General features: G+C 48.1%; 7 protein-coding genes across 8 annotated transcripts; 4 read left to right on the forward strand and 3 right to left on the reverse strand.

Moving 5' to 3' along the window:
- Positions 1-44,548: 44,548 nt before the first annotated feature.
- Positions 44,549-77,146, reverse strand: ntmt2 (N-terminal Xaa-Pro-Lys N-methyltransferase). Its single transcript, XM_079244920.1, has 4 exons — positions 76,869-77,146; positions 55,496-55,668; positions 48,787-49,039; positions 44,549-46,503 (listed from the first exon to the last, which is right to left on the reverse strand). Exons 1-4 carry the CDS (start codon positions 77,065-77,067, stop codon positions 46,247-46,249), a joined length of 882 nt encoding a protein of 293 aa, XP_079101046.1. The 5' UTR covers positions 77,068-77,146; the 3' UTR covers positions 44,549-46,246.
- A 5,543-nt stretch (positions 77,147-82,689) lies between these two features.
- On the forward strand, positions 82,690-149,261 carry LOC306759815 (kinesin-associated protein 3-like). The gene is made up of 21 exons (XM_079245554.1): positions 82,690-82,792; positions 84,391-84,522; positions 84,606-84,751; positions 84,872-84,930; positions 86,353-86,494; positions 87,987-88,086; positions 96,054-96,178; positions 96,327-96,425; positions 98,918-99,096; positions 103,440-103,602; positions 117,211-117,311; positions 120,436-120,544; positions 120,613-120,725; positions 120,794-120,959; positions 124,103-124,228; positions 125,172-125,270; positions 128,009-128,094; positions 132,199-132,385; positions 132,474-132,564; positions 147,708-147,813; positions 149,188-149,261. Exons 1-20 carry the CDS (start codon positions 82,752-82,754, stop codon positions 147,781-147,783), a joined length of 2,340 nt encoding a protein of 779 aa, XP_079101680.1. The 5' UTR covers positions 82,690-82,751; the 3' UTR covers positions 147,784-147,813; positions 149,188-149,261.
- Positions 149,262-149,324: 63 nt separating this feature from the next.
- On the reverse strand, positions 149,325-188,590 carry LOC306759814 (protein Niban 1-like). Its single transcript, XM_079245553.1, has 14 exons — positions 188,471-188,590; positions 165,597-165,727; positions 165,210-165,338; positions 164,988-165,102; positions 161,080-161,244; positions 159,717-159,832; positions 157,828-157,932; positions 157,596-157,758; positions 157,334-157,521; positions 154,935-155,081; positions 154,299-154,409; positions 153,400-153,507; positions 152,811-152,922; positions 149,325-151,494 (listed from the first exon to the last, which is right to left on the reverse strand). Exons 1-14 carry the CDS (start codon positions 188,523-188,525, stop codon positions 150,251-150,253), a joined length of 2,889 nt encoding a protein of 962 aa, XP_079101679.1. The 5' UTR covers positions 188,526-188,590; the 3' UTR covers positions 149,325-150,250.
- A 1,392-nt stretch (positions 188,591-189,982) lies between these two features.
- On the reverse strand, positions 189,983-203,320 carry trmt1l (tRNA methyltransferase 1-like; the record flags this gene model as incomplete). 2 transcript variants are annotated; one of them, XM_079245325.1, is made up of 16 exons in its annotated part: positions 189,983-190,506; positions 191,832-191,958; positions 192,282-192,347; positions 192,424-192,587; positions 195,005-195,071; positions 195,167-195,357; positions 195,424-195,636; positions 195,716-195,959; positions 197,093-197,172; positions 197,248-197,368; positions 198,218-198,374; positions 198,465-198,529; positions 199,541-199,654; positions 201,985-202,047; positions 202,140-202,238; positions 203,260-203,320. In XM_079245325.1, the coding sequence occupies 16 exons, from the start codon at positions 203,318-203,320 to the stop codon at positions 190,314-190,316; spliced, it is 2,025 nt and encodes a 674-aa protein (XP_079101451.1). In that variant the 3' UTR covers positions 189,983-190,313. The 2 variants fall into 2 exon arrangements, with proteins under 2 accessions (XP_079101451.1, XP_079101450.1); XM_079245324.1 differs by having other exon boundaries at positions 197,248-197,371.
- Positions 203,321-206,318: 2,998 nt separating this feature from the next.
- On the forward strand, positions 206,319-210,530 carry LOC306759656 (interferon-induced protein with tetratricopeptide repeats 1-like). Its single transcript, XM_079245356.1, has 2 exons — positions 206,319-206,379; positions 207,924-210,530. The coding sequence occupies exons 1-2, from the start codon at positions 206,375-206,377 to the stop codon at positions 209,224-209,226; spliced, it is 1,308 nt and encodes a 435-aa protein (XP_079101482.1). The 5' UTR covers positions 206,319-206,374; the 3' UTR covers positions 209,227-210,530.
- Positions 210,531-218,795: 8,265 nt separating this feature from the next.
- On the forward strand, positions 218,796-222,139 carry LOC306759495 (uncharacterized protein; the record flags this gene model as incomplete). The annotated part of the gene is given in 5 exon segments (XM_079245164.1): positions 218,796-218,977; positions 219,268-220,372; positions 220,455-220,634; positions 221,347-221,931; positions 221,933-222,139. Coding segments are annotated over 5 exon segments (2,259 nt in total).
- A 16,595-nt stretch (positions 222,140-238,734) lies between these two features.
- Positions 238,735-240,704, forward strand: LOC306759496 (interferon-induced protein with tetratricopeptide repeats 1-like; the record flags this gene model as incomplete). Its single annotated transcript, XM_079245165.1, has 3 exons — positions 238,735-238,778; positions 238,860-238,892; positions 239,384-240,704. The coding sequence occupies 3 exons, from the start codon at positions 238,735-238,737 to the stop codon at positions 240,702-240,704; spliced, it is 1,398 nt and encodes a 465-aa protein (XP_079101291.1).
- Positions 240,705-247,384: the final 6,680 nt, after the last annotated feature.

Here is a 247,384-nt window from a genome sequence, read left to right on the forward strand (position 1 = left end):
TCCTGTTCCACCATCAGGATGTGGTTCAGAATGGTCCTGCTGGACCAGTTCTCCTGTTCCACCATCAGGATGGGTTTCAGCGTGGTCCTGCTGGACCAGTTCTCCTGTTCCACCATCAGGATGTGGTCCAGCGTGGTCCTGCTGGACCAGTTCTCCTGTTCCACCATCAGGATGTGGTCCAGCGTGGTCCTGCTGGACCAGTTCTCCTGTTCCACCATCAGGATGTGGTCCAGCGTGGTCCTGCTGGACCAGTTCTCCTGTTCCACCATCAGGATGTGGTCCAGCGTGGTCCTGCTGGACCAGTTCTCCTGTTCCACCATCAGGATGTGGTTCAGCGTGGTCCTGCTGGACCAGTTCTCCTGTTCCACCATCAGGATGTGGTTCAGCGTGGTCCTGCTGGACCAGTTCTCCTGTTCCACCATCAGGATGTGGTCCAGCGTGGTCCTGCTGGACCAGTTCTCCTGTTCCACCATCAGGATGTGGTTCAGCGTGGTCCTACTGGACCAGTTCTCCTGTTCCACCATCAGGATGTGGTCCAGCGTGGTCCTGCTGGACCAGTTCTCCTGTTCCACCATCAGGATGTGGTTCAGCGTGATCCTGCTGGACCAGTTCTCCTGTTCCACCATCAGGATGTGGTCCTGCTGGACCAGTTCTCCTGTTCCACCATCAGGATGTGGTCCAGCATGGTGGAAGGTCTTCCCTGAAAGAGACGTTGTCTGGATGGGAGCAGATGTTTCAGCATTGATGGAGCTTCCCAGATGTGGAAGCTGCCCACGCCATCGGCACTAATGCAACCCCATCCCATCAGAGATGCAGGCTGATAACAAGCTGGATGCTCCCTCTCCTCTTTAGTCTGCAGGACACGCCGTCCATGCTGTCCACAAACTATTCCACATCTTCATCCAGGTTTCCACTCAGAACATTTTAAATGAGCTTTGGTCCAGAGAAGACGCCGTGTTTCTGGATCCTCTTCACATATGATGGAGCTTTAACCTGCATGAACTGGTTTCACACTGGTTTCTGGAAGCTTCCTGAGTCCATGCACTGGTTTCCAGTAGAGAATCCTGACTGCTTTTAATGCAGAACATCATCAGCATCCAACTTTTTCTGTGCCTACAGAGATTCCTTCCAGTTCTTTGAAACTTCCTCAGGCTGATCCAGATGGACCATCGAGGTAAAACTTGCATCTTCTAACTTTATTCTGCTTTCTGAGGCCCAAAGCCTCAAAGTCTCCAGCAGCCTCCTGGTTTTGCATCTTGTGTGGTTCTGCGTGTCTCTTGTAGGTTCAGGTTTCGCCTCCTCTCCGCTGACAGACCCCCGTTGTTTCTGACCCCCACAGAATGAGCTTTGTTTTTAATGACCGTGTACGTCTTACTGCATGTGCACGCTTGCGTATGTGCATGTGTGTGCATTGTGTTGCTGTGTTGAAACCACAGCAGAGGGTAATACATCACAGTGGTAGAAGTTTGTTCCTCACCACATCTCCCTGGTGGTGATGGTGGATCTTCTGCTCTTGGCCTCTACATCGTCATGAGAAACCTACAATGTCTGGCAACCTTGCAAACCGCAGCAGTGCCCCTTCATTTCAGCAGAACAAAAGCTTCTAGCTGTCAGAAAGTTCCCGTCTGGAGCCAGAGAGAGAGGCTTTATTGTGTCGCCCCCCTCCAGCTCTCCTCCACAACCCCATCTTCCTGTGGCGCTGGCTTGGTGGTGAGAAGGGGATTTTTATTTTGGTTTCTCTGCTGGAGGTCAAAGTTCCTGGGGATGTGGAATCAGAGGAGATGCTGCCATGTTTTCAACCTTCCCATGAGCCCGACTGGGACAGCTCGAAGCACATTTAGCTTTTCCTGAGAAAAATATCTGATCTGTGTGATCACACAGGCGTCTGCATGCACGCCATCACCATTCCCTGCAGCCCGCTGGCTTCCTTACATCTTACAAACCGGTTTGTACGAATACAGACTGGATCGCGAGGAACTGGCTCCAGTTCAGCTTCTAAATGACTGAAACGATGAGAAAAAGCAGAATGAAAGAGAAAAAGACAAGCGTGGTACACATGCAGGTATGCAAACATCCAGATGCAACTCAGGACTCACACTAACTGCACCAGATGTCATCCATTCATGGTATTCACAACTAGGTTAGAATGTGTTTTGGAGGCTTTTAGCACAGTCACACTGATGAAAAAGCAACAGAAAAACACAAATAGAAAAACTAGTTGTAAACAAAACACATTAAAAATAGAAAATAATGCAACCCGTTTTAAAAGATTATAACAATATTTTATTGTCTATATTGATATTATGTTTGTTTTTGATTATATATATATATATATATATATATATATATATATATATATATATATATATATATATATATATATATATATATATATAATTGTTCAGATTTTAACGCTCTGATTTTAACCAAATTAAATCCAAAATTAATTCTTCTACAAATGACCAGATTCTAATTTGGAAAAATATACTTCTCACCAGATGTATCAGCAAGTGGGGGGAGATCCCGACGTGACCGACCGAAACTGGTGACTGTGGCCCCCGTCACTCTTCAGGCCTATCTGAGGTTTGAAGATGAATCTGTTTGGTTTCAGGCGGCCTGCCCCTCAGTCCAGTCCCGGCAGAAACACATGGGTTCCCACTTCTGACACCAAACCGTCGTGGAATTTATCTGATGAGAAATAAATCTAGAAATCTATCACGTTCTTACAGTTCTGTTACAGCGATCTTTAGGCAGACACAAACAACCTCTGCCTGGCAGCACGAGTCAAAACAACTGCTAGCTTGAAGATAACAACAGTCGAAGCTGAAACAGGCCTTGAACAGAACACTTAGTTTTATGAAAAGTAAAGTATAAGAAACACATAGCAAGCTAACCGCTGAAGGAAAACACGCAATCATTTAGAAAACATGACGTTTCAGAAAAACAAACAAAAAAATTTAGCATTTTTCCTGAAAACACAAAACCAAATATTCTGCATTTTTCCAGACGACATAAAACAAAGAAAAAAACAGTTTATTCAGAAATCATTTTAGAAAACATGAAAGGAGGAAAATGTTTTTTCCAGATGATGCTACAGTTTGTTTCCTGTTTAGATGTTTGTTTGTTCCGCGGATGACACACCTCCTCGTGACACCAGGTGATCATGTGACGGCGTGATGAGCGGAAGCAGATCCGGCCTTCAGACAGCAGAGATGACTCTCCGTGTTGCTGTGCAGCAGAGTGATGAATCATTAGGGGGGTTTTAGGAGGCCGTTTCAGATGTCTGCTCCCCTCGCCGCCCGCCGCTTCAGCAGGCCAGTTGGGGGTTTAATATTTTCCATGCGCTGCGTCCAGGACATTTACAGTTGGCGTCAGGGAACGCTGCTGGTCTGAAGGGAGGCACTTTGAAGTGTTTGCGGTTTTGCCACATCTGCAGGCAAGATGTGCGTACGGGGCTGGGGGGGGGGGGCGAAGGGGGCGGGGGGAGGTGCAGAGTTTCTATCCCTGCTCCTAATGTCATGTGACAATGAACAACATCTCTTAACTCTTTCCCAGGATCGCTGAGGCGGCCCGAGCAGCCAAGTCCTTAAATTCCCATCTCCGTGCACGGCGTGCACGCCTTCTGTTGAGGCTCACGCACAGCGTGATGCGTTTGCGTGTGCAGACAGCAGACGGGAAGTGACTGAGCTGAAGGGGGGGGGTTTCCCAACATGTGTCCTGGGAGGGGTCTCCGCTGCGGTGTTGACGAACGCGTCCACGCAGCTCCACGCCTGATGAAGCACTCGCCGTTCATCTTTACTTCACATTGTTTCACACTTTCTAAATTTAGCAGGAAAGCTGTAAAACCGAGTGGAAGCGTCAACATGGTGGTTTGTTTGGCTCCAACCACGACCAGCAGCAGAGCGAGGGTGGTGCCAACCGTGGGACCAGTTAAAGCCCCCGTCAGACATCGGTCTGCTCCTCTTCTTCAGGCTTCACCAGCAGGATTAGGCCCCGCCACGGCAGCATCGGTTTAATCAGCGGTTTATGGGGCCCACGGTCTCCGCGCCCACAAGTATTTTCACATTTCATGAGTTTGTGGGTTTTGCCAGGCAGGGGGGGGCAAAAGGCAGAGGGGGTTGGTGCTGATCCCAGCCCAGGAATTCTGGCTTCTTCATTTTCCACACTTTCCTTCTCGCCTTATTCCTCGCGTGCCGCCAGACGCCGGCGCTGCCATTTGCAGCCATTATTAAAGTCATATTTCACAGCTTAGTTCATAAAATTGCCCAACTTGCTTCAAATTAGTCGGATTGCTCTGCTGCCGTCGCTTTCCCACCCCCACCCTGCTGCCTCCACCTGCAGACATCACAGAGAAGGATGGGCTGGTGGCGCCATGAGCCGCCATCTGAGGTCAGGACCGCTCGCTTCGGGCGCAGGTGGACGCTTGGCTTCTGTACAAACGTACAAAATTTCCTCACACCATAAATATCGTGATGACTGAGGCTGTAAGTGTGACAGAGTTCCTGTTGTTCCATCTTCCAGACGACTTATCCACACGAGGGAACTTGTCACGGTGGCGGGTTGGCACTGATCCCAGCCCAGGAATTCAAATGCAGGAGTCGGGAAGCCAGAATGCAGGAATCATAAGATTTTAATTCCAGTAAAGCGAGGGCTAAACTAACAAAATGAACCAGCAACTCAAGACAAAAACTGAGGGGTATAAATACACAGAACACAACGAGACACAGGTTAAACTAATCAGAAAATCAAACCAGGTGACACTAATGAACAGGAACCGAGACAGAGAACTAAACAAGGAAAACTACAAACCAAAACAGGAAACCAGAACTAAGGAGAAACACAAAACAACACATCATGTTAGAACTGTCATGACACGGACCCTCACCCCCTACATGACTTCTAGCACGAATGGTCAGATCCACTCTACACTGAAATAAGAAAGAATAAGATGGTTTTAGGGGTGTTTTTAAGTGCCATAGTCAACGTATTACACAGCTACGACAGGCTTTCCTGCTACTATCTACCTGCTCTCCTCACTGCAGCACCTCCACCTCAGCTGCATCCCGAACGTCTTCTTGGCTTTATTCCAGCCATAGAGGATCATTATTTTCCTGCTTTTCTCATCACTTGTTGATCTTTGGCTGCTCCTGATTGGACGTTACCGTCAGTTTGTCCACCCTCTGCCTGGAAACGGTGAGGAAGACGTCACTCGCTGCTGAATCAATCACAGATAGCAAAAACTACCGTTTGTTCCGAAGATGACAGCTAGCATACAGCTGTTAGCTACAAGACTAGTAGAATATTTACTAAAAGTTATTGGTGCTTTAACAGTGAGAAAGCTAGTTGTTTACCTTTCGCTTGAGGCAAAACCACAGACTGTATATAAAAGATGGGCGGAGCCTCCGTGAAGTCACCTGTAGGTTTCTGAAGAGCTGAATTGAAGCTCGGTGGGCGGTTCCTACCGTCGCCATCTTGGCAGGGGCATGCATGTCGTCTCGCCCGGAAAATACAAATATGGGCAAAGAGGTGGAGCTGAGAGGGGAGCTGTGAGCGTCATGGTGGATGATTGACATCGAGCGAACTCCGAGCTTTCTGTAGCTAAGAGCTAACCGAGCTAACCAGCTAACTGAGGTAAGCGGGCTAAAGCTAAGTCACGTTGTTAACCGGCTAAAAACCGCGGTTGTTCTACGTTCTTCTGACTTGAAGCAGGAGATCGGGTACCTGTCAATCAAAAGGACACGCCCCCCAAATATGCAGAACTTCGAGATTAAATTACTTTTAAAGGGGCGACTTAGAAAAAGTTTCACTCCCCCCACAGTTGTCATGAAGGTAAACCTGACCTATTAAACCTAAAATGATTTTTGAACCAGGCTGTAAACATTTTTATTTCTGCTGTAAACATGTTAATTTCTGCTGTAAACATGTTTATTCCTGCTGTGAAGTTGGTCTTTTTAACATGGGAGTCTATGGGGATTTGCTCTGTTTTGGAGCCCCTAGTGGATGAAGGGGGAATTGCAGTTTTGGGCACGTCGCCGTAGACTAAACTTTGAACCGCCAGAGGTTGCCGCTTGAGGCAAAACAAATTAATCAGGTAAACACTAGTTAATCACGTTGTACGTATCAGATACGACATCTACAGGGAGTCAAACATCAAAGTTAGCTTAAAATGAAACAATATATTTACCTGCAATGCAAAAACCTTGTTGTTCCTTGATAAGTTTGTTCCGTACATGAACAGTACGGAACAGCCGGGAGCATCTAAAAGCTGGAGGAGGGTAGATCTCCAGGAACTGGGCACCCTGGAATAGATCCGGTCTTCATGGGAAGTTTTATGACCTAAAACAAAGTGAAAAAAGGCACAGTGACATATCGATACCACACACATCGACAGAACTGTTGGATTACTTCTCATTGAGTCATGTGACCGCTTGTCAGGTAAACACAAACTCAGGTTGGTTTTCGGTTTGACTGACGTCTTCCTCAAACATAAAACATGAGCAGCTTCATGTTTTAGTGTCTTGTTTTCGTCGTTTTCTTCTCTTTTTAAGCTCCAGCCGTTTGCATTTGGAGGAAAACAGGATGTGAACTTTTCAGACCACAGGAGAGTGGTTTATGAAGGAGGGACACATTGTTTGGTGGTGTTCCTGGACTGTATACAGGCAGAACATTGAAACACCTAGGAGGTTAGAGATGTGAAGGGTTGGGGGGCATTTATGGGCGACATTTTTAGTCAAACCTAACGGTAATTTGCTCCTCGTATGAGCCGAGCCTTCCCGCCTAGGAGCACTTTGAGTTAATTTGCGTGTTGCTAAAATAACAAGTGACGCTAATTGTGAAGCTGAAACATGTGTCGCACACAGAGAGGCCTCACTTTGACTCTTTCTCTGTTTATGCCGAGAAGGTTGGGTTGGTTTGATTTGTGGCACAAATTAAAGTCAATAATTCAAGGCTGTTAAAAACAACATGTGGAGGAGAATCATAAAATCACAGTGGGTTTAATTTAGGGAAAGTTTCTTTTAGCTGGCTAGTTGGATTTGACATTTCTTGGAAAAAATCTGCTAAATTTTAACCAGGAAGAGCAGCAGCTCCTCTTTACGACCACTTCACCTTACATTTTACTGTACAGTGTTCTGCTTTACCTTCATCTTTCTGAGTTCATGTTAACATCATGTTCTCAGGGCTTGTCACCATGGCAACCAGGAAAATGATGGCGAAGCTTGTTATCGAGGGGAGTTGTTTGTGGCTGTAGCTTATTGCTTCCAGTTGAACCTTTTCCTAAAATAAATGGAGCATAAATGTTGATGTTTGCTGTTAGCTTTAGCATAGCATAAAATGGAAATGAGTATGAAAAACTAAAGCCTCGTTTATGCTCAGTGCATAAGACCGATTTGTTCGCCTCCTGGGTCGGTCAAGCATTTCATTTGGTCCCTTTTTAAGGAGCTTGAGATACCTAAGGAGCTTAGCAAGCTTAGTTAAGGCTAAGGAGCTAAGGAGCTTATCTATCTTAGCTAAGGCTAAGGAGCTAAGGAGGCTAGGGCTAAGGAGCTAAGGAGCTTAGCTATCTTAGCTAAAGCTAAGGAGCTAAGGAGGCTAAGGCCAAGGAGCTAAGGAGGCTTAGCTATCTGTCACTTGACACATAAAACGGAGAAATGCCACCGGAAACCACAGGGGCAGTGTTGAGTTGTACCGCTGTAACGCAGCCAGCAGGAGGAACAAACCAGAAAAGAGGAACAGCAAGAGAACGTGGAAAAAGTTGAGAACAGAAACAGAAACAGACATAATAGTTTTCCTCTTCTGGTGTTTGTGGATGATTATAAACAACTTTACATCGCTGCATTTCCACCACCAACAGTCAGAGCGTGGAAGTGAACTCAGCACTGCCCCCTGGTGGATGAACAGACTGAACAACCATGACAACGTAGAGGCAGATGGATGACGATGGCGACGTCTAACACCGTTTGAAACGCACGTCTTGCGTATGTAAGGGAGCAGAAATGGAGCTTTGGCCAGTTTTTCTGATGACTTTTCTAATGACAGGAGGAGCAAATGTCTGAAACTTTCCAGTGAAGAAGCTTTGGCTGGATCAGACCATCTGACCATCACCTCATTTTACGCATACTAATGAGGCAGATATGATGTCACATAAACACAAGAAGTTCCTGCATAAACTGACGACTTCTCTGAACTTCAACATTCAAGACGTTATCGTTGATTTTAATTCCCATGTAAGATCTTCTCATAGCAGACTAGCTGAAATGAACTCCCATCGCTGTGGAAGTTGACAGCGCTTCCTTTTATTGCATAGAATCAGCTGTTGTCTTACCGGCATCAATGTCACTTAGACGCCTGTAAACCACATGTTCTGCAACAGTTAAGACACGTGAAACGTGGTGCAGGAGGCTGAGGTGGCGCTACAACAGCAAAGAGGTGTCTTTGTTGCCGCTGTGCTGTCCGTGTGTTGTTGGCTCCTGCGGCTGTTTGGGTTGATGCTGCACCACTTTAGAGTCCCGTTTAGTTGGTTTTTGTCCTGCAGCTTTGAGCTGCCGGATCGACCGGAGTCGTCTCTGTGTTTGGGTTGCCTCAATGCGAAAGGTCAGTTTATACTCGCGTCACATCTATGTCAGGTCGGGCCTGGAACGCTAGAACCTCCACCTCACCGCTGGAATTTGTACTCACATAATGCTAAACAATGAATAAATATTTACGCTTTTTAACCTGAAAACCTGAGATGAGTAACCAGCCTGACTTGCACCAGGTTGAGGTTGGCATGGCAAGGACTGACAGCCAGATCTGGAGCTAATGATGGAACTCAGGCACATCTATTCTCATGTCTGATCCTTCAGAAGGATAAAACAACGGTCTGTCTACGTTAGTCGGTTCAGGTTAGACACAGTTAAGCTGCAGTCGGGATTCGACCCTTAAAACTTGGTGACATCCCAAAACGCCATCGCTGACACATAAAGACCCAGTAACGTATGAGGTCACCTGCACAAGCAGGTTTGTGAACAGTTCTGCTCGTGATGAAGCAGGTTGCCGACATAACTGTGAAATTCCAACCTGACATGTTTCATTCTGTTTTAACGGTACCATTAACCCTTAAAACTCCACCAGATCCCCGACAACCATCGCTTCCATCATCACCATCAGACCAGCAGGACCAGCAGTGTGGAACTGGGATGGTCATGTGACCCTCCAGCTGGTCTACGGAGGTTTTCCAGCGTTTCCAGGAGGTTTACAATCCAGACACAACATGTAGTGTTTATTCAGAGACTCTAGATGGTAAATCCACCATTATTTATCACATCTTCATCACCATCACTAGTGATGAGAAAAGGATTTTAAAGAGTGTTTTTTTTTGTGTGGTAACCGGTCTGTTTATTTTATCAGATTATTCTAAATGCAGGATCCACAGAGTTCTGGAGCCCAGCTGTTTGTAGTCCATCAGAGAAGCAAACCACACTCCTAGCTAGAATTAAGAGAGTCAGACCAGCCAAGCATCGGGTCTTTGGACTGTGGGAAAGAACCCCCCCCCCCCCCCCCCCCCTTCCCCTCCCTCAGGTTCCCCCCTCCCTAGCTCCTGCTGTTTATGTATAATTATTATTTAACTGAAAAGAAAATGTGTATATCATTGAAATATATCTTGGTTTTATTGAGTGTTTGTGGTCTGCTGGGACCAGTGATGGTTTCCAGTCCAACTACTGCAGGAATGAAGGACCTGAAAAGGCCTCCCGCACGCATTGGGTGCAGCAGTCTGTCTCTGAAGGAGCTCTATGGGACCGTTTTATCTCAACATGGAAGAGAGCTTAGCCATCGCGCTCTTCTCTCCCAACAGACAGTGAGGACTGGACTCATCACTGATCAGGCCTAAATGCTCCACTTCCTTCCTAAAGACCAGCTGGTGGGGCATCAGAGCTTCTGGACGACTAATTGCAGTTTGTTTTATGAAATAACTGCCTGCTGCGGTGGGATTATCTGTGAACTGAGCAGGAAATCAAACCGGCTTGTCATGATTTCATTCAGCGTTTGCAGCGTTTGCAGCGTTAGCGCAGCTGTTAGCAAGTGTTTTTATGAACAATAGCTGCTTTATGCTGCCGTTGTTTTCCACGAACGCTGCGGTAAAATCTGATTTATAAAAGGTTGTAAATAATGAAGCATGTTGCTGTTTGGGTTTCACAAAATCTTCCAATTACAAAATCTGGCCAGCAAGCAGCAAAGAACATTCACACACACACAAAGTGAAACTGAATAATAAACTGTTGGCATCAAACCGCAACTTATTATGAGGGCCGAACCCCCACCGGCAGAAACGAGCTCTGCCTCCCAAGATCAAGAGACAGGAAATACCTGCCGCTGAAGGGCCGGCTCTCTCAGGTCCCAGCAGATTTACTGGAGCAGCTAATGGCTCCAGCAGCGAGGCCTGGTTCTCTGCCCTCCTTCTCATGAATATATCACATGTCACTCAGAGCCAGGCCAACACACACACACACACACACACACACACACACACACTGACAGATATACAGTCGGGAAAAAGTAAGTACTTCTTTTCCTTTCTTACATTTTACATCTGAAGGCACTAAAAGAAAGTCATCTGGGTTTTATCAGCTCTTTAATTCAGCTGCATGTAAAAACATGTGAACTGTGTTTTTATTTACTGAAGAGAAACTAAAAGTTAGAATCAATGTGTGAAAACCGTCCATCCTCAAAGCTTCTGCAGGACTTCAGATGGACTCCATCAGTCAGGTGTGTTAACACAATGCCAAGGAGGAAAGACCTCAGTGACTGTCTTATCCCTCTGTTCCATAAAGGTGGAAGCGTGGCCGATACGTAGCAGAAGCAGAAGCATGGTGGAAGATTGGCAGGAGGGTGGGGAGGGAAATTTTGCTGCTATGGTCGATCTTCCATGTTGTCCCACCAGGAACATTTGGTCCATCATGCACAACATGGTGCAGCGGTTGGCGCAACGGTCTTAGGTTAACTTACTACAAATGTTTTCTGGCTCCTTTTTACCACAAGCTCCACAAACATCCAAAGAAATAGTCTGTAGTCCATTACCGTCTTAAAAATCTGAATTCAGCATTATGTCTGCAGGAGAAGCTGCAGCTCTTTGCACATGCTCAGATGTAAACGCTTTAAATAAATCAGACATGCTGATAAAGGAAAATCAGATCTTTCTGTTTACATGAGCATTGAGTTATCGGATTATTCCAGAGATGAGGTAATGATCAGATTGTTGGTGTGCATGTAAACTTCGTTTAGCAGGAATGTGGCATTTCGTAGCAACAAAAACCAACTCAGCTTCCAGGTTTCTGTCAGAAGTCACAAAAATCTCTTCAGTGCAATAAACCGGCTTTCAAATGACCCAAGGAACACAAAAAATGGTTTCACATATTCATTCTAAAAACATTTAAGAAAATAATCAGTTTATTTAGCTGGAAATGGAAACCATTAAAGCCATTAGCATCAGGTCTCTCCATATCATTAGATTAGCAGAGAAAATGGGGAGAAGACAGGAAGAAACGATGGAAGGAGGAAAAGAAAGAAGTCTTCTAAATGAAAACACCAAGTAGCAGAAAGTGAGTTACTTTCCATGTGCATGCACACTTGACTCCCCCACAACTTATCTGACACACACACTTGACTCCCCGAAGACACGCAACACGCTCCAAACCTCGCCTGGCTCTGACTCACGTAGGAAAAAAAGATTTAATCATGAGTAAATTGTCTGGCTGGAAAATGATTCGTCGGGGTATAATGTGCATGTGCGAGCCATTTCGACTCATTACGCCCTGATCTGAAAGGTTATGCAATAGAAACCAGCATGAAAGATGGAGCTTCCAAGGGCATCGTGAGCCTCGGGTCCCGGGAGCGGCTCCACATGTTGTCAGACAACATGCTGCCATGGCAACGCAGGAGGGAGGGTCCATGGGTTGATATTACTGGGTGGCGATGCTCTTAAACTTTGCCCAGTGCAACAAAACGACATGTTTGTTGTACCAACTTCCTCAGAATGAATGCGTCCATTTGCAGTTACAGCATATATGCACATGCAGTCATGTTTCTGTAACTTCAGAGCCTGAAACACGAGCTTTTCACCAACCTTTAACCCTTTTTCCTGCCAATGGATCCCACAGAAAGAATAAAACAAGACAGAGCTGATAAATCCTACGACCATGAAGGCATCCGTGAGAAACATGGACGTGTTTCTTTGTAATGAAAAGTATGACTGCTGCAGGTTGCTGAGAAACAGCTCCATCAGACTAATGGCCAGCACCCACCTCTGAGCTTACTGAGCATGCTCAGAAACGTTTTGTAGAGAGAAAAAAGAGACATGAACCTTTAAAAGTGTAAAGAGGAGAGCCAGATTATTCAGCTCAGAGGTGTCAAACATCTGGCTCAGGGGCAAAAACCGGCCCGCCAATAGAGCTGGGCAGTACAGTTAATTTAAGTACTGATCCGATACCAAGTAAATCCAGAGCGAGTATCGTCGATATCGTCGATACCGTCGATACCGGTGATGCCGGTGATGCCGGACTGGTTGGTCTGCTGGGCTGCTGGATAGATTTAATTAATGTGAAACAAGTTCTTCTCCAGTTTGTACGATGTGAGTCAGTTCAGGTGGTCGGGACACGCGTGCAAAACAACACGCGTGTATATTTAAAGCAGAGAGGTTTAATCTTCAGTGATTTTTTAGATCCATTGGAAAAAATAAATAAATCAAAAAGAAAAAAGGGCACACAAGAACCCATGAGGACCCATGAGGACCCGCAGGGACACAGAAGGACCCACAATGACCAACAAGGACCTGTGAAGACCTGCGGGGACCCATGAGGACCAACGAACCCTCGTGAACCCCCGTGTTGCTTGCTTGGACTGGAAACACGACCCTTTAGGAGTTCTGAATGTTGGTATTGATGAAGATTTTCATGAAAGCGATCTTTTCTGGACAAACTCGTTTGTAAGAACAGGTTGAGGATTTCATACGACGGAGCACACGTATGTTCCCACGCCGGTCCGACTGCATCTGTGGTGATGTTCGGATGCCTTAGAGTCGGTTTCTCCTGGTTCATGTCTCCATTGCTGGTTGTTCCCGACTCTCCAACGCAGCGCTGCAGGTTCTGTGTTGTGTAACCAGAGATCACATCGTGCTCGTTGCATCGTAGAAATGTTGCACCAGTCCAAGACTCAGAGTTTAGTTCCTCAGGAACTGGCTGGCCCTGCAGTGCTCCATCACATACACGCCACGGTTTCAGCGCCAGGTCCAGATGGGGAGAAATTCCTCCATGTTGTAATGAGCAGTGCTTTCCGTCAGACGCTGCTCAGCAGGAAGGTCATGTTGGTGAGGAGAGCTTATGTGCCAGGTTTGGACGTTTGGAGGTTTGTGGGCTTTAAAGCAGTCAAGATGTCATTATCTGTCATGGCTTCTTGGACTCTTGCAGCCAGCAACACCTGATCCGGACTCCCAGCATGCATTGCAGGATGAAATACTGCCTGTTCGGGGATGGGCCTGGAAAAGTCACGAAGTAATCCCTGCCTCCTCCGAGCTGACTGGGACGGACCCTCCATGACACGCTGTGAGAGTTAAAACCTGAAAAAGCAGCCAAAATAAAATCAGCACAAAACTTATCACGTCTCTCTTCTTTTTTTTTTTCCAGTGGGATGATTTACTGTGAGAACTGGAGATGAAGAAACAGCACATTCCTCCAGTCTGGAGGGGATGGAGGGAAAGCTTCTCCGTGTCTGGATGAAAGCATCGCCACTCCAGAGCCTTCACAATCTGGCTCCATCCCCCTCTGCTCTGGATAATGACCCATCCGCTGCCTTCTGGGGGCGTTTACTGTCCTCACAGGGGGTAGGAATCTTCATCACACCTCCACTGAGCTGAAACTGCAGTTTACAGGATTGAAGACATTAGCAGCCTCTAGAGACTCAAGTGGTTATTACAGCCAATGAGACGAGATCCTGCATGACTTCATCCGCCGGTTCAGCACTGTGGATCAGTTTCAGAGACAATCCCTCAGTGGATTAAATAAACAAAACAATAGAGAAGAGTTGGATGAGTGGAGCTTATCTGAGACTCAACCAATCCCTCAACATGGAAGGTTTAGCTTCAGTTAAGAAAGAAACTATCTGGGTATGCAGCAGGAGGAATACGCAGATCTACTTTGATTTTTGTCATTTCGCCAACATGTAACAGAATTAGAAAAAGCTTCCATGCAAAAGTAGAAACACTTAAAATAATGAAATAAAATAATTACTTAAATAAACAAAAAATAATTGAAAATGACCGAGAAGGATCTGCAACAACAGCCTCGTTCATTTTTCACTGGTTTGGCAAAGTGCCTGAAAAGAAGGAAAATGATGGTCCTCTAACTGGAATAAAGCCAAGACATTTCTGATGCAGGATGAGGTGGTGGTGGTATAGTCAGTTTAAGATGTCAACAGATATAACTAGTAGCATATTTAACTAGAAATGAAGAAAATGTTTACTTGTGTTTGTTGTTTTGTTTGGCTTTATGCTGCGATTTCCATTATTACATTAATGGTACATCACATCTGCATGGAAACATCATGTCTGCATAGAAACATCATGTCTGCAAGGAAACATCATGTCTGTATGGAAACATCACGTCTGCATGAAACTTGATGTCTGCATGAACATCACGTCTGCATGGAAACATCACGTCTGCATGAAACTTGATGTCTGCATGAAACATCATGTCTGCATGGAAACATCACATCTGCATGGAAACCTCATGGCTCCATGAAAACATCAGGTCTGCATGGAAACGTCATGGCTCCATGGAAACATCATGTCTGCATGGAAACGTCACGTCTGCATGCAAACATCATGTCTGCATGGAAACATGATGTCTGATGGAAACATCACGTCTGCAATGAAACATTCCGTCTGCATGGAAACATGATGTCTGCATGGAAACATCATGTCTGCGTGGAAATGTCATGTCTACAATGAAACATCATGTCTGCATGGAAACATCATGTCTGCATGGAAATATCACAGCTGCATGGAAACATGATGTCTGCATGGAAACATCAAGTCTGTATGGAAACATCATGTCTGCATGGAAACATCATGTCTGCATTGAAACATCACATCTGCATGGAAACATCACGTCTGCATGGAGACATGATGTCTGCATAGAAACATCATGTCTGCATAGAAACATCATGTCTGCATGGAAACATCACAACTGCATTGAAACATCATGTCTACATGGAAACATCATGTCTGCACGGAAACATCACGTCTGCATGGAAACATCATGTCTGCATAGAAATATTCATGTCTGCATGGAAACATCACATCTGCATGGACAAATCATGTCTGCATGGAAACATAAGGTCTGCAAGGAACCCTCATGGCTCCATGAAAACATCATGTCTGCATAGAAATATACATGTCTGCATGGAAGCATCACGTCTGCATGGAAACATCATGTCTGCATGGAAAAATCACATCTGCATGGAAACATCATGTCTGCATGGAAACATCAGGTCTGCAAGGAACCCTCATGGCTCCATGAAAACATCATGTCTGCATAGAAATATACATTTCTGCATTGGAAGCATCACGTCTGCATGGAAACATCATGTCTGCATGGAAACATCATATCTGCATGGAAACATCATCTCTGCATGGAAACATCATGTCTGCATTGAAACATCACATCTCCATGGAAACATCATGTCTGCATGGAGACATGAGGTCTGCATAGAAACACCATGTCTGCATGGAAACATAATGTCTGCATAGAAACGTCACAACTGCATGGAAACATCACGTCTGCATGGAAACATCATGTCTGCACGGAAACATCCCGTCTGCATGGAAACATCCCGTCTGCATGGAAACATCATGTCTGCATGGAAACATCACATCTGCATGGACACATCTCGTCTGCATGGAAACATCACGTCTGCATGGAAACATCATGTCTGCATAGAAACATCAGGTCTGCAAGGAACCCTCATGGCTCCATGAAAACATCATGCCTGCATAGAAATATTCATGTCTGCATGGAAGCATCACGTCTGCATGGAAACATCACGTCTGTATGGAAACATCATGTCTGTATGGAAACATCACATCTGCATGGAAACATCATGTCTGCATGGAAACATCATGTCTGCATTGAAACATCACATCTGCATGGAAACATCACGTCTGCATGGAGACATGATGTCTGCACAGAAACATCATGTCTGCATAAAAACATCATGTCTGCATGGAAACATCACAACTGCATGGAAACATCATGTCTGCATGGAAACATCATGTCTGCACGGAAACATCACGTCTGCATGGAAACGTCACGTCTGCATGGAAACATGTCTGCCTGGAAACATCACGTCTGCATGGAAACATCTCGCTTGCATGGAAACATCATGTCTGCATAGAAATATCCATGTCTGCATGGAAACATCACATCTGCATGGAAACATCATGTCTGCATGGAAACATCATGTCTGCATAGAAATATTCATGTCTGCATGGAAACATCACATCTGCATGGACAAATCATGTCTGCATGGAAACATCATGTCTGCATGGAAACCTCACGTCTGCATGGAAACATCTCGTCTGCATGGAAATATCACATCTGCATGGAAACATCATGTCTGCATGGAAACATCATGTCTGCACGGAAACATCACGTCTGCATGGAAACATCATGTCTGCATAGAAATATTCATGTCTGCATGGAAACATCACATCTGCATGGACAAATCATGTCTGCATGGAAACATAAGGTCTGCAAGGAACCCTCATGGCTCCATGAAAACATCATGTCTGCATAGAAATATACATGTCTGCATGGAAGCATCACGTCTGCATGGAAACATCATGTCTGCATGGAAAAATCACATCTGCATGGAAACATCATGTCTGCATGGAAACATCAGGTCTGCAAGGAACCCTCATGGCTCCATGAAAACATCATGTCTGCATAGAAATATACATTTCTGCATTGGAAGCATCACGTCTGCATGGAAACATCATGTCTGCATGGAAACATCATATCTGCATGGAAACATCATCTCTGCATGGAAACATCATGTCTGCATTGAAACATCACATCTCCATGGAAACATCATGTCTGCATGGAGACATGAGGTCTGCATAGAAACACCATGTCTGCATGGAAACATAATGTCTGCATAGAAACGTCACAACTGCATGGAAACATCACGTCTGCATGGAAACATCATGTCTGCACGGAAACATCCCGTCTGCATGGAAACATCCCGTCTGCATGGAAACATCATGTCTGCATGGAAACATCACATCTGCATGGACACATCTCGTCTGCATGGAAACATCACGTCTGCATGGAAACATCATGTCTGCATAGAAACATCAGGTCTGCAAGGAACCCTCATGGCTCCATGAAAACATCATGTCTGCATAGAAATATTCATGTCTGCATGGAAGCATCACGTCTGCATGGAAACATCACGTCTGTATGGAAACATCATGTCTGTATGGAAACATCACATCTGCATGGAAACATCATGTCTGCATGGAAACATCATGTCTGCATTGAAACATCACATCTGCATGGAAACATCACGTCTGCATGGAAACATGTCTGCCTGGAAACATCACGTCTGCATGGAAACATCTCGCTTGCATGGAAACATCATGTCTGCATAGAAATATCCATGTCTGCATGGAAACATCACATCTGCATGGAAACATCATGTCTGCATGGAAACATCATGTCTGCATAGAAATATTCATGTCTGCATGGAAACATCACATCTGCATGGACAAATCATGTCTGCATGGAAACATCATGTCTGCATGGAAACCTCACGTCTGCATGGAAACATCTCGTCTGCATGGAAATATCACATCTGCATGGAAACATCATGTCTGCATGGAAACATCACGTCTGCATGGTAACATCATGTCTGCATAGAAATATTCATGTCTGCATAGAAACATCACGGCTGCATAGAAACATCATGTCTGCATGGAAACATCATGTCTGCATAGAAACATCATGTCTGCATGGAAACATCATGTCTGCATGGAAACATCACGTCTGCATGGTAACATCATGTCTGCATAGAAATATTCATGTCTGCATGGAAACATCACATCTGCATGGACACATCATGTCTGCATGGAAACATCACGTCTGCATGGAAACATCACATCTGCATAGAAATATTCATGTCTGCCTGGAAGCATCACGTCTGCATGGACACATCATGTCTGCATGGAAACATCACGTCTGCATGGAAACATCACATCTGCATAGAAATATTCATGTCTGCCTGGAAGCATCACGTCTGCATGGTAACATCACGTCTGCATGGAAACATCACGTCTGCATGGAAACATCATGTCTGCATTGAAACATCACATCTGCACAGAAACATCATGTCGGCATAAAAACATCATGTCGGCATTGAAACATCACAACTGCATGGAAACATCATGTCTGCATGGAAACATCACGTCTGCACGGAAACATCACGTGTGCATGGAAACGTCACGTCTGCATGGAAACATGTCTGCATGGAAACATCACGTCTGCATGGAAACATCTCGTTTGCATGGAAACATCATGTCTGCATAGAAATATCCATGTCTGCATGGAAACATCACATCTGCATGGAAACATCACGTCTGCATGAAACTTGATGTCTGCATGAAACATCATGTCTGCATGGAAACATCACATCTGCATGGAAACCTCATGGCTCCATGAAAACATCAGGTCTGCATGGAAATGTCATGGCTCCATGGAAACATTATGTCTGCATGGAAACGTCACGTCTGCATGCAAACATCATGTCATCATGGAAACATGTCTGCATGGAAACATGATGTCTGCATGGAAACATCATGTCTGCATGGAAACATGATGTCTGCATGGAAACATCACGTCTGCAATGAAACATTCCGTCTGCATGGAAACATCATGTCTGCATGGAAACATCACAACTGCATGGAAACATCATGTCTGCATGGAAACATCATGTCTGCACGGAAACATCACGTCTGCATGGAAACGTCACGTCTGCATGGAAACATGTCTGCATGGAAACATCACGTCTGCATGGAAACATCATGTCTGCGTGGAAATGTCATGTCTACAATGAAACATCATGTCTGCATGGAAACATCATGTCTGCATGGAAATATCACATCTGCATGGAAACATCACGTCTGCATGGAAACATCAAGTCTGTATGGAAACATCATGTCTGCATGGAAACATCATGTCTGCATTGAAACATCACATCTGCATGGAAACATCACGTCTGCATGGAGACATGATGTCTGCATAGAAACATCATGTCTGCATAGAAACATCATGTCTGCATGGAAACATCACAACTGCATTGACACATCATGTCTACATGGAAACATCATGTCTGCACGGAAACATCACGTCTGCATGGAAACATCATGTCTGCACGGAAACATCACGTCTGCATGGAAACATCATGTCTGCATGGACAAATCATGTCTGCATGGAAACAGGAGGTCTGCAAGGAACCCTCATGGCTCCATGAAAACATCATGTCTGCATAGAAAGATACATGTCTGCATTGGAAGCATCACGTCTGCATGGAAACATCATGTCTGCATGGAAACATCACATCTGCATGGAAACATCACGTCTGCATGGAAACATCATGTCTGCACGGAAACATCCCGTCTGCATGGAAACATCATGTCTGCATGGAAACATCACATCTGCATGGACACATCTCGTCTGCATGGAAACATCACGTCTGCATGGAAACATCATGTCTGCATAGAAACATCAGGTCTGCAAGGAACCGTCATGGCTCCATGAAAACATCATGTCTGCATAGAAATATTCATGTCTGCATGGAAGCATCACGTCTGAATGGAAACATCATGTCTGTATGGAAACATCATGTCTGTATGGAAACATCACATCTGCATGGAAACATCATGTCTGCATGGAAACATCATGTCTGCATTGAAACATCACGTCTGCATGGAAACATCATGTCTGCATGGAAACATCATGTCTGCACGGAAACATCCCGTCTGCATGGAAACATCCCGTCTGCATGGAAACATCATGTCTGCATGGAAACATCACATCTGCATGGACACATCTCGTCTGCATGGAAACATCACGTCTGCATGGAAACATCATGTCTGCATAGAAACATCAGGTCTGCAAGGAACCCTCATGGCTCCATGAAAACATCATGTCTGCATAGAAATATTCATGTCTGCATGGAAGCATCACGTCTGCATGGAAACATCACGTCTGTATGGAAACATCATGTCTGTATGGAAACATCACATCTGCATGGAAACATCATGTCTGCATGGAAACATCATGTCTGCATTGAAACATCATGTCTGCATGGAAACATCACGTCTGCATGGAGACATGATCTCTGCACAGAAACATCATGTCTGCATAAAAACATCATGTCTGCATGGAAACATCACAACTGCATGGAAACATCATGTCTGCATGGAAACATCATGTCTGCACGGAAACATCACGTCTGCATGGAAACGTCACGTCTGCATGGAAACATGTCTGCCTGGAAACATCACGTCTGCATGGAAACATTTCGCTTGCATGGAAACATCATGTCTGCATAGAAATATCCATGTCTGCATGGAAACATCACATCTGCATGGAAACATCATGTCTGCATGGAAACATCAATGTCTGCATAGAAATATTCATGTCTGCATGGAAACATCACATCTGCATGGACAAATCATGTCTGCATGGAAACATCATGTCTGCATGGAAACCTCACGTCTGCATGGAAACATCTCGTCTGCATGGAAATATCACATCTGCATGGAAACATCATGTCTGCATGGAAACATCACGTCTGCATGGTAACATCATATCTGCATAGAAATATTCATGTCTGCATGGAAATATCACGTCTGCATAGAAACATCATGTCTGCATGGAAACATCATGTCTGCATAGAAACATCATGTCTGCATGGAAACATCATGTCTGCATGGAAACATCACGTCTGCATGGTAACATCATGTCTGCATAGAAATATTCATGTCTGCATGGAAACATCACATCTGCATGGACACATCATGTCTGCATGGAAACATCACGTCTGCATGGAAACATCACATCTGCATAGAAATATTCATGTCTGCCTGGAAGCATCACGTCTGCATGGACACATCATGTCTGCATGGAAACATCACGTCTGCATGGAAACATCACATCTGCATAGAAATATTCATGTCTGCCTGGAAGCATCACGTCTGCATGGTAACATCACGTCTGCATGGAAACATCACGTCTGCATGGAAACATCATGTCTGCATTGAAACATCAAATCTGCACAGAAACATCATGTCGGCATAAAAACATCATGTCGGCATTGAAACATCACAACTGCATGGAAACATCATGTCTGCATGGAAACATCACGTCTGCACGGAAACATCACGTGTGCATGGAAACGTCACGTCTGCATGGAAACATGTCTGCATGGAAACATCACGTCTGCATGGAAACATCTCGTTTGCATGGAAACATCATGTCTGCATAGAAATATCCATGTCTGCATGGAAACATCACATCTGCATGGAAACATCACGTCTGCATGAAACTTGATGTCTGCATGAAACATCATGTCTGCATGGAAACATCACATCTGCATGGAAACCTCATGGCTCCATGAAAACATCAGGTCTGCATGGAAATGTCATGGCTCCATGGAAACATTATGTCTGCATGGAAACGTCACGTCTGCATGCAAACATCATGTCATCATGGAAACATGTCTGCATGGAAACATGATGTCTGCATGGAAACATCATGTCTGCATGGAAACATGATGTCTGCATGGAAACATCACGTCTGCAATGAAACATTCCGTCTGCATGGAAACATCATGTCTGCATGGAAACATCACAACTGCATGGAAACATCATGTCTGCATGGAAACATCATGTCTGCACGGAAACATCACGTCTGCATGGAAACGTCACGTCTGCATGGAAACATGTCTGCATGGAAACATCACGTCTGCATGGAAACATCATGTCTGCGTGGAAATGTCATGTCTACAATGAAACATCATGTCTGCATGGAAACATCATGTCTGCATGGAAATATCACATCTGCATGGAAACATCACGTCTGCATGGAAACATCAAGTCTGTATGGAAACATCATGTCTGCATGGAAACATCATGTCTGCATTGAAACATCACATCTGCATGGAAACATCACGTCTGCATGGAGACATGATGTCTGCATAGAAACATCATGTCTGCATAGAAACATCATGTCTGCATGGAAACATCACAACTGCATTGACACATCATGTCTACATGGAAACATCATGTCTGCACGGAAACATCACGTCTGCATGGAAACATCATGTCTGCACGGAAACATCACGTCTGCATGGAAACATCATGTCTGCATGGACAAATCATGTCTGCATGGAAACAGGAGGTCTGCAAGGAACCCTCATGGCTCCATGAAAACATCATGTCTGCATAGAAAGATACATGTCTGCATTGGAAGCATCACGTCTGCATGGAAACATCATGTCTGCATGGAAACATCACATCTGCATGGAAACATCACGTCTGCATGGAAACATCATGTCTGCACGGAAACATCCCGTCTGCATGGAAACATCATGTCTGCATGGAAACATCACATCTGCATGGACACATCTCGTCTGCATGGAAACATCACGTCTGCATGGAAACATCATGTCTGCATAGAAACATCAGGTCTGCAAGGAACCGTCATGGCTCCATGAAAACATCATGTCTGCATAGAAATATTCATGTCTGCATGGAAGCATCACGTCTGAATGGAAACATCATGTCTGTATGGAAACATCATGTCTGTATGGAAACATCACATCTGCATGGAAACATCATGTCTGCATGGAAACATCATGTCTGCATTGAAACATCACGTCTGCATGGAAACATCATGTCTGCATGGAAACATCACATCTGCATGGAAACATCATCTCTGCATGGAAACATCATGTCTGCATTGAAACATCACATCTGCATGGAAACATCATGTCTGCATGGAGACATGATGTCTGCATAGAAACACCATGTCTGCATGGAAACATAATGTCTGCATGGAAACGTCACAACTGCATGGAAACATCACGTCTGCATGGAAACATCATGTCTGCACGGAAACATCCCGTCTGCATGGAAACATCATGTCTGCATGGAAACATCATGTCTGCATGGAAACATCACATCTGCATGGACACATCTCGTCTGCATGGAAATATCACGTCTGCATGGAAACATCATTTCTGCATAGAAACATCAGGTCTGCAAGGAACCCTCATGGCTCCATGAAAACATCATGTCTGCATAGAAATATTCATGTCTGCATGGAAGCATCACGTCTGAATGGAAACATCATGTCTGTATGGAAACATCATGTCTGTATGGAAACATCACATCTGCATGGAAACATCATGTCTGCATGGAAACATCATGTCTGCATTGAAACATCACATCTGCATGGAAACATCACGTCTGCATGGAGACATGATGTCTGCACAGAAACATCATGTCTGCATAAAAACATCATGTCTGCATGGAAACATCACAACTGCATGGAAACATCATGTCTGCATGGAAAAATCATGTCTGCACGGAAACATCACGTCTGCATGGAAACGTCACGTCTGCATGGAAACATGTCTGCCTGGAAACATCACGTCTGCATGGAAACATCTCGCTTGCATGGAAACATCATGTCTGCATAGAAATATCCATGTCTGCATGGAAACATCACATCTGCATGGAAACATCATGTCTGCATGGAAACATCATGTCTGCATAGAAATATTCATGTCTGCATGGAAACATCACATCTGCATGGACAAATCATGTCTGCATGGAAACATCATGTCTGCATGGAAACCTCACGTCTGCATGGAAACATCTCGTCTGCATGGAAATATCACATCTGCATGGAAACATCATGTCTGCATGGAAACATCACGTCTGCATGGTAACATCATGTCTGCATAGAAATATTCATGTCTGCATGGAAACATCACGTCTGCATAGAAACATCATGTCTGCATGGAAACATCATGTCTGCATAGAAACATCATGTCTGCATGGAAACATCATGTCTGCATGGAAACATCACGTCTGCATGGTAACATCATGTCTGCATAGAAATATTCATGTCTGCATGGAAACATCACATCTGCATGGACACATCATGTCTGCATGGAAACATCACGTCTGCATGGAAACATCACATCTGCATAGAAATATTCATGTCTGCCTGGAAGCATCACGTCTGCATGGTAACATCACGTCTGCATGGAAACATCACGTCTGCATGGAAACATCATGTCTGCATGGAAGCATCACGTCTGCATGGAAACATCACGTCTGTATGGAAACATCATGTCTGTATGGAAACATCACATCTGCATGGAAACATCATGTCTGCATGGAAACATCATGTCTGCATTGAAACATCACATCTGCATGGAAACATCACGTCTGCATGGAGACATGATGTCTGCACAGAAACATCATGTCTGCATAAAAACATCATGTCTGCATGGAAACATCACAACTGCATGGAAACATCATGTCTGCATGGAAACATCATGTCTGCACGGAAACATCACGTCTGCATGGAAACGTCACGTCTGCATGGAAACATGTCTGCCTGGAAACATCACGTCTGCATGGAAACATCTCGCTTGCATGGAAACATCATGTCTGCATAGAAATATCCATGTCTGCATGGAAACATCACATCTGCATGGAAACATCATGTCTGCATGGAAACATCATGTCTGCATGGAAATATTCATGTCTGCATGGAAACATCACATCTGCATGGACAAATCATGTCTGCATGGAAACATCATGTCTGCATGGAAACCTCACGTCTGCATGGAAACATCTCGTCTGCATGGAAATATCCATGTCTGCATGGAAACATCACATCAGCATGGAAACATCATGTCTGCATGGAAACATCACGTCTGCATGGTAACATCATGTCTGCATAGAAATATTCATGTCTGCATGGAAACATCACATCTGCATGGAAACATCATGTCTGCATGGAAACATCACGTCTGCATGGTAACATCATGTCTGCATAGAAATATTCATGTCTGCATGGAAACATCACATCTGCATGGACACATCATGTCTGCATGGAAACATCACGTCTGCATGGAAACATCACATCTGCATAGAAATATTCATGTCTGCCTGGAAGCATCACGTCTGCATGGTAACATCACGTCTGCATGGAAACATCACGTCTGCATGGAAACATCATGTCTGCATTGAAACATCACATCTGCACAGAAACATCATGTCGGCATAAAAACATCATGTCGGCATTGAAACATCACAACTGCATGGAAACATCATGTCTGCATGGAAACATCACGTCTGCACGGAAACATCACGTCTGCATGGAAACGTCATGTCTGCATGGAAACATGTCTGCATGGAAACATCACGTCTGCATGGAAACATCTCGTTTGCATGGAAACATCATGTCTGCATAGAAATATCCATGTCTGCATGGAAACATCACATCTGCATGGAAACATCACGTCTGCATGGAAACTTGATGTCTGCATGAAACATCATGTCTGCATGGAAACATCACATCTGCATGGAAACCTCATGGCTCCATGAAAACATCAGGTCTGCATGGAAATGTCATGGCTCCATGGAAACATTATGTCTGCATGGAAACGTCACGTCTGCATGCAAACATCATGTCATCATGGAAACATGTCTGCATGGAAACATGATGTCTGCATGGAAACATCATGTCTGCATGGAAACATGATGTCTGCATGGAAACATCACGTCTGCAATGAAACATTCCGTCTGCATGGAAACATCATGTCTGCATGGAAACATCACAACTGCATGGAAACATCATGTCTGCATGGAAACATCATGTCTGCACGGAAACATCACGTCTGCATGGAAACGTCACGTCTGCATGGAAACATGTCTGCATGGAAACACCACGTCTGCATGGAAACATCATGTCTGCGTGGAAATGTCATGTCTACAATGAAACATCATGTCTGCATGGAAACATCATGTCTGCATGGAAATATCACATCTGCATGGAAACATCACGTCTGCATGGAAACATCAAGTCTGTATGGAAACATCATGTCTGCATGGAAACATCATGTCTGCATTGAAACATCACATCTGCATGGAAACATCACGTCTGCATGGAGACATGATGTCTGCATAGAAACATCATGTCTGCATAGAAACATCTCGCTTGCATGGAAACATCATGTCTGCATAGAAATATCCATGTCTGCATGGAAACATCACATCTGCATGGAAACATCATGTCTGCATGGAAACATCATGTCTGCATAGAAATATTCATGTCTGCATGGAAACATCACATCTGCATGGACAAATCATGTCTGCATGGAAACATCATGTCTGCATGGAAACCTCACGTCTGCATGGAAACATCTCGTCTGCATGGAAATATCACATCTGCATGGAAACATCATGTCTGCATGGAAACATCACGTCTGCATGGTAACATCATGTCTGCATAGAAATATTCATGTCTGCATGGAAACATCACGTCTGCATAGAAACATCATGTCTGCATGGAAACATCATGTCTGCATAGAAACATCATGTCTGCATGGAAACATCATGTCTGCATGGAAACATCACGTCTGCATGGTAACATCATGTCTGCATAGAAATATTCATGTCTGCATGGAAACATCACATCTGCATGGACACATCATGTCTGCATGGAAACATCACGTCTGCATGGAAACATCACATCTGCATAGAAATATTCATGTCTGCCTGGAAGCATCACGTCTGCATGGTAACATCACGTCTGCATGGAAACATCATGTCTGCATGGAAGCATCACGTCTGCATGGAAACATCACGTCTGTATGGAAACATCATGTCTGTATGGAAACATCACATCTGCATGGAAACATCATGTCTGCATGGAAACATCATGTCTGCATTGAAACATCACATCTGCATGGAAACATCACGTCTGCATGGAGACATGATGTCTGCACAGAAACATCATGTCTGCATAAAAACATCATGTCTGCATGGAAACATCACAACTGCATGGAAACATCATGTCTGCATGGAAACATCATGTCTGCACGGAAACATCACGTCTGCATGGAAACGTCACGTCTGCATGGAAACATGTCTGCCTGGAAACATCACGTCTGCATGGAAATATTTCGCTTGCATGGAAACATCATGTCTGCATAGAAATATCCATTTCTGCATGGAAACATCACATCTGCATGGAAACATCATGTCTGCATGGAAACATCATGTCTGCATGGAAATATTCATGTCTGCATGGAAACATCACATCTGCATGGACAAATCATGTCTGCATGGAAACATCATGCCTGCATGGAAACCTCACGTCTGCATGGAAACATCTCGTCTGCATGGAAATATCACATCTGCATGGAAACATCATGTCTGCATGGAAACATCACGTCTGCATGGTAACATCATGTCTGCATAGAAATATTCATGTCTGCATGGAAACATCACATCTGCATGGACACATCATGTCTGCATGGAAATATCACGTCTGCATAGAAACATCATGTCTGCATGGAAACATCATGTCTGCATGGAAACATCACGTCTGCATGGTAACATCATGTCTGCATAGAAATATTCATGTCTGCATGGAAACATCACATCTGCATGGACACATCATGTCTGCATGGAAACATCACGTCTGCATGGAAACATCACATCTGCATAGAAATATTCATGTCTGCCTGGAAGCATCACGTCTGCATGGTAACATCACGTCTGCATGGAAACATCACGTCTGCATGGAAACATCATGTCTGCATTGAAACATCACATCTGCACAGAAACATCATGTCGGCATAAAAACATCATGTCGGCATTGAAACATCACAACTGCATGGAAACATCATGTCTGCATGGAAACATCACGTCTGCACGGAAACATCACGTCTGCATGGAAACGTCACGTCTGCATGGAAACATGTCTGCATGGAAACATCACGTCTGCATGGAAACATCTCGTTTGCATGGAAACATCATGTCTGCATAGAAATATCCATGTCTGCATGGAAACATCACATCTGCATGGAAACATCACGTCTGCATGAAACTTGATGTCTGCATGAAACATCATGTCTGCATGGAAACATCACATCTGCATGGAAACCTCATGGCTCCATGAAAACATCAGGTCTGCATGGAAATGTCATGGCTCCATGGAAACATTATGTCTGCATGGAAACGTCACGTCTGCATGCAAACATCATGTCATCATGGAAACATGTCTGCATGGAAACATGATGTCTGCATGGAAACATCATGTCTGCATGGAAACATGATGTCTGCATGGAAACATCACGTCTGCAATGAAACATTCCGTCTGCATGGAAACATCATGTCTGCATGGAAACATCACAACTGCATGGAAACATCATGTCTGCATGGAAACATCATGTCTGCACGGAAACATCACGTCTGCATGGAAACGTCACGTCTGCATGGAAACATGTCTGCATGGAAACATCACGTCTGCATGGAAACATCATGTCTGCGTGGAAATGTCATGTCTACAATGAAACATCATGTCTGCATGGAAACATCATGTCTGCATGGAAATATCACATCTGCATGGAAACATCACGTCTGCATGGAAACATCAAGTCTGTATGGAAACATCATGTCTGCATGGAAACATCATGTCTGCATTGAAACATCACATCTGCATGGAAACATCACGTCTGCATGGAGACATGATGTCTGCATAGAAACATCATGTCTGCATAGAAACATCATGTCTGCATGGAAACATCACAACTGCATTGACACATCATGTCTACATGGAAACATCATGTCTGCACGGAAACATCACGTCTGCATGGAAACATCATGTCTGCACGGAAACATCACGTCTGCATGGAAACATCATGTCTGCATGGACAAATCATGTCTGCATGGAAACAGGAGGTCTGCAAGGAACCCTCATGGCTCCATGAAAACATCATGTCTGCATAGAAAGATACATGTCTGCATTGGAAGCATCACGTCTGCATGGAAACATCATGTCTGCATGGAAACATCACATCTGCATGGAAACATCACGTCTGCATGGAAACATCATGTCTGCACGGAAACATCCCGTCTGCATGGAAACATCATGTCTGCATGGAAACATCACATCTGCATGGACACATCTCGTCTGCATGGAAACATCACGTCTGCATGGAAACATCATGTCTGCATAGAAACATCAGGTCTGCAAGGAACCGTCATGGCTCCATGAAAACATCATGTCTGCATAGAAATATTCATGTCTGCATGGAAGCATCACGTCTGAATGGAAACATCATGTCTGTATGGAAACATCATGTCTGTATGGAAACATCACATCTGCATGGAAACATCATGTCTGCATGGAAACATCATGTCTGCATTGAAACATCACGTCTGCATGGAAACATCATGTCTGCATGGAAACATCACATCTGCATGGAAACATCATCTCTGCATGGAAACATCATGTCTGCATGGAAACATCACAACTGCATGGAAACATCATGTCTGCATGGAAACATCATGTCTGCACGGAAACATCACGTCTGCATGGAAACGTCACGTCTGCATGGAAACATGTCTGCATGGAAACATCACGTCTGCATGGAAACATCTCGTTTGCATGGAAACATCATGTCTGCATAGAAATATCCATGTCTGCATGGAAACATCACATCTGCATGGAAACATCATGTCTGCATGGAAACATCATGTCTGCATAGAAATATTCATGTCTGCATGGAAACATCACATCTGCATAGAAATATTCATGTCTGCATGGAAACATCACATCTGCATGGAGAAATCATGTCTGCATGGAAACATCATGTCTGCATGGAAACCTCACGTCTGCATGGAAACATCTCGTCTGCATGGAAATATCACATCTGAATGGAAACATCATGTCTGCATGGAAACATCGCGTCTGCGTGGTAACATCATGTCTGCATGGACACATCATGTCTGCATGGAAACATCACGTCTGCATGGAAACATCATGTCTGCATGGAAACATGTCTGCATGGAAACATCACGTCTGCATGGTAACATCATGTCTGCATAGAAATATTCATGTCTGCATGGAAACATGACGTCTGCATGGAAACATCATGTCTACATAGAAATATTCATGTCGGCATTGAAACATCACAACTGCATGGAAACATCATGTCGGCATGGAAACATCATGTCTGCACGGAAACATCACGTCTGCATGGAAACGTCACGTCTGCATGGAAACATGTCTGCATGGAAACATCAAGTCTGCATGGAAACATCTCGTTTGCATGGAAACATCATGTCTGCATAGACATATCCATGTCTGCATGGAAACATCACATCTGCATGGAAACATCACGTCTGCATGAAACTTGATGTCTGCATGAAACATCATGTCTGCATGGAAACATCACATCTGCATGGAAACCTCATGGCTCCATGAAAACATCATGTCTGCATGGAAACATCACGTCTGCATGGTAACATCATGTCTGCATAGAAATATTCATGTCTGCATGGAAACATCACATCTGCATGGACACATCATGTCTGCATGGAAACATCACGTCTGCATGGAAACATCATGTCTGCATAGAAATATTCATGTCTGCCTGGAAGCATCACGTCTGCATGGTAACATCACGTCTGCATGGAAACATCACGTCTGCATGGAAACATCATGTCTGCATTGAAACATCACATCTGCACGGAAACATCACGTCTGCATGGAGACATGATGTCTGCACAGAAACATCATGTCGGCATAAAAACATCATGTCGGCATTGAAACATCACAACTGCATGGAAACATCATGTCTGCATGGAAACATCATGTCTGCACGGAAACATCACGTCTGCATGGAAACGTCACGTCTGCATGGAAACATGTCTGCATGGAAACATCACGTCTGCATGGAAACATCTCGTTTGCATGGAAACATCATGTCTGCATAGACATATCCATGTCTGCATGGAAACATCACATCTGCATGGAAACATCACGTCAGCATGAAACTTGATGTCTGCATGAAACATCATGTCTGCATGGAAACATCACATCTGCATGGAAACATCATGTCTGCATGGAAACATCATGTCTGCATGGAAACATGATGTCTGCATGGAAACATCACGTCTGCAATGAAACATTCCGTCTGCATGGAAACATGATGTCTGCATGGAAACATCGTGTCTGCATTGAAACATCACATCTGCACGGAAACATCACGTCTGCATGGAGACATGATGTCTGCACAGAAACATCATGTCGGCATAAAAACATCATGTCGGCATTGAAACATCCCAACTGCATGGAAACATCATGTCTGCATGGAAACATCATGTCTGCACGGACACATCACGTCTGCATGGAAACGTCACGTCTGCATGGAAACATATCTGCATGAAAACATCACGTCTGCATGGAAACATCTCGTTTGCACGGAAACATCACGTCTGCATGGAAACGTCACGTCTGCATGGAAACATGTCTGCATGGAAACATCACATCTGCATGGAAACATCACGTCTGCATGAAACTTGATGTCTGCATGAAACATCATGTCTGCATGGAAACATCACATCTGCATGGAAACCTCATGGCTCCATGAAAACATCAGGTCTGCATGGAAACGTCATGGCTCCATGGAAACATCATGTCTGCATGGAAACGTCACGTCTGCATGGACACATCATGTCTGCATGGAAACATCACGTCTGCATAGAAACATCATGTCTGCATGGAAACATCATGTCTGCATGGAAACATCACGTCTGCATGGTAACATCATGTCTGCATAGAAATATTCATGTCTGCATGGAAACATCACATCTGCATGGACACATCATGTCTGCATGGAAACATCACGTCTGCATGGAAACATCACATCTGCATAGAAATATTCACGTCTGCATGGAAACATCATGTCTGCATTGAAACATCACATCTGCATGGAAACATCACGTCTGCATGGAGACATGATGTCTGCACAGAAACATCATGTCGGCATAAAAACATCATGTCGGCATTGAAACATCACAACTGCATGGAAACATCATGTCTGCATGGAAACATCATGTCTGCACGGAAACATCACGTCTGCATGGAAACGTCACGTCTGCATGGAAACATGTCTGCATGGAAACATCACGTCTGCATGGAAACATCTCGTTTGCATGGAAACATCATGTCTGCATAGAAATATACATGTCTGCATGGAAACATCACATCTGCATGGAAACATCACGTCTGCATGAAACTTGATGTCTGCATGAAACATCATGTCTGCATGGAAACATCACATCTGCATGGAAACCTCATGGCTCCATGAAAACATCAGGTCTGCATGGAAACGTCATGGCTCCATGGAAACATTATGTCTGCATGGAAACGTCACGTCTGCATGCAAACATCATGTCATCATGGAAAAATGTCTGCATGGAAACATCATGTCTGCATGGAAACATCATGTCTGCATGGAAATATCACATCTGCATGGAAACCTCATGGCTCCATGAAAACATCAGGTCTGCATGGAAACGTCATGGCTCCATGGAAACATTATGTCTGCATGGAAACGTCACGTCTGCATGCAAACATCATGTCATCATGGAAACATGTCTGCATGGAAACATCATGTCTGCATGGAAACATCATGTCTGCATGGAAACATGATGTCTGCATGGAAACATCACGTCTGCAATGAAACATTCCGTCTGCATGGAAACATGATGTCTGCATGGAAACATCATGTCTGCATTGAAACATCACATCTGCACGGAAACATCACGTCTGCATGGAGACATGATGTCTGCACAGAAACATCATGTCGGCATAAAAACATAATGTCGGCATTGAAACATCACAACTACATGGAAACGTCATCTCTGCATGGAAACATCATGTCTGCATGGAAACATCACGTCTGCATGGAAACGTCATGTCTGCATGGAAACATGTCTGCATGGAAACATCACGTCTGCATGGAAATATCTCGTTTGCATGGAAACATCATGTCTGCATGGAAACATCATGTCTGCATGGAAACATGATGTCTGCATGGAAACATCACGTCTGCAATGAAACATACCGTTTGCATGGAAACATGATGTCTGCATGGAAACATCATGTCTGCGTGGAAATATCATGTCTACAATGAAACATCATGTCTGCATGGAAACATCATGTCTGCATGGAAATATCACATCAGCATGGAAACATCACGTCTGCATGGAAACATCACGTCTGTATGGAAACATCATGTCTGCATGGAAACATCATGTCTGCATTGAAACATCACATCTGCATGGAAACATCACGTCTGCATGGAGACATGATGTCTGCATAGAAACATCATGTCTGCATAGAAACATCATGTCTGCATGGAAACATCACAACTGCATTGACACATCATGTCTACATGGAAACATCATGTCTGCACGGAAACATCCCGTCTGCATGGAAACATCATGTCCGCATGGAAACATCATGTCTGCATGGAAACATCACATCTGCATGGACACATCTCGTCTGCATGGAAACATCACGTCTGCATGGAAACATCATGTCTGCATAGAAACATCAGGTCTGCAAGGAACCCTCATGGCTCCATGAAAACATCATGTCTGCATAGAAATATTCATGTCTGCATGGAAGCATCACGTCTGATTGGAAACATCATGTCTGTATGGAAACATCATGTCTGTATGGAAACATCACATCTGCATGGAAACATCATGTCTGCATGGAAACATCATGTCTGCATTGAAACATCACGTCTGCATGGACACATCATGTCTGCATGGAAACATCACATCTGCATGGAAACATCATCTGTGCATGGAAACATCATGTCTGCATTGAAACATCACATCTGCATGGAAACATCATGTCTGCATGGAGACATGATGTCTGCATAGAAACACCATGTCTGCATGGAAACATAATGTCTGCATGGAAACGTCACAACTGCATGGAAACATCACGTCTGCATGGAAACATCATGTCTGCACGGAAACATCCCGTCTGCATGGAAACATCATGTCTGCATGGAAACATCATGTCTGCATGGAAACATCACATCTGCATGGACACATCTCGTCTGCATGGAAACATCACGTCTGCATGGAAACATCATGTCTGCATAGAAACATCAGGTCTGCAAGGAACCCTCATGGCTCCATGAAAACATCATGTCTGCATAGAAATATTCATGTCTGCATGGAAGCATCACGTCTGAATGGAAACATCATGTCTGTATGGAAACATCATGTCTGTATGGAAACATCACATCTGCATGGAAACATCATGTCTGCATGGAAACATCATGTCTGCATGGAAACATCATGTCTGCATTGAAACATCACATCTGCATGGAAACATCACGTCTGCATGGAGACATGATGTCTGCACAGAAACATCATGTCTGCATAAAAACATCATGTCTGCATGGAAACATCACAACTGCATGGAAACATCATGTCTGCATGGAAACATCATGTCTGCACGGAAACATCATGTCTGCATAAAAACATCATGTCTGCATGGAAACATCACAACTGCATGGAAACATCATGTCTGCATGGAAACATCATGTCTGCACGGAAACATCACGTCTGCATGGAAACGTCACGTCTGCATGGAAACATGTCTGCATGGAAACATCACGTCTGCATGGAAACATCTCGTTTGCATGGAAACATCATGTCTGCATAGAAAAATCCATGTCTGCATGGAAACATCACATCTGCATGGAAACATCATGTCTGCATGGAAACATCATGTCTGCATAGAAATATTCATGTCTGCATGGAAACATCACATCTGCATGGACAAATCATGTCTGCATGGAAACATCATGTCTGCATGGAAACATCACATCTGCATGGACACATCTCGTCTGCATGGAAACATCACGTCTGCATGGAAACATCATGTCTGCATAGAAACATCAGGTCTGCAAGGAACCCTCATGGCTCCATGAAAACATCATGTCTGCATAGAAATATTCATGTCTGCATGGAAGCATCACGTCTGAATGGAAACATCATGTCTGTATGGAAACATCATGTCTGTATGGAAACATCACATCTGCATGGAAACATCATGTCTGCATGGAAACATCATGTCTGCATGGAAACATCATGTCTGCATTGAAACATCACATCTGCACGGAAACATCACGTCTGCATGGAAACGTCACGTCTGCATGGAAACATGTCTGCATGGAAACATCACGTCTGCATGGAAACATCTCGTTTGCATGGAAACATGATGTCTGCACAGAAACATCATGTCTGCATAAAAACATCATGTCTGCATGGAAACATCACAACTGCATGGAAACATCATGTCTGCATGGAAACATCATGTCTGCACGGAAACATCACGTCTGCATGGAAACGTCACGTCTGCATGGAAACATGTCTGCATGGAAACATCACGTCTGCATGGAAACTTCTCGTTTGCATGGAAACATCATGTCTGCATAGAAAAATCCATGTCTGCATGGAAACATCACATCTGCATGGAAACATCATGTCTGCATGGAAACATCATGTCTGCATAGAAATATTCATGTCTGCATGGAAACATCACATCTGCATGGACAAATCATGTCTGCATGGAAACATCATGTCTGCATGGAAACCTCACGTCTGCATGGAAACATCTCGTCTGCATGGAAATATCACATCTGCATGGAAACATCACGTCTGCATGGAAACATCACGTCTGCATGGTAACATCATGTCTGCATAGAAATATTCATGTCTGCATGGAAACATCACATCTGCATGGACACATCATGTCTGCATGGAAACATCACGTCTGCATGGAAACATCATGTCTGCAAAGAAATATTCATGTCTGCCTGGAAGCATCACGTCTGCATGGTAACATCACGTCTGCATGGAAACATCATGTCTGCATTGAAACATCACATCTGCACGGAAACATCACGTCTGCATGGAGACATGATGTCTGCACAGAAACATCATGTCTGCATAAAAACATCATGTCTGCATGGAAACATCACAACTGCATGGAAACATCATGTCTGCATGGAAACATCATGTCTGCACGGAAACATCACGTCTGCATGGAAACGTCACGTCTGCATGGAAACATGTCTGCATGGAAACATCACGTCTGCATGGAAACATCTCGTTTGCATGGAAACATCATGTCTGCATAGAAATATCCATGTCTGCATGGAAACATCACATCTGCATGGAAACATCATGTCTGCATGGAAACATCATGTCTGCATAGAAATATTCATGTCTGCATGGAAACATCACATCTGCATGGACAAATCATGTCTGCATGGAAACATCATGTCTGCATGGAAACCTCACGTCTGCATGGAAACATCTCGTCTGCATGGAAATATCACATCTGCATGGAAACATCATGTCTGCATGGAAACATCGCGTCTGCATGGTAACATCATGTCTGCATAGAAATATTCATGTCTGCATGGAAACATCACATCTGCATGGACAAATCATGTCTGCATGGAAACAACACGTCTGCATGGAAACATCATGTATGCATGGAAACATCATGTCTGCATGGAAACATCACGTCTGCATGGTAACATCATGTCTGCATAGAAATATTAATGTCTGCATGGAAACATCACGTCTGCATGGAAACATCATGTCTGCATAGAAATATTCATGTCGGCATTGAAACATCACAACTGCATGGAAACATCATGTCTGCATGGAAACATCATGTCTGCACGGAAATATCACGTCTGCATGGAAACGTCACGTCTGCATGGAAACATGTCTGCATGGAAACATCACGTCTGCATGGAAACATCTCGTTTGCATGGAAACATCATGTCTGCATAGACATATCCATGTCTGCATGGAAACATCACATCTGCATGGAAACATCACGTCTGCATGAAACTTGATGTCTGCATGAAACATCATGTCTGCATGGAAACATCACATCTGCATGGAAACCTCATGGCTCCATGAAAACATCATGTCTGCATGGAAACATCACGTCTGCATGGTAACATCATGTCTGCATAGAAATATTCATGTCTGCATGGAAACATCACATCTGCATGGACACATCATGTCTGCATGGAAACATCACGACTGCATGGAAACATCATGTCTGCATAGATATATTCATGTCTGCCTGGAAGCATCACGTCTGCATGGTAACATCACGTCTGCATGGAAACATCACGTCTGCATGGAAACATCATGTCTGCATTGAAACATCACATCTGCACGGAAACATCACGTCTGCATGGAGACATGATGTCTGCACAGAAACATCATGTCGGCATAAAAACATCATGTCGGCATTGAAACATCACAACTGCATGGAAACATCATGTCTGCATGGAAACATCATGTCTGCACGGAAACATCACGTCTGCATGGAAACGTCACGTCTGCATGGAAACATGTCTGCATGGAAACATCACGTCTGCATGGAAACGTCTCGTTTGCATGGAAACATCATGTCTGCATAGACATATCCATGCCTGCATGGAAACATCACATCTGCATGGAAACCTCATGGCTCCATGAAAACATCAGGTCTGCATGCAAACATCATGTCATCATGGAAACATGTCTGCATGGAAACATCATGTCTGCATGGAAACATGATGTCTGCATGGAAACATCACGTCTGCAATGAAACATTCCGTCTGCATGGAGACATGATGTCTGCACAGAAACATCATGTCGGCATAAAAACATCATGTCAGCATTGAAACATCACAACTGCATGGAAACATCATGTCTGCATGGAAACATCATGTCTGCACGGAAACATCACGTCTGCATGGAAACGTCACGTCTGCATGGAAACATGTCTGCATGGAAACATCACGTCTGCATGGAAACATCTCGTTTGCACGGAAACATCACGTCTGCATGGAAACGTCACGTCTGCATGGAAACATGTCTGCATGGAAACATCACATCTGCATGGAAACATCACGTCTGCATGGAGACATGATGTCTGCACAGAAACATCATGTCCGCATAAAAACATCATGTCTGCAAGGAAACATCACAACTGCATGGAAACATCATGTCTGCACGGAAACATCACGTCTGCATGGAAACGTCACGTCTGCATGGAAACATGTCTGCATGGAAACATCACTTCTGCATGGAAACATCTCGTTTGCATGGAAACATCATGTCTGCATAGAAATATCCATGTCTGCATGGAAACATCACATCTGCATGGAAACATCACGTCTGCATGAAACTTGATGTCTGCATGAAACATCATGTCTGCATGGAAACATCACATCTGCATGGAAACCTCATGGCTCCATGAAAACATCATGTCTGCATGGAAACATCACGTCTGCATGGTAACATCATGTCTGCATAGAAATATTCATGTCTGCATGGAAACATCACATCTGCATGGACACATCATGTCTGCATGGAAACATCACGACTGCATGGAAACATCATGTCTGCATAGATATATTCATGTCTGCCTGGAAGCATCACGTCTGCATGGTAACATCACGTCTGCATGGAAACATCACGTCTGCATGGAAACATCATGTCTGCATTGAAACATCACATCTGCACGGAAACATCACGTCTGCATGGAGACATGATGTCTGCACAGAAACATCATGTCGGCATAAAAACATCATGTCGGCATTGAAACATCACAACTGCATGGAAACATCATGTCTGCATGGAAACATCATGTCTGCACGGAAACATCACGTCTGCATGGAAACGTCACGTCTGCATGGAAACATGTCTGCATGGAAACATCACGTCTGCATGGAAACGTCTCGTTTGCATGGAAACATCATGTCTGCATAGACATATCCATGCCTGCATGGAAACATCACATCTGCATGGAAACCTCATGGCTCCATGAAAACATCAGGTCTGCATGCAAACATCATGTCATCATGGAAACATGTCTGCATGGAAACATCATGTCTGCATGGAAACATGATGTCTGCATGGAAACATCACGTCTGCAATGAAACATTCCGTCTGCATGGAGACATGATGTCTGCACAGAAACATCATGTCGGCATAAAAACATCATGTCAGCATTGAAACATCACAACTGCATGGAAACATCATGTCTGCATGGAAACATCATGTCTGCACGGAAACATCACGTCTGCATGGAAACGTCACGTCTGCATGGAAACATGTCTGCATGGAAACATCACGTCTGCATGGAAACATCTCGTTTGCACGGAAACATCACGTCTGCATGGAAACGTCACGTCTGCATGGAAACATGTCTGCATGGAAACATCACATCTGCATGGAAACATCACGTCTGCATGGAGACATGATGTCTGCACAGAAACATCATGTCCGCATAAAAACATCATGTCTGCAAGGAAACATCACAACTGCATGGAAACATCATGTCTGCATGGAAACATCATGTCTGCACGGAAACATCACGTCTGCATGGAAACGTCACGTCTGCATGGAAACATGTCTGCATGGAAACATCACTTCTGCATGGAAACATCTCGTTTGCATGGAAACATCATGTCTGCATAGAAATATCCATGTCTGCATGGAAACATCACATCTGCATGGAAACATCATGTCTGCATGGAAACATCATGTCTGCATAGAAATATTCATGTCTGCATGGAAACATCACATCTGCATGGAAACATCTCGTCTGCATGGAAATATCACATCTGCATGGAAACATCATGTCTGCATGGAAACATCACGTCTGCATGGTAACATCATGTCTGCATAGAAATATTCATGTCTGCATGGAAACATCACATCTGCATGGACACATCATGTCTGCATGGAAACATCACGTCTGCATGGAAACATCATGTCTGCATGGAAACATCATGTCTGCATGGAAACATCACGTCTGCATGGTAACATCATGTCTGCATAGAAATATTCATGTCTGCATGGAAACATCTCGTTTGCACGGAAACATCACGTCTGCATGGTAACATCACGTCTGCATGGAAACATCATGTCTGCATTGAAACATCACATCTGCACGGAAACATCACGTCTGCATGGAGACATGATGTCTGCACAGAAACATCATGTCGGCATAAAAACATCATGTCGGCATTGAAACATCACAACTGCATGGAAACATGTCTGCATGGAAACATCATGTCTGCACGGAAACATCACGTCTGCATGGAAATGTCACGTCTGCATGGAAACATGTCTGCATGGAAACATCACGTCTGCATGGAAACATCTCGTTTGCATGGAAACATCATGTCTGCATAGACATATCCATGTCTGCATGGAAACATCACATCTGCATGGAAACATCACGTCTGCATGAAACTTGATGTCTGCATGAAACATCATGTCTGCATGGAAACATCACATCTGCATGGAAACCTCATGGCTCCATGAAAACATCAGGTCTGCATGGAAACGTCATGGCTCCATGGAAACATTATGTCTGCATGGAAACGTCACGTCTGCATGCAAACATCATGTCATCATGGAAACATGTCTGCATGGAAACATCACGTCTGCAATGAAACATTCCGTCTGCATGGAAACATGATGTCTGCATGGAAACATCATGTCTGCATTGAAACATCACATCTGCACGGAAACATCACGTCTGCATGGAGACATGATGTCTGCACAGAAACATCATGTCGGAATAAAAACATCATGTCGGCATTGAAACATCACAACTGCATGGAAACCTCATGTCTGCATGGAAACATCATGTCTGCACGGAAACATCACGTCTGCATGGAAACGTCACGTCTGCATGGAAACATGTCTGCATGGAAACATCACGTCTGCATGGAAACATCTCGTTTGCACGGAAACATCACGTCTGCATGGAAACGTCACATCTGCATGGAAACATGTCTGCATGGAAACATCACATCTGCATGGAAACATCACGTCTGCATGAAACTTGATGTCTGCATGAAACATCATGTCTGCATGGAAACATCACATCTGCATGGAAACCTCATGGCTCCATGAAAACATCAGGTCTGCATGGAAACGTCATGGCTCCATGGAAACATTATGTCTGCATGGAAACGTCACGTCTGCATGCAAACATCATGTCTGCATGGAAACATGTCTGCATGGAAACATCATGTCTGCATGGAAACATCATGTCTGCATGGAAACATCATGTCTGCATGGAAACATGATGTCTGCATGGAAACATCACGTCTGCAATGAAACATTCCGTCTGCATGGAAACATGATGTCTGCATTGAAACATCACATCTGCATGGAAACATCACGTCTGCATGGAGACATGATGTCTGCATAGAAACATCATGTCTGCATAGAAACATCATGTCTGCATGGAAACATCACAACTGCATTGAAACATCATGTCTACATGGAAACATCATGTCTGCACGGAAACATCACGTCTGCATGGAAACATGTCTGCATGGAAACATCACGTCTGCATGGAAACATCATGTCTGCATAGAAATATTCATGTCTGCATGGAAACATCACATCTGCATGGACAAATCATGTCTGCATGGAAACATCAGGTCTGCAAGGAACCCTCATGGCTCCATGAAAACATCATGTCTGCATAGAAATATACATGTCTGCATTGGAAGCATCACGTCTGCATGGAAACATCATGTCTGCATGGAAACATCACATCTGCATGGAAACATCATCTCTGCATGGAAACATCATGTCTGCATTGAAACATCACATCTGCATGGAAACATCATGTCTGCATGGAGACATGATGTCTGCATAGAAACACCATGTCTGCATGGAAACATAATGTCTGCATGGAAACGTCACAACTGCATGGAAACATCACGTCTGCATGGAAACATCATGTCTGCACGGAAACATCATGTCTGCATGGAAACATCATGTCTGCATGGAAACATCACATCTGCATGGACACATCATGTCTGCATGGAAACATCACGTCTGCATGGAAACATCATGTCTGCATAGAAATATTCATGTCTGCCTGGAAGCATCACGTCTGCATGGTAACATCACGTCTGCATGGAAACATCACGTCTGCATGGAAACATCATGTCTGCATTGAAACATCACATCTGCACGGAAACATCATGTCTGCATGGAGACATGATGTCTGCACAGAAACATCATGTCTGCATAAAAACATCATGTCTGCATGGAAACATCACAACTGCATGGAAACATCACATCTGCATGGACACATCATGTCTGCATGGAAACATCACGTCTGCATGGAAACATCATGTCTGCATAGAAATATTCATGTCTGCCTGGAAGCATCACGTCTGCATGGTAACATCACGTCTGCATGGAAACATCACGTCTGCATGGAAACATCATGTCTGCATGTTGACTGGGATTAAATGATTCAGCTTCTACATGCAGGTTTAGATCTTGCAAATTGGTTTTAAGGGTTAATAAAGTTTCTTTGGAGGGTGATGTGCGTGTCGCGTGTTGTTGTATTATGTACTCATCCTTCTCTTCTGCTTCCAGCTAACATCTATGTATGATGATGTGTGGACAGTTGTGGATTCCAACGAAAGCAGATGAAGTCAAATCGCTGTTTTGAACTGTGCCATTAGAAAACGCTGATCACTGGTAATTTCCAGCGTTTGGATATTTTCTTTGGAGAGTGAATGTTTCAGCTAGGAGCTGAAACGTTTCCAGTCCTGAACTCAGTGTTGGTCACCACCTCTGTCTTTGATACTCTCATAAAAAAGCTGACGTGACTGGACAAATTAGCGTTACTCCATCTAATGTATTCAAACTGCTGCCGAGCGGCTGCGGAGGACATTGAGCACTATTAGAAATGATAGCTTTGACTGTCAGCGACACTAACCACTCCTGAAAAGGTGACAGCACATTTGGCTGCTATTTGCTAGCAGGAAGGAGGGGGGGGGTGAAAAGCACCTACAAGTTTAACTTTGGGCCATTTTGATCTTTAATTCATCCGGGATGTGGAAAATGTGTTTGGTCTATTCTGAGGAGGGGAACATGCAGCGGAGATACTCTCACGCCATCGCGCCTTTCACACTTTGATGGTTCTTGTATTTTCTCAGCGCCATGCAGCCCTCCTCCCTCACAAACTGTCCTTTCATGGAAGAGCTCAGAGAGGAAGGACTCTGCACCACTCCCGTCCAGCGCTTATGCACGCAAACGCTGAATATTTGAGGCGACTCCTGGATGTGTTTTATGCAGACAGCATCTGACAGGCCTGAAGTGAAGCCAGCAGAGATATGAAAACAGGCACTGTCTGTCAAAAGCAGGAAATAATCAGCCCCCACATCCACCGCAGGGGCCCAGCTGAAAGCCATTAAGCCAAAACAATGTGCTGCTTCTGCTGTTAGCTTGAAAAACATAATAATAGCAATAATACTTAGAACGATTACTTTAATGATTTGAGAGAAGCTAAATGATGTCGTGTGGATGATTGCAGCTCGGTGTGGATGCTGAATATGGGTCAACATGCATGTTCAGGCCTTGATTTTAATAACTAGCAGTAATTACCCATCTTTAATCCCATTAGCCTCCATGTGGAGGTTGAAGACCTTTATGAATGAAGCAGCTAGGAAAGAAAAACCATATACACTCACTTCTGATATGTTTTACTTGTTGGAAACAATGCAGCTCAACCTCATCAGCACATCAAAGCAAATTTACAGTAAAACGCACTAAAACTGTATCACTGTTCTTCTGGAAAGCCTCATCTAAGCTAGAAAAGCGCAATATATGAATGAATTTAGGGCTTTACCTGAGTTGAGGTGTAAAAAAGATATCTATAAACCAGCAATATCACAAGCAGAGGTACAAAAAACAAATGTTCACACAAAAAACAATATTTACACCTGATGTGTTCTATTGTGACATTTTCTACAATCCAGCAGGCAGAATTTACAACATCTGGAGACACAAACTTTACTTCCAACAACGTAGCAGCCTGTCATGCTAGCAAACAGGTGTTACCAACATCGCTAACTGCATGCAGAGTGATGGTTGTAGGATGGATGGATAGATGGATGGATGTAAGATAGATGGATGGATGGATGTAGGATAGATGGATGGATGGATGTAGGATAGATGGGTGGATGGATGTAGGATAGATGGACGGATGGATGTAGGATGGATGGATGTAGGATAGATGGATGGATGGATGGATGGATGGATGGATGGATGGATGGATGGATGGAGGGATGGTTGCAGGATGGATGGATGGATGGACGGATAGATGGATGTAGGATGGAGGGATGGTTGCAGGATGGATGGATGGATGGATGGATGGGTGGATTAATGGATGGATGGATGGATGGATGTAGGATGGATGGATGGATGGATGACTGGATGGATGGATGGATGGATGGATGGATGGGTGGATTAATGGATGGATGGATGGATGGATGTAGGATGCATGGATGGATGGATGGATGGATGGATGGCTGGATGGCTGGATGGATGGATGGATGGACAGATGGACGGACAGATGGATGGCTGGATTAATGGATGGATGTATGGATGGATGTAGGATGGATGGATGGATGGATGGATGAATGTAGGATGGATGGATGGATGGCTGTATGGATGGATCGATGGATGGACAGATGGATGGATGGATGGACAGATAGATAGATGTAGGATGGATGGATGGATGGGTGGATTAATGGATGGATGGATGGATGGATGGATGGATGTAGGATGGATGGCTGGATGGCTGGATGGCTGGATGGATGGATGGATGGATGAATGTAGGATGGATGGATGGATGGGTGGATTAATGGATGGATGGATGGATGGATGGATGGATGGATGGATGTAGGATGGATGGCTGGATGGCTGGATGGCTGGATGGATGGATGGATGGATGAATGTAGGATGGATGGATGGATGGATGGATGGCTGTATGGATGGATCGATGGATGGACAGATGGATGGATGGATGGACGGATAGATAGATGTAGGATGGATGGATGGATGTAGGGTGGATGGATGGATGGATGGCTGGATGGACAGATGGATGGCTGGATTAATGGATGGATGATGGATGGGTGGACAGATGGATGGATGGCTGGATGGATGGATGGATGGGTGGACAGATGGATGGATGGCTGGATGGATGGATGGACAGATGGATGGCTGGATTAATGGATGGATGATGGATGGATGGATGTAGGATGGCTGGATGGCTGGATGGATGGATGGGTGGACAGATGGATGGATGGCTGGATGGATGGATGGACAGATGGATGGACAGATGGATGGCTGGATTAATGGATGGATGATGGATGGATGGATGTAGGATGGATGGATGGCTGGATGGATGGATGACATGACAGGACATTCCTTGACGGTGGATTGCTTTCTGTTATCAGTGATCAAATTATAATAAAGCTGAAGCGGCGCATCTTTGCCCACATTCACAGTGTAGAAGAGATATCAGCTGCTAACGGTCATTACAAACACTGACAACATGTAAAAAAGGATATTTTCTTTTTTTTTTTAACAGGCAAATAGAATTAATATCTAAGATTCATACTTTACAGACCATTTCTTTAAGTCCATCCAACCATCTCTATGTCTTCTGTCACTTCTCCAATGTCACATCAAGGTGTCAGCAGGTTAAACCGTTAATATTTCCCTCCATGCATGCAATGCCTGGAAACGTCCTCAGTGGGTATCAGAGTGTTTGAGTCAACCTGCTGCTTCGATATCAGATACACAAACCCAGTCTAGCATGATACTTTTGCTCTGATGTGCTTCACACAAGCGGTTCTCAAAGAGGGGAAAGCCGACTCTAAATCAGATGTTAAAGCAGTAAACCTCACGTTTCCCCCCAGAGCACCCGGACTCGAAACTTTAACGTCATCAAGAAATAAAACCTGGCGGAGATGGTAACTTTCAACTTGTCTGCAGCTGAAGGAGCTAAATGTCCTGCTGGTATGTTAGCAGAGAAGATGTGGACAAACCACCCTGCTGCTGCCGTCTCGTTCACACTGCTGCTGCAGGATTTATCTCTTGATGACACTGTGAAGATTTTCCACTGTGCAGTTGGACTTCACATCGATGCTAACTCAAATCCAGACTTTTTTTCTACTTCATGGCGATCATCCACACGGGCATGATGACTTCGGGGAATCCTTCCTGCTTCTCCACAGCCAGGATCTCCAGGCCAGCCTTGGCGATGATGACCCTCATGATGTCCAGGTGCCGGCTGATGCTGCTGTCGATGGGGTCCAGCTTGCAGCCCTGTCGCGCCATATTGTCCTTTATTATAATGACCCCGTTGGGACGCAGACTCTTCTTGCAGCGAATCAGGAAGTTCATCAGGTCCTTGTCTGTCAGGTGGCCTGCAACGAAGGAAAGACGCCTGAAACATCTGAGCATTTTCACTACGTTTCATGTCTGTGCCGAATGCATTCTAGTGCTGCCCATTGGCTAAAACTGAAACTGTAGCAGCCCTGCTGCAGGTACATGTGGCTGCTAATCCTGACATCCTGACTCTCACTTTTTTTTCTTCTTCTTCTTTTTTTATGTCTTGTCCAGCATTTAAGCAAGCAGAATGGTTTTCTGGATGCTGTGTTCTTCTGGGCAATTTACTTTGTAAATATAATGCTTCCCTTGATATTCTAGATTCTTATTTATTTTTCTATTTATTTTACATAATTGTTTGTATTACATAGTTTCTACTGCTGGACCGGACCGGAGAGGATAGAAGAGGGATAGAAAGAGAATCGAGAAGAAGAGAAAACAGAAAACACCTCGTATAGAGAAAAAGGGAGAGAGAAAGAGAAAAAGAAAGAATGAGAAAGAGAACAACCTACATACATTTGCATGTACATAAGCACACATACACACCCGCTTATATATACACACATTCAATTCAATTCAACTTTATTTATATAGCGTCAAATCACGGCAATGCCATCTCAAGACGCTTTACAGACAGAGGGGAAAACATAATGAAGGCCAATTCATAACAGCCTATATAAGGAAACCAACAGATTGAGTTGAGTCCAACTCAATCTCCCATCCTGAGCAAGCACACTGGCGACAGTGGGAAGGAAAAAACTCCCTTTTAACAGGAAGGAAACCTCCGGCAGAACCCGGCTCAGGACAGGCAGCCATCTGCCTCTGCTGTGTGGGGGGAAGAGGACAGAAAGACAACAGACAACAGGAACTGCTACTCCCGGCCAGGGAGACCTGCTGAGACAGGAGACATACATGTTAATGATGCAACACTGTTATGATGCAACAAAGAGAGAGATAAAGAGAAAAAGAAAGAAGCTCAGTGTATCAGGAAATGTCCCTCACCAGTCTAAACCTATAGCAGCATAACTAAGGGATGCTAACCATCCCTAGCTATAGGACTTATCAAAAAGATAAGTCTTCAGCCTAGTCTTAAAGGTGGGGAGGGTGTCTGCTTCCCTAACACTAACTGGGAGCTTATTCCATAAGAGGGTTGTTTTTGTTTTCCTCTATCAATGATGAATAATAAGCTGTTCTTGCCGTACGTAAGGCTTTTTTGTAGACAATTAAACTTTCTTTCCAGGTTAAGTGAGACTCCTCTAATCCTGATGAATGCCATCTGTTTTCCAAACGCCTTGATGCCTGTTTTAGAGCTCGAAGCTGGGAATTAAACCAGGGAGCCTTCATAATCTTACCTAATTTCTTCTTCTTTAGGGGAGCAACATTATCCAAGGTTGTACGCATTGAAGCTGTTATAGTATCAGCATGTTGATCAATCTGAGCTGGAGTAAGGCTTAAAGGGGGACTCTCAGTCATGCTAACACATGGTAGAGGTGAAAAAATTGATTCAATTGATTGTTTAAATTTTGTAATATTATTGTCTGATAAACATCTGCTATAGTAGAATTCATACACCAATACACCATACACATCCATACACCAATACACACTGGAGTCATGTTCCCCTTGTGGGAGGATAAAGCCATCAACTATCAGGAGAACCCAGAGCTCACAAGCTAAATTGGACACACAGAAAGAAAACCAGCTGTGAAAACCAGGCGACTCAGTGACTGTGTCACATGCAGAACATACAGAGTGGAACGTGTTCAGAGAAGAGTGATCATGCCAATGTGGCCCCGCCCACACATTGTGACCCGCCCACAGAATGTGGCCCCACCTACACAAAGGCAAGAACAGGGCCAGGAGACCCGAAGACCTGGGCAACCGGCAGCCATTCCCAAGCACAGTCCCCAACCACCTTGCTCCAGAGCCAGCCATGATCATGGGGAACAGGCCTCAGAGGGCCTGACTCTTTCTGTTAGCATGGCTGCTAGCCCTGACATGCTAGCCTGACGTGATAACAGCAGGTTAACAGAACGTCTCATTTGGTCTGGATGGACGATCTGTTGACTGAGGCTTCTGTGTTCCTGCAAAAACACTTTTAAACAGCTTTAAATTCTCGTACTGAACTTCATCTTTCAGCTTCATCACAGCTTTTAAAGAGAGTTGTTGGATTTGTTAGAAATGTGTGTGCTTTTTAAACTATCCAGAGGGATTCAGCCAAGCTTTATATGCTTTGTAATAATGTTAACTATCAACGTAAACCACTACCGTTGCCACAGAAACCTAAGGATTCAAGACAGACATGACCCTTAAATACTTACACGCCACCCACTGCATCCAGATGACATCATACTTGTTTTTCGGAGGCGTGAACTCCTGCAGGTTGTAGCAGTAGTAGGTTTCAATGCGGTCGGCATCATCGCCCAGATACTCCTCGTGTGCATGGAGCAGAAAGTGCTCCATCATGTCTGCCAACTCCATTTTCTCGAACACAGGAAGAAGGACGCCTTTGGACACTCGTCCGATCCCACTTCCACAATCCAAAGCACAGTATGTTCCGGCCTTACCAGGACCCTGTTCATTCAAATAAAGACTTAATAAAGAATTACTGAAGTTTTTCTATCTGCCTGACTTCAGTCTGTATGATGAGGTCATTTCAAGTGGTCAGGATTACTGCACACATGAAGAAATATACACATATGTATATCCAAAATAATTTCTAGAAAAGTTATTCTGATCATCATGTGAAATACTGGATGTTTTAGATGTTTGTTGGTTTCGTGGAAGGTTTGGAAGTTGGAATTCGCACAAAAATTATTAAATGTTAAATGAATAAAAAATATAATTTAAAATAAAAATCAAATTTAAAAAAACATTTCTTTGGTTGAAACAGAAAATGGAAATATAATGTATTTGCTAAAAATATAAAATGTATTGTGTAAATGAGGTAAAAACATATATGGTATAAAAACATGGGCGGAGCCTCCGTGATGTCACCCGTAGGTTTCTGAAGAGCTGAATTGAAGCTCGGTGAGCGGTTCCTACCGTCACCATCTTGGCAGGAGCGTGCGTGTCATCTCACCAGGAAAATACAAATATGGGCAAAGAGGTGGAGCTGAGAGGGGGGCTGTGAGCGTCTTTCTGTAGCTAAGAGCTAACCGAGCTAAACCGGAGATAACAGGCGCTAACCAGCTAACGGAGGTAAGCGGGCTAAAGCTAAGTCACGTTGTTAACCGACTAAAAACCGCGGTTGTTCTACGTTCTTCTGACTTGAAGCAGGAGATTGGGTACCTGTCAATCAAAAGGACACGCCCCTAAATATGCCGAACTTTGACATTAAATTACTTTTAAACGGGCGAGTTAGAAAAAAATTCACTCCCCAATAAACTCATGTTTATTTCTGCTGTAAACATGTTTATTTCTGCTGTAAACATGTTTATTTCAGCTGTAAACATGTTTATTTCTGTTGTAAACATGTTTATTTCTGCTGTAAACATGTTTATTTCTGCTGTGAACATGTTTATTTCTGCTGTGAACATGTTTATTTCTGCTATAAACATGTTTATTCCTGCTGTAAACATGTTTATTTCAGCTGTAAACATGTTTATTTCTGTTGTAAACATGTTTATTTCTGCTGTAAACATGTTTATTTCTGCTGTGAACATGTTTATTTCTGCTGTGAACATGTTTATTTCTGCTATAAACATGTTTATTCCTGCTGTAAACATGTTTATTTCAGCTGTAAACATGTTTATTCCTGCTGTAAACATGTTTATTTCAGCTGTAAACATGTTTATTTCTGTTGTAAACATGTTTATTTCTGCTGTAAACATGTTTATTTCTGCTGTAAACATGTTTATTTCTGCTGTGAAGTTGGTCTTTTTAACATGGGAGTCTATGGGGATCTGCTCTGGAGCCCCTAGTGGATGAAGGGGGAACTGCAGGTTTTCAGGTTTGGCCGACTTTAGATCAGATTACGATGAATCTGGAAGCTGAACTAAAGTTTAAGGGCTCTGCTTTGCACGTTGGGTCAAAATTCTTCCTAAAAAATGTTTCCATCTTTATGTTGCCGTGGGTGACGGACAGCTCCTTCCCACCAGATGTCCGGCTTCACAGCTTACAAGCACCGACAGCACAAACAAGTCGACCTTGTTGCTCGGGGCAACAATGCAGTGAACTTTACCACCAGGGAACAAAAAGTCACCTCACTTGAATCATGCAGGCTTTTCCTCCTTTTCATTTGGTATTCTGACCTCACCCCAACCCCTCTGCATCAGGGGCCCCAGTGTGTGATTGTATGAAGGAGGGGGGCCCCGAGCAGCTCTGTTACAGGGTGAATTACTGCCACATTGCTCCGCGTGCATGTACATCTGTTTAAATCTGGATGTGTCCTAAATCTGTTCCTGCCTCGCTTGTTGGTCATGGAGACGCTGCGTCCGAACAGCAGCCATCTTTACGGTTTTTCTTTTCTGGTTGTGAGAAACAAAAACAGCAACATGACATTTCCTGACATGTCTGCAGCTCTATCTTTAGAAGTAAATGAAGACTTGCTCCACGTTTCTGCTCCCGTTCCGAGTGTCTGAATCAGTTCCCAGCGTCCAGACGGTGTCTGTTCCCAACAAGCCCAATGAAACCGTAGAAATGTTGTTTTTCTACCCGACACCGAGTCAATCAGGATTCCATAAACACAGACGTCACGGGTCATCCCCACAATCAGTCTGGCTTCAGGAACCAGAACCGGCTCATGGTCTGGTTTCAGGAACCAGAACCGGCTCATGGTCTGGTTTCAGGAACCAGATCCGGCTCCCGGTCTGGTTTCAGGAACCAGAACCGGCTCCCGGTCTGGTTTCAGGAACCAGAACCGGCTCATGGTCTGGTTTCAGGAACCAGAACCGGCTCATGGTCTGGTTTCAGGAACCAGAACCGGCTCCCGGTCTGGTTTCAGGAACCAGAACCGGCTCATGGTCTGGTTTCAGGAACCAGAACCGGCTCCCGGTCTGGTTTCAGGAACCAGAACCGGCTCATGGTCTGGTTTCAGGAACCAGAACCGGCTCCCGGTCTGGTTTCAGGAACCAGAACCGGCTCATGGTCTGGTTTCAGGAACCAGATCCGGCTCCCGGTCTGGTTTCAGGAACCAGAACCGGCTCCCGGTCTACCTTCAGGAACCAGAACCGGCTCCCGGTCTGGTTTCAGGAACCAGATCCGGCTCCCGGTCTGGTTTCAGGAACCAGAACCGGCTCCCGGTCTACCTTCAGGAACCAGAACCGGCTCCCGGTCTACCTTCAGGAACCAGAACCGGCTCCCGGTCTACCTTCAGGAACCAGAACCGGCTCCCGGTCTGGTTTCAGGAACCAGATCCGGCTCCCGGTCTGCCTTCAGGAACCAGAACCGGCTCATGGTCTGGTTTCAGGAACCAGAACCGGCTCCCGGTCTACCTTCAGGAACCAGAACCGGCTCCCGTTCTACCTTCAGGAGCCAGAACCGGCTCCCGGTCTGGTTTCAGGAACCAGAACCGGCTCCTGGTCTACCTTCAGGAACCAGAACCGGCTCATGGTCTACCTTCAGGAACCAGAACCGGCTCCCGGTCTGGTTTCAGGAACCAGAACCGGCTCCCGGTCTACCTTCAGGAGCCAGAACCGGCTCCCGGTCTGGTCTCAGGAGCCAGAACCGGCTCCCGGTCTGGTTTCAGGAACCAGAACCGGCTCCCGGTCTACCTTCAGGAACCAGAACCGGCTCCCGGTCTGGTTTCAGGACCCAGAACCGGCTCCCGGTCTGGTTTCAGGACCCAGAACCGGCTCCCGGTCTGGTTTCAGGAACCAGAACCGGCTCCCGGTCTGGTTTCAGGACCCAGAACCGGCTCCCGGTCTGCCTTCAGGACCCAGAACCGGCTCCCGGTCTGCCTTCAGGAACCAGAACCGGCTCCCGGTCTGGTTTCAGGAACCAGAACCAGCTCCTGGTCTACCTTCAGGAACCAGAACCAGCTCCCGGTCTGGTTTCAGGAGCCACAACCGGTTCCTGGTCTGGCTTCAGGAAGTGGACCCCTCCTTTATCGGACCCCTATCGAGGGAACCGGATCCCAGTTTGACACCTTCTCACCTTTCTCAGGTGTAAAAGCTTCGTTTGGGTCTCAGAGTGGGTCGGTTTCTAGGTTTCCAGCTTTCATATGCTGAGACTGCAGTGGGACGACCAGGATGCTCTGAGCTCTCTGCTCTTATTTACACATTTTTATCAGTAACTGTCTCGTGTTCCTGTTGGAACAGCAGCCCAAAGCCTGCTGCGATGGTCTCCAGCTCCCCGCGACCCTTTATCAGACGAAGCAGTTCTGGTAATGAATGAATGTTCCTGTTGGTTTATTTGACACTGCAAACCAGGAGGATGCAGGCCGAACATGCTGATGTAACATCGATCCAAAATAAATAAACATGTGAGGAACATTAAATGAAAGAAGCAGAGCAGTTCCAGTTGCACAACAGCTGGATTTCCAACAGCTGCACTAACATCCATCACGGTGTGACTCAAGCAAAGAGCCTAGTAGCTTCAGTAGAACCAGATCATAAACGTCTCCAGCGAGTCGTTTGTCCATCATGTCCACAACGATCCAGTCTGAGAACAGAAAAGCAACGTTACATCCTGCTTTGTGTCCACCGCTAGCTGCAGGCGCTGCACCAGCTGAGCTGTGTTAATCTGGATTGTTGTGTTTACATCAGCACCAGAACAAAAGCGGCCTCTTGCTGTCTGCGGAGCTTTAAAGCCTCCATTGGCACTTTATAATTAGACGCCTGTAAAACTGATCCTGCATACAAGCAGGTTTGTGGGCCAAACATTTCCTCCTGAATTAGCAACCCTGTCATGTGCGGCAGCACACTCATAAACGTTCAGATGTAAACCAGCTGCAGACGATGCGTCCTCTACGGCTTGTCTGACACCATTCTGCTATTCGTCCAATGAGAGATGTTTCCCAACAGAAGCAGGGGTTGTGGAGTGGGGGGGGGCACAACTGCTGCTGCAGTCTGAGTTTACGCGCCTGTGCTGCTGTCAGAAACTGTCCTACATGTTTTTCTTTGGCAGGTGGATGGAGCTAAAAACGGAAAACAAATATAAAACATTTCATAATGTGTTATAAAACACGTAATAACGTGTTATAAAAAATGTAATAACGTGTTATAAAACATGTAATAACGTGTTATAAAACATTTAAGATGTTATAAAACATGTAATGTGTTATCAAACATGTAATAACATGTGTTATAAAACATGTAATAATGTGTTATAAAACATTTAAGATGTTATAAAACATGTAATATGTTACAAAACATGTAATAACATGTGTTATTAAAAAAAATTGTTATAAAATATGTAATAACATGTTATTAAAACATGTAATAACATGTGGTATAAAACATTTAATATGTTGTAAAACATGTAATAACGTGGTATAAAACATGTAGAAACGTGGTATAAAACATTTAATATGTTGTAAAACATGTAATAATGTGTTATAAAACATGCAATGTGTTATAAAACGTAATAACGTGTGGTATAAAACATGTAATAATGTGTTATAAAACATGTAATAACATGTGGTATAAAACATGTAATGTGTTATAAAACATGTAATAACATGTGTTATTAAAATATGTAATAACATGTGGTATAACACATTTAATATGTTGTAAAACATGTAATAACATGTGGTATAAAACATTTAAGATGTTGTAATACATGTAATAACATGTGGTATAAAACATGTAATAATATGTTATAAAACATGTAATAACGTGTTATAAAAAAATTTATGTTATAAAACATGTAATAACATGTGTTATTAAAACATGTAATAACATGTGGTATAAAACATGTAATAACATGTGGTATAAAACATGTAATAATGTGTTATATAACATGTAATGTGTTATAAAACATGTAATAACGTGGTATAAACATGTAATAATATGTTACAAAACATGTAATAACATGTGTTATAAAAAATTTTATGTTATAAAATATGTAATAACATGTGTTATTAAAACATGTAATAACGTTATATTAAAACATTTAATATGTTGTAAAACATGAAATAACATTTGTTATAAAACATGTAATGTGTTATAAAACATGTAATAACATGTGGTATAAAACATGTAATAATGTGTTATAAAACATGTAATAACATGTGTTCTAAAAAAATTATGTTATAAAATATGTAATATGTGTTATTAAAACATGTAATAACATGTGGTATAAAACATTTAATATGTTGTAAAACATGTAATAACATGTGGTATAAAACATGTAATAACGTGGTATAAAACGTAATAATGTGTTATAAAACATGTAATAATGTGTTATAAAACATGTAATAACATGTGGTATAAAACATGTAATGTGTTATAAAACATGTAATAACATGTGTTATTAAAATATGTAATAACATGTGGTATAACACATTTAATATGTTGTAAAACATGTAATAACATGTGGTATAAAACATGTAATGTGTTATAAAACATGTAATAACGTGGTATAAAACATGTATTAAGATGTTACAAAACATGTAATAACATGTGTTATAAAAATTTTTATGTTATAAAATATGTAATGACATGTGTTATTAAACCATGTAATAACATGTGGTATAAAACATTTAATATGTTGTAAAACATGTAATAACATGTGGTATAAAACATGTAATAATGTGTTATAAAACATGTAATAATGTGTTATAAAACATGTAATGTGTTATAAAACATGTAAAAACGTGGTATAAAACATTTAATATGTTGTAAAACATGTAATAACATGTGTTATAAAACATGTAATAATGTGTTATAAAACATGTAATGTGTTATAAAACATGTAATAATGTGTTATAAAACATGTAATAACGTGGTATAAAAACATGTAATGTGTTATAAAACATGTAATAACATGTGTTATAGAACATGTAATAACGTGTTACAAAACATTTAATATGTTGTAAAACATGGAATAATAAGTGTTGTACAGAGCTATCTGACGGTGGAGACTCACCACAAACCTCTGCAGAAACTGACGGGAACCTTCCAGATCAACGTTGGATATCTCGACAAAATCTCCCATCATGCCTTCCTCCGAGGCGGGGACGTCTTCATAGAACTTCTGCGCTCTGTAGTAGAACTGCTTCTCTCCTTTAATGTACTCACAGGTGACGGGGAACAGCTTCACTGTGGGGACACGAGGAAGATGGGCGTCAGGAAAGGTCTGGAAACGGACATGGAAACGGTCATCGCATAACGCTCCCAAATTCACCGGAGAGATCTTCATTCCCGTCGGCTGCAGACCGAACCCTGTTACCTGAAACCAAACCCTGATCTCTCCTTTGGAACGACAAAGCTCATGCACATCTGAGTTCTGGAAGCAGAAACAGTCCGATAAATACAAGAGTGAGCCGACAATCAGGCGACAGATGGCTCGATCCGCGAAGTCCAAAGACCAGAGGACCTTTCCTGATCTGACACTCGACTGGGATCCGACAGATCTCACGGTTCCAACAAAGCTCTTCGTTCTCAGACTGCCGGTTTTTCTGCGGTTTCCGGATGTTAGAACCTTCACTTATCAGACCCGTCGCTGCAAAGCTCCCAGTCCGCCTCCAGGAAGCGGAAGCAGATCCCAGTCCGCCTCCAGGATGTAGAACCAGATCCCAGTCCGCCTCCAGGAAGCGGAAGCAGATCCCAGTCCGCCTCCAGGAAGCGGAACCGGATCCCAGTCCGGCTCCAGGAAGCGGAACCGGATCCCAGTCCGGCTCCAGGAAGCAGAAGCAGATCCCAGTCCGCCTCCAGGATGTAGAACCAGATCCCAGTCCGCCTCCAGGAAGCGGAAGCAGATCCCAGTCCGCCTCCAGGATGTAGAACCAGATCCCAGTCCGCCTCCAGGAAGCGGAAGCAGATCCCAGTCCGCCTCCAGGAAGCGGAACCGGATCCCAGTCCGGCTCCAGGAAGCGGAACCAGATCCCAGTCCGCCTCCAGGAAGCGGAAGCAGATCCCAGTCCGCCTCCAGGAAGCGGACCCGGATCTCACAGATCCTGGGAGACGTCCCATAATGCACTGGGCTCCTCTCTACTCTCTTTACCCTCCATGTAGAAACATCTGATATCGTTGTTCCTCTTCTTTCTCAGCAGGATCTGAGTTCTGCTGGTTCACCCTCTTTCTGGTTCTGATATCGGTTTTTCTAACTGGTTCTGGTTCTAATGGACGGGTTCCTAACTGGTTCTGGTTTTCTCTACTGTCTCAGATGCAGCTCATGATGGAGGACCAATCTCAAAAAAAGGTTTGAGTAGTTGGTTGATTCCACAGTTTGCAGTGTTCTGATAACCGGGTCTCTGTCGTCTCGCCGGGTCTCTGTCGTCTCGCCGGGACTCTGTCGTCTCGCCGGGACTCTGTCGTCTCGCCGGGACTCTGTCGTCTCGCCGGGTCTCTGTCGTCTCGCCGGGACTCTGTCGTCTCGCCGGGACTCTGTCGTCTCGCCGGGTCTCTGTCGTCTCGCCGGGACTCTGTCGTCTCGCCGGGTCTCTGTCGTCTCGCCGGGACTCTGTCGTCTCGCCGGGTCTCTGTCGTCTCGCCGGGACTCTGTCGTCTCGTCGGGACTCTGTCGTCTCGCCGGGTCTCTGTCGTCTCGCCGGGTCTCTGTCGTCTCGCCGGGTCTCTGTCGTCTCGCCGGGTCTCTGTCGTCTCGCCGGGTCTCTGTCGTCTCGCCGGGACTCTGTCGTCTCGTCGGGACTCTGTCGTCTCGCCGGGTCTCTGTCGTCTCGCCGGGACTCTGTCGTCTCGCCGGGACTCTGTCGTCTCGCCGGGTCTCTGTCGTCTCGCCGGGTCTCTGTCGTTTCGCCGGGACTCTGTCGTCTCGCCGGGTCTCTGTCGTTTCGCCGGGACTCTGTCGTCTCGCCGGGTCTCTGTCGTCTCGCCGGGACTCTGTCGTCTCGCCGGGTCTCTGTCGTTTCGCCGGGACTCTGTCGTCACACCTAGTCTCTGTCGTTTCGCCGGGACTCTGTCGTCTCGCCGGGTCTCTGTCGTCTCGCCGGGTCTCTGTCGTTTCGCCGGGACTCTGTCGTCTCGCCGGGTCTCTGTCGTTTCGCCGGGACTCTGTCGTCTCGCCGGGTCTCTGTCGTCTCGCCGGGTCTCTGTCGTCTCGCCGGGACTCTGTCGTCTCGCCGGGTCTCTGTCGTCTCGCCGGGACTCTGTCGTCTCGCCGGGACTCTGTCGTCTCGCCGGGTCTCTGTCGTCTCGCCGGGACTCTGTCGTCTCGCCGGGACTCTGTCGTCACACCTAGTCTCTGTCGTTTCGCCGGGACTCTGTCGTCTCGCCGGGTCTCTGTCGTCTCGCCGGGTCTCTGTCGTCTCGCCGGGACTCTGTCGTCTCGCCGGGTCTCTGTCGTCTCGCCGGGTCTCTGTCGTCTCGCCGGGACTCTGTCGTCTCGCCGGGTCTCTGTCGTCTCGCCGGGACTCTGTCGTCTCGCCGGGACTCTGTCGTCTCGCCGGGACTCTGTCGTCTCGCCGGGTCTCTGTCGTCTCGCCGGGACTCTGTCGTCTCGCCGGGACTCTGTCGTCTCGCCGGGTCTCTGTCGTCTCGCCGGGACTCTGTCGTCTCGCCGGGACTCTGTCGTCTCGCCGGGTCTCTGTCGTCTCGCCGGGACTCTGTCGTCTCGCCGGGACTCTGTCGTCTCGCCGGGTCTCTGTCGTCACACCTAGTCTCTGTCGTCTCGCCGGGTCTCTGTCGTCACACCTAGTCTCTGTCGTCACACCTAGTCTCTGTCGTCTCGCCGGGTCTCTGTCGTCACACCTAGTCTCTGTCGTCACACCTAGTCTCTGTCGTCTCGCCGGGTCTCTGTCGTTTCGCCGGGACTCTGTCGTCACACCTAGTCTCTGTCGTCACACCTAGTCTCTGTCGTCACACCTAGTCTCTGTCGTCTCGCCGGGTCTCTGTCGTCACACCTAGTCTCTGTAGTCACACCTAGTCTCTGTCGTCTCGCCGGGACTCTGTCGTCTCGCCGGGTCTCTGTCGTCACACCTAGTCTCTGTCGTCTCGCCGGGACTCTGTCGTCTCGCCGGGTCTCTGTCGTCTCGCCGGGTCTCTGTCGTCTCGCCGGGACTCTGTCGTTTCGCCGGGTCTCTGTCGTCTCGCCGGGTCTCTGTCGTCTCGCCGGGACTCTGTCGTCTCGCCGGGACTCTGTCGTCACACCTAGTCTCTGTCGTTTCGCCGGGACTCTGTCGTCACACCTAGTCTCTGTCGTTTCGCCGGGACTCTGTCGTCTCGCCGGGACTCTGTCGTCACACCTAGTCTCTGTCGTTTCGCCGGGACTCTGTCGTCTCGCCGGGACTCTGTCGTCACACCTAGTCTCTGTCGTTTCGCCGGGACTCTGTCGTCACACCTAGTCTCTGTCATTTCGCCGGGACTCTGTCGTCACGCCGGGTCTCTGTCGTCTCGCCGGGACTCTGTCGTCACACCTAGTCTCTGTCGTTTCGCCGGGTCTCTGTCGTCTCGCCGGGACTCTGTCGTCTCGCCGGGACTCTGTCGTCACACCTAGTCTCTGTCGTTTCGCCGGGACTCTGTCGTCTCGCCGGGTCTCTGTCGTCTCGCCGGGACTCTGTCGTCTCGCCGGGTCTCTGTCGTCTCGCCGGGTCTCTGTCGTTTCGCCGGGACTCTGTCGTCTCGCCGGGTCTCTGTCGTTTCGCCGGGACTCTGTCGTCTCGCCGGGTCTCTGTCGTCTCGCCGGGACTCTGTCGTCTCGCCGGGTCTCTGTCGTTTCGCCGGGACTCTGTCGTCACACCTAGTCTCTGTCGTTTCGCCGGGACTCTGTCGTCTCGCCGGGTCTCTGTCGTCTCGCCGGGTCTCTGTCGTTTCGCCGGGACTCTGTCGTCTCGCCGGGTCTCTGTCGTTTCGCCGGGACTCTGTCGTCTCGCCGGGTCTCTGTCGTCTCGCCGGGACTCTGTCGTCTCGCCGGGACTCTGTCGTCTCGCCGGGTCTCTGTCGTTTCGCCGGGTCTCTGTCGTCTCGCCGGGTCTCTGTCGTCTCGCCGGGACTCTGTCGTCTCGCCGGGTCTCTGTCGTCTCGCCGGGTCTCTGTCGTCTCGCCGGGACTCTGTCGTCTCGCCGGGTCTCTGTCGTCTCGCCGGGACTCTGTCGTCTCGCCGGGACTCTGTCGTCACACCTAGTCTCTGTCGTCTCGCCGGGACTCTGTCGTCTCGCCGGGTCTCTGTCGTCTCGCCGGGTCTCTGTCGTCTCGCCGGGACTCTGTCGTCTCGCCGGGTCTCTGTCGTCTCGCCGGGTCTCTGTCGTCTCGCCGGGACTCTGTCGTCTCGCCGGGTCTCTGTCGTCTCGCCGGGTCTCTGTCGTCTCGCCGGGTCTCTGTCGTCTCGCCGGGACTCTGTCGTCTCGCCGGGTCTCTGTCGTCTCGCCGGGACTCTGTCGTCTCGCCGGGTCTCTGTCGTCTCGCCGGGACTCTGTCGTCTCGCCGGGACTCTGTCGTCTCGCCGGGTCTCTGTCGTCTCGCCGGGACTCTGTCGTCTCGCCGGGTCTCTGTCGTCTCGCCGGGTCTCTGTCGTCTCGCCGGGACTCTGTCGTCTCACCGGGACTCTGTCGTCTCGCCGGGTCTCTGTCGTCTCGCCGGGACTCTGTCGTCTCGCCGGGACTCTGTCATTTCGCCGGGTCTCTGTCGTCTCGCCGGGACTCTGTCGTCTCGCCGGGTCTCTGTCGTCTCGCCGGGACTCTGTCGTCTCGCCGGGTCTCTGTCGTCTCGCCGGGTCTCTGTCGTCTCGCCGGGTCTCTGTCGTCTCGCCGGGACTCTGTCGTCTCGCCGGGACTCTGTCGTCTCGCCGGGTCTCTGTCGTCTCGCCGGGTCTCTGTCGTCTCGCCGGGACTCTGTCGTCTCGCCGGGTCTCTGTCGTCTCGCCGGGACTCTGTCGTCTCGCCGGGTCTCTGTCGTCTCGCCGGGACTCTGTCGTCTCGCCGGGTCTCTGTCGTCTCGCCGGGTCTCTGTCGTCTCGCCGGGACTCTGTCGTCTCGCCGGGTCTCTGTCGTCTCGCCGGGACTCTGTCGTCTCGCCGGGACTCTGTCGTCTCGCCGGGTCTCTGTCGTCTCGCCGGGACTCTGTCGTCTCGCCGGGTCTCTGTCGTCTCGCCGGGACTCTGTCGTCTCGCCGGGTCTCTGTCGTCTCGCCGGGTCTCTGTCGTCTCGCCGGGACTCTGTCGTCTCGCCGGGTCTCTGTCGTCTCGCCGGGTCTCTGTCGTCTCGCCGGGACTCTGTCGTCTCGCCGGGTCTCTGTCGTCTCGCCGGGTCTCTGTCGTCTCGCCGGGTCTCTGTCGTCTCGCCGGGACTCTGTCGTCTCGCCGGGACTCTGTCGTCTCGCCGGGTCTCTGTCGTCTCGCCGGGTCTCTGTCGTCTCGCCGGGACTCTGTCGTCTCGCCGGGTCTCTGTCGTCTCGCCGGGACTCTGTCGTCACACCTAGTCTCTGTCGTTTCGCCGGGACTCTGTCGTCTCGCCGGGACTCTGTCGTCACACCTAGTCTCTGTCGTTTCGCCGGGACTCTGTCGTCTCGCCGGGTCTCTGTCGTCTCGCCGGGACTCTGTCGTCACACCTAGTCTCTGTCGTTTCGCCGGGACTCTGTCGTCACACCTAGTCTCTGTCATTTCGCCGGGACTCTGTCGTCACGCCGGGTCTCTGTCGTCTCGCCGGGACTCTGTCGTCTCGCCGGGTCTCTGTCGTCTCGCCGGGTCTCTGTCGTCTCGCCGGGTCTCTGTCGTCTCGCCGGGACTCTGTCGTCTCGCCGGGTCTCTGTCGTCTCGCCGGGTCTCTGTCGTCTCGCCGGGTCTCTGTCGTCTCGCCGGGACTCTGTCGTCTCGCCGGGTCTCTGTCGTCTCGCCGGGTCTCTGTCGTCTCGCCGGGACTCTGTCGTCTCGCCGGGTCTCTGTCGTCTCGCCGGGACTCTGTCGTCTCGCCGGGACTCTGTCGTCTCGCCGGGTCTCTGTCGTCTCGCCGGGACTCTGTCGTCTCGCCGGGTCTCTGTCGTCTCGCCGGGACTCTGTCGTCTCGCCGGGACTCTGTCGTCTCGCCGGGTCTCTGTCGTCTCGCCGGGTCTCTGTCGTCTCGCCGGGACTCTGTCGTCTCGCCGGGTCTCTGTCGTCTCGCTGGGTCTCTGTCGTCTCGCCGGGTCTCTGTCGTCTCGCCGGGTCTCTGTCGTCTCGCCGGGACTCTGTCGTCTCGCCGGGACTCTGTCGTCTCGCCGGGACTCTGTCGTCTCGCCGGGTCTCTGTCGTCTCGCCGGGTCTCTGTCGTCTCGCCGGGACTCTGTCGTCTCGCCGGGTCTCTGTCGTCTCGCCGGGACTCTGTCGTCACACCTAGTCTCTGTCGTTTCGCCGGGACTCTGTCGTCTCGCCGGGACTCTGTCGTCACACCTAGTCTCTGTCGTTTCGCCGGGACTCTGTCGTCTCGCCGGGTCTCTGTCGTCTCGCCGGGACTCTGTCGTCACACCTAGTCTCTGTCGTTTCGCCGGGACTCTGTCGTCACACCTAGTCTCTGTCATTTCGCCGGGACTCTGTCGTCTCGCCGGGACTCTGTCGTCTCGCCGGGACTCTGTCGTCACACCTAGTCTCTGTCATTTCGCCGGGACTCTGTCGTCTCGCCGGGACTCTGTCGTCTCGCCGGGTCTCTGTCGTCACACCTAGTCTCTGTCGTTTCGCCGGGTCTCTGTCGTCTCGCCGGGACTCTGTCGTTTCGCCGGGACTCTGTCGTCTCGCCGGGTCTCTGTCGTCTCGCCGGGTCTCTGTCGTTTCGCCGGGACTCTGTCGTCTCGCCGGGTCTCTGTCGTTTCGCCGGGACTCTGTCGTCTCGCCGGGTCTCTGTCGTCTCGCCGGGACTCTGTCGTCTCGCCGGGTCTCTGTCGTCTCGCCGGGTCTCTGTCGTTTCGCCGGGACTCTGTCGTCTCGCCGGGTCTCTGTCGTTTCGCCGGGACTCTGTCGTCTCGCCGGGTCTCTGTCGTCTCGCCGGGTCTCTGTCGTCTCGCCGGGACTCTGTCGTCTCGCCGGGTCTCTGTCGTCTCGCCGGGACTCTGTCGTCTCGCCGGGTCTCTGTCGTCTCGCCGGGACTCTGTCGTCTCGCCGGGTCTCTGTCGTCTCGCCGGGACTCTGTCGTCTCGCCGGGTCTCTGTCGTCTCGCCGGGTCTCTGTCGTCTCGCCGGGACTCTGTCGTCTCGCCGGGTCTCTGTCGTCTCGCCGGGTCTCTGTCGTCTCGCCGGGTCTCTGTCGTCTCGCCGGGACTCTGTCGTCTCGCCGGGACTCTGTCGTCTCGCCGGGACTCTGTCGTCTCGCCGGGTCTCTGTCGTCTCGCCGGGTCTCTGTCGTCTCGCCGGGACTCTGTCGTCTCGCCGGGTCTCTGTCGTCTCGCCGGGACTCTGTCGTCACACCTAGTCTCTGTCGTTTCGCCGGGACTCTGTCGTCTCGCCGGGACTCTGTCGTCACACCTAGTCTCTGTCGTTTCGCCGGGACTCTGTCGTCTCGCCGGGTCTCTGTCGTCTCGCCGGGACTCTGTCGTCACACCTAGTCTCTGTCGTTTCGCCGGGACTCTGTCGTCACACCTAGTCTCTGTCATTTCGCCGGGACTCTGTCGTCACGCCGGGTCTCTGTCGTCTCGCCGGGACTCTGTCGTCACACCTAGTCTCTGTCGTTTCGCCGGGTCTCTGTCGTCTCGCCGGGACTCTGTCGTTTCGCCGGGACTCTGTCGTCACACCTAGTCTCTGTCGTTTCGCCGGGACTCTGTCGTCTCGCCGGGTCTCTGTCGTCTCGCCGGGTCTCTGTCGTTTCGCCGGGACTCTGTCGTCTCGCCGGGTCTCTGTCGTTTCGCCGGGACTCTGTCGTCTCGCCGGGTCTCTGTCGTCTCGCCGGGACTCTGTCGTCTCGCCGGGACTCTGTCGTCTCGCCGGGTCTCTGTCGTTTCGCCGGGTCTCTGTCGTCTCGCCGGGTCTCTGTCGTCTCGCCGGGTCTCTGTCGTCTCGCCGGGACTCTGTCGTCTCGCCGGGTCTCTGTCGTCTCGCCGGGTCTCTGTCGTCTCGCCGGGACTCTGTCGTCTCGCCGGGACTCTGTCGTCTCGCCGGGTCTCTGTCGTCTCGCCGGGACTCTGTCGTCTCGCCGGGACTCTGTCGTCACACCTAGTCTCTGTCGTCTCGCCGGGTCTCTGTCGTCTCGCCGGGTCTCTGTCGTCTCGCCGGGTCTCTGTCGTCTCGCCGGGACTCTGTCGTCTCGCCGGGTCTCTATCGTCTCGCCGGGTCTCTGTCGTCTCGCCGGGTCTCTGTCGTCTCGCCGGGACTCTGTCGTCTCGCCGGGTCTCTGTCGTCTCGCCGGGTCTCTGTCGTCTCGCCGGGACTCTGTCGTCTCGCCGGGACTCTGTCGTCTCGCCGGGTCTCTGTCGTCTCGCCGGGACTCTGTCGTCTCGCCGGGACTCTGTCGTCACACCTAGTCTCTGTCGTCTCGCCGGGTCTCTGTCGTCTCGCCGGGTCTCTGTCGTCTCGCCGGGTCTCTGTCGTCTCGCCGGGACTCTGTCGTCTCGCCGGGTCTCTGTCGTCTCGCCGGGACTCTGTCGTCTCGCCGGGACTCTGTCGTCTCGCCGGGTCTCTGTCGTCTCGCCGGGACTCTGTCGTCTCGCCGGGTCTCTGTCGTCTCGCCGGGTCTCTGTCGTTTCGCCGGGACTCTGTCGTCTCGCCGGGTCTCTGTCGTCTCGCCGGGACTCTGTCGTCTCGCCGGGTCTCTGTCGTCTCGCCGGGACTCTGTCGTCTCGCCGGGTCTCTGTCGTCTCGCCGGGACTCTGTCGTCTCGCCGGGTCTCTGTCGTCTCGCCGGGACTCTGTCGTCTCGCCGGGTCTCTGTCGTCTCGCCGGGACTCTGTCGTCTCGCCGGGTCTCTGTCGTCTCGCCGGGTCTCTGTCGTCTCGCCGGGACTCTGTCGTCTCGCCGGGTCTCTGTCGTCTCGCCGGGTCTCTGTCGTCTCGCCGGGTCTCTGTCGTCTCGCCGGGACTCTGTCGTCTCGCCGGGACTCTGTCGTCTCGCCGGGTCTCTGTCGTCTCGCCGGGACTCTGTCGTCTCGCCGGGTCTCTGTCGTCTCGCCGGGACTCTGTCGTCACACCTAGTCTCTGTCGTTTCGCCGGGACTCTGTCGTCTCGCCGGGACTCTGTCGTCACACCTAGTCTCTGTCGTTTCGCCGGGACTCTGTCGTCTCGCCGGGTCTCTGTCGTCTCGCCGGGACTCTGTCGTCACACCTAGTCTCTGTCGTTTCGCCGGGACTCTGTCGTCACACCTAGTCTCTGTCGTCTCGCCGGGTCTCTGTCATTTCGCCGGGACTCTGTCGTCACACCTAGTCTCTGTCGTCACGCCGGGTCTCTGTCGTCTCGCCGGGACTCTGTCGTCACACCTAGTCTCTGTCGTTTCGCCGGGTCTCTGTCGTCTCGCCGGGACTCTGTCGTTTCGCCGGGACTCTGTCGTCACACCTAGTCTCTGTCGTTTCGCCGGGACTCTGTCGTCTCGCCGGGTCTCTGTCGTCTCGCCGGGTCTCTGTCGTTTCGCCGGGACTCTGTCGTCTCGCCGGGTCTCTGTCGTCTCGCCGGGACTCTGTCGTCTCGCCGGGTCTCTGTCGTCTCGCCGGGTCTCTGTCGTCTCGCCGGGACTCTGTCGTCTCGCCGGGTCTCTGTCGTCTCGCCGGGACTCTGTCGTCTCGCCGGGACTCTGTCGTCTCGCCGGGTCTCTGTCGTCTCGCCGGGTCTCTGTCGTCTCGCCGGGACTCTGTCGTCTCGCCGGGTCTCTGTCGTCTCGCCGGGACTCTGTCGTCTCGCCGGGTCTCTGTCGTCTCGCCGGGACTCTGTCGTCTCGCCGGGTCTCTGTCGTCTCGCCGGGTCTCTGTCGTCTCGCCGGGACTCTGTCGTTTCGCCGGGACTCTGTCGTCACACCTAGTCTCTGTCGTTTCGCCGGGACTCTGTCGTCTCGCCGGGTCTCTGTCGTCTCGCCGGGTCTCTGTCGTCTCGCCGGGTCTCTGTCGTCTCGCCGGGTCTCTGTCGTCTCGCCGGGTCTCTGTCGTCTCGCCGGGTCTCTGTCGTTTCGCCGGGACTCTGTCGTCTCGCCGGGTCTCTGTCGTTTCGCCGGGACTCTGTCGTCTCGCCGGGTCTCTGTCGTCTCGCCGGGACTCTGTCGTCTCGCCGGGACTCTGTCGTCTCGCCGGGTCTCTGTCGTTTCGCCGGGTCTCTGTCGTCTCGCCGGGTCTCTGTCGTCTCGCCGGGACTCTGTCGTCTCGCCGGGTCTCTGTCGTCTCGCCGGGTCTCTGTCGTCTCGCCGGGTCTCTGTCGTCTCGCCGGGACTCTGTCGTCTCGCCGGGTCTCTGTCGTCTCGCCGGGACTCTGTCGTTTCGCCGGGACTCTGTCGTCTCGCCGGGTCTCTGTCGTCTCGCCGGGACTCTGTCGTCACACCTAGTCTCTGTCGTTTCGCCGGGACTCTGTCGTCTCGCCGGGTCTCTGTCGTCTCGCCGGGACTCTGTCGTCACACCTAGTCTCTGTCGTTTCGCCGGGACTCTGTCGTCACACCTAGTCTCTGTCATTTCGCCGGGTCTCTGTCGTCTCGCCGGGACTCTGTCGTCTCGCCGGGACTCTGTCGTCTCGCCGGGACTCTGTCGTCTCGCCGGGACTCTGTCGTCTCGCCGGGTCTCTGTCGTCTCGCCGGGACTCTGTCGTCTCGCCGGGTCTCTGTCGTCTCGCCGGGTCTCCGTCGTCTCGCCGGGACTCTGTCGTCTCGCCGGGTCTCTGTCGTCTCGCCGGGTCTCTGTCGTCTCGCCGGGACTCTGTCGTCTCGCCGGGTCTCTGTCGTCTCGCCGGGTCTCTGTCGTCTCGCCGGGACTCTGTCGTCTCGCCGGGTCTCTGTCGTCTCGCCGGGTCTCTGTCGTCTCGCCGGGACTCTGTCGTCTCGCCGGGTCTCTGTCGTCTCGCCGGGACTCTGTCGTCACGCCGGGACTCTGTCGTCTCGCCGGGACTCTGTCGTCTCGCCGGGTCTCTGTCGTCTCGCCGGGTCTCTGTCGTCTCGCCGGGACTCTGTCGTCCCGCCGGGTCTCTGTCGTCTCGCCGGGACTCTGTCGTCTCGCCGGGTCTCTGTCGTCTCGCCGGGTCTCTGTCGTTTCGCCGGGACTCTGTCGTCTCGCCGGGACTCTGTCGTCTCGCCGGGACTCTGTCGTCTCGCCGGGTCTCTGTCGTCTCGCCGGGACTCTGTCGTCTCGCCGGGACTCTGTCGTCTCGCCGGGTCTCTGTCGTCTCGCCGGGTCTCTGTCGTCTCGCCGGGTCTCTGTCGTCTCGCCGGGACTCTGTCGTCTCGCCGGGACTCTGTCGTCTCGCCGGGACTCTGTCGTCTCGCCGGGACTCTGTCGTCACACCTAGTCTCTGTCGTCTCGCCGGGACTCTGTCGTCTCGCCGGGTCTCTGTCGTCTCGCCGGGACTCTGTCGTCTCGCCGGGACTCTGTCGTCTCGCCGGGACTCTGTCGTCTCGCCGGGACTCTGTCGTCTCGCCGGGACTCTGTCGTCTCGCCGGGACTCTGTCGTCTCGCCGGGACTCTGTCGTCTCGCCGGGACTCTGTCGTCTCGCCGGGTCTCTGTCGTCTCGCCGGGTCTCTGTCGTCTCGCCGGGACTCTGTCGTCTCGCCGGGACTCTGTCGTCTCGCCGGGTCTCTGTCGTCTCGCCGGGTCTCTGTCGTCTCGCCGGGACTCTGTCGTCTCGCCGGGTCTCTGTCGTCTCGCCGGGTCTCTGTCGTCTCGCCGGGACTCTGTCGTCTCGCCGGGACTCTGTCGTCTCGCCGGGACTCTGTCGTCTCGCCGGGTCTCTGTCGTCACGCCGGGACTCTGTCGTCTCGCCGGGTCTCTGTCGTCTCGCCGGGACTCTGTCGTCTCGCCGGGTCTCTGTCGTCTCGCCGGGTCTCTGTCGTCTCGCCGGGACTCTGTCGTCACACCTAGTCTCTGTCGTTTCGCCGGGACTCTGTCGTCTCGCCGGGTCTCTGTCGTCTCGCCGGGTCTCTGTCGTTTCGCCGGGTCTCTGTCGTTTCGCCGGGACTCTGTCGTCTCGCCGGGTCTCTGTCGTCTCGCCGGGACTCTGTCGTCCCGCCGGGTCTCTGTCGTCTCGCCGGGTCTCTGTCGTCTCGCCGGGACTCTGTCGTCTCGCCGGGTCTCTGTCGTCTCGCCGGGACTCTGTCGTCTCGCCGGGTCTCTGTCGTCTCGCCGGGTCTCTGTCGTCTCGCCGGGACTCTGTCGTCTCGCCGGGTCTCTGTCGTCTCGCCGGGTCTCTGTCGTTTCGCCGGGACTCTGTCGTCTCGCCGGGTCTCTGTCGTCTCGCCGGGACTCTGTCGTCCCGCCGGGTCTCTGTCGTCTCGCCGGGACTCTGTCGTCTCGCCGGGTCTCTGTCGTCTCGCCGGGACTCTGTCGTCTCGCCGGGTCTCTGTCGTCTCGCCGGGTCTCTGTCGTCTCGCCGGGACTCTGTCGTCTCGCCGGGACTCTGTCGTCTCGCCGGGTCTCTGTCGTCTCGCCGGGTCTCTGTCGTCTCGCCGGGACTCTGTCGTCTCGCCGGGTCTCTGTCGTCTCGCCGGGACTCTGTCGTCTCGCCGGGTCTCTGTCGTCTCGCCGGGTCTCTGTCGTCTCGCCGGGTCTCTGTCGTCTCGCCGGGACTCTGTCGTCTCGCCGGGTCTCTGTCGTCTCGCCGGGACTCTGTCGTCTCGCCGGGTCTCTGTCGTCTCGCCGGGACTCTGTCGTCTCGCCGGGTCTCTGTCGTCTCGCCGGGACTCTGTCGTCTCGCCGGGTCTCTGTCGTCTCGCCGGGACTCTGTCGTCTCGCCGGGTCTCTGTCGTCTCGCCGGGTCTCTGTCGTCTCGCCGGGTCTCTGTCGTCTCGCCGGGACTCTGTCGTCTCGCCGGGTCTCTGTCGTCTCGCCGGGTCTCTGTCGTCTCGCCGGGTCTCTGTCGTCTCGCCGGGACTCTGTCGTCTCGCCGGGTCTCTGTCGTCTCGCCGGGACTCTGTCGTCTCGCCGGGACTCTGTCGTCTCGCCGGGTCTCTATCGTCTCGCCGGGACTCTGAGACCTGCATGAGGTTGCTGACATTAAGAAACTTAACAAGCAGCTTCAGCAACAATCCAACTAAATCCTGCAGAATCAACGCTACATTACGGAGGGTTTACATGACACGTTCCAGCATGTTCCACTGTGTGTGTGTGTGTGTGTGTGTGTGTGTGTGTGTGTGTGTGTGTGTGAGTGTGTGTGTGTGTGAGTGTGTGTGTGTGTGTGTGTGTGTGTGCCAGCAGGAGGGAATGTCCGTCCACTTGTCAGAGGTCTCCAGAGGCTGGATTCATCACACCACAGTGAAACCTTAGGAAGGGGGATTCATTTCCTGCTGGACGCCCCCCTTGCCCCAGAAACCGGTTCAGGCCCTGAAAACCAGGCGAAGCAGGAGGCGGATGGCGTCCGTGTGGTTATGAAACATCGCCTGCATCCACGTTGGTTTGGGAAACTCAGACTGGAGTCAGTGCTCGTCATGCGATGCCTCCAGAGGGTAAGAATAGCGAGACAAAGGCGGCAGTGTGACGACAGACCCACCAATCAGGTCCCAGCGTGGCCGTCCGGCTCGGTACAGTCCGACCTTTCAGCTTCTGCATCTGATTAACGCTCGCTGGTCTGAAGGTCGGACTCTGCTTCACATGTCTGGAGCTGGAACTCAGAGACAGACACTGGTGTCGGTTACCATCCAAGGTCCAACCTTCACGTTTTTTGCTCCAAACTAGTTCAAACCACTTCAGATCATCATCATCAAACTTGACTTGTTGGAATAAAACTTAAAATGAAAATATTAAAGAGATATTCTGGAATAAACAGTTAATACAGATAAGACAATGTACATGTTTCTAAATGTTTTTCTTTGGCAGGTGGATGGAGATAAAAACGTTAAATAATCACATATAAAACATGTTATCACATGTTTTTAACATGTGATAACATGTTATAAAACATGTAATTACATGTGTCATAAAATATGTAATAACATGTTATAAAACGTACTAACGTGTTATAAAACATGTAATAACATATGTTATAAAACGTACTAATGTGTCATAAAACATGTAATAACATATGTTATAAAACGTACTAACGTGTTATAAAACATGTAATAACATGTTATAAAACGTACTAACGTGTTATAAAACATGTAATAACATGTGTTATAAAACATGTGATAACGTGTTATAAAACGTACTAATGTCTCATAAAACATGTAATAACGTGTGTTATAAAACATGTGATAACATGTTATAAAACATGTAATTACATATGTTATAAAACGTACTGTGTCATAAAACATGTAATAACGTGTGTTATAAAACATGTGATAACATGTCATAAAACATGTAATAACGTGTTATAAAACGTACTAATGTGTCATAAAACATGTAATAACGTGTGTTATAAAACATGTGATAACATGTTATAAAACATGTAATTACATATGTTATAAAACGTACTAATGTGTCATAAAACATGCAATAACGTGTGTTATAAAACATGTGATGACATGTTATAAAACATGTAATTACATATGTTATAAAACGTACTAACGTGTTATTTTCACATCACATAACGTCACATTTTCACATCATAATATAATGCTGCAGGTTCAGAATTTGTCTGCAAATCTCCAATAACACACAACATTTCCAAGAAAAAACATTTTAACTGGAAACAACTGATCATTTTAAATTATCAAGAAATATTGATTTTTCTGATGTGGTAGGTTAGTCCAGGAGCCTCTGGAGCACAGGTGACTGTTATTATTATTTTTTTATGACTATAGATGCATAATGTTGCAGATCCATGTAGTACTCCATAAATAAGACATATCCAATGAAATAATTAATTTTAAAATGGATTTTTGTTTTATTTTGGCTTTTTAACATAAACTTTGACGCATCAATATTCCTCATCTGATCAACTGGACTGGTCTCATCCATCAAACATTAAAAAGCAGAAACAAAACTGAACATCCATAAAGAATAAAGGTATAAACTGGCCTTCATTGTGGAATTTTACGTTTTCTTTCCTGTTATTTTACAGCATTACAGACGTCCCAGCTACGGATTATTCCCTGAAATCCACTTTCTCAGTTTTTGTTCTCAACATTTGACACCAGCTGGAAGCAAAATACATTTCTTTACATTTTAAAATTTGTTTTTTAAGATTAACTCAGTATATCATGCCACACTATATTACTAAAACCATATAGTCCTGACATGGAACAAGGAAAGAACAGTTCAAGCCAGACCATGTTTGGTCGCCCAGCTCTCCCATCCTGAAGCTTTTAGATGTAACTCTTCTCACAGCTGAATCAGACGAATGTCTCGCTTCAGGCCTCTGCAGAGCTGGATGACCTGCAGAGGCAGGAATCCAGCTTTCTGATTCAGATGAGTTGGACCAGCGTTGCATCTGAAAGCTTCAGGATGGTGGATCCCGAGGACCGGACTTGGGAACCCTGATTTAACCCAAATAACCTGAAGCTGAGGCAAAAAATTCACATTTAGTTCATTTCTCCGTGTTCTCCAGCAGCTGTGCAGCGGGTTTATTCAGTTTGACTGCATCCAGTGGAAGCTGTAAATAATCCTCCCCTACTGACATGAGTTAAAGCCTGCGCATGCCATGCCATTAATGGAACTCGTATCGGGTTGGTGGTGAGACGCACGGCGTCTTTGAGCCAGAACGGCGGCGGATCGGCTCCTGTTTCTGGAGCTCCTGGTGTCGCCATGGAGCCATGTGGAAAAGATGTCACGATGACGGTTTTATGTTTGTTAGATCTTCATCTTCCACTCAGAGGAAGACCCTGATGCTGATCTTTAGAAAGCTGTCTTATTGATGAGGAGACATGAAGTCCTCTGAGAAGAAGCGACTGATGCTCGTCTCCTTCACGGCGCCGTTGGTGTGGAAAGCAAACCTTCTGCATCTTGGCCGTGTTTCAGGCGCTCTTCTGGCCACCAGGTGAGCCTTCAGTGAACACCTGGTGGAGTTTTATCCGACCGCTTGTTGATGGATTCCAGGAGAAGGCAGCAGGACGGAGCATGGAACTGCAGGATCTGGACTTTCCTTCTCCTTCTGCAGAACGAGTTAAATGTTTGCTCGTCTTTACCTCCAACGTTTACATGCAGAACTTTCAACCCGACTGAACCCCAGTCAGAGTAAAAGCATGGAAACATGTCAGCCGATCCGATCGGCCTCGATTGGAAGGACTTTCTGACCCGATCAAGAGGCTTTTATCCCCGTAGCGGTGACGGGACAGACATGGCCTCGGGGACCTGGACTGTGACAGAAACCAGGTTTTTGTTAGAAACTCTAAAACAGAAGAGGATTATTGTTGTTCCTGAGTTGTTCAATCAGATGTTTGAATAAATGAAGGAAGTTGGAATCTATCAATCAATCAAACCGCTGGAAACGTTCAGAGGAATCCTGTGTGGTAGCTCTGTAGTGCACGTAGTGCACGTGGTGCTCAGCAGAGACAGAAGTGTGATCAGTCTTTTCTTGCCTTTAGCTCCAGTAAAGAGCAGCGTCCCCCGGTAGCTTTCCATTTTTAAAAGATGGTCTTACTGCTTCTTCCTCGCCTCACCTGCAGACCTCTGACATCATTTCCTGAAACATGGCGACCGCAGTAAAAAGCAAAGTAAACAAATATAATTTTTATAGTAATTAGATGTGTTGACGTCTCGGTATGTTAAGCTAGAACAATACCGACTTATAGACCATAGTTCCTTTTAAACACACTGCAGAACTTCAGCTATTTTCCCGCCACACGCCCCCCACTAGGAGTAGTCACACTGAGCAGTGAAGGTGGGCGTGGCTTTCTTCTAGAGAATGTGCACAACCTGGAGAAGATGACCAATCACTGAGTCCCTCCCTCGGGACATCACGGAAATGTCGAAGTAGCAAAAACTCTCTAAAATGATCGCTTCTGTCGCGATAGAAACCAAACGAAGAGCGTGTTGGAAAAGTCAAACATGCGTTTAGGTGATAAAAAACGGCGCCGCTCACATGTCTGATGAGGATTCTGTAGAAAGCGCAGAAAACGAGACATAGAATCATAGAGCCGCTTTAACATGTTGGAGCTGAGTAGAGGAAGACTCAGGTAATTGTGTGCTCCTGGTGGTTCAGGTAAGACCCCTTCCATGGATCTTGATCCCTGAGCAACCATTTTCAGGCCCCAGCTGTCAATCTTTGTTTCAGACAAAGCAACCCTGAAGTGGAGATCTAAGCATTTACAGAGCCTGGCGGCCATTTTCCAGGCGGACTCAGAGACTCTGATCAATGGATTATATAATCATCTGTAACTCCTCGTACATCCGAGGAAATCAGCCAAGAACGCTCCCTCATGCTCCCTCATGGTCCCTCATGGTCCCTCATGCTCCCTCATGCTCCCTCATGGTCCCTCATAGTCCCTTACTGGTCCCTCATGGTCCCTCATGCTCCCTCATGGTCCCTCATGGTCCCTCATGGTCCCTCATGCTCCCTCATGCTCCCTCATAGTCCCTTACTGGTCCCTCATGGTCCCTCATGGTCCCTCATGCTCCCTCATGCTCCCTCATGCTCCCTCATGGTCCCTCATGGTCCCTCATGCTCCCTCATGGTCCCTCATGCTCCCTCATGCTCCCTCATGGTCCCTCATGGTCCCTCATGCTCCCTCATGCTCCCTCATGGTCCCTCATGGTCCCTCATGCTCCCTCATGCTCCCTCATGGTCCCTCATGGTCCCTCATGCTCCCTCATGCTCCCTCATGGTCCCTCATGGTCCCTCATGCTCCCTCATGGTCCCTCATGCTCCCTCATGCTCCCTCATGGTCCCTCATGGTCCCTCATGCTCCCTCATGCTCCCTCATGGTCCCTCATGGTCCCTCATGCTCCCTCATGGTCCCTCATGGTCCCTCATGCTCCCTCATGGTCCCTCATGCTCCCTCATGGTCCCTCATGGTCCCTCATGGTCCCTCATGGTCCCTCATGCTCCCTCATGGTCCCTCATGCTCCCTCATGGTCCCTCATGGTCCCTCATGGTCCCTCATAGTCCCTCATGGTCCCTCATGGTCCCTCATGCTCCCTCATAGTCCCTCATGGTCCCTCATAGTCCCTCATGGTCCCTCATGGTCCCTCATGCTCCCTCATGGTCCCTCATGCTCCCTCATGGTCCCTCATGGTCCCTCATGGTCCCTCATAGTCCCTCATGGTCCCTCATGGTCCCTCATGGTCCCTCATGGTCCCTCATAGTCCCTCATGGTCCCTCATGGTCCCTCATGGTCCCTCATAGTCTCTCATGGTCCCTCATGGTCCCTCATGGTCCCTCATAGTCCCTCATGGTCCCTCATGGTCCTTCACGGTCCCTCATGGTCCCTCATAGTCCCTCATGGTCCCTCATGGTCCCTCATAGTCCCTCATGGTCCCTCATAGTCCCTCATGGTCCCTCATAGTCCCTTACTGGTCCCTCATGGCCCCTCATGGTCCAACATAGTCCCTTACTGGTCCCTCATAGTCCCTAACTGGTCCCTCATGGTCCCTCATGGTCCCTTACTGGTCCCTCATGGTCCCTAACTGGTCCCTCATGGTCCCTCATGGTCCCTAACTGGTCCCTCATGGTCCCTCATGGTCCCTAACTGGTCCCTCATGGTCCCTCATGGTCCCTCATGGTCCCTTACTGGTCCCTCATGGTCCCTAACTGGTCCTTCATGGTCCCTCATGGTCCCTAACTGGTCCCTCATGGTCCCTCATGGTCCTTCATGGTCCCTCATGGTCCCTAACTGGTCCCTCATGGTCCCTCATGGTCCCTAACTGGTCCCTCATGGTCCCTCATGGTCCCTCATGGTCCCTCATGGTCCCTAACTGGTCCCTCATGGTCCCTCATGGTCCCTCATGGTCCGTAACTGGTCCCTCATGGTCCCTCATGGTCCCTTACTGGTCCCTCATGGTCCCTAACTGGTCCTTCATGGTCCCTCATGGTCCCTAACTGGTCCCTCATGGTCCCTCATGGTCCTTCATGGTCCCTCATGGTCCCTAACTGGTCCCTCATGGTCCCTCATGGTCCCTAACTGGTCCCTCATGGTCCCTAACTGGTCCCTCATGGTCCCTCATGGTCCCTAACTGGTCCCTCATGGTCCCTCATGGTCCCTCATGGTCCCTAACTGGTCCCTCATGGTCCCTAACTGGTCCCTCATGGTCCCTCATGGTCCCTCATGGTCCCTTACTGGTCCCTCATGGTCCCTAACTGGTCCTTCATGGTCCCTCATGGTCCCTAACTGGTCCCTCATGGTCCCTCATGGTCCTTCATGGTCCCTCATGGTCCCTAACTGGTCCCTCATGGTCCCTCATGGTCCCTAACTGGTCCCTCATGGTCCCTCATGGTCCCTCATGGTCCCTAACTGGTCCCTCATGGTCCCTCATGGTCCGTAACTGGTCCCTCATGGTCCCTCATGGTCCCTTACTGGTCCCTCATGGTCCCTAACTGGTCCTTCATGGTCCCTCATGGTCCCTAACTGGTCCCTCATGGTCCCTCATGGTCCTTCATGGTCCCTCATGGTCCCTAACTGGTCCCTCATGGTCCCTCATGGTCCCTAACTGGTCCCTCATGGTCCCTAACTGGTCCCTCATGGTCCCTCATGGTCCCTCATGGTCCGTAACTGGTCCCTCATGGTCCCTCATGGTCCCTTACTGGTCCCTCATGGTCCCTAACTGGTCCTTCATGGTCCCTCATGGTCCCTAACTGGTCCCTCATGGTCCCTCATGGTCCTTCATGGTCCCTCATGGTCCCTAACTGGTCCCTCATGGTCCCTCATGGTCCCTAACTGGTCCCTCATGGTCCCTAACTGGTCCCTCATGGTCCCTCATGGTCCCTAACTGGTCCCTCATGGTCCCTAACTGGTCCCTCATGGTCCCTCATGGTCCCTCATGGTCCCTTACTGGTCCCTCATGGTCCCTAACTGGTCCTTCATGGTCCCTCATGGTCCCTAACTGGTCCCTCATGGTCCCTCATGGTCCTTCATGGTCCCTCATGGTCCCTAACTGGTCCCTCATGGTCCCTCATGGTCCCTAACTGGTCCCTCATGGTCCCTCATGGTCCCTCATGGTCCCTAACTGGTCCCTCATGGTCCCTCATGGTCCGTAACTGGTCCCTCATGGTCCCTCATGGTCCCTTACTGGTCCCTCATGGTCCCTAACTGGTCCTTCATGGTCCCTCATGGTCCCTAACTGGTCCCTCATGGTCCCTCATGGTCCTTCATGGTCCCTCATGGTCCCTAACTGGTCCCTCATGGTCCCTCATGGTCCCTAACTGGTCCCTCATGGTCCCTAACTGGTCCCTCATGGTCCCTCATGGTCCCTAACTGGTCCTTCATGGTCCCTCATGGTCCCTAACTGGTCCTTCATGGTCTCTCATGGTCCCTAACTGGTCCCTCATGGTTCCTGATGGTCCCTCATGGTCCCTCATGATCCTTAACTGGTCCCTCATGGTCCCTCATGGTCCCTAACTGGTCCCTCATGGTCCCTCATGGTCCCTAACTGGTCCTTCATGGTCCCTCATGGTCCCTAACTGGTCCCTCATGGTCCCTCATGGTCCCTAACTGGTCCCTCATGGTCCCTCATGGTCCCTAACTGGTCCTTCATGGTCCCTCATGGTCCCTAACTGGTCCTTCATGGTCCCTCATGGTCCCTAACTGGTCCCTCATGGTCCCTCATGGTCCCTAACTGGTCCTTCATGGTCCCTCATGGTCCCTAACTGGTCCTTCATGGTCCCTCATGGTCCCTAACTGGTCCTTCATGGTCCCTCATGGTCCCTCATGGTCCCTCATGGTCCCTCATGGTCCTTCATGGTCCCTAACAGTCCCTCATGGTCCTTCATGGTCCTTCATGGTCCCTAACTGGTCCTTCATGGTCCCTCATGGTCCCTAACTGGTCCTTCATGGTCCCTCATGGTCCCTAACTGGTCCCTCATAGTCCCTCATAGTCCCTCATGGTCCTTCATGGTCCCTCATGGTCCCTCATGGTCCCTCATGGTCCTTCATGGTCCTTCATGGTCCCTAACTGGTCCTTCATGGTCCCTCATGGTCCTTCATGGTCCCTAACTGGTCCTTCATGGTCCCTCATGGTCCCTCATGGTCCCTCATGGTCCTTCATGGTCCCTAACAGTCCCTTACTCACAGATCGACTAGTTTTCCCTTTACGTGACCTGGACTCAGAAACCTGGTTTAGAGGAGAACTTCCTCTGACTTGTTGTACTGGGTTAAAGTCCCCAGCAGTGGAAGAGAAGCAGGTTGGCTGTAGTAAGGTCTCCTGCATGCTGCTGTAGGTCTCAGAAAGGCCTGAGGCTTCTTACCCACGGGGATCTTCTCCAGCAGGTAGAGGTAGCTGGCGAAGAACTCGCTCCTCAGCGTGTGGTGCAGGTGGAAGGACATGCTGTGTCGGCACATGGTGTCATCCGTCTTTTTCCAGCGATCCCTGAACGCCTGGTGAGCGCCTTCAAACTCAAAGTTTGCTGCTGGTTTGCTGTTTTCATCTTCCAGCGTGATCTCCATGTCGCCCTGTGTGTGCTGCTGTGTGGGGGTGTTGGACCGAGCCGGGGGGGTCCAGCTCTCTGCTGCTGCTGCTGCTATATCTGTCCAACTGAGCGTGAAACAGAGATCAGCACAGATCTTTTACACTCAGGACGTCCCACCAGATTTACAGATCACCTGCTGCAGGCGGCGACTGGGGGGGGGGGGGGGGGGGCGTGAAGGAAGCCTTTGGTCTGAAAGCTCTCAGGACCAACTAGCATGATGAAAACGGCTGCACATGCTTTAAATCCCAGCACAGCTTCTGCCCTTCAGCACCGCCGGCTAGAACTTCAGCCAGGTCCGAAACGTAGTTCTGTCACCATGACAACCAAACCACCTCGGTACCCGAATGCAAATCACCAGAGGGGGGTGTTGTCACGTGGCGTGACATGAAGCCCACCTCTTTTATTCTGACGTTAAGACAGAATCTGGAATCTTAACACACAGGACCAGGACCGCCTTCTGGACCCAGGCTGGACCCCCGTACTGGTCCATCCTCTGATGGATTTGATCCTCCATGTTGTCATGAAGCATCACACTGTTGTTGCACCTCCACAATGAGAATCAGAGCTTCCCAGCTGACCTCCCCCTAGGACCCCGTCATGCTACAGAAACCGGGTTGGTTTCAGGCTTTCAGTGGCTGCTTTCCACCCCCCAGGGATAAAAACTCATCTGTGTGGACGTGGCTCTGAAAGGCCTCGGGACCCTCGGGACCCTCGGGACCCCTGACGTCTGGTGACGGTGGAGGCTTCTCTGTGGTTGGAGACGTGACATGGTGCATCGTGCTGCAGGAAGCAGCCTGACTCTGCATTCAGTCCAAACGTGGACAGAACAGCTGAGTCGACTCTTTTCCTGAAAGTTCATTTTTTTAGTCCCAGAAAACTGGTTTAAATGTGGAAAAAGGCCCAAACAGAGAGAAACCTGTTTGTCTAAACATAACCTACCTGTGGACAGAGTCTGTGAGGGTCCACGTGGTTTTGGATCTCGTGCACGCCATGTTTAGAGCCGAATGTGTTGAAGCTTCTCATGCATGCAGGTAACAGGTATGCAGTGTGCATGACAGCTATTCAGCTTCTGGTTTAATTTTATTTAATTTAATTTAATTTTATTTAAATTTTTTATTTAAATTTGATTTTATTTTGTTTTATTTAAATTAATTGTATTTTAATTTGTTTTATTTTTTTAATCATTTTATTGTATTTTATTTTATTTTATTTGTGTCCCTGAGTCTTTGACAGTGAGTCCAGCATATGAAAGGAACCTAAATAAAATCGGACCTGAATGAGGACCCTCAGGACTGCAGGCCCATCATGGGGGGTTATTCTGTTCCTGCAGGGTTTTCCATGTTTGTTCTGCTGAGTTTTATCTCCTTTCTGCATCACCTGTAGTGTTTTTTACTGACCGTCTCACCTGCAGCCTGTTTCGTACCCCTCACTGGTTTGCAGCTGGACCACTCCATGCTGGTTTCTTGGTGGCGCTGCCAGTCCTCCCAGTGGATTCTCTGCTGTTTGCCCTTTTTCGTGCCTCAGGTCGACTCAGAGACCACCGGCTGTCTTCACCTGGTCCTCCTCAGCCCCACCTCGACAGGGAAATAAGAGTCATGAGAGAGTTTCTAACTTCCTGTTTGGGTTTGGTTGCAGTGAAAGGAACAACATGGCTGCATTATCACAGCTCCACCCTCCATTCTGGCTTCAGCAGTAAAGCTGCAGTTGTTCTGGTGGCTGATTGAGGACATGTGTTCTGTATAGATATATGATATGATTCTAATTATAGGTGGGAATTAACTGCATAAATAAACAATCAGGGATCTTGTTCAGACGGAGGACGGTCTGAGTGATCCAGAGCTGGAAACAGAAACCTGCTCTGACTGTTTCCTACGATGGTTCTCTCTTCTGTCTGTTAAACTGCAGCAGGAGTTTGTTTGTCACATGTTTTCAATAATAATAAGTTTCTCCTTCACAGCAGCAGGAATAAAAATGAAAGACTGAAATGAAGAGAGAGTTTCTGGATGGTTTATTTTCTCCCCCACTCACACAGAGAATTTTTTAAATTTCATTTCATTTCATTTCATTTTATTTTATTTTATTGAGTCCTTGATTCATTTGCTGATTGAATTGTTTTATTTTAGTTTTCTTAAAATTGAATTAAATTATATTTCATATTCATTTTTTATATTTATGTTGTTAATTTATTTATTTATAACTTGTGTTTTATCTATTAAATTTACTTTTCATTTTATCTATAGATTATTTTAGTTTGTAATTCAGTTCCGATATTTTTAGCAGGTTTTGTGTAAATGTCTATTTACTTGTTTTAGTTTTTATTCAGTTGCTTATTTATGCATTTATGTATGTTTTATTAATTTATTTATAAGTCTGTTTATTTCAAATTTTGTATGTCTATAATTTGAGTCACTAGGTACCCGTCCCACGCCCACCTGGTCCTTATACCTGCATGTGTGTTTGGTGAACCGCCGCGTATCCAGATGTAAATCTTTTTGTGTTTACAAACGATAGACATGAGTTCCTGCAGCAGCAGAAATATATTTCTGACCCTTCACATAAATATTTTTCTGCCACCTTCACCAGAAGCTGCAGGCTAAACTTAGCAACGTGACATCAGCTGTCACACGCAGAGGGGGGTGCTGAGACGAGCACATGCTCCTGGAGGGCAGATTTACTGAGTTACCGTATCAAATCCACCGATTGGAAATTATGCAGATTTCTTTTTTTTTTTTTTTTACATTTTTTTCTTAAACACTTGAATTAAAAATGTGAATAAATTCCTTTTCATTGATTTGCTGTTTTCATTTAACCTGCTGTTCAGGAATTCAGGAATGTTTTCCCGGACACACCATCTGTATGCTCACAAATCAGACCCCGCACACCCAGATGGAGGATTCTGCCCGGCAACAGGGTGACGGAGTCTTCTGCAGCCCGGACCCTGGCCGAGCAGGAGGCCTCCAGCGTGTGAACGTCCCTCATCCACATGACTCCACCTCCACTCTGCAAATGTCAGGCGCTGGGCAACATCTTCCAGACCGAAGCTTTGCTTCTTCCTCTGCCATTTGGATAAACTCTGAGCGTAGTTCAGGACGGCCGTGTCGCTGCCACTTTTAACACCTTTAACAGAGATTTTATTCAATTTTGCATTGCAAACAATATTCTGTCTCAGGTGTTCACTAACACACTGATCCAGATCAGAAATCAAGCTTCCACCTGGTCTGCAGAGCCGTTCCCTCCTCAGGAGAACCACAGGGCTCTGTCCGAGCACTTCTTTTTTTTGTCTATTTAAATGGCATCTAAAGGGTTATTCTGATCAATCTTTTATTACACACTAAAAAAAACTAAAAACCCAAAGATCCAATGTAAAAAAAAAAAGGTATAAAATCTGAGTTTTACTATAATTTCATCATTTTTTCTTGTTATTTCACGGTATTTTCTGCTGCTGTAATATTAAAAGTTTAATCTTAGTTTTTATCCTGCTGTTAAACTGTAAACCACTAAATGTATTGGCTTTTAAAGGATCTGGATGTGAGTGGCATTTAAATCTGGTTTATGTAAAAAAGCAACAGAGAGATTTAATCAACTAAAACTAAACTAAAAGAAGAAGAAGAAGAAATAAAGAGATTTCCCCTCTCATATGTTAGCGTTGATATGTTTAAACTGATTCAAATGAATCATTCGGTCATGGAAATGAAACTAAATTCTGTGTTTTATTTACTTCTTAAGTCCTGATTTCTACTAAAAGGGGACAAACTGGTACAACTCAGACTGATGGAAATGAACTGGTTGAACTGCTTTTACGGAGTAAAAATAGTCAAAAGAGCATTTAAAGCATCCCAGATGACTTTTTTGCCTCTTTAGGTGGTGCACGATGCTGCTTACAGTAACCCCAACTCACCTTTGTGACCTGAGTGCCTCCAGCCTGCAGCCAGACCATCCATCACATCTGCAGGACGGCTCCTGGCTAAAAGCAGCACAGACTCTCTGATTCGGTCTCAGCTAACACCACGTCTCTCCCGCTTGTCTTCTTGCTCATCTCTGACAGAAATGTTGAACTCTGGAGCAGAAAATCTGGAGTATAATAACTGTTTTCATGTCGCCAGCTTTCTGCAGCCACGTCAGCCAAAGATCCTGTGGAGTGCTTTGCTGCCAGGTTTGCATGGTTTCTGGTTTAAATGTGACCACCATCAGACTCCAGTGGGACCAGTCTACGGCCCTGAAGGTGACCTGTTTGCCCACAAGAAGACAATCTCACTAATTAAAAAAGTAGATTTTTGTCACATCTGTGCAGGAGAGTCAGCTTTGGTCCACTTCGGCCTGCAGTGCGACTCATAACGGCGACTTCATCTTCTTCTGCACATGGAGGTCCCGTTTACGTCTGCAGACTGTTCAGAATGGCGTCTGATGGTGGTAAAACTTTCATTTTACAGCTGCAGCATTTGCCATACAGCCACCAGAGTTTAAACTCTCAACCCATCACCCTGATCTGCAAATTAAAATGTCCAAATAGGTTGTTCACTCTCGTCTCCAGTACGACACATTGCTGTGTCATCTGTATGTCAGGGGTTAGTGAGATGGTCAAGCCTGTCTCCCTGTTTCCCTACCTCAAGAATGGCTTCTTGATGCCACGTTTCCATGGAGACCATTTCTGATGAGGCCTCAGCCAACAGAAGATGGATCAACTGCAGGTCCAGATGCATCTCTCAGGTCCTGGTTCAGGTCTGTGCTGGATTTCTGATCCTGTGGAAAGTTTTTTAGTCCTGACTCTTGTCAGTGTCCAGTTTCTGCCACCAGTTTCCAGCTAACATGGAATCACCTTGCTGCTGCTGAAATCCTGCTTTCTGTCTGTCAAACTGTCTGATCTTCACTGCTTTCACAGGCAAAACTAAAGAAATGGGAACCAATGATCTTACAAAAAGCCAAAAGATCCAGTTTAAACTGCTTCGTTGCTGAACTGACGCAACTCTGGCTTATCCCTTGGGTTAAGAACCATTTTCTGCCTGAATAGTTCACAGCTCAGGGCTAAGTTTTTCTGAAACTGGTCCAGTACCAGAGCAGGACTAAAAATGTGAAGAAAAAGAAAATGTCAACAATAAAATTTTGTAACACCTTCAGAAAGCAAAATATTGGTTGATCCGTATAACTTTGGGAAATTATAACAACATCTTGCTACCTGGAGCAGAAATCTGAAATGTGTTGTGAGATCCAGAGGTGGAAGAAGTAGAAGTAAAAATAAAGTAGAAGTCCTGCCATGTTTATGGATCTACTGATGCATTTAGAACAGGTGTTTTCACCAACAGGCTCGTCTACCTGCAGTGGAGCTGTGCTGATTAAGTCCACCTGGTTTAATGATGGTTGGAAAGAGCAGCAGGACAGGACTTCTACTTTCTGCTTATACTTTCTACACCTCTGGTTAGATCTGATTTTTATGCACAGCACTGAAAGCACCGAATCTTGACAAACTGCAGTACACGTTAGCGGCCGCTTCGTCCTCCCGGCCTCCAGGGGGCAGCAGTGTCCGCTTGCTGAGCCTCTCAGACGGCTGTTCGCTGCCGCCTCCATGGCAACAAGCTGGAGAACACAACAACATCCGCTCCATCATCACCGTCTGCATCAGCTGTTGTCGATTAAAGCAGGAAAACCTGATGAGGCTCGTTTCTGATGTTTAACATGGAGAACGGGGACCCCCGCTTTCTGAAGAGGTACCGCCTGTTAGCGGCTAGCTGTTAGCTACGTGTTAGCGGCTAGCAGCGTGATGCTAACATGTCAGACCGTTTAATGACGGTGATTCTCATGTCGTCAGCCGTGGCTTAGAATCTACTGATATTTCTGGATCAATAAGATCGGGGAGATTAGCTGGCTGACAGTGGCTACGTTTACCGTGACGACATATGTTTATATTGTGCTTCGATTTGGAAACGCATTTATCTTTTTTTTTTTTTCCCCACGACTAATAATATTATATCCACTTTGCTTTTACTAATAATGTCTTTTATTGACCATAAAGTCTTGCTTTGCCCGAGGAAAGAGCTTTAAAATGCATAAAAATGCGTTAAAAACTGAAGTTTTACTATGGAAACTTGCTCTATTTATTTAAATTTGCTCCAGTTTAATTATTTCAATGTTTCAGTTTCTTGATTTTTGACTGAATCCGATTTTTTTTTTTTTTTTTTTTTTAATATCATCAGCAAAGTAATGATGCTGAAGCTATGTTTTAACACATTGCCAAGGAGGAAAGACATCAGAATCTGTTGCTGCCTTCCATTTTGGGAAGAGATGGGTTATGTTCAAGCGTACAGTAAAATCAGTATTTACAATAAAATGTAAGATTTCAAAAGCAGCAGGGAGAAGGAGCATGGAGACGGGAGAGGAATAAAGAGAAAATGAAAGGTTGACATATGTGTGCCGCACGTGTACATCTAGGATCTTTGCATTCTGTGTTCAGACATGTTTAATCTTCATCCTTTTTTTTTGTACGTTAAGAACTTAGAGTCAGACTCTTCAATTGACATGGTAACAACTCCATAGTTTATAATTATCACTGAAAAGCCAACTGACCAGTAAGTAAGACCAGTTTAATGTCTGGCAGTTCAGTTCCAGACCAGACCGTGCAACGCTCAGAAAAACCGATAAAAACCCCAAATCTCCATTTCTGACTCTCCAGTGTCACTCAGCATGATAAATGTTAAAGGTAATGATGGTTGGTGTTTCCCAGACCTGGTCCTCGAAGGACCCTGCCCTGGAAGCTAGACGTGTTCCTACGTCCAACACACCTGACTCTGATGAAGATTAACAGGTTTGATCAGAACCTGATGAGCAGTTTAATTAAAACGCATCAGGTGTGCTGGAGTTGGTAAGAACCAAACCTTGCAGGACTCTGGTCTCTGAAGACCAGGACTCTGGTCTCTTAGACAAGGACTGAGAAACAAGATTTTCCTTATTTAGTCTGGACTCTGGTCTGGACTCTGGTCTTGACTTGGGTCTCCAATCTGGATTCTGGATTCAAATTGAGATGATGGAGACCACAGATGCTTGGATGTCCACCTTGATGTCCATCTGGATGCAGACCTTGACATGGACCTGAATGCAGTCCTGGAAGTGGACCTAGATTTGGAGGATGGTTGAGTCTGCCCTGCACCAGGACCAGCACCAGGACGAGGACCAGGACCAGCACCAGGACCAGGACCAGGACCAGACAGACCCTGGGGAAAACGTTCAGGGATTCTCATCGTGAGCAGGAACTTTGCTTTGTGTTGGATCAGTAAATATAAAAGTTGCTTCTGTTTGTTTTTCCCTGCAGGAGAGTGAAAGGATGCAGTCTGGACGTCCACCCGATTGAGAAGGCGCTGGTGGTCCAGTACGAGGTGGAGGCTACCATTCTGGGAGAGATGGGAGAGCCCATGATGGGGGAGCGCAAAGAATGTCAGAAGATGTGAGGGAAAAGTCAGAAATGTGAAAACCTGTGTGAACGCAGGCATTCCTCCGTAACTTCCCTCCTCTTATGTTTTTATCTAGTATTCGCCTGAAGAGCCTGAACGCCAACACGGACACGTCTTCTCTCGCTAGGAAGGTGGTGGAGGAGTGTCGTCTCATCCACCCGTCTAAACTCCATGAGGTGGAGCAGCTGCTGTTTTACCTGCAGAACCGCAAGCAGCCCAACGGTACTGAAGAGTTTAAACATGGCGGCTGTCGCCTTCCTACCGACAGCCATCATGAATGTCATTGTCATGAGGGATGTGATGAAAGGAGTCTTTACGGTGCTGGTTCTGGTCTTTTAACAGACAACCAGGAGAAGAAATGCATCTCGCCTCGAGACTTCGCATCTTACACAGGAGTGGAGGTAGGAACTGATCTCCTGCCTGGACTTTGGAGGTTTCTTTCTGCAAACTACATTATAAAAATGCTTCTGAACGTTTAGAAGGCAGAAAAACGTTAAGCCAGCTTTGACTTCCAGCGGCGAGTGGACATGGGAATATCAGTGGAAATGAAAGGAAGGAGACCAGATCGCCAACGTCAGGGATGTTCGACTTGTTGAATGATGTCAGAACGTTTTAATTCTGAACTAAAAGTTAAATCTGTAATGACATCACGTCCGCCCTTCATCCAATCAAAACCCTTCCCAACCCACCGGACTAAAGAAGAATTAAGTAAATGTGAATCGACATGTTTTACAAGTAAAGCTTGGAATAAAGATTTCCTTGTAAACCTGAAGGATTTAGTTGAGAATGTTCCGGTCAGACAACGATTTTTTTTAAAGAATATGTGATTGTTGGTTCTCAAGACCAAATGTTCCAAATTTTTGCTTAACAAAACATCCAAAACTAGCAATTAACTGAGGCGCAGCAACAAGTTTATCCCATTGTTCATGGTCAGCAGGCAGTCTGGAACATAAAATCCAGCATCGGGAAGCCGACACAGGAGAAGCTAGCTGTAGCAGCCGAGCCGCTAGCAGCTAGCCCACTGTAGCAGCCGAGCCGCTAGCAGCTAACTTGCTCTGTTTCATATTCGGCAACGTGCGAGTCACATGATCGGTGACAAAAACTTAGGATGGTCTCACCGCTTTGTTGTTTCAATAAACTGTTTTAAAAAGAAGGCATCACATTCGCAGTGTCAGTGTAGCATCATCACTTTACATTTCTATGTATTCTAACTCCGGTCCTTGAGACCTGCGGGTTTTAGATGTTTCTCTGCTCCATCACGCCTGGGGCTGGGGTTAAATATTCTGTTTAACTGTGCTAAACAGCGATGTAATGAAATATAAGATATACTGAAATATTGTTTTGTGATAATATTGTATTGATTTCATTGTTTTTTAATGAATGAGGCAGATTTGAATTTTTTATTTGTCTTGTACAAAAAGATCAGTGTTATTATTGATTCTGGAGTGCAATGTAGATCCTCTGTTGATGACATTGATATCAAGTATGTTGGAGCTTTAAGTGTTTACTTCACTGCAACGGTTTACTAGACTATAATGGCAAGAAAGAAAATCCCAATATATCGTCTTGCTTATAGTGTCGTGATATATCGTGTTGTTGTTCCTGTATTGTGATATATCATATTGGCGGATTCTTACACACCCCAGCTGTCCAAGCATGTTGATCCCCTGATTCAGTTCAGGTGTGTTGCAGCGGGAAACATCCAAAACCTGCAGCCTGCTTTGGATGCCGCTGAATCAATCGTAGTGTTGTGTAATACTGTTAAGCATGAAGTGAAGTAATCATGACGTTGCTCTGTGTGACTCTGCTGGATCCTCTTCCAGCTGGATGAGGAGGCGAGCATCAGTAACATCGACGAGTATGTGGAGCTGCTGTACGAGGACATCCAGGAGAAGATCAGAGGAGCAACGCTCATCCTCCAGCTGGCTCGCAACCAGGACAACCTGAAGGAACTCGTACGGAACGGTAACTTCCTGGGAAACATCAAGAGGTGGAGGGAAGTTCTTGATCTATCCATCCAAACTTCATAAGCAGAGTTTCCAAATATCCAATGACAGTGAGACCTGTCTGCTTTCCTTGCTGTCATACTGGAACATTTAAATCATAGACTATATAAAAGATGCCCCTCCCTGAGCCGTCACCTTATCGTGGTGGAGGGGTTTGTGTGTTGAAGATCCCTAGCAGCTATGTTGTCTGGGGTTTTATGCCCCTGGTAGGGTCACCTATTGCAAACAGGTGTGTACGGGAGGGACCAGACTAAGTACGGCTCAAAGACCCCGATGATGAATACAACCATGGGCATAAATGTTCCCTTGCCCAGACGCGGGTTACCCCCTGTATAGCCAGGCCTGGGGGTGGGGCACGAGAGTGAGCATCCGGTGGCCGGGCTTTTACCCATGGGGCCCGGTCGGGCTCAGCCCGAAAGGGTTATATGGACCCCACCTCCCGTGGGCTCACCATCTGCGGGAGGAGCCGTAGGGGTCGGGTGCAGTGTGAGCTGGGCGGCAGCAAGAGGCGGGGACCCTGGCGGTCCGATCCCCGGCTGCAGAAGCTGGCTCTAGGGACGTGGAACGTCACCTCTCTGGTGGGGAAGGAGCCTGAGCTTGTGTGCGAGGTTGAGCGGTTCCGACTAGATATAGTTGGACTCACCTCGACGCATGGCTTGGGCTCTGGAACCAGAACCCTCGAGAGGGGCTGGACTTTCTTCCACTCTGGAGTTGCTCATGGTGAGAGGCGCCGAGCAGGTGTGGGCATTCTCATCAGCCCCCAGCTTGGTGCCTGCACGTTGGGGTTTACCCCGGTGGATGAAAGGATAGTTTCCCTCCGCCTCCGGGTGGGGGGACGGGTCCTGACTGTTGTCTGTGCTTATGCACCGAACAGCAGTTCAGAGTACCCACCCTTTCTGGAGTCCTTGGAGGGAGTGCTGGAGGGTGCTCCTTCTGGGGACTCCATTGTTCTGCTGGGACAGTGAGACCTGGAGAGGAGGGATTGGGAGGCATTGGGAATCATCCTTAAAAAGCATTTTGTCAGGTCAGTCTTAAGGTTTCCCTGGAAAACGTGACTGGATGCGGGATGAAAACTGGTCGGACAGCTTGGAGAATAGTCCCAGTGAGTTTATGTACTCAGATCCAGTTCCTCTCCCCTCCATGACAACTGGGCTGTGTTTTCCACAACAGCACCAAACTATCATCCTCTGCTGCCTTCAGATCACACGGCTTCATTCCTTTCTGTCACGCCGCATCAGCTGGCCTGCCGTTGATAGGAGAAAGTGTTGGTGTGAAATGCGAGCCCTGGAGTCAGAGTGGAAACAGGACACCGAGATGCACCCACAGTACAGAATCCCCAGTAGCATTCTACCTGATTGCATTCCCCTAACGCTCCATTCTTCCAGCTGCACTTTGTTTTCCTTCCTTCCTGTCTCCTGAACATGTTGTTCGTGTCTTTGTCTTGTGCTTAGAGGCGGCCTTCTGCGCTCTGGCCAGAGTCCTGAGAGAGGAGTACAGGCAGAGTGTGGACCTGGCAACGACCATCATCTCAGTCTTCTTCTGCTTCTCCAGGTAGACTTTAAATCAGTGTTCTGGTTCTGTCGTAGGAACTCAGGATTTCTTTAGTTATTACAGAATCTGTAGGGTTTTGATTGGGGATCAATAACAGGCTCCATCCACCATCCAACAAAACAACCAGATTTTTCAAGCTCTGATGCTCTGAGAGTCTTTTTTCTTTTATTACTAACATATGTTGTTGTTGTTCATTCCTGAGCCGCAGAGCTTCAAAAATTATTTCTGTGGACATGTAGCCACAGGTCTGTGGACATGTAGCCACACACACGCCTGTGGACATGTAGCCACACACACGCCTGTGGACATGTAGCCACACACACGCCTGTGGACATGTAGCCACACGCCTGTGGACATGTAGCCACACACACGCCTGTGGACATGTAGCCACACACACGCCTGTGGACATGTAGCCACAGGTCTGTGGACATGTAGCCACACACACGCCTGTGGACATGTAGCCACAGGTCTGTGGACATGTAGCCACACGCCTGTGGACATGTAGCCACAGGTCTGTGGACGTGTAGCCACACGCCTGTGGACATGTAGCCACAGGTCTGTGGACGTGTAGCCACACGCCTGTGGACATGTAGCCACACACACGCCTGTGGACATGTAGCCACAGGTCTGTGGACGTGTAGCCACACGCCTGTGGACATGTAGCCACAGGTCTGTGGACGTGTAGCCACACGCCTGTGGACATGTAGCCACAGGTCTGTGGACATGTAGCCACACGCCTGTGGACATGTAGCCACACGCCTGTGGACATGTAGCCACACACACGCCTGTGGACATGTAGCCACACACACGCCTGTGGACATGTAGCCACACACACGCCTGTGGACATGTAGCCACACACACGCCTGTGGACATGTAGCCACACACACGCCTGTGGACATGTAGCCACAGGTCTGTGGACATGTAGCCACACGCCTGTGGACATGTAGCCACACGCCTGTGGACATGCAGCCACACACGCCTGTGGACATGCAGCCACACACGCCTGTGGACATGCAGCCACACACGCCTGTGGACATGCAGCCACACACGCCTGTGGACATGTAGCCACAGGTCTGTGGACATGCAGCCACAGGTCTGTGGACATGTAGCCACACGCCTGTGGACATGTAGCCACAGGTCTGTGGACATGCAGCCACACACGCCTGTGGACATGTAGCCACACGTCTGTGGACATGCAGCCACAGGTCTGTAGACATGTAGCCACAGGTCTGTGGACATGTAGCCACAGGTCTGTGGACATGCAGCCACACACGCCTGTGGACATGCAGCCACACGTCTGTGGACATGTAGCCACAGGTCTGTGGACATGTAGCCACACGCCTGTGGACATGCAGCCACACACGCCTGTGGACATGCAGCCACACACGCCTGTGGACATGTAGCCACACGTCTGTGGACATGTAGCCACACACGTCTGTGGACATGCAGCCACACACGCCTGTGGACATGCAGCCACACGTCTGTGGACATGTAGCCACAGGTCTGTGGACATGTAGCCACACGCCTGTGGACATGCAGCCACACACGCCTGTGGACATGCAGCCACACACGCCTGTGGACATGTAGCCACACGTCTGTGTACATGTAGCCACACACGTCTGTGGACATGCAGCCACACACGTCTGTGGACATGCAGCCACACACGCCTGTGGACATGCAGCCACACACGTCTGTGGACATGTAGCCACACGCCTGTGGACATGCAGCCACACGCCTGTGGACATGTAGCCACAGGTCTGTGGACATGTAGCCACACGCCTGTGGACATGCAGCCACACGCCTGTGGACATGTAGCCACACACACGCCTGTGGACATGTAGCCACACACACGCCTGTGGACATGTAGCCACACACACGCCTGTGGACATGCAGCCACACACGCCTGTGGACATGCAGCCACACACGCCTCTGGACATGTAGCCACACGTCTGTGGACATGTAGCCACACACGTCTGTGGACATGCAGCCACACACGTCTGTGGACATGCAGCCACACACGTCTGTGGACATGCAGCCACACACGTCTGTGGACATGTAGCCACACACGTCTGTGGACATGTAGCCACACACACGCCTGTGGACATGTAGCCACACACACGCCTGTGGACATGTAGCCACACACACGCCTGTGGACATGTAGCCACACACACGCCTGTGGACATGTAGCCACACACGCCTGTGGACATGTAGCCACACACACGCCTGTGGACATGTAGCCACACACACGCCTGTGGACATGTAGCCACACACACGCCACACACACGCCTGTGGACATGTAGCCACACACACGCCTGTGGACATGTAGCCACACACACGCCTGTGGACATGTAGCCACACACACGCCTGTGGACATGTAGCCACACACACGCCTGTGGACATGTAGCCACACGCCTGTGGACATGCAGCCACACACGCCTGTGGACATGCAGCCACACACGCCTGTGGACATGTAGCCACACACGTCTGTGGACATGTAGCCACACACGTCTGTGGACATGTAGCCACACACGCCTGTGGACATGTAGCCACACACGTCTGTGGACATGTAGCCACAGGTCTGTGGACATGTAGCCACAGGTCTGTGGACATGTAGCCACACGCCTGTGGACATGTAGCCACACGTCTGTGGACATGTAGCCACACGTATGTGGACATGTAGCCACACGTATGTGGACATGTAGCCACAGGTCTGTGGACATGTAGCCACACGTCTGTGGACATGTAGCCACACGTATGTGGACATGTAGCCACAGGTCTGTGGACATGTAGCCACACGCCTGTGGACATGTAGCCACACGCCTGTGGACATGTAGCCACACACGCCTGTGGACATGTAGCCACACGCCTGTGGACATGCAGCCACACACGTCTGTGGACATGCAGCCACACACGCCTGTGGACATGCAGCCACACACGCCTGTGGACATGTAGCCACACGCCTGTGGACATGCAGCCACACACGTCTGTGGACATGTAGCCACACGCCTGTGGACATGCAGCCACACACGCCTGTGGACATGTAGCCACACGTCTGTGGACATGTAGCCACAGGTCTGTGGACATGTAGCCACACGCCTGTGGACATGTAGCCACACGCCTGTGGACATGTAGCCACACACGCCTGTGGACATGCAGCCACACACGCCTGTGGACATGTAGCCACAGGTCTGTGGACATGCAGCCACACACGTCTGTGTACATGTAGCCACAGGTCTGTGGACATGTAGCCACACGCCTGTGGACATGCAGCCACACACGCCTGTGGACATGCAGCCACACACGCCTGTGGACATGTAGCCACAGGTCTGTGGACATGCAGCCACACACGCCTGTGGACATGCAGCCACACACGCCTGTGGACATGTAGCCACAGGTCTGTGGACATGTAGCCACACGCCTGTGGACATGCAGCCACACACGCCTGTGGACATGCAGCCACACGCCTGTGGACATGCAGCCACACACGCCTGTGGACATGTAGCCACACGTCTGTGGACATGTAGCCACAGGTCTGTGGACATGCAGCCACACACGCCTGTGGACATGCAGCCACAGGTCTGTGGACATGCAGCCACACACGCCTGTGGACATGCAGCCACACGCCTGTGGACATGCAGCCACACACGCCTGTGGACATGCAGCCACAGGTCTGTGGACATGCAGCCACACACGCCTGTGGACATGCAGCCACAGGTCTGTGGACATGCAGCCACACACGCCTGTGGACATGCAGCCACACGCCTGTGGACATGCAGCCACACACGTCTGTGGACATGTAGCCACACGCCTGTGGACATGTAGCCACAGGTCTGTGGACATGCAGCCACACACGCCTGTGGACATGTAGCCACAGGTCTGTGGACATGCAGCCACACACGCCTGTGGACATGCAGCCACACGCCTGTGGACATGTAGCCACACGTCTGTGGACATGTAGCCACAGGTCTGTGGACATGCAGCCACACACGCCTGTGGACATGCAGCCACAGGTCTGTGGACATGTAGCCACAGGTCTGTGGACATGTAGCCACAGGTCTGTGGACATGCAGCCACACACGCCTGTGGACATGCAGCCACAGGTCTGTGGACATGTAGCCACAGGTCTGTGGACATGTAGCCACAGGTCTGTGGACATGTAGCCACACACGTCTGTGGACATGCAGCCACACACGTCTGTGGACATGCAGCCACACACGCCTGTGGACATGCAGCCACACACACGCCTGTGGACATGCAGCCACACACACGCCTGTGGACATGCAGCCACACACGCGCCTGTGGACATGCAGCCACACACGCGCCTGTGGACATGTAGCCACACACACGCCTGTGGACATGTAGCCACACACACGCCTGTGGACATGTAGCCACACACACGCCTGTGGACATGTAGCCACACACACGCCTGTGGACATGTAGCCACACACACGCCTGTGGACATGTAGCCACACACACGCCTGTGGACATGTAGCCACACACACGCCTGTGGACATGTAGCCACACACACGCCTGTGGACATGTAGCCACACACACGCCTGTGGACATGTAGCCACACACGTCTGTGGACATGCAGCCACACACGTCTGTGGACATGCAGCCACACACGTCTGTGGACATGCAGCCACACACGTCTGTGGACATGCAGCCACACACGCCTGTGGACATGTAGCCACACACACGCCTGTGGACATGTAGCCACACACACGCCTGTGGACATGTAGCCACACACACGCCTGTGGACATGTAGCCACACACACGCCTGTGGACATGTAGCCACACACGCCTGTGGACATGTAGCCACACACACGCCTGTGGACATGTAGCCACACACACGCCTGTGGACATGTAGCCACACACACGCCTGTGGACATGTAGCCACACACACGCCTGTGGACATGTAGCCACACACGCCTGTGGACATGTAGCCACACACGTCTGTGGACATGTAGCCACACACGTCTGTGGACATGTAGCCACACACGCCTTTGGACATGTAGCCACACACGCCTTTGGACATGTAGCCACACACGCCTGTGGACATGCAGCCACACGTCTGTGGACATGCAGCCACACACGTCTGTGGACATGCAGCCACACACGTCTGTGGACATGTAGCCACACACGTCTGTGGACATGTAGCCACACACGTCTGTGGACATGTAGCCACACACGCCTGTGGACATGTAGCCACACACACGCCTGTGGACATGTAGCCACAGGTCTGTGGACATGTAGCCACACACACGCCTGTGGACATGTAGCCACAGGTCTGTGGACATGTAGCCACAGGTCTGTGGACATGTAGCCACACGTCTGTGGACATGTAGCCACACGCCTGTGGACATGTAGCCACACACGCCTGTGGACATGTAGCCACACGCCTGTGGACACACTCTAGTGAACCATCTCAATTCGGTCAGCTCGCTGCAGTTCTATAAAAGTTCCACAAATCCAACCAATCATAGCTCAGTCCCCCTGATTGCTTACTTTGATGGTTTCTATGTCAACACTAGTTGTTTGTTTCAAACTCCACCACACTCCGTTGCAGTTTTTATTTCCACATCTGAAGTACTTTTTATTTCCTACGTAAAAAGTCAAGTAGTTTCACCGAATTTACTGACATTTTGGTGAAACTAATCACCTCGATGTTGACGTTTGTGTGATGTTCATCTAGGCAATCGCTGCTAGCAAGGTTAGCACAGCTAGCTAGGCGATCGCAGCTAGCTAGGTAAACGCAGCTAGCTAGGTTAGCACAGCTAGCTAGGCTATCGCAGCTCGCTAGGTTAGCACAGCTAGCTAGGCGATCGCAGCGAGCTAGACGATTGCAGCTAGCCAGGCCTGCAGCAGCATGAGACACCGAATAAGAAATATATAACTGCTAGTCTAGCTAACCTAGCGAACATCAATAATGTTACAGCGCTTCCTCTGCAATAAATCAATACATCATTTATGTAACAATATGGACATTAAATATAGTTATACTTCACAAGAACGTAATGTAACAAAGTTTGTAGGAGCTTAACGTTTGAGGGCATTTCCAAAATCTGAATTAATTGTCTGTCCTATAAACAAGTGAGTTTTTTTTATAATTACAATAAAAGGAGAAAATGACGAAAAATAAAGAAACTGCTCCACCAAAGAGCGTCCAAAATGACCATTTCTTATCCAACAGTTTGTAAAAAAAACAAAAAAAAACAGGAGAAAACATGTAGAAGCCTGAAGAAACATGTAGAACATTCCCCCTCACAGCTTCACAGCTCTGTTTCCAGATGTGGTCAGGCTGTTTACAGGCTGTTTACAGACTGTTTACAATCCTCACATGAAGAAATAAACAGAACAGTGAGCTGCAACATTAAGCAACACAAATGTGAAGATTGAGAACAGAGCAGATGCTGCATTTCCTCAACATTTCCCCTGAACTGGAACAAGAGTTTTAGCATCATCATCATCACAATCTACGTGTGCAGTTGTCCTATCGCAGGTCCCACAATGTCGGAGGCTCAACGTGTTTTCATTGATTTCAGGGGAACCTGACAAAAATACAAAATTCAGGTTTGAAGACTAAACAACAAAACATTGGCGCCATAACAGTTGGTAAAAACAACTCTTAAATACAGACAAAAACATAGAAAACATGCACAAACAGAGGAAAGATCCATGCAGGTTTATTTGCCAGGAAGATGGCAAGACTGCAGCAGAACTTAAAGTGACTTTCAAGTTTGAAATTTCCTGTATTTTCTTTTATATAACGATATTTATCGCAGACTGAAAATATCGCAGTGTTTACAATGTCTACAGCCGTAACTGGAACAGTGGACCTCTGAGTTGTTTCTAAGATGCTGATTTTATTCATTTATTTATTTAACTTTTTCTATTTTTTTTTCTCTTTTGTTTTTGCCTGGCTTTGTTTTCTACATCATGTCGTGTTTTATGCTTTGTGTTGCCGTTTTGCACAGTATGTGCAAAACATGTATGTGCCAACACATAAAGCTGGATTAGACTGGAAATGTATGACAAGCAGCAGCTCTCAGCCAATCAGAAGAAGACCTGCAAATAAACTACTCAAGGATCCTGTAAGAACGAGATCTTATGGGGTTAATATGTACGTTTTCCAGTGAAAGCACCACTGTGTAGCTTTAAATCGTTCATTTTGAGATAAGAAAAATAACCCGATACTTGCTGAAATGTAGTTTTTATAAGATAACTGGTGAGATGATATTATACTTCCTGATCACATGGGACAGTTCCGTGTGTCGCTAGCATCATAGCATAATTAGCTAACCCATATTTTGGCTAAACTGGAGGGATAGAGGGATGGAGGGATGGGATAACTGCGTCTTCAGACCTCGGTCAGGATGATTTTTGTCCATCATCCCAGACCTGCCTCCAGACCTCTTTGTAAAGAACACGGATGCCATCAGGAAACCATCTCGGCCCACTTTTCCCCTTTGCTGCTGGTGGTTCCCTAAATTTCCCCATTAACAGCATCAACTCCCTCTCCTCCTCCTCCTCGTCCTCCTCTCTGCCAGTAGTCGTCCATGTTTGGGTCGAGCTGAAGTTTCACTCTTCATCGGGGCCTTCGGAAACACTAAAATTAGCCCTCACTAGAATAATACATAAACGTCTGTCAGAGCGGATTTCAGCAGCGAGAGGACGTGCACGTCTGAAAAGCGATCGTCATTCTTGGCCGGCCTCCACCTCCCTGTTATGCTGTTTGGATTGTGAAACGGTTCAAGCCGGGCTGATTATGAGCCGGACTGGGACATACTTTCTGACTGAGTGTGTTTTGACTTTTGACAGTTTACTTTGTAAACTACTTCAGGGGTGACGGATGGGGTCATTGTAACGACAGCTCCCAGCTGGAGTCCCAAATACCGTTTCAGTTCTGAAAATCCACTTGTGGATAAATGGAAGTGTTTTTCTCTGGCTGTAATTTTCTCCTCCAGCTTCTTGCAGTTCCACGGCATGGTCACACAACACAAGATGGGGGCTCTTTGCATGAGCATCATCGAGCATGAACTGAAGAGGTTTGATCTTTGGCAAGAAGAGCTGCAGAAGAAGAAGAAGGCCTATATCCTTTCCAGAGAGAAAACTTGACTCTAGAATGTAGTTTTTTGCCAGATGAAATGATTTTATGCTCATTTAGATGCATTCTCTGCCTCTTGCTTCAGCTCAGACAAATGAAATCCATGTTCAGTAGGTTCCTTGACTGATACCACATGAGGAATTCTCTGAGAATCTGAATCTGAAGAAAGAGCACGAGAAGTCTTTTAGGAAGTACCAGAGCCTTCTGAGCAAGCAGGAGCAGCTTCTCGGAGGTAGGGAGCTCCTAAACCTTTCCTTCCCTCTCGTTTCCCTCAGAGCATCAGCTGATATCTACATAAATTATGGTGTTTTATGGCGTTTCTCACAGCATCTGAATCTACATAAATAACCTGAAGAGCAAAACACAACAAGCAGATGATCATCAGAAGATGTGTAAAATATCTCTACAACCCTGTTTCCTCCCATATCTGCATCTGAATCAAGTTCCCAGCTTTTATTTATCTGAAGAGAGTTTTATTTTCTTTTTACTGAGTTTGGCTGTTTACATGCATGTTCCAGATTTTAATCTGGTTTAATGACTCCTGCTTACATCTCCCCGAGTAGCAAAAGGAATCATAATTGTGTATATCTGTTGTAAAACTTGGGTTAAATTTTAGCACAAAGCCCAAAATAACACGAAGATATCTGGATTGGTTCGTTGGACTGATGCTGGACACTCATCTGGATTTTTGGTTCCAAACACAATGATTGCAGTTTTATCTTTTATTTTGCTGAAGTTCTGGCACATCCAAGTCAATTTGACCGAGAGAAGAACCAAAGCTTTAACTTGGACCAAAGTCCCCTGGTGAAAAGATTAAAAAAAGAGCTGTGATCTGAGCTAGTGGGAGTATATACAGTAGATTATAGAGTAGAGGGCCACAACATGGAGCCTCAGATGTTAATGCTGAACAAAAGGGGGCCTAATAAGCAATTCAGTTCAGTTTAATTCAGCGGGATTTGTGTAGCACCACTTCACAACAGTGTCATTTTGGGCCACTTTACAGACACATCAATTCAAGCAAATTCATAATCAAAAGCCTAGTTAAGAAAAACCAACAGATTGCATAAACTCTTGACTTGGAACTGATCCCCCATCCTGAGCTGCACAAAGCGACAATATGGAGTCCTGGGGAACTCCACATCTAGATGATGTTCAGTATCGAGCCTTGGGGAACTCCACATCTAGATGATGTTCAGTATCGAGCCTTGGGGAACTCCACATCTAGATGATGTTCAGTATCGAGCCTTGGGGAACTCTACATCTAGATGATGTTCAGTATCGAGCCTTGGGGAACTCCACATCTAGATGATGTTCAGTATCGAGCCTTGGGGAACTCTACATCTAGATGATGTTCAGTATCGAGCCTTGGGGAACTCTACATCTAGATGATGTTCAGTATCGAGCCTTGGGGAACTCTACATCTAGATGATGTTCAGTATCGAGCCTTGGGGAACTCTACATCTAGATGATGTTCAGTATCGAGCCTTGGGGAACTCCACATCTAGATGATGTTCAGTATCGAGCCTTGGGGAACTCCACATCTAGATGATGTTCAGTATCGAGCCTTGGGGAACTCTACATCTAGATGATGTTCAGTATCGAGCCTTGGGGAACTCTACATCTAGATGATGTTCAGTATCGAGCCTTGGGGAACTCCACATCTAGATGATGTTCAGTATCGAGCCATTGGGAACTCCACATCTAGATGATGTTCAGTATCGAGCCTTGGGGAACTCCACATCTAGATGATGTTCAGTATCGAGCCATGGGGAACTCCACATCTAGATGATGTTCAGTATCGAGCCTTGGGGAACTCCACATCTAGATGATGTTCAGTATCGAGCCATGGGGAACTCCACATCTAGATGATGTTCAGTATCGAGCCTTGGGGAACTCCACATCTAGATGATGTTCAGTATCGAGCCTTGGGGAACTCCACATCTAGATGATGTTCAGTATCGAGCCATGGGGAACTCCACATCTAGATGATGTTCAGTATCGAGCCTTGGGGAACTCCACATCTAGATGATGTTCAGTATCGAGCCTTGGGGAACTCCACATCTAGATGATGTTCAGTATTGAGCCTTGGGGAACTCCACATCTAGATGATGTTCAGTATCGAGCCTTGGGGAACTCCACATCTAGATGATGTTCAGTATCGAGCCATGGGGAACTCCACATCTAGATGATGTTCAGTATCGAGCCTTGGGGAACTCCACATCTAGATGATGTTCAGTATCGAGCCTTGGGGAACTCCACATCTAGATGATGTTCAGTATCGAGCCTTGGGGAACTCCACATCTAGATGATGTTCAGTATCGAGCCATGGGGAACTCTACATCTAGATGATGTTCAGTATCGAGCCTTGGGGAACTCCACATCTAGATGATGTTCAGTATCGAGCCTTGGGGAACTCCACATCTAGATGATGTTCAGTATCGAGCCTTGGGGAACTCCACATCTAGATGATGTTCAGTATCGAGCCATGGGGAACTCTACATCTAGATGATGTTCAGTATCGAGCCTTGGGGAACTCCACATCTAGATGATGTTCAGTATCGAGCCATGGGGAACTACATACTGTCTTACCATGGAACTATGGTGCCAGACAAAACTTTAGCTTGTGTCTCAGCTAAATTGTAACTCAAATGTTCCAGAATGTTCCTCAGCTAAAACGAAGCGTTATAGAACAGCAGCTGACAGTGGCTCTGCTTTATCCTGCAGTTGCTATGTCTCTGCTGCTGAATCTGGCTGAAGACACTCGCACGGAGCTGAAGATGAGGAATAAAAACATCGTCCACATGCTGGTGAAGATCCTGGACCGGGAGGACGAGGAGCTGCTGCTGGTGGCTGTTTCCTTCCTGAAGAAGCTCTCCATCTTCCTGGAGAACAAGAATGACATGGTGAGACGGGTTCTTTCTACACAAACAAATGTTACAACATTGCAACAACTAGCGTCCCCTGCTGGTCACACACTGTGTTCACACCAGGTGATGGAAACAAGTCAGACAAGCATGTTTAGAGATGAGATGTGTGGAAAAGAACATTTTTAGGGATTTCACAATTACAGATTTCCTTTACAAAATTATTGTTGAAGAAGTAATCCCGTTTTTATATTTATCACAATGATTTTGTGTTGATATGTTTTCCAACATATTAAATATGTCATGAACATGAAAAGTCCTTTTAGGTTTTGAGTTTTTAATGACAGATTTCAAAATGAAGTCAGGAGTTAACCTGTCTGCGTGGCTGCATCTTATCTATGTTATCTTAAACCACATATGCCACATGTTATCTTATTATGTTAACCCCAGAAGGTCAACATAATAAAACATAGTAAATGATATTGGTTCCAAAACTGAGCCTTGTGTAACTCCAAATAACAGATGTTTGTTGCAGAAAATCCATTTTATTCTTGTCGGCTTGCACTTTTAAGGCGCTGTAAATGTCAGTAAATGTGTTTCTACAAAGAAAAGCAAGGCGTACCCACCCCGCTGTCCAGACCTCAGCAGTCTTATGAACAAACAGCGCCTCAGTGTTGTGTTCCCATCCACTGCGATTGCTGCCAGAATGGAAGAATGGCTTGGAAAACTGCTGAGTCATTAGATGTGGGACTGAATGTTGGCTTTACTTTCCCACTGCACCCAGAATCCAGATGTTAGGGGGTATTAGCAGGATGTTGGATGAGTGGAAAAGTGTGTAAAATAAATGTGTAATAAAATGACTAGTACTGAAAATCTGACCTCTAAAACTAATGTTTGCTTTAGCAGAAAAGTTACATTTTAATCTGATTAGTCATGAAAAACAAGAATTATTTATTTGTTCTGTTTAGAAAAAAATCCCCACGGTCATTTTGACAAATAGCTGTTTCCCACTGCAGCACGGTTGAAACCACACTTATCAAATTTCGTTTTCTGAAACGCTCCCGGGGTCGGCTGTAAAGCGGCGCTTGTCCCAGAGCCCTCACCATGTCGACTTTCCTCAATCCTGCCCCACCTGGTTCCAATCTCACTCCATTTATCAAAGCCAGACCCCGTTAGGGGGATAGAAGAAACTGCTTTTCTTCTATCTCCCTGCCCCCCCCCCCCAGCGTATCTTCAGCTCAGATTAAAGAAGCCTTCGGGGGTTTGGGCCCACTCAGCCATGTGTCCAGCAGGAACATGTTGCTTTCAACACTTGACGCGGTGAACTGGAGCCGTTTACACAAGAGGAAAGTTTGCTTTACCGACATGGACGTGTAATTGATGAAGAGCGATGCCATCGTGATCACGAGGTTTTGTTTACTCAGCAACACGCGGTGACTTTCTCCCGATCAGATATGAGTCGAGAGCAGTGATTGGGTTTTACATCCAGCTGCTGTCGCTGATGTCGGCGGTAATTGCCGCAGGCTGCAGCTGATTAAGCGACTGGAGGTCTGGTGTGACTGGAGCTGGTTTCTCACACAGTAGCAGCGGGTGTGTTTTAACTGGGAGCAGGTTGCGTGGTGCTGGTGTCTGGCAGCGGGGAGACCACAGGAGATGGAAATGTGTTCACATGCAGACTGGACCGACTGGTGATGCACTGAGAGCCACATCAGTCCCAAAGACATGAGTCAGCAGATGTTTGTGTCTGAACACCTCCACCTGCCTGCCGGCCAGGTGAAGCATTTACATCCCAACAAGAGTTCACATGGATGTTTTCCAGATTAAATTACATTTTTTATATCTGGTAATGACTTCAGTTTTCCATGTAACGACCTTGACGTGACTCCCATCATTGAACCATCATTCCCATTATTCCCATCACATATAGATATTACCGCTTCTGGGTTTCATTTATTTGTTTGCCATTATTATTATTATTTGTAGTATTAGTAGTAGTATTATATTTTTAAAATTAATAACAATTTTTTATTTGGTTGTATAGTTTTAGTTAAGCCTTTTTTATTTTTATTTTCTGTCACATATTTATTTGTTTTCATGTAATTAAGAAAAATTTAAATATGAAGGGATTTTTTTATTTTACGTTATTGCATTTTTTGGGGGGGTTTATTATTATTATTATTATTATTATTATTATTATTATTATTATTATTATTATTATTATTATATTTTAAAATAATTTTTTATTTGATTGTATATTTTTAGTTAAGCCTTTTTTTTTATTTTCTGTCATTTTATTTTACATTATTGTATTTTTTTTATTTTGTGTTTATTATCATTATTATTATTATTATTATTATTATTATTATTAATGGTGAATGTTATTTTATATTGTTATATGGATATTTTTATATATGTTTTTTTTTTTTTCATTTGGTGTATTTTGTATTGTATTTCTTGACAAAGTTCTAGTTTGAATTTGATTTTATTTTCATATCCTCACAGTACTTTTTTCCAATCTGTCTAGCATTACAGCAGAAATGCTGAATATATTTTACTTTGCAAGTGGAGCCTGATGAATAAGAAGGAAATGAAGCTTGCTGACTGTAAACATACAGTATTAGTTTTTAAGTTTTAATTTAAGGCAAACTGCATATTGATGCTGGAGCTGAAAGAATGGTGAACAGAAGATACAAGAGGAAGAAAACGGCAACAAATGTATGAACCAATCAGCTGCAGAGAAACCGACCAGAAAACAACCTGCAACATCTGCAGGAAGACGAAGCAGAGAATCATCAGGAGCACCAATAAGGGGACATATTGAGAGGAAGATAACTCCACCTGGAAGAAGGAAGAAACCTTCCTGTAACGCCCCATATGCACCATAAATCATGACATCAGTACTGCCGTCCTTCACCGGAGTATAATCACAGCACTTAACTAGAAACAGATTTTAATTGAGTCACTTTGACTCCTCGTCCTGCACAGAGGCTCGATTCTGGCCTTTTATAGACCTGTAACAGCAGGAGCAGCACAGACGGAGTTACGGTGATAACAGGACTCCGGTCCACTGCCGTAGACCAGAGGGTCCTGGACCAGAAGGCTCAGAAAAGACCGGCTGGTTCTCCAGGAGGAGTTCTGGCAGTCTGCACAGGTCCGTCCTGCAAGAAGACGTCAAAAAGACGCATCATCTGTTCCCTCTGCTTCAGTTTCACCTGAAAAGCAGCAAAGATCAGACTTTAGACCAGAACCAGGACCTCAGAGATCCATCTGGACCTTAGATGGCCGAAGCCTCATGAGAACTGGTCTCCATGGAAACGTGGCTTCAAGAAGCCAGAAAAGGTAGAGGTCACATGACCCAAGAACTGGACTGAAGATCGGTGAAACCAGGAACAACGGAGGGACAGATCCTCCCAGAACCCGGACCTCTACGGGTCTGATGGACCATCCAGAACCCAGACCTCTACGGGTCTGATGGACCATGGGAGGTCGCCTCACCAGGGAGACGTCCAGGAGGCCTCCTGACCAGATGCCAGAACCACCTCACCTGGAACCTGGAGCTCCTACAGAGGAAATGTATGAATGTATTCACGGCGGATTTGACTAAATCTATTTGCAGTAAGCACCGTGGCAGACGCCCGACGGGCCACCGTCCCGACGTGGCCCGTCCCGACGTGGCCCGTCCCGACTGGCCGTCCCGGCGTGGCCCGTCCCGACTGGCCGTCCCGACGTGGCCCGTCCCGACGTGGGCCGTCCCGACGTGGCCCGTCCCGACTGGCCGTCCCGACTGGCCGTCCCGACGTGGCCCGTCCCGACTGGCCGTCCCGACTGGCCGTCCCGACGTGGCCCGTCCCGACTGGCCGTCCCGACTGGCCGTCCCGACGTGGCCCGTCCCGACTGGCCGTCCCGACGTGGCCCGTCCCGACTGGCCGTCCCGACGTGGCCCGTCCCGACGTGGCCCGTCCCGACTGGCCCGTCCCGACTGGCCCGTCCCGACGTGGCCCGTCCCGACGTGGCCCGTCCCGACTGGCCCGTCCCGACGTGGCCCGTCCCGACGTGGCCCGTCCCGACGTGGCCCGTCCCGACTGGCCCGTCCCGACTGGCCGTCCCGACGTGGTCCGTCCCGACTGGCCGTCCCGACTGGCCGTCCCGGCGTGGCCCGTCCCGACTGGCCGTCCCGACGTGGCCCGTCCCGACTGGCCGTCCCGACTGGCCCGTCCCGACTGGCCGTCCCGACTGGCCGTCCCGACGTGGTCCGTCCCGACTGGCCGTCCCGACTGGCCGTCCCGACTGGCCGTCCCGACCGGCTGCTAAACCTGCTTTTCTTTCAGCAGAAATGTTCCAGATTGAACCTCTTGCTTCTCTGTGCTGTTTCTGGCCTCCAGGCTGAGGCGGGGGCTGTGGAGAAGCTGGCCCGGCTGGTTCCCTGCGAGCACCAGGAGCTCCTGAGCACCACCCTGCGCCTCCTGCTCAACCTGTCCTTCGACTCCTCGCTGCGCAGCCAGATGGTCCATGCCGGACTCGTTCCCAGACTCTCCTCCCTGCTCGGTAACCGTCTTCACTCCTGACCCTTCTCAGTCCGTCTAGCCGAATTTCCCCAACATGTCTACCTGAGCGCCTGGTCTCGTCTCCTCCGCGGTCAGCAGCATCTCTGACGGGGCCTCCCCGGGGGCTTGGGGGGGACTCGGGTAACAGAGCATAATCAATATAATGTATTTGTTAGAATAACATGCCAGAAGCTCAGAACAAATGTTGTTTTTGTTGGAGCAGGCCGGAGAGGTGGACGGGTCTTGGGAGATTTAGGGAGGGCTGTTTTTTGGGAAGTGGCAGGTGGGGGTTGCTGCTTCAGGAAGCCAGGCACACGCATAATATAACTTAACACTGAAATATCATGCCTGCTCACAGTTGTGACACTGTTGAGTTTGCCTGTGTGTGCATGTGTGTGCTGCGCTTTATGTGAGCAGAGGCGTCATTAATCATCCGCTCTCGCTGCCAGCCCGCCGCTTTTCATCTGAAACGCCACATGAAGCCTCCGCTGTTATCTCCGCAGAGAGAGGCCTCCGCTCTCTCCATCCAGACCCGACCCGAGGTCACGACACCGCTCCATAAGATGAAAGTAGAGCTTGTCGTCATCACCTCCCGTCTGGTGCGATGCTCTGCAGACGGAGAACATGCAGGAGCAGGAGGAGGAGGAGGAGGAGCAGGAGGAGGAGTCCTCTGCTGCTCTGGACATCAGCACACGATACATAAACTGATCAAATAATCCATTTTTAGAATGAACAAAAACATAATTATTCTGCTTTTCATCAATGAGAGAAAATGTTTTCACCCATTAACCCTTTAAGCTCCACAAGATTGTTTCCATCATCATCATCATCATCATCGTCGTCGTCTCAGCAGCAGCAGTGTGGAACAGTGATGGTCATGTGACCCTCCAGCTGGTCTACGGAGGTTTTCCAGCGTTTCTCTCCGTCCAGGAGGTTCACAATCCAGACACAACATGTAGTGTTTATTCAGAGACTCTAGATGGTAAATCCACCATTATTTATCACATCTTCATCACCATCACTACCATGTTGCTAAGAGACCTCTGTTTTCACCTGGACATGATGATGAAGACACTTCCTGTCAGACTTTCCACCAATCAGAGAGCTTAAACTGACGGTAACGTCCAATCAGGAGCAGCCAAAGATCAACAAGTGATGAGAAAAGCAGGAAAATAAAGATCCTCTATGGCTGGAATAAAGCCAGGAAGACGTTTGGGATGCAGCTGAGATGGAGGATCTGCAGTGAGGAGAGCTGGTAGATAGTAGCAGGAAGACGTGTGGAAACATGGAAACTGTGTGTGTGTGTGTGTTTCAGACATGAGAGAATGATGTGCAGATGAGAAAAGGCTTGGTCACTGCTGATCTGTGTGTGTTATTTCTACAAACTCCTGGTCGCTCTTTATGCTGCTTTATCTGTTCATACATTCATTTTACATCATTTTAGCCTCAGAATCTGACAGCTGAGGCTGAAAACATCCCGTTTCCATGGAAATGTCACGTCTGCAGGCTGACTGGGGTAAAAAGGGTTAAATTAGAAGAAAAAACCACTTTCGGGCTGCTTGACTTTCCTGTCTGACAGCTGCTGGTGACAAACGGCTGGAAAACCTGACTGATGTGAAGAATTGAACATTTCTTAAACAGTAAACTCATTCCATCAACACGGTGTGATGATGTGATTTCTGAACGCCGGCAGCCTCCTTAGCTTTTGATTGGTGGCCTTCTGAGCCAATAGGAGCTACATGTGGATCCATACATCCGCCTGCTCCTGACCCGGTTCTGTCGGGTCGATCCAGCCGTAAATGAGTTTGTAGAAGCATGAAGCAACGTGTCATGTCTGTGTGAGGAAGATAAACATCTCTACACCCTCAAAATCTCACATTTGAGGGTGTAGAAAAGCAGTTGTCATGGCGATCAGGCGTCTGAAATAATTCAGCCACCATGTCTGTGTGTCCGTCCGTCCTCCTGTCTGTACATTTAGTCATTTCTCAGTTGGAGTGAAACTCCTCCGTCTCCACAGTCTAATCAGGATGCTGGCATCATGGCTGGCACAAACAGCTCAGCGGCCGGCGTTGCCGCGGCGATACTCTGTAAAAGCATCGCAGCTTGTTATGTGGTGCTGAATGCGACCGAAGACCAAACCCAGCTGGCCTATTTATCCCCAATCTGCAATAACCAGCGCAGCCCAGACACTTCTTCATGTGTGCGGCTGTAATTTTACAGAGGTTAGGTGGTTTTACGTCGGACTGGAGTGTAACTGGAGTGGAGCTCTCCCACTGAACAGTCTAGTTAATTTTAACAGCTCGCCTTCACCCTCCTCCCTCCTCCGCTGCTCCATCACTGCTGGTGTTTTGAACATTTAATGGGATCTCTCTCCTGGCCCATAAAGGATCCTCCATGTCCTTCCCAGCAGAGCCAGGGAGCTGCAGTGTGTGTTTAGGGTGCTGGTCGAGGAGGAGGATGGCTAATGAGAAGCACATGGTCCGGTCGGCGGCTGGCGGAGCAGCAACAGCCTGGCTTTAACTTATTAAACACAGAGGCTTCCTCCTGGCTTCCCAATTAAAGCTGGAAGCCGCCTCTCATCTGCCCCTCCGTCCAGCGCTTCAGCCAGAACATCTGGATCCAATCCTGGATCCAATACGGCCGACTGAACCGACCGGAACCGACTTGGACCACCTGGGACTGACTGGGACCGACCGGAACCGACTTGGACCACCTGGGACTGACTGGGACCGACCGGAACCGACTTGGACCACCTGGGACTGACTGGGACCGACCGGAACCGACTTGGACCACCTGGGACTGACCGGGACCGACTTTGACCACCTGAGACTGACTGGGACCGACTTGGACCACCTGGGACTGACCGGGACCGACTTGGACCACCTGGGACTGACTGGGACCGACTTGGACCACCTGGGACTGACTGGGACCGACCGGAACCGACTTGGACCACCTGGGACTGACTGGGACCGACCGGAACCGACTTGGACCACCTGGGACTGACTGGGACCGACCGGAACCGACTTGGACCACCTGGGACTGACTGGGACCGACCGGAACCGACTTGGACCACCTGGGACCGACTGGGACCGACCGGAACCGACTTGGACCACCTGGGACTGACTGGGACCGACCGGAACCGACTTGGACCGCCTGGGACTGACTGGGACCGACCGGAACCGACTTGGACCACCTGGGACTGACTGGGACCGACTGGGACCGACTTGAACCACCTGGGACCGACTGGGACCGACCGGAACCGACTTGGACCACCTGGGACTGACTGGGACCGACCGGAACCGACTTGGACCACCTGGGACTGACTGGGACCGACTTGGACCACCTGGGACTGACTGGGACCGACCGGAACCGACTTGGACCACCTGGGACTGACTGGGACCGACCGGAACCGACTTGGACCACCTGGGACTGACTGGGACCGACCGGAACCGACTTGGACCACCTGGGACTGACTGGGACCGACCGGAACCGACTTGGACCACCTGGGACCGACTGGGACCGACTTGGACCACCTGGGACTGACTGGGACCGACCGGAACCGACTTGGACCACCTGGGACTGACTGGGACCGACTTGGACCACCTGGGACTGACTGGGACCGACCGGAACCGACTTGGACCATCTGGGACCGACCGGAACCGACTTGGACCACCTGGGACTGACTGGAACCGACTTGGACCATCTGGGACTGACTGGGACCGACCGGAACCGACTTGGACCACCTGGGACCGACCGGAACCGACTTGGACCACCTGGGACTGACTGGGACCGACTTGGACCACCTGGGACTGACTGGGACCGACCGGAACCGACTTGGACCATCTGGGACCGACCGGAACCGACTTGGACCACCTGGGACTGACTGGAACCGACTTGGACCACCTGGGACTGACTGGGACCGACCGGAACCGACTTGGACCACCTGGGACTGACTGGAACCGACTTGGACCACCTGGGACTGACTGGAACCGACTTGGACCACCTGGGACTGACTGGGACCGACCGGAACCGACTTGGACCATCTGGGACCGACCGGAACCGACTTGGACCATCTGGGACCGACCGGAACCGACTTGGACCATCTGGGACTGACTGGAACCGACTTAGACCACCTGGGACTGACTGGGACCGACTGGGACGGACTGGAACCGCCTGGGACGGACTGGAACCACCTGGGACGGACTGGAATGACTGGAATGACTGGGACCGACTGGAACCGCCTGGGACCGACTGGAATGACTGGGACCGACTGGAACCGCCTGGGACCGACTGGAATGACTGGGACCGACTGGAACTGCCTGGGACCGACTGGAACCGCCTGGGACCGACTGGAACCGCCTGGGACCGACTCGAATGACTGGGACCGACTGGAACCGCCTGGGACCGCCTGGAATGACTGGGATCGACTGGAATGACGGGGACCGACTGGGACCGACTGGAATGACTGGGACCGACTGGAACCGCCTGGGACCGACTGGGACCGACTGGAATGACTGGGACCGACTGGAACTGCCTGGGACCGACTGGAATGACTGGGACCGACTGGAACCGCCTGGGACCGACTGGAATGACTGGGACCGACTGGAACCGACTGGGACCGACTGGAACCGCCTGGGACCGACTGGAACCGCCTGGGACCGACTGGAATGACTGGGACCGACTGGAACCGCCTGGGACCGACTCGAATGACTGGGACCAACTGGAACCGCCTGGGAACGACTGGAATGACTGGGACCGACTGGAACCGCCTGGGACCGACTGGAATGACTGGGACCGACTGGAATGACGGGGACCGACTGGAACCACCTGGGACCGACTGGAATGACTGGGACCGACTGGAACCGCCTGGGACCGACTAGAATGACTGGGACCGACTGGAACCGCCTGGGGCCGACTGGAATGACTGGAACCGCCTGGGACCGACTGGAATGACTGGGACCGACTGGAACCGCCTGGGACCGACTGGAATGACTGGGACCGATTGGGACCGACTGGAATGACTGGGACCGACTGGAACCGCCTGGGACCGACTGGAATGACTGGGACCGACTGGAACCGCCTGGAACTGCCTGGGACCGACTGGAATGACTGGGACCGACTGGAACCGCCTGGGACCGACTGGAATGACTGGGACCGACTGGAATGACTGGGACCGACTGGAATGACTGGGACCGATTGGGACCGACTGGAATGACTGGGACCGACTGGAACCGCCTGGGACCGACTGGGACCGACTGGAATGACTGGGACCGATTGGGACCGACTGGAATGACTGGGACCGACTGGAATGACTGGGACCGACTGGAACCGCCTGGGACTGACTGGAATGACTGGGACCGACTGGAACCGCCTGGGACCGACTGGAATGACTGGGACCGACTGGAACCGCCTGGGACCGACTGGAATGACTGGGACCGACTGGAATGACTGGGACCGACTGGAACCGCCTGGGACCGACTGGAATGACTGGGACCGACTGGAATGACTGGGACCGACTGGAACCGCCTGGGACCGACTGGAATGACTGGGACCGACTGGAATGACTGGGACCGACTGGAATGACTGGGACCGACTGAAACCGCCTGGGACCGACTGGAACCGACTGGGACCGACTGGAACCGCCTGGGACCGACTGGAATGACTGGGACCGACTGGAATGACTGGGACCGACTGGAACCGCCTGGGACTGACTGGAATGACTGGGACCGACTGGAACCGCCTGGGACCGACTGGAATGACTGGGACCGACTGGAACCGCCTGGGACCGACTGGAATGACTGGGACCGACTGGAATGACTGGGACCGACTGGAACCGCCTGGGACCGACTGGAATGACTGGGACCGACTGGAACCGCCTGAGACCGACTGGAACCGCCTGAGACCGACTGGAATGACTGGGACCGACTGGAACCGCCTGGGACCGACTGGAATGACTGGGACCGACTGGAACCGCCTGGGACCGACTGGAATGACTGGGACCGACTGGAACCGCCTGGGACCGACTGGAATGACTGGGACCGATTGGGACCGACTGGAATGACTGGAACCGCCTGGAACCGCCTGGGACCGACTGGAATGACTGGGACCGACTGGAACCGCCTGGAACTGCCTGGGACCGACTGGAATGACTGGGACCGACTGGAACCGCCTGGGACCGACTGGAATGACTGGGACCGACTGGAATGACTGGGACCGATTGGGACCGACTGGAATGACTGGGACCGACTGGAACCGCCTGGGACCGCCTGGAATGACTGGGACCGACTGGAACCGCCTGGGACCGACTGGAATGACTGGGACCGACTGGAATAACTGGGACCGACTGGGACCGACTGGAATGACTGGGACCGACTGGAACCGCCTGGGACCGACTGGAATGACTGGGACCGACTGGAACCGCCTGGGACCGACTGGAACCGCCTGGGACCGACTGGAACCGCCTGGGACCGACTGGAATGACTGGGACCGACTGGAACCGCCTGGGACCGACTGGAATGACTGGGACCGACTGGAATGACTGGGACCGACTGGAACCGCCTGGGACCGACTGGAATGACTGGGACCGACTGGAATGACTGGGACCGATTGGAACCGCCTGGGACCGACTGGAACCGCCTGGGACCGACTGGAATGACTGGGACCGATTGGGACCGACTGGAATGACTGGGACCGACTGGAACCGCCTGGGACCGACTCGAATGACTGGGACCAACTGGAACCGCCTGGGAACGACTGGAATGACTGGGACCGACTGGAACCGCCTGGGACCGACTGGAATGACTGGGACCGACTGGAATGACGGGGACCGACTGGAACCACCTGGGACCGACTGGAATGACTGGGACCGACTGGAACCGCCTGGGACCGACTAGAATGACTGGGACCGACTGGAACCGCCTGGGGCCGACTGGAATGACTGGAACCGCCTGGGACCGACTGGAATGACTGGGACCGACTGGAACCGCCTGGGACCGACTGGAATGACTGGGACCGATTGGAACCGCCTGGGACCGACTCGAATGACTGGGACCAACTGGAACCGCCTGGGAACGACTGGAATGACTGGGACCGACTGGAACCGCCTGGGACCGACTGGAATGACTGGGACCGACTGGAATGACGGGGACCGACTGGAACCACCTGGGACCGACTGGAATGACTGGGACCGACTGGAACCGCCTGGGACCGACTAGAATGACTGGGACCGACTGGAACCGCCTGGGGCCGACTGGAATGACTGGAACCGCCTGGGACCGACTGGAATGACTGGGACCGACTGGAACCGCCTGGGACCGACTGGAATGACTGGGACCGATTGGGACCGACTGGAATGACTGGGACCGACTGGAACCGCCTGGGACCGACTGGAATGACTGGGACCGACTGGAACCGCCTGGAACTGCCTGGGACCGACTGGAATGACTGGGACCGACTGGAACCGCCTGGGACCGACTGGAATGACTGGGACCGACTGGAATGACTGGGACCGACTGGAATGACTGGGACCGATTGGGACCGACTGGAATGACTGGGACCGACTGGAACCGCCTGGGACCGACTGGGACCGACTGGAATGACTGGGACCGATTGGGACCGACTGGAATGACTGGGACCGACTGGAATGACTGGGACCGACTGGAACCGCCTGGGACTGACTGGAATGACTGGGACCGACTGGAACCGCCTGGGACCGACTGGAATGACTGGGACCGACTGGAACCGCCTGGGACCGACTGGAATGACTGGGACCGACTGGAATGACTGGGACCGACTGGAACCGCCTGGGACCGACTGGAATGACTGGGACCGACTGGAATGACTGGGACCGACTGGAACCGCCTGGGACCGACTGGAATGACTGGGACCGACTGGAATGACTGGGACCGACTGGAATGACTGGGACCGACTGAAACCGCCTGGGACCGACTGGAACCGACTGGGACCGACTGGGACCGCCTGGGACCGACTGGAATGACTGGGACCGACTGGAACCGCCTGGGACCGACTGGAATGACTGGGACCGACTGGAATGACTGGGACCGACTGGAATGACTGGGACCGACTGGAACCGCCTGGGACCGACTGGAATGACTGGGACCGACTGGAACCGCCTGAGACCGACTGGAATGACTGGGACCGACTGGAATGACTGGGACCGACTGGAACCGCCTGGGACCGACTGGAATGACTGGGACCGACTGGAACCGCCTGGGACCGACTGGAATGACTGGGACCGACTGGAACCGCCTGGGACCGACTGGAATGACTGGGACCGATTGGGACCGACTGGAATGACTGGAACCGCCTGGAACCGCCTGGGACCGACTGGAATGACTGGGACCGACTGGAACCGCCTGGAACTGCCTGGGACCGACTGGAATGACTGGGACCGACTGGAACCGCCTGGGACCGACTGGAATGACTGGGACCGACTGGAATGACTGGGACCGATTGGGACCGACTGGAATGACTGGGACCGACTGGAACCGCCTGGGACCGCCTGGAATGACTGGGACCGACTGGAACCGCCTGGGACCGACTGGAATGACTGGGACCGACTGGAATGACTGGGACCGACTGGGACCGACTGGAATGACTGGGACCGACTGGAACCGCCTGGGACTGACTGGAATGACTGGGACCGACTGGAACCGCCTGGGACCGACTGGAACCGCCTGGGACCGACTGGAACCGCCTGGGACCGACTGGAATGACTGGGACCGACTGGAACCGCCTGGGACCGACTGGAATGACTGGGACCGACTGGAATGACTGGGACCGACTGGAACCGCCTGGGACCGACTGGAATGACTGGGACCGACTGGAATGACTGGGACCGACTGGAACCGCCTGGGACCGACTGGAACCGCCTGGGACCGACTGGAATGACTGGGACCGATTGGAACCGCCTGGGACCGATTGGAATGACTGGGACCGACTGGAACCGCCTGGGACCGACTGGAACCGCCTGGGACCGACTGGAATGACTGGGACCGACTGGAATGACTGGGACCGACTGGAACCGCCTGGGACCGACTGGAATGACTGGGACCGACTGGAACCGCCTGGGACCGACTGGAATGACTGGGACCGACTGGAACCGCCTGGGACCGACTGGAATGACTGGGACCGATTGGGACCGACTGGAATGACTGGGACCGACTGGAACCGCCTGGGACCGACTGGAATGACTGGGACCGACTGGAACCGCCTGGAACTGCCTGGGACCGACTGGAATGACTGGGACCGACTGGAACCGCCTGGGACCGACTGGAATGACTGGGACCGACTGGAATGACTGGGACCGATTGGGACCGACTGGAATGACTGGGACCGACTGGAACCGCCTGGGACCGACTGGAATGACTGGGACCGACTGGAACCGCCTGGGACCGACTGGAATGACTGGGACCGACTGGAATGACTGGGACCGATTGGGACCGACTGGAATGACTGGGACCGACTGGAACCGCCTGGGACTGACTGGAATGACTGGGACCGACTGGAACCGCCTGGGACCGACTGGAACCGCCTGGGACCGACTGGAATGACTGGGACCGACTGGAATGACTGGGACCGATTGGAACCGCCTTGGACCGACTGGAATGACTGGGACCGACTGGAATGACTGGGACCGACTGGAACCGCCTGGGACCGACTGGAATGACTGGGACCGACTGGAATGACTGGGACCGACTGGAACCGCCTGGGACCGACTGGAATGACTGGGACCGATTGGAACCGCCTGGGACCGATTGGAATGCCTGGGACCGACTGGAACCGACTGGAATGACTGGGACCGACTGGAACCGCCTGGGACCGACTGGAACCGCCTGGAACCGCCTGGGACCGACTGGAATGACTGGGACCGACTGGAATGACTGGGACCGACTGAAACCGCCTGGGACCGACTGGAACCGACTGGGACCGACTGGAACCGCCTGGGACCGACTGGAATGACTGGGACCGACTGGAATGACTGGGACCGACTGGAACCGCCTGGGACTGACTGGAATGACTGGGACCGACTGGAACCGCCTGGGACCGACTGGAATGACTGGGACCGACTGGAACCGCCTGGGACCGACTGGAATGACTGGGACCGACTGGAACCGCCTGGGACCGACTGGAACCGACTGGAATGACTGGGACCGACTGGAATGACTGGGACCGACTGGAACCGCCTGGGACCGACTGGAATGACTGGGACCGACTGGAACCGCCTGGGACCGACTGGAATGACTGGGACCGACTGGAACCGCCTGGGACCGACTGGAATGACTGGGACCGATTGGGACCGACTGGAATGACTGGGACCGACTGGAACCGCCTGGGACCGACTGGAATGACTGGGACCGACTGGAACCGCCTGGAACTGCCTGGGACCGACTGGAATGACTGGGACCGACTGGAACCGCCTGGGACCGACTGGAATGACTGGGACCGACTGGAATGACTGGGACCGATTGGGACCGACTGGAATGACTGGGACCGACTGGAACCGCCTGGGACCGACTGGAATGACTGGGACCGACTGGAACCGCCTGGGACCGACTGGAATGACTGGGACCGACTGGAATGACTGGGACCGATTGGGACCGACTGGAATGACTGGGACCGACTGGAACCGCCTGGGACTGACTGGAATGACTGGGACCGACTGGAACCGCCTGGGACCGACTGGAACCGCCTGGGACCGACTGGAATGACTGGGACCGACTGGAATGACTGGGACCGATTGGAACCGCCTTGGACCGACTGGAATGACTGGGACCGACTGGAATGACTGGGACCGACTGGAACCGCCTGGGACCGACTGGAATGACTGGGACCGACTGGAATGACTGGGACCGACTGGAACCGCCTGGAATGACTGGGACCGATTGGAACCGCCTGGGACCGATTGGAATGCCTGGGACCGACTGGAACCGACTGGAATGACTGGGACCGACTGGAACCGCCTGGGACCGACTGGAACCGCCTGGAACCGCCTGGGACCGACTGGAATGACTGGGACCGATTGGAACCGCCTGGGACCGACTGGAACCGCCTGGGACCGACTGGAACCGCCTGGGACCGATTGGAATGACTGGGACCGATTGGAACCGCCTGGGACCGACTGGAACCGCCTGGGACCGACTGGAATGACTGGGACCGATTGGAACCGCCTGGGACCGACTGGAATGACTGGGACCGACTGGAATGACTGGGACCGATTGGAACCGCCTGGGACCGACTGGAATGACTGGGACCGATTGGAACCGCCTGGGACCGACTGGAACCGCCTGGGACCGACTGGAATGACTGGGACCGACTGGAACCGCCTGGGACCGACTGGAATGACTGGGACCGACTGGAACCGCCTGGGACCGACTGGAATGACTGGGACCGATTGGAACCGCCTGGGACCGACTGGAACCGACTGGGACCGACTGGAATGACTGGGACCGATTGGAACCGCCTGGGACCGACTGGAATGACTGGGACCGACTGGAATGACTGGGACCGATTGGAACCGCCTGGGACCGACTGGGACCGACTGGAATGACTGGGACCGACTGGAACCGCCTGGGACCGACTGGAATGACTGGGACCGACTGGAATGACTGGGACCGACTGGAACCGCCTGGGACCGACTGGAATGACTGGGACCGACTGGAACCGCCTGGGACCGACTGGAATGACTGGGACCGACTGGGACCGATTGGAACCGCCTGGGACCGATTGGAACCGCCTGGGACCGACTGGAACCGCCTGGGACCGACTGGAATGACTGGGACCGATTGGAACCGCCTGGGACCGACTGGAATGACTGGGACCGATTGGAACCGCCTGGGACCGACTGGAACCGCCTGGGACCGACTGGAACCGACTGGGACCGACTGGAATGACTGGGACCGACTGGAACCGCCTGGGACCGACTGGAACCGCCTGGGACCGACTGGAATGACTGGGACCGACTGGAACCGCCTGGGACCGACTGGAATGACTGGGACCGACTGGAACCGCCTGGGACCGACTGGAACCGCCTGGAATGACTGGAACCGCCTGGGACCGACTGGAACCGCCTGGGACCGACTGGAATGACTGGAACCGCCTGGGACCGACTGGAACCGCCTGGGACCGACTGGAATGACTGGGACCGACTGGGACCGCCTGGAACCGCCTGGGACCGACTGGAATGACTGGGACCGACTGGAACCGCCTGGGACCGACTGGAATGACTGGGACCGACTGGAATGACTGGGACCGATTGGGACCGACTGGAATGACTGGGACCGATTGGGACCGACTGGAACCGCCTGGGACCGACTGGAACCGCCTGGGACCGACTGGAATGACTGGGACCGACTGGAATGACTGGGACCGATTGGAATGACTGGGACCGCCTCTAACTGGGCCAGGCTGGAGGGCATTAGTCGAGGTCTGTCAGTGGTTCTGGTCCAGTGAAGAGCCTCTCTTAACACTTCCCTTAATGAAAATTCCCCAGGTCAGACTGTGGTCTGAACTCTATAACCCCCCCCCCACCCTTTCACCCCCCCAACCCAGCTGGCTCCTCCTCTCCTGGCGCCCCGGCTCAGGTCAGGGGTCAAACTCATGAAGGTTCTGGACTCACTGACAGTCTGATACTCAATCCATTCAGACTTTATCTTCATCAAGAGGTTCGATAAGCAGCGGGGGGGGTGGGGGGGGGGGGGGGGGGGTTCACATGAATTAGTTTTAATTTAAACAAGTTTAAAGGAGATCTTTACTGGTGCAGCCATAGAGGATCATTATTTTCCTGCTTTTCTCATCACTTGTTGATCTTTGGCTGCTCCTGATTGGACGTTACCGTCAGTTTAAGCTCTCTGATTGGTGGAAAGTCTGACAGGAAGTGTCTTCATCATCATGTCCAGGTGAAGATAGAGGTCTCTTAGCAACATGGTAGTGATGGTGATGAAGATGTGATAAATAATGGTGGATTTACCATCTAGAGTCTCTGAATAAACACTACATGTTGTGTCTGGATTGTAAACCTCCTGGACGGAGAGAAACGCTGGAAAACCTCCGTAGACCAGCTGGAGGGTCACATGACCATCAGTTCCACACTGCTGCTGCTGAGACGCTGCTGATGATGATGATGATGATGAACATTCAGGAAGATTTACATCATTTCAGCCTCAGAATCTGATGAACAAGTTGTCATGGAAACATCATGGCTGCATGCTGACTGAGACAAAAAGCTTCCACATGCAGATTTACATGAAGACACCACACACACACACACACACACACACAAGTTTGTCTTCTGAAGATGTGTGACGTTTCCAGACAGATGATCGGGGCTGACTTTAACCCTAAAGCTGGAAATTGCAGAAAGTTTGAGGTGTTTTCTTTCAGTCGGCGTAGCCGTCGCGGTTTCGGGACAAACTGCAGCCGACTGATTCTGCTCTGAATGCCAACTGTCCTCCGGCAGGAACCGGCCTGAAGAAGGCCTTTCAGCCCATTAATATTTCTACAAACACACAGCCCTTCTAGATGTGGTCGTTGGCATCACAAGCGGTCATTCATGCATGGCCTTCCCTCCTCCTCTGTGTTTGTGTTGCAGCTGACGAGGGCCAGAGACAGCTCAGCATGTGCATTCTGTACCACATCAGCATGGAAGACCGATCCAAGCCCATGTTTGCCGACACAGACTGCATACCGCAGGTAAGGCTGGCCAATGTACGCCGCCAGCAGACCAAAACACACACGTTAGCATCAGCAGAGAGGGAGGGGCCGCCGCCGCCGCCACATCTGGACCCAAACCGGTCCCGTCTCCCATCCTGGTCAGCATCCGTCCAGCGTTTCCCCGTTGCATGCCCGACAAGCTGCTGCAGAAACGGCCCTGCAGGTCGCCATGGAAACCCTCTGAACCGCTGGAGAAGCATCTCAGGATGGATGAATAATAATCTCATGATAAGGAGGTTTTATGTCACACTGAGCTTCATAATGACTTTCCCTCATCACCTCCTACTGCAGAATAATTTAGACTTTTTACACAATGACGTTAAAACAGCTGGATGTTGCGTAATAACTGCAGTTTATAGCGTAGTAATAACCTTTAATCTGATAAGTATGATGTCATTCTGCATACTGACATTAAATCTTAAATCACCCCCCCCCTCGCCGTCCTGCTTGACCCGACCCGGCCGGCCGCTCCTCTCATCACCGCTGATTAGCTGGATGTGTTTGTTTACCGAGACTGGCTGGAAATGGCGGCCAGATGTGGCGACGAGGGTCTGCTGTTTGTTCAGAGGGAGGGGCCAGCGGCGTGACCAGGATGTGACCTCCAGCCTGACCCCGGGGTCCATGCTGACCGCCTCCTCGCCCCGCCGACCGCCTCCTCGCCCCGCAGACCGCCTCCTCGCCCCGCCGACCGCCTCCTCGCCCCGCCGACCGCCTCCTCGCCCCGCAGACCGCCTCCTCGCCCCGCCGACCGCCTCCTCGCCCCGCAGACCGCCTCCTCGCCCCGCCGACCGCCTCCTCGCCCCGCCGACCGCCTCCTCGCCCCGCCGACCGCCTCCTCGCCCCGCAGACCGCCTCCTCGCCCCGCAGACCGCCTCCTCGCCCCGCAGACCGCCTCCTCGCCCCGCCGACCGCCTCCTCGCCCCGCAGACCGCCTCCTCGCCCCGCCGACCGCCTCCTCGCCCCGCAGACCGCCTCCTCGCCCCGCCGACCGCCTCCTCGCCCCGCCGACCGCCTCCTCGCCCCGCAGACCGCCTCCTCGCCCCGCCGACCGCCTCCTCGCCCCGCAGACCGCCTCCTCGCCCCGCCGACCGCCTCCTCGCCCCGCCGACCGCCTCCTCGCCCCGCAGACCGCCTCCTCGCCCCGCCGACCGCCTCCTCGCCCCGCAGACCGCCTCCTCGCCCCGCCGACCGCCTCCTCGCCCCGCCGACCGCCTCCTCGCCCCGCCGACCGCCTCCTCGCCCCGCAGACCGCCTCCTCGCCCCGCAGACCGCCTCCTCGCCCCGCAGACCGCCTCCTCGCCCCGCCGACCGCCTCCTCGCCCCGCAGACCGCCTCCTCGCCCCGCCGACCGCCTCCTCGCCCCGCAGACCGCCTCCTCGCCCCGCCGACCGCCTCCTCGCCCCGCAGACCGCCTCCTCGCCCCGCCGACCGCCTCCTCGCCCCGCCGACCGCCTCCTCGCCCCGCCGACCGCCTCCTCGCCCCGCCGACCGCCTCCTCGCCCCGCAGACCGCCTCCTCGCCCCGCCGACCGCCTCCTCGCCCCGCCGACCGCCTCCTCGCCCCGCAGACCGCCTCCTCGCCCCGCCGACCGCCTCCTCGCCCCGCCGACCGCCTCCTCGCCCCGCCGACCGCCTCCTCGCCCCGCAGACCGCCTCCTCGCCCCGCAGACCGCCTCCTCGCCCCGCCGACCGCCTCCTCGCCCCGCCGACCGCCTCCTCGCCCCGCCGACCGCCTCCTCGCCCCGCAGACCGCCTCCTCGCCCCGCCGACCGCCTCCTCGCCCCGCAGACCGCCTCCTCGCCCCGCCGACCGCCTCCTCGCCCCGCCGACCGCCTCCTCGCCCCGCAGACCGCCTCCTCGCCCCGCCGACCGCCTCCTCGCCCCGCCGACCGCCTCCTCGCCCCGCAGACCGCCTCCTCGCCCCGCCGACCGCCTCCTCGCCCCGCAGACCGCCTCCTCGCCCCGCAGACCGCCTCCTCGCCCCGCCGACCGCCTCCTCGCCCCGCAGACAGCCTCCTCGCCCCGCCGACCGCCTCCTCGCCCCGCAGACCGCCTCCTCGCCCCGCAGACCGCCTCCTCGCCCCGCCGACCGCCTCCTCGCCCCGCAGACCGCCTCCTCGCCCCGCAGACCGCCTCCTCGCCCCGCCGACCGCCTCCTCGCCCCGCCGACCGCCTCCTCGCCCCGCAGACCGCCTCCTCGCCCCGCAGACCGCCTCCTCGCCCCGCCGACCGCCTCCTCGCCCCGCAGACCGCCTCCTCGCCCCGCAGACCGCCTCCTCGCCCCGCAGACCGCCTCCTCGCCCCGCTGAGTGAGTGAGGAGCAGATTTATGATCATGTTTGCGTCTGGGTCCTGGAAGGCGGTTGGCGTTGGGGTTTGTCCCGCCATGCTGACGCAGCTCTGGACCCCCCCCCCCCCCCCCCCCCCCCCCCCCGTTCCTTCTGCTTGCCTGTTGGTTAATAAAATGCTTTGTCAACGTTCCCACCTTTAATCCTCTTGTAACCCCCCACACAACCACACACACAACCACACACACAGACACACACACACACAGACACACACACACCCCGTTCGGTGCTGGACCTGAGCAGGACAGGCAGAGGAGCGCAGGAGGAGTGGCTGCAGAGCTGGCGGTGGGGGGGGGGGGGGAGCTGTGGCCCCCGGGGGGGCCTCCAGCGGCTGGATGTGGTAAATAAGCAGAGGCAGGTGCCAGAGAGTCTAGACGCCACTGATTTGGGGTCCGGGGCCCCTGGTATGTGATACCTGACCCAGACCCGGCCTAGAGTCCCCCCAACCCCCCACCCCCCCCCCACCACTCAGCTCAAAGCTCTTCCTGTTTAATGTTAAATCAGTGGAGGGATGGACAGACGGAGGGGGGAGGAAGAGGAGGAGGAAGATGAGGGAGGAAGAGGAGGGAGGAGGAAGAGGAGGAGGAAGATGAGGGAGGAAGAGGAGGGAGGAGGAAGAGGAGGAATGAAGAGGAAGGAGGAAGAGGAGGGATGGTTGGTGGGCTGGGGGGTTGGGGGGTCGGTGGGTTGGAGGGTTTGGGGGTTAACGATGATGATGATGATGATGATGATGATGAGCTGAACCTGTGATTGACAGCTGATGGAGATGCTGTATGACTGCGGCGAGGAGAAGATGGCCGCTGAGCTCATCTCGCTCTGCATCAACCTGGCGGCGAACCAGAACAACGCTGAGGTCATCTGTCAAGGTAACAGCGAGGCAACGCAGACACCAGCCTGTCCGCCGCCGCCGTCTGAAACTCCTCCTCTTCCTCAGGTAACGGCCTGAGGATGCTGATGAAGAGGGCCTTGAAGCTGAAGGACGTTCTGGTGATGAAGATGATCAGAAATCTTTCTCAACACAACGGACCAACGAAGAGCTTGTTCTTGGTGAGTAAAACCGCGAACCCTCCTTTAGGACCAGGACCGGCTTCATGCGCGCTCGTGTCCGCCGACAGGACCACGTTGGAGATCTGGCGGCTCAGATCAGCGAGGAGGAGGCCGAGGAGTTTGTGATCGAGTGTTTGGGAACGCTGGCCAACCTGACCATCCCGGACCTGGACTGGGCCCTGGTTCTGAAGGAGTACAGCCTGGTGCCCTACCTCAAGGACAAACTCAAACCAGGTGAGGAGTTTTTCTACCGAGACGTTTGAAGCTCGCAATGAAAGATAACGCTCCACATTTTCTCTCTTCTCCCTAAAACCCCAGCTGCTCCCACGCCCCGACTTAACCTCCACCTTCCCCTCCTGAACCAGGTTATCAGGGAGGTGTCGCTGGATGATGTGACGACAGAAAACCTCCTCTATCACCACCTCTGACCTCCTGACCTCTGCTCGAGTACTTTATTTCCTGATACCAAGCGGTCATTTAGGGAAAAAAGCAAAATGAAATCATGACATCAGCAGTTTGCAGTATCTGCTGAGTCACCAGACGTTGTTCAGCTTCATTATGCCATTAAACTGCCATTAAAACGTCACAGATTAATGTTCTTTTTCCATTTTTCTTTCCTCAGATCGCTCCGTCATCTTCAGGCCTGATAAGAAATACCAAATACTAAATGGTTGTTTTATCACATGATGTCCTTTTTGGTTTAAATCAAGGGAAGAACACAAATAAATATGGTCATTTCTGACCTAATGACTGTCCAGTCATCCAGTCCAGAGCATCAAATAAAATACTTTAGATACTACAAACCCGGCAGGAAAACACTGATGAAGACCTAAAGATGTCTGCTACAGAAATATGTCATTAAATCATTTTACTAGTAAAGTATTTGTTAAACATTTCATATAAAAAATCTTGATATTTCTGAGTTTTCTTTGGGGACAGCTGTGGACTATTTTTATTCCATGTTGGTGCATGTAAACGTCATAATTCTGTGCTGATCCAGACACCTATGCAGGATGTAATAACGGTGAGAATGGGGGGTGTGCAGGGCGGCGGGCGATGTTCATTAGATGATGGAAAGCTGTTTTAGTGAGTTTGGTATGAAAAGTAACTGAGTGTCCGGCGGTGGGGCAGGCCGACCGGGTGGAGTTGTCTCATGAAAGGTGGAAATGTGTGATGTAGGAGGTGAGGGAATCAGGAACAACGATGATGAAGTCAGATTTACTGGTTTTACTGGTCATTATGCCTCCAATGATAGTTTGACAGGATGGTATGGATCTGAAGAGGTGAATCATGTGGTGGATGTGGTTGAATGTTATCAGTGTAACGATGGAAACGGAGGCCGTAACGAGGGACAATCTGACCTTGGAGGGGGTTCAGAGGATGAAAAGCGAAGTACCGAACCCTGGGGACACCCGTTGAGGCCACGTCGAGGCCACGTCGAGGCCACGTCGAGGTCACGTCGAGGCCACGTCGAGGCGACGTCGAGGTTACGTCGAGGCCACGTCGAGGTTACGTCGAGGCCACGTCGAGGTTACGTCGAGGCCACGTCGAGGTTACGTCGAGGCCACGTCGAGGCCACGTCGAGGTTACGTCGAGGCCACGTCGAGGCCACGTCGAGGCCACGTCGAGGCCACGTCGAGGTTACGTCGAGGCCACGTCGAGGTTACGTCGAGGCCACGTCGAGGCCACGTCGAGGTTACGTCGAGGCCACGTCGAGGCCACGTCGAGGTTACGTCGAGGCCACGTCGAGGTTACGTCGAGGCCACGTCGAGGCCACGTCGAGGTTACGTCGAGGCCACGTCGAGGTTACGTCGAGGCCACGTCGAGGTTACGTCGAGGCCACGTCGAGGCTACGTCGAGGCCACGTCGAGGCCACGTCGAGGCCACGTCGAGGCCACGTCGAGGTTACGTCGAGGCCACGTCGAGGCCACGTCGAGGCCACGTCGAGGCCACGTCGAGGTTACGTCGAGGCCACGTCGAGGCCACGTCGAGGCCACGTCGAGGCCACGTCGAGGTTACGTCGAGGCCACGTCGAGGCCACGTCGAGGTTACGTCGAGGCCACGTCGAGGCTACGTCGAGGCCACGTCGAGGTTACGTCGAGGCCACGTCGAGGTTACGTCGAGGCCACGTCGAGGCCACGTCGAGGTTACGTCGAGGCCACGTCGAGGCCACGTCGAGGTTACGTCGAGGCCACGTCGAGGCTACGTCGAGGCCACGTCGAGGTTACGTCGAGGCCACGTCGAGGTTACGTCGAGGCCACGTCGAGGTTACGTCGAGGCCACGTCGAGGTTACGTCGAGGCCACGTCGAGGCCACGTCGAGGCCACGTCGAGGTTACGTCGAGGCCACGTCGAGGCCACGTCGAGGTTACGTCGAGGCCACGTCGAGGCCACGTCGAGGTTACGTCGAGGCCACGTCGAGGCCACGTCGAGGCCACGTCGAGGTTACGTCGAGGCCACGTCGAGGTTACGTCGAGGCCACGTCGAGGCCACGTCGAGGTTACGTCGAGGCCACGTCGAGGCCACGTCGAGGTTACGTCGAGGCCACGTCGAGGTTACGTCGAGGCCACGTCGAGGATACGTCGAGGCCACGTCGAGGTTACGTCGAGGCCACGTCGAGGCTACGTCGAGGCCACGTCGAGGCCACGTCGAGGCCACGTCGAGGCCACGTCGAGGCCACGTCGAGGCCACGTCGAGGTTACGTCGAGGTTACGTCGAGGCCACGTCGAGGCCACGTCGAGGCCACGTCGAGGCCACGTCGAGGCCACGTCGAGGTTACGTCGAGGCCACGTCGAGGCCACGTCGAGGCCACGTCGAGGATACGTCGAGGCTACGTCGAGGCCACGTCGAGGCCACGTCGAGGCCACGTCGAGGCCACGTCGAGGCCACGACGAGGCCACGTCGAGGCCACGTCGAGGTCACGTCGAGGTTATGTCGAGGCCACGTTGAGGCCACGTTGAGGTTACGTCGAGGCCACGTCGAGGCCACGTCGAGGCCACGTTCTGGCCAAGCTGAGGCTATATTGAGGGTACGTTGAAGCTACGTTGAAGCTACGTTGAGGCTACATTGAGACCTTAATGAGGCTACGTTGAGGCGGATTGTAGTCATGTAGGATAGAAGGAATGATTAAAGCCTTGACATTGTTATTAAATATATTTATTTTATCTTCGGTATGAGGATGTGTGTACAGTTGTGAATATGTGTGTGAGATTAATTTAGACCGAAAATATCTGTTCGCATTAATGTATTCTGTCATGTGTTTTCTGCATGAATACTTAATATGTCTGCGTGCATGTATGAACGCACAGACGAGATGTTTTGAAGTGTACCTGCGACATATTTGCATCAGGATCAGAGTCGTCTTCTTCCTGCCATCAGCTTCTACTGAGGATGACCTCATCCTGGAGGTGGTGATCATGCTCGGAACAGTGTCCATGGATGACTCGTGTGCAGCCATGCTGGCCAAGTCTGGAATCATTCCTGCTCTGATCGACCTGCTCAACGGTTAGTCCTGTTTTCTGGATGTATCTGCATCATCAGCGCATTCCTGACATTAAACGTACATGTGAAGTGTGTTTCTGGATCTACAGGAAGTTATACAGCCAAGTTTACATGGACACAAATATTCCATATAGAAGCCAGACTGGCACGATGAGGAAGGAGACATTGTAAACGATGAAGACTAGAACTCAGCATCTCCTGCTCAGTGTGTTTTTATTTTTTGCAAAATAAAAATAGAATTTTCTAAATTTAACAAGAACTGCAGATTTTACCAGATAGCCAGGTAGTGTTGTTTCAGGGTTTTCCACTTGCTGCGGAAGATTTTTCCACGGCTTTCCAAAGTCCTTCTTCCTCGTTTCCCTTTCAGAAACTCTGCATTTCACTGTTGTTTGTTATCAAGATTAGTTGTTTATTTTTGTCTTTAATTGTTTGTAAAAAGATTTCCGTCTCTTCCTCTGGTCCATACACACCCTGCCATCTTTACCTGGAGTAGGCTGGTGGTGTGACACACCCATCTTGTCCGGCGATGGGCTGTACAGTACTGTTTTACTGCTATATGCTAATAATATTATTCTGCATAAATGCTGTTTTTAACGTCATGATAATAAAAAGGGTAATCCATTAGATCACTTGTTCCTGAAAAGAGACTGAGTCGTTGGCAACGCTGTAAAGCTTGCTGCATACTCCATGACAAGCGAGGACTTTGTTCTTGTCCTTCAGGTGGCAAGAAGAAAAACCTTTTTTAGTCGTGTCAATGCATCTTCCGTGTAAACATGTTGGCTCACGTGTTCATACGATCACGCTGCTCTCTGTAAAAGCTTGGCTTTGGTGAAGAAAGGAAACCGATTCTAAAGCATCTTCTGAAGGCTTCTTTACGTGAATGAAATGTTGTTGACCAGATGACTTGTTGTCAGACATTTGCTGATGTTTGTTGTTTACATCTCAGCCCAACAGGAAGACGATGAGTTTGTCTGCCAGATTGTTTACGTCTTCTACCAGATGGTTTTAAATGAGGCTACAAGAGATGTCATCATCAAAGACACCCGTATCCTTTTCTTCCTACATCCTTCCATCTGTTTCCATAGAAACAACTTTAATCCCTCCATTCATTAGTGAGGATTTCCAGAATGTGTTGCCCCCTGTAATTGTGCGCATGTGTAGTTAGTGACTAATAGCAACTTCTGGCATTACAGTGACCTCCTTGGTCATCGCCGTGCCGGAAGAGGAACCTCGGTCCCAGGTTTAACTGTCTGGAAGACTGACACAGGTGGGATGCTGCCGTCGGAGCAATGAGAGCTGCTGTGTTTGTTTCTTTGATGGCCATAAAGTTCAGTTTTAGTCTCATCTGATCAGAAGAAACTTTTTCCAGCAGCAGCCACTAGCGATGCGGTTATGAAGCAGCAGCCGCTAGCGATGCGGTTATGAAGCAGCAGCCGCTAGCGATGCGGTTATGAAGCAGCAGCCGCTGGCGATGCGGTTATGAAGCAGCAGCCGCTGGCGATGCGGTTATGAAGCAGCAGCCGCTGGCGATGCGGTTATGAAGCAGCAGCCGCTAGCGATGCGGTTATGAAGCAGCAGCCGCTGGCGATGCGGTTATGAAGCAGCAGCCGCTAGCGATGCGGTTATGAAGCAGCAGCCGCTAGCGATGCGGTTATGAAGCAGCAGCCGCTAGCGATGCGGTCATGAAGCAGCAGCCGCTAGCGATGCGGTCATGAAGCAGCAGCCGCTAGCGATGCGGTTATGAAGCAGCAGCCGCTGGCGATGCGGTTATGAAGCAGCAGCCGCTAGCGATGCGGTTATGAAGCAGCAGCCGCTGGCGATGCGGTTATGAAGCAGCAGCCGCTAGCGATGCGGTTATGAAGCAGCAGCCGCTGGCGATGCGGTTATGAAGCAGCAGCCGCTGGCGATGCGGTCATGAAGCAGCAGCCGCTAGCGATGCGGTCATGAAGCAGCAGCCGCTAGCGATGCGGTCATGAAGCAGCAGCCGCTAGCGATGCGGTCATGAAGCAGCAGCCGCTAGCGATGCGGTTATGAAGCAGCAGCCGCTAGCGATGCGGTAATGAAGCAGCAGCCGCTAGCGATGCGGTCATGAAGCAGCAGCCGCTAGCGATGCGGTCATGAAGCAGCAGCCGCTGGCGATGCGGTCATGAAGCAGCAGCCGCTAGCGATGCGGTCATGAAGCAGCAGCCGCTGGCGATGCGGTCATGAAGCAGCAGCCGCTGGCGATGCGGTCATGAAGCAGCAGCCGCTAGCGATGCGGTAATGAAGCAGCAGCCGCTAGCGATGCGGTCATGAAGCAGCAGCCGCTGGCGATGCGGTCATGAAGCAGCAGCCGCTGGCGATGCGGTCATGAAGCAGCAGCCGCTAGCGATGCGGTCATGAAGCAGCAGCCGCTAGCGATGCGGTTATGAAGCAGCAGCCGCTGGCGATGCGGTCATGAAGCAGCAGCCGCTGGCGATGCGGTCATGAAGCAGCAGCCGCTGGCGATGCGGTCATGAAGCAGCAGCCGCTGGCGATGCGGTCATGAAGCAGCAGCCGCTGGCGATGCGGTCATGAAGCAGCAGCCGCTGGCGATGCGGTTATGAAGCAGCAGCCGCTAGCGATGCGGTTATGAAGCAGCAGCCGCTAGCGATGCGGTTATGAAGCAGCAGCCGCTAGCGATGCGGTTATGAAGCAGCAGCCGCTGGCGATGCGGTTATGAAGCAGCAGCCGCTAGCGATGCGGTCATGAAGCAGCAGCCGCTAGCGATGCGGTTATGAAGCAGCAGCCGCTAGCGATGCGGTCATGAAGCAGCAGCCGCTGGCGATGCGGTCATGAAGCAGCAGCCGCTGGCGATGCGGTCATGAAGCAGCAGCCGCTAGCGATGCGGTTATGAAGCAGCAGCCGCTGGCGATGCGGTTATGAAGCAGCAGCCGCTGGCGATGCGGTCATGAAGCAGCAGCCGCTGGCGATGCGGTCATGAAGCAGCAGCCGCTGGCGATGCGGTCATGAAGCAGCAGCCGCTGGCGATGCGGTCATGAAGCAGCAGCCGCTGGCGATGCGGTCATGAAGCAGCAGCCGCTGGCGATGCGGTCATGAAGCAGCAGCCGCTGGCGATGCGGTCATGAAGCAGCAGCCGCTGGCGATGCGGTCATGAAGCAGCAGCCGCTAGCGATGCGGTTATGAATAAGCAGAAGGTAAAGGTACAAACTTCATACCTGCATTGCTAGCAGCTGTAGCTACATACCTGCACCAAGCTGCAGCTGGTGTTTCTCTCACAGCTCAGCGGTAAACACTGATAATACACAGGTTTAGCATTGGTAGCTAACTAGCTAGCCTCTTGTATCCATACAGTAAAGATCTCCGTCAGTATTCTCAGCTTAAAAAGCTCGTCCCCCACGGGATATAAGAAGCTTAAAGTTAACATGCTCTGCTTCCTCTGTCATCGACTCACTGAGAGATGGCATCTGTTTTGACTGAACCAGTTCCAGAATACCCTGGTGGACCCAGTCTGTGGTGGTCTTCCATTGTCCCTCCGGAACCACTGAGCAGCCATCAGCTCAGAGACCTCCGGTTGCACGTACCTCCTACCGGATGCGAGCGTCAGCCGCCATGCTGAGAAACGTTGTCTTTGGACCATGGCAATGTTTGTGTTTAGTGGTGATTTGCAAACATTGTTGTAATCTCTGTTACTGGGTTTTTAAAGTGACGCTTCCTGGCCAGTCACTGACTGACAAATACCTGAAAGCCAGAGTAGAAAGTCGCAGAAGGAATGAAATGTCTTTCCTTAAGTCCTGATGGCAGAAGTGCCGGCTTACCTCATCGACCTGATGCACGACAACAACGTGGCCATCCGCAAAGTGTGCGACAGCACGCTGGACATCATCTCTGTGAGTATCTGCTCAGATCTCTTAACCAGCGCCTTACTGGGACGATGCCGGAGGCTGAACTGGTTGTAACAGTCAGGAAAGACAAAATAATCCAGTAAAATGAGATTAGTGTGTTCACAACTGAGCTCAAAGCAACATGATGCAGGTTACCACCAAACTGACCCTAAATCAGAATTTTCCACCAACCACGTCAACAGTTTAATTTCTTTAAAGGGTGAAATTCATCACCTGCAAACATAGAAAGTGGAGTTTTTCATTCAGCATCGTCTCTGATGCTCATAGTCTCATGATCCAGCTCATTTCCTGCCAACCAGGGAACAACCGGGCTGCTCTTCACTAAAAGCAACGTGTTTTCTCTCAGGAACAGTTAACGTGTGTTCCAGCTTCATCCCTTCTGACACACTAACATGTGGATTCTGACACGTCTGTCGTCATCTCACACGTCTTCAGAGAGCAGGACTAAACATGCAGCCGTGTAAACTCTGAATCTGGCAGCAGCTTTTCTTCCCTCTCCACTCAACGTTTCTGCCTTGTCAGATTTGACACCAGCGGCGACGGACCGGCTGACTGACAGCTGTGGTCAGCGAGTGATCGCTGCCAGGCCTCAGATTAACGTAATTAGCTGTAGATTTCAGCCAGGCGGCGCAGCGGGCAGAGGAAGCCTTTCATTGAAATTATCAGTGAGACTATTAAGCTGCGAGCCACATGAAGGGCAGCCGGGGGGCTCTGGAGTGTTTCACATGGTGGACAGCCGAGGTGAGACGGAAAGCAGACCGTGGACGCACACGCGGTCATTACTCCCCAGCACGCCGTCCTGAAGCGTGGCCTTTGATCATGGTGGCCTCTGCTCGTGCACAAAAGCAGACGTGGCTTCAAGAGGAACTTTGTAGACGCTCCAAGTGGGACGGAGGCCTGATTCATGGTGATATTCTTAGACCGGCCATGTTTCCACAGGAATATGTCCAAAAGGCTCCCTAAGCTTGTTGCGTGCTTCCTCGCCCCCGCTGCGATGAGCTCATGCTGCCACGAGCTCCGCCGCTAATAAATAACCGATTATTCATGTTCAACTGCGCGAGGAGCCGAGTGGTGATGGCGTTTCATCCTGATGAACGGGGCGGGCGGGTACTGACAGAAACCCGGACCTGTCAGTACCCGCCCGCCTCTGCTTCGTGTCTGAATGATTAATCTGTGGGTCTGAAAGACCGCCTTTATCGACGCCCCCCCCCCCGGCAGAGAAAAGAAAACAGCCCTCGATCACGTTTTTATTAGCTGCACAGGATGAAGACGGCAATCAAAAGTCTGTCACGCTCTCCTCTTCCTCCTCTGCTTCGACGGATCAGTGTGGACACGGCTGGCTGACTGGAAACATGGGATTCAAACTCACGTCTAAAAACAGTCAGGACGAGAATGAATGAACACAATGGAGCCATATTTATTCCCAGTAGAGGATAAACGACATGTCTGCTGATGAGACGGTTCATGAGCCGACTAGACGCTGATGCAACAACACGTCTGTGAAAAGTGGCGCTATCGTCTCCTCTTCTCCAAACGTACAGGGATTCCTTCTGATTATCTCAATCTTTAGGATCTTCTGTCTGACAAACATTTTTCTGAATTTGCTTCACATTTGTTCGATCCCAGTTTGTCTCATCCTGGTGAAGCTCTGTCCATCTTCCATCTGAGAGACTCTGCCTCTCTGAAATGCTCCTTTCATTCCCGGTCCCTTTACCGGTGTGTTCCCATTTAAACCAGTCAGGTTACTGGTGTGTTCCCATTTAAACCAGTCAGGTTACTGGTGTTTCCCCGTTAAACCAGTCATGTTACTGGTGTTTCCCCGTTAAACCAGTCAGGTTACTGGTGTGTTCCCATTTAAACCAGTCAGGTTACTGGTGTGTTCCCATTTAAACCAGTCAGGTTACTGGTGTGTTCCCAGTTAAACCAGTCATGTTACTGGTGTGTTACCAGTTAAACCAGTCATGTTACTGGTGTTTCCCCGTTAAACCAGTCAGGTTACTGGTGTGTTCCCATTTAAACCAGTCAGGTTACTGGTGTGTTCCCATTTAAACCAGTCAGGTTACTGGTGTGTTCCCAGTTAAACCAGTCATGTTACTGGTGTTTCCCCGTTAAACCAGTCATGTTACTGGTGTTTCCCCGTTAAACCAGTCAGGTTACTGGTGTGTTCCCATTTAAACCAGTCAGGTTACTGGTGTGTTCCCATTTAAACCAGTCAGGTTACTGGTGTGTTCCCAGTTAAACCAGTCATGTTACTGGTGTTTCCCCGTTAAACCAGTCATGTTACTGGTGTTTCCCCGTTAAACCAGTCAGGTTACTGGTGTGTTCCCATTTAAACCAGTCAGGTTACTGGTGTGTTCCCAGTTAAACCAGTCATGTTACTGGTGTTTCCCCGTTAAACCAGTCAGGTTACTGGTGTGTTCCCAGTTAAACCAGTCATGTTACTGGTGTGTTCCCAGTTAAACCAGTCAGGTTACTGGTGTGTTCCCAGTTAAACCAGTTAGGTTACTGGTGTGTTCCCATTTAAACCAGTCAGGTTACTGGTGTGTTCCCAGTTAAACCAGTCATGTTACTGGTGTGTTCCCAGTTAAACCAGTCAGGTTACTGGTGTGTTCCCAGTTAAACCAGTTAGGTTACTGGTGTGTTCCCAGTTAAACCAGTCATGTTACTGGTGTGTTCCCAGTTAAACCAGTCATGTTACTGGTGTGTTCCCGGTTAAACCAGTCAGGTTAGTGGTGTGTTCCCAGTTAAACCAGTCAGGTTACTGGTGTGTTCCCATTTAAACCAGTCAGGTTACTGGTGTGTTACCAGTTAAACCAGTCATGTTACTGGTGTGTTACCAGTTAAACCAGTCAGGTTAGTGGTGTGTTCCCAGTTAAACCAGTCAGGTTAGTGGTGTGTTCCCAGTTAAACCAGTCAGGTTAGTGGTGTGTTCCCAGTTAAACCAATCGGGTTACTGGTGTGTTCCCAGTTAAACCAGTCATGTTACTGGTGTGTTCCCAGTTAAACCAGTCATGTTACTGGTGTGTTCCCAGTTAAACCAGTCAGGTTACTGGTGTGTTCCCAGTTAAACCAGTTAGGTTACTGGTGTGTTCCCATTTAAACCAGTCATGTTACTGGTGTGTTCCCGGTTAAACCAGTCAGGTTACTGGTGTGTTCCCAGTTAAACCAGTCATGTTACTGGTGTGTTCCCGGTTAAACCAGTCAGGTTACTGGTGTGTTCCCGGTTAAACCAGTCAGGTTACTGGTGTGTTCCCAGTTAAACCAGTCAGGTTAGTGGTGTGTTCCCAGTTAAACCAATCGGGTTACTGGTGTGTTCCCAGTTAAACCAATCGTGTTACTGGTGTTCCCAGTTAAACCAGTCATGTTACTGGTGTGTTCCCAGTTAACAGGCCGGGTCAGCTGCAGGCCGGGTCAGGTGCAGGCCGGGTCAGCTGCAGGCCGGGTCAGGTGCAGGCCGGGTCAGCTGCAGGCCGGGTCAGGTGCAGGCCGGGTCAGGTGCAGGCCGGGTCAGGTGCAGGCCGGGTCAGCTGCAGGCCGGGTCAGCTGCAGGCCGGGTCAGGTGCAGGCCGGGTCAGGTGCAGGCCGGGTCAGGTGCAGGCCGGGTCAGCTGCAGGCCGGGTCAGGTGCAGGCCGGGTCAGGTGCAGGCCGGGTCAGCTGCAGGCCGGGTCAGGTGCAGGCCGGGTCAGCTGCAGGCCGGGTCAGCTGCAGGCCGGGTCAGCTGCAGGCCGGGTCAGGTGCAGGCCGGGTCAGCTGCAGGCCGGGTCAGGTGCAGGCCGGGTCAGCTGCAGGCCGGGTCAGGTGCAGGCCGGGTCAGGTGCAGGCCGGGTCAGGTGCAGGCCGGGTCAGCTGCAGGCCGGGTCAGGTGCAGGCCGGGTCAGGTGCAGGCCGGGTCAGCTGCAGGCCGGGTCAGGTGCAGGCCGGGTCAGCTGCAGGCCGGGTCAGCTGCAGGCCGGGTCAGCTGCAGGCCGGATGCCAGACTTTAGGCAGACTTTAAACCTGATCTTGATTCCCAGTGAGGTTCAGGACCAAACGTGGACCTGATAGGTGGAATCTGGATCCTGAAGTCCTCTTCTCCTCCCCTGGTCCAGGAGTGTGACGAGGAATGGGGGAAGAAGATCCAGACGGAGAAGTTCCGCTGGTACAACTGCCAGTGGCTGGAGATGGTGGAGAACCGGCAGCTGGATGGAGCGGAACCGTTCCTGTACGACGAGGACGCAGAGTCCTTCCTGGGGAACGGGGACATCCTGGAGAGACCGGACCTGTTCTACACCGCAGGTACTGACAGCGTCACCACATTCCAGAAATGTCTGCAGAACTTCTCGGCTGCTGACCTTTGGTTCTGAACGGGTCCGGTTTGGTCCAGATGGGATCACCTCCGCAGACGGCGCCGTCAGTCCGGACTTCTACGCCAACTACCAGGATGAAGACCTGGGACAGACCGGATACATGAGCAGGTACTGAGCTCCACGGGGACACCGGGAGTCCAGATCCGGTCCTGCAGGTCTTCCATGTATCCCTGTTCCAACACACCTGACTCCAACCAATCAGTCATTGTGCAGAACTTCATAGGCTGTTGGAGCCATTTTACAGAAACCAGGTGTGTTGGAGCAGGGATACATCTAAAACCTGATGGATAGCGGCCCTCGAGGACCGACTCTGGACACCCTGAAAAATCCCATCATTGGACCCACTAAACGTCCCAGTTGGTCCCAGTAGAACCAGTTGGGTCCAGTAGGTCACTGCAGAGTCGGGTTTAGCCTGACCAGATACGGGTCTACACGTCGATGTTCTGGTTGTCTGCTGGAAGTGTGGCGGTACATAACGATCTGTGTCCAGGAAAACTTCCGTCTGGACCAGAACCAGGAAGGAAAACCTCCGTCTGGACCAGAACCAGGGAGGAAAACCTCCATCTGGACCAGAACCAGGAAGGAAAACCTCCATCAGGACCAGAACCAGGAAGGAAAACCTCCATCAGGACCAGAACCAGGAAGGAAAACCTCCATCAGAACCAGAACCAGGAAGGAAAACCTCCATCAGGACCAGAACCAGGAAAGAAAACTTCCGTCTGGACCAGAACCAGGAAGGAAAACCTCCATCAGGAGAACCAGGAAGGAAAACCTCCATCAGGACCAGAACCAGGAAGGAAAACCTCCATCAGGACCAGAACCAGGAAGGAAAACTTCCGTCTGGACCAGAACCAGGAAGGAAAACCTCCGTCTGGACCAGAACCAGGAAGGAAAACCTCCATCAGGACCAGAACCAGGAAGGAAAACCTCCATCAGGACCAGAACCAGGAAGGAAAACCTCCATCAGGACCAGAACCAGGAAGGAAAACCTCCATCAGGACCAGAACCAGGAAGGAAAACCTCCATCAGGACCAGAACCAGGAAGGAAAACCTCCATCAGAACCAGAACCAGGAAGGAAAACCTCCATCGGGACCAGAACCAGGCAGGAAAACCTCCATCAGGACCAGAACCAGGAAGGAAAACTTCCGTCTGGACCAGAACCAGGAAGGAAAACCTCCATCAGGACCAGAACCAGGAAGGAAAACCTCCATCAGGACCAGAACCAGGAAGGAAAACCTCCATCAGGACCAGAACCAGGAAGGAAAACCTCCATCAGGACCAGAACCAGGAAGGAAAACCTCCATCAGGACCAGAACCAGGAAGGAAAACCTCCATCAGGACCAGAACCAGGAAGGAAAACCTCCATCAGGACCAGAACCAGGCAGGAAAACCTCCGTCTGGACCAGAACTAGGCAGGAAAACCTCCGTCTGGACCAGAACTAGGCAGGAAAACCTCCATCAGGACCAGAACCAGGAAGGAAAACCTCCATCAGGACCAGAACCAGGAAGGAAAACCTCCATCAGGACCAGAACCAGGAAGGAAAACCTCCATCAGAACCAGAACCAGGAAGGAAAACCTCCATCAGGACCAGAACCAGGAAGGAAAACCTGCATCAGGACCAGAACCATGAAGGAAAACCTGCATCGGAACCAGAACCAGGAAGGAAAACCTCCATCGGGACCAGAACCAGGAAGGAAAACCTGCATCGGGACCAGAACCAGGAAGGAAAACCTCCATCAGAACCAGAACCAGGAAGGAAAACCTCCATCAGAACCAGAACCAGGAAGGAAAACCTGCATCAGGACCAGAACCAGGAAGGAAAACCTCCATCAGAACCAGAACCAGGAAGGAAAACCTCCATCAGGACCAGAACCAGGAAGGAAAACCTCCATCAGGACCAGAACCAGGAAGGAAAACCTCCATCAGGACCAGAACCAGGAAGGAAAACCTGCATCAGGACCAGAACCAGGAAGGAAAACCTGCATCAGGACCAGAACCAGGAAGGAAAACCTGCATCAGGACCAGAACCAGGAAGGAAAACCTGCATCAGGACCAGAACCAGGAAGGAAAACCTCCATCAGGACCAGAACCAGGTCTGTCATTAGGCAGGTTGTCTTTGTCCAGTAACTCTGGCGGTGTCAGACTGGAAACACTAAACTGGGAGTGTTTCCCTTCAGCTGGTCCGCCCTCTCACGCTGTTGTTCTGAATCCCAGCTGGCTGATGTGTGGTACTGGACCGGGCCGGGCCTGAGTCAACAGGCCTCTGCCAGTCCCAGAAGTCATCTCTCCGCCGGCTGAGCCTCTGCGGACCAGTGGATGAACTGGTATGAACTGGTCCGCTCCCAGCAGCACATTCCAGACATGAAACCGGAGCCTGGGAGTGACAGAATATTCCTGTTGTCACAGAAAGCGACTCGGAGCTTCCTCTGGGTCTGTTTGGCGTCCAGTCCAGCGGCGGTGAAGTGGAAACGTGGTGAAGATGATGAATCGCCGTGGAAACCAAGAGTTGATGCTCTCATCTGTTCTCAAAGCGCTCTGCGTGCGATAAAGTTCTCGTCTTTGAATCCTTTTCCAGCAGGAATGTTTAGTTTGGCTGCAGCTCAGCAGAACTCTCCTTCTTTCAGACATCCTCCAAACTGGGAGCACTGGTCTCTGAGACCACGTGGTTTAGTTTGGCCTCCATGTTCTGACCATAGACCATATATGAAAGATGGATGGAGATTCTGGCAGTTAGAAGTGAAGCCAAAAAACTGCAGTTCCCCCTTCATCCACTAGGGGCTGCAAAACAGCAAATCCCCATAGACTCCCATGTTAAAAAGACCAACTTCACAGCAGAAATAAACATGTTTACAGCAGGAATAAACACGTTCACAGCAGAAATAAACATGTTTACAGCAGAAATAAACATGTTTACAGCAGGAATAAACATGTTTACAGCAGGAATAAACATGTTTACAGCAGGAATAAACATGTTTACAGCAGAAATAAACATGTTTACAGCAGGAATAAACACGTTCACAGCAGGAATAAACACGTTCACAGCAGGAATAAACATGTTTACAGCAGAAATAAACATGTTTACAGCAGGAATAAACATGTTTACAGCAGAAATAAACATGTTTACAGCAGGAATAAACATGTTTACAGCAGGAATAAACACGTTCACAGCAGGAATAAACACGTTCACAGCAGGAATAAACACGTTTACAGCAGAAATAAACATGTTTACAGCAGGAATAAACATGTTTACAGCAGGAATAAACATGTTTACAGCAGGAATAAACACGTTCACAGCAGGAATAAACACGTTCACAGCAGAAATAAACACGTTTACAGCAAAAATAAACATGTTTACAGGAATAAACACGTTCACAGCAGAAATAAACATGTTTACAGCAGAAATAAACATGTTTACAGCAGGAATAAACATGTTTACAGTCTGGTACAAAAATCCATTTTAGGTTTAATAGGTCAGGTTTACCTTCATGACAACTGTGGGTGGAGTTAATTTTTTTCTAACTCGCCCATTTAAAAGTAATTTAATCTCGAAGTTCATTATATTTAGGGGGGTGTCCTTTTGATTGACAGGTACCCGATCTCCTGCTTCAAGTCAGAAGAACGTAGAACAACCGCGGTTTTTAGCCGGTTAACAACGTGACTTAGCTTTAGCCCGCTTACCTCCGTTAGCTGGTTAGCTCCTGTTATCTCCAGGTTAGCTCGGTTAGCTCTTAGCTACAGAAAGCTCGGAGTTCGCTCGATGTCAATCATCCACCATGACGCTCTCAGCTCCACCTCTTTGACCATATTTGTATTTTCCGGGCGAGACGACACGCATGCCCTTGCCAAGATGGTGATGGTAGGAACCGCCCACCGAGCTTCAATTCAGCTCTTCAGAAACCTACGGTGATGTCACGGAGGCTCCGCCCATCTTTTATACACAGTCTATGGTTCTGACAGATAATGATCAGAACTGGCTCTACTTTGAGAAAAGACATGGTCTCAGTCCTGCAGAGTCAGCGTTAGTAATCCTGGTCCGCCTGCTGTTGGAAGGGGAACCATTTTAATCCCAGTCAGCATGCAGACATGACGGTTTCAGGACCGCCTCAGTTGTCGGACAGACACAGATTAACAGTGACCATTTTCCCATTCTCCCCTGGAAAAACTGTCAGGAGCTGCAGGTAGTCTCTTGCCGCTGGAAGTCTCTGAATAGATCCCAAACGTCTTCCTGGCTTTATTCCAGCCATAGAGGATCATTATTTTCCTGCTTTTCTCATCACTTGTTGATCTTTGGCTGCTCCTGATTGGACGTTACCGTCAGTTTAAGCTCTCTGATTGGTGGAAAGTCTGACAGGAAGTGTCTTCATCATCATGTCCAGGTGAAAATAGAGGTCTCTTAGCAACATGGTAGTGATGGTGATGAAGATGTGATAAATAATGGTGGATTTACCATCTAGAGTCTCTGAATAAACACTACATGTTGTGTCTGGACTGTAAACCTCCTGGACGGATAGAACGGAGGGCTGTGACAATATGCTTTTGTCCCAATTTGATTTGATTCCTATTTGTTTGGTGCCGATTCGATTTAAATTGCGATTCTCACAATTTTTTTTTTTTTGTAGATTAAAAACAAAAAAAGCAAATAAAACTTTTTTTCTGCACGTCATTTTTCTTCATTTCAGTTACAACCCAGTAGCCAGACCATCATTCTGCTGCTATAATGCCCAAGAAGAAGAAAAAATCAATAAAAACAATGAAAATGACAAAAAATTTATAATTTTTTTCAACAAAAAAATTATGAAGCAAAAAAATCCCGATTTTTGATTCTTCGATCAGATTTTCCCGCCCCTATTAGAAACTCTGGAAAACCTCCATAGACCAGCTGGAGGGTCACATGTCCATCACAGTTACACACTGCTGGTCCTGCTGGTCCTCATGGTCCTGATAGTCCAGATGGTCCTGCTGGTAGTGATGGTCATGATGGTCCTGCTGGTCATAATGGTCATGATGGTCCTGCTGGTCATAATGGTCATAATGGTCATAATGGTCCTAATGGTCATAATGGTCCTGATGGTCCTGCTGGTTGTGATGGTCCTGATGGTCATGGTGGTCCTGATGGTCATGGTGGTCCTGATGGTTGTGATGGTCCTGCTGGTCCTGATGGTCCTGCTGGTTGTGATGGTCATGGTGGTCCTGATGGTTGTGATGGTCCTGATGGTCCTGCTGGTCATAATGGTCATAATGGTCATAATGGTCCTGATGGTCCTGCTGGTTGTGATGGTCCTGATGGTCATGGTGGTCCTGATGGTCATGGTGGTCCTGATGGTTGTGATGGTCCTGCTGGTCCTGATGGTCCTGCTGGTTGTGATGGTCCTGATGGTCATGGTGGTCCTGATGGTTGTGATGGTCCTGATGGTCCTGCTGGTCATAATGGTCCTGCTGGTCCTGCTGGTCATAATGGTCCTGATGGTCCTGCTGGTTGTGATGGTCCGGCTGGTCTGGCTGGTCCTGCTGGTTGTGATGGTCCGGCTGGTCCTGCTGGTCCTGCTGGTCCTGATGGTCCTGATGGTCCTGCTGGTCCTGATGGTCCTGATGGTCCTGATGGTCCTGATGGTCCTGCTGGTTGTGATGGTCCTGGTGGTCCTGCTGGTTGTGATGGTCCTGGTGGTCCTGCTGGTCCTCCTGATCTTGAAGGAAAAGCAGATGGGGTTTCCATCAGGTGAGATGTTTTTATTTGGTTAACTCGGCGCCCAGACCTGTGGAGGATCCTCGTTTTGTTTCTCTCCGTCCAGGAGGTTTACGATCCAGACACAACATGTAGTGTTTATTCAGAGACTCTAGATGGTAAATCCACCATTATTTATCACATCTTCATCACCATCACTACCATGTTGCTAAGAGACCTCTATTTTCACCTGGACATGATGATGTTTGTGATGCAGCTGAGCTGGTTTTACTGGGAACGATGGGACTAATATTCCAGGTAAATTACAGAGTTTCAGCTGTTTTAATGGCTGTACGTCACCTTTATGTCTAATTTTAGGTTGTTGTTTTTTTATCTTAAACACCTTAAAAACATCCAGGAACAGTTGGTGTTTTTATCTTCTAGATAAAATCCAGACTAATGTAGATATTTGATGTTATTGATCATATAAAATCCATCCGGCAGTTTTCTGGGAGTTTAGATTTATTTATCTGCAGCAGCCGTTTATTTTCTGCTTCTGTCAGCCTGTTTGGAGACACGGCAACAGTCTGAGCATCCTGGCAGGATGAGGGATGGTTTAGGCGGACCAGGACTGATCCTCAGGACAAGTCCAGACCAGAAGGTGGAGTTTAAGCAGACATGGCGGGCGGAAGGAGTGACTCAGAGCTCCTCTGTTCCTCCTGCCTCCTTTAGCTCAACTCCCAAATCCCCCCTGACAGCCGTAGCGTGCGGAGAGGAAAAAGCCATATTTCTGCCCAGAGAGGAGCGCGTGGAGGGGGGGGGGGAGGAAAAACAGAGAGGAGGGGGCGATGAGGCCTGGGGGGCTGGGATACGCTGCAGGCCGTGGAACTGATCGCTGGAAGTGATTTGGCTAAAAACAACACGTCATTATAGGCGCTGGCGGAGCAAAGCAAACAGCTCGTATTTTAGAGGCCGACGGCTCGCGCAGCGGAGCCCCCCCCCCCAGAAAAACGCAGCGTCATCCATCACAGCCCAGTTTATCCATCAACCACTGTCCCAGTGACTCCCAGCATCTGCTCAGATGGAGCATGAAATCAGTCCCGCCCTCCATATCCACGTCTCCATGGCAACTGATACGCCCCTCCTCTTTGCCCCCCCCCCCCCCAATCAGTTTTTTTTTTTTTTGGCTTGTTTTACCCCCCCCCCCCCCCCCCCCCCATCAAGTTTTCATGAGACTTATCCAGAGCTGCGACTGGGTGACCATCAGATGTGTGGTTTCACAGCGCCACCTGCTGGGGGAGGCAGGGGGGTCCTCGAACCTCCTTTTCTGCCTCCCCAACAGCTTTCCAAGCTTTTTCAGACAGAATAAGTTGGGCCTGGACCTGACTGCGTTCAAACATCCTTCTTACGTGCTTCATCTGTAACTCAGATCAACAAACTGAGATGAGAATAAAAGCACATTTTACTGCAGGGATCTCCACTTTCTCTCTGCTTTACTGGGTTTTATTCTTATTATAAATGGTTTATAATGACGCTGCTTGAAGCTTCTGGTTTCATCCAAATAGAAGTCATGCTCAGCCAACACGTTGTTAGGCAACGCCTGCAAGGTTCTGCACCAGAAGGACTATTTTTCTCGGTGGAAGTCATGACGGGATGATTAAATCATTGAAGTGAAATTCTGTGGGAAGTTTATTTCATGGTTTTGGTGAGAAACAGTATAATAAGCAGGAAAAATAAACCCTGAAGGGGTTTATCTGATCAATACCGTGATGGGAATTTATCGACTAAACCAGTCACAGCTGGCAGGTGATGTCAGACCCACCTACCGGTGATGAAACGCCCATAATGGATTGAGGAGTCTGTGTTTTGTTGCTCTAATGCTATTTACCTCTGCAGGTCTCCCATCAAAGCCTGCAGTCATCATTCCCAGCAAACTGCCACAACATGAGGGGTTTCCAGTGCTCCCAGTGGTATCTGTCACTGTTGAACTGGCACAGCCCAGAACATTGATGTGTTTCCACAGTCAGCAGACCTGATGACAGGCCATGGTAACCAGGTGGTTCTGCAAGAACTTTGACTACTTCCTCCTCTGTAAACATCTGCTTTCCGTCCCTTTCCTCCTCCAGCACGTCGGATCAGTTTGTCCTGACGGCTCAGATTCCTGCAGACCGACCCATCAGCGCCTACGGTTTCCGGCCCGACGAACACTTCTTCTACACCACTGCCTCCCAGTAAACCAGAACCACTCCACCCAAAACAGTCGGTTCTGACCCAAACCCCCACATGAAGAACACTGGAGGGTCATCTCCCGTCTTATATCTGCACCTCGACCTGCTACGTCTCTTATCTAACATCAGATCCTTTCTCTAAGTTGTAAAGAACCAAAAATGTTTTGTTTGGAGATTAAATGGCCAAATTGCCCAACGGGAGGGAAAATGATCGAGTTGAGGATAAGATCAAACCTTCCTGAAAATGTTTGGACACAAGCTGAACGGGCCTCGTCAATTCCTGTTTACACAACAAAATGAATGTTTTTGTCTTTAGAAAGATGAATCCTGTGGTCAGACATGGCTGCTCTGTAGAACTCTTTGATCTTGAACTGGGGACATGGACACAGTTCAACTCTTTGATCTGCAACTGGGGACATGGACACAGTTCAACTCTTTGATCTTGAACTGGAGACATGGACACAGTTTAACTCTTTGATCTTGAACTGGGGACATGGACACAGTTCAACTCTTTGATCTGCAACTGGGGACATGGACACAGTTCAACTCTTTGATCTGCAACTGGGGACATGGACACAGTTCAACTCTTTGATCTGCAACTGGGTACATGGACACAGTTCAACTCTTTGATCTTGAACTGGAGACATGGACACAGTTTAACTCTTTGATCTTGAACTGGGGACATGGACACAGTTCAACTCTTTGATCTGCAACTGGGGACATGGACACAGTTCAACTCTTTGATCTGCAACTGGGGACATGGACACAGTTCAACTCTTTGATCTTGAACTGGAGACATGGACACAGTTTAACTCTTTGATCTTGAACTGGGGACATGGACACAGTTTAACTCTTTGATCTTGAACTGGGGACATGGACACAGTTCAACTCTTTGATCTTGAACTGGGGACATGGACACAGTTCAACTCTTTGATCTGCAACTGGGGACATGGACACAGTTCAACTCTTTGATCTGCAACTGGGGACATGGACACAGTTCAACTCTTTGATCTTGAACTGGGGACATGGACACAGTTCAACTCTTTGATCTTGAACTGGGGACATGGACACAGTTTAACTCTTTGATCTTGAACTGGGGACATGGACACAGTTCAACTCTTTGATCTGCAACTGGGGACATGGACACAGTTCAATTCTTTGATCTTGAACTGGGGACATGGACACAGTTTAACTCTTTGATCTTGAACTGGGGACATGGACACAGTTCAACTCTTTGATCTTGAACTGGGGACATGGACACAGTTCAACTCTTTGATCTGCAACTGGGGACATGGACACAGTTCAACTCTTTGATCTGCAACTGGGGACATGGACACAGTTTAACTCTTTGATCTTGAACTGGGGACATGGACACAGTTTAACTCTTTGATCTTGAACTGGGGACATGGACACAGTTCAACTCTTTGATCTTGAACTGGAGACATGGACACAGTTCAACTCTTTGATCTGCAACTGGGGACATGGACACAGTTCAACTCTTTGATCTTGAACTGGGGACATGGACACAGTTCAACTCTTTGATCTGCAACTGGGTACATGGACACAGTTCAACTCTTTGATCTTGAACTGGAGACATGGACACAGTTTAACTCTTTGATCTTGAACTGGGGACATGGACACAGTTCAACTCTTTGATCTGCAACTGGGGACATGGACACAGTTCAACTCTTTGATCTGCAACTGGGGACATGGACACAGTTCAACTCTTTGATCTTGAACTGGGGACATGGACACAGTTTAACTCTTTGATCTTGAACTGGGGACATGGACACAGTTCAACTCTTTGATCTGCAACTGGGGACATGGACACAGTTCAACTCTTTGATCTGCAACTGGGGACATGGACACAGTTTAACTCTTTGATCTTGAACTGGGGACATGGACACAGTTCAACTCTTTGATCTTGAACTGGAGACATGGACACAGTTCAACTCTTTGATCTTGAACTGGGGACATGGACACAGTTCAACTCTTTGATCTGCAACTGGGGACATGGACACAGTTCAACTCTTTGATCTGCAACTGGGGACATGGACACAGTTTAACTCTTTGATCTTGAACTGGGGACATGGACACAGTTCAACTCTTTGATCTTGAACTGGGGACATGGACACAGTTCAACTCTTTGATCTTGAACTGGAGACATGGACACAGTTCAACTCTTTGATCTGCAACTGGGGACATGGACACAGTTCAACTCTTTGATCTTGAACTGGGGACATGGACACAGTTCAACTCTTTGATCTGCAACTGGGGACATGGACACAGTTCAACTCTTTGATCTGCAACTGGGGACATGGACACAGTTCAACTCTTTGATCTTGAACTGGAGACATGGACACAGTTCAACTCTTTGATCTTGAACTGGGGACATGGACACAGTTTAACTCTTTGATCTTGAACTGGGGACATGGACACAGTTTAACTCTTTGATCTGCAACTGGGGACATGGACACAGTTCAACTCTTTGATCTGCAACTGGGGACATGGACACAGTTCAACTCTTTGATCTTGAACTGGGGACATGGACACAGTTTAACTCTTTGATCTTGAACTGGGGACATGGACACAGTTCAACTCTTTTGATCTTGAACTGGGGACATGGACACAGTTCAACTCTTTGATCTGCAACTGGGGACATGGACACAGTTCAACTCTTTGATCTTGAACTGGGGACATGGACACAGTTCAACTCTTTGATCTGCAACTGGGGACATGGACACAGTTCAACTCTTTGATCTGCAACTGGGGACATGGACACAGTTCAACTCTTTGATCTGCAACTGGGGACATGGACACAGTTCAACTCTTTGATCTGCAACTGGAGACATGGACACAGTTCAACTCTTTGATCTGCAACTGGGGACATGGACACAGTTCAACTCTTTGATCTTGAACTGGGGACATGGACACAGTTCAACTCTTTGATCTGCAACTGGGGACATGGACACAGTTCAACTCTTTGATCTTGAACTGGGGACATGGACACAGTTCAACTCTTTGATCTGCAACTGGGGACATGGACACAGTTTAACTCTTTGATCTGCAACTGGGGACATGGACACAGTTCAACTCTTTGATCTGCAACTGGAGACATGGACACAGTTCAACTCTTTGATCTGCAACTGGGGACATGGACACAGTTCAACTCTTTGATCTGCAACTGGGTACATGGACACAGTTCAACTCTTTGATCTTGAACTGGAGACATGGACACAGTTTAACTCTTTGATCTTGAACTGGGGACATGGACACAGTTCAACTCTTTGATCTGCAACTGGGGACATGGACACAGTTCAACTCTTTGATCTGCAACTGGGGACATGGACACAGTTCAACTCTTTGATCTGCAACTGGAGACATGGACACAGTTCAACTCTTTGATCTGCAACTGGGGACATGGACACAGTTCAACTCTTTGATCTTGAACTGGGGACATGGACACAGTTCAACTCTTTGATCTGCAACTGGGGACATGGACACAGTTCAACTCTTTGATCTTGAACTGGGGACATGGACACAGTTCAACTCTTTGATCTGCAACTGGGGACATGGACACAGTTTAACTCTTTGATCTGCAACTGGGGACATGGACACAGTTCAACTCTTTGATCTGCAACTGGAGACATGGACACAGTTCAACTCTTTGATCTGCAACTGGGGACATGGACACAGTTCAACTCTTTGATCTGCAACTGGGTACATGGACACAGTTCAACTCTTTGATCTTGAACTGGAGACATGGACACAGTTTAACTCTTTGATCTTGAACTGGGGACATGGACACAGTTCAACTCTTTGATCTGCAACTGGGGACATGGACACAGTTCAACTCTTTGATCTGCAACTGGGGACATGGACACAGTTCAACTCTTTGATCTTGAACTGGGGACATGGACACAGTTTAACTCTTTGATCTTGAACTGGGGACATGGACACAGTTCAACTCTTTGATCTGCAACTGGGGACATGGACACAGTTCAACTCTTTGATCTGCAACTGGGGACATGGACACAGTTTAACTCTTTGATCTTGAACTGGGGACATGGACACAGTTCAACTCTTTGATCTTGAACTGGAGACATGGACACAGTTTAACTCTTTGATCTTGAACTGGAGACATGGACACAGTTCAACTCTTTGATCTGCAACTGGGGACATGGACACAGTTCAACTCTTTGATCTTGAACTGGGGACATGGACACAGTTCAACTCTTTGATCTGCAACTGGGGACATGGACACAGTTCAACTCTTTGATCTGCAACTGGGGACATGGACACAGTTCAACTCTTTGATCTTGAACTGGAGACATGGACACAGTTCAACTCTTTGATCTTGAACTGGGGACATGGACACAGTTTAACTCTTTGATCTTGAACTGGGGACATGGACACAGTTTAACTCTTTGATCTGCAACTGGGGACATGGACACAGTTCAACTCTTTGATCTGCAACTGGGGACATGGACACAGTTCAACTCTTTGATCTGCAACTGGGGACATGGACACAGTTTAACTCTTTGATCTTGAACTGGGGACATGGACACAGTTCAACTCTTTTGATCTTGAACTGGGGACATGGACACAGTTCAACTCTTTGATCTTGAACTGGGGACATGGACACAGTTCAACTCTTTGATCTGCAACTGGGGACATGGACACAGTTCAACTCTTTGATCTTGAACTGGGGACATGGACACAGTTCAACTCTTTGATCTGCAACTGGGGACATGGACACAGTTCAACTCTTTGATCTGCAACTGGGGACATGGACACAGTTCAACTCTTTGATCTGCAACTGGGGACATGGACACAGTTCAACTCTTTGATCTGCAACTGGAGACATGGACACAGTTCAACTCTTTGATCTGCAACTGGGGACATGGACACAGTTCAACTCTTTGATCTTGAACTGGAGACATGGACACAGTTCAACTCTTTGATCTGCAACTGGGGACATGGACACAGTTCAACTCTTTGATCTGCAACTGGGGACATGGACACAGTTTAACTCTTTGATCTTGAACTGGGGACATGGACACAGTTTAACTCTTTGATCTTGAACTGGGGACATGGACACAGTTCAACTCTTTGATCTTGAACTGGAGACATGGACACAGTTCAACTCTTTGATCTGCAACTGGGGACATGGACACAGTTCAACTCTTTGATCTTGAACTGGGGACATGGACACAGTTCAACTCTTTGATCTGCAACTGGGGACATGGACACAGTTCAACTCTTTGATCTTGAACTGGGGACATGGACACAGTTCAACTCTTTGATCTTGAACTGGGGACATGGACACAGTTCAACTCTTTGATCTGCAACTGGGGACATGGACACAGTTTAACTCTTTGATCTTGAACTGGAGACATGGACACAGTTTAACTCTTTGATCTTGAACTGGGGACATGGACACAGTTCAACTCTTTGATCTGCAACTGGGGACATGGACACAGTTCAACTCTTTGATCTGCAACTGGGGACATGGACACAGTTCAACTCTTTGATCTTGAACTGGGGACATGGACACAGTTTAACTCTTTGATCTTGAACTGGGGACATGGACACAGTTTAACTCTTTGATCTGCAACTGGGGACATGGACACAGTTCAACTCTTTGATCTGCAACTGGGGACATGGACACAGTTTAACTCTTTGATCTTGAACTGGGGACATGGACACAGTTCAACTCTTTGATCTTGAACTGGGGACATGGACACAGTTCAACTCTTTGATCTTGAACTGGGGACATGGACACAGTTCAACTCTTTGATCTGCAACTGGGGACATGGACACAGTTCAACTCTTTGATCTTGAACTGGGGACATGGACACAGTTCAACTCTTTGATCTGCAACTGGGGACATGGACACAGTTCAACTCTTTGATCTTGAACTGGGGACATGGACACAGTTCAACTCTTTGATCTGCAACTGGGGACATGGACACAGTTTAACTCTTTGATCTGCAACTGGGGACATGGACACAGTTCAACTCTTTGATCTGCAACTGGAGACATGGACACAGTTCAACTCTTTGATCTGCAACTGGGGACATGGACACAGTTCAACTCTTTGATCTGCAACTGGGGACATGGACACAGTTCAACTCTTTGATCTGCAACTGGGGACATGGACACAGTTCAACTCTTTGATCTGCAACTGGGGACATGGACACAGTTCAACTCTTTGATCTGCAACTGGGGACATGGACACAGTTCAACTCTTTGATCTTGAACTGGGGACATGGACACAGTTCAACTCTTTGATCTGCAACTGGAGACATGGACACAGTTCAACTCTTTGATCTTGAACTGGGGACATGGACACAGTTCAACTCTTTGATCTGCAACTGGAGACATGGACACAGTTTAACTCTTTGATCTTGAACTGGAGACATGGACACAGTTTAACTCTTTGATCTTGAACTGGGGACATGGACACAGTTCAACTCTTTGATCTGCAACTGGGGACATGGACACAGTTCAACTCTTTGATCTGCAACTGGGGACATGGACACAGTTCAACTCTTTGATCTTGAACTGGGGACATGGACACAGTTTAACTCTTTGATCTTGAACTGGGGACATGGACACAGTTTAACTCTTTGATCTGCAACTGGGGACATGGACACAGTTCAACTCTTTGATCTGCAACTGGGGACATGGACACAGTTTAACTCTTTGATCTTGAACTGGGGACATGGACACAGTTCAACTCTTTGATCTTGAACTGGGGACATGGACACAGTTCAACTCTTTGATCTTGAACTGGGGACATGGACACAGTTCAACTCTTTGATCTGCAACTGGGGACATGGACACAGTTCAACTCTTTGATCTTGAACTGGGGACATGGACACAGTTCAACTCTTTGATCTGCAACTGGGGACATGGACACAGTTCAACTCTTTGATCTTGAACTGGGGACATGGACACAGTTCAACTCTTTGATCTGCAACTGGGGACATGGACACAGTTTAACTCTTTGATCTGCAACTGGGGACATGGACACAGTTCAACTCTTTGATCTGCAACTGGAGACATGGACACAGTTCAACTCTTTGATCTGCAACTGGGGACATGGACACAGTTCAACTCTTTGATCTGCAACTGGGGACATGGACACAGTTCAACTCTTTGATCTGCAACTGGGGACATGGACACAGTTCAACTCTTTGATCTGCAACTGGAGACATGGACACAGTTCAACTCTTTGATCTTGAACTGGGGACATGGACACAGTTCAACTCTTTGATCTGCAACTGGAGACATGGACACAGTTTAACCCCATGATTAGATGCAGATTAAATTTAAAATCTTGCTGTGTTTCAGGTCAACAAGCTACGCGACTGCCTTCGAGGCTTTTGGTGACGGTAACGGAGCTACGATTGGAACAAAAGCTTCGTAACTTGTACCTCCGGATGTGAAACAAGTTGAGGTATAAATCAAATCTAAAAGTATGGATTCACCCTGCAGTTCTAAAGTTTACAAGAATACAATTTGGTCCCACATACAAGTCCTCTGGAGAGCCAATCAGATTTCTAGCTGTGTTTACATGGAGCACGTTTGATTTAACGTCGAGTCCGAATAAAATCGCATCACGTAAACACCTCAACTGATTCAATCAGCAAAAACTTTTAATGAGATGTGGAGAACATTCTTTGTTTGGCTCTTTAACTAAATGTAAAGTTGGTTTTTTTATGTTTGAATATATTTAGTTTTTATATGTAAGAACTGTTGTAAGAGGTGTGCACCAGGTGACCAGTATCGGGTTGAGTTCAACGGGTTTCGGTCGCGGTTGAGGTTTTACTGCAGATTGATGTAAAACGTTAGCATGTCTACGCTCATTCTGATAGCTTCCATGGCGGTTATAACACAAATTCAGCGAGACGGTCCAGAAACACGTAATCCCAAACCGACCGATCAGAAGAGAATAAATCAGCGTAACCATGGTGCCTAGGCGGTTTACGAAACAGTTTCTTTCTGCTGTCAGTGAGTTCAGCGAAAGGTTCTTCGATGTTTGTGTCCATAAGCTGACTCCTGTCTACGAAAATGCTGGTGCCGATTGTGCTCAGCTGTCAACGTGATTGGTCGGGATGCAGAAATCTGATTGGTTCATAAGTAGACGTGTGAAATGCGGGACAAAAGTTTCATACATGTATCTGTGCAGAATGAATCCATCCTGCTCCTCTGATGAGTACGGATCAGTCTGGTTGCAGCAGAACTGATTCAGAATAAGTCCTGGATGCTTTAATCCAGATTTATTGCTTTAATCCAGATTTATTGCTGGTAACGAGCAGCTAGTTTGCAGAACTTTGACTCATTCTTGTGGTTTTTTTTTATTTTTGGAGTCACTGTGGAGCTGAATGTTCAAACTTTAAATGTTGTGAATTTATGTCAGATGAATAATTTTCCCCAGATTTATGGAGATTATTTGTTGTACTCGGAGGCTTCTCTCCCTCTCAGATAGATTTATTCTTATATAAAAGGTCTAAAATGAAGCTGTTGAGTATTTAAAGGTGAAAATTGATTGTAAATATTTCCTCAGATTGGAGTCCAGGCATCGGGGTGAGTCTTTACTGAGAGGAACTTTATAATAATAATAGAGGAAAAATACTGAAAGAATATTCTCCTGCCAGGTGGGAGCAAACGGCGCCGTTGTGTCATGCGAGCAGCGGTTTAGCGCCGTCCGTTGCTGCTGCCGGCATCGTTTCTCTTTATCTGAATGTAATTTAAAAAGCGTTTAACTGCCTTCATCTTGAGGAAAATGTGTTTTAGATCTGCTTTTTTCTGGTCTTTGATGTGCCTGCAGCTCCGCTGGAATCTGAGAAAAATGGAAGACAGTCGGATGGTGTGTAAACTCTGCGGAGCAGGAAATAAATCGTGTTGTGTTTGCTGTTGTTAGTAAATAAACCAGAGAAACTATTTGTTTACATTCTGTTTATTCTCACACATGAAGCAACATTTATCTTTGCAGCTCAGCGTTTGTCCCTCTAACTTCTGGACCAGACTGCGCAGGTAACAGGCACTTGGAGATGATACAGGTATCGACAGACACTGGACCCGTTTCTATGGTAACTGCATCCGGAGGCTGGGCTCCGTCGCTGCGAGATCTTAGGCACGAAGAGGTACGAAATGATCCGTTAGGGACAGATTAACATAAATAATCCTACAAACCAACCAGCCTGACGACCACAACCGCTCGCTCGGTTGGGAATCTCCAGGAACCGCGTGGAAACCTGCAATAAGACCACAAAGGGCCTGAAAAGCTTTTTAACGCATGCGTTAAAGTTTCTGCACGATTGCAGCTACACCATGTGCAACAGTTTACTGGTCAGGAAGGGGTTCCTGCAGGTTGTTCCCGCCGCCGATCCCGTCTGAACGCAGCGCATCGGCGCTCCGAAAGCTCAGATGGATTTTTTATTTCCTCCAATACAAAAACGTTACAGGTTCAGATTTATTTCCACGCCTTTCGTTCGGATCGTTTGATCAGCTTCCGTGTGAATAAAAGTCATGTTGTGGTTTTTACAGCATAAAACCGGTTTTCATCTTCATCGTGTACGAAAGTGACGTCCTTCAAATGGAAACGACTTCTGATTAATTCGCTGTCAGAATAATCTTTGGTATTTCTGCTGACTGGAGTGAAGCTGCCAAAACGGTGGAAAAAAATGTTCATTTGTAATGTTTTCATATCAGTCTGGGGTCCCGGTACGTAGGTGGAGCTGCGACTCCCTGCGGGCGGAAGGAGACGACGTGGAAGATGAGCAGGATGGTTCATAAATAACTTTCTTTTCATGCATATTTGTGTAAAAACGTTCCTGGTTGTTTCTGGAAGAAGCTGAGCCGACGCTCCTCCAGCCACGTCGCTCCACGCTTTACTCCTCGTTAGGAGGCGCTCTGGGGTAGTGCTGCGGCACCTCCTCCACCTCAATCACCTCCACCACCAGGTCCCGGATCTCCTTGATGCAGTCCAGAGGCCGGACGCCCGGACCGGGAGCCAAAGAGGTCGCAGCCTCCGTCGACTCGGCCGAAGTCTCCAGACTCTTGCCGGCTCCGGCTTCGATGTCGTCCACGATGCCGGCGTCGGCGCTCAGAACCTCCATCTGGGTCAGAGTGTCTCCCGGGCTCCCATCCTCAGCGGTTTCATCAGAGCTCATGGACGACTCGGCGACCTCCAACATGTCAGACGTGGTCGAGACTTCGCCTGACGACTCCAGATCTGAAGGAGCCGACTCGCTTCCCACCGACACGTCCAGAGAATTGGGGTCAGACGAGGCAACGGGTCCTGGTTGCTCCCCCAGCTGGAGGTTCTCCTCCTCTCCACTAGAGGGCGCCTCCAGACCGCTTTCTGAGCTCAGTTCCCCTGTGAAGCCTGCAGGAGATCCACTTCCCTCTGCTGGAGGGGTCACAGGTCCAGCTGGAGGACTAGGACTCAGTCCAGCTGTAAGACCAAGACCCGGCTCAGCTGTGGGATCTGGACTAGGCTCAGCTGGAGGACCAGGACCCGGCTCGGCAGTAGGACCAGGACCAGGACCCGGCTCGGTAGTAGAACCCGGACCCGGCTCGGCAGTAGGACCCGGACCCGGCTCGGCAGTAGGACCAGGACCAGGACCAGGACCCAGCTTGGCGGTAGGACCAGGACTCGGTCCGACTGCAATGGGAGGCTCTGGTTCTGGTTCTGGCAGACGGACTTCAGCATCTCCAGCTGGCTCACCGGGCTCCGTCCCCGTCTCAGCTTCCCGTGTCTGGACTGAAACCGGGTCCTCCTGGATTCTGGTCTCTGCAGCAGCTGCTACCAGAGTCTCAGGAGGAGTACTGGGTTCTGCCACAGATGGAGGTTCCGGTTCAGGATCCTGTGGACCATCGTCCTCTTTCTGTCCAACCGTCTCCATCAGAGTCCCGTCTGCCGAGGCTTCGCTCTTCATCCTGGCCTCTTCTTCCCCCTTCTCGGAGCGTGGCGGCAAACCGTTGACCAGTAGCGGAGATGGAGGCCCGGGGGGTCTGAAGGCAGGACTGCGGGGGGTGGAGATGGTGGGGGAGGACAGGCTGGACCGGCTGAGGACGTCTCTGCTGTCGGTGAGCAAGTTGTGTTTGTTCAGAGTCGCCGCCTCCTTCACCACTGAAACGGGAAGGACCAGAGGTCAGACAGCAGCCTTCATCACCATCACCACCACCACCATCATCATCACCATCACCACCACCATCATCACCACCATCACCATCATCACCACCACCATCATCATCACCACCACCACCACCATCACCACCACCACCACCATCATCATCATCACCACCACCACCACCATCATCATCACCACCACCACCATCATCATCACCACCACCACCATCATCACCACCATCATCACCACCACCATCACCACCACCACCACCATCACCATCACCACCATCATCACCACCGTCACCACCACCATCATCACCATCACCATCATCACCACCACCATCATCATCACCATCATCACCACCATCACCACCACCATCACCATCACCACCACCATCACCACCACCATCACCATCACCACCACCATCACCATCATCACCATCACCACCACCACCATCACCATCACCACCACCATCACCACCATCACCATCATCACCACCATCATCACCATCATCACCACCATCATCACCATCATCATCACCATCATCACCATCACCATCACCATCATCACCACCACCATCATCATCATCATCATCACCATCACCACCACCATCATCATCATCATCATCACCACCACCATCACCATCACCACCACCACCATCACCACCATCACCATCATCACCACCACCATCACCACCATCATCACCATCACCACCACCACCATCATCACCACCACCATCATCATCACCATCACCATCACCACCATCACCATCATCACCACCATCATCACCATCACCACCACCACCACCACCATCATCACCATCACCACCACCACCATCATCATCACCATCACCACCATCATCACCACCACCATCATCATCACCACCATCACCATCACCACCATCACCATCATCATCACCACCACCACCACCATCATCACCACCATCACCATCATCACCATCACCACCACCATCATCACCATCACCACCATCATCACCATCACCATCATCACCACCACCATCATCACCACCACCATCACCATCACCACCACCACCATCATCACCACCATCACCATCATCACCATCACCACCACCATCACCATCATCACCACCACCATCACCATCACCACCACCACCATCATCACCACCATCATCACCATCACCACCACCATCATCACCATCACCACCATCATCACCATCACCATCATCACCACCACCATCATCACCACCACCATCACCACCACCACCATCATCATCATCACCATCATCATCATCACCATCATCATCATCATCACCATCACCACCACCATCATCTACCTTTAGAAACCTCTTTGTCCAGGATCTGCAGCAGGACGCCCTCATAAACGTTTTCAACATGGAGGAAGTTGGCGTGGTCGGAGAAGATGGATTGTTCCAGATCCTGAAGCTCCTAGAGGGAGGGGAGGGGAGGGGAGGGAGGGAGGGGGGGGTGATGAAGAGTGTGAATGAGAGCGCGCTCAGAGACCACATCTCGAATGAGTGGAGACAACTTCCTGCTGGTTTCTCACAACAACAGAACACAAAGTCATTTATTTATTTTGCTGATCAAACCGAAGCGAGACGACAGCAGCGTGTCTGGTACGTCCTGGACGGAATGAAAGACAGAATGATGGACTGACGGACAGACTGACTGACGCTTGTTATTTATTAAAATAAGCCATTTTCTAATGTGTAAAACTGTCATGGTGTAAATCTACACACGCTAATAAAGTTTATTAAACTGAAATAAAGATTCAACATGTCCACATGTTTTATATGTTGTATCAGTGACCAGTGTGGACACCAGTACAGACTGGGATGGTGCACGTTGCGGGTTTAACCAGTTTAACCACGCGTGTTCGGGGTTGTGTTGTTGGGATGTGCTCACAGTTTTGCAGGTTGGAGCCAGAGTCCTCTTGATGAAGGGAAGCGTGATGGAAACCAGAGCATCCTGGAAGATCCTCTTCCTCACCGTGCTGCTGTCGTAGTCGTATTGCTGCAGGGAGACAAACCGAAAGGTCAGAGAGTCTGAAGCAGAACCTGCCCCAACCAGAACCAGGAAGGTAGAAATCCTCCCTGATGTAGGTTTTCTCTCCTGGTTCTGGTCCTCATGCAGGTTCTTCTCTCCTGGTTCTGGTCCTCATGCAGGTTCTTCTCTCCTGGTTCTGGTCCTCATGCAGGTTCTTCTCTCCTGGTTCTGGTCCTCATGCAGGTTCTTCTCTCCTGGTTCTGGTCCTCATGCAGGTTCTTCTCTCCTGGTTCTGGTCCTCATGCAGGTTCTTCTCTCCTGGTTCTGGTCCTCATGCAGGTTCTTCTCTCCTGGTTCTGGTCCTGATGGAGGTTCTTCTCTCCTGGTTCTGGTCCCTATGCAGGTTTTTCTCTCCTGGTTCTGGTCCTGATGGAGGTTTTTCTCTCCTGGTTCTGGTCCCGATGGAGGTTTTTCTCTACTGGTTCTGGTCCCTATGCAGATTTTTCTCTACTGGTTCTGGTCCCTATGCAGGTTTTCTCTCCTGGTTCTGGTCCTGATGGAGTTTTTCTCTCCTGGTTCTGGTCCTGGTGGAGGTTTTCTTTCCTGGTTCTGGTCCTGATGCAGTTTTTCTCTCCTGGTTCTGGTCCTGATGCAGGTTTTTTCTGTCCTGGTTCTGGTCCAGATGGAGGTTTTCCGTCCTGGTTCTGCTCCAGATGCAGGTTTTCTCTCCTGGTTCTGGTCCAGTTGGCACCTTTAGCTCGGTCGTTGGATAATTTTGTATAAATAAAGTTAAATTGAATGTGACGCTGCAAACTGACCTTCAGGACTCTGTGTTTGACCTTCATGATGGCGGGGCTGGGGTCGCCGGGGTGGTCCTCCATGGCTTTGTTCAGCAGCTCCTTGAAGGTGAAAGCTGCGTTCTCCATCAGCTGGAAGACGACAGGAAAGTAAAGATTCCTCTTTTCAGCTCAAACTCTAAAATATTCTCAAGACGTCCGACTACAGAGCCGTCTTTACCACAGACCGCGTTCATAACGGGTTGCTATGGCAACCAGAAATTGAAGATGCCGCTGTCTACACAACAGTACAAATATCATTTTCCCGTCAGAATGTAGCATGAAGCCACCTCTCCCTGAAGCACCAACCAGGACGCAATGTTAGCTTAGCCACACGGCAGAAACTGCTGCAAGTTTCTAACACAGGAATAAACGACTGATCTGCTCTGCGGCTTCCTACGGAGGGGAGCTGATGTTCGGATTGGGGAAGTTCCCAGCCTGCATCTCCTTCCCTCGACACATGATGTAACCTCAGATTGTTTATGATTCTTTCATCATTCTTTAACAGACTTTCTGCAGCTTTCTGATGATCTAAAAAGAAGCAATCAGAGTTTCAGCGGCTCGGTCTTCTTCCCCATTCAGACCTGGAAACCCAGTAAGGCGACATGAAGGCGGTACCTGCTGCAGGTCGATCTCCGCGCTGTGAATCACTGCCGTGATGCTGGAGAAACCAAATCTCTCTTGCAGATGCTGCAGTCTCTCCTGCAGCAGGCTGATCTTCTGGTAACAGCTCAGCAGGTTGGGCCTCGCCATGCTGGCCAGCGCCTGGAGACGGACACAGACACAAGCTATTTCATATGGAGCGGTTCGCTGAGAGAAGCGACTCGCTAGGAGGAGAGGCTCTCTGAGGGGAGCGACTCGCTGAGAGGAGCGAGTCACCCAGAGGAGCGACTCTCCGAAAGGAGCGAGTTGCCGAGGGGAGTGTCTCTCCGAGAGGAGCAACATGCCGAGAGTAGCAAGTTGCCGAGAGGAGAGGCTCTCCGAAGAGAGCGACTCGCTGAGAGGAGCGACTCGTCGAAAGGAAAAGCATACCGAGAGGAGCGAGTCACCGAGGGGAGCAAAACTCCGAGGGGAGCGACTCTCCAAGAGGAGTGACATGCTGAGAGTTGCGAGTCGCCAAGGAGAGCGTGTCACTGAGGGGAGCGACTCTCAGACAGGATCAACTCACTGAGAGGAGGGAGTCACCGGGAGGACACTCCGAGAGGAAAGGCTCGCCGGAAGGAGTGACACTCCCAGGGGAGCGACTCTCCGAGATGAGCAACATGCCGAGAGGAGCGACACTCTGAGGGGAGCGATTTGCCGAAAGGAAAGGCTTACCAAGAGGAGTGAATCGCAGAGGGGAGCAGGTCACCGAGGGGAGTGACTCTACAAAGGGAAGCGACGCACCGATGGGAGCGACGCACCAGGAGGAAGCGACTTTTTTATTCTATTCTACTATTCTACAGTCATTTAGTGAGTCTCCAAGAGGAGCGAGTCACTGAGGGGAGCGATTTGCTGAGAGGCACAATGCACGGAGAGGAAAGGCTCACCAAGAGGAGCGACTTGCTGTGGGTAGCAGGTCACCGAGGGGAGAGACTTTTTTATTCTATTCTACAGTCATTTAGCAGACGCATTTATCCAAAGCGACTTACATATACAATCATACCGGGCACATCGGGGGCAATATAGGGTTCAGCTTCTTGCCCAAGGACACTTCAGCACATAGTCTGGGGAAGCCTGGAATCAAACTAGCAACTTTCCAGTTACAAGCTGACTGCTCTCCCTCCTGAGCTACAGCCGACTTGCCAAGAGGAGCGAGTCTCCGAGGAGAGTGACTTGCCGAGAGGAGCGACTTGCCAAGAGGAGCGAGTCGCAGAGAGGAGCGAATTGCCAAGAGGAGCGAGTCGCAGAGAGGAGCGACTTGCCGAGGGGAGCGACTCGCTGAGAGGAGTGACTCTCCAAGGGGAGCGAGTCGCCGAGGGGAGCGACTCTCCGAGAGGAGCGAGACACCAAGAGGAGCGAAACTCTGAGTGAAGTGACTCTCCAAGAAGAGTGCCATGCTGGGAGATGCGAGTCGGGAGTCAGCAGGAGGACACTCCAAGAGGAAAGGCTCGCCAAGAGGAGCGACACTCCGAGGGGAGCGATTTTTGCCGAGAGGAAAGGCTTACCAAGAGGAGTGAATCGCAGAGGGGAGCAGGTCACCGAGGGGAGTGACTCTACAAAGGGAAGCGATGCGCCGATGGGAGCGATGCACCGGGAGGAAGCAACTTTTTTATTCTATTCTACTAGTGAGTCTCCGAGGACAGTGACTTGCCGAGAGGAGCGAGTCGCAGAGTGGAGTGACTTGCCGAGAGGAGCAACTTGCCAAGGGGAGCAAGTCACAGAGAGGAGTGACTTGCCGAGAGGAGCGACTTGCCGAGGGGAGCAAGTCGCAGAGAGGAGTAACTTGCCGAGGGGAGCGAGTCGCCGAGAGGAGCGAGTCGCCGAGAGGAGCGACTTGCCGAAAGGAGCGACTTGCCGAAAGGAGCGAGTCGCAGAGAGGAGCGACTTGCCGAGGAGCGAGTCGCAGAGAGGAGCGACTTGCCGAAAGGAGCGACTTGCCGAGGAGCGAGTCGCAGGGAGGAGCGACTTGCCGAGAGGAGCGACTTGCCGAGGGGAGCGAGTTGCAGAGAGGAGCGACTTGCCAAGGGGAGCGAGTCGCAGAGAGGAGCGACTTGCCGGGAGGAGAGAGTCTCTGAGGGGAGTGACTTGCCGAGAGGAGTGGCGTGAATGAAGTCCAGTTCAGGAGTTCTAGCATTCTTTAGATGATCCTCTCTCCAACACACCTGCTCTGAACTGCTGTAGAGGGAAAGCAGCCAGTCATCCAGAGGCCTGCTAACCAGACATGTGTGATCCAGATGTGTTGTAGCAGGGTTACATCTAAAGGTTGCAGGACTGTAGATCTGGAGGACCGACTTGGGACCCTGCTTTGTGCGGTGGTTGGGTCGCCAGGTCAGGAATACAGAACCGATGGAGCTGGAGATGTTCAAACCACAAACCTTATTCAGCTGCTCCCTGTCTCCTTCCTGGAGGATGTCCTTGCACACCTGGTCCATCATCTTCTCACTCAGCTGTCGACCTTCCAGGAACCCGGAGCTGACCGGTTCCATCAGCTCCTCCAGGACCGAGCCCAGGTACGGCTGGACGGACTCGGAGCACACCTGCTCCGCCGGCTGCGTGACTTTGGCTGGAAGAACAGAACGTATGAAGGAACCAAGCTGCATTTTCATCCTCCTCATCACCGCTGCTTCCAGAACATACCGCGCACTTTCTCCTCCAGTTGTCGTCTGGAGCCAAGGATCTGATCCATGTCGGAGTGGATCTGAACTTCCTGCTGCCGGGCAGAGATGCGACATTCCTCCTTCAGCGCCCCCAGTCCCTCCAGGAGATGCTCCTGGACTAGGATGTACGCCGCCTCCATCGTCTGGAAGAACCAGAACGTTACAAACGCAGCCTGAAGCATCACGTCAGCATCTGGGAGGAACACACTCACAGCGAACCAAACTCGCTTCCTGTCCGTCTTCTTGGCTTTGAGTCGAGGCAGAACGTCGTTCTCCAGCGACGGCAGCAGCTGCTCCATCACCAGGTTGGCCATCACCTGCAGACAGCAGAGCCACAACTTCATCACCCTGCAGCCACCGTTCAGCTGGGTTTTTTACATCAACGGGTCTGGAGCCTGGATACAGAGGTCAGGAACGGGAAGGAACGTTCCAGAATCTGACAGAACGTTCCTGGTTTCATCCAACCAGCAGAATAAAGAGAGTTAACGCCGCAAAGATATTCAGAGCTTCTGGAAACATTTTTATATAAAAACGTGGAGCAATCAGGAGGTTTGTGCTTCAGATTCAGGTGTTTCTGCTGATGACATCTCAGCCCTTCATTTCTCAGCTCTGATGTGTGTGTGGATCTAAACAATGAGCCGTGTGGGATGTGTGTGTTATTGTACAACAACAGGAAGCGTTGGACCTGAAGCAGAGATGAGGAGGGACCTCCACTTCCTGCACTTAACTGTCTGGAAATAACGAAACACTGAGGGGGAGGAAGACAAAGCCTGAGGATTACATATGTAGTAGTAGCAGTAGTACATAGAAGTAAGTCGTAGTATGTAGTAATAAGTGGTAGTAAGCGATTGTACGTAGAAGTAAGTAGTGATCCAGCAGCAGTAACCTGGTCAGAAGGGGAAACCACATCACATGACCCAGATGGATTCATACCATAGACCATATATGAAAGATAGATGGCGCCTCTGCCGGCTAAAAATGAAGCCTATGCAGAAGTGCATTAAAAAAAAACTGCAGTTCCCCCTTCATCCACTAGGGGCTGCAAAACAGAGCAAATCCCCATAGACTCCCATGTTAAAAAGACCAACTTCACAGCAGAAATAAACATGTTTACGGCAGGAATAAACATGTTTACAGCAGGAATAAACATGTTTGCAGCAGGAATAAACATGTTTGCAGCAGAAATAAACATGTTTACAGCAAAAATAAACATGTTTACAGCAGAAATAAACATGTTTACTGCAGGAATAAACATGTTTACAGCCTGGTACAGAAGTGCATAAAAAAACTGCAGTTCCCCCTTCATCCACTAGGGGCTGCAAAACAAAGGTCAGGTTTACCTTCATGACAACTGTGGGGGGAGTGAATTTTTTTCTAACTTGCCCGTTTAAAAGTAATTTAATCTCGAAGTTCGGCATATTTAGGGGCGTGTCCTTTTGATTGACAGGTACCTGATCTCCCGCTTGAGGTTTTTAGCTGGTTAACAACGTGACTTAGCTTTAGCCCGCTTACCTCCGTTAGCTGGTTAGCTTCTTTTAGATCCGGGTTAGCCCGGTTAGCTCTTAGCTACAGAAAGCTCGGAGTTCGCTCGATGTCAATCATCCACCATGACGCTCACAGCCCCCCTCTCAGCTCCACCTCTTTGCCCATATTTGTATTTTCCGAGCGAGACGACGCGCATGCCCCTGCCAAGATGGTGATGGTAGGAACCGCCCACCGAGCTTCAATTCAGCTCTTCAGAAACCTACGGGTGACGTCACGGAGGCTTCGCCCATCTTTTACATACAATCCCGAGAAGAAGGTATCGTGAAGGAGGGGCTTCACCTAGTTTAAGCTCCATCATATGTGAAGAGGATCCAGAAACACGCCGTCTTCTCTGGACCAAAGCTCATTTAAAATGTTCTGAGTGGAAACCTGGATGAAGATGTGGAATAGTTTGTGGACGGTGTTAAAAACAAACGAGTCGTTCAGGGAACGCCCTGCAGATTTCTGCGAGACAGTGAGGCGATGCTAACGATGCTAAACATCACCGTGGACCTGCTTTTTACTGACATCAGATTCACAAAGAGGAGTAAAAATGAAGCCGTGATGCGGCACGTACCCTGACATCGCTGCCGATCAGCATGTCCCAGGACTCGTAGTTGCCCTGGTCCTGCCTGTAGAGCTGGATGGCTTTCAGGAAGGCCTGAACTTCACAAGTCCTCTTCTTCAGGAAGTCTGACAGGAAGGAGAAGACATGACATTTATCACACATCATGTGCAGCAGCATCAGTTTCCTTTCCCTCCGAGATGGTGTGGCCAGGGCGTTGCCATGGCAACTGCCGTGGAAGAGGCTCCAGCAGGATGAAACGCTGCTGGGAGAAATTCATTCGTTTTAGCATCTCAGATGACGGCTGCAATTACACCACACGTTTAATGATCAATAAATCATGTTTTCTTATTGATTAGATGAAACAAGCAAAACAAACTGAGGCAGAAATAGACAATTTTCTGGTTTAAGCTCCAAAGTTGGCAGAAAGAAACCACAACAAAATGGACTTCTGTGCTCATTAACAGCTGGCATCCTTGCTTCTGAGCTTCATGTCTGTGAATACTTTACACACACACACACACACACACCTAATCGGTAGGGATCTTATTGATAACATATCCACCAGCTGTGCAGGATCTTCCTGTGGAAAGAACAGAGCAGCGAGCATGTAGACGGTTTGCAGTGACGGTGGTGGACTGGAGCAGAACCCCGTCCGGATGCCCCACCCCCACCTGTTGCCATGGCAGCAGCATAGCAGAGCATTTTATGCAAAGTAATGAGAGCAGGTTTCATCGCAATGAACGTAAGTTTTCTGTCTGTGGCAAAAGAAGAAGAAGAAACAGGTCAGAGGTAAGTAGAGCAGATATTACAGAAGCTAATTCAGCCGAGAGCAGCTCAGTCGGTCCTGCAGCTGGACGACCGGCCGCTGGACGACCGGCCGCTGGGCGACCCGCCGCTGGACGACCCGCCCAACCATCTTCCAACTGAACCGCAAAGCCACGGACGTCCAGTTATAACGTGGGATGGGAGTTACGTGGTGTCCAGTCCACTTTATTCTTCTGAAAACTGTTTTTATTTATGTGCCGTTTTTTTGCTGCAAACGTTCAAAGATTCCGCACAAATTTAATCTTCGGCGTTGGAACCACGTTAATCATACAAACTGGGCCCTGCACTGCCCCCTACTGGTTACGCACATACTGCAGGTTCATTTCTGGGGATGGAGCTGAAAATAAACGGAAAATGCAGAAAGCAGCAAACAAAGTTTGCAAACTTTAACAGAGACGTGAAAAGAGCTGGATGGGCCGGAACCCGGGTCAGCTGTTATTTCACACTGCAGAGTTGAAGCGCTGCAGAACGAAGGATCAAGAGTCTGACACCGTGTGAAGAATCTGAAGAGAAAGAGCTGGAGGTTTTCCCATCTGTGGGGTCCCACCTTGGTTCTGGTGCCGGATGCAGTCCGACAGGATGGAGAGGAAGGCGGCTTGCTTGGCCTGCTGTCTGAAGCAGAAGTAGGAGTCTCTCCTGTAGGGCAGACGCAGGTAGACCGGAAACTGTCCCGGCATTCCCGACAGAGGAGGCACAAATTCCTCCTTCACACCTGAAACACAAGAAAGGATCCAGCTTTACAGGATGAGGAGGAAAACTCGTCTATTAGTGAAATCTGCAGAATAAAAGCCCAGAGAATCACGTTTTCTCTGTTTCCTGGAACAGTTTTCAGAGGAAATGTTAAACAGCTGCAGCTACATCTGAGACTCCTCTCCTTCCAAACATCCCTGATAAACAGCTGCTGTTAAATAATCTGCCGTTTACACACACATGCATGAATAAAAACACACTGATGTTAAAACTCAGCAGCAGAAGGTGGAGAATCCAGGAAACTACGGACACACAGACCTGTTTCACATTTCAGCATCAGCGTTTGTAACATCTGTGTTTAGGTATATTCGTCATCATTTAGTTCTGATCTTTATGAAGGAACATTGATAAATGTTCTGCAGGACTTTTCCAGTGATTCAGTCTAATTCAAGCAGAAGTTTTCATGTTTTCCTTCAGAATAATTCAGACTCATTCTCTGTTTTTAGAGAGAAGCTGCTTCATGGAGCAGCGACTTGTCAGGAAGGATCCAGAAACCTTCATTAAAAGCTGGAATCTGACTCCAGTTTAGGCTTTGTAAATCCTATTTATGGACAGTTTGTATAAAGTTAGAAAAGTGAAGCTTAAACGCTTCTACATGTTTATATAAATATGTTGTTCCACCAGAATCCAGATATTAAACGCTTCATTTAAAACAACTTCTTTTCCACTCAGGAACCATAATGTTTCCTCCTGGCAACAAAAACTTACAAAATAAAGAATAAATGTAATTTATATTAAGTTTGTTTAGTTTATTCTAGCACATGAAAACACATGGTAATACATGCAGCAGGGGGAGAAACACAGCCATGCTGTTATCAGATCTACTTTAGAGGTAAAGTTACGACCTGCTGATCGTATCCCTCCACCAAACGCCTTCGTCTCGTGTGTGAGGACCAACAGACAGGAGTCATCTGATTTATAACCTTCACGATTTTATCCTGTATTTCATAATAAACTCTGGAGTTACGGCCATAAACCTAAACTTAACCTCTGATGATGAAAGTTTGAGCTGTCTGCACGGGAACGGGGGCGGCGTGGGGGCGGGGGGCGGGTCTGAACAGGCTACCCAGGTATTCCCATTCAATAACAAAGCGGATGTGAGACTAATATACAATTCCCGACACAGTTTCTGCTCCTCCTGGGAATCCTATCACCTGATCAGACCTGTTTCAGAAGAAACAGCTTGAAATTCAACAAGAAGAGAGAAAAACAATGTGATTCAGGATGAAAGGCCTCCAAAACATTCAAATCAGAACACTCTGATATTCATTTAACATCAGGTAAATAAAACAAGTTTAATAATAAGTGGGGTTTTTTTTACACATTTTACTGATTTATTATAATTAAATCTTTTGTTTCCTTTAAACTTTTCTTCCAACTTTAATTTAAAAGATGGACTGAAGCCAACAAAGAGGTAGTTAAAAGTCTAAAACTACTGAGAAGCACGATGTGCCGCCTCTGTAACGTCCCAAAACACACTCAGACTCGACCAATATGGATTTTTTGAGGTTGAAAAAAAATACAGGTTGAAAAAAAGATACATAAACCGATTCATTAACTAAATATATATGTGGAGTTTGCATGTTCTCCCCGTGTATACGTGGGTTCTCTCCAGGTTCTCCGGCTTCCTCCCACCGTCCAAAAACATGATGTTAGGTTAACTGGTTACTCTAAATTGCCCCTAGGAATGAGTGTGAGCATGAGTGGTTGTTTGTCTCTGTGTGTCCCTGCGATGGACTGGCGAACTGTCCAGGGTGTACCCTGCCTGTCGCCCAGAGCCAGCTGGGATAGGCTCCAGCTTCCCCACGACCCTGAATTGGATAAAGCGGTTTGAATATAAATATAAACGTAAATTAATTAATATACATATATATATACGTATATATATATATATATATATATATATATATATATATACGTATATATATATATATATATATATATACGTATATATATATATATATATATATATATATATATATATACGTATATATATATATATATATATATACGTATATATATATATATATATATATATATATATATATATATATATATATATATACGTATATATATATATATATATATATATATATATATATATATATGTATATACGTATATATATACGTATATATATATATGTATATATACGTATATATATATATGTATATATATATATATACGTATATATATATATATATATATATATATATATATATATATATATATATATACGTGTATATATATATATATATATATATACACACGTGTATATATATATATATATATATATATATACACACGTGTATATATATATATATATGTATATATATACATATATATATATATATATATATATATATATATATATATATATACGTGTATATATATATATATATATATATATATATATATATATATATATATATATATATATATATATGTATATACGTATATATATACGTATATATATATATGTATATATACGTATATATATATATGTATATATATGTATATATGTATATATACGTATATATATATATGTATATATATATATATATATATATATATATACGTGTATATATATATATATATATATACACACGTGTATATATATATATATATTGTATATATATACATATATATATATATATATATATATATATATATATATATACGTGTATATATATATATATATATATACACACGTGTAAATATATATATATAATGTATATATTATATGAATATATATATATATATATATATATATATATATATATATATAGTCAGTATCATAAACTATAAAAACATTCATTAGCTTTTACTGCAGTAAAAAGGTGGACTTAAATGTGTGATATTAAACAAACTCTGTACAATGATGTTAAAATAAATGTCAGTAACTCATTTTCTTTTCAATTTTTTTTCAAATTTTTTTTTTCAAATTTTTTTTTTTGGAAGTAGTTTCAGCAGCTTTCCAATGAGTGGTTGAATGTTTAGTTAGATGCAGCTTTGGTCAGTTTTCAGCTCTAGCCAGCGCTAGCTAACGGTGGTGTTAGCTAGTGTTATCCAATGTTATCCAACATTGGATAACACAATAGAACATCGGAGCTAACGCTGGATAGCATTATTGTTATCTACCGTTAGCGAGTGTTACCCACTGTTAGATGACACTAGATAACACTATAGTGTTACATAATATAATAAAATAATGTGATATAGGTATAACATCAGATAGCACTAGATAAGAATGGATAGCGTTAGCTAGTGCCATCCAATGTTAACTAACCAGATTCAGCGTTGGGTAACAAAGGATAGTGTTAGCTAACATTGCACCCTGGACTCTCTTTTTGTCTTTTAGGAGTTTGAAATTACTTTAAATTGAAATTTATTTGTTTAAAATCCGTCTCCATAACGTTTGCTAGAGGCTAGCAGCTAGCTGTCTTTTGCATTAACGCCACCAGGTGGTGGGAAGTCGGTATTTAAAATAAGCTTTTCATGAATATACTTTTTGTGTCCTTTGTTGATAATGTACAGTGTCCTGTTACCTTGATTAAAATAACTTCTCTGATGGATGTATTGCTTAGTAACCAACATAAAAAGTCGTACGTGGACAGTAGTGTTAGAGAACATTTGAGATAGACAGATTCACGTATGTAAAGGGAGGATCAGTGTCCCTTCAACAACAGCCACTGTGTTGTACTCACTGGTGTCCCCAGGATAACATTTGTCCACCATGGCCATGTACTTCTCCTCTGTGGTCAAAACGCTGCCCCCTGTAGGCAGAAGCTTGTAGCACGCTGGACAGCCTTTAACAAAAGTCTAGAAGAAGAAGTAATCGACAATCCGTCAGCTGTTAATTCTGATGTTTCTTTCTTTTGATTTGTTTTTTCTTTTATTTCATGACATGACAGCATTTTCCTGCTTACCTCCAGACTTTCGTGGCACTCCAGGCAATAGTTGGCTCTCACCACCACATACCTCTCCTTCCACTTCCTGGTGTCGTCAAAGTAAAAGACGCCCTCCTGGTAAAGCACCTCTCCGTTCTCCGGTGCCTCCTGAAGAACAAACCAAAAGTTAGAAATGCAAAGAACTTACAGGAAAAGCAGATAAATTACCTGAAATTCTCCAGAAAACTTTGTTGAATTCTCTTGTTTTTTAACAAGGAATTTGCATATTAATGAAGGGAGGTGGTTTTAAAATTTAAAGATCCAGATTCATTCTTAAAGCATGAAGATGGCCTATTGTTTTCCCATCAGCACAATAAAACTCAGCTCCCCTTTATGCATCTTCAGAAAGTTATTTGTAAGTCGTACCTTCTGTTTGAGCAGCTGTGTGATCTTCGGTTTGTTCTGTTCCAGATCATCTTCTACCTGAGCGAACCGGGCCACAGAGAACTGCTTCCTGTAGTACGGACTGAACTCCTTCAGCTTGGCCTCAGTCTCGCCTGCAGCAACAAAGACAGTCGTAAAAAGACAAGAAAAATGTTTGGGTTTTTATTCAGGAAGTTTGGATAAACACAGAAGTGGTTCCTGCAAGCCTGGCGGCCATATTTAGAGGAACAAACCTGAAACTGGATGAAAGGCTGCAAACCTCAATGGGTTGAAACAACATCAGAAACTTTTTACTGCTTCTCACTTTCTGTCAACTCCAACCATACTTTAAGTGTCGCCATGTTGTTAAACTTCCAAATAATAAAACATCCAGTTGGTATATCGGAGCATGACCGAAGGCTCAAAGCTCAACATTTAGTAAACATGCTGAAATATCCATTTATGCTGAATGCCGAAGACGGACAGACAGTTTTGTTTATCTGCTGCATCGGTTGCGTCACATTTGGTCCGTTTCCAAGGAGCTTAGCTGTCCGTCATTGGACACAGAAAACGGAGCATTACCACCGTAAGTCGTGGGGCAGTGTCGAGTTGTCCAGCTGACATGCAAGCAGTGAAAGGAGCAAACCAGAGAAGAACAAAAGGAACAGGAAGACGACGACACAGAAGATGTCGAGAATAGCAAAAACAAAACTTGGTGTTTGTGGACGGTTGTAAATGACTTCATAGCAGCGTATTACCGCTAGCAACCGGTGTCAAAACGCGGAGGTGAACTCTGAACTCAAGTCACATTTTATGTACAAGACAGCTCAAAGTGCTTCACAGAAAACATTAAAAGCATCACAGATGGTGTAAAGAAGCATGAAACAACAAATCGCAAAAATCCCCGTAAAATCCATAATTTAGACAATAAAAAGTAAGATCAGCTAAAAGTTACGGAGCAGATTTTACGCAAAGAAACGTTTTAACCTGGATGTAAATGTGTCAACGGGGTTTCATCTCTACTGGCAGCCAAACGCTGCTTCTCCATGTTTAGTCCGGACTCTGGTCCAGTTTCTGGTCCGGGCTCTGGTCCAGTTTCTGGTCCGGACTCTGGTCCAGTTTCTGGTCCGGACTCTGGTCCGGAATCTGGTCCAGTTTCTGGTCCGGACTCTGGTCCAGTTTCTGGTCCGGACTCTGGTCCAGTTTCTGGTCCGGACTCTGGTCCGGAATCTGGTCCAGTTTCTGGTCCGGACTCTGGTCCAGTTTCTGGTCCGGACTCTGGTCCAGTTTCTGGTCCGGACTCTGGTCCAGTTTCTGGTCTGGACTATGGTCCAGTTTCTGGTCCAGACTCTGGTCCAGTTTCTGGTCTGGACTCTGGTCCGGGCTCTGGTCCAGTTTCTGGTCTGGGCTCTGGTCCAGTTTCTGGTCTGGGCTCTGGTCCAGTTTCTGGTCTGGACTCTGGTCTGGACTCTGGTCCAGACTCTGGTCTGGTTTCTGGTCGGATCAGTCGACCTGAGTCTTTGGATCTTGGAACTCTGCAGGTTTATATTTTTGGAACGTGTCACAGATGGATTCTGGTCCAGAACTGTTTTGGATTCTGTAAACTATCAGCAGGGTTTTCAAATCTCTTCTGTGACTGACTGGAAGTATCAACTGGAAACCAGTATCAACTGGAAACCAGTATAAACTGGACACCAGTATCAACTGGACACCAGTATAAACTGGAAACCAGTATAAACTGGAGACCAGTATAAACTGGAGACCAGTATAAACTGGACACCAGTATCAACTGGAGACCAGTATAAACTGGAGACCAGTATCAACTGGAGACCAGTATCAACTGGAAACCAGTATAAACTGGACACCAGTATCAACTGGAGACCAGTATAAACTGGAGACCAGTATAAACTGGAGACCAGTATCAACTGGAGACCAGTATAAACTGGACACCAGTATCAACTGGAGACCAGTATAAACTGGACACCAGTATAAACTGGAAACCAGTATAAACTGGACACCAGTATCAACTGGAGACCAGTATAAACTGGAGACCAGTATCAACTGGAGACCAGTATCAACTGGAAACCAGTATAAACTGGACACCAGTATCAACTGGAGACCAGTATAAACTGGAGACCAGTATAAACTGGAGACCAGTATCAACTGGAGACCAGTATCAACTGGAGACCAGTATAAACTGGACACCAGTATAAACTGGACACCAGTATCAACTGGAGACCAGTATAAACTGGACACCAGTATAAACTGGAGACCAGTATCAACTGGAGACCAGTATAAACTGGAAACCAGTATCAACTGGAGACCAGTATAAACTGGACACCAGTATAAACTGGACACCAGTATCAACTGGAGACCAGTATCAACTGGACACCAGTATAAACTGGAGACCAGTATCAACTGGAGACCAGTATAAACTGGAAACCAGTATCAACTGGAGACCAGTATAAACTGGAAACCAGTATCAACTGGAGACCAGTATAAACTGGACACCAGTATAAACTGGACACCAGTATCAACTGGAGACCAGTATAAACTGGACACCAGTATAAACTGGAGACCAGTATCAACTGGACACCAGTATAAACTGGAGACCAGTATCAACTGGAGACCAGTATAAACTGGAAACCAGTATCAACTGGAGACCAGTATAAACTGGACACCAGTATAAACTGGACACCAGTATCAACTGGAGACCAGTATAAACTGGAGACCAGTATCAACTGGACACCAGTATAAACTGGAGACCAGTATCAACTGGAGACCAGTATAAACTGGAAACCAGTATCAACTGGAGACCAGTATAAACTGGAAACCAGTGTTATTTCATCCAGATCAAACTGTAAAATGAAAGCTGCTGCAGATCCCCAGGGGAGCTGGATCCAGTTCTGACCCGTACTGGCTTGTAAAGCCACCTGAGGAAGACGACTTCATCCTCATCCTCAGCAGTTAACTGATGTTGTCAGTGCTTGTGGTTTTTCCTACGGTACTTGAACAGCTCCTCTGTCCTGACTCGTCAGATAAAGACCAGATGGTGTCCTGCTGGATCAGGTCATCCAGGCGGCTCTCTGGACCCAATGAGTCATCTCCATCGTCCAGTCCAAGTCCGCCAAAGTTTGAGAACACTCGACAGTAAAGCTCGCTTTCTGCCTCCCTCGTGGTTTTCCTGCCTCCTCGTTCTGGCAGCAGATTCTCAGGATTTAAGAGAAAAAAAGAAAGAAAATCCTCTAAGATTTCACGTTGTTCCTAATAAACGAGGCCAGACTCCTGTTGTCTGGAAACCACATCAGCCCCACAGCGAAGGGGAGGAGGGCAGCGGCGCAGCATTTATGGACCTTTAAGTGCTCTGTATCCATAAACCCTTACAGCTAATTCCCAGTGGCACATCTTCCTGCACCAGAGCGCTGATGCTGCTCTTCATCTTCCTCATCGCACAGCAGATGGTGGGTTGATGGTTCTGCTATCGTCTCTGGGAAGCAGCAGCATGTTTCCTCAAACCGGTCTGGAAACAGAACGGTTCCGTCTGACTGAGGAAGAGGAGGACGTCTTTATATGGGCTTTTCCAGGGAATCGTTACTGACACGACACTCCGTACACAGATGTCTGGGATCATTACACAACAAAATGTCACTTTTTAAAGTCGACTTTCTGATGTTGAGATAAAAATGTGCAGTTTTATGTTTACTGTGTTTTTAGGACCGATTAGTTTCATTTCATAAAGAACCAAATTTAGCTTCACTGACAGGAATCTTCTGATTCTTAGAGATCTGGAAGGTCACGAACATCCAGCAGAGATTTATTTCACTCTCAAACTTCTTCAGATTCCCTGAATTTTTTCCCCAAAGTGTTGCTCTGTAGATGGAGAAATTAGAGATCCTTAAACATCTTCGGCTGATTTTCTGAGTTTGGACTAGAACCGTGAGCTACTACCCATCATTGGTTGGCAAAAAAAGAGAGAATTTGGTAGATACCACTTTTATACCCAATCTTGACACCCTACCCGGTCACGATGAAGACGAGCTTCCGTTTCTGTGGCAGAAATGATGATCCTTTTAAATAAAACATTATTTTTTGCAGATTACAAAATGTCTGAACTATTTTCATCAATAAAAACGATCAAATGTTTTTAACATTTTGTGGAGAAAAAAAATATCTGTTAATTTTTAATGAAAAGCTGAAAAACATCCTTTTAAACGTCTTTAGATGTTGCAGTGAAAACACAAACCAAACCCTCAGCACACTTTAAAAGCACCGGAGGATGTGGAAGATGTTTGGAAGCCTTTTATAAAAATCAATACACTCATGGATCATCTATCAGATCAGATCAGGACCTTTTAAACAGCTCCAGACCAGGCCGTTTGTCTTCATGCAGCAGCTGCAGTGTGAAGCATCTCAGGAGACCTTGTTATTTCCTCAGTCACAAACAATACGGAGCGTAAAGGTTCGCCTCGGAGCTCGTGTCCCTGCCGACCCGGCCAGCTTTAGAGGCGATACGAGTGGAAATCCTGCTTCCAGCCAGCTTCCAGCCTGCTTCCAGCCTGCTTCCAGCCTGCTTCCAGCCAGCTTCCAGCCAGCTTCCAGCCAGCTTCCAGTCAGCTTCCAGCCTGCTTCCAGTCAGCTTCCAGCCTGCTTCCAGCCTGCTTCCAGCCTGCTTCCAGTCAGCTTCCAGCCAGCTTCCAGCCAGCTTCCAGCCTGCTTCCAGCCTGCTTCCAGTCAGCTTCCAGCCTGCTTCCAGCCTGCTTCCAGCCTGCTTCCAGCCTGCTTCCAGTCAGCTTCCAGTCAGCTTCCAGTCAGCTTCCAGTCAGCTTCCAGCCAGCTTCCAGCCTGCTTCCAGCCTGCTTCCAGCCAGCTTCCAGCCTGCTTCCAGTCAGCTTCCAGTCAGCTTCCAGTCAGCTTCCAGTCAGCTTCCAGCCTGCTTCCAGTCAGCTTCCAGCCAGCTTCCAGCCAGCTTCCAGTCAGCTTCCAGTCAGCTTCCAGTCAGCTTCCAGCCTGCTTCCAGTCAGCTTCCAGTCAGCTTCCAGCCTGCTTCCAGTCAGCTTCCAGCCAGCTTCCAGCCTGCTTCCAGTCAGCTTCCAGTCAGCTTCCAGCCTGCTTCCAGTCAGCTTCCAGTCAGCTTCCAGTCAGCTTCCAGCCAGCTTCCAGCCTGCTTCCAGCCTGCTTCCAGCCTGCTTCCAGCCTGCTTCCAGCCAGCTTCCAGTCAGCTTCCAGTCAGCTTCCAGTCAGCTTCCAGTCAGCTTCCAGCCTGCTTCCAGCCAGCTTCCAGCCTGCTTCCAGCCTGCTTCCAGCCTGCTTCCAGCCAGCTTCCAGCCTGCTTCCAGCCTGCTTCCAGTCAGCTTCCAGCCTGCTTCCAGCCAGCTTCCAGCCAGCTTCCAGCCTGCTTCCAGTCAGCTTCCAGTCAGCTTCCAGTCAGCTTCCAGCCTGCTTCCAGCCTGCTTCCAGCCTGCTTCCAGTCAGCTTCCAGCCAGCTTCCAGCCTGCTTCCAGCCTGCTTCCAGTCAGCTTCCAGCCTGCTTCCAGCCTGCTTCCAGTCAGCTTCCAGCCAGCTTCCAGCCTGCTTCCAGCCAGCTTCCAGCCTGCTTCCAGCCTGCTTCCAGCCTGCTTCCAGTCAGCTTCCAGCCTGCTTCCAGCCTGCTTCCAGCCTGCTTCCAGCCTGCTTCCAGTCAGCTTCCAGCCAGCTTCCAGCCTGCTTCCAGCCTGCTTCCAGCCTGCTTCCAGTCAGCTTCCAGCCAGCTTCCAGCCTGCTTCCAGCCAGCTTCCAGTCAGCTTCCAGCCTGCTTCCAGTCAGCTTCCAGTCAGCTTCCAGTCAGCTTCCAGCCAGCTTCCAGCCAGCTTCCAGTCAGCTTCCAGCCTGCTTCCAGCCAGCTTCCAGCCAGCTTCCAGTCAGCTTCCAGCCTGCTTCCAGCCTGCTTCCAGCCAGCTTCCAGCCAGCTTCCAGCCTGCTTCCAGCCTGCTTCCAGCCAGCTTCCAGCCAGCTTCCAGCCAGCTTCCAGCCTGCTTCCAGCCAGCTTCCAGTCAGCTTCCAGCCAGCTTCCAGCCTGCTTCCAGTCAGCTTCCAGCCTGCTTCCAGCCTGCTTCCAGCCAGCTTCCAGCCTGCTTCCAGCCTGCTTCCAGCCTGCTTCCAGCCAGCTTCCAGCCAGCTTCCAGCCAGCTTCCAGCCTGCTTCCAGCCTGCTTCCAGTCAGCTTCCAGTCAGCTTCCAGTCAGCTTCCAGTCAGCTTCCAGCCAGCTTCCAGCCTGCTTCCAGCCTGCTTCCAGCCAGCTTCCAGCCAGCTTCCAGCCTGCTTCCAGTCAGCTTCCAGTCAGCTTCCAGTCAGCTTCCAGCCAGCTTCCAGCCTGCTTCCAGCCAGCTTCCAGCCAGCTTCCAGCCTGCTTCCAGCCTGCTTCCAGCCAGCTTCCAGCCAGCTTCCAGTCAGCTTCCAGCCTGCTTCCAGCCTGCTTCCAGCCTGCTTCCAGCCAGCTTCCAGCCAGCTTCCAGCCTGCTTCCAGCCAGCTTCCAGCCAGCTTCCAGTCAGCTTCCAGCCAGCTTCCAGCCTGCTTCCAGCCAGCTTCCAGCCAGCTTCCAGCCTGCTTCCAGCCAGCTTCCAGTCAGCTTCCAGCCTGCTTCCAGCCTGCTTCCAGCCAGCTTCCAGCCAGCTTCCAGCCAGCTTCCAGCCTGCTTCCAGTCAGCTTCCAGTCAGCTTCCAGTCAGCTTCCAGCCTGCTTCCAGCCTGCTTCCAGCCAGCTTCCAGCCTGCTTCCAGCCAGCTTCCAGCCAGCTTCCAGCCAGCTTCCAGCCTGCTTCCAGTCTGCTTCCAGCCTGCTTCCAGCCAGCTTCCAGCCAGCTTCCAGCCAGCTTCCAGTCAGCTTCCAGCCTGCTTCCAGTCAGCTTCCAGCCTGCTTCCAGCCAGCTTCCAGCCAGCTTCCAGCCAGCTTCCAGCCTGCTTCCAGCCTGCTTCCAGTCAGCTTCCAGCCTGCTTCCAGTCAGCTTCCAGCCAGCTTCCAGCCTGCTTCCAGCCTGCTTCCAGCCAGCTTCCAGTCAGCTTCCAGCCTGCTTCCAGCCTGATTCCAGCCTGCTTCCAGCCAGCTTCCAGCCTGCTTCCAGCCTGCTTCCAGCCTGCTTCCAGCCTGCTTCCAGCCAGCTTCCAGCCAGCTTCCAGCCTGCTTCCAGCCAGCTTCCAGTCAGCTTCCAGCCTGCTTCCAGCCAGCTTCCAGCCAGCTTCCAGTCAGCTTCCAGCCAGCTTCCAGCCAGCTTCCAGCCTGCTTCCAGTCAGCTTCCAGCCTGCTTCCAGTCAGCTTCCAGCCTGCTTCCAGTCAGCTTCCAGCCTGCTTCCAGTCAGCTTCCAGCCTGCTTCCAGCCAGCTTCCAGCCAGCTTCCAGTCAGCTTCCAGCCTGCTTCCAGTCAGCTTCCAGCCTGCTTCCAGCCTGCTTCCAGCCAGCTTCCAGCCAGCTTCCAGCCTGCTTCCAGCCTGCTTCCAGTCAGCTTCCAGCCTGCTTCCAGCCAGCTTCCAGCCAGCTTCCAGCCAGCTTCCAGCCTGCTTCCAGCCTGCTTCCAGTCTGCTTCCAGCCTGCTTCCAGTCAGCTTCCAGCCAGCTTCCAGCCTGCTTCCAGCCAGCTTCCAGCCAGCTTCCAGCCTGCTTCCAGTCTGCTTCCAGCCTGCTTCCAGCCTGCTTCCAGCCAGCTTCCAGCCAGCTTCCAGCCAGCTTCCAGTCAGCTTCCAGCCTGCTTCCAGTCAGCTTCCAGCCTGCTTCCAGCCAGCTTCCAGCCAGCTTCCAGCCAGCTTCCAGTCAGCTTCCAGCCTGCTTCCAGTCAGCTTCCAGCCAGCTTCCAGCCAGCTTCCAGCCTGCTTCCAGCCTGCTTCCAGCCTGCTTCCAGCCAGCTTCCAGTCAGCTTCCAGCCTGCTTCCAGCCTGATTCCAGCCTGCTTCCAGCCAGCTTCCAGCCTGCTTCCAGCCTGCTTCCAGCCAGCTTCCAGCCAGCTTCCAGTCAGCTTCCAGTCAGGTTCCAGCCTGCTTCCAGTCAGCTTCCATCTCCGTCTGCCAGCCTGAGACGTTTCCCTGCAGAATGCCCACGCAGGCTGGAGCTCTGTCCTTCCAAACAGCTGGTTTCACAGCCTCTTTCTTTTAAAAGAAAATCATCCCAACAAATTTTGTCATAAGAAGAAAAAAGATGTTTAGAAATAAAATTCCACAGCAATAAATTCACCTAATGGTGCGTTCACTGTGCCTCTGAAATCCTCATCAGCAGCCACATGAGAGGGAAATCAGCCAGTAAGGTTTTACCAGTATTTTATATGAAAGCAGAAATTAAAACAAATACTATTTCACCTTGTGACGGCTCTGATGGGTTTGTTTCCCTTCTTACTTGTTTTTTCCTCTTTCAGAGTGGTAGCTGGAGCTCATCAGGCCAACACCTGATCAGTCCTCCTGATGTGCCATCTGCTTTCCCCTCTTTCCTTCCTCCCTTCCACCGGCTTGGTTTCGTTGGGCATTTTGCTTTGTTTAATAAATTATGTTCTCTTTTTGGTTGTAATTCTACCGCGTACCGTGTCTTTGTTAGGAGTCATGACAAGAACAAATCAGGAAGTTGTCCTTCAGATAAATTAAGTAAAACCTGCCGGTCTGGGTTGATCACCGCGCTCCGGCCTGGAAAGGGATTTCTTGTCACATTTCTCCCATTTTTCCCAGTTGTAAGTTGGAAACCATTAAAAAACCTGCAGCTGTGTGACTCCGTCAGCGTGCACGGTGCGTTTCCCAACTTCACTTTGAGCCCAGCTGGAAACAGAAAACATCACTATAAAACTGAACCAGAAAAATTCCTGGTGTTTCTGATCGCAGCGCCACATTATTCCCACTGGATCAGGTGTTAGGACATACACCGGACTACTAGCTTCTCACACACACACACACACACACACACACACACACACACACACACACACACACACACACACACACACACACACACACGGTTTCTGTTGGAGCAGGCTGGTCCCAGCGTCAGCGTTCATCTGAAGAACATCTGCAGCTGCGTTGAAGTCGCTCCTCCATCAGCTGCTGACCTTCCAAACCCAGAACCATCCTCATCCTGGATTTACCATCCAGACCAGGGGGGCCCAAAGTCGGGCCTCGAGGCTCCTGCAGGTTTTCCATGTATCCCTGCTCCAACACACCTGGCTTCCATCAAATCCCTGGTCTAGTCTCTGAATAAACACGACAAAAGTTTAGAAGTAAATCTTTAAATCTGTTATTTAACTTTTCAGTAATAACTGAGGTTTTTATTCCTGATGAAGAGCAGATCTATCAGGATACGGTTGCTGGTGTGGGGGATCGTGTCTTGGTTTTACTGGTTTTACTGGTGAAACTGCAACAACGCTGATTTAATCTGACAACTTTAGGTTAGACAAGTCCTCTAGCATCTGTTAGAGCTGAACTGAGATGATTGTGTCGTGGCAGCGGTGACAGAATGAGTCGTATAGGAGAGTTACAGCCTGTTTTCTGAGTCACTTCTCATCAGATCTCTGGCTGCAGAAAGCGACGATTGAAGGCAGATTTCCTGCAGAGCTGACGGAGGCAGACTGTAAACACGTCACAGAAACCAAAGCAGACAAAGACAGTAAAAGCAAGCTCAATAAATTCTGGAGGAAAATGAGCAACAGCTGTCGCCTGTAAACACGCAGAGTAAACAATCTGCTGCAGGAACAACAAACTGCTTTTATCGTCTCAAACGTTGCAGCAGAAATTCATGAATATTCATGAATTTCTGCTGCACGCTGCTAGTTGTTATGACAGGCAGGTGTGTTGAAGCAGGGAAACATCTAACCTTCCAGGACCAACAGCTGGACCTTTTTGAGCCGCAGTCCTGCAGGTTTTCAGTGTGTCCCTGCTCCAACGCACCTGACTCGCATCAGTGGCTCGTTGTGCAGAACTTCAATGGTAGTTTGGTCCGTTTGATTTGAGTCAGGTGAGTTGGAGCAGGGCAACATTGGAAACCAGCAGTACTGTAGCCTAGGAGATCTGGATTTGATGATCCCTGATCTAGAAGAAAGAACGGAGCAAACTCTACCTCTGGAGGAAGCTGAGATCCCTGAATGAGAGTTTAACCTCTGGTTCTGTTGGGGCAGAACACCCAGAACCAGAACCTGGAATTTAAAGAAGCTGGAGCTGATGTCCAGAGGAAAGTGCACCAATCAGTGTGTTCAGTCAGAATCTTCTTCAGGTAGACATATATACTGTATATAAAAGATGGGCGGAGCCTCCGTGACATCACCCGTAGGTTTCTGAAGAGCTGAATTGAAGCTCGGTGGGCGGTTCCTACCATCACCATCTTGGCAGGAGCATGCGCGTCGCCTCGCCTGGAAAATACAAATATGGGCAAAGAGGTGGAGCTGAGAGGGGGGGCTGTGAGCGTCATGGTGGATGATTGACATCGAGCGAACTCCAAGCTTTCTGTAGCTAAGAGCTAACCGAGCTAACATGGAGATAACAGGAGCTAACCAGCTAACGGAGGTAAGCGGGCTAAAGCTAAGTCACGTTGTTAACCGGCTAAAAACCGCGGTTGTTCTACGTTCTTCTCACTTGAAGCAGGAGATTGGGTACCTGTCAATCAAACGGACACGCCCCTAAATATGCAGAACTCCGAGATTAAATTACTTTTAAACGGGCGAGTTAGAAAAAAATTCACTCCCCCCCACAGTTGTCATGAAGGTAAACCTGACCTATTAAACCTAAAATGGATTTTTGAACCAGGCTGTAAACATGTTTATTTCTGCTGTAAACATGTTTATTCCTGCTGTAAACATGTTTATTCCTGCTGTAAACATGTTTATTTCTGCCATAAACATGTTTTTTTCTGCCATAAACATGTTTATTTCTGCTGTAAACATGTTTATTTCTGCTGTAAACATGTTTATTTCTGCTGTAAATATGTTTATTCCTGCTGTAAACATGTTTATTTCTGCTGTACACATGTTTATTTCTGCTGTAAACAGGTTTATTTCTGTTTATTTCTATTTATTATCAGTCACACGTGGCACTTTAAACCTTTGATAAACAAATAAAACATATCCGTTAAAAAGCTGAATAAACGAAGCAGACTCGTTATCTGCTGGTCAGATAATCTGACCAGCAGGGGGCGACATCACTGACTCAGACGGTTAACTTTAAAATCTCTTTATAATATATATATATTTTTTTGCATTAATAATAATAGTATAAGTGACGTATCTGACATGTGAGCCAGTTCAGCTCTGATGCAGGTCTGGGGGAGTCTGGGGGGCCTCGCTGGTCTCAGAGGGATGTACGAACATGTCAGCGGTCACGTAAACAACGAGCAACATGAAGCATCGATCAGCAACAAGTCTGGCTGCTTCATCCCGACTGGAGACGTTTAACAGGCACGACGACACAAAGGAAAGTGGATCTAAACCACGCTGAAGTCCTCGTTCAGGGTCTGAAACTCATCCTGCCTGTATTCATCAGGAACTTTCCGCATGACTCCAAGCTCAAATCACATCTAAACAGAAAGCCAAACTGGTTTCACTGGGCCAGTTTGTCTCTGTTTAAAACCAGTTTCCAGGTTTTGTGTCTTTCAGTCGACTTTCCAGCAGGCGAGAGACTTTCTGACCCCTGAAGACCCCCGACCCCCTTCTGGGCCCCGGCAGTGAGTCCTCCTGTGCTGCATGTGACCAGATCTGAGCCGGCCTGCAGAGACCAGATCCAGGTTTCTAACCAAGCAGGACCAACGAACAAAAACACTCTGATCAGACCACAACGCGGTGAAACGTCTTGTGTAAAACCGATCCTAAATAAAAGGTTTAAAAGACTCCAGCAGTAGCTTGGGGTCCCAGACGACTCCCCCCACGGCTGCTCTGTCTGCACACACACTTTCCCTCTCATTCTGCCGTTTCTGCGTTTCTCTTTGAGCTGCTGGTTAGAAACCACCTGCTGCACCTGTTGCACATGAAGAGCAACATGAAACCTGAAGAGCCACACCCCACCTTGACCAAGCTGAAGCATGCAAGCCCAAACAGTCACCCTGCAGCGGGGAAATACCACATGCAGGACACCATGCTGACTCTGGTGTGTCGCCTGCATGGACGCCAGTCTGCTGACATCATCTCCCTGGTATGCCGCTATGCCAACTATGTCAGCAGTAAAACAGATGCAGCAAGTTTCGCTGGAGAAACCTGCTGTTCCAGCGAAAACAGCCCGGCTGCCAGAAGACAAACATCTCCATTTAACCCGGAGCAGGGTCCGGTTCCATCGGCTGAAACCCCGAGACCCGTCTGGCCAGTCAGCGTCGGACTTGTTGTCTGTCTGAAACTCAGTTCCTGCTTTGTTTACTTTGTTTTGCCTTCATAAAAACTCATAAGTTATGTACAATAAGACACCAATCTTCCTGCATTATACTGAATTTAGTCAAATTCCCAGTTTGTGTTTTCCATCAGTTCAACCACAAACAGCTGAGAGGGCTGAACGTGTTGCGTGTGTGTGTGTGTGTGTGTGTGCGTGTGTGTGTGTGGAGCGCCGACATGTCAGCACATGTAGCATGTTGTCACACACAGTTTAACATGCAAACAGAAAGAAAACAACTTACAATGCTTCATGTTAACCACACTGAGGAAAGAAAAGTCTTTTAAAAAAAAAAAGCTTTTAAATACGTTTAACCCTTAAAGAGACAATTTTAGATCACTTCATTTTCTTTCATTTTCATCACAAAAGTATTTTTATTCTGTTAATGTAACAACAGAATGGAGGTCTTGGTTCAGGCCAGAAGGACCATTTTAGGATAAAATTTCTCATTTCAAGGTGTTTCATTGAGTGTCCTACAAAGGGTTAAATAGTGGGAAATTTCCACACTGACGTCCAGACAGGATTTCTGTCCGTCAGGAAATACCTGAGACACAAAGCGAATCGCTGCAAGGCAGAAAAATGTCAGACGGAGACCCAGACTGTGTGTGTCAGGGACAGAAACATGAGGGTTTGTGTGGTCTGTAAACACACACACATGCAGCAAACTGCAGAGCAGGACGAGTTTCAGTCCATCAAGTCAACAGAAAGGTTTCTCCCTGTTCAGTTCCATTCCTTCTGACGGTTTTACTTCCTGCTGCTGAAAGCTGCACAACTTTTACACAAACATCACAGAACAGCAACCAGAGAAGACTCTAAACTACCAGCACACCTGGAAATGATGGAAAACATTCACTCAAAACGTCAAAGGTTTGCTTAATATTAAACAAATATATGTTCTAATCACAAAATGCACCAAAAAAAAAACAATTTTACAGAAAATAAATAACTTTAAAACATCATACTAGCTAAATTAGACTCAGAGTGAAACTAAATGAAGAGCAATCTGGCGGTGGAAAGAACTAAGTCTTCTAAGAGAGCCGAATCAAAAGAACCGAGTCTTTAAAAAGAGTTGAACTTCCTATAACTCTGAAATGTATTTTTAATAAGCGGACGGTTCAAACCTCGCTGATTAAAGAGACACTGATGACAGTCTGCAGCTAGCCGTTAGCTGTCCTGCTAACGGCGGTGAAATCAGCCAATTTTCAGACAAAATGGCGATATTTAACTGGTCCAGCGTGTAATAACTACTGCCACCTAGTGGTAAGAATGAACAGCAAGTAGTGAATGTAGTGTGGCTGTCAGCGGCCAAAATTCTTTCAAATGTCAAGATATTTGCATCCATGAGTGGATCTGGTGGCCTCTGGTGTGTCGATGACTGCACTACAGGTAATTACAACCTTTTCTTCTTCTGTGTTGCTTTTAAGGCATTACTTATCACCAACGGTGCTCAAACAAAGCTGCTACTGCAGTTTTAAAGTGTCACAGAGTTGTTTGTCCATTCCGAGACACCGTAGTAAAAATGGTAAAAGCTGCAATGTATGTGGACCAATCAGCAACCTCCAGCGGAAAAAAGTGAAGCCTGTGCAGAAGTTCATAAAACTGCAGTTCCCCCTTCATCCACTAGGGGCTGCAAAACAGAGCGAATCCCCATAGACTCCCATGTTAAAAAGACCAACTTCACAGCAGGAATAAACATTTTCACAGCAGAAATAAACATGTTTACAGCAGAAATAAACATGTTTACAGCAGAAATAAACATGTTTACAGCAGAAATAAACATGTTTACAGCAGAAATAAACACGTTTACAGCAGAAATAAACACGTTTACAGCAGGAATAAACATGTTTACAGCAGAAATAAACATGTTTACAGCAGAAATAAACATGTTTACAGCAGAAATAAACACGTTTACAGCAGGAATAAACATGTTTACAGCAGAAATAAACACGTTTACAGCAGAAATAAACACGTTTACAGCAGAAATAAACACGTTTACAGCAGAAATAAACATGTTTACAGCAGAAATAAACACGTTTACAGCAGAAATAAACATGTTTACAGCAGAAATAAACATGTTTACAGCAGAAATAAACACGTTTACAGCAGGAATAAACATGTTTACAGCAGAAATAAACACGTTTACAGCAGGAATAAACATGTTTACAGCAGAAATAAACACGTTTACAGCAGAAATAAACATGTTTACAGCAGAAATAAACACGTTTACAGCAGAAATAAACATGTTTACAGCAGAAATAAACACGTTTACAGCAGGAATAAACATGTTTACAGCAGGAATAAACATGTTTACAGCAGAAATAAACATGTTTACAGCAGAAATAAACACGTTTACATGAGCCATATAGTTTTATTGTAGACGTTTTTCAAAAACAATGCAAAATTTAGGACATTATGTCCTTGTTTTCATTGTAGCTTCCCGGAGGCTGATGCTGTAGCACTGAAAGTTGTACCAAATGAAAGCTATTCTCCATCAGCCACTGTGTAACATCACATCTGATGCAGCTATCTGCTGACACAGCTAACCATGACCTCCAGCTTATGAAGAACATGCTGCCATACAAGGCCTGCACAGTGGCGCAGTGGTTAGCACCGTGGCCTCAGAGCAAGAAGATCGCTGGTTTGATGTTCAGCTGTTCTCTCTGTGTATGCTTCTCTCAAGGTACTCTGGCTTCCTCCCACCAATTACTCTATACTGTAATGGTTGTTTGTCTGTTTGTGTTGGCTCTGTGATAGACTGGTGACATGGGACCCTTACTTGGATTCAGAAAATGAATTAATGCTGTAATATAATACAAGCAGCATGACTGGTGTCCTCTGTTCTCAAGAAAATGGTAGCTGGTATCTGACCCAGGAACTGGTGTCATTCAACTTGTTCAGTTCACACGACGGCATGACCAAATCTGCAAAGGAGAAGCTCAGGTGTCAGAAACACCTTAGAGTTACGGCTTTCCAGAGGCTTCATGCTGAAAGTTGTACCAAATGAAAGCTATTCTCCACCAGTCACTGTGTAACCATCACATCTGATGCAGATATCTGCTGACACAGCTATCCATGACCTCCAGCTTATAAACCTCCACACAGCTACAGACCAGGCAGGCCAAGAGTCTCACTTTGTTTGATGCTGTTGGAGTGGAATGTGACTGCCTCACTACTCTTGCTGACACCTAAATAAAATTAGTTCAAATTCACACTATTGTTAATGTGTTTACAACCATATGCAAGAACATTTTATTAGCTTTCATTTGGTACAACTTTCAGTGCTACAGCATCAGCCTCTGGGAAGATACAATGAAAACAAGGACATAATGTCCCAAATTTTGCTTTGTTTTTGTAAAACATAAAAAATAAAACTACATGGCTCATGAGCCAGGCATAGCCAAAGTCCAAGATCAAAGTAAATGATATATTTAGTTTGTTTAGACCTTGGAGAAAGGAGTAATATCAGTTTGTATATGTTTGATGAAAAAGGTCAAATTTGAAGAGGTCTAAAGGGCATGTATGAGTACATGTACACCAGAAACAGGAGATAAAATGGACTCGATGCAGCCTGGGTTCTGCTAATCATTATAAAAACAGCTGATTCTGCCTTGTAAGTAAAAATTTAAGTTTGTGTTGTTGAGGAGCGGTGTCGATACAACCATTCTTCCCATTTATTAGTCACTCAGGTAGTTCATTTTGACAAAAAGCTTTCTTCCATCAATAGGAAAGATGCTCTTCATCATAACACATAGAAACTCTTTCACATGGGCATTACTGATGGGTGCTGTCCTTAAACAATCTCCACCTGATCCACCTGTCAGTAACTCTGACAAGCTGCAGAGCCTGTTTTACACCTGCATGCCACCACACCTGCATTATGCAAAGTTGTAAATGTCATGCCATTGTTGCTGTCACAAAAACCTCCCTTTAAGCATAAAGATGTAAACTGAGTTGCTGGCTGCTTCTCCTCAAATGTTTTAAAAAAGAGAACATTGTGTAGCATCCCCTCTTCTTGGCCCATGCACACAGGGATTCCTTCTGATTCTTTGAATCTTATTATTTTAATATAAACTGTAGATGGTGGGATTTTCAAAGTCTAAGGAATATTTTTTCTTTATTTTTTTAGAGCAAGTTTGTGTTAGATTGGTGAATCTCTGTCCATCTTTCTTGGTTGAGTTATTGACCTGTTGCCAATGATAAAATGTCTCAGTTTGATATGTTTTCTTTTACTGGGTATAAAATACGGCTTCATAGGATTCGGTTTGATTTATATTTTACACACTATCCCAACATTTATATTACATAATTGGCATATATAAAGCTAATAGTCAACCCGCATGGAATGGAAAAATAAAAAATACATATGCTAAATTACTTTTAATAAGAACAATTTAGACTATTCCAGGCATAAATATTTTATGTTTTTACTTATTTCATATCACTTCCAAGACATCTTGAGATCTTTTTTCTTTTCTGGAATGTAAAAAATGAGCAAACTGTCATCCTGTTTCAACTAAATCAGTTTTAACAATGCTTTAGTCTTGTAAATTAAAATATTTACAGATAAATTCCTTCATTAGGGTTTGATTGAAAAGTATTTTCCTATGATCGGTGAGAGTTAATGCCAACTGGCAGCATTATTTTCATATGTATGCAAAACAACACGAAGAACACAGCGTGGTGTTCTGAATTAAACAACGGCTCTTCGTTCTTTAATCCTTGCAAAATAAAGGATGCTGAACACACTACACACCTGAATTTTAAAATTAAGACAGTGACATATTTTACTTCTAAAAGTAAGGAGCATCTTTTCATGAAGGTAGTTAGCGTTAGCATCCATGTTGACTTTAAATTAATACTTTGGTTAAAGTAGTGGTCCAAATATAGTTGAAGCAAATAAATATAAAATAAATTACACTAATGCAGGCCCCCTCATGTTTAATGGTTTATTAACATCTGTTAGTATGATCTTAGATGTATATGTTAGCATGCTAACTTTTAACTAAACATTATTTCTTGACGCGGCTAGCCTAGCAGCTATATAATGACCAACGACTCCATGTGAGGATTTAACAAACAATTGGCACATTTTTCTATAAAAACAAGCAGATATTGACAACTATATTTTAAAATGAACACAATTTTAAAGCTAACTTTAGCTGGATAACATTGCTAAGAAAGGACAAGCAGTTCCCGCTGCTAGTCTTTCTGCTAAGCTAACTGTGCCCAGAATTCAGTATGGCCGACTCATTTGATCTTAAACACTGGATTTCATATGTACAGAAATATTTAACAACTGAAGTCCTGTTTATATTAAATTCCATGGTCATAACCTGATTTAAACAACATTTCTACCCATATACCAGAAACTGGCCCCAACACAGGTTAAAACATTAGTTTAGTAGGACCTTAACACCTTTACGGGGTTAAGATCTACATAAATCCTATGATTTGCTAGATGAAGATTTAAAATGTTGATAACTAAGTAAAATGTGTTTATGAGGAAACAAAATTAAAGATAAAACATTATATTAGCTTTGTCATGGGAGCTTTGCGTTGACATCATGTCACTTCTTTTCACAGATCCAGACCAGTTCTACTCAAATTTCACGCATATTCTGTATAATTCTCAATAATTCTCTATTTCATGGTGATTCATTCATTCTTTACACAGGCAGCAGGTGTTTCCAGCTGAGCAGCCGTTTCCTGTCATTGTGGAGTTTCTCTCCACTCCTCTGGATATCTGAGCGGTTGTGTAATGGCAGCTGGAGGCCGGGTGACACAGCATGAAGAATGGCTCATTGACAGAAAAAACAAAGACTGGGAATGCCAGAATCTCAGCAACTCTTGCAGGCCTGTTAGTCACGATTAAACTGTCATGACTTATTCTACTACAGACGCTCACTACTGCGGGTCACACTTGCAAGGAAATGTTTTGGAAAAAGACACATTTTCCAGATTCTGGGAGATAAAAGTAAATAGAAACCAAAAACCCTAAACTGTGTAAATTAAGATTCATCCGTCAGACTTCTTGTGGCTAAAACAGCATGACGTGACTGTAGCCGACATGCACTGCAACCCATCAGAATGACATGTACAGCCTGTTTTAAAGTTTCCTTTTTAAATTAGAAAGATGCAATTATGACATTTTATAATATATTTTCTCAAACAGTTGAGCATCCAACCCCATATTCCGCCCAGGTTTACGTCCCCTGGTCATTTCCCTACCAGGACCTTCATGATTCATGTCAAACCTGGTAAAAAAGACATGATTCTCTGATTCTGGCTGCTGGGTTTTTGTCCCACGCTGATGAGGCTGACATCTCTGCTCCGCTGGTGTGGAGAAATGATCAGAAACTCTACAGTTTTTCTTCCTTTCCCATAAAACTGCTTGGGGTTAGAAGTGTGTTTGGTTTGGATGCTGATGCTTGGCGGAGTCTTTTAGCTGTTTTTCCAGTTATGTTGCTGTGCTACATGTTAGCATTGCTGCCTCCTGCTGTATGCAGACATTTTCTGTACTGCAGGGATCTCATCCTACCTCATGTAGCCTACAGATCTGGTCTAAGAGGTTAAAAACCCTTTAGAATCACTAATAAAACCCAAAAATGAGTCACTTCATGGGCGCTTCATTACGTCAGAGGGCTGACAGTATGAAGTCCCATCAGACCCAGCCCTGCGGTCTCACCCTGCACTCCGACACGCAGGAATGTTTGCACCAGGACACATGGATGCAGAGTTGTTGCCCTGCCCAAAGCAGCAGCAGGAAAACCTACCAAAGCAGGACAGAGACGAATCTGCAGACTTTCCCAGTCAGACTGCTGGTTTCCTCCAGCAAACCCAGTCCTGCACTCAGCGTGGCGACACAGAGCACGTGCCAGAAGCATCCCAGGTGTCCCGTAACCATGGCAACAGCAGAGGCCAAGCAGACGGACCTGAGCATCACTTGTTCCATCAGAGAAACTGTTTCCTGAAAAACTAAAACCAGAACTTTCAGCGCGCACTTTGTTCGCCTCCAGCACGCCGGTGTCGTGCACGAGCCCAAACCTGAATGCAGCAGATTTCTGCACCAGACTGCTCATTTCTGCAGAAAAGGGCAGAAATGTCATGTTTTTACTTCAGAAACAGACTTCATGAAGCAGAAGTTCTGGTTTCTGATCAACTGGGATTTCAGGACATCAGAAAATCTTCACAAGCTGATCAGAAAATGGTTTTTAGAAATGAATAATCCTGCAGCTCTGCGTTGCTTCTACATCCATGCAGAAACAGATGGAAAACATGTGAAGAGGATCTCGGGGCTTGCAAGGCTCCGGCTGAACCTGAGCTGAGTGGAAACGAGACGCAGCAGAAAGCAGCCTGTGAAATCCCACCTCGTGTGATTCCAGGTCCTCCAGCATGTCCTGGAGGACACGAGGAGCTGGACGGCATCACAGCTGCTTCGCATTTGGCCCTGATGGGCTGAGAGTCCGCCAGGCTGGCCTGGATCTGTGAGGGTCGAACCTCCCAGATGTTAACGCTGATCTGATTGATTAGTTCTGCAGCTCATAGAAACATTCCTGAAGACGTCATTTCTCTCTCAGCATGTTGCTGCTCGTTAACGTTGCTGCCGCTTCTGATGAGGAAAACATTCATCTCCTGTTAGTCCGTTACGGACCAGGACTGATACTGCAGGAGGGACGTTCTGGTCCCGGACCCGGTCCGGTCCAGTGTCTGCAGAACAGACATAACCTTATAACCTTCTCAGGCTGATGGGCAGAACCTTTCCTTTCAATGGAGCTTTATTTGTATAAAAACTGGTTAACAACAAGACAGAACCTTTACAGTCCGACTGGAACCCGACAAATCCAGCACATGATCCAGGTAGTCCAGTTCTGTGTTCACATAAACCGGTTCGGAACTAAACAGAGCTAACAAGAACCTTCAACAAGACCAGAACCAGGAGGGAAAACCTCCATCAGGACCAGAACCAGGAAGGAAAACCTCCATCAGGACCAGAACCAGGAAGGAAAACATCCATCTGGACCAGAACCAAGAAGAAAAACCTCCATCAGGACCAGAACCAGGAGGGAAAACCTCCATCTGGACCAGAACCAGGAAGGAAAACCTACATCAGGACCAGAACCAAGAAGGAAAACCTCCATCAGGACCAGAACCAGGAAGGAAAACCTCCATCAGGACCAGAACCAGGAAGGAAAACCTCCATCAGGACCAGAACCAGGAGGGAAAACCTCCATCAGGACCAGAACCAGGAAGGAAAACCTCCATCAGGACCAGAACCAGGAAGGAAAACCTCCATTAGGACCAGAACCAGGCAGGAAAACCTCCATCAGGACCAGAACCAGGCAGGAAAACCTCCATCAGGACCAGAACCAGGAAGGAAAACCTCCATCAGGACCAGAACCAGGAAGGAAAACATCCATCAGGACCAGAACCAGGAGGGAAAACCTCCATCAGGACCAGAACCAGGAAGGAAAACCTCCATCTGGACCAGAACCAGGAAGGAAAACATCCATCAGGACCAGAACCAGGAAGGAAAACCTCCATCTGGACCAGAACCAGGAAGGAAAACCTCCATCAGGACCAGAACCAGGAGGGAAAACCTCCATCAGGACCAGAACCAGGAAGGAAAACCTCCATCTGGACCAGAACCAGGAAGGAAAACCTCCATCAGGACCAGAACCAGGAGGGAAAACCTCCATCAGGACCAGAACCAGGAAGGAAAACCTCCATCAGGACCAGAACCAGGAAGGAAAACCTCCATCTGGACCAGAACCAGGAAGGAAAACATCCATCTGGACCAGAACCAAGAAGAAAAACCTCCATCAGGACCAGAACCAGGAGGGAAAACCTCCATCTGGACCAGAACCAGGAAGGAAAACCTCCATCAGGACCAGAACCAGGAAGGAAAACCTCCATCAGGACCAGAACCAGGAAGGAAAACCTCCATCTGGACCAGAACCAGGAAGGAAAACATCCATCTGGACCAGAACCAAGAAGAAAAACCTCCATCAGGACCAGAACCAGGAGGGAAAACCTCCATCTGGACCAGAACCAGGAAGGAAAACCTACATCAGGACCAGAACCAAGAAGGAAAACCTCCATCAGGACCAGAACCAGGAAGGAAAACCTCCATCAGGACCAGAACCAGGAAGGAAAACCTCCATCAGGACCAGAACCAGGAGGGAAAACCTCCATCAGGACCAGAACCAGGAAGGAAAACCTCCATCAGGACCAGAACCAGGAAGGAAAACCTCCATTAGGACCAGAACCAGGCAGGAAAACCTCCATCAGGACCAGAACCAGGCAGGAAAACCTCCATCAGGACCAGAACCAGGAAGGAAAACCTCCATCAGGACCAGAACCAGGAAGGAAAACATCCATCAGGACCAGAACCAGGAGGGAAAACCTCCATCAGGACCAGAACCAGGAAGGAAAACCTCCATCTGGACCAGAACCAGGAAGGAAAACATCCATCAGGACCAGAACCAGGAAGGAAAACCTCCATCTGGACCAGAACCAGGAAGGAAAACCTCCATCAGGACCAGAACCAGGAGGGAAAACCTCCATCAGGACCAGAACCAGGAAGGAAAACCTCCATCTGGACCAGAACCAGGAAGGAAAACCTCCATCAGGACCAGAACCAGGAAGGAAAACCTCCATCAGGACCAGAACCAGGAGGGAAAACCTCCATCAGGACCAGAACCAGGAAGGAAAACCTCCATCAGGACCAGAACCAGGAGGGAAAACCTCCATCAGGACCAGAACCAGGAAGGAAAACCTCCATCTGGACCAGAACCAGGAGGGAAAACTGCTTTAGAGCACAGATTGATCATCAATAATCAGTGTATTGATCAGCAGACTTCAGACACATTCTGATCAGTTGTTTAGTAAACAATGACCATGTGACGTGTTGTTTATCTTGTGACGTCATTTAACAGGTGGATTCAGTTTCTTGGTGTGAAATAAAAACCATCTGATGAGTCATCGTCAGATCTTCATCACTTCTTCAGAAATCCTGGAGGAAGACCAGGATCTGAACCCGGATCCGGTCCAGAAGATGAGGACTAACAAGATCCGCTAACAAGCCGCAGATCTGCGCCGACATGCACGACCTGGAGATGCGCGCTCCATGCTGACAGAAAGCTCACTTTCCCTGCGGGACTGGAAAGGCTGGAGGACCCGGGAGGTATCCGCAGGTAACAGCGCCGAACGCTGCGCCGGAACCGCGGCTGCGCCAGAACCGCGGCTGCTGGCCCCATTTGTCCGCAGAACCCGTCCGGAGAGGGGGGACTCCCCCAGCAACAGGCGGCCAGGTCCAGCTGGGTCCAGGTCCGCCGGGTTTTCCGCACCATCTCCCAGCGGACACGCAAAGCGCGCTCATCACGCGCACTGCGCCGCGCAACTCTCCGACATGTCAGCTGGAGCTACATGCTGGAAGTTTGACCAGAAAACGCCACTTTCCTCCGCGCGCTGCGTCCACGCCAAACCAGACGCGCGCGGATCGTTACCTGTTCACTCTTCTTCTGTGGTTTCTCACCTTTGATGTTGTTGGATTTAGTTTCATCCAGCAGGCTGGACGCGGAGACCCCCATGGTGCTGCAGGCAGAGGATCCACAGGTAGGGTTCCGTCCTCAGGTACAGGCGCGTCACATGGATCTGCGGCAGAGCAGGAGGAGGAGGAGGAGGAGGGGGGGGGGGGAGAGCAGCGGGAGGGGGCGTGCTCCTGCTCCTCCCCCTCCTGCTCTGAAGGTCTCAGCCAGAAGAATCATCTCACGTTTTATCTCCAGAGGCGTCTGATGATGATGAAGATGGTGATGATGATGGTCCTACAGATACATTGGGGATGACGTCACTCTCCTCTCCTCTTCCGGTGATTCTTAATCAGAAATGACGTCAAGCTGCAACAATCATTCATTCCTTTCAATAAACCAGATAATTTTCAGGTTATTGATGTAAATAATTGTTTATTTTCTCATCAGTTCGATTAGCAATGATCAATCACTTAGTCTACAATATTAAATCCAAAAATACTTTCAATCAATCAAATCATACTTTGGAAAAATATACTTCTCACCAGATAAATCCACGGGTGGGTTGAGATACTGTCGTGTCCGGCCGCAACCGTTGACTGTGGCCTTCGTCACTCTTAAGGCCTATTCGAGGTTTGAAGATGAATCTGTTTGGATTCAGGCGGCCTGCCCCTCAGTCCGGTCCCGGCAGAAACACATGGGATCCCACTTCTGACACCAAATTGTCGTGGAATTTATCCGATGACAAATAAATCTATAAATCAACTGTTTTCTGTTCAGTTTATTGGCCATGTACAGATGTTGCGGGCGAGAGGTCTGGAGAGCTCTGCCCTGCTCAGAGTGCTACAGTGTTCTTTAAGCAGACACAAACAACCTTTGCCTGGCAGCACGAGTCAAAACAACTGCTAGCTTGGAGATAACAACAGTCAAAGCTGAAACAGGCCTTGAACAGAACACTTAGTTTTATGCATGAATCTACTAAAGCAAGCTTACTGAACTACTCTAACTCTGCAGAATATATAACTTGTACTACTTAAAAGAAACTTAATAAATGAGTAACATATTATAACAGAATCCCACCACAACATGTTTGTCTTTTTTCTCGTTCTTGTGAAAGTTTCGGGTCCGTTTAGGAGCTTTGGGTGAAATCTGGGGCGAAAGATCAGCAAAGCTTCTGGATATTTACGGTTCCGGTTCTGCAGGGTTTAGATGTTTCCCTGCTCCAATACGTCGTCGTGCAGAAAAAGCTGTTGGAGCAGGAAACATCTCAGACCTGCAGAATTGTTGATTCTTTGTGTTCACTGCGCTCCTTGTGTCGTAGACGTTTCAGTATTTGGTGTTTTTATCTAGTTTCTTCTCCAACCTGGTTTCTGTCTAATTTTCCAGTTTTTCTGCACTTTGTGGTCTTCTGGTGTTTTAATGTGCTTTTTATCTCTGAAGTCATTTCAGAGTTTTTATCCTTAAGAAAAAGCAGCTTGTTGTCCTTTTCTGTTTTTCTCTCCTTCCTGTAGTTTAGGAGGTTTTGGGGGAGGAGTCTCCGTATCATCCATATCTGTGGCCAGAAATGAAATTAAGCAGAAACATCAGAAACCAAACAGACAAAAGATCCACATCAGGTTCGTTCATCCGTTCTTTATTAGAAAAGAAAAAAGGTTAAAAAACGGGAAAAAGACATGAAAGCTATTTTGATTCTGAGGAGAAATAAATAGCGACATCAGACGATCTGGTCTGCAGCGGGATCCCACAGACCGGCTTCCATCACCGCCGAGTCCGTTTCAGGGCGTGGCCTCGCGGCGTGGCCTCGCGGCGTGGATCGCGGCGTGGATCGCACCGTGGCCTCGCGCCGTGGTTTCACGGCGTCCCCTCCATGCCCACGCTGGTCTGCGTGGCGGTACCGGCGGTGGTGCACGTGGGAACGCTGTACTTGGTGAGAACGGATTTGAACTGCTGCAGCGTGGCGTCGGTCCGGACGCCGGTGGGGTCGTAGTGAGTCCGGCTCACCCTGAAGCCGGCCTCAGACAGGTACTGCAGGAACTTGTTCAGCCTGAGGACAGAAATAAATGAATAAACATTCAGTTCAGTGTGGTCCAACCTTGGACAGACAACTCCATCCTACTGCCTTTAGACTCAGCTCCAGCTCTTCTTCTGTGGTGGAGATGATATTTTATCCAGAAGTAAAGCTCAGATCCTCCAGAAGGAGGGTCTGAGCAGAAACCTGTTCGGCTGAATTAGGAGCAGTAAATCTGACTCCGACTTCCATCAGTTGATCTGCATGATTGATCCTTATGTTTCCGATCCAGGAGAATTATGCTGATGTTACCATGGTTACATCCATCTCACCTATCATCATCAGACAGGGAAACGTCTGGGATACAAAATGACAGAGATTCTTCACCTTCACAGACCTGACATCAGAATAACAGCCATGTTCGGGCTGCTTTTGGCACTTCTGGCCCAGTTACAGCACTGGCACGTGTTGTGTGGCCCAGATGTGGCCCAGATGTGGCCCAGGCGTGGCCCAGATGTAGCCCAGGCGTGGCCCAGACAGGGCCCAGACAGGGCCCAGATGTGGCCCAGGCGTGGCCCAGGCGTGGCCCAGATGTAGCCCAGATGTAGCCCAGGCGTGGCCCAGACAGGGCCCAGATGTGGCCCAGATGTAGCCCAGGCGTGGCCCAGATGTAGCCCAGGCGTGGCCCAGACAGGGCCCAGACAGGACCCAGATGTAGCCCAGGCGTGGCCCAGGTGGTGCCTAGATGTGGCCCAGGCGTGGCCCAGACAGGGCCCAGATGTAGCCCAGATGTAGCCCAGGCGTGTGGCCCAGATATCAGCTGTCTGCGTGGAATACACAACGTGTTGTACGAAGAGCTGGGACACCCGCGGTGCTCATGTGAACCAGTTTCAGCAGCCAGACTCACACAGAGTCAAGGGCCAAACATGGACCCAGCCCCGCTGCAGATGTGGGCCAGAGCTGGACCAAACATCCAGGATTTAAAGCAGATGTTAACCGCAACATGCAGCAGGACGTCTCTGTGCACACGCTGTACATCTGGACAGCCGTTCAGTCTTTCTGACCACGCCGCGTCTGGTCTTCATGTCTCTGTTCTGGCAGAGGAAAGAGTCCGCTGGTCGTCTCTGGAACCAGAAAACCTCCCAAAGCTTCTTTCATCTGCCAGAACAGAGACATGAACACCAGACGCGACATGGCCGCCGCCACGCCACCGCCGTGTTCCTGAGTCCAGATGTGGTAACAGCACATAGAAAGTCCTTTCCCTCCTGCTACTCTACAGCTGGTTTCTACTCGGACTCCACCGAGCTGCGTGTGTTTACTCTGTGTGAGCTGATGAGGACTAAAGGTCGGAGGTCACTCACTTGGGCATGTTCATGCCTCGGATGCTGTGGCGGTGGATGCTGTAGTAGAACGGCGGATGTTCCAGAGACGCGTCCGGCTTCAGCTTCTTCACAACATTCCCCGACTCCTCGCCGCTCTTCCTCTTCCCTGCAGAAAAACAAACTAAATGAGGTTTGGCCTCATTCTGCTGGAGTTCCTCCGTAGAACCGACCGCCGTGCAGAAACGTCGGGACAACAGTTGACTGAAGCAGAAAGTCTGAGTCAAAGCTTCATGACTGTAAACAAGTCTTTAAATGGAAGTTTTGCTTCATAAATCGGGTCGCTGTATATTTCTAAACAGAGCGCCAGCGCCCTCTACTGGACACAGGTTCTCTGTTCTGGTCTCACTGCTCGCCACAAGCCGTTTTTGTGTCCTCGGAGTCGGTGTGTGCACCAGAACAAACAGAAAGGTGAGGTTCTGCAGGACTGACCCGGCTGATCAGCTGGACCCGCCTCGTCTCCGCTCTGCTGGGTCTTAATCAGGACTCCACACTCCACTGCAGAGGAAACGAGACGCAGTCACGCAGGTTTCACCCTGAAAACAGCAGACAGAGCTGCAGGCCGGACGGTTACCCTGGTTGGAGAGAGCGGACGACCCGTGGACCAGAGACTTCAGGGTGGTGCACTCGGACTCGCAGATCAGAGTTTTGACGAGCGGCTGGATGTCGTCCATGTTGTGCTGCACGGCGGCAGACAGCATCCTCCTCAGGAAGCCCGTGTTGAAGAGAGGACCAGACCTGCAGAGGAGAAACGCCAGATGACGCTGAAGAAGCATTAAATCTGCGCGGACAGGACGAAGAGAGCGCAGCAGGTTTATCCTGACGCCTGCAGACAGGAAACCAGTTCACACCAGTAGCTCCCACCTCTCTACACACATCGTCTTCGTTTACTGAACGGAAACTAAAAGTCAGGATCAGCTGGCGAGTGACCGCGCAGCTCTGGAGGAGTTTTACGCCGCTCTTCCTGCCAACGCTGCTGCAGCTCTCTGAAGGTCCCACCAGACCCTCTCAGGTCTGGACTTCCACCGGATCAGGTCAACACCTTCATCCTGTTGCAGATGTGCAGCACGGTCCTCCCCCCTCCACCGTGCTGACAGCTGCTACGTGTCCCCGCCGGTCGCAGAAGTCTGCCGAGCTGCGCCGGGCGTCATGCTTTCTCCTGCAAGCTTCCCAACAAGCCAGACTGGTCCAGTCTTTTCTAACTGGTCTGACATGAACCAACACGTAAGCTGCTAACTGAGACCTGGACATCTATGCTCGCCTGAACTCCCAGACTGATGAGCAGCAGCAGCGTTGCTGATGTCTTTCCTCCTTGGCATCGAACCTAGGACCTCCTGTGGAAGCCGATTCTGACTAAAGCCTGTTCCATCCTCCACGAGAAGCCAGAATTTCTTCTTGTTCTCGAGGCTCCGAGAAGAAAATGACGTCATTTTGTTCTCGCGGACGTGTTTGAAGACAGTTCTTGACACATCAGGCTGCCAAAGTTTTTTCTTGCGGGGGTCTGAGAAGTATCGCGTGATTGGTCGGACATGAGAGGTGGGCGTGGTTAACACGGAGAAAACATGAAGCGGAGTTTCTGCTTCGCGTTTATACTGTTGCAGGTAAAACGGATTGTTTTGATAAAACAGCTGATCAAGGTGGTGAGAAACCAACATTTTTATATTAAAACCCTCAGACCCAGCCGCGTGCACGACCCGCCCCGCCACGTGCACGACCCGCCCTGCCGCGGACAAAATTGCTCGCTAAATAAGAAAATAAAAAAATAGGACTGGTCGATTAATCAGATTTTAATCTAAACTACGATCTGGGTTTCCATCGATGATAAAAATAAAAGGGTGTGATTATTTTCTCTCTGCAGTTTCCTCTCCTGCTGTCTTCAGCTGCTAATCGAGCGTCTCTGGCGTTGCAGCGCTGTGCTGTAAACTCCTCCCACAGCCGCTTTGCTTTCATTCAGACACTGTTGCCAACTTGGAGACTTTCTCGCTAAATCTGGAGACTTTTTTTGTTAAAAGCGACAAATCTAGCAGCTTTTACTGGAGTTATTAGAGACTTTTCTGGTGTTGTGGCGACTGACTTGAAGGCACATATTGTTCTGCAGTTACTGTAAGGAAGGAGCAGCGGGAGCCTCTCCCGTCCTAAAGCACTCCCAGGCGGCCAGTCTCAGTCGGCTCCGGCTGCAGGTCCATGTAGAATAACTGCAGTAGGTTGTGGAAGTTCACCTAAACATAGTTTATACCATTGTCAGTGACAACTGGCTGCATTATTTTCCTATACATAGTTCGGCCAGTTAAACACTGTAATATCCCTCCGTTACGGGGCGTTACCATAGCAACGCGTTAACCAGCTGGTTCAGATCAGCCGTCTTTTAACAGGTGAATGAGAGAAACGCGCTGCAGCCTGACAGCGGTTGTTTGGAATAAAACGTACATCCAGGCCAACGTAAAATAGTTCCTATATAAGCGGTAAAAGCAGATTAAACAACTCGGAACCGTCCATTAGATGGTTATAATGCACGACACGGAGTCTAGAACGCCACGACGCGCAGCGTTGTTTATAAATACTAGATAATTGTGTTAAATAGTCCAGATCTCAACTTCAGTCAAAATAATCGTGATTATTTTGACTGAAGTGATAGCAGCTCTACTAGAAAAGCACTCGGAGAGCGGAAACCTCCGCCAAACACGATGTTAAAGAATCCTTTTAAAACATTCCTGGATCCAAACGGTGATCCGGATCACCACCAGAATTTAATCAGTTCTTCATTTTCACATTTCCAACAACTCTTGAAATATTTATAAAAATCCGTCCGTAACCTTTTGAGTTATTTTGAATACAAAGACGGCAGGAAAAACATAACCTGGTGGAGGTAACAACCGGGTTCACTGCACAGACAGCAGACATCGCCCCCCGCAGTGATCCCTCCCCACCGCAGACCTGCTTCTCCTGGAGGATGGATGGACCTGATGAACAAGAAGTTTTTTCTTGTTCCTGCAGCCTCGAGAACAAGAAGTCAGTTTTTGCTTCTCGTGGAGGATGGAACAAGCTTTAGTGTTCGTTCCGTAAACCTCAGGAAGTAAAATGGACGTCGTTTAGGTGGGAACAAGCGTCTAACAATGGAAGGCGAGGTGGAGGTGACAGTGAGAGGAGGGGCTTACCACAGCGGTCCCAGCTGGACTGCCGTCTTCCCAGGCAGACTTCCGTGGCAGTTGCACGGCAGCGTGTCTGAAACGCACAGCGGAAACCGTTACATATCGACCCTCCATCGCTCCGCGGCAGCAGGTTGTTGTGTCGCCGCGGTTAGGGCGCCGTCAGCTCACCGTCCACCATGTTCCCCAGCTTCAGGAAGACCCTCTCCTCGCACCACTGGCAGTGGACCAACTTCCGCAGCTTCTTGGCAGACTCGTCTGCTTGCGTGGGACCTCGGAGGACCCTCACCACCACCAGCACGAAGTGCTCCAGCGCCACTGCCAGCAGCACCTCGATGCCTTTGTTGCAGCGCGCCGCCGCTCTGCAGCAGGAAGTCGGCGTTAGACCTTGGATTCAGACGGCGGGGAGCTTCCAAGTGAGCGCCTACCTGGCCGCAGTGGCCACCAGCATGCGTGCAGCCAGCTCTTTGTAGTACTCGGTGCGTACGATGTGGCAGCCGTAGTGGCGCAGGGTGACGTTGGGCGACTTGGCGTAGAGGGAGCCCGTGTCTGTGGACGTCACCGAGATGATGCCGAGGTTCCGGACGTTCCTGAAGGCGGCGTCCAGGTAGTTCACAGCCGTGCCGAACGGGTCCAGGTGACTGAAGACACAACGATCCAAAGAAAGTTTAAGACTTTTAAAGATTAGAAACGGTTTGTTTGTTTTCTCCAAACACTTACATGTAGTCAAACGGCCGCAGGTGCATGATGACGTTGGCGTCCATCTTAGCAACCTCCACGGTAGCGACGGGCGCCGTCTCGGCCTCCTTGTCGGGTCCTCTGGGGCCTCGTGAGCCTCCGTCCACCCGGATGTGGTTCAGCTCGCAGTTTTCCCTGATCATCTTCACGCAGGTGTCACTGATGTCTGTTATGGTGACTTTGACGCCGTTCCGAAGGTGCTTGGCCCACTGGAGGCCCATGATGCCTGCGAGGCGGGACAGATAGGGAAGGTGTACGGGGACGAACGTCGCGGCTGGAAGTCCAGTCTGACGGATCCCTTCATGCGACTCGTGATCAAACTTTCCACCATTTCCCGACTAAAACCTTGAGGAAACGTAACACTTGCTGGTCTTTATGGACGTTTTTTGCCTCCGATCTGCCGTTTCTCCGTGAGGGATGAATTTTTTTTGGTAAAAAAAAGATTTTTCTAGAAGAAATTTTAACTTGAATTTTTCTTAAATGACACGAAGGACAAGTTTCCTTCTGAGACATTAAAGGAAAAAAACGTCCTCTCAGTACAGATAGTTATTTTTATCTTTTGTTGCTAAAGTCTTTAAAACAACTTCAGCCTTAAAATACCAAATATGTAATTATTCAGATTATATTAACTCATTAAATGCCAGTTTGGTCATGTGATGACCAAACTGTGATGCAGAGATTCCTTCAGAATCTCAGAGTCACAGGGTGAACTGTGTTCACAGACAGATGTCTGGGAGGGTTCCTGAGTCCATGCAGGGACTTCCAGAAGAGAATCGTGTCTGTTTTGAATGCAGATCAGCCTCATTTAACCCTTTAAAACCTGATGTTTTAACCACAACAGCCACTTTGGAGACCTCACTGTAACTCTGTGTGTTAAAAGTTCTCTAATATTGTTCTAATTCACTTTAACATGAGCTTAGAGTGACAGGAAATCATTGGAAAGGATATCCGACTCATCCTGAAAGTGTTTTCGTTTTTATAGGCAAGCCTGTAACTTTTTACATTTATGTGCCAGATTCCTTCAGTCCTCACCAGTAACACACACACCAACAATTACACACTTTAGAATACAGAAACATTAAAAAATAAAGTGGGTTTTTTTTTTTTTTGCAAACTGTTGCATCCATGTCTATCTTTATGTTTAAGAGACTCTGCCTCTCTAAGGTGCTCTTTTTAACACCCGATCATGTAACCTGATGAACAGATGTTTCTTTTTAAACTTCCTCCTTTGCAGCCTTTCAGCTGGAAGCAGAAACTTTATAAAATGTGTTGCTGCCATCAAATGAAACGTATTTATTTATACGTTTTATGCACTCGCACGGGAAGTTAGCTGCTGGTTCCTGGAGTTCAGAGACTCACCTGTGGCTCCAAAAGCATCCAGACACTCGAGTGGGTTCCTCTCCTCGGCCAGAACCGCCAGCGAGCAGAACACCAGCTGCCTGAAGGAGACAAATGGATGGCGTCAGCGGGCGTTGGCGTCCAGAGTGGACGTGATTTGCTTCAGCTTCTCCGACCTGTTGGTCTTCATCTTTCGGTTGAAGTAGGTGTCGCTCTTCTGCGGGGTGGTGTGGTTTGGGAGGAGCTGGACGTTTGTTCCGAGTTCTTTCATGATCTCGTAGTCCTGACCGGACGGGGCTGCTGACACAGAGACGAGCTCCTCGTCGGTTAACAGCTTCACCGAGTGAAACCTGAAGTTACGAAGAAGCTGCACGTCGAGCTGGAAGTGAAGCTCAGCGAACTGAGACTTGTTTTTACTATCAGACCTCGCCGCTGCTCTCTGCAGCGGATTGAGAAACACCCAAATGATCCAACTCTGCGTCCTTCTGGGACCTGAGAAGATCTCCTACATCTGTGTCTAACTGTTCATCAATACAGAGGACGGATATGCAGGCGGACAGTTTCGTCCATCTCCTGCGTCGTTTTAATTTGTCCCCTTTTAAAGGGGCTCAGCCTTCCATCCCTCCACACAGAAAGCGGAGCAGTTTGAGGAGGAATTTTCCCCCGGAAGAGACGGGGCAGCGTTGAGTTGTACAGCTGACACACAACCAGCAAAAGGACGAAACCAGAGAAGAAGAGGAACAGGAAGGAAGGTCCTTTTCTGCTCCCTTACGTGATGAGGACGCCGTCTCAAACGTTGTCATTCGTCCTCATGATTCCATGCATATTTTACGTTGTCATGGTTGTTAAGTCTGTTAGTGCATCACTATATGTTTGTTTACAAGCATCCAAAAACAACGAGAACAATAAAACTATGAAGCTTTTCACTGTTCTCAACGTCTTCTTCTTCTTCTGGTGCTTTTTATTTATCTGCATCATCTGGCTGTGTGTCAGCTGAACTCAACACGGCCCCCGGTGGTTTCTGATGGTACTGCTCTGTTTTCTGTGCAGACAGACGGATGAAAGTGTCCGTCCGTCTGCTCATGCTGTGTCTGGGCTTCAACAGTGACGCAAGTCACGTTTAACTGAGAACTCAGCGTTTCTTACTCGGCTCTTCAAACGGTACGTCTGAGCTTCCGGAGTAGCTGGCCTCCGTTTCTCCTTTGTTGACGTGGCGTTTCAGGTGGCTGATCATGTCGGTTTTCCGAGCGATGGTGACAGAACAGACCACGCAGTGGTAATGAGCCATGTGTCTCCCCGATGCCTAAAGGAAGGAGGAGAAAAGCAAAGGATTGTGGGTTAAATCAGGAGGATCGGCGTCATCCTGCAGGAAATCTGTCTGCAAACGGCTCACCTGGTCTCCGCTGAGACTCGGCTTCAGATTTCTGCAGGGCAGGTGGCAGATGCACATCCTCTGGCCTGTTAAAAGACAGAGGTCAGAGGTCAACATCCTAACGCCCCATAATAACCTCTGTGCTGACAGTAAATACAGAAAAACAGACGCTTCCAACAGAAGCAGGCAGCCAGAACTCCTCCTGGCATCTGATTCTGGTGATCCAGGGGTTCTTTGACACAGTGGACCGGGTCATCTACTGGACATTTACGTTCTGCTCTGAAATGGTTCCCATCCAGTCTGGCAGACAGAATTTTTCATGTAAACTCTGCTGGTTCTGAATCCTGCCGAGCTTCTCCATACGTGGAGTCCCTCAGGGATCCACCTTGGTTCCTCTGATTTTTATAGAAAGACTTTTGTGTCCTGATGACCTGAAATGTTACTAAACCATAAAACTGGTTTTGAAAAAAACTTGGATTTTATGTGATTTTTCCAATGAAAAAGTCACATTGTGTAAAAAAGTGGCATTTTAAAGGCTCAGATCACTAAAATAAGGACGTAGTTGGTAGTACTCAGTAGGACTGAAGTTTGGTAGATTTAACACTGATTTTTTACTTTTTTTCATCCACAGTCACTAAAATGTGTTCATGAGAAAACATCTCATTTAATTTGATTTATGTGATTTTTTTTGTCATAAAAACAGTTGAATCGTGATGAAATTAGCATTTTAAGGATTAAAATAATTACGTTTGTTCGTTTTGATTAGTGCTGAAGCTGACTGAGCAATCTGAGAAAAAAAGAAATTTGTCATGTTTTTATAGCAGTTTTTTGGGAGACAGAAATGACTGTTTGGCCTTCTGCTTCAGATGCTGCACATCTGTAAATTATTCCAACTCATCAACATGTAAACGTTGACTTCATGTACGTCACGATTCACCTCATGACCTTATTTGTTCATCTAATGAGAAAATTCTGTATTTAATCAGTTTTATATGAGATTATTGCCCATCTTAGGCCCATCAGTCCTGGTCCCAGTCCAGATGCAGGACAAGCTGAGCCAACATCTGGACAGAGAGGACTATTTTCCAGCTTCTTACCTTCAAACTCCACGTAGACCTTCCAGTGGAGGTTCTGCAGGTGTCGACGCAGTTTGTGGCTGTAACAGGCTTTAAATTTCTCCTCAGGACACAGAGGACACGACTTCCGCCCCGCTGGGGAGGGAAAACATGAAAATATTTATTCATTTATCCATTTTATTATCTGTTAAATGATTTCTCTCATTACAACGTGTCTCTTAGAGGAAATGAAAGAAGCTAATTTCAACATTTTAGAGTCTAAAAGTGGAAAAAAAAAAAAAAAAACTTCCACTAAAAGATTCATTTTTTTTCTACTGCAGCCGTTTCTGTAAAACATCATGTTGTTTATAAAATTAGATTGTAAAAACTGTGGAAGAGTTTTAGTTTAAACTGCAATAAAAATTCTTATTAAATATCTTTTTGACAGTTTTTTCATGAGTTTCAGGTTTTTTTTAATTTTACATGATTTAATTAATCACATTTAATTAAATGTAATCTTTCAGACGCCAGTTTTGCTCATAGAAATATGCACCATATCTTCTTCATTTTGACCAGAAGAAGTCGTTCCCATGGACACATTTAAGCCATTTTATCTGGAGAAAAACCTTCTAAAACCAGTTTGCTGCAACAACTTAAAACAGGTGCAGCTTTGTTGTAAAGAGTCACCACAGAACATGGTGGGGGAAACTTGTGATTAAATGTATTTTTACGAGCCTTAAAGTGAAACTATTCTGTGCATTTCAGGCTAATTTATTTTTATTTCTGAGACCAGAAGGGCTGGGATTGATGGAGTTATTGTCACAAATGGCTTTATTTACTTCAGACCGACCCTCTCCGTAGGCTGTCAGATCAGCCTGCGGGCAAAACGAGTGGATTGAGACTCTTCCACATTAAGCCCCGCCTCCCGCCACTGCACTACATCGGGAGCGCGCACCGCACCTGCTTTCACCGTCATTGTAACGTCTCATAAACAGAAGGATTAGGCTCATATGAACTCAATAAAAAAACAAACTACAATGTCAACACATAGCATCCAGCCCTACATGTTGGAACCTGAATCAGAGCCTGAAAACGAAGTGGAAAACAGCAACCCACAGCAACGAATGCAGCAGGATGTCTCTCTTTGGTAAACTCACCAGCCATCGTTGGAAATAACTTTATCCCACGTTTTCCACCCGCCTGATGTATTTGTACATGCCCTTGTTAACCAGTAGAAGGTAACCAATCACCCAACCTTATCCCCCGGGACGTCACAAGGATTTCCACGTAGAAAAAACTCTCTAAAACCACGCGTCTTTCGTCGCCACGGAAACCGAACGGAGCGTGCTGCAACTCAAACTCAAACTCAAACATGCGTTTAGGTTTTAAAAAACAGTGCCGTTCACATGTCTGATGAGGATTCAACACTGTAACACTGTAGAAAGCTCAGAAAACTCCAAATACCAGAATAGGAACCCTTTAATGGTTTAATTTCATTTAAAGCAGGAGGTAATGTTAATAATATGAGTCTGGTTTTGTCCCAACGTAACAGAAACACATTTCCTTTCCAGATTTCATGTCTACGGATCAATCAGCCATAATTATCCGTTTAAATGCAACTAAAAATGTTCCTAAAAAAGGCCAGCCAATCATTTTCCCCTTAATTTACTCTTTATTTACAAAACAAAACTATCAATACAACATAAATGTAAAAAAAAAAAAAAAAAAAAAAAAAAAAAAAGGAGCAGAGGGTGCAGGTGGATGTATCAATACATCGATATCAGCCAATCAACATATCAGATTTGATAGTTTGCAGTTCGGAGATATTGATCTGCTGATACAAAACATGACATCTGTTTTCACGTTTATGGCAATAAAATTAGCGTGAAGCCCAGAAACGGCGTTTTCCTTTCGTGTCACATGATCACGGCAGCCTATGGGATGTTCTGATGTCATAATGACGCTGCTACTGTTACTGATGATATTTCTGTTTTTATATTTTACGCTTTAATGGATACTGTTGCACAATACCTTATATTCAATTCATCATATTACTCTAAAGTGTGATTTATTTTCCATCTAATAAATGTGAATAATGCTATTCAATATGTACTTTAATACATTTATCATTTTTAAATTATTTATTTTACGCTATTTTTGTTTAATTTACTCATTAGTATAACTTGTTGTTTTAAGTATTTCTTTCAAGCACTGATGTTCTTGAATTGGACTTATATTCACAGAGCGCTTGCAATAAAGATTAATTTACCCTGTTCTTGTGATTTTTCCTTTGAGGGGCGATATATCGTATCATATCATATTGTATCATATTATCTCATTGTATCGTATCGGTATAGAAGAAGAAGCAGCATAAACTGATGGCATTGTACCAGCAGGAAATATTCTGGTGTCGCCCAGCAGAAAGAAGACAATCTGAAATAATCTCCCCTGAACAAAAATAATAAAAACTGCAGCGCTGAACTCACCTCCATGAAGGTCGACCAGCCTCTCCAGACCTTCCAGTTTAGTCTGGATCGAGACGTGTCTCTCTGTAACACCAGAAGGAGAATATTGATCTTTTTATTTATTTGTGAAGCTCCAGATGAAACGGCGGTGAAGCAGCGATTTCCGGGGAAATTACCGGTGGTTGTGGTTGATGGTTTGTTGTCGCCGTCTGACGCAGCTTCAGTCTGCTCTGCAGCCTGGTCAGCAGCTGCAGGTGCATCTTCATCATCTTCACCTTCACCAGAGCAGAAACAGAAGCAAAAAGCAGCCAAATTCACATTCTGACTAGAACTTTTCTCTTTTAACTGTATGACTGCGCAGGTGCAGGGTTCAGATGGAGAACGTCTGTGATTACACCCCCCAACTGTGGAGGAGCCCAAGTGCAACTTCTATTCAATGTTACTTTAAATTCAACGTGAAATCATAACTTTTTATGACAATAAAGTCAAATATTTGCCAGGCAAATGCAGTTTGACAGGCTGTCGGTAATAAATCAACCCCTACAAGCTTTTTAATGCTTCCGCAGCTGGAAGGAAACGATTAAAAGCAGTAAATGAACAAGATTATCTTATCAAATCTTATCAATAATTACCTCTTTTTTTTTATTATTATTATTTATTATCAATATACATTTATTTGGTCCTTACAATGCCACATTCCACCTGGATGTAACCCGCTTTCAGGGTTTCTCTTAAAGCTTTAGAATAAAATACATTTACAGCCACAACGCGCTGCTGGTTTTATGTGATTATTTTATTCCTTCTGAAAACAGCAGCTTTATGTTACAGACCAAAAAACTATCATTCAGCTCGTGCTCCTCAGTTAGAAGCTAAAACCTGCTCGTGCTGTAGCCAGCGGTTCTGCGGACGTGAAACCCGCCGACACGGACAGTTCGAGCGGCTTGGCGGTCTCACGGTGCAGCTCCGCGACGAGGCCGTCTCACATTAGAATACAGTAGAAACCGCGTTAGAAAACAGCCACAAATCATGTCCGAGTGCCGCTGCTGTCATGGCAGCAGCCGCCAAACCACAAGCATCCAGCTAATCTCTCCTCCGGCGACGCCGTCGCTGTTGTTGTTTACTGTTTAGGTCCTGTGGCGGAGCTCCGTGGTGAGGCCCTCGTCCAGTTCCGCACTTACAAATTTAATTTCTGCGACAATTCACTGCGCTGCGTCGATTAGATCTGACGCATTATTTATAGTGCATATTCCTGATGCAAAATCTGAGAGTTAACGAGAAAAGTGTTCGTTTACTCACGTTTGATATGGACGTCCTCCTGGTGTAGCTGAGCAACGGTTTCCTCTCTGAGCTCCTCCATTACAGCCGAATACCGGAAACGTTCCGCCGTACGTCCTCTACGTAAAGTGCGTAAATTACGTGCTCTACGTAAGGTGCCTAAAGTTAAACGTAACTTGTTACGGGAGCATGTACCGTATAAGAAAGATGGACGGAGCCTCTGGCGGTTAAAAGTGATGCCTATGCAGAAGTGCTTAAAACTGCAGTTCCCCCTTCATCCACTAGGGGCTGCAAAACAGAGCAAATCCCCATAGACTCCCATGTTAAAAAGACCAACTTCACAGCAAAAATAAACATGTTTACAGCAGGAATAAACATGTTTACAGCAGGAATAAACATGTTTACAGCAGGAATAAACGTGTTTTCCAGCAGAAATAAACATGTTTACAGCCTGGTTCAAAAATCCATTTTAGGTTTAACAGGTCAGGTTTACCTTCATGACAACTGTGGGGGGGAGTGAATTTTTTTCTAACTCGCCCGTTTAAAAGTAATTTAATCTAGAAATTCTGCATATTTAGGGGCGTGTCCTTTTGATAGACAGGTACCCAATCTCACACTTCAAGTCAGAAGAATGTAGAACAACCGCGGTTTTTAGCCGGTTGACAACGTGTTTTAGCTTTAGCCCGCTTACCTCCGTTAGCTGGTTAGCTCCTGTTATCTCCGGGTTAGCTTGGTTAGCTCTTAGTTTCAGAAAGCTCGGAGTTCGCTAGATGTCAATCATCCACCATGACGCTCACAGCCCCCCTCTCAGCTCCACCTTGTATTTTTCGAGTGAAATGACGTGCATGCCCCTGCCAAGATGGCGATGGTAGGAACCGCCCACCGAGCTTCAATTCAGCTCTTCAGAAACCTACGAGTGACGTCATGGAGGCTCCACCCACCTTATTATACAGTCTGTTTACGGGAGTTTACGAATGCGTAATATAGCTATCTAACGACAATAAAAACCAATCCCAAAGAGTGAAAGATAAACACTTTATAATTGTGAACAATATATGGAGTTTAAAACAACTTCTAACTTTTATTCTGCTACATGCTACATGCTATGTGCTCAAAGAAGAGGAAAATTGTTTGCATTTTTATTTTAATGATGATAATCTTTTTTAAACTGTGATGACAGATAATAATAATAATAATAATAATACAATGGTATTTATCAGAGATTAACAAAGGAGACTGTATTTAATAAAGGTGATGAATATGTGTCACGGTTTTGGCAAGCTGCTTGACCCACATGCAACACTCTCAGAGACAAAAAGCTTTTCTGTAAAAAAAAGCCTTTAACTGCAGGGTCTAGGTGAAGAAGTGGTGAAAGATGGCTGAGATCAGAGCAGTTCCTGGAATGGAGTGAAGAGGTTGGCTGGAGGGCAGAAGCTGCAGCTGTAGTCGAGGAAAGAGGAGCTCTGATCCAGTCATGGTTTTCAGGATATTGAAGGTTCCCATCAACAGAGAAAAGATGGATGAGAAGGCCGTGGAGTCACAATGGGAGCCAACCAGAAGTTGATCCAGGAGGGCCAACACTCAGGCACTGAAAAGCTGGCATCAGACTCCTGATGAGCTCCATGAGAAACCTGTTGGAGATCCTGCCCTCCTGCAGGCTGTGCACTTGGTGGACGACAGCTGAAGAGTTTCTCAAAATGAGGACTTGCAGAATCCCAGTACCAAAAAGGCTTGACTTGTTTTATCTTTTCTGTTTTTATAACTTAACTTCAGTTTATTATGAGGTTAGTCAGGTGGTCACACGTGTAAATGTACACATATATGTACATTTAAAATAACGGCTGAATCTGGAAGTTAGTTATTCATGTTAATCTTCATGAGAAATCTGATTTTTTTTTTCACTTCCTTGTACCTGGCATTAAATATTTGGCGATTTTATGGATCCATGTGGATCTGAAAGCTGTAATGAATGTGAAAACTAATGTAAAACTAATCAAAACATGTACATAAAATAAAAATAAAAGTTGAAAAAGGTTTATATAGAAAAATATATCAAATAGAAATGTAATTATATGATACATCTCATATATAAAAATAATAAAGCTTAGTTTATAGAAACATTTTAAATGAACAAAATACTTAATGCATTTATACAAATGTAATAGAAATATTACATTTATATTTAATATAAGTAGACTGTAATAAATATATCAAATAAATAAAATATTTAAATATATTAAATTACTTAAATTTATAAATTACGTGGAGTAGTGCTAAAACTTATCTTATTTTCTTCATAAATGTTATTTTCTAAAATAATATTTTTAAAAAATGAACATCTTAAAATTGTACATTTTTTGGACTGAAAAAATGAGAAAATATGGAGTTTTTCTTGTTTGTAGGCCATCATAGTATTATTTTACTGGTCAGATCCACTGGAGATCAGATTGCAGTAAATTTGGCTTCTGAATGATAATGTATTATGTTCCCCCTGGTATAGGGATTAGTCTAGTTGTTGGCTGATAAATTATTCTGAGGTATAGTGTTGAAGAAAGGTTAAAACTGCTGTAAACTGTTTAAAGGATTAGATTTTTGTTTTAATCCCAGTAAGAGTTTGAATATTCCCTCGTGGTATAATGTTTTATTGTAATTCTGAAATAAACAGCCCAGTCCTTCTTCCGTTTCTTTGCTCAGTTTCCATTTCGTCAGAAACGAAAGCTTAAGTTCGCTTAAGGTTTCGCTTTGCTTGGCCGCGCGAATCTGCGCGCGGGGTTACGGTCTTTAAACAGCCATTTTCTTCCATTTTATGCTTATATATGTTTTATTATTTATTTATATGTGTCTCTCTCTCTCTCTCTCTCTCTCTCTCTCTCTCTCTCTCTATATATATATATATATATATATATATATATATATATATATATATATATATATATATATACACATTTATCTAATTTTCTCCTTTCAACTCGTTCGGACGAGCCTGCTCCCCGTGAAGCGAACTCGCTTCTCCTCTTCCTTCGTGCGTCAAAGCTCCGCCTATAAAAGAGCAGCTGAGCTCAGACAACCGCACAGTGTTGAAGCTGCTGGTTTGAAGAGCTACGAAACAAACATACTTAAAGAAAACGACTGGAAGATGAGGTTAGTAGAATGTTTAATCACAATTTTAATTTATTCCCATTTCATCAACCAGTTTACTTTTTTACTGTTTACTTTTATTCTTTATTTCCTTCCTTTTTCCTTTCAGTTCGTTGATTCATCTTTATATGAGATCTTTAGTGTTGTGGTACATTCCAGGACTGGAGGACATTTTCAGTCCCAACCGTAACATTTCAAGTAATCCATGCTGGTCACTAATATGTACATTGTTTGAGAAAACATGGAATTGTAGTTGTTTGGAAAATATGTTCCAAAATATTATTAAAACTGCCATAAATATCTGACTGAACCCCCAAAATGACATATTTCTCTTTTTCTCTGTGCTTTAGATAACAAGCTTGCTTGACAAATAGGGAAGAATCACTGAAATACATTTTTAATACATCTTCTGTATGATACTTTATAAATGAAACAGTTAATTTGATAATAATAACAGTAATGCCTAAAATGCCAAAAATTGTGTCCTACAACATGCATGCAATGCTGTTCCTGAAACTTATTCAGATGAGCAGAAGAACAATCAAAACAATGCGTCACAATGACTCATGGAGGTTTACGCTGACAGGCAGACCCAGGCTGAGGTTTCTCTTAAATGTTTTAAATATTTAAATATTTTCTCCAGTTTTATTTGCAGCCTTGACTGAGTGTGTCACTGCAACCCTGTTACTCATACTGTAAGGATAAGACAAACTGCTATTTTTCTTTAATTAACATAAATAACTCTGTGTAAACACTAACATTACATTTCACAGCTAGCATATTTTGCTGAATAAAAGCTAACATTAGCACTGATTTTCAACTGTTTCTATAATTTCAACTCTGTCTAATTTTTGTTTAAATAATCTTAAATGGATTTCTAAACTAATTCAGCTTTAACCTGCACTGCTTCAGTTTCAATGATTGTATTCATAATGAACTTGAGAAAATATGCTACTGGAAATTATTTTTAGGCTACTGGAAAATAAATGAGCATACATTTATTGAAAAGCAAACTTTTAAAAGTTCCTTAATTTGATTAAACTCATGTTTTTTTCTGAAATTAAATGTTTTTTTTTTTATAGTGAAGGATTTTTTTTTTACGAATAATCATGGCACACAACAAATGAACTATCCCAAAATTTATACTTTTAATACTTGAGCTGGATGAATACATTTTTTGTTTGTTCATTATAACGTTTTAAAAACTCATAAAATAAAGACTTTTTATACCCAAATTGTCCCCAGTTCTGGAATGCCCCTTATATCTTACCTCTCTCCCTCTTTCTTTTTGTGTCTTCTTGTTGTCTTTTCAGTTCTCTTTATGAGATATAACTTCGGACGCTTTCACAGATTAAGTTTAAGACTGATAATGATCTGTTTGTGTTTCTGACAGAGATCATTGCTTGGTTCCAGGGCCGCTGCTAACTATTTGGGTGCCCAAAGCACAACTGCTTTGTGGTCCCCAGAATGTCAAACTATATTGTGCAGTAGCTATTAGCTTAAAGAAAATCAGGCGTTTGACCTTTGTCTTTTTAAATGGTTTCCAGTGCTGCTCAGAGTCCGTCCAGACTGGAGTCCCTGCAGTGCCACTTCACCTGGAATCTGGACGCCAGCAGGTCCAAACTGATCCGTGTCAGAGACGAACTGGTGGACATCGGTACTGATGAGGGAAACGTCTGGCTGGGTCACATTTACAACCTGCAGGGCTTCATCCATTACCATCTGGGCTTCATGGAAGAGGCCCGGGACTTCTTCAGCAGGGCCACGGAGACCTTCCACCAGCTGGGAGATGCAGATGAGGCTCCCTGCTTGCTGGTGAACTACGGGAACCTGGCATGGCTGCACCACCATCTGGGTGAAGACACCGAGAGCCAAGCTTACCTATCAAAGCTGGACACCCTGATGGAGCAGTCTCCACCTCCAATCCAGGATGAGCTCCACCCAGAGGTCTGTGCTGAGAAGGCCTGGACCCTGATGAAGTTTAACAAAGACAAGAAGCTGCAGGCTGCAGATTACTTCCAGAGAGCCGTCAGGATGAAGCCAGACATGGTGCCATGGCAGACCAGCCGCCTGCTGGCGTTGGTGGGTGCTTATAAACACAACACCGACCAGGATGCTGACATGTTGGAGGAAATGAGAATGGCCCGAGAGGAGGATCCAGACAACCGGTACCTTGCTGCTGTCGACCTGCTGTTGAGAGCCAAGAGAGGAGAGCAAGTCCAAGATGAAGCACATGAGCTGGAAGAAAAGATCTTAATGAATCCTGTCAGCAGCTACAGCGGCATCAAAACACTGATGAGGGTTTACAGGGATCTCGAATGCTACGATGAAGCTGTTGATCTGGCAGAAAAGGCCCTGAAGAAGCATCCAGATGTGCGATACCTGAAGAGATGTGCCGCTCTCTGCTACAGGTGGAGGATAACTTTTTTCAGGGAAAGTCGCCCTGGTCAAAGCATGATCAGCAGAGCCATCAGTCTGCATGAGGAGGTGATCTCTCTTTATCCTCATTCTTGTCTACGGAAGGAGGTTGATCTCGCAAACATGTATGCTAAGTCTGGTCAGGGTCTGATGAGAGCAGAGCAGGTGTATCAGGAGATGATGGAGAGAGATCTGGAACCTGCAGACAAGCAGATGCTCTATAATTCCTACGCAAAATACTTGAACTTTGACAGAAGGGAGTATCAGAAATCAATTAAGTACCACATGAAGGCAGCAGATATTCCTCTTCAGTCCTTTTACCAGGAGAACAGCATCAACACGCTGAAGAAGATCAGAGATCGAGGCAGGGACAGAATGTGCAGAGAGATCCGGGAGTTTCTGGAAAACCTTCCAGGTTCTGAGTCTGTGTGACTTCCTGATAACAGACTGTAAAACTAAAATTTTAGGTTCATATATAGACAAACGTAAATCAGCATCATGGTGAAATTTTGATCCAACATTAACTTGCTTTTAACCCTCTTAGTGCCAAGCCGCAAAATTGCCACAAACACCCATCCACATCTCCAGAATGAGCGCTTAACCCTGTTACCTTTTTCCACCACTAGATGGCAGACATGTCAGACCCTTCACTAAGTCCCGCCAAAACCTCCTGAGTCTTCGTGTCTTCAGACGAGGAGATCACATATCTGGTTGTCTGTACCATAACACTAAATTCTGTTGAACCTTTAGGCTTTGTGGTGTCAGATGAGCTGTTGTTTTTACATTTTAAATTATATCTATATCTACATCATATATAATAAAACACGTATAAACAGAACAAAATGTATAAACGTAAATCATATAAACTGTAATTATTCGTTCCTCCTAACCCCAAATAGCTAGACGACATCTTAAACATGGAAGAGGCTACAACCACCACTGACCAATCATAAGTTAGCAACCGTATGATTGGCCATGGTCTGGCAAGCTTTCTCTTGCCAAAGCGATGCGTGTACGGCGCTGGGGTGAGGGTGATAATGCTGCATTTTTAACCTTCCCAAAAGCCAAAACACAGCTGGACAGATGCTAATTATGGATGAAACAGTGAGGAAGACATCACTTGCGGCTGAATCAATCACAGAAAACAAAAACTATGTTTGTCCCAAGGCAAGGTGCTAACTCCAGCTAGCATATAGCTGTTAGCAACAAGGCTTGTAGAATATTAACTAAAAGTAACTAGCACTTTAACAGTGAGTAAGGAAATTGTTTAGTACTTCAGGCGAAACAAATAAATCAGATAAACACCAGTAAATCAGGCTGTAGCCAAACATTTAGCGACAGGCTAAAACGTAACAGATACGACATCTACAGGGAGTCGAACATTAGAGTTAGCTTAAAATAAAACAATATGTTTACCTGCAATGCAAAAACATTGTTGTTCCTTTATAAGTTTGTTCTGTACATGAACAGTAAAGATGTGGGGGTGGGTCTGCTAAATGAACGGTGAGCCTTCGTCTCCATTCTAACGTCTTCTTCATCAGCGTTGCACCACCGACACACGATGTTATGAATGTATTTCTCACGAGCATCTTGCCGTTCTTTCTGTCCACTTCTCTCTGATTTTTACCAACTATTACTCCAGAAATACCAAAAGATTTATATAGAATACCTTTAACCCAAGTGGCTGAAAAATCTACGTGTTTTCCAGGGAAAATGGAAAAAGAAACCTTGCCAGGCATAGCAACAGTAACCACGGGGGGGCGGGGCTTAGTGAAGGGTCAGTTGATTGACAAAGGGAGGGGACGGTGGGGCGATTATTCAAGCAACATATCGGAACGCTTTTTCACTTCCTCTGCTATCGGCATCTCTGACTCTGGAGGGAATATTTGCCTCATGAGGAGGACGATCGGTCATCTAGCAACAGTAAAAGTGATGCTTCAGTTTGAAATGACGGTGCATCCATCCATAACAACATACCTGAATCTTCTCATGCCAGGTGAGGATTTACTTCACAGAGGTCAGTGATCGAGGCAGCAGGGATGGAAAACGTAGCTCTGAAACATTTGTGGAGGCAGTTGAGGTCCAGATGAAGCTATAAATATCCATGAAGATGCTGCTGGGTGGATTTGAGTATTGAGGAAGTTCATCACAGGAGCATCAGTCAGCTTGATGAGACAAAATGGCTGCCAACACTGTATGAAATTAGATGAATAATTTTTCTGCCATTGTAACCTCTGGTTTATATTCAACATTTTTTCTCATTTACAGTACGCCATAAAAACTTTGGCGCTCAAAGGGTTAAAGCAACTAACCTGTTTAGAACTGAATTTATATATTTGTAGCGTCTTTTTCCTTTTTGCTTCATATAATCACACGGTATTGTAATCTCTGCATGGTGTCTGTTGTACAACACAGATGAAACTAGTTGGAACATACGAAGCTGCTTTAAGCTGAAATAACTGTCGTACATTTCCATAGAACAGCATACATGCATTATCTTCTCCGAGTTACGCAACATGTATGAATGTCTCATGTTAAACGTGAGTTAATTGCTGTTTTTCTGATGATCTGCTGGTTTATGTCTCGTTTTTATCAACTGATATTAAATATTCTGGTTTTGTTGGGCTCATTTTGCTTCTCTTGTGTTCTTTCTTTATCTTTTATTTTTATAGCTTGTTTCTTCCATATTTAGTTCATTTTTTTGTTTTTTTTTTTTTACTTCTTTTTATTTGTTTTTTTTTCCAGCTCTGTTGCATCCAGCATCATGACCTGCAGAACCGTGATCGGTTTGCCAGATTGTGCTGGACAGATTTGCTCAACCAAGGGAGGCATTTCATACATGTGGTTGCCTTTGACCCTTTTTATTAAGATTATATTTATATTCTTACTAATTAGCTCTGATGTATTAATGCTGACCCTGACAAGGGAAATAAAGGGAAAAAAAGAGTGAAACAGAAGGGTTAAAGGGAGGGGTCAAGAGACAACAGGACAGGAATGAGAAGGAAAACAGACTCGACTGCTGTAATCACACCAGTATTCACAATAGTATAAATAATATCAACTCCAGAAGAAAATAGTACATAAAAAATGGGTAAAAAAAAAAAAAAAAAAAGAAAATTAAGAACATCCAGCTGCTGCATCAGATTATAAGAAAAAAAATCATCAACAGTACCTGTGGAGAGACACACATGTCAGAAACAGCCAGCGGAAAGCAGGAGCAGCACGGCAGCGTGCATGCAGGTGTCAACATGTATGTGTAACCCAAGCAGCAACAATACAATACAACTTTATTTATAATGCACTTTAAAAACAACAACATTGACTAAAGTGTCACATTGTGAGGGGCTAAAAAACAAACAAGCAAACAAAAAAAAACCCAGAATAAATAACATAGGACAACTTTAAAAAATTTACAGTCATCTGGAAACAAAAAATAAATAAGCAATCAAATTAAAACAATCGAAATAGATGAAAAAAAAAGTCAACTTATTGTGCAGAAAAAGCCAGCTTAAACAAATGGGTCTTCAGGAAAGATTTAAAAGCAGATACAGTGGAGCCCTGTCTAATATGTAAAGGCAACCTCTGGCGGTTAAAAGTGAAGTCTATGTGGACAAGGGGGGGCTTCATGTCCCCAGGTGGGGGTGTCCTCTGTGAGTGAGGGGGCGGGGGACAATCGGTCTGGGATTCCCCTTCTGCCACCCCTCCTCTTCTCTGTCCTCATGCCCCCCCTTCTGCGTGTGGTGAGTTGGTCCCCTCTTGGGTCGGTGATGACTCTCTGGTTAGAGTCGCCGAAGGCTCTGGTTACGGGGGATGGCTGTCCCCGGCTTGTCCTGGTCCTTGGGAGGCCCTGTGAGGGGGGGCATGCCTAGTGCCGCAGGCGGCTCACCTTCTGGAGGAAAGCTCACTTTCCTCCAGACTTAAATCCCTCGACCCCTCTTCCTCCCCGCTCCCCATCACACACAGGCAGGGTATTGGGAGGTGTGCACGTGGCGCTGGGTGGTGAGAAAGACCATCAAGGTGGTCTTGATCGCTGCACCCAGCCTCGGCTCACCTCCCAGTTTTAATTACACTTAGACACCAAACACCAAAACACTGACGACTCACATGATTAGGGGGGGGGCATGCGGTGTATGGTGGGCGGGGCTGCTTAGGTGGTCCCTCTCCCAACACCGCGTGGCACTGCCCTCAATTTAATCGCAACTAATACACACTTCACAATCATTCATAAGCGGGGGGGAGGCAGGGGCGATAGGGTCCTCTCATGCCCCTATTCTCGGGGCTTTACTTGGGGGGGGTACGGGTGGGGGAAGAGTGCCATCCATTAGACCTAAGTCTAGGCTGGCCTGGCTGTAGGAGGGTTGTCGCTGGCCCTGGGGGGGTGCTGGGTCGGCTGCATCTGTGGGGTGGTGGGGGGGACGCTGGGAGTGATGGGTGGTAGTTATGGGACATGATGGAGGGGGGAGGTGAGGATATGTGGGAGTGGGTGTATGGGGTTACAGATGGATGGTGGGATGACTGGGGGGGGGGATTAGGGTTGGGGATATAGGTGGGTAGGGGTGTGAGGGGTTAGGGATGTGTGCGGATGGGTAGATGTGTGTGTGTGTGTGTGTGTGGAGGGGTATGTTGGTGGGTGGGTTGTTTGTAATGGGGTGGCGGGGTGTGAGCGTGTGTGGGGGCGGGGTGGGTTGGGGTTTGTGTGACTTGGTATGGGTGAGTGAGTAGAGGTGGGGTGGGGGTGTGTATGTGATGGGGGATGTGTGTGGATTGCGGAGGGGTGTGTGGATGGGGGTTGAGAGGGGAGTGCATGTTGGGGGAGGGAGGGTATGCATGTATATGTGTGTGTGGTTTGGTGGTGGGGGGGGTTGCTGTCCTGTACCCGGGAAACGCAGCTGGTGCACTGGGGTGCGACCTGGCTGCCGCTAGGTGATGGTCTGGGGATCCTGGTCCTCTGTCGGTGTGGGCTGTGCCCTCTGCCTGCGGGGGCGGGGGGCTGCTCTCTGGCTCTAGGGGCCCTGGGGCCTGCACTCTGTCTGCCCTGGGTGGCCGGTGCCCGGCGGGGTCAGCCCTTGCCGTCCTGGGCCTGCTGGGGCCTGTTCCCCCTGACTGCGGGGGACTCTGGTTGGGGACCTCCTTCGCCACCTCCTGGGCGGATGCATGGCTGGCTCCGGAGTGGGGGGGGTTGGGGTCTGTGCTTGGGGGTGACTGTCCATTACCCGGGTCTCTGGGTTCTCCTGGCCTGCCTCTAGCCGTGGGTGGGCGGGGTCACATTGGCATGATCACTCTTCTCTGCACACGTTCCACTCTGAATGTTCTGCATGAATGTTCTGCATGAATGTTCTGCATGTGTCACAGTCACCGAGTCATCCAGCAAGTTTATTCATTAGCAGCAGGTAGCTCTCTTTCTGTCTTTCTGATTTAACTTGTTAGTTTCTGGTCCTCCTGACAGTCAGCGGTTCTGTTCTCCACACGGACCATGAATCTAGAGTTGGCTTGTGATGGTGTGTATATATATGTGTGTGCCCCTCCCTGAGCCGTCACCTTATCTTCGTGGAGGGGTTTGTGCGTCCCGAAGATCCTAGCAGCTATGTTGTCGGGGGCTTTATGCCCCTGGTAGGGTCACCCATGGCAAACAGGTGTCTAGGGGAGGGACCAGACCAAGCACGGCTCATAGACCTCTACGATGACGACCAACCTGGGCATGAATGTTCCCTTGCCCGGACGCGGGTTACCGGGACCCCCTTCTGGAGCCAGGCCTGGAGGTGGGGTACGAGAGCGAGCGTCTGGTGGCCGGGCCTTCGCCCTTGGGGCCCGGTCGGGCTCAGCCCGAAAGGGTTACATGGGCCCCACCTCCCGTGGGCTCACCATCTGCGGGAGGAGCCGTACGGGTCGGGTGCAGTGTGAGCTGGGCGGCAGCAAGAGGCGGGGACCCTGGCGGTCCGATCCCCGGCTGCAGAAACTGGCTGTAGGGACTTGGAACGTCACCTCTCTGATGGGGAAGGAGCCTGAGCTTGTGCGCAAGGTTGAGCGGTTCCAGCTAGATATAGTTGGACTCACCTCGACGCATGGCTTGGGCTCTGGAACCAGTACCCTCGAGAGGGGCTGGACTTTCTTCCACTCTGGAGTTGCTCATGGTGGGAGGCGCCGAGCAGTTGTGGGCATTCTCATCAGCCCCCAGCTTGGTGCCTGCACGTTGGGGTTTACCCCGGTGGATGAAAGGGTAGTTTCCCTCCGCCTCCGGGTGGGGGGACGGGTCCTGACTGTTGTCTGTGCTTTTGCGCCGAACAGCAGTTCAGAGTACCCACCCTTTCTGGGGTCCTTGGAGGGAGTGCTGGAGGGTGCTCCTTCTGGGGACTCCATTGTTCTGCTGGGGGACTTCAATGCTCACGTGGGCAATGACAGTGAGACCTGGAGGGGAGTGATTGGGAGGCATGGTCCCCCCCTTCTGAACCCAAATGGTGTTTTGTTATTGGACTTCTGTGCTCGTCATGGATTGTCCATAACAAACACCATGTTCCAACATAAGAGTGTCCATATGTACACCTGGCATCAGGACTCCCTGGGCCGCAGTTCGATGATTGATTTTGTAGTCGTATCGTCGGACCTGCGGCCACATGCCTTGGACACTCGGGTGAAGAGGGGGGCGGAGCTGTCAACTGATCACCACCTGGTGGTGAGTTGGCTCAGGTGATGGGGGAGGAGGCCGGTCAGATCTGGCAGACCCAAACGTGTTGTGAGGGTCTGCTGGGAAAGTCTGGCTGAGTCCCCCGTCAGAGCGAGCTTCAACTCCCACCTTCAGCAGAGCTTCAACCATGTCCCGAGTGAGGCGGGGGACATTGAGTCCGAATGGGCTGTGTTCCGTGCCTCTATTGCTGAAGCGGCTGGCCGGAGCTGTGGCTGTAAGGTCGTTGGTGCCTGTCGTGGCGGTAATCCCAGGACTCGTTGGTGGACACCAACAGTGAGGGATGCCGCCAAGCTGAAGAAGGAGTCCTATCGGGCCTTCTTGGCCTGTAGGACTCTGGAGGCAGCTGATGGGTACCGGCGGGCTAAGCGGCATGCGGCTTCGGGTGTTGCCGAGGCAAAAACTCGGGAATGGGAGGAGTTCGGCGAGGCCGTGGAAAAAGACTTCCGGACGGCTTCGAGGAGATTCTGGTCCACCATCCGGCGGCTCAGGAGGGGGAAGCAGTGCTCCATCAATACTGTGTACAGTGGAGATGGGGTGCTGCCGACCTCAACTCGGGACGTAGTGGGTCGGTGGAAGGAATACTTCGAAGACCTCCTCAATCCTACCAACACGTCTTCCGATGAGGAAGCAGAGCTGGCGGACTCAGGGGTGGACTCTCCTATCTCTGGGGCTGAAGTCGCTGAGGTGGTCAAAAAGCTCCTTGGTGGCAAGGCCCTGGGGGTGGATGAGATCCGCCCGGAGTTCCTTAAGGCTCTGGATGCTGTGGGGCTGTCCTGGCTGACACGCCTCTGCAGCATTGCGTGGACATCAGGGGCAGTACCGCTGGATTGGCAGACTGGGGTGGTGGTCCCCCTTTTTAAGAAGGGGGACCGGAGGGTGTGTTCCAATTACAGGAGAATCACACTCCTCAGCCTCCCTGGTAAGATCTATTCAGGGGTCCTGGAGAGGAGGGTCCGCCGGATAGTCGAATCCCGGATTGAGGAGGAGCAGTGTGGTTTTCGTCCTGGTCGCTGAACAGTGGACCAGCTCTATACCCTCTTTGGGGTCCTGGAGGGGCCATGGGAGTTTGCCCAACCAGTCTACATGTGTTTTGTGGACCTGGAGAAGGCATTCGACCATGTCCCCCGGGGACTCCTGTGGGGGGTACTCCGGGAGTATGGGGTACCGGACCCCCTTGTGCGAGCTGTCTGGTCCTTGTACGACAGGTGTCAGAGCTTGGTCCGCATTGCCGGTAGTAAGTCGGATTCGTTTCCGGTGAGGGTTGGACTCCGCCAAGGCTGCCCTTTATCACCGATTCTGTTCATAACATATATGGACAGAATTTCTAGGCGCAGCCGAGGTGTTGAGGGGATCCGACTTGGTGGCCTCAGGATTGGGTCCCTGCTTTTTGCGGATGACGTGGTCCTGTTGGCTTCATCTGGTCGTGATCTCCAGTTCTCGCTTGAGCGATTCGCGGCCGAGTGTGAAGCGGCTGGGATGAGAATAAGCACCTCCAAATCTGAGACCATGGTCCTAAGCCGGAATAGGGTGGATTGCCCTCTCCGGGTCGGGAGTCAGGTCCTGCCTCAAGTGGAGGAGTTTAAATATCTCGGGGTCTTGTTCACGAGTGAGGGAAGGATGGAGCGCGAGATGGACAGACGGATCAGTGGGGCAGTAATGTGGACTCTGCGCCGGTCTGTCCTGGTGAAGAAGGAGCTGAGCCAGAAGGCGAAGCTCTCGATTTACCAGTCGATCTACGTTCCTACCCTCACCTATGGTCATGAGCTGTGGGTCGTGACCGAAAGAACCAGATCTCGTATACAGGCGGCTGAAATGAGTTTCCTCCGCAGGGTGGCCGGGCTCACCCTTAGAGATAGGGTGAGGAGCTTGGTCATCCGGGAGGGGCTCAGAGTAGAGCCGCTGCTCCTCCGCATCGAGAGGAACCAGTTGAGGTGGCTCGGGCATCTGGTCAGGATGCCTCCTGGACCTCCCTGGTGAGGTGTTCCAGGCACGTCCCTCTGGGAGGAGACCCCGGGGAAGACCCAGGACACGCTGGAGGGATTATATCTCTCGGCTGGCCTGGGAACGCCTCGGGATCCCCCCCGCAGAGTTGGCAAATGTGGCTGGGGAGAGGGAAGTCTGGGCTTCCCTGCTTAGGCTGCTGCCCCCTGCCACCCGACCCCGGATAAGTGGCAGAAGATGGATGGATGGATGGATGGATATATATGTGTGTGTGTGCGAGTGTATATACATATATATGTAGGTGGGTATGTATGTGCACATACGTGTATACATTGATCTCTTTCTTTTGTTTTCTATGTTCTCTTTTCTGTTCTCTTTCAGCCCCTTTTCTATCCTTTCCGGTCAGGTCCAGCAGCATAAACTCTGTAATACAAACTATTATCCAAAACAAATAGGAAAATAAAATAAGAATCAAGAAATACAAGGGGATCATTACATCTATAAAAGTTCCCCTTGGCAAAATAAATTTGCTCAGCAGAACACAGCATCAAGAACATCAGTCTGCTTGCTTAAATGCTGGACAAGACAAAAATAAAATTTAAAAAAAAAAGTGAAGTCTATGCAGAAGTGCATAAAACTGCAGTTCCCCCTTCTTCCACTAGGGGCTGCAAAACAGAGCAAATCCCCATAGACTCCCATGTTAAAAAGACCAACAGCAGAAATAAACATGTTTACAGCAGAAATAAACATGTTTACAGCAGAAATAAACATGTTTTCCAGCTGGTTCGAAAATCCATTTTCGGTTTAATAGGTCAGGTTTACCTTCATGACAACTGTAGGGGGAGTGAATTTTTTTCTAACCCGCCCGTTTAAAAGTAATTTAAACTTTAAATTCTGCATATTCAGGGGCGTGTCCTTTTGATTGACAGGTACCCGATCTCCGGCTTCAAGTCAGAAGAACGTAGAACAACCGCGGTTTTTAGCCGGTTAACAACGTGACTGAGCTTTAGCCCGCTTACCTCAGTTAGCTGGTTAGCGCCTGTTATCTTCAGGTTAGCGCGGTTAGCTCATGGCTACAGAAAGCTCAGAGTTCTCTCGATGTCAATCATCCACCATGACGCTCACAGCCCCCCTCTCAGCTCCACCTCTTTGTCCATATTTGTATTTTCCGGGCGAGACGACACGCATGCTCCTGCCAAGATGGTGATGGTAGGAACTGCCCACCGAGCTTCAATTCAGCTCTTCAGAAACCTACGGTGACGTCACGGAGGCTCCGCCCATCTCTTATATACAGTCTTTGGTGTAAAAATACAACACAGCTGAAATATGTGATCGTGAGGGAGCGGTGCCCACGCCCACTCCAGAAACAGAGGAAGGCATGGAGGGGCCCGACACCGAAGAGTCCAGCAGGCCAACAGAGTCTAGAAGAGCCAAAGCAGGGAAATCCTCATACCCGCCAAGTCCAGAGCAAAGGAAGCTCATAATGAGCCCCATGGGGGCACATCGCAGGAGCATGAAGGCGCTCTCCTCACCGTCCCCCTTCAAGGACAGCCCAGATGGGCCAGAAGAAGACAGACCACACAACAAACCCCTCCAAACACATTCACACACCCACACAGAACAATCATGCACCCACCTGGAAGTCCCACTAACACACGGCCCACCTGGGGCTCCCCACACAATCAGACCCCAGCTGGGCACCAACCTTTAACATCCTTTGTCCTCTGTAATGTGTTCTATGAAGGATTTTGGGTTGAATTTGTATGATCCTTCCTCGTTTGTTCTGAAAGTATCAGCAGATTATATCAACCGTCTGACGGTTAACCTTTGTCTTTTTAAATGGTTTCCAGTGCTGCTCAGAGTCCATCCAGACTGGAGTCCCTGCAGTGCCACTTCACCTGGAATCTGGAGGCCACCAAGTCCAAAATGATCCGTGTCAGAGACGAACTGGTGGACATCGGTACTGATGAGGGAAACGTCTGGCTGGGTCACATTTACAACCTGCAGGGCTTCATCCATTACCATCTGGGCTTCATGGAAGAGGCCCGGGACTTCTTCAGCAGGGCCACGGAGACCTTCCACCAGCTGGGAGATGCAGATGAGGCTCCCTGCTTGCTGGTGAACTACGGGAACCTGGCATGGCTGCACCACCATCTGGGTGAAGACACCGAGAGCCAAGCTTACCTATCAAAGCTGGACACCCTGATGGAGCAGTCTCCACCTCCAATCCAGGATGAGCTCCACCCAGAGGTCTGTGCTGAGAAGGCCTGGACCCTGATGAAGTTTAACAAAGACAAGAAGCTGCAGGCTGCAGATTACTTCCAGAGAGCCGTCAGGATGAAGCCAGACATGGTGCCATGGCAGACCAGCCGCCTGCTGGCGTTGGTGACTCGATTCAAGTACGAAAACACCGACCAGGATGCTGACGTGTTGGAGGAAATGAGAATGGCCCGAGAGGAGGATCCAGACAACCGGTACCTTGCTGCTGTCGACCTGCTGCTGAGAGCCAAGAGAGGAGAGCAAGTCCAAGATGAAGCACATGAGCTGGAAGAAAAGATCTTAATGAATCCTGTCAGCAGCTACAGCGGCATCAAAACACTGATGAGGGTTTACAGGGAGCTTGAATGCTACGATGAAGCTGTTGATCTGGCAGAAAAGGCCCTGAAGAAGAATCCAGATGTGAGGTACCTGAAAAGATGTGCCGCTCTCTGCTATAAATGGAAGATAATTCTTTTTAAGGAAAGTCGCCCTGCTCAAAGCATGATCAGCAGAGCCATCAGTCTGCATGAGGAGGTGATCTCTCTTTACCCTCATTCTTGTCTTCTGAAGGAGGTTGCTCTTGCTAACGTGTATGCTAAGTCTGGTCAGGGCCTGGAGAGAGCAGAGCAGATGTATCAAGAGATGATGGAGAGAGATCTGGAACCTGCAGACAAGCAGATACTCTATAACTGCTACGCAAAATACTTATTCAATGATAGAAGGGAGTATTAGAGGTCGATATCAGCCTCTGGATTGTCCCCTTTTGAGTGCTCTCTAGGGTACCAGCAACCACTGTTTCCTGCCCAGGAGGATGAGGTTTCTGTGCCTTCCATCCAGCTTCACATCCGCCGCTGTCAACGGGTTTGGCGGAACGTTCGGGCTGCGCTTCTCCGAACGGGGGAACGGAACCGGCGCCAAGTCAATCGTCATCGGACTCCTGCGCCCGGTTACACCCCAGGTCAGAAGGTTTGGCTTTCATCCAGGAACATTCCTTTGCGGACCGATGCCAGGAAGCTGACTCCTCGTTACTTGGGCCCCTTTGAGATCCAACGGATCATCAACCCTACTGTGGTTCAACTTAAGCTCCCCAGTTCCATGCGGGTTCATCCCTCCTTCCACGTCTCCCAACTTAAACCGGTTTCTTCCAGTTCCTTTCAACCCCTCGGACATTTTAACGCTGCAAGTTCGATTTTGTCAGACAAACGTGCTGAGATATTACACACATCGCTCTTTTCTTTCTTCTTTGACATCATGATGGTGATTTTATCTTCTCATGTCTGTTCTATGGTGGAACTTTGTGACACTGGTGTTACTGGTCTTGGACCAGATCTGGAGCCATAACCCTAATTCTGCATCATTTGGGCATTTTTGTCCACTAAAGCAACATTTCCTGGAAACCCAGCCGTCATTATGGCTGTTTGAGGTGTGATTGTAGTAAAGACGTATTTCTCAATAATGAACCCAAAACATGACAGAATGTCTAATTATATTTTGTAGCTATTAGGTTAAAAGGAAATCAAGCGCATATGGTTAACCTTTATCTTTTTAAATGGTATCCAGTGCTGCTCAGAGTCCGTCCAGACTGGAGTCCCTGCAGTGCCACTTCACCTGGAACCTGGACACCAGCAGGTCCAAAATGATGGATGAAGCCAGACATGGTGCCATGGCAGACCAGCCGCCTGCTGGCGTTGGTGACTCGATTCAAGTACGAAAACACCGACCAGGATGCTGACATGTTGGAGGAAATGAGAATGGCCCGAGAGGAGGATCCAGACAACCGGTACCTTGCTGCTGTCGACCTGCTGCTGAGAGCCAAGAGAGGAGAGCAAGTCCAAGATGAAGCACATGAGCTGGAAGAAAAGATCTTAATGAATCCTGTCAGCAGCTACAGCGGCATCAAAACACTGATGAGGGTTTACAGGGAGCTCAAATGCTACGATGAAGCCATTGATCTGGCAGAAAAGGCCCTGAAGAAGAATCCAGATGTGAGGTACCTGAAGAGATGTGCCGCTCTCTGCTACAGTTGGAAGATAATTCTTTTAAAGGAAAGTCGCCCTGCTAAAAGCATGATCAGCAGAGCCATCAGTCTGCATGAGGAGGTGATCTCTCTTTATCCTCATTCCTCTCTCATGAAGGAGGTTGATCTCGCAAACATGTATGCTAAGTCTGGTCAGGGCCTGGAGAGAGCAGAGCAGATGTATCAAGAGATGATGGAGAGAGATCTGGAACCTGCAGACAAGCAGATACTCTATAATAAGATACGCAAAATACTTATTCTATGATAGAAGGGAGTATCAGAGGTCGATTGAGTACCACATGAAGGCAGCAGAGATTCCTCATCCATCCTTCTTCCAGCAGAACAGCATCAACATGCTGAAGAAGAAGATAGATCGAGGCAGGGACAGAATGTGCAGAGAGATCCGGGAGTTTCTGGAAAACCTCCCAGGTTCTGAGTCTTTGTGAGTTCCTGATAACTGACAAAAGCATGATTATAAATTAATCCAGATATAGCCTTTTTATGCATTATACACTACTAGTCAAAAGAAACACACTTTTTCCTTTAAATCCAATAGAAAAGTGTGTCCAAACTTTTGACAAGAAGTGTATTTGAAACATTGTAATATCTGCAGTGGTGACAGCCTCTGCTAGTATGAACATTATAACAGGATCTACTTAGAACACACAATGCTGAATTTAAACTTCAATAACTGCATGAAACAAACATTAAACATACGTTACTGTTCGGCATGTCACTCAACATGTATGAAGTCTTTGTGTTAAACGTGAGCTGATAGCTGTTTGTAATGATCTGCTGGGTTATGTCTGGTTTTAATTTGAAAAAAATTCTGTTTTTTTTGGTTCATTTTGCTTTAATTTTCTTCTTCTAGCTTTTGTTTTGCTTTTAGCTTTATGTCTTGTTTCTTGTATATTCAGTTAAGTTTAGTTTTTTATCTTAGTTTGTGTTATTATCTCTAAATGTCCTCGGCTGCCTCAGAAGTTCCCTTCCTGCAGGAGGTGAACCCAGTCAGAGGTGGCATCATGTGGGCTTTTGCAGGGTGCGGGTCCAGCCAGCCCCTGCGATGAAACCTGGACAACAGCTTAAAACACAATAGCTAAACATTAAGTGATGGAAATGAATGTTTGGTGGACTTTCTCTTGTAACAAAGCTTCTTGGTAATAAATCTTCTACTGCTGGAAAGTCTGTCTATTTACCTTTCAAATGGAGGCATATTTATATAGCAGCAGAGTTGAGTATGAGGGCTGACATACCACATACGGGTATGACATATAGACATACATGACAAAACAAATCTTCTCTGCTGATGTAACCAGCCACCAGACCCCTATGGCCCACCAACATTCCCCCCAGCTCCCATGAGGCTGGGCGCTGCAGTTGTGACCTCCATCCAGCCACAAGGAGCCTGCCTGACTCACCCCTAAGGTGTAGCAGTAGCCCAAGGGCCACCAGCCCCACTGCAATACAGCCTGTCGACAACCCGGGCCAGCAAAGCAACTCTCTCTTCTGACCTCCTCCCACTGGCTGGCACTTTGGCAGTTCCCAGGAAACAAGGTGCACTTTGTGTTTGCAGTTAAAACTGAAGAGGTGTAATAAAAAAAAAAAAAAATCCAATAAATGTAATTAAAAGTTCACTCCATTTCACTCAGAGCAACAATAAATTCTATACTAAATTTGGCGGATAATGCTTCACAGTTGAGTAAGTCTTTCTGTCTGTCCATCAAACGTAAGACTGACAAGATACTCTTCTCTAACCAAACATTACAACATAGAGCACACAGCATGAGGGACGTAAACATGAATGATGACGTTACTAATTCAACGACACCAAACAATAACCAGCAGAGGGCACCAGACAAGGCCTTTGTAAAACCAGAGGCTGAATTTGGGGTTACTTGATCACAAATGAGACCACAAGCAAGGCTGGGTCAAGGTCTAGAAGTTCACACAGTGGGTTCTTGTGGTGATTCCTGTTTCCTGGTGGGCATGGTCAGCTTCTGGCAAGTGGAGGAGCACCTGATCGGCATCTGGCAATCAACGTCCCATGTATTTAAGACCAGTCCAGCGTGCTGATCGTTGCTAGATTGTTGATTGCCTTGCAGTAACAGCATGATAGTTTACCCAAGTGTAAATTCTCAGTTTTGTAACCTGCCCAGTATTTCTCCTTGCCAGAGATCCTGCCTGTTTTTCTGCCTGCCAGCCTGCCAACCTGCCTTATCTGCTCTAGGAGATCATCAGAAACCCTGAAAGAACAAATAAATCTGTTTCTGGAATTCTAAAATGTGTCCACTCTTTGGACCCTACCTACGGCTCTAGGAACATGGAATGTCACCTCTCTGGCGGAGAAGGAGCCTGAGCTTGTGCGCAAGGTTGAGCGGTTCTAGCTAGATATAGTCAGACTCACCTCAATGCATGGCTTGGGCTCTGGAACCAGTACCCTCAAGAGGGGCTGGATCTTCTTCCACTGTGGAGTTGCTCATGGTGAGAGGTGCCAAGCACGTTTGGGGATTCTTATTAGCCCATGGCTTGGTTCCTGCATGTTGGGGTTTACCTTGGTGGTTGGAAGGGTCGTTTCCCTCCACCTGCGGGTGGGGGTACGGGTCCTGACTACTGTCAGATGGTGGGGGAAGAAGCCGGTCAGGTCTGGCAGGCACAAACCCTCATGAAAGTCTGCTGGAAACGTCTGGCAGAGTCCCTGTCAGTCCACCTGGACCTTACTCACAGTTTATAACTGACTTCTCAGACCTCTTATCAGACTTAGTGCTGAATACTGATAAAGTTATTGTTCTGGGTGATTTTAACATTCATGTTGATGATGAACATGACAGTTTAACCATTGCCTTTAACTCTATATTAAGTTCAATCGGATTTTCGCAAAATGTCCACAGACCGACTCATTCTCATCATCACGCTCTGGATCTTGTTCTGACATACGGCATCAAAAGTGATCAACTAACAGTTTTTCCTCATAACCCTGTTCTGTCTGATAATTTTTTAAATAACTTTTGAGTTTACTTTACTTGACTACACAAGGGCTGAGAAAGAAAATTCATGATAATCGATGTTTGTCAGACAGTGTTTACAAATTTAAGAAGTCTATTTCAGCAGTATTTCCTCCAATACTATGTGTTAACTTGACAGGAAACACCCATCCGAGCTTCACTCCAACTTTGTAATCAGTTTCTTAGATTACAAAGATGTCTCACAGACATCAAGACCTGGATGACTGAATTTTCTCCTTTTAAACTCAGACAAGACAGAGGTCATTATCTTCGGGCCTGAAAAACTTAGAACAAAATGATCCAGTTAGGTAATTAATCTGGATGGCATTAATCTGGCCTCCAGTACCACTGTGAGAAACCTTGGAGTCATTATTGACCAGGACTTGTCTTTTAGCTCACATTTAAAACAGGTTTCTAGAACCGCCTTCTTCCACCTGCAAAATATTGCAAAAATTAGGGTCATCTTGTCTCAGAAAGATGCAGAAAAATTAGTCCATGCTTTTATTACTTCCAGACTGGATTACTGCAATTCCTTATTCATGAGTTGTCCCAAATATGCCCTGAAAAGTCTCCAGCTGATCCAAAATGCTGCAGAGAGGGTTCTGATGAGGACTAGCAGGAGAGATCATATTTCACCAGTTTTAGCCTCTCTACACTGGCTCCCTGTTAAATCCAGGATAAAGTTTAAAATTCTTCTCCTCACATATAAAGCTCTCCATGACCAAGCTCCATTGTACATAAAAGATCTTATAGTTCCATATATTCCAAATAGAGCACTTGGCTCTCAGACTGCAGGTTTACTGGTGGTTCCCAGAGTCTCAAAAAGTACTAAGGAGGACGAGCCTTTAGCTATCATGGAACCAGCTCCCACCATGGGTTTGGGAGGCAGACTCCCTCCACACCTTTAAGATCGAGCTTAAAACCTTCCTTTTCCATGATTCTTATAGTTAGGATATGAGCATCTCCTGAGTTGGAGTCTGCATGTACGGGACCCAACTGTCCAGGTTAGGCTCATTGCTCTTATAGTTATGGGTAGTCTAGCCAATTCAATTCAACTTTCAATTCAACTTTATTTATATAGCGTCAAATCACGGCAATGCCATTTCAAGACACTTTACAGACAGAGAAGAAAACATAATGAAAGCCAATTCACAATAACCTATATAAGGAAACCAAGAGATTGAGTTGGGTTCAACTCCATCTCCCATCCTGAGCAAGCACACTGGCGACAGTGGGAAGGAAAAAACTCCCTTTTAACAGGAAGGAAACCTCCGGCAGAACCCGGCTCAAGGACAGGCAGCCATCTGCCTCTGCTGTGTGGGGGGAAGAGGACAGAAAGACAACAGACAACAGGAACTGCTACTCCCGGCCAGGGAGACCTGCTGAGACAGGAGACATACATGTTAATGATGCAACACTGTTATTGGGGGGGATAAAAGAGAGAGATAAAGAGAAAGAGAAAGAAGCCCAGTGTATCAGGAAATGTCCCTCAGCAGTCTAAACCTATAGCAGCATAACTAAGGGATGCTAACCATCCCTAGCTATAGGACTTATCAAAAAGATAAGTCTTCAGCCTAGTCTTAAAGGTGGGGAGGGTGTCTGCTTCCCTAACACTAACTGGGAGCTTATTCCATAAGAGAGGGGCCTGATAACCAAAGGCTCTGCCTCCTGCTCGGCTCTTTGAGACTCTAGGAACCACAAGTAAGCCTGCAGTCTGCGAACGAAGTACTCTGCTTGGTATATAAGGAACTATGAGGTCTTTGATATATAGTGGTGCCTGGCTGTGGAGGGCTTTATATGTAAGGAGAAGGATTTTAAATTCTATTCTAGATTCAACAGGAAGCCAATGAAGAGAGGCTAAAACTGGAGAAATATAATCTCTCCTGCTGGTTCTGGTCAGGAATCTGACTGCAGAATTCTGGATCAGCTGAAGGCTTTTCAGGGCATATTTAGGACAGCCCAGTAATAGAGAGTTACAGTAATCTAGTCTCGAAGTAACAAAAGAGTGAACCAGTTTTTCTGCATCACTCTGAGACAGAATGTCCCTAATTTTGGCTATACTGCGTAAATAAAAGAAGGCTGTTTTAGTAACCTGCTTAATATGTGGGCCAAAGGACAGGTCCGAGTCAAATATTACTCCAAGGTTTCTCACTGTAGCACTGGAAGCTAAAGTAATGCCATACAGGTTCATTACAAAACTGGAAAATTTAGCTCTGAGTTTTTCAGATCCAATGAGAATTACTTCAGTCTTATCTGATTTTAAGAGGAGAAAATTTCTAGACATCCAAGTCTTTATGTCTATGAGACAATTTTGTAGCCTATTGGGCTGGTTTGTTTCATATGGTTTAAAGGATAAGTATATCTGAATATCATCTGCATTACAATGAAAGTTTATTTCATGCTGTCTAATAATTTTGCCTAAAGGGAGCATATATTGCGTGAAGAGTATTGGTCCAAGTACAGAACCTTGAGGAACTCCATGACTTACTGTAGTTTGTGAGGAGGACTTGTCATTTACATGAACGAACTGAAGCCTATCAGATAAATATGATTTAAACCAGCTTAACGCTGTACCTGTAATTCCAATCACCTGTTCTAGTCTTTGTAACAGAATGTTATGATCAACTGTATCAAATGCAGCACTAAGATCAAGCAAGATAAGTACGGACAGAAGTCCTTTGTCTGAGACCATAAGAAGGTCATTAGTAACTTTCACCAATGCCGTCTCAGTGCTATGATGAGCTCTAAATCCTGACTGAAACTCTTCGAATAAATTATTTCTGCTCAGGTGGGCATGTAGCTGAGCTGAAACTATTTTCTCCAGAATTTTGGACATAAACGGGAGATTAGATATAGGTCTATAATTTGCTATCACCTCTGGATCCAGAGATTGCTTTTTAAGTAAAGGCTTGATTACAGCAGTTTTAAATGATTGTGGTACATATCCTGTCACTAAAGACATATTGATAAGATTTAGTAGTGATGTATTAATTAAAGGGAAAATGTCCTTAAAGAGGCTCGTTGGGAGAGGGTCTAAGATACAGGTGGATGGTTTAGATGAAGCTATTATTTTAGTTAATTCAGAGGGTTGGACAGGACAGAAACTATTTAGACACAAGTCAGATCCTGGTTCTAAGGATGCTTCGGAGACCACAACAGGCTCAACATTATAAGTAGAAGGAAGAGTATTGTGAATTTGATCTCTAATAGTGTCAATTTTATTCCTGAAAAAAATACATGAAATCATCACAGCTAAGTGAGAAAGGAATACATGGCTCAACAGCACTCCGGCTCCTAGTAAGCCTAGCTACAGTGCTGAAAAGAAACCGAGGGTTGTTTTTGTTTTCCTCTATCAATGATGAATAATAAGCTGTTCTTGCCGTACGTAAGGCTTTTTTGTAGACAATTAAACTTTCTTTCCAGGTTAAGCGAGACTCCTCTAATCCTGATGATCGCCATTTGTTTTCCAAACGCCTTGACGCCTGTTTTAGAGCTCGAAGCTGGGAATTAAACCAGGGAGCCTTCATAATCTTACCCAATTTCTTCTTCTTTAGGGGAGCAACATTATCCAAGGTAGTACGCATTGAAGCTATTATAGTATCAGCATGCTGATCAATCTGAGCAGGAGTAAAGCTTAAAGGGGGACTCTCAGTCATGCTAGCACATGGTAGAGGTGAAAAAATTGTTTTAATTGATTGTTTAAATTTTGTAATATTATTGTCTGATAAACATCTACTATAGTAGAATTTATTTTTGGTCAGTTAGTAATCAAATAAAGTGAATTCAAAAGTTAATAAGAAGTGATCAGACAATATAGGGTTTTGAGGAAATACTTTGAGCTTATCAGTCTCAATACCAGATGTTAGAACAAGATCAAGAGTGTGACCATGAGAGTGAGTGGCTCCATTAACATTTTGTGAAACCCAAGTGAGTTTAGAATAGAGCTAAAGGAAATGTTTAAACTATCATTTTCATCATCAACATGAATATTAAAATCACCTAGTACAATGACTTTATCAGTAGTCAGCACTAACTCAGACAAGAGATCAGAGAATTCGGTCAGAAACTCGGAGTAAGGTCCAGGTGGGCGATACACTAATGCTAAAAAGCGCGGTTTCTCTGAATTCCATTTTGGATGAGATAAATTTAATGTCAGGAATTCAAAGGATTTATAGTTAGTTTTGATCTTAGGAGTAATTAATAATTCTGACTGAAAAATAGCTGCAACACCTCCTCCTCTGCCTGTAGTTCTAGGAATGTGAAAGTTTAAATAGTTAGCTGGCGTAGCTTCATTAATACTAACATAATCCTCTTGCTGTAACCAGGTTTCTGTAAGACAGAATAAATCAATGTGGTGATCACCTATCAAGTCATTGACTAATAAAGACTTATTTGGGAGGGATCTGATATTCAGTAGGCCACACTTTATTGTCTTATTTTCAGATTTTATTTGATCTATTGTTTTTATTTTTATGAGGTTTTCACGGTTAACCCCAGAAGTGTTTTTGTGTTGTTTAATTCTTACTGCTGGGGAGTTGTATAAGGTCGGAATGGGGTTTTGGGTGGGCGGCGGCAGGTGGGAAGCTGCAGAAAAGTGTGTAGGACTACAATTCTGCCTCCTGGTCCCAACCCTGAGTTGTCAATTTAGCTGACTAATAAAAGAGTCCATATTGCTAGATAAGAGAGCGGCTCCATCCAACGTGGGATGGATGCCATCTCTCCTAATAAGACCAGGTTTTCCCCAAAAAGCGCTCCAATTATCTATAAAACCCACGTTGTTATCGGGACACCACCTAGACAACCAGCGGTTGAAAGATGACATGCGGCTAAACATGTCATCGCTGATTAAATTTGGCAAGGGACCAGAGAAAACTACGGAGTCCGACATGCTCTTGGCAAAGTTACACACCGAAGCAACATTAATTTTAGTGACCTCCGCTTGGTGTAACCGGGTGTCGTTACCGCCGACGTGAATTACAATCTTACGGTATTTACGTTTAGCCTTAGCCAGCAGTTTCAAACACGATTTGACGATGCCCGCTCTGGCCCCAGGAATGCATTTGACTATGGTCCCCGGTGTCTGTAGTGCCACGTTTCTGACTATGTAACTACCTATAATCAGGGTTTCTGCCTCAGCGGGTGTGTCGCCGAATGGGGAAAATCTGTTAGAAACGTCAACAGGTCGGTGGTGGCCAGTGGGTTTTGGTTTGGGGCTACGCTTCCGCCTGACCGTCGTCCAGCCCGCCTCGGCTCCTGGCTGCGCGGGAACTGCTGAGGGACAGCTAGGTGGGCTAGCTGCCCTGGCTGGTAGCTCCGCACTGGCTAATGGGGGCTTGCTAACTAACTGCTTCCCTAACTGAGTGCGCAGCTTCTAACTCACAGAGCCTCGCCTCCAAAGTTGCCAAGCTGCTACACTTAATACACCTACCGTTATCACTAAAGGAGGCGGAGGAGTAGCTAAACATCAGACACACCGAGCAAGAAAAGGCAGGGGACCGGGGTGTGGGAAGAGAGCTAGCAGCCATGCTAAAACCGAGTGCTTGAGCTGTTTAAGTCAAGTAAACAGAAAGCCTAAGACCCTGAAAATAAATGCAATATATAAAACAGTGGTTTGGGAAGATATTGTGCGCTGAAGTGAGTGGTTGGTTAACAATAGAAAGAAGTTAAAGGAGCCAACGGCTCGTAGCAATCCGCAGTGACACACGCTAAGGAAACAGGAAATGACACAATACTGTAATATTCCTGCACTTAGGCAGAGGTCCCGGCAGAATGAATAAGGAGGCAAAAAGGTAATACGAACACAACCTTTATTTTGTATAGTTCATAAGGCAACCAGTCTCAGACCTGTATGGGATTCGATAGATAGCAGTTCGATAGCAGTTGTATTTGAGCCAGTCACTTGCTCCCTTGAGTGCACGGCCACAATGGGAGGAGCCACAAGGCAACGCCTCAAACCCACCCACGCCACAACACAGCACTACAACCGAAGGTCCCCACTTTTACACCCACACAGCAAACTCACCAATACGGAGGGAACTCTTAGGACCCACCCATCCCTGGTCTCACCGTAGGGCAAGCCGCGGCAGCATCCAACTCCTAATTTAATAACCCCAACACGTCCAATACTGGGTGCAAACAACACCATTAAAACTTCCCTACACTCACACAACACATTCATACAATTTATAGAATTAAAAAGACTACTTAGCTTTCCCCTGGGTCGAGACCCTCCCACAGGGTCTGAGCTTTGGCGCTGGTCCGACCAATTAGCTGTCACAGGCAGATGCCGGCCCAGCGCAATGAGGCCTCCACTGACGGCAGGAGTACCTCTCCTCTGGCTGGGGAGTGGAAGAGCGTGCTCCTAGATATTTCCCTGACTCCTCCTATCCCTGCCTGGATGGTGAACTCACCCTACAGTCCCCCTAACTGTCTTCGCCGCCGGCAGCCCTACACAGCTGCGATCGGCACCCTCCCACCAGGCCCACTGAGCACTAGACGATTGCTTGGCTGGGTAATCACCCGATAGCAGTCACCAAGCTCCTCTCCCCAGAACACCTCACACACACTGACTCAGTCCTTTTGTCACCTCTGCTTGCTCTACCCCAGGTGCTGCCACTCGCCTAATCAACAGAGCTGCTCCGAATCACCTAATCACCAGAGCAGCTCCCGCTCACTACAATACGTTACCGCAACGTCAGCACATCAGGTGAGACCCCGCCAACCATTACTTATGTAGCAATAGGGATGTTACCTGATGCACTGAGAAGTACCTCGCTCTATTTCTCTAATATATTAATGTATAAATATATGCCCTTTTTTTTTTTTTTTTTTAAACTTTATTTTTAAAAGTGACATTTTTAAATTTTAAACAGATCAAAACAAAAATGCAGACCACTACATAATAAATTAACACAAAAACACAGAGCATACAGGGTACATCTACACATTCAGGCAAGGCATGAACATTGTAATTGGTTTTATACATATACCTTTCTCTTTCTTTCCTTTCCCTTCCTTCCCCCTTTCTTTTTTTTTCCCCTTTTCTCTTTCTTCTTTCCCTCTTCCTCTTTTTCCCTCTCTTCTTTTTTCTTTCTTCCCTTCTTCCAAAGAAGTCCATCACAAAGTCCTTTTTTTCGTGTAACTGTCCCATTTTTCCCAATATTTTTACATTTTTCCGTGGCCAACCTTAAAGAGAATGTCAGTCTTTCCATGTCATAAATTTCAGAAACAATTTGTATCCAGTCTAGTGTAGAGGGGACATCTTCTTGTAACCATTTGCGTGTTATGGCTTTCTTTGCCCCTGCCAACAGTAATGATAACAAGTACTTGTCCGACTTCTTTAGTTTTTGAGGTATATTGCCTAAATATATGATTATAAAGTCGTATGGCAAGTCCAGCCCAAGTATGTTCTTAATTTCTTTTATAACTTTTGCCCAATAGGGTGCGATCTTGGCACAGTCCCAAAGAACATGAAAGTGTCCTGCACAAGCATTTCCACAGTTTCTCCAACAATAAGCTTTATCTGGATCTTTACATTGTTTACTTGTAATATAAGGTGGTATAAAGAAACGTACAATGTTTTTCCATGTAAACTCTCTCCAAAGATTAGAGGAGGAAGTAGTCATGGCAACTTTACACATATTTAACCAGTCATCTTCAGAAATTATCACATCAATTTCTTTTTCCCAAGCTTTTTTAATATATATAGTTGAATGTTTTTTTTAAAGATTGTAAACAAGTGTACAGCTTTGACATTTGCTTCTTTGGAGTCTTACCTTTGCAAGATTTCAAGAACATCTTAACAAGTCCTACTTCTTCTTTCTTTGGGAGCTTAACGTTCTTATCAAAATAATGCCGTAACTGAAAATATCTGTATAGATCATGCTTTTCCAGACTGTATGTCTCTGAAAGTTGTGAGAAGCTTTTTAGAACATTTTTTTCTGAGATAGCCCAATATCCTGTGATACCTTTTTGTGACCACTGTGTAAAACCAGTATCTATCTTTGAGGGCAAAAAATCAGAATCATAGGCTGGCCATCGTAAAAATTTGGCACTCCTCTCAGTGTCGCTGTCCTTAAGTATTTTAAACCAAGTGTTTATTGGTACAACTATCCAAATGGGTAATAATTGTGAAGTTAAATATTTTTTAAGAAGAGGTCTGTCACCAAGCATGGACTGAAGAGGAGTGTCAAAATAGGATTGGTCCATTTCTTTCCACTTGGCCTCAAATGATGGGTCACACCAACACATAAGTATCCGCAGCTGTGCTGCTCTGTAATAATTTTCTAGACATGGCAAGGCTAATCCGCCTTCCTCCTTTCGTAATTGTAATGTTTGAAATTTTATTCTTGGTTTTCGTTTTCCCCAAATAAAATCTGAAATCATTTTATCCCAGTCATTGAATTGCTTAGAGGAAACCGAAATTGAGAGTGCTTGAAACAGGTAAAGAATTCGCGGTAATACATTCATTTTTATTATGTCAATTCTATTGTACATATTCATTGGCAGCAGAGACCAACACTGTAAATCGGCTTTAATATTTGAAGTCAAAATTGTATAATTTTCTTCAAACAATTGTGATAAATCTTTTGGAATTTGGACACCTAAATATTTAATTTTATTATTTTTCCAATTAAATTTAGATATTTTTTGAGTTTCTAAAGATGGTTTATAATTGAATGAAATAACCTGGGTTTTTTGTAAATTTAGCTTGTACCCTGAATATGTACCAAATTCTTTTAGCAAAGACAGGAGATTGGGCAGACTTACACTGGGGTTAGATAATGTAAGAAGAACATCGTCGGCATACAAACAGGCCTTGTGTTCTGTGTCTCCTATAATGATACCTGAGATGTCCTTATGTTCTCTGATTGCCTGAGCTAAAGGTTCTATAAAGAGGGCAAAGAACGTCGCGCTGAGCGGGCAGCCTTGGCGGCAACCTCTCTCTAGGTGTACTATGTCAGAGAGACCGCCATTGATTTTGATTCTGGCGGATGGAGAATCATACAAAGATCGTATGCATCTAATTATATTGCTATTAAAACCAAATCTGTTCAAAGCTAAATATAAGTAATCCCATCCAACAGAATCAAATGCTTCTTCAGCATCAAGACTGACAGCTATTGATTCTGTATTTTTCATTTTGTTAAAAAGATGAAGGGCTCGCCTTATATTATCATGAGTTTGTCTATTACAGACAAAACCCGAGTGGTCTGTGTCTGTTACTTCAGGAATGATCGATTCAAGTCTTTTAGCTAATATTGTTGTAAATATACAGTAATCAATATTTAGAACTGAAATTGGCCGATAGGAGCCACATAGAGTTTTATCTTTACCTGGTTTGTGGATGACTGAAATTACTGCCCGTTTCCATGACGGTGGTATTTCTCCTCCTGTTAAGACGTGGTTAAAACAGTTTTTAAGTTGAGGAATAATTAAGTGTCGGAAGTGTTTGTACCACTCTGCAGGGTAACCATCTTCACCCGCCATTTTATTTGTTTTCAATTTAGAAATTGTTTGACCAATTTCTTCTTCTGTTATTAGTTGATTTAATCTTTTATTTTGTTCTGTTCCTATTGATGGCAGGTCGAGGGAGGAGAGAAAACGGTCTATAGCTGCTTGATCCACTGATTGTGGTTGCGTATATAGTTGCGTGTAATATGCTACAAATGAATTCTGTATGTCTTTTAAATTATGATATACGTTATTATCAAGAGGACTTTTCACTTTGTGTATGAATCTGTCGGCCTGCTGTTTTCGTATCCTCCAAGCAAGAAGTTTCTTGGCTTTAGGTCCATTTTCGTAGTAATTTTGTTTAATAAATTTGGATTTCATTTCTATTTGATCTTCATATGCTTTGTTCAATGCTTGCTTTACTTCTGCAATACTTGTTAGTAGATCATTGTTATTACTTTGCATATGTTCTTTTTCAAGGGACTTTAATTTGTCAGTTAAATTAATAATGTGACTTTCTTTTTCTTTTTTCTTCATAGAAGACCACATGATCAATTTTCCTCTGAGAACAGCCTTTGAGGCGCCCCATAAAATGCTCGGAGAAATGTTATTTCCATCATTATGGTGAATATAGTCACCGATTTCTTCTTCAACAAAGTTTTGAAATTCTCTATATTTCAAAAAGCTAGTATTAAACCTCCACAATGTTTCTTTACGGTCATTATCCAGGTGTAATGTTAAACAAACGGATGCATGGTCAGATATGTCTCTTACTCCTATTTTACAATCTACGATTCTATGTCTCTCTGACTTTAGCATAAAAAAATAGTCTAATCTTGAATGTACGTGATGGGAGTGTGAAAAGAAGGTATAACTTTTATCTGTTGGGTGCAGATTTCTCCATACATCCATCATTCCGAGTTTTTTAAGCATTTTTTTAGTTAAGGTTGCTTCTGCTTGGGTTTTTTTAATTTTGCTTGAAGAGTCTATGGAGGTGTTCAGACAGATATTCCAATCACCTCCACAGATAAACACACCAGATATTTCTGTTGCTATAAGATCAAATATTTTCTTAATTAGACAATTGTCTTTACCAGGTGGTCTGTACAGATTTAACAGTTACTTCTTTGTGATCTATGAAACCTTTTACAAGTATATAACGTCCTTCCTTGTCACTGATTTGAGATGAAAATTGAAAGTCTATCCTGTTTGGTATTAACATCACAACACCCCTAGAATTACCTTTTGTATATGAGGAGTAATACAAGTTTTTAAACCCCATTTTACGTATTTTTTCATGCTCTGCATCAGAAACATGTGTTTCTTGCCAGAAAATGATGTCATATTTATCACGTTTCATTTTAGCCAGAGCTTTGCTTCTTTTAATGGGGTTATGTAAACCATTTACATTAAGTGAGATTACTTTATAATGTTGTTTAGCCATAATCTAAAGGTGTAGAACACACATGTGCCTCTCTAAATGCTCTGTTAAACACAAAAGGGTCTGCAAGAACTGACAACATAAAACATAATTGAACAAATAACACAACTGACTTCCAAAAGTGAGGTATAAATCCACCTTCATAGTTGGGAGGGGAATCCCTGGAAAACCGGGGGGCCCCTCTCCGTGCTTCTACTCTTCTCCAACTCCTGTCCATAGTAGCAGCACGTGGCGAAAACGCTCCGCAGGTGACGGTCTCTTATATCTTCAACCTTTATGGGCGGTGATCATCAGTGGAGCTCGTTGTAACATAGGAAAATGTTCACCAAAGTGTCTTAATCATTCGGTAGTTTCGGGGCGTCTAAATCCTTTCAGTTTATCTTGAATGTACTTGGTATGGTCATCTCTGCTCCATCCAGTTCCTCGTGCTTTTTCCCAGGCGGCTTTCCTTGGCTTGTGGCTGAGCGCGGTGTCATCGGTGCCGGCTTGTATCACTCCTCTCTTCTTCAGATCGTCCGTAGCATCATCTGGGTTGTTGTAAACAATAGTGGTACCATCGAGGAACACACGAAGCCTGGCTGGATGCAAAGTTTGGAAACGATACCCCTTCTCTTTCAATGTTTTGCGAATAGGATTATAGGCTTTGCGCTTGAGCAGAATATCACTGGGATAGTCGTGGTCAAAATACACACGTTTCCCACTGAACTCGATAACCTTCTTCTCCCATGCCGTGCGCAATACCTTCTCCTTAGTTGTATACTCCAAGAAACACATGACGATAGACCTCGGGCTAGCGCTCATTGGGGGTTTGGGGCCAAGCGAGCGGTGGCAACGCTGGATGTTAAGAGGCATGTTTGTGAGGTTGAGCTCAGACTTCAAAAAGTTCTCCATAAACGTTAGCATGTTGGTTCCTTCGGCCTCCTCAACAATCCCATGTATTCGTATGTTGTTCCTACGTGACCGTGCCTCTAGATCTGATATACGCGTTTGAAGATCTACTTGCAGTTGCAGAGCGTGTTCCAAGGCTTCTTTCGCATCGGCATTGAACTCCTCTATGTCGGCCACTCTCTGCTCCGTCTCCTCCACTCTTTGCGTAACCCCTTTCAGGTCTTCTGCAATATCATCAATGCGTTTCCCCATTTCTCCTCTAAAGCCAGTCACTTCAGTTTTCAAAGCCTCGATGTTGTCAATCAGCTCCTTTTTGGCGTCATCTTGAACCTTTCTTAAGTCCGCGATGATGTTAGCTTGGATAGCTTCCATGCTAGTTTCCATAGCTAGCTTGTTAGCCGCACTGGTCTCGGAGGGCGATGGCTCTTTGTTTTTCGCAGTTTCTTGCTGAATTGCCCTTGTCTTTCTTTGCTTACTCCCTGACATACTATTTTAACCAATATTTCACGTTTTAAAATGTTTTTTTTTAGTCAGGGAGTGTCGGACCGTCTGAGAGGTAAAACCTCACGCTTGTGCTCGCTTCCGCCTCATCCCGGAAGTCCAATATATGCCAATATTGCCGTCTCTAACTTATTTCTCCTTTTTTCCGCAGGTCTTCCTGAATAAGTGCAGTTGTACATGTTGATCTGTCTTTCCTGTCCTCTCCACCCCAACCAGTCGAGGCAGATGGCTGCCCTCCCTGAGCCCGTGACATCACCCGTAGGTTTCTGAAGAGCTGAATTGAAGCTTGGTGGGCGGTTCCTACCATCACCATCTTTGTCGGGACATGCATGTTGTCTCTCCTGGAAAATACAAATATGGGCAAAGAGGTGGAGCTGAGAGGGGGCTGTGGTGGGGGGGGGGCTCATTGACATCTAGCGAACTCCGAGCTGCCTGTAGCTAAGAGCTAACCAAGCTAACAGGCGCTAACCAGCTAACGAAGGTAAGCGGGCTAAACTAGGTAATTTTGTTAAGCGGCTAAAGATTGGGTACTTGTAAATCAAAAGGACACGCCCCTAAACATGTAGAATTTCAAGATTAAATTACTTTTAAACCGGGAGTTAGAAAAAAATTCACTCCCCCCACAGTTGTCATGAAGGCAAACCTGAACTATTAAACCAAGAATGGATTTTTGTACCAGGCTGTAAACATGTTTATTCCTGCTGTAAACATGTTTATTTCTGCTGTGAAGTTGATCCTTTTAACATGGGAGTCTATGGGGATTTGCTCTGTTTTGCTGCCCCTAGTGGATGAAGGGGGAACTGCAGTTTTATGCACTTCCGCATAGGCTTCACTTTTAACTGACGGACGTTGCCGCTTGGTAGTGACCGAAAGAACGAGATCTCGTATCCAGGCGGCTGAAATGGGTTTCCTCCGCAGGGTGGCCGGGCTCTCCCTTAGAGATAGGGTGAGGAGCTCGGTCATCCGGGAGGGGCTCAGAGTAGAGCCGCTGCTCCTCCGCATCGAGAGGAACCAGTTGAGGTGGCTTGAGCATCTGGTCAGGATGCCTCCTGGACCTCCCTGGTGAGGTGTTCCAGGCACGTCCCTCTGGGAGGAGACCCCGGGGAAGACCCAGGACACGCTGGAGGGATTATATCTCCCACATAATTGGCAAATGTGGTTGGGGAGAGGGAAGTCTGGACTTCCCTGCTTCGGCTGCTGCCCCCGCGACTCCCCACATAAGCGGCAGAAAATGGATGGATGGATGGCGTGTACCAGCCAATAACAGCTTTGTTTGTTGCCCTGGCAACAAGGGATGGGTTTTAACTTGGTTTAACTTGGATAAAAGGATCAAAACACAAATAGGACGGAAGGAAAATGACCCCTTGCTTATTTGTGATTATAGCTCATCTTTTGACTTATTCCATTGCTCTTTACTGGACTGAGCTGCACTGATGCAACACTGTTCATGTGACGTAAACAAGGAGGAGCTCACCGTCTGATAAACCCTGAGGAGTGGTTGATAAGATAACAACCAAGTCCCTGTTCTGTAAATGAAACTGAAGCAAAGCAGCTCAGTTTAAGTTTCATTTACGGAGCAGTGAGGCCGACTGCTGGCTTCTGAAACTGATGCTGTGCAGCAGGAGGAATGTCTGCTTCTTGTTGCTGAATTTAAAGTCAGTAGGAGATAAAGATTTAAAACACAGTCCAGCAGATACTCAGTGGTTTTCAGGTGCAGAAGTTTTTACCTGTAATGAGTCCAACACCAGGAAGAAGGATGAAACTTAGAGAAGGGTTCAGTCAGATCTGGATAACCCAAAGGTTCGAAGGACGCTTATTGTGGTATTGATCAGAGTCAGGGTGAGCATCACATCCGCTGACGGCATTTATCTTTTCTTCTAGTGACACTCAGCTGTCATGCCTGAAAGTCCAAAGGTGAGTGTTCATGGTGAAAACCTATAAAAGTGTCCAGCAAAGCCACAGTCTTCCAGCTGAGATCCTGGGATCATTGGAGAAGCGCCTGGTGTTAAAGCCATAAACATTCACTTATTCATAGTTAGAGAAAACTGCTGCATGATGACGTGAGGGATGTTATTTTCATAAATTACTGATATTTTTAAACCATCTTCTCTCCATTTCCTTTCCCAAGGCTTGTGTCTTTCAGTCCTTTCAGAATTCTCTTCCTGCTTCTGTCTCTTCTTCGTTGCTATTGTCTTTAAATTCAGAGCAGGTCGTTAAACATTGGACCTCAGAAACAAACTGATGGTCTCCTCAGTTCTGTTTTCCTACAGAAAGAGCTGATGATAAACATCTATATCTCTTTCCTGCCTGTTTATTGCTCCTTCCTCCAGTTTGTTCTGAAAGTATCAGAACAGATACTATCAATAGTTTGACGGTTAACCTTTGTCTTTTTAAATGGTTTCCAGTGCTGCTCAGAGTCCGTCCAGACTGGAGTCCCTGCAGTGCCACTTCACCTGGAATCTGGAGGCCAGCAGGTCCAAACTGATGCGTCTCAGAGACAAACTGGTGGACATCGGTACTGATGAGGGAAACGTCTGGCTGGGTCACATTTACAACCTGCAGGGGTTCATCCATTACCAGCTGGGCTTCATGGAAGAGGCCCGGGACTTCTTCAGCAGGGCCACGGAGACCTTCCACCAGCTGGGAGATGCAGATGAGGCTCCCTGCTTGCTGGTGAACTACGGGAACCTGGCATGGCTGCACCACCATCTGGGTGAAGACACCGAGAGCCAAGCTTACCTATCAAAGCTGGACACCCTGATGGAGCAGTCTCCACCTCCAATCCAGGATGAGCTCCACCCAGAGGTCTGTGCTGAGAAGGCCTGGACCCTGATGAAGTTTAACAAAGACAAGAAGCTGCAGGCTGCAGATTACTTCCAGAGAGCCGTCAGGATGAAGCCAGACATGGTGCCATGGCAGACCAGCCGCCTGCTGGCGTTGGTGACTCGATTCAAGTACGAAAACACCGACCAGGATGCTGACGTGTTGGAGGAAATGAGAATGGCCCGAGAGCAGGATCCAGACAACCGGTACCTTGCTGCTGTCGACCTGCTGCTGAGAGCCAAGAGAGGAGAGCAAGTCCAAGATGAAGCACATGAGCTGGAAGAAAAGATCTTAATGAATCCTGTCAGCAGCTACAGCGGCATCAAAACACTGATGAGGGTTTACAGGGATCTCAAATGCTATGATGAAGCCATTGAACTGGCAGAAAAGGCCCTGAAGAAGAATCCAGATGTGCGATACCTGAAGAGATGTGCCGCTCTCTGCTACAGGTGGAGGATCATTTTTTTCAGGGAAAGTCGCCCTGGTCAAAGCATGATCAGCAGAGCCATCAGTCTGCATGAGGAGGTGGTCTCTCTTTACCCTCATTCCTCTCTCATGAAGGAGGTTGATCTCGCAAACATGTATGCTAAGTCTGGTCAGGGCCTGGAGAGAGCAGAGCAGATGTATCAGGAGATGATGGAGAGAGATCTGGAACCTGCAGACAAGCAGATGCTCTATAACTGCTACGCAAAATACTTGAACTTTGACAGAAGGGAGGGCCAGAGGTCGATTCGGTACCACATGAAGGCAGCAGAGATTCCTCATCCATCCTTCTTCCAGCAGAACAGCATCAACCTGCTGAAGAAGATCAGAGATCGAGGCAGGGACAGAATGTGCAGAGAGATCCGGGAGTTTCTGAAAAACCTCCCAGTTTCTGAGTCTGTGGGAGTTCCTGATAACTGACTGTAAAGTTTTACACAACTTTTAACAGTTTTCATTCAATTCAGCTTTATTTAAACTGCATCAATTCACAGCTAAGTCATCTCAGTGTGCTTTTACACACAATCCACAGCAGTAACCTGGTTATTTTATCTATTTTTCATACAGTATGTTTTTAAACAGTACTGTAATATTTGAAGTGAGATACCAGATATTATAAAATAATACTATAAATGTCATAAATGATTATATATGTACATACAAAATATTTGTCTGACAAGAATTATAAAAACATTCATTCATCATTAAATGCTGCTCAACATGTTTGAATGTCTCATGGTAAATTAATCTTTCTGCTGGTTTTCTTTATTCTGTCGTGTTTTCATACACTGCTAATAAATATTCTGGTTTTATTGGGTTATTTCTGCTTTTACTTCTGTTATATTTTCTTCTTCTGTTGTACATTTAGCTCATCTTAATGTATAATATGTTCACTTTCCACTTCTTTTTTGTCATCTGATTCAAGTTCTTCTATTTCATCCCCAACATGGAAATATTACATGTATTAAATAAATATCTACATACTCAGTTCCAGTTCATGTGCTTTGTAAACTCTGTGATGAATAATGAAGTGAAGCATCAGCATGAAGGACATGGAGGTGAACCATGTCGTTTCTATTTCAGCAACACCATATGACAGCCAGCAGACTAGGAAGGCCTTGATAAAACCTGGTCCCAGAGCCGGCGAGGCCGGTTCGAGTGGCTCCTTAAGTCTGAGAACCCAGCTGCTCCTTCATGCACTTCACTGACAGAAGGACGAATGAATGTTTGTGTTTGTTTCGTGGAAGAGGCCTCATATCTTTGTCCTGAGTTCAGTAAATCCTGCTGGAGGTGCAGAACACAGGGAGCGTCAGGAAAAACGCGTTCAGCTGGTCTGGGCAAGGTTTGTCCAAACAAGTCTGTGGAGATAAAAATGCTGCTGCACCTGTGGTTTTACCTGCCGTCTCTATCACACTCCGTATGTGTGTGTATGACTTTACAGTCAGTCTGCAGACCGGCTGATAAAAGCACAACACGACACAGATTCAGCTGCTGATTGTCTCTTTTGACTCATTCCATTGCTCTTTACTGGACTGAGCTGCACTGATGCAACACTGTTCATGTGACGTAAACAAGGAGGAGCTCACCGTCTGATAAACCCTGAGGAGTGGTTGATAAGATCACAACCAAGTCCCTGTTCTGTAAATGAAACTGAAGCAAAGCAGCTCAGTTTAAGTTTCATTTACGGAGCAGTGAGGCCGACTGCTGGCTTCTGAAACTGATGCTGTGCAGCAGGAGGAATGTCTGCTTCTTGTTGCTGAATTTAAAGTCTGTAGGAGATAAAGATTTAAAACACAGTCCAGCAGATACTCAGTGGTTTTCAGGTGCAGAAGTTTTTACCTGTAATGAGTCCAACACCAGGAAGAAGGATGAAACTTAGAGAAGGGTTCAGTCAGATCTGGATAACCCAAAGGTGTGGTGTACCTGCCGTATGTGTGTGTGTATGACACACAGTCAGTCTGCAGACCGGCTGCCAAAAGTATAACGCGACACAGATTCAGCTGCGTTTCTGTAAAACATCACCATAATACTCCTCCCTCTGAGCTGAAGGAGAAAATGTAAGTGTGGCTGGATTCTGGCCCGGAAACGTCCCCGCCAGGGCGTCCATGCGGCGCCATGAGGGTTAGGTTTGGGTTCTGAGTGGGAATGAAATGGAACTGGACAAGCTTGCAGGCTAAAATCCAATCAGATCAATTTGAAACCCATATGGACAGACATAGGGGAGGTTACCATGGAAACCGTGGACAAACCCATGTGGGACTTCATCTGCAGCTCAGATTTAACCCTCGTGGTCCCACATGGACACATTGGCTGGGTGGTGTGACCCCCAGGTGTCAACCTGCTGGATAGTGTGAGGCCACGGGGCCGTGATCTCCTACTGACCTGAGGTCCACCTGCTTCTCATCTCCATCTCCACCACCATCTCCACCTCCACCACCATCTCCACCTGCATCTCTCCAGGAACTCATCCCCCACAGATCTGTGGCGGCTGCAGTTTCAGTCACTTTTTATCAGGCTGAGATTTCCTGTCATGTGAAAATGTCACCGTGCGTGGGCCCGTTTGGGCCCCGCTGGTTGTTGGTGTGCGGCCCTGAAGGCCTCCGGTGCTGCTCTACGCTATAGGAGACAAAGAATTGTTAAGTTTCATGTGTTTGACAGGAAACAAAAACAAAACAAAACAAAAACTCATCCAGGAGGGTTCAAATTAGCTGCATTATTAAGCTTAAAACTATGAGGACCGGAGAAACCTGCTTCTTTCTGACACCAACTACATTTCTGGAAATCTGTTACGTCCCCTGGGAGGGGTGCAACCTGACAACCACAGAGGGAGACAAGACAAGTATAGAGGGATGGAACATTTATTCTCAGGTCTTGGATATGGCAGGATTATGGAACCTGTGGGAGAGGATGGGATATTTAGGCTGTGCCAAAATCAAAGAAAACAATAAAACAAAACGAGGCCTAACTCAGACTGTACCTGTAAACCAAAACAAAACCAAATAAACTCCTATCTAACTGATCTAATAACCAGCTTGACCAAAACATATACAAGGGGTTGTTGTGGTCCTATTCCCTGGTGGGCGTGTCTGGCATCCTGGCACCTGGATCAGCACCTGCTCTTCATCTGGGCAATCAGCAACAGCACTATTTAAGATCTGCTCAGCCTGCTGTTCATCGCAAGATTGTTGAATGCCCTGTGGTACAACTCTCGGTCTCCACAATTCTTTCCAGTGTGAATCACAGATTGATAACTTGTGTGTTTTTCCCCGTCAGAGATCCTGCTTGCTTGCCTGAGTGCTGACCTGCCGATTGCCTGCCTGCCTGCCTGCCTGCCCGCCCGCCTGCCTACTCGCTTCCCAGCCAGCCAAGTTTGCCTCCCCGCTTGTCTGCCTGCCGGCTAACCTATCTTTCGCATCCACCCTGGAAAGAACCCGACTACAGAAAGGAATAAATAAAGTGTTGTCTGGAATTCCGAGCTGAGTCTGCATTTGAATGCTACGCACTTGATGTCAGTACAACAGAACAATCTGGCCACAAATGGATTCAGCGGACTCAAACCTGGAAATCGCCTCGGTCCCACTACAACAAGCCCTCTCAGGTCAGAATGCTCGCCTCGCTCGACATGAGCAGATGATGTTGACTCTGGATCAAAATTACCACACCATACTCTCTCAGCTGGATCAACTAACCACACATATCGCTGGATTGACCTCTCCTGCACCTCTCCAGCATCCGGTTCCCGACGCGCCCGCACTTCAGCACGGTCCCGCAGTCCCAGTAAGAGAGACACACATCCCGGATCCTAAGCCTTACACAGGGGATTTGGGAAAATGTAGAGGATTCCTCCTCCAATGCTCCATTGTTTTTGACCAGAAACCACTCACCTATGCTACTGATAGATCCAAGGTTTCATATGTTATTGGACTTCTGGAAGGAAAGGCACTGGCATGGGCGGAAGCTGCATATGAACAGCAGGGTTTCAGACACTCATCCTACTCCTCATTTGTCGAGGAGATGAGGAGAGTCTTTGATCACCCAATTAGGGGAGGAGAATCAGTCAATCGTCTTCTTAATCTCCGTCAGGAAGATCGGTGTGTTGCTGACTTTGCAATCGATTTCAGGACAGCAGCTGCTGATTCAGGCTGGAACAACAAGGCACTCCGGGACATCTTCGCTAATGGGTTAAGCAGTCGGATTAAAGATGAACTGGCCACCCGAGACACACCTGGCTCTCTGGATGAGCTGATTTCTCTCGTCATACGACTAGACAACCGGCTACGGGAAAGGGACAGAGAACGGCGTTCCAGCCGATATTCTGGGGTTCCCTCTGGAGCAACTTCTTCCCCTCTGCCTCCCACAACCATATCTACGGAGGAACCCATGCAACTGGGCAGGGCTCACCTCTCCCCAGAGGAGCGGCAGAGGAGAAGGGACTCTGGTGATTGCTATTATTGTGGGAGATCTGGACACAGGATATCTCTCTGTCCCAACCGGGCAAAAGACCAGGGTTTGGTCGTCAGTAGCGGCGGGAGTACTGACGACCACATCTTCCAAAGAGATCCCGCACACCAAGACACTTATCCCTGCAACCCTGTTCGTAGACAAGACCCCCGATTCTGTTGAGGCCTTAATTGATTCCGGAGCTGAGGCCAATTTTTTGGACAAGACCTTGGCCACCACCCTTGGGATAGGTTCGGAGGCTCTTTCCTCATCCGTGTCAGCACAGGCTCTGGATGGTAGCCATTTTTATTCCATAACCCTACAGTCCATCCCCGTTCGATTGATAGTCTCTGGCAACCACCAAGAATACATCCCTTTCTTCATAGTTGACTCACCTAGGTCTCCGTTGGTCTTGGGTCACCCCTGGCTGTCACAGCATAACCCGCACCTGGATTGGCGTACTGGGAGAATAATTAATTGGAGCGCCTTTTGTCATGCCACCTGTCTTCAGTCGGCTGTTCCCTCGACTTCATCCGTTTCTGGTCAGCCACCCGTTACCCCAGACCTATCTGCAGTACCATATCACGACCTAACGGAGGTTTTCAGCAAAGATAAGGCCTTAGCGCTGCCACCTCATCGACCTTATGATTGCGCCATTGAATTGCTCCCAGGTGCTCCGCTACCTACCAGCCGACTTTACAATATATCCCGACCTGAGATGGAGGCCTTGGAGGGCTACATCTCAGATTCCCTAGCAGCTGGATTGATCAGGACCTCATCTTCACCCTTAGGAGCTGGATTCTTCTTTGTCTCCAAGAAGGATGGCTCCCTTAGGCCCTGCATTGATTACCGGGGCTTAAACGCAATCACAGTGAAGAACAGGTACCCTTTACCCTTACTTTCAATTCCCTTCATGGCTCCACAATCTACACTAAGCTCGACCTTCGCAACGCATACCACTTGGTCAGGATGAGGGAGGGAGATGAATGGAAAACCACGTTTCGGATTTCCCTGGGCCATTTTGAATACCAAGTTATGCCGTTCGGCCTATGTAAATGGTAAACGGACTTGTACTTCTATAGCGCTTTTCTAGTCATACAGACCACTCAAAGCACTTTACACTACTTGTCACATTCACCCATTCACACACACTCTCACTCACTCTACACATTCATACCCCGATAGGCACATCGGGGGGCAGTTTGGGGTTCAGTGTCTTGCCCTAGGACACTTCGGCATTTCAGGGGAAGCCTGGAATCGATCCCCCAACTTACCAATTGAAGGACAACTGCTCTTCCTCCTGAGCCCCATGTAATGCTCCTGTTGTGTTTCAGGCCCTGGTAAATGACGTATTGCGAGATTTCCTTAACCACTTCGTCTTTGTCTGTCTAGACGACATCCTCATTTTCTCCCAGACACAGTCTGTGCACATTCAACATGTCCGACTAGTCCTACAGAGACTTTTGGAGAACCGTTTGTTTGTCAAGGCTGAGAAGTGTGAGTTCCATGCGAATACTGTATCGTTCCTTGGTTACATCTTTGAGACCGGACAGGTCCGAGCAGACCCAGAAAAGGTCAAGGCGGTTGTAGATTGGCCCACTCCCACCTCTGTGAAAGACCTGCAACGCTTCCTGGGATTTGCTAATTCCTACCGCCGTTTCATCCGTAACTATAGTCAGATCGCAGCCCCTCTCACTCGCCTTACCTCTCCTTCGATTCCCTTTACCTGGTCTACACCTGCAGATCAGGCCTTCCTTAAACTGAAGGAACTATTCACCACAGCACCAGTTCTCCTCCACCCTGATCTCAGTCGTCAATTTGTGGTTGAGGTCGATGCCTCGGACAAGGGAGTTGGAGCCGCGCTATCTCAGCGATCGTCCAGGACTCAGAAACTCCATCCCTGTGCTTATTTCTCTTGACACCTCACCCCAGCTGAACAGAATTACCACGTCGGAGATCGTGAGCTACTAGCCATTAAATTGGCGCTCGAACAGTGGCGTCACTGGCTGGAGGGATCTAGGGTGCCATTCCTCATTTGGACAGATCATAAGAACTTGGAATATCTGCAGTCAGCCAAACAGCTGAAACCCCGTCAAGCCCGTTGGTCCCTTTTCTTTAACCGCTTCAACTTCACTTTGTCATACAGACCTGGTTCCAAGAACCAGAAGCCAGACTCCCTTTCTCGCCAGTCCACTTCAGGATCCACATCCTCCACGGACACAATCCTGCCTGCTACCTGCATTGTTGCAGCAGTTACCTGGGAGGTGGAGGATAAGGTCCTCGCAGCCCAGCAACAGCAACCTGACCCAGGCACAGGTCCTCCTAACCGTCTATTTGTTCCAGATGCTGTCCTTTCCTTGGTCCTCCAGTGAGGTCACTCGTCTCGTCTGGCTTGCCACCCTGGATCCACACACTCCCTATCCCTCATTAGGCGTATGTTTTGGTGGCCCACAATGGAGAAAGATGCTCGGGAGTATGTAGCAGCCTGCACCACCTGTGCCCGGAGTAAGGCCACACATAGACCACCAGCCGGTCTTCTGCGGCCCTTACCTGTTCCTAGCCGGCCGTGGTCCCACATTGCCCTGGACTTTGTCACCGGCCTTCCCGTCTCCAGAGGTAAAGATACCATTTTAACCATTGTTGACCGCTTTTCCAAGGCCGTG

This window comes from Telmatherina bonti, assembly GCF_933228915.1.
Source record: "Telmatherina bonti genome assembly, chromosome: 8".
NCBI lineage: Eukaryota > Metazoa > Chordata > Actinopteri > Atheriniformes > Telmatherinidae > Telmatherina > Telmatherina bonti.

Excerpts from the sequence above, each read along its gene's own strand:
- LOC306759815 (XM_079245554.1), top strand. The coding sequence starts at position 82,752 with ATGTTTAACATGGAGAACGGGGACCCCCGCTTTCTGAAGAG. Across the intron at positions 96,179-96,326 it reads GCAGAAGAAGAAGAAGGCCT|ATGAGGAATTCTCTGAGAAT; the intron begins ATATCCTTTCCA and ends GACTGATACCAC. Across the intron at positions 120,545-120,612 it reads CGCTGAGGTCATCTGTCAAG|GTAACGGCCTGAGGATGCTG; the intron begins GTAACAGCGAGG and ends CCTCTTCCTCAG.
- LOC306759814 (XM_079245553.1), bottom strand. The coding sequence starts at position 188,525 with ATGGGGGTCTCCGCGTCCAGCCTGCTGGATGAAACTAAATCCAACAAC. Across the intron at positions 154,410-154,934 it reads CGGAGATCGACCTGCAGCAG|CTGATGGAGAACGCAGCTTT; the intron begins GTACCGCCTTCA and ends GTCGTCTTCCAG. Across the intron at positions 152,923-153,399 it reads TGGCTCCAACCTGCAAAACT|GAGCTTCAGGATCTGGAACA; the intron begins GTGAGCACATCC and ends CCCTCCCTCTAG.
- ntmt2 (XM_079244920.1), bottom strand. The coding sequence starts at position 77,067 with ATGGAGATCACGCTGGAAGATGAAAACAGCAAACCAGCAGCAAACTTT. Across the intron at positions 55,669-76,868 it reads GCTGGAGAAGATCCCCGTGG|TGAAGCTGTTCCCCGTCACC; the intron begins GTAAGAAGCCTC and ends GTGTCCCCACAG. Across the intron at positions 49,040-55,495 it reads AGTTTCTGCAGAGGTTTGTG|GGTCCTGGTAAGGCCGGAAC; the intron begins GTGAGTCTCCAC and ends TTGAATGAACAG.